Below are 260,893 nucleotides of genomic sequence, written 5' to 3'. Positions count from 1 at the left end.
TACTTTTTACTGAGCACTGACTAGAGACTCGTGGCTAGGACCGAAACATTATCCCCATTTTAAAGATGAGGTACCTGAGGCTCAGAAAGGTTAAGCGACATCTTCAAGGGTACATAAAGGGCACATGCTCAAAGACTATAAAATAGTGAAGCCAGAATTGGAACATACGTCTCTGACTCCAAAAACCATGTCCTAAACATTCTTCCTATTTTTTTTTTTTCCTGAGACGGAGTCTTGCTCTGTCGCCCAGGCTGGAGTGCAGTGGTGCAATCTCAGCTCACTGCAAGCTCCGCCTCCCAGGTTCACGCCATTCTCCTGCCTCACCCTCCCGAGTAGCTGGGACTACAGGCGCCCGTCACCACACCTGGCTAATTTTTTTTTTTTTTAATTTTTCGTAGAAACGGGGTTTCACTGTATTAGCAAGGATGGTCTCAATCTCCTGACCTCGTGATCCTCCTGCCTCGGCCTCCCAAAATGCTGGGATTGCAAGCGTGAGCCAACGCGCCGGACCTAAACATTCTGCCTTTTAAGCCCTTTGCCTAGAATCTGGCAGAATTTGGGTCCAACAACTGCAGGAATACAGCGCTACTTTTTCCTCTGCTAAGCTGATAATCACAGTTGCCTTCACCAGGCATTTGACAGGAGGAGGAATATGCTCCCTGGTGCCTGCAGTTATTTCTGTGTAGTTGGCTTAAGTTCAACTAGGGCATACTCAGCTCCTACAGAGAGCTTAGAAGGCACCAGGTTTGGTATTTGGGGGAAGATACCTCCCTTTATTATGGTTTTCAAAAGTCCGAAAAGAAAAAAAAAATTGTATAGAATTGGTTTTGGCGGGGCACAGTGGCTCATGCCTGTATTCCCCACTCATCAGGAGGCTGAGGTGGGAGAATAGCTTGAGCCAAGAGTTTGAGACCAGCCTGGACAACATAGTGAGACCCCCATCTCTTTTTTTTTTTTTAAGAGGCTGGGCACGGTGGCTCACCCTGTAATCCCAGCACTTTGGGAGGCCAAGGCAGGCAGATCACCTGAGGTCAGGAGTTCAAGACCAGCCTGGCCAACATGGTGAAACCCCATCTCTACTAAAAATACAAAAATTAGCCGGGCGTGGTGCCGCCTGCCTGTAATCCCAGCTACTCCAGAGGCTGAGGCACGAGAATTGCTTGAACCTGGGAGGCGGAGGTTGCAGTAAGCTGAGATCGTGCCATCGCACTCCAGCCTGGGAGACAGAGTGAGACTCCATCTCAAAAAAAAAAAAAAAAATTGGTTTAATTGGTTTTACTATCTAATTGAGAGTAATAAACCAGCAGGGAATGCAGGGAAATTACTTCAAAATGAAGTGCATTGGGAAAACTGAATATCCACATGCAAAAAGTAAAGTGGAGTCTAACACCACATACAAAAATTCATTCAAAATGGATCAGAGACGTAAACTGAAGAGCTAAAACTATAACACTCTTAGAAGAAAATATAGGGGAAATCTTCATGACGTTGGATTTGGCAATGATTTCCTGTATATGACATTAAAAGCACAGGCAATAACAACAAAAACAAAGATAAACGTCAAAATTAAAACTTTTGTGCATCAAAGAACACTATCAAGAGAGTGAAAAGACACCAGGTGCCGTGGCTTACGCCTGTAACCCCAGCACTTTGGGAGGCCAAGGCAGGCAGATCACCTGAGGTTGGGAGTTGGAGACCAGCCTGGCCAACGTGGTGAAACCCTGTCTCTACTAAAAATACAAAAATTAGCCGGGTGCGGTGGTGCAAGCCTGTAATCCCATCTAGTCAGGAGGCTGAGGCAGGAGAATCGCTTGAACATGGGAGGCGGAGGTTGTAGTAAGCCGAGATTGTACCATTGCATTCCAGCCTGGGCAACAAGAGTGAAACTCTTGTCTTTTTTTTTTTTTTTTTTTTGAGACAGTCTGTGTCACCCAGGCTGGAGTGCAGTGGCACCATCTCGGCTCACTGCAAGCTCCGCCTCCCCAGTAACTGGGACTACAGGCGCCCACCACGACGCCCGGCTAATTTTTTGTATTTTTAGTAAATACTGGGTTTCACCCTGTTAGCCAGGATGGTCTTGATCTTCTGACCTCGTGATCCGCCCGCCTCGGCCTCCCAAAGTGCTGGGATTACAGGCATGAGCCACTGAGCCCAGCCAGAAACTCTGTCTTGAAAAAAGAGGGAGAGAGAGAGAGAGAGAGAGAGAGAGAGAGAGAGAGGAAACACAACCCACAGAATGAGAGAAAATGTTTGCAAATCATGTATTATCTGATCAGGATATGTGCTCATTACCGTCATGTAGATAGATAGGGAAGAACCTATATTTCCAAGCTTATAGGGAAATAAATAAATAGATGGCTCACTGAAATGCTTTTAGAATAAGAGTCTCCAGCTTTATTTTTTAAGATGAATCCTCACTCCGTTGCCCAGGTTGGAGTGCAGTGATGCAATCTCGGGTCACTGCAGCCTCTGCATCCCTGGTTCAAGCGATTCTCCTGCCTCAGGCTTCTGAGTAGCAGGGACTACAGGCGTGCCACACACCCAGCTAATTTTTGAATTTTAGGCGTGCCACACACCCAGCTAATTTTTGAATTTTTAGTAGAAACGGGTTTTCATCATGTTAGCCAGACTGGTCTTGAACTGCTGACCTCAAGTGGTCTGCCCGCGTCGGCCTCCCAAAGTGCCAGGATTACAGGCGTGAGCCACCGCGCCGAGCCTGACAGTCTCAAACTTTAGAGCAGGCTTCCTGCCCACAAAGGTTTGCACTCTCTGTGCCTCCTTCAGTAAGAAACAGCATTCACTTCCGTAAGACCCACCAACTTAAGCACTCGGATCTTCGGCAGCTTATCTATACATGTGGATATCACTTACCTCATGGAATTGCAAGGATAAAAAAAATGCAGCCTAACTAAGTTCAAGGCACCTGGTAGGTGCGAATTACTCAACAACTAGGGGGCATTAATTTCTGAGATTTCTCTGTAGCCGCTAGGGGGCAGAATTAGCCTAGAATTTAAGAACCAGTTTGCCTCAACTTTGTTTTCAAAGGATTTTTGCAGTGTGGATGGTGGTGGCGGAGCTTCCAGGCTTTCGTGAGCCCTAAGCACTTTTGCCTCAGTGGACTGACCCCTTTCTCCATTAAAAATTAAAAATTATATTTTACAACTGTGTTGGTATAAAGACTATTGTCTTTATATTAACACATTTATATTTATAAATCCAACCTGAATTCATAATTATTATATTCTTTTCTTTTTTTCCCTTTGAGAGAGTTTTACTCTGTGGCCTAGGCTGGAGTGCAGTGGCCTGCGATATCGGCTCACTGCAATCTCCGCCTTCCGGGTTCAAGCGATTCTCTTGCCTCAGCCTCTTGAGCGCCTTCGATTACAAGCGCTTGCCACCATGCCTGGCTAAATTTTGTATTTTTGTTTAGAGGAACGGGGTTTCACCATGTTGGCCAGACTCACCCCAAATTCTGGGGCTCAAACGATCCTCCCGCCTCGGCCTCTGGAAGTGTTGGGATTACAGGCATGAGCCACCGCACCCAGCCTCATTTTTAAATTTTTTTTTTTTTTTTTTTTGAGACGGAGTCTTGCTCTGTCACCCAGGCTGGAGTGCAGTGGCCGGATCTCAGCTCACTGCAAGCTCCGCCTTCCGGGTTTACGCCGTTCTCCTGCCTCAGCCTCCCGAGTAGCTGGGACTACAGGCGCCCGCCACCTCGCCCGGCTAGTTTTTTTGTGTTTTTTAGTAGAGACGGGGTTTCACCGTGTTAGCCGGGATCGTCTCTCGATCTCCTGGCCTCGTGATCCGCCCGTCTCGGCCTCCCAAAGTGCTGGGATTACAGGCTTGAGCCACCGCGCCCGGCCTCATTTTTAAATTTTAAATTTAAAATTAAAATTAATTTTAAAATTAAAAATTTTGTTGTGGGCCCTTAGCACTTTTTTCTTTCTCTCTTTCCTTCCTTTTCTTCCTTTCCTTCCTTTTCCTTCTTTCTTTCTTTTTCTTTCTCTCTTTCTTTCTCTTTCTTTCTCTTTCTCTCTTTCTCTCTTTCTTTCTTTCTTTCTTCTTTTGAGACAGGGTATTGCTCTGACACCCAAGCTACAGTGCAGTGGCACAATCATGGCTCACTGCAACCTGGACCTCCCTGGCTCAAGCAATCCTCCCACCTCAGCCTCCCGAGTAGCTGGGACTACAGGTGCACACCACCACACTCAGCTTATTTTTGTATTTTTTGTAGAGATGAGGGCCTCACTATGTTACCCAGGCTGGTCTCCAACTCTTAGGCTCAAGTAATCCTCCCACCTCGACCTCCCAACAAGTTGGGATTACAAGTGTGAGCCATGGCTCCCAGCCAGCACTTTTCATATTGTCTTAGTCCATTTCTTAATCTGTTAAAACTGGGAAACATTGGTAACTGCTTGATAGGCACAACAGGGTTTTATTTTGAGATGATAAAATTTGTCCTGAACTAGATAGAGATGAATATTACACCACATTGTGAATGTACTAAATGTCACTGAATTGTCCACTTTAAAATGGTTGATTTTAGTCCGGGCACAGTGGCTCACGCCTGTAATCCTAACACTTTGGAGGGCCAAGGCAGGTGGATCACCTGAGGTAAGGAGTTCAAGACAAGCCTGGCCAACATGGTGAAACCCTGTCTCTACTAAAAATACAAAAATTAACCGGTTGGGCTGGGCTTGGTGGCTCATACCTGTAATCCCAGTATTTTGAGAGGCCGAGGCGGGCGGATCACGAGGTCAGGAGTTCAAGACCAGCCTGGCCAATATGGTGAAACCCTGTCTCTACTAAAAATACAAAAATTAGCTGGGTGTGGTGGTGCACTCCTGTACTCCCAGCTACTTGGGAGGCTGAGGCCAAAGAATCACTTGAACGTGGGAGGCGGAGGTTGTAGTGAGCCAAGATCATATCACTGCACTCCAGCCCGGGTGACAGAGTGAGACTTCATCTCAAAAAAAAAAAATTAGCCAGGCATAGTGGCGGGTACCTGTAATACCAGTTACTCAGGTGGCTGAAGCAGGAGAATCGCTTGAAGCCAGAAGGTGGAGGTTGCAGTAAGCCGAGATGGTACCACTGCACTCTAGCCTGGGAAACAGAGCAAGACTCCATCTCCAAAAAAAATAAAGGAAGATGACAAGCATTGGAGAGCATGTGGAAAAAATTGGAATCCTTGTATATTGCTGATGAGAATGTAAAATGGTGCAGCCACTGTGGAAACCAGTTTACCTTGTTCTGTCTCAAGCTAGTAATCCCAGCACTTTAGGAGGATCACTTGAGCCCAGGAGTTTGAGAAAATGGTGAAAGCCCATTTCTACAACAAATGAAAAATTAGTCCAGCATGGTGGTGCATACCTGTAGTCCCTAGTTACTTGGGAGGCTGAGGTGGGAGGATCACCTGAGCTCAGGAAGTCGAGGCTGCAGTGAACCATGATCATGCCACTGCCCTCCAGCCTGGGTGATACACCCAGTTTATAGCATTATAATGAGGGTTTGCACCATTATTCGTGTGCAGCACACAGGAAGTGCTTGATAAGTGGAAGCTGCTAGATTTGTCATCATCACTTTTTAATTTTAGGGCTGCTGCCTCTCAACGTTGCCCATGCCCTGACACCTCTAGTCAGAAGCATTTGCTTAATCCATCCATTCATTTATTTATTCAACGATTTAATAAGTGTGTATTTATGGGAGTCTGCTCTAGGTATGAGTGTGGGCATCCATGCCTTTAGGAAGCTTATATTCTGGTGACTACAGACATCAGGGAGGAGTGCTTCTTTGAAATCTGCATTTTTAGAATTCAAGCTCCACACCCCGCCCCCCAACAAGAAAATCTCGTTTGTTCTATTGCATGATGTTTGCTACATCGGGATAATTGTTATAGAAAACTGTAAGGTACTGTGTTGTTATAAAAAAGCCAATTATTGCTATGCGTGGTGGCACGCACATGGAGTCCTAGCTACATGGAGAGGCTGAGGCAGGAAGATCACGTGAGCCCAGGAATTTGAGGCTGCAGTGAGCTACGATCATACCACTAGCACTCTAGTCTGAGCAGCAGAGCAAGACCCTGTCTCAAAACAAAAACAAAAACAAAAAAGCTGGCTGGGTGCAGTGGCTCACTCCTGTAATCCCAGCACTTTGGGAGGCCAAGATGGGTGGATCACTTGAGGTCAAGAGTTTAAGACCAGCCTGGCCAACATGGTGAAAACCTGTCTCTACTAAAAATACAAAAAATAGCCAGGAGTGGTGGCATGTACCTGTAATCCCAGCTATGTGGAGGCTGAGGCAGGAGAATCACCTGAACTCAGTAGGTGGAGGTTGCAGTGAGCTGAGATTGCACCACTGCACTTTAGCCCAGGCGACAGAGCGAGACTCCACCTCAAAAACAAAAACAAAAACAAATTCTCAGCCAGGTGAGGCGGTTCACACCTGTAGTCCTAGCACTTTGGCAGGCCTATGCAGGCAGATTGCTTTGAGCCCAGGAGTTCAAGACCAGCCTGGGCAAAGTGGCAAAACCTCATCTCTACACACTACAAAAATTAGTTGGGAATTAGTGGCTCACACCTGTAGTCCCAGCTACTTGGGAGGCTGAGGCTAGAGAATCACTTGAGTCTGTGAAGCAGAGGTTGCAGTGAGATGATATGGTGCCACTGCACTTCAGCTTAGGTGAAGAAGTAAGACCCTGTTTCAAACAAACAAACAAAACAAAACAACGGCGGGGTATGGTGGCTCACGCCTGTAATCCCAGCACTTTGGGAGGCCCAGGCGGGCAGATCACAAGGTCAGGAGCTCGAGACCAGCCTGACCAACATGGTGAAACCCTGTTTCTACTAAAAATACAAAAATTAGCTGGGCGTGATGGCACACACCTGTAATTCCAACTACCTGGGAGGCTGAGGCAGAAGAATCGCTTGAACCTGGGAGGTGGAGGTTGCAATGAGCCGAGATCGCGCCATTGCACTCCAGCCTGGGCAACAAGAGCGAAACTCCGTCTCAAAACAAACAAACAAAAACTCAAAACAAAACAAACAAAAAAACCCCCTATTTCTCAAAATTTTACATTGAAACTGTCACATAATTAACTTTACATGTGGTTTATGGTTAATGGTAGGTATTAGAAAGTACACTTAAAAGTACTGTGGCTTGGCCAGGGGCAGTGGCTCACGCCTGTAATCCCGGCACTTTGGGAGGCTGAGGCGGGTGGATCACAAACTCAAGAGATATAGAACATCCTGGACAACATGGTGAAAACCCGTCTTTACTAAAAATACAAAAATTAGCTGGGCATGGTGGTGCACCCCTGTAGTCCCAGTTACTTGGGATGCTGAGGCAGGAGAATTGCTTGAACTCAGGAGGCAAAGGTTGCAGTGAGCCAAGATTGCACCACTGCACTCCAGCCTGCTGACAGAGTTTCCGTCTCAAAAAAAAGTAGCGTGGGCTGGGCGCGGTGACTCATGCCTGTAATCCCAGCACTTTGGGAGGCCGAGATGGGCAGATCACGAGGTCAGGAGATGGAGACCATCCTGGCTAACACGGTGAAACCCCATCTCTACCAAAAATACGAAAATTAGCCAGGCGCAGTGGCGGTCTCCTGTAGTCCCAGCTACACAGGAAGCTGAGGTTGGAGAATGGCATGAACCCGGGAGGTGGAGCTTGCAGTGAGTGGAGACTGTGCCACTGCACTCCAGCCTGGGCGACAGAGCAAGATTCCGTCTCAAAAAAAAAAAAAAAAAAAAAAAAGTAGCGTGGCTTCATTAATTTGGGTTGGTGGCAGTGATTTGTATAGAAGGCTCCTGGAGGAAGGGATGTCTGCAGTGCGACCTTGTGATAGGCTAAATAATACCACTCTACACCCCCATCCTCAGTGATGTCCACATTCTAATCCTCAGAACCTGTGAATGTGTTATGTTACATGGCAAGCAGAATTGAGAAATGGAGAACAGATCAGTGGTTGCCAGAGATTAAAGAAAGGGTAGGAGTGGGAGGGAAATGTGTGCAGCTATAAAAGGACTAAGGCATCCTTGTAGATCCTGGTGATAGAAATGTACTGTATCTTGACTATATGGATGTCAATATTGTGGTTATGATATTGTATAGTTTTGCAAGATGTTGCCATTGCGGGAAAATTGGGAAAAGGGTACACCAGGATCTCTCTGTATTATTTATTTCTGTTTTTGTTTGTTTTTGTTTTTGAGACAGAGTCTTACTTTGTTGCCCAGGCTGGAGTGCGGTGGTGTGACTTTGGCTCACTGAAACCTCCACCTCTTAGGCTCAATGATTCTTGTGCCTCAGCCTCCTGAATAGCTGGGATTACAGGCGCACGCCACCACACCTGGCTAATTTTTGTATTTTTAGTAGAGACTGAGCTACCGCGCCTGGCCTCAAGTTTTTCATTTTAAAGATAAGGAGAGGTCACATGACTTTCTGAAGATCACAGGGTCAGCAAGTGAAATGGCGGGACTGGATACTGCAACCTGACTCCCAGGTTGCTCCATTTCACCTAAGGTGTCCATAGTTTTCCAGGCTGAGTTTTTATGACTCCTGTGCCTTCCAAAAAATACTGGGACAATGTGAGTACTGAAGTGGAATGACGGAATTCTGCAGCTGGTATCTGAATACAGAGCTATGGGGGAGAGGTTGTGGAATGCTAAAGTCATATAACTCCATTCAGCTCACAAAAGTTTTGTAACAATTTGTTGCAGGAAAGTGATCTTGGCCCTGCGGGGCTCAGTGGCTCACACCTGTAATCCCAATACTTTAGGAGGCCGAGGTGGGTAGATCACCTGAGGTCAGGAGTTTGAGACCAGACTGGCCAACATGGCAAAACCTTATCTCTACTAAACATACAAAAATTAGCCAGCTGTGGTGGTTCGTGTGTGTAGTCCCAGCTACTCGGGAGGCTGAGGTGGGAGAGTCGCTTGAACCCAGGAGGCGGAGGTTGAAGTGAGCCAAGATGGCACCACTGCACTCTAGCTTGGGCAACAGAGCAAGACTCCATCTCAAAAGAAAAAAAAAAAAAAAAAAAAAAGTGATCTGGAGCTTTAATCATCTGAGTGATTTGCAGCATGAAGTCTCTAAGAGAAATTCCAAGAAATTCTGCAAGATTTTAATTTCTGTGTGTCTGATGCTGCTAGAGACAGATTATTTTTATTGCTGTTGTTGTTTTGAGACAGGGTCTTGCTCTGTCCCCAGGCTGGAGTGCAGTGGCACACTCATGGCTCATTGCAGCCTGGACCTCCTGGGCTCCAGAAATCTTCTCACCTCAGTTTCCCAAGTAGCTGAGACTACAGGCATGGACCACCACACCTGGCTAATTTGTTTGCATTTTTTGTAGAGACAGGGTTTTGCCATGTTGTCCAGGCTGGTCTCCAACTCCTAGGCTCAAGTGATCTGCCTGTTTCAGCCTCCCAAAGTGCTGAGATTATAGGTGTAAGCCACCACACCCAGCCAAGATAACTTGTTTTGCAAAGCAGATTTTGCAACAGATTTCTTTTTTTCTTTTTCTTTTCTTTTCTTTTTTTTTTTTTTTTGAGACGGAGTCCTGCTCTGTCACCCAGTCCGGAGTGCAGTGGTGTGATCTTAGCTCACTGCAACCTCTGCCTCCCGGGTTTAAGCAATTCTCCTGTCTCAGCCTCCAGAGTAGCTGGGACTACAGGCGCCTACCAGCATACCAGGCTAATTTTTTGTATTTTTAGTAGAGACAGGGTTTCCACCTTGTTGGTTAGGCTGGTCTTGAACTCCTGACATCAGGTGATCCACCCGCCTCGGCCTCCCAACGTGCTGGGATTACAGGCACGAGCCACAAGGCCCGACCTTTGCAACAGATTTCTTAGGTCTCATGCTGTTCATAAGATTACATCTTAGGTAGATGAAGTTTTTTGGCTACTTCTATCATTCTTACATTCTTTTTTATGTTTTGTTTTCTTGAGACAGACTCACTCCGTTGCCCAGGCTGGAATGCAGTAGTGCTGTCTCCGCTCACTGCAATCTCCACCTCCCAGATTCAAGTCATTCTCCTGCCTCGGCCTCCTGAATAGCTAAGGACTATAGGCGTGCGCCACCTTGCAATGTGATTTGCAGCATGAAGTCTCTGAAAGAAATTCCAAGAAATCCTGTGCTAATTTTTGTATTTTTTGGTGGAGAGAGGGTTTCACCATGTTGCCCAGGTTGGTCTCAACTCCTGACCTCAAGTGATCTGCCCAACTGGGCCTCCCAGAGTGCTGGGATGACAGGCAGAAGCCACTGCACCCAGCCTCTTTCTTACTTTTTTTTTTTTGAGATGGAGTTTCACTCTGTTGCTCAGCCCTGGAGTGCAATGGCACGATCTTGGCTCACCGCAACCTCCGCCTCCCAGGTTCAAGTGATTCTCCTGCCTCAGCCTCCCTAGTAGCTGGGATTACAGGCATGCGCCACCATGCCTGGCTAATTTTGTATTTTTAGTAGAGACGGGGTTTCTCCATGTTGGTCAGGCTGGTCTCGCACTCTCAACCTCAGGTGGTCCACCCGCCTCAGCATCCCAAAGTGCTGGGATTACAGGCATGAGCCACCGTGCCCGGCCTCTTACATTCTTATAAGAATAATATTTCTTCTTATATTCCTATTTTATGTTCTTTATACTTTGTGGTAGATTGAATTATTGTTCATTTATCCCAATTCTTCATGCTCTTGCTGTGTTTCGTTTGTTTTTGAGATGGAGTCTCTCTCTGTCGCCCAGGCTGGAGGGCAGTAGCGCGATCTCGGCTCACGGCAAGCTCCGCCTCCTGGGTTCAAGCAATTCTCCTGCCTCAGCCTCCCAAGTAGCTGAGACTACAGGCGCCCACCACTAATTTTTGTATTTTTAGTAGAGATGGGTTTTCTCCGTGTTAGCCAGGATGGTTTTGATCTCTTGACCTGGTGATCCGCCTGCCTCGGCCTCCCAAAGTGCTAGGATTACAGGCATGAGCCACCGCGCCCGGCCTATGCTCTTGCTGTATTATATCCTTCTCATTTGACATGTAGGTCTACAATTCTTCCACCACGGGTAGAATATTTTCTCTCCTTGTTCATGTGGAGCTTGGCCATGTGTCTTGCTTTGGTCAATGGATCATATAAAGATGTGAAGAGAGGAGTGGCCTTAAATGTGCTTGTGTGATTTGGCTTGGATCTCCTGCTCTGGGAAGCAGTTGGTGCAAGGAGGATGAGACCTTTTAAGCAGACCTGGACCTAAAATACAGCCATGCCCAGTTGACCTGCAGCTGAAGCAGAGCCACTAGACTGAGCCAAGTCTAGATCAGCCCACCTCAGTCAACTTGCAGATCCATGAGCATGAGAATAAATGCTCACTATTGTTCTCTACTGAATTTGGGTGATTTGTTATGCAGCAATATTGCAAAAATAGCTGACAAACACACATCAAGAATGTACTTCTCATTCAGATTTTGCATATACAAGAATAAACAGTTTATATTATGTGTATAGCTTTTCTTTCAAAATAAATTCTTTAAATGTATAATTTTGATCTTGCTCATTTTTATTTCAGTGTTGATTTAATCTTGCCAAGAATCTTATTAACACTTTGAGATAGCCAGTTCTTTAAAAGAATATTTCTTTAAGTTTTGGAGTTCACAGATGTACCATCTATTTCATTATACTCACCCTCGTACCCACTGGAGCATCACAGGGAAATGAGGCAATTTGCTAAATAAGGATGTGTCCTCCTACTTCTTTACTTCTTTTTGTTGTTGTTGTTTGTTTGTTTTTTGAGAAGGAGTCTCACTCTGTCACCCAGGCTGGAGTGCAATGGTGCAATCTTGGCTCACTGCAACCTCTGCTTCCTTGATTCAAGCGATTCTCCTGCCTCAGCCTCCCTAGTAGCTGGGACTACAGGCGAGTGTCACCACACCCAGCTAATTTTTGTATTTTTAGTAGAGATAGGGTTTCACGGTGGTGCACGCCTGAAATCCCAGCACTTTAGGAGGCTGAGGCGGGTGGGTCACGAGGTCAGGAGTTCGAGACCAGCCTGGGCAACACAGTGAAACCTCGTCTCTAATAAAAATACAAAAATTGGCCGGGCGCGGTGGCTCAAGCCTGTAATTCCAGCACTTTGGGAGGCCGAGATGGGCGGATCATGAGGTCAGGAGATCGAGACCATCCTGGCTAACACGGTGAAACCCCGTCTCTACTAAAAAAAATACAAAAAACTAGCCGGGCGAGGTGGCGGGCGCCTGTAGTCCCAGCTACTCGGGAGGCTGAGGCAAGAGAATGGCGGGAACCCGGGAGGCGGAGCTTGCAGTGAGCTGAGATCCGGCCACTGCACTCCAGCCTGGGCGACAAAGCGAGACTCCGCCTCAAAAACAAAAACAAAAACAAAAACAAATACAAAAATTAGCCAGGTGTAGTGGCACGTGCCCATAGTCCCAGCTACTGGGGAGGCTGAGGCAGGAGAATCACTTGAACTCAGGAAGTGGAGGTTGCAGTGAGCCAAGACCACGCCATTGCACTCCATCCTGGGTGACAGAGTAAGACTCTGTCTCCAAAAAAAAAAAAAAAAAAGAAAGAAGTTCGAGACCATCCTGGCTAACAGAGCGAGACCCTGTCTCTACTAAACATACAAAAATTAGGCAGGCATGGTTGCATGTGCCTGTGATCCCAGCTACTCAGGTGGCTGAGGGAGGAGAATCACTTGAAGGCGGAGGTTGCAGTGAGCCAAGATCACGCCACTGCACTTCAGACTGGGCAAGAAAGTGAGATTCAGTCTCAAAAAAATAAATAAATAAAATAAAAATAAAGATGTAAAAATAGTCTGGGCACAGTAGCTGACACCTGTAATCCCAGCTACTTTGGAGGCTGAGGCAGGAGAATCATTTGCGCCCAAGAGTTCTAATCCAGCCTGGACAACATAGCAAGACCTTCTCTCTCTCCATATATATATAATATATATGTTATATATTATATATCTATGCATATTTATTTATTTATTTTGAAACGGAGTTTCACTCGTCACCCAGGCTGGAGTGCAATGATGCACTCTCTGGCCACTGCAACCTCCGCCTCCTGGGTTCAAGCGATTCTCCAACCTCAGCCTCCCACGTAGCTGGGATTACAGACTCCTGTCACCATGCCCGACTAATTTTTGTATTTTCAGTATTGTAGTAGAGATAGGGTTTCGCCAGTTGGCCAGGCTGGTCTTGAACTCCTGACCTCAGGTGATCCGCCCACCTTGGCCTCCCAAAGTGTTGGGATTACAGGCATGAGCCACCGTGCCTGGCATATATATATATTTGAACTTAATATTATATATATAATATATTAAGTTCGAATATACATATATACATTCAAACTCCTGGCTTCAAGTGAAACGTCTGCCTTGGCCTCCTCAGGCGCTGCTGCTATTACAGGCGTGAGACACCGTGTCCAGCTCGGTGGTTAGTATCTTTATTTGGAGGCGAGGGCAAGCCATGAGAGATCTTAAGGAGTGGTTCTGACAAGTGCAAACTTGTGTTTTACGAAGACCACTTAGGCAGCAGTAGCGGAGGGACAGGAGGGGAACAGGCACTCAAGAGTAGCTGCCATACTTTGGGATCCATCCCCCATCCCGGTGTTTGCAGTGTTTCAGGGACCATTTCAACATCTCCAAAAGTCTAAGATTAAAAATGCAAAAGAAAAGAGAGAGAAGCTGCTAAGGCGAGTCTTTCTCCCAGGCTGGAGTGCAGTGGCATGACCTCGACTCACTGCACCCACCGTCTCCCGAGTTCAAGCGATTCTTCTGCCTCAGCTTCCCGAGTAGCTGGGATTATAGGCACGCACCACCACGCCCGGCTAATTTTTTATATTTTTAGTAGAGTCACCAGGTTGGCCAGGGCTGTCTCGAACTCCTGACCTCAAGTGATCCACCCGCCTCGGCCTCCCAAAGTGCTGGGATTACAGGCGCGAGTCACCGTGCCTGGCTCACGTGGCGAGTCTTAACCACGTGACCCACCCCCCTCTCCACCCCCGCAAGTATCAGCGAAGGACTAGCAGCCTCTTCCAATGTGGGTAGCTCCTTGGATGGCCCCGCCCCTCCGGAGAGCTACAGCCAATCAGACGGCGTGAGGCCGGCAGTGGGTGCGGCTGCGCCTGGCGATGCGCAGAGCGGAATACCAGGAAGTGTCCAGTTTCGCTGTCAGTGCTTGGGCGGCTAGCTGCACACCAGGTCCGTTGAGTAATAGTTTAAGAACGGGTGGAGAAAAATTAGGGGGAGTCTTCAAATATTCAAAGAGTCAGCGAGGTAAAGAGGACTTGGGCAGGTCTGTGTAGCAACGGAGGCGGGAATCATTCATTGACCCATGAAGTATTTCCTGAGCTCCCACCGCGTAAGACCAAGTTCCGTTCTAGATGTCCGAGGGGCCAGAGTGAATAAAGCAAAGGCCCCGACCTCAAGGAGTTTAACGTGAATAATATGGTGAGGCGGTGGTGTTATAAAAAAATATAAAACACCGGCCAGGCGCGGTGGCTCACGCCTGGAATCCCAGTACTTTGGGAAGTCGAGGCGGGTGGATCACTTGAGGTCAGGAGTTCGAGACCAGCCTGGCCAACATGGTGAAACCCGTCTCTACTAAAAATACAAAAAATTTAGCCGTGCGTCGTGGCGGGCGCCTGTGATCTCAGTTACTTGAGAGGCTGAGGCAGGAGAATCGCTTGAACCCAGGGTTGGAGGTTGCTGTAAGTCTTGATCGCACCACTGCACTCCAGCCTGGGCGACAGAGTGAGACTGTCTCCCAGTAGAGTGATCTGGAAAGGGAAATACCTGAATACAGTAACTGAAGGAACCATGTAGAAATGTGAGAGAAGGGCATCGCTGTGGGCACAGGCAGCAAGTGCACACGTATCATGAGATTCGAGCAAGGAACAGCCAAGGGTCGGTGTGGAAGTTGTATTCAAATTACTTCTACCTCCTCAGTGAAATGCAAAGGAAAACTATCAGCTGTGGATAGGGAAGGAAGAGGCACTGGAGGTTTGAGAAAGATGTCATGAAAGACTCACTTATGACCCTGTAAGTTGAAGAATTATGAATTTTCTAGAACACTTTTTAAAAAAGAAATCTGGCCGGGTGCGGTGGCTCACGCCTGTAATCCCAGCACTTTGGGAGGCCGAGGCGGGTGGGTCATCTGAGGTCAGGAGTTCGAGACCAGCCTGGCCAACATGGTGAAATCCTGTCTCTAGTAAAAATACAAAAATTATCCGGGCATGGTGGCGCATGCTTGTAGTCCCAGCTACTTGGGAGGCTAAGGGAGGAGAATCACTTGAACCTGGGGGGCAGAGGTTGCAGTGAGCTGACATTGCGCCACTGCACTTTAGCCAGAGGGACAGAGTGAGACCATCTCAAAATAAATAAATAAATAAATAAATAAATAAATAAATAAATAAAATAAAAAAGAAAAATCCCAGAATGAATTGCAGAAATGTGATCTTGGCAGGTGCAGCCGCTCATGCCTGTAATCCCAGCACTTTGGGAGGCCAAAGTGGGAGAATTGCTTGAAGGCAGGAGTTAGAAACCAGCCTGGGCAATGTAACAAGACCTTGCTTCTACAAAAAATAAAAAGTTAGCCTGGTGTCATGGCACTGTGGTCTCATCTACTCAGGAGGTTGAGGCAGGAGGATGGCTTGAGCCCAGGAGTTCGAGGTTGCAGTGAGCCGTGATCATGCCACTGCTCTCCAGCCTGGGTGACAGAGAGTGACGGTCTCAAAGGGGAGGGGGAGGGAAGGTAAAGCACGGTGGCTCATGCCTGTAATCCTAGTACTTTGGAAGGCCAAGGTAGGAGGATCACTTGAGACTAGCCTGGGCAACATAGTGAGACCCTCTCTCTTCCAAAAAATAATTAGCTGGGCTTGGTGGCATATAACTGTAGTCCCAGCTACTTGGGAGGCTGAGGTAGGAGGATCTCTTGAGCCACGACGTTCAAGGCTACAGTGAGCTAAGATGTGATTGTCCCACTGCACTCAGGCTGGGCGAGAGTGAGACTGTTTCAAAAAAAAGAAAAAAAAAAAAAAGGAAAAAAACACGTTTTCCATTGCTGGAAGAGGGCAGGACACCCGAGGATTCTTAAATCAGTGTTATTTTTTAATTTAATTTATTTTTTTTGGAGACAGGGTCTTGCTCCATCACCCAGGCTGGAGTGCAGTGGCATGATCTTGGCTCACTGCAACCTCTGCCTCCCAGGTTCAAGTGCTTCTCCAGCCTCAGCTTCCTCAGTAGCTGGGATAAAAGGCGTGCACCACCACACCCAGCTAATTTTTGTATTTTTAGTAGAGATGGGGTTTCACTATGTTGGCTAGGTTGGTCTTCAACTTCTGACCTCAATTGGGAGGCCTGCCTCGGCCTCAGCCTCCCAAAGTGTTGGGATAACAGGCATGAGTCACAGTGCTCAGCCTTAAATCAGTTTTGACCAGTCCTCACGAGGCTCTACCAGCATAAGATTCTGTAATGAGAGGTTAAAGAGATTATACTGCCTTAACTGATAATTAGCAACTCTTTTCTCAAGAAATGATGTAGGAGAGTACCCTTCTCCAAATAACCATGAAACTTAACAAGAAGCACAGTTGTCACGCAGTTAATTTCCCCAAATAGAAGACTACATGGATAGAATTCCTTGCTGAAGTTCTGAGGCCAAGACGGGGAAACTGGGCACTGCTTTTGCTCTGGACAGAGGAAGAATGTCCTCAGGAATCATGTTTCTTTCTGGAATGTATCAATATGGTGTTAGAGAGGCGTTTTCAGTCATTCTTTCACCAGTTTCCATTGGCTAAATGAGAAGCAGAAGATTCATAGCGTAACCTCATAAACAGCTGGGAAGGACAGGTGTTAAGTGGTGAGATCTTTTAAAAAGTAAATGAGGGACTGGGCGCAGTGGCTCACACCTGCTATCCCGGCACTTTGGGAGGTCGAGGTGGGTGGATCAGCTAAGGTTGGGGGTTCAAGACCAACTTGACCAACATGGAGAAACCCCGTCTCTACTAAACATACAAAATTAGCCAGGCGTGGTGGTGCATGCCTGTAATCCCAGCTACTCAGGAGGCTGAGGCAGGAGAATCGCTTGAAGCTAGGAGGCAGAGGTTGCGGTGAGCTGAGATCACGGCACTGCACTCCAGCCTGGGCAACAAGAGTGAAACTCTGTCTCAAAAAAAGTAAATGAGGCTGGACTCAGTGGCTCACACCTGCAATCCTGGCACTTTGGGAGGTCGAGGTGGATCACCTGAGGTCGGGAGTTCGAGACCAGCCTGACCAACATGGTGAAAACCCCATCTCTTCTAAAAAAATAAAAAATTAGCTGGGCTTGGTGGTGGGTGCCTGTAATCCCAGCACTTGGGAGGCGGAAGTACAAGAATCGCTTGAACCCAGGAAGTGGAAGTTGCAGTAAGCTGAGATTGCATGCCATTGCACTCCAGCCTTGGCGACAGAGAGAAACTCCACCAAAAAAAAAAAAAAAAGTCAAAGTCAACTGGCATGGAGACAGGAGGCAACACTCAAATGTTTCCCTGATCTGGGAGTGGGTCAAGCTTTTATGGGATTCCTGTCTAGTCCTAGGTGATGTCAATGCAGTTGGCCTGCCAGGCTTGTGGTGGTAACAATTAGGAGGTTAAAGCTTTTTTCCATTGTGCACGCCCGGGCAATTTTGGCTCTGTGTCACCTGTAACAGCTTAAGCAATGGTTAATCAGTTTGAGCTGGTCCCACAGTTACCACACAATACTTCTCAGAAAATGGTGACCACTTTGGAAGGAATGATGCTTGTTGTGATATTTAACTTTGGAATGTCCATTTTAACTTATTGCCAAGCCACAAGAACAAAGTAATGGCCTTGAGAGTTATTTGAAAGGTTTTCAAAAAAATTTATTTTCATAAATTAACACACATAACAGTGGAAATTTTAGAGTCACAAACTACCAAACAGAAAAGGAACTGCAGGGGCATCATGTATACCAATGTTACCAAAAATGTACAAATTTCATTGAACTACTGACCATGATAATATATAAACATGTCAGGCAGCTATTTTTACTGGCCCAGACCAGCCCAAGGAGATGCTGAGGCCTCTCACGAAGAATTCAAATCCAATTCAGCACCAGAGAGGGGCTTGTGAAGACACACAATCAACAAGCATTGTATCTGAGAGCACACTGCACTAGATGGCCGGCTCAACAAGGACCCCCCTTCATCATCAAAATAGCTTTTGCTGCTCAATTTGTGGCTAGATGGTAACATTAAACTGTAATTTTAGTAAAATTCAATCTCCCTAGCCAGGTTTTTATATAACAAGTTCAGTTCTGGCAAGGAGCCCTTTCCTGACACGAATCCAGGAAAGGATACTCTGCACTTCTGGTCGATTATTTAAACTTTGGATACAGCCACCCACAATGTGGTTATTTAAGAAGTCCTTTCCATGACACCAGGGGGAAAGCTTACAGAAACAAAACAGAACAAGGGAATTACAGAAAGCACCAACTGCATACTCCCCCCACCCCAGGGAATGGGAGAAAAGCATCACTGCCTAAAAGTTGGTCTTTCACAGATCTTAATGTACATGGCATTGATTATGAGACGGAATCCCAGCCTGGAGACGGAGCGACGGCCATGCAGTCATCGGCTACACTGTGGCCTTGGATCTGCTGCTGCCGTCCCGTACGCTCCCTGCTGCTCTTGGCCCAGTGGGCGAGGAAGGAGCCATGGGGGAGGTCTCATGCCCAGAGAGTGGGATCTGGAATGGACCTCAGGTTAGCTCTGGAGCTCGTGCCAAAGACTCTTTCAGGCAAAATTGTGACAAAGTATCATGATTTTCACAGCTCTTGAGGAGCGCTGAGTTTTGGGATTCACAGCATGAGTTTCTGGGCTCTTCAGGCTCTGAATAAGGCAAACGCTACATGTCTTTTCACTGTAACTCCCTCAGCTACCATAGCTTTGAGTAAGGTCAGTAAGAAAAAGTGGACATGATCAGATTTAACAGGAGACGAGGTACAGCTGAACTCATGGAGACATGAAGCTGGAAAGGAGACCAAAAGCAAAAAAAGAGGAGGCAACATGGAGGGAGGAGGCAAACACAGCTAGAAACTGAAAGATGGGAAAAAAAAAACACGATTGAAAGTTTCAGTGAAAAGCTGATGGGCAGAACCCTGATTGGACCTGAGATTTCTCCTCTTTCCCATATTAAAAACACTAAACCTCTGGAAGTGAGTGATAGTTAAGTTGTAGTTAACTGTAACTTCCCACCACTTGGGGAGGGAAGTTCCCATATTCAGAAACTGTACCAACTCCACACGAGAACCAGACTTGTAGCTCTGGGCAAGTGGTGTGCCAGCAGCCGATTACTGTGTCCCATCATGGTTAGGGACCGCGGGCTTGAGGACCCATGACAACACTGCAGCTGGCTCAGTGCTGAAACTGAATGTAAGACAGGTGTGGCTGAGCGCAGCTGGAGCCTACGTATATACATCACCTTCAGGTAAGTAATTTCAAGTTTGCAGTGGGGCCCCCTTCTCAACTTTGGAGCAGGGGAAGGGCCCTAGCCAGAGGGTAGGCCAAGACTTTCAACGAGGGCCAGGGCTGGCCTCAGAACAACTTCTCTCCTACATTGTCAGGACAAGGAAGGAGCCCAGCTCTGTTTCTTCCAGTCCTCTGCTCCCAGTTACCCATGTTCCAAACCGCTGCTCCTGGCTCTTAGAGTGCCACACCTATAACGGGCAGTTGAAACTATCTCTGCAATGTTGGTGACACTACAGCTGTGCCCACTGTTCTCTCTGGGAAACACAGCTGCCACATCACTGCATCTACACTGCCAACGGAGCTGGCAAACAGGGCTTTGTTGACTCACTGCTAGTCTGCAACCTGTCCAGTAGGAGCTCCCTAAACATGCCTGAACAAGAGCACAATGTACTACTCATCCCACTCCCTTAAGCAAAAAAGGCAGAGAGAAGCATTTAGTGTCTAAGAACCCTGTCCCAGGAAGGGAGAGGTATTGAGGTGAAACATAGGTCGTGTCTATACAGTCTGGGCAAAGTGGATGTAGAATGACAGAATCTGGTTAGCATCATTCAGAGCTGGTACGGAAGCCTGGCTCTCTTCTAATTGTATCTGGCCATGGCCTTGGACGCCTCCGTGGATGACCATGTGTGTATTTTACTTGTCTCAATGCTATGTCTGAGGCAGTGGGCCTAGAAGATAGCCGTAGCACACTTTTCTCTCTGGCTTAAGTCAGTTTTTCTGCTCCAGTGTGGCATAGACTGTCAACCTGCAAAAGCAAGGCACATAGAGACCCCCCACCCCCACCCCATCTCCCCATCCACTAGCAAATGGGGAAGCAAAAGAAACCTAAGAGAGTTGACCAACATTCCAGGACGTGCCACTCACTCTTCTCTAACAGACTGACTTGGAAATGTGCCTAGAACTCTGACGGTTCCCATCGGTGGCTGCTCCATGCCAGTGGCTCCCAGGAGGATAGAAGAGGTGATGCTGGTGTCCTGATGATGACTTTTGCACCCCACTCACCAGCCATGGAATGTTAATTCTCTAAACTCTTGTTTTGAGAGAGAAAGAGAAAGAGAAACCCCTAGAGAAGGAGGGGAAGGGGAGCAGGATATGGGTACACAGGACTTCAGTGGAAAAGGAACAAGACCTCGAGGCTGCTGATGCACAGCAGCCCTCTGCCCACAGACTCCTGCAGGCACAAACCCAGAAACTTGGCTAACTCCGGCATTCGACAGTTCCGGTAGATGTGACACAGGAGCCCAGAGTACAATGAGGTGGCCCTCAAAGAGGGCTGGCTGGGGATTTTTGAGCTCCCACTGCAGGAACACATCTCTGGGTCTGAAGCATGACCCCGACTCTCTTCCCATTCTTGAAGCGAGCTGCCTGGAGAGCCACATATACTGTGGGTCAGCCTGTATCACTGTCTAAGCTGTTGTACTCAATTTTGTTACCTGACACCATTTCAGATAAAAACCATTAAGACCACACCCAACCACAGTATTTTTTCAATGATCGGGAGAGAAACCTGCTCTTACTTAAATCACTAAAATAAATACATGTATCTGGTGGGCAAGAATGAGAACCCAGATGAGTAAAAGTGCTCCCTCTAATGAGTTACACTAGAAGCTGGAGATGGGGAAGGGATTGCCTGAAACACATGAATAGGAAAAATGTCTCCTCCATGCAGCGGTCAACTGGGTCAAATGCCTATCACGTAGTCTTAAGACATGTATTGTTTTTCTCCTTAAAAAATTGTTTTAAAATCACATTTAAAGGCTCCAAACATGCAGCAATAATAGTACAAAAACAACAACAAAAAAGAAAACAAATGAAAATAATCCACACCACAACATTAAAAAGTGCAACTTACTTCGAATGGGGCCTGGACGGGCTCCTCTGGCACTAGTGACCCACAGTCACAGAGGGGAGAAAATGATGGGAAAAAGCCACACACGCACAAACACTCTCACATACACTCACATCAATAGGTCCTGGGCAGACAAAAGATTAGAAAACACAACAGCTCATCTTTCCTCAACTACTGAAATGAGCCAGTGAGACCACGTAGGACAGGACGCCAGTTCCCCTCCCTAGGCCACGTTTCTAATAATCTTGGTCTAGCACCACCGTAAACAAAGCGGAACTTTCATATGGACGTGCAAATCCTGTGAGTCCTTGGAATCCTAGTGTTACTGAAGATAGGCTGCTGCTTCCTCCTGTGGATGGCAGAGACTGAGGAGGAGGCTAGATGTCGTTCAGGTTCATTTCCAGGAGAAAGGGAGCATTCCTGAGGTTCTATACTCAGCAGTAAAAGTAGAGGACCCTCCTTCACCAGTTTCTAAAAAGGTTGCACCTTGAAATAGGTAAAATTCATGGTCTGTGCATTTTTGAGTGGTTTGGCGGTAGGGCAAAATTAGGCAACCTCTTCCAAGGAGGTCCAAAAAAAAAAAACAAAACAAAAAAACGAACAAACAAAAAAACTAAAATTGAGACCCTCAAACTGAATTGCTTCTCAACAGTCTGATGATCGTTCCTGCTCCTCTTCCTTGGCAAAGAAGGTCTCCAGTTCCATTAGTTTCTGTATCAAAAGAGCATCCAGCTCTCGACTCTGCACAGCTGCCTTCTGGGCCCTGGTAAAGCTGCCTGCCACCATGACTTTACCTCGAGCTCTCCTCTTTCGCGGGACTGTAAAATCCTGAAATTCTAGAACTCGCTTCCTCTTCTGTTGGCTTATTGAGATTAGCGTACCATTTCGTTCCTTGGGTTCCTCAAAGATGGTCTCTAAACACCTAAGGATGAAGCACAAAACAGAATCACCAACGGGCTGACTCACATGGCCCATCCTGTCAACAGGGTCAGGGTATTGACGCTGGGTTAACAACCCTTCTAGTCAACAGTGACTGAAAGCTACTTGCACCAACTCTTTTTTTTTTTTCTGTGGGACAGAGTTTCACTCTTGTTGCCCAGGCTGGAGTGCAATGGCATGATCTTGGCTCACTGCAACCTCTGTCTCCTGGGTTCAAGCGATTCTCCTGCCTCAGCCTCTCAAGTAGCTGGGATTACAGGCATGTGTCACTACACCTGGTTAATTTTTTGTTTGTTTGTTTAAGACAGTCTCGCTCTGTCACCCAGGCTGGAGTGCAGTGGCGCAATCTCGGCTCACTGCAAGTGCCACCTCCCGGATTCACGCCATTCTCCTGCCTCAGCCTCCCAAGTAGCTGGGACTAAAGGCGTGCGCCGCCATGCCCAGCTAATTTTTTTTTTTGTATTTTTAGTAGAGACAGGGTTTCACTCTGTTAGCCAGGATGGTCTTGATCTCTTGACCTCATGATCCACTCTCCTTGACCTCCCAAAGTGCTGGGATTATAATGAGCCACCGTGCCCAGCCAATTTTTTTTGTAATTTTAGCAGAGATGAGGTTTCACCAGTTTGACCAGGCTAGTCTCGAAATCCTGACCTCAGGTGATCCACCTGCCTCAGCTTCCCAGTGCTGGGATTACAGGCGTGAGCCACCGCACCCAGCCCTGACTCATCTTTAAAAAAAAATTTTTTTTTTGAGACAGGGTCTCACTCTGTCACTCAGGCTGGAGTGCAGTGGCACAATCACAATCACAGGTCACTAGAGCCTCGACACCCTGGGCTGAAGCAATCCTCCCACCTGAGCCTCCCAAGTAGCTGGGACTATAAGCATGCACCACCATGTCTGGCTAATTTAAAAAGATTTTTTTTTTTTTTTTTTGTAGAGATGGAGTCTTGGTATATTGCCCAGGCTGGTCTCCAACTCCAGGGCTCCAGTGATCCTCCCTCCTTGGCCTCCCGAAGTGGTGAGATTACAGGCATGAGCCACTGGCTCTGATTCATTTTTTAAAATGGTTACACAGTAGATTCCACTATAAGGAATTAATTATAAGTAATTATAAGTAAATTAATGAGAACCCTAGTAATATTTTAAATGTTGGGTTGTTTCTAATACCTCCCTTTTTTTTTTCATTTGAGACAGGTTTCACTCCCGTCACCCAGGCTGGGGTGCAGTGGCGTGAAGTCAGCTCACTGCAACCTCTGCCTCCCAGGCTCAATCAATTCTCCTCCTGCCTCAGCCTCCCGAGTAGCTGGGACTATAGGTGCAGGCCACTGTGCCTGGCTAATTTTTGTGTTTTTAGTAGAGACGGGGTTTCACCATGTTGCCCAGGCTGGTCTTGAACTCCTCAGCTCAAGCAATCTGCCTGCCTTGGCCTGCCAAAGTGCTAGAATGACAGGTGTGAGCCACTGTGCCCAGCCTTTATTTATTTTTAGCAATGCGGCAAAGATGTTGTAATAATTGTACAAATGTGTTAGAGCAGACATACAAAATCTTAGAATAAAATCCTAGAGTTCTCCTATATTCTAGAAACAGTGGGCATTTAATAAATGTTCACTGACTTTAATTGAAATCAGACCTAAGTGAAACTCTTCCTGTATTTGGGTTTACAATCATATCTGAAAAATCAATGATTATCAGTCCTGAAGTCAGCATATTTGGTAAAAATATAAATACAAACTACTTCTTTGTACTTTTTTTTTTTGAGACAGTCTCGCTCTGTCACCCAGGCTGGAGTGCAGTGGCACAATCTCGGCTCACTGCAACCTCTGCCTCCTGGGTTCAAGAAGTTCTCTGCCTCACCCTCCCGAGTAGCTGGGATTACAGGCGACCGCCATCACGCTCAGCTGATTTTTGTATTTTTAGTAGAGATGGGGTTTCACTAACTTGGCCAGGCGAGTCTTGAACTCCTGACCTCGTGATCTACCTGCCTCGGCCTCCCAAAGTGCTGGGATTACAGGCGTGAGCCACCGCGCCCAGCCTCTGTACTTTCTTTTTTTTTTTTTTTTGAGATGGAGTTTCGCTCTTGTTGCCCAGGCTGGAGTGCAATGGTGCGATCTGGGTTCACTGCAACCTCTGCCTCCGGGGTTCAAGCGATTCTCCTGCCTCAGCTTCCTGAGTAGCTGGGATTACAGGCATGCACCACCACACCTGGGTAATTTTGTATTTTTATTAGAGATAGGGTTTCTCCATGTTGGTCAGGCTGGTCTCGAATTCCCAACCTCAGATGATCCGTCCACCTCAGCTTCCCAGAGTGCTGGGATTACAGGCGTGAACTACTGTGCCCAACTCCTTTTTTTTTTTTTTTTTTAAGACAGAGTCTCACTCTTTTGACCACACCGGAGTGCAGTGGCATGATCTTGGCTTACTGCAACCTCTGCCTCCTCATTCAAGCAATTCTCCTGCCTCAGCCTCCCAAGTAGCTGGGATTACAGGTGTGTGCCACGACACCCAGCTAATTTTGTATTTTTAGTACAGACAGGATTTCACCATGTTGGCCAGGCTGGTCTTGAAACTCCTGACCTCAGGTGATTCGCCTGCCTTGGCCTCCCAAAATGCTTGGATTACAGGTGTGAGCCACTGCTTCCGGCTGAGACTACATTTTCTTTTTCTTTTTCTTTTTTTTTTTTTGAGATGGAGTCTAGCTCTGTTGCCCAGGCTGAAGTGCAGTGGCGTCATCTCGGCTCACTGGCATTTCCTCCTCCCGGGTTCAAGCAATTCTCCTGCCTCAGTCTCCCAAGTAGTTGGGATTACAGGTGTGAGCCACCATGCCCAGCTAATTTTTTTTTTTTTTTTGAGACAGAGTCTCGCTCTGTCACCCAGGCTGGAGTGCAGTGGCGGAATCTCGGCTCACTGCAGGTTCTGCCTCCCAGGTTCACGCCATTCTCCTGCCTCAGCCTCCCGAGTAGCTGGGACTACAGGTGCCTGCGACCCCAACCAGCTTTTTTCGTATTTTTAGTAGAGACAGGGTTTCACTGTTAGCCAGGATGGGCTCAATCTCCTGACCTCGTGATCTGCCCGCCTTGGCCTCCCAAAGTGATGGGAATTTTTTGTGTTTTTAGTAGAGACGGGGTTTCACCATGTTGGTCAGCCTGGTCTCGAACTCTTGACCTCGTGATCCACCCGTGTTGGCCTCCCAAAGTGCTGGAATTACAGGTGTGAGCCACCGCACCTGGCTACATTTTATGTAACCCAGTACACTTTATTTCCTATCCTATTACTGACCCTAATTCAAGTGCTGGAATTGAAAAATACCAATTCTAGCTATTTATAAGACCCAATATTGGTACAACTGAACATAAACTCTTTCTAAAGTGAAAGGGCTGGAGATTCACATCAATCATTTCAAATTCTTCCATTTCCCAGCTATAATTACCTACCTGTTTGCAGGAGGAGATTTATAATTCTTGTTGGTATATATCTCTTCTAAACTAAACTCTTTCTTCTTTAACCTGAAAAGAAAGAAAAAAATTCTTCATGTTCTCTCTTTTTTATAGACAAGGTCTTGCTCTGTTGCCCAGGCAAAAGGGCAGTGACAAGATCATAGCTCACTGCAGCTTTGAACTCTAGCCATCCTCCAGCCTCAGCCTCCTGAGTAGCTGGGATTACAGGTGTGTGCCACCACGCCAGGCTAGATTAAAAAAAAAAATTAGGCATGAGTTACTGTGCACAGCCTCATGTTCTCCTAAGAGGGAAGATATTGATTTCCCAATGCTATCCTTTACATTTGCTCCAACCTATCTGTAATGTTTTAGATGTGCCTCATGCAAACAATGTGTACTGGAAAAAATGTGTACTGGATTTTCTTTTCCAGGGTACCAACCTTCAACTTTATGTAACTGAGTCCATTAATACTTACTGGGAATGATATATTTAGATTGATATCTATTATTTTTCATAGATTTATATAGATTTTACAGCTGTTGTTTGTGCTGTCTTTGCAATGTTTCTTTTCACGAATTGACTGTTCTTTTTTTTCTATCTCCCTCCACTGACTAGGAAACTATATATTCTTTTTTGTTTTTTTCTGTTTTAGAGATGGGTCTTGCTCTGTTGCCTAGGACTCTGAGGCTAGGTACAGCCTAGGTGACAAAGACTCTGTCTCTTAAAAAAGATATATATATATACACACACACACACACACACACCTCTTCATACCTATCAATTATACAGTAACTCTGAGGTACAGCTTGAATAGTAAAAGCAGGCCATATGCTTGCTTTTTTCCTTTCATAACAAATTTCCAAAACAATGAGTTGGTTTCCCAGTATCTTCCAAAGATGGCCAATGGTATTAAATTTTTTTAAGTATCATTATGAACTACCGAGTTTATATTTGATATGCTGTAATCTACTGAACTTATTATTCTTTTGAGGCTCAGCTGGTCTCATCTGTGGCCAGAGGGAATCTCTTCAAACTGGTTCTTGAGAGCCAGGCATGGTGACTCCCAACAGTAGTCCCAGTTACTTGGGAGACTGAGGCAAGAGGATTGTTGAGCCCAGGAGTTTGAGACCAGCCTGGGCAACAAAGCAAGACCCTGTCTCTATAAAAAATTAAAAAATAAAACAAACAAAAAACTGGCTCCTGAATCCCTTTGACATGACCCTAGGAGTCTCTGAGAGCTCTGCTACTTTCTGGTATGACAAGATGCATTCATCTTATTCATTTCCTGCCCTAGACCTGTAATCACTCTCCAAGGAGTCCAGGTTCACATACTATAAAATTCATCCATTTAAAATGTACAATTCAGTGATTTTTAAAATACTCACTAGGTTATTCATGATCACCACTATCTCATCTAGTCCAGTTTTTTATGAGACAGGGTCTTGTTCTGTCACCCAGGCTGGACTGCAGTGGCACAAACATGGCTCACTGCAGCTTCAACTTCCTGGGCTGGGCTCAACAGATACTCCTGCTTCTGCCTCCATGTAGCTGGGACCACAGGTGTGTGCCACCATAGCCGGCTTATTTTTTTATTTTTTATTTTATTTATTTCTTGAGACAGAATTTCACTCTTGTTGCCCAGACTGGAGGGCAGTGGCACGACCTCAGCTCACTGCAACCTCCACCTCCCGGATTCAAGCAATTCCCCTGTCCAGTCTCCTTAGTAGCTGGGATTACAGGCGTCCCCCACCACACCTGGCTAATTTTTGATTTTTTTTTTCTTTTGAGATGGAGTCTTGCTCTGTTGCCAGGCTGAAATGCAGTAGAGCGATCTCAGCTCACTGCAACCTCTGCCTCCCGGGTTCAAGCGATTCTCCTGCCTCAGCTTCCCGAGTAGCTGATACTACGGGTACACATCACCACACCCAGATAATTTTTGTATTTTTAGTAGAGATAGGGTTTCATTGGCATTGGGAGTTATACCTGATGTAAATGACGAGTTGATGGGTGCTGACGAGTTGATCGGTGCAGCACACCAACATGGCACAAGTATACATATGTAACAAACCTGCACGTTGTGCACATGTACCCTAGAACTTAAAATATAATAATAAAAAAAAAATAATAGGGCAGAGGAAGCAATCATATATATGCATTTGTCTCATGTGAGCCTCAGGGTGATGACTTTGAGTTCTGTCTGTCCTTTGCCTACTAGGAATTTCCTTGTGGGCAAATTTTGAGGGCGGTATGCAGCCTTTTTATCTTTCTGTTAAATAGTTATGTTATTTAGGAATAAAATGGAAGCAAGTTTACCTGAAAAAAAAAAAAAAAAAGAGAGGGTTTCACCACGTTGGCTGGACTGGTCTTGAACTCCTGACCTCAGGTGATTCACCCACCTCGGCCTCCCAAAGTGTTGAGATTACAGGCGTGAGTCACCATGCCCAGCTGTAACTCTGACCGGTTTTTTTTTTTTTTGAGACGGAGTCTCCCTCTGTCGCCCAGGCCAGAGTGCAGTGGTGTGATCTTGGCTCACTGCAAGCTCCGCCTCCCGGGTTCACGCCATTCTCCTGCCTCAGCCTCCCGAGTAGCTGGGACTACAGGCACCCACCACAACACCTGGCTAATTTTTTTGTATTTTTGTAGAGATAGGGTTTCACAGTGTTAGCCATGATGGTCTCAATCTCCTGACCTTGTGATTCGCCCACCTCAGCATCCCAAAGTGCTGGGATTTCAGGTGTGAATCACCACGCCTGGCCACTTTGACTTTTTAGTAGAGATAAGGTTTTATCACATTGGCCAGGATGGTCTCAAACTCCTGACCTCAGATGATCCACCCATCTCGGCTTCCCAAAGTGCTGGGATTACAGGCATGAGCCACCATGCCCAGCTGTAACTTTGATTTTTTAGTAGAGATGGGGTTTCACCATGTTGGCCAGGCTGGTCTTGAACTCCTGACCTCCGGTGATCCACCCACCTCGGCCTCCCAATGTGTTGGAGTTACAGGCGTGAGTCACTGCGCCCGGCCTAGTTTTTCATTTTTTTTAAAGACAGGGTCTCACTCTCTTGCCTGGGTTAAAGTGCAGTGGCATAATGATAGATGACTGTGCCCTTGACCTCCCTGGCTGAAGCAATCCTCCTGTCTCAGCTTCCCAAGTAGCTGGGACTACAGGTGCACAGTACTATGCCCGGCTAATTTTTTTTTTTTTCTTTGAGACGGAGTTTTGCTTTGTTGCCCAGGCTGGAGTGCAGTGGCGTGATCTTGGCTCACTGCAACATCTGCCTTCCAGGTTCAAGTGATTCTTCTGCCTCAGCTTCCCAAGTAGCTGGGACTACAGGACAACAGGTATGCACCACCATGCCCAGTTAATTTTTGTATTTTTAGTAGAGATGGGGTTTCATTGTATTGGCCAGGTTGGTCTCGAACTGCTGACCTCGTGATCCGCCAGCCTCGGCTTCCCAAACTGCTGGGATTACAGGTGTAAGCCACCACACCTGGCCTCCAGCTACTTTCTTTCTTTCTTTTTTTTTTTTTGAGACCAAGTCTCACTCTGTTGCCCAGGGTGGAATGCAGTGGTGTGATCTAGTTTAGGCTCACTGCAACATCCACCTTCCGGGTTCAAGCAATTCTCCTGCCTCAGCCTCCCAAGTAGCTGGGATTACAGGTGCCCACGACCACGCCTGGCTAATTTTAAAAACCGTGTTTAGTGGAGATAAGGTTTCACCATGTTGGCCAGGCTGGTCTTGAACTCCTGACCTCAGGCAATCTGCCCACCTTGGCCTCCCATAGTGCTGGGATTACAGGCATGTCTGGCTAATTTTTAAAAACTACTTTTGGTAGAGATAGGGTTTGTCTATGTTGTGCAGGCTAGCTTCGAACGCCTGGGCTCAAGTGATCCTCCAGTCTCAGCCTCCCAAAGTGCTGGGATTATAGGGTTGAGCCATGACGCCTGACCTGATCTTTTGTAGAGATGTGGTCTCACTATGTTGCCCAGGCTGGTATCAGACTTCCGGGCTCAAGCGATCCTCCTGCCTCTACCTGCCAACGTGCTGGGATTATAGGAATGAACCACCACACCCAGCCTTAAAACACTTTCATAACTCCAAAAAGAAACCTACTTTTAGCAGTCACCTGGACTCTCCCCTACCACCCAGCACTGGTAACCACTAAACTACTTTCTGTCTCTAAGGATTCTAGACATTTCATATAAAATGAATCACATAGAATGTGCTGTTTTCTTCTTTTTTTTTTTTTTTTGAGACGGAGTCTCGCTGTGTGGCCCAGGCTGGAGTGCAGTGGCCCGATCTCGGCTCACTGCAAGCTCCACCTCCCGGGTTCACGCCATTCTCCTGCCTCAGCCTCCGAGTAGCTGGGACTACAGGCGCCCGCCACCACGCCTGGCTAGTTTTTTGTATTTTTAGTAGAGACGGGGTTTCACCGTGTTAGCCAGGATGGTCTCGATCTCCTGACCTCGTGATCCACCCACCTTGGCCTCCCAAAGTGCTGGGATTACAGGCTTGAGCCACCGCGCCCGGCCGAATGTGCTGTTTTCATAGTTAACCACTGTTGTAGCATGTATCAGTACTTTGTTCCTTTTCCTGGCTGAATAATACTCCATCTATGGATATACCATCTTTTCTTTATCCATTTATCAACTGATGAACATTTGGTTTCCACTTTTTAGCTACTACGAATAATGTTGCTGTGAACATTCATGCACAAGTTTTTGGTGAATGTATGTTTTCAATTACTTTTTTTTTTTTTTGAGACAGAGTCTTGCTCTGTCACCCAGGCTGCAGTGCAGGAGTGCAATCTTAGCTCATGGCAACCTCCACCTCCTGCGTTAAGGCAATTATCCTGCCTCAGCCTCCCGAGTAGCTGGGGTTACAGGCAAGCACCACCACTCCTGGCTAATTTTTGTATTTTTAGTGGAGATAGGGTTTCACCATATTGGCCAGGCTGGTCTCGAACTCCTGACCTCAGATGATCTGACCACCTCAGGCTCCCAAAGTGCTGGGATTACAGGCGTGAGCCACCATGCCTGGCATGTTTTCAATTCTTTTGGGTACATACCTAGAAGAATTGTTGGGTCATACGGTAACCAATTTTTTCAGGAACATTTTACATTCCCATGAGATGTGTATAAGGGTTTGAGTTTCTCCACACCCTTACTACACTTATTTTCTGTTTTATTTTTTCTTCTCATCCTAGTGGGTGGGAAGTGGTGTTTCACTACGGTTTTGATTTGCAGTTCCCTGATGACTCATGATGTCAACAGCATCTTTTCAAATGCTTGTGGGTCATTTGTCTATCTTCTTGGGAGAAATGTCTATTGAAATACTTTGTCCATTTAAAAAATATGGTTATTGTCTTTTGGTTGTTGAACTGTAAGAGTTCTTTATTGCTTGTGGATACCAGACCCTTATTAGATGTGTGATTTGCAAATATTTTCTCCAGTTCTGTGGGTTATATGTTATCTTGTTTTTTGTCGGAGACAGTTGGGCATGGGGAGACAGTCTCGCTCTCTTGCCCAAATTGGAGATCAGTGGTTTGATGATAGTTCACTGCAGCCTTAAAATCCTAGACTCAGTGATCCTTCCACCTCAGCGTCCTAAATAGCTGGGACTATAGGAGTGTGCCACCACGCCTGGTTAGTTTTACTTTTATTTTTGTAGAGACATGCTGCCCAGGCTGGCCTTGAACTCCTGGGCTCAAGCATTCCTCCCACCTTGGCTTCCCAAAGTGCTGGATTACAGGCGTGAGCCACCATGCGTGGTCACCTTTTTTTTATACTTTATTTTTTTACAGTAGTTTTATGTTCACAGAAAGACTGAACAGAAAGTAGACAGTTCCCATATAGCCCCTGCCTTCACACATGGATAGCCTTCCAGAGTGTACAACTGTTATACAATGAACATATATTGATACATTATTACCACCCCAAAGTCCAGTTTATGTTGGAGCTCACCCTTGTTGTTTTCTATGAGTTTTGACAAACACATAATGCCATGTATCCCCCATTACAGTAACACACATAACAGTTTTCACTGCCCTACACACCCTCGGTGCGCCACCTAGTCATCCCTTCCTTCCCCTCAACCCTTGGTGACTTCTGTCTCCATGGTTTTGCCTTTTCCAGAATGTCACAGAGTTGAACTCATACAGTACATAGTTTATTCAGATTGGCTTCTTTCGCTCAGCAGTATGCGTTTCAGATTCCTCCATATCATTTCATGGCTTGATAGCTAATTCCTTTTTAGTACTGAGTAATATTCCACTGTCCAGACAGTTTATTCATTCACCTACTGACGGACATCTTGGTTGCTTCCAAGTTTTAGAAATTCTGAATAAAGCTGCCATGAACATTTATGTACAGATTTTGTGTGAAATGTTTTCAACTCATTTGGGTAAATACCAAGGAGTGCAGCTGCTGTATGGTATGGTATGTACATTTAGTTCTGCACGGGAATTGCCAAACTGTCTTCCAAAGAGGCTATAAACCATTTTGCATTCCCACCAGCAGTGATTGAGAGTGTCTGTTGCTCCACATCCTCCTTCAATTCTCTCTTCTTACCTCTTCCTCTCCCTTGATCATATTTTTGTTTCTGTACTTCATTGTGAAAATTCTGTTCTGTTGTGCTCCTGTTCGTTAACACTATTTAGCTCTATTTAACTTGCTGTTAACGCATTTATTAAAGTTTTATTTTGATTACTCAATTTTACATTTTTAGAAATTCTGTACAGTTCTACTTTAAATGTAGTTGGTTATTTTCAAGTATATCTTGCTTCATTATTCATATTTTCAACCCACTTGTATTTCTTTAAACATATAAAACATACTATAGGCCAGGCACAGTGGCTCACGCCTGTAATCCTAGCACTTTGAAAGGCCAAGGGTGGGCAAATCACTTGAGTCCAGGAGTTTGAGACCAGCCTGGCCAACATGGTGAAACCCTGTCTCTACTAAAAATATAAAAATTAGCCAATGTGGTAGTACACACCTATAATCCCAGCTACTCTGGAGGCTGAGGGAGGAGAATTGCTTGAACTTGGTAGGTGGAGGCTGCGATGAGCCGAGATCATGCCACTGCACTGCAGCCTGGGGAACAGGCGTGAGCCACCGTGCCTGGCCAGCTGGTTTCAAACTCCTGACCTCAAGTGACCCACCCGTTTCAGCCTCCCAAAGTGCTAGGATTACAGGCTTGAGCCACCATACCTGGCCAGAATCAACTTTTAAACATGTTTTGGGCGGGGTGGATGACTTGAGGTCAGGAGTTCAAGACCAGCCTGACCAACATGGTAAAACCCTGTCTCTATTAAGAATATAAAATTAGGCCGGGCGTGGTGGCTCACGTCTGTAATCCCAGCACTTTGGGAGGCCAAGATAGAAGGATCATGAGGTCAAGAGATTGAGACCATCCTGGCCAACATGGTGAAACCCCACCTCTACTACAAAAAAAAAAAAAAAAAAAAAAGAACAGCTCTTTGTCAAGCGAATAATGTATCAAAATTTTACTGTTGACTATATGCCAATGATTAAATTATTGCTTTTCAGCTCAAAATTTTCCCTTCAGTACCCGCTCTGTGATAACGGAATCCTAGGCCCTTTAAGCATTTCTCTTTTGCAGTGAGTATGATGCTACTAACCTTTGTCACAAGGTGTTGGAGGAACAATGCAGGTGGAAGGGAGCTTCTCTTTCTGGTTTGGTGAGCTTTTTTTCTTGCTCCTGCAGCATGGGCCATCAGTGATTAATGTATGTTGGGATGTTTTGGGCCTTCTCTGCCCTAGTGGTGCGGCCAGGTGCGGCCAAGGTCCCTCAGTGACCTTGCAGCCTTAGCTTGGCGACCACTTTGCTGCAGGCTTCCCAACACGGATAGGGCACTCCAGGCCTTATGCCCTCAATGGTAACCTGACTTCCTGACGGTCATTTCCTGTTGCTCTCCTGAAGCAGAAACCACATGCTCGAGGCCTTGCATCAGAGCAGTGCCGCACCTCCCTCTGCAGCAGCCTTGTCTGTGCTCCAGAAGGTGGTTGTTATTTCCTGCTTGCCCAGCTCTGGCCTCTGCAACCCAGCCATCTAATGGGCTGCAACCTCACCTTCTCCAACCAAGTTTCAACTCCAGGGAGGTGGTGCCCCTTCCAAGTTTGCCCTTCCTAGGGTACTCTCCCTTAGCCCAAGTGTACCCTTCAGGATTGTCTTTACATTTAAGGTTACTCCCTGTCATAGTTTAATGCTTTATAATAAACTTCCCCTGTTTAAAATACTGTGTGATTTCTGTCTCCTGATTGGACCTGAACCAATACATAAACTAAGGTAAAAATCCTAAGAGCTAAATTAGGTTGCTACTAAATACGTTAAACCAGTGGTCTTTACATTAGTGTACCTAAAGACTTTCCACAGAGTACATGAGAACCCAGCTGTAGGGGAATCAACCACTCAATCTTTAATTTCTATTTTGTCTTTCATTATTATTATTAATTTTTTTTTCTTTTTTTAGATGGAGTCTTGCTCTGTTGCCCAGGTTGGAGTGCAGTGGTGTAATCTCAGCTCACTGCAACCTCTGCCTTTTGGGTTCAAGCGATTCTTTGGCCTCAGCCTCCCAAGTAGCTGGGATTACAGGTGTATGCCACCATGCCTGGCTAATTTTGTATTTTTAGTAGATATGGGGTTTCACCATGTTGGCCAGGCTGGTCTTGAACTACTGACCTCATGATCTATCCACCTCGGCCTCCCAAAGTGCTGGGATTACAGACATGAGCCAACACGCCTGGCCTTATTATTAATTTTTGTAGAAATGTGGTCTTACTATGTTGCCCAGGCTGCTCTTAGCCTCCTGGGCTCAAGTGATCCTTCCACCTTGGCCACCCAAAGTGTTGGGATTACAGGTGTGAACTACCATGCCTGGCTCAATCTCTGATTTATTCTAAAAGTGATACACCTGAGAAGTGTCCTGAATTGCTCTTGCAGGTCTCTCTGTTCCCACAAATTCTCTCAGAACAGCTCCTATCCATCCTGAATTCTACTTTGATACATCAATCAAATCACTCATTTTGCTAAGCCCTTTCCAGTGATTAATGAAATCACCATAAACTTGTCTTGGGCTTTTCTTTTCCTTTACTACACATTATTCAGTTAAGAGAGAACAGTGCCTTTAGAGATTGGGTATTTGGGGCCGAGCACAGTGGCTCATGCCTGTAATCCCAGAACTTTGGGAGGCCAAGGCAGGCAGATCATATGAGGTCAGGAGTTCCAGACCAACTTGGCCAACACAGTGAAACCTTGTCTCTACTAAAAATACAAAAATTAGCTGGGTGTGGTGGCATGTGCCTGTAATACCAGCTACTCAGGCAGCTGAGGCAGAAGAATCGCTTGTACCTGGGAGGCAGAGGTTGCAGTGAGCCGAGATCATGCCATTGCACTTTAGACTGGGCAACAAGGGCGAAACTCTGTCTCAAAAAAAAAAAAAAAAAAAAAAAATTAGCCAGGTGTGGTGGCAGGTGCCTGTAATCCCAGCTACTCGGGAGGCTGAGGCATGAGAATCGCTGGAACCTGGGAAGTGGAGGTTGCAGTGAGCCAAAATTGCACCACTACACTCCAGCCTGGGCAACACAGTGATACTCTGTCTCAAAAAAAAAAAAAAAAAAAAAAAAGAAGAAGAAATTGAGTATTTGGGCCAGTGTTAACACACTTGATTTTGGCTATCTCATGGAAAGGAGTTGTCAGAGTGACTTTGCTTTGTTCACCTCGATTATCATCAAATAATGTCTACTTAAGAAAAAGACCTTATTTAGGAAAGAGAGCTTCAAACACTGAAAATAGCTTGTTCATATATTTAATTATATACAAAATTTTTTCTAGCTATTCTCACTTCTTATCAACAATATGTCATCACTTAGAAAAGTTCCACTCAACATATTCATGGGATGGGCACAATGGCTGACACCAGTAATCTGAGCACTTTGGGAGGTGGAGGTGGCCAGATCACTTGAGCCTGGGAGTTCAAGACCAGCCTGGGGAACATGGCAAAATCCCATCTCTACTAGAAATACAAAAATTAGCTGGGCATGGTAGCACACGCCTGTAGTCCCAGCTACTCACGAGGCTGAGGTAGGAGGATTACCTGAGCCCAGGAAGTTGAAGCTGCAGTGAGCCATGATCATGCCTCTACACTCCAGCCTGGGCGACAGAGCGAGACCTTGTCACAAAACAAACAAACTGTATCTATCTATATATATAAATGTTTTACTGGGACTATCAAATACTTGAAGTGCACAAAACCCACAGAAAAAATTTAAGTAATTTCCTTGGGTTAACGCATGAACTTTTATCAATTCATACTATAAATATTTAATTCAAGTAGTCAGTCCCTTCTGATCTGATCCTATAAGATGTTGTAATTTTTTTTTTTTTGAGACAGAGTGGCTCAATCATGGCTCACTGCAACCTCCACCTCCTGGGTTCAAGCGATTCTCCTGCCTCAGCCTCATGAGTAGCTGGGATTACAGGTGCCTGCTACCACGCCCAGCTAATTTTTGTATTTTTAGTAGAGACGGGGTTTCACCATGTTGGCCAGGCTGGTCTCGAACTCCTGACCTCAGGTGATATACCCGCCTTGGCCTCTCTAAGTGCTGCCCAAAGTGCTGGGATTACAGGCATGAGCTATTCATGCCCAGCCAGATGTTATAACTTCTATTCCCATTAACAATATCAAGGCCGGGCGCGGTGGCTCAAGCCTGTAATCCCAGCACTTTGGGAGGCCGAGACGGGCGGATCACGAGGTCAGGAGATCGAGACCATCCTGGCTAACACGGTGAAACCCCGTCTCTACTAAAAAATACAAAAAAAAACTAGCCGGGCAAGGTGGCGGGCGCCTGTAGTCCCAGCTACTCGGGAGGCTGACGCAGGAGAATGGCGTAAACCCAGGAGGCAGAACTTGCAGTGAGCTGAGATCCGGCCACTGCACTCCAGCCCGGGCCACAGAGCGAGACTCCGTCTCAAAAAAAAAAAAAAAAAAAAAAAAAAATCAAAATATATGTGATAAACTGCCCTGCCAATTGGTTTGTCCAATATACTTTTCTCTTATATTAAATATAAAAGCAGGCTGGGCTTGGTGGCTCACTCCAGCCTGGGCAACAAGAGCAAAACTGTATCTCAAAAAAAAAAAAAAAAAAAAAAAAAAAGAGCAATCATTGAGACTTATATAAATTAATAGATTTAGTTCTGATTTTTACAATAATTGTGAATCATTCTTAAAAGTCTAATACTAGAGTTTAATTCATGTATGCATACACATTTACTAAAGCAATTATCATGCTTTCTACCATATTCCTCACTTCAAAATTCACAATGCTTTATTATAAATTCAGTAATGAGAAATGCTTTTTTGAGACCCCAGTCCAGGCTGGAGTGCAGTGCTGTGACCTCAGCTCACTGCAACCTCCGCCTCCCGGGTTCAAGTGACTCTCCTGCCTCAGCCTCCTGAGTAGCTGGGAATACAGGCGCGTGCCACTACCGCCTGGCTAATTTTTGTATTTTTAGTCGAGATGGGGTTTCACCATGTTGGCCAGGCTGGTGTCAAACTTCCGACCTCAAATGATCCACCCACCCCAGCCTCCCAAAGTGTTGGGATTACAGGCATGAGCCACCGCTCCTGGCATCATGTTGTTTTAGTAATGCACAGGTTGGCACTATTGGGTTATTAAGAGCATCCATAACCTGAAAATACAAAATCTGAAATGCTCCAACATCTGAAACTTTCTGAGCGCCAACATGATGCTCAAAGGTCACGTTCAAAGGGAATGCTCACTGGAGCATTTGGGATTTTCAGATGAGGGATGCTGGTAAGTATAATGCAAATATTCCAAAATCTGAAAAAATGTGAAGTCTGAAACATTTTTGGTCCCAATAATTTGAATAAGAGATAGTCAACCTGCATTATTAAAATGGATAAATTATGACTTTAAGACTTTTAGAAAAATACCTTACCATTTGTACTCCATAATTTATTTCTCGGTGTTTTATATCATTTCCTTTTTTTTTTTTTTTTTTTTGAGACGGAGTCTCGCTCTGTCACCCGGGCTGGAGTGCAGTGGCCGGATCTCAGCTCACTGCAAGCTCCGCCTCCCGGGTTTACGCCATTCTCCTGCCTCAGCCTCCCGAGTAGCTGGGACTACAGGCGCCCGCCACCTCGCCCGGCTAGTTTTTTGTATTTTTTAGTAGAGACGGGGTTTCACCGGGTTAGCCAGGATGGTCTCGATCTCCTGACCTCGTGATCCACCCGTCTCGGCCTCCCAAAGTGCTGGGATTACAGGCTTGAGCCACCGCGCCCGGCCTTTTTTTCTCTTTTTTTGAGACGGAGTCTCGCTCTGTTGCCCAGGCTGGAGTGCAGTGGCCAGATCTCAGCTCACTGCAAGCTCTGCCTCCCGGGTTCACATCATTCTCCTGCCTCAGCCTCCCAAGTAGCTGGGACTACAGGCGCCCGCCACCTCACCTGGCTAGTTTTTTGTATTTTTTTTTAGTAGAGATGGGGTTTCACCGTGTTAGCCAGGATGGTCTCGATCTCCTGACCTCGTGATCCGCCTGTCTCAGCTTCCCAAAGTGCTGGGATTACAGGCTTGAGCCACCGCACCCGGCCTATATCATTTTCTTAAAAGGATAAATTAACTTTTTTTTTTTTTTTTTTTTTTTGAGACGGAGTCTCGCTCTGTCGCCCAGGCTGGAGTGCAGTGGCCGGATCTCAGCTCACTGCAAGCTCCGCCTCCCGGGTTCACGCCATTCTCCTGCCTCAGCCTCCCGAGTAGCTGGGACTACAGGCGCTGCCACCACGCCCGGCTAGTTTTTTGTATTTTTAGTAGAGACGGGGTTTCACCGTGTTAGCCAGGATGGTCTCGATCTCCTGACCTCGTGATCCGCCCACCTCGGCCTCCCAAAGTGCTGGGATTACAGGCGTGAGCCACCGCGCCCGGCCAAAAATTAACTTATTTACTTGAATTGGAAAACAGAAAAGTCAGGAAGAATGATTTGCTTGATGGGCTTAAATAATAAATTGCTTCCACCAATTAAATTATATGCCCAGGCTCTTCCATAAACTCAGTGTACTAAAATCTGCAGCTTCAAGGGTTTTTTTCTTTTTTTACAAAAGTACATTTGATTAAAAGCATTTTATCAAAAGACATCCTATGTTTAGGCAAAGATTTATTAAAAATTTTATTTTTCTCAACCCTCTTTCAGTATACTGGAATGAATAAAGTACCTCTAAGTGAAAGAGGATCTGGCATTTGACATTTACTGGACCTTTCTTGGTCTGTTCAGACACTGAGACAGTAACTGCCACTAATAACTGGGTAACAGAACCTTTATGACTGAGTGCTTTTCAATCTTTTGTTTTCATTAAATATAATGCTAGATCACTGTGATTTTCTGGCATATAACTTGAAAGAAGTGGAAATAATTGAATGACTTTACTGTATTAAAACTCCTTCCTCTCCCAACTACTTATTTATGTAAACAAGGTTCTTCAGACATACAAATGCAAGAGAGAATACAACTGATAATGAATTCTTTTTCATTTGAGTAATAAATACTACTCGATCTCGGATCTCGGGATATCTGAAATATTTTTAAAATTTCTCTTGAAAAGACATACAATAGGTCAACAAAAGAACCATTAAGACAAAAATACAACATATTAAGATAAAGATTATGGTGCAGAAGTGGAACATCAATCATGATCCTAACAAATGATTATTTATTTTATTCGTGTTGTGTGAAGCACTATAATGGATGAAGTAGTACACATTCTTTTCTCAATTACACTGTATAGAAATCTTCTTTTTGGTTTTTTTTGAGACGGAGTTTCACTCTTGTTGCCTAGGCTGGAGTGCAACGGCACGATCTTGGCTCACCGCAACCTCCACCTCCCGAGTTCAAGCAATTCTCCTGCCTCAGCCTCCTGAGTAGCTGAGATTACTGGTGCATGCCACCACACCCAGCTTATTTTGCATTTTTAGTAGAGATGGGTTTCTCCATGTTAGTCAGGCTGGTCTCAAACTCCTGACCTTGTGATCCACCCGCCTCGGCCTCCCAAAGCGCTGGGATTACAGGCATGAGCCATCACGCCCGGCCTTGTATAGAAATCTTAAGTGTTGGGAATTCTTATTCATATTTTACAGGGAAGTTCCTGAGAGACCTCTGTTAGGCTTCCATTTGCTGATAAGAAATGAAGGAGCAAAATTGATGAGAAGAAAATATAAGTCTGGAGATCTTTTTTAAGAAAAACTCAACTCAGGACTTTTGGGTCCTTTTCCAGTTTAGTGCAGAGTATTTAGGAGCTTGAGCTCTGGGGTTGGGTAAATCCTGTGACAGACAGAAACCACATGTGCCAGGATCAATGCTACAACCTAACACAGGTTCCTCATTGCAACACTGGAGGATTAAGATTATGTACGCAAGGCCGGGCGCGGTGGCTCAAGCCTGTAATCCCAGCACTTTGGGAGGCCGAGGCGGGCGGATCACAAGGTCAGGAGATCGAGACCACAGTGAAACCCCGTCTCTACTAAAAATACAAAAAATTAGCCGGGCGCGGTGGCGGGCGCCTGTAGTCCCAGCTACTCAGGAGGCTGAGGCAGGAGAATGGCGGGAACCCGGGAGGCGGAGCTTGCAGTGAGCCTAGATCGCGCCACTGCACTCCAGCCTGGGCAACAGCGTGAGACTCCGTCTCAAAAAAAAAAAAAAAAAAAAAAAAAAAAAAAAGATTATGTACGCAATATATTAAAATGTCCTTGCATATAAATATGTAGTGACAGTACTAATTAATTCTTTAGGGTAAATTCCTAGAAATGTATTAAATGGCTCTCAGAGTGTAGGACCATTTAAAGGGTAATTATATTATGACAAACAATTTTCCAAAAAAGTGAACCTACCTTGTAATAGAGAAGGAGCTCACCTTTTGGGTCGAGGAAGGCCCATGGGGGTAAGATTAGGATCTGGTCTAGGAATGGTTTTCCGGATGCGAATCTGTGAGACTTTCTTTGGCCTCTTCTCTGGCTCAGCCTATTTTTAAGGATTAAGAAGAAAGATGGTCACGTTGTAAGACATTTTATTTATTTATGTATTTTTTGAGACAAGGTCTCACTCTGTGGCCCAGTGGTGCAATCATAGCTCACTGCAGCCTTGAACTCCTGAACTCAAATGATCATCCTGCCTTGGCCTCCCAAAGCACTGGGTTTACCAGTATAAGCCACCATAACTGGCAATGTTTACTTTTAGATGGGGTCTTGCTATATTGCTCAGGCTGCTCAGGAACTCCTGGGCTCAAGTGATCCTTTTGCCTCAGCCTCTGTGGTAGCTAGGACTATAGGCGCACGCCATCACCCCTGGCATACTGTAAGACATTTTAAAATATAAAGTCCCTTGGCTTGGCACTTAAAGACACTGCTACCTCACTTTAGAGATGATTCTAGTAAGTAGTTTATGACAAAGCTCCCACTCCTATTCCTGCTGGTTTTTAATTTTACTATTTATTTATTTTTTTTTTGAGACGGAGTCTTGCTCTGTCGCCGAGACTGGAGTGCAGTGGCCGGATCTCGGCTCACTGCAAGCTCCGCCTCCCGGGTTTATGCCATTCTCCTGCCTCAGCCTCCCGAGTAGCTGGGACTACAGGCGCCCGCCACCTCGCCCGGCTATTTTTTTGTATTTTTTACTAGAGACAGGGTTTCACCAGGTTAGCCAGGATGGTCTCGATCTCCTGACCTCGTGATCCGCCCGTCTCGGCCTCCCAAAGTGCTGGGATTACAGGCTTGAGCCACCGCGCCCGGCCTACTATTTATTTTTTAAGACAAGAATTTTGCTCTTGTTGCCAGGCTGAAGTGCAATGGCATGGTCTTGGTTCACTGCAACCTCTGACTCCTGGGTTCAAGTGATTCTCCTGCCTCAGCCTCCTGAGTAGCTGGAATTACAGGAATGCGCCACTGCGCCCAGCTAATTTTTTATTTTTCGTAGAGACAGGGCTTCTCCATGTTGGTCAGGCTGGTCTCAAACTCCCAACCTCAGGTGATCTGCCCACCTCGGCCTCCCAAAGTGCTAGGATTACAGATGTGAGCCACCACATCTGGCCTTATTTATTTTTTGAGACAGAGTCTCACTCTGTCGCCCAGGCTGGAGTGCAGTGGCACAATCCAGGCTCACTACAACCTCCATCTCCTGGGTTCAAGTGATTCTACTGCCTCAGCCTCCAGAGTAGCTGGGATTACAGGCATGTGCCACCACATTTGGCTAATTTTTGTAATTTTAGTAGAGATGGGGTTTCACCATGCTGGCCAGGTTGGTCTTGAACTCCTGACCCCAGGTGATCCACCCACCTCAGCCTCCCAAAGTGTTGGGATCACAGGCACGAGCCACTGTGTCCGGCCTTTTTCTTTTTTTTTTTTTTTGAGATGGAGTCTCGGTCTGTCGCCCAGGCTGGAGTGCAGTGGCCGGATCTCAGCTCACTGCAAGTTCCACCTCCCGGGTTTACGCCATTCTCCTGCGTCAGCCTCCCGAGTAGCTGGGACTACAGGCGCCCGCCACCTCGCCCGGCTAGTTTTTTTTTTTTGTATTTTTTAGTAGAGACGGGGTTTCACTGGGTTAGCCAGGATGGTCTCGATCTCCTGACCTCGTGATCCGCCCGTCTCGGCCTCCCAAAGTGCTGGGATTACAGGCTTGAGCCACCGCGCCCAGCCTTTTTTTTTTTTTTAAGACAGGACTTCACTCTGTCACTTAGGCTGGAGTGCAGTGATGCAATCGGGGCTCATTGCTGCAACCTCCACCTCCTGGGCTCAAGCAATTCTCCCTCCTCAGCCTCCCAAGTAACTGGGACTACAAGTGTGCACCACCACGGTCAGCTAATTTTTGTATTTTTTGTAGAGACACGGTTTCGCCAGGTTGCCCAGGCTTCTATTGAACTCCTGGACTCAAGCGATCCACCCACCTCAGCCTCCCAAAGTGCTGAGATTACAGGCGTGAGCCACTGTGCCCGGTCCCTGCTGTGTTTTAAGCAACTACTCCCCTCATATCATCAAAACAAGAATCGTACATTCAGTTCAGATATTGAACTGTCAACATGAAAGTTTGCAACTATCGAAGACAACAGACGTTGCAAAATTGAACATCATCACCATCCACTCATCTCTTTGAATGCATAAAGCAGCTCTTTGGTCCAATTCTCTAAACAGTTACATGCTGTTGGCAAGAAAAAAGTATCTAGAAAACAGTGCAGATTAAAAGTCCACTGTGTCCTTTATTGGCGAAGAGAAAAACTCCTGGCTTAGTACTCTCCAGGACTTGGCTGACACTAAAGGTGGTATGTAAAGATACTCAGAGGCCAGTCTGTAGTTACCATGTGATGTGAGTTGACAATGGCCACCATCACCTGACCCCACCAGCACTTTACACTTACCTCTTTCTGTTCTGGAGGGCTGCTCTGTGGGCAGGGGCATGCTGCTTTCACACCATCCAGCTCATCCAATCCAGGAACCTGGAACTCAGAGGCTGAAAGCAGGAGCTTGCTGACAGCTGATTCTGCTACCAAGCAAGACTTTGGTACCAAGGCAGGGAATGGAGGCTCCAGCCTAGCACCATGAAGAGAAAGAGAAGATAGATATGAGAGGGGTTCCCTTTCTACTTCCAGCACATTCAACTTCTTCTTTTTTTTTTTTTTTGAGGCGGAGCTTTGCTCTTGTTGCCCAGGTTGGAATGCAATGGTGCAATCTTGGCTCAATGCAGCCAGTCTCTGCCTCCCAGGTTCAAGCGATTCTCCTGCCTCAGCACCCACAAGTAGCTGAGATTACAGGCATGTGCCATCACTCCTAGCTAATTCTGTACTTTTAGTAGAGACAGAGTTTCTCCATGTTGGTCAGGATGGTCTCAATCTCCTGACCTTAGGTGATCCGCCTGCCCAGGTCTCCCAAAGTGCTGGGATTACAGGCATGAGCCACCACACCCAGCCTCAACTTCTTAACATCTAGGCCTCAATACTTTTTCTTTCTTTCCAGGAATGATATATTCAGTCAACCTGCTTTCTAGTCACTTCCAGACATAGCCTATACCACGTATGTAAAAAAAATTACAAGAATGTGTCATCCATTTTATTGCTATGGAGTTTTATAAGGAAAACTGTAAAAAGGAACAGAAGTTTTGGGTGAGGAAGGTATCTGGTAAACCACACAAATGAACAGCGCTCAGATGAGATCAACCCTGTCCAGGGACTGAAGTTGGCTATAAAACATGAAGTAGCTTGAGAGGTGACTTCTGGTACAATAAGCTGGTTAGTGATTTTCAATTTTTTTTTTTTTTAACAAATGGTATTGATTACAAATTCCTAGTTGCTGCTTGTAATAGAACATATTTCAATCTCAGAGATGTTTATCTGAGAGACACAGATCAGGTTTACAAGGACAAGAGATCAAAGTCATGCCACAGATGATCCATGCCACCTATGCATGCACTCTCTTACACACACACATGTGCACACGCACTGAGCCTCATGTGCTCACCTTGTTTGACTGCCGCTGGTGTTATATGTAGCTTCCATGCCTGGAAGAGGCACATATGGTAACATGGTGTGGCTAAAGTAAAGCAAAAGTACAAAAGCAACAGGTAAGGGCAGTGGGATAACAGGAAAGGTTTTGACGTTATTGTGGGTATTAGCACATGATAGCCCCAAGAAGATAAGAAATGTCAGTTACCCAGAAAGAGGAAAGCTTCCCAACCAGGAGAGTTACATTTATGTGCGCATCACTGGAATGGAGGCAGACTGACAGGAAGATTATTTTCTAACTTAAATGGAAAGAAAGCGGAGACAGAAATAAAGAACAGTGGCTGGGCAAGGTGGCTGAGGTGGGCAGATCGCTTCAGCCTAGGAGTTCAAGACCAGCTTGAGCAACACGGCGAGACCTTGTCTCCACAAAAAATACAAAAATTACCCAGGGGTGGTGGAGTGCACCTGTGGTACCAGCTACTCAGGAGGCTGGGGTGAGAAGACTACTTGAGCCCAGAAGGTCAAGACCGAAGTAATCCAAGACTGCACCACTGCACTTCAGCCTGAGTGACAGGGCAAGACCCCATCTCTAAATAAAAATAAATAAATAAAAATTTAAAGAATATATTATACCACTCAGTTGTGTACTGACTCTATTAAAATAAAATCTGCCAGTTTCTATAACCTTACAAAATATTAGAGAGAAACCAATTATTTTCTTTTTCTTTTTATTTGTTTGAGACTGAGTCTCGCTCTGTTGCCCAGGCTGGAGTGCAATGGTGCAATTCTGGCTCACTGCAAGCTCTTCCTCCCGGGTTCAAGAGATTCTTCTGCCTCAGCCTCCCAAGTAGCTGGGACTATAGGAGTGTGCCAACATGCCCAGGTAATTTTTGTATTTTTAGTAGAGATGGGTTTTCACCATATTGGCCAGGCTGGTCTCGAACTCCTGACTTTGTGATCTGCCCGCCTCGGCCTCCCAAAGTGCTGGGATTACAAGCACAAGCCACTGTGCCCGTCCCAATTATTTTCTTTAAAGCCAAGTTACACATAAAACATAGCTACACAGCCGGGCACAGTGGCTCACACTTCTAATCCCAGCATTTTGGGAGGCTGAGGTGGGCAGATCACTTGAGGCAAGGAGTTTAAGACCAGCCTGGCCAACATGGCAAAACCCCATCTCTACTAAAAGTACAAAAATTAGCTGGGTGTGGTGGTGGATGCCTGTAATCCTCGCTACTCAGGAGGCTGAGGCAGGAGAATCGCTTGAATGCGGAAGGTAGAGGCTGCAGTAAGCTGAGATTATACCACTGCATTCCAACCTGGGCGACAGAGGGAAATTGTTTAGTTTGTTTAGACAAACTAAACAAAACAACATAGCTATATAGAAGAAAACTATTGGCCGGCCATGGTGGCTTACGCGTGTAATCCCAGCACTCTGGGGAGGCCGAGGCAGGTGGATCACATGAGGTCAGGAGTTCAAGACCAGCCTGGCCAACATGATGAAACCCCGTCTCTACAAAAATACAAAAACTAGCTGGGCATGATGGCACGTGCCTGTAATCCCAACTACTTGGGAGGGTGAGGCAGGAGAATTGCTTGAACTCGGGAGGCAGAGGTTGCAGTGAGCCGAGATCACACCACTGCACTCCAATATGGAAGACAGAGCAAGACTCCATCTTACAAAAAACAAAAACAACAACAAAAAAACCTATTAAAAGTTAAGTTAATTTCTTTATAACTTTTTTTTTTTTGAGATGGAGTCTCACTTTGACACCCAAGCTGGAGTGCAGTGGCATGATCTCAACTCACTGCAACCTCCACCTCGCGGGTTCAAGGGATTCTCCTGCTTCAGCCTCTCGAATAGTTGGGACTACAGGCACCCGCCACGACACCGGACTAATTTTTGTATTTTTCATAGACATGGGGTTTCACCATATTGGTCAGGCTGGTCTCCAACTCCTGACCTTGCGATCTGCTTACCTCAGTGTCCCAAAGTGTTGACATTATAGGCATGAGCCACTGTGCTCAGCCTGCTAGAAACCATTTCTAAGCTTGTTTAGAAAAACAGCAAAATTCTGGCCAGGCACGGTGACTCAAACCTATAATTCCAGTACTCTGGGAGGCTGAGGTGGGTGGATCACCTGAGGTCAAGAGTTTGAGACCAGCCTGGCCAATCTGGTGAAACCCTGTCTCTACAAAGAATACAAAATTAGCCGGGCGTGATGGTGCATGCCTGTAATCCCAACTATTCAGGAGGCTGAGGCAGGAAAATCACTTAAACCCAGGAGGCAGAGGTTGCAGTGAGCTGGGATCGCACCACTGCACTTCAGCCTGGGAGACAAGAGTTTCACACTGCAAGAGTGAAACTCTGCCTCAAAAAAAAAAAAGAAAGAAAGAAAAGAAAAACAGCAAACTTTTTTTTTTTTTTTTGAGACGCAGTCTTGCTTTGTCGCCCAGGCTGGAGTGCGGTGGCTGGATCTCAGCTCACTGCAAGCTCCGCCTCCCGGGTTTACGCCATTCTCCTGCCTCAGCCTCCCAAGTAGCTGGGACTCCAGGCACCCGCCACCTCGCTCGGCTAGTTTTTTGTATTTTTTAGTAGAGACGGGGTTTCACCGTGTTAGCCGGGATGGTCTCGATCTCCTGACCTCGTGATCCGCCCATCTCGGCCTCCCAAAGTGCTGGGATTACAGGCTTGAGCCACCGCGCCCGGCCAAAACAGCTAAACTTCTAAACTCTAAGCCCAGGCACATGGTGTTAAGGCATTTTTAGAGCCTATGAGAAGTACCCATAAATACCACCCCCTCCACCTTCCATTTGAATTTAAATAAAGTAAAATAAAATAAAAAGCTAGAAATAGGGAGGGAAACAGAGAAAATTTTCAACACCAGGAAACAGAAACATCAGGTGGGAAAGGAAGAGCGCTGGAAGACGAAAAGGGGCAAAAAGTTTACACCTCCACAGGGGGAAAGGAGTAACTACCATCTATCCTAACCTCAGGAACAGACATAGTTTGGAGAAAGTAGCATTTTTTGGGGATGGAGTCTTGCTCTGTCGCCCAGGCTGGAGTGCAGTGGCGTGATCTTGGCTCACTGCAACCTCCACTTCCCGGGTTCAAATGATTCTCCTGCCTCAGCCTCCTGAGTAGATGGGACTATTGGTGTGTGCCACCACGCCCGGGTAATTTTTGTATTTTTAGTAGAGACGGGGTTTCACCATGTTAGCCAGGATGGTCTCAATCTCCTGATCTCATGTTCCACCTGACTCAGCCTCCCAAAGTGCTGGCATGACAGGTGTGAGCCTTTGCACCTGGCCAGAAGTAACACAATTTAAAGCCTGGGAGACAAGAGTGAAACTCTGTCTCAAAAAAAAAAGAAAAAAGAAACAAAGAAAAGAAAAATACATAGCAGAGCAATTACGAGGTTTTAGAGGCATATCAACAAAGTAGACAATAAAAGCAGTACACTAGCATTTAAAACAACGTCAGTCACTCTAATGTATTTTCATGGTTGTCTTATGATAAGTGAACTTTTTTTTTTTTTTGAGACGGAGTCTCACTCTGTCGCCCAGGCTGGAGTGCAGTGGCGCGATCTCGGCTCACTGCAAGCTCCGCCTCCCAGGTTCACGCCATTCTCCTGCCTCAGCCTCCTGAGTAGCTGGGACTATAGGCGCCTGCCACCACGCTGGGCTAATTTTTTTGTATTTTTTTTTTTTAGTAGAGACAGGGTTTCACCATGTTAGCCAGGATGGTCTCGATTTCCTGACCTTGTGATCCGCCTGCCTCGGCCTCCCAAAGTGCTGAGATTACAGGCATGAGCCACCGCGCCTCGGCATAATAAGTGAACTTTAAAAAATAACTATAAAGGCCAGGCATGGTGGCTCACGCCTGTAATCCCAGCACTTTGGGAGGCTGGGCGGGCAGATAACCTGAGGTCAGGAGTTCAAGATCAGCCTGACCAACATGGAGAAACCCCGTAAATACAAAATTAGGTGGACGTGGTGGCCTGCAATTCCAGCTACTTGGGAGGCTGGTGCGGGAGAATCACTTGAACCTCGGAGGCAGAGGTTGTGGTGAGCCAAGACTGCGCCACTGCACTCCAGCCTGGCAACAAGAGCGAACCTCCATCTCAGGAAAACAACAACAACAACAAAAAAAAAACTGTAGGACATGTACTTGTAACAGCAATTCATCTTTTAATTTTAGTCAGTAATGTTCATGTTCCGGGTTTTTTTTTTTTTTTTCTGACACTTCTATTTATTCAGTTTTCTGCTAAGATGCTGAGGGAACTACACAATATGAACCAGCAGCTTTGTTGTTTATTTATTTATTTATTTTTGAGACAGAGTCTCACTCTGTTGCCCAGGCTGGAGTGCAGTCGTGCAATCTTGGCTAACCGTAACTTCTGCTTCCCAGGTTCAAGCAGTTCTCCTGCCTCAGCCTCCTGAGCAGCTGGGATTACAGGCACGAACCACCACATCCGGATAATTTTCATATTTTTAGTAGAGGCAAGGTTTCACCATGTTGGCTAGCCTGATCTTGAACTCCTGACCTCAGCTGATTCGTCCACCTCAGCCTCCCAAAGTGCTGGGAATATAGGCATAAGCCACCTCACCTGGCCACCAGCAGCTTTGTTGTTGAAATTTGCTTTTTGAGACATAGTCTCACTTTGCCGCCCAGGCTGGAATATAGTGGCAAGATCTCGGCTCACTGCAACCTCTGCTGATTCTTGTGCCTCGGCCTCTGAGTAGCAGGGATTATGGGCATGCACCACTACATTTGGCTAATTTTTGTACTTTTAATAGAGATGGGATTTATTTTTTTATTTTTTGAGACAGAGTTTCGCTCTTGTTGCCCAGGCTGGAGGGCAATGGTGTGATCTTGGCTCAGCACAACCTCCACCTCCCAGGTTAAAGCGATTCTCCTGCCTCAACCTCCAGAGTAGCTGGGATTTCAGGCATCCGCCACCACGCTCGGCTAATTTTGTACTTTTAGTAGAGATGAGGTTTCTCCATGTTGGTCAGGCTAGTCTCGAACTTCTGACCTCAGTTGATCCGCCCGCCTTGGCCTCCCAAAGTACTGGGATTATAGGCATGAGCCACCACACGCCTGGCCTATTTTTTTTTTTTTTTTTGGAGACAGAATCCTGCTCTGTTGCCCAGGCTAGAGTGCAGTGGTGTGATCTCGGCTCACTGCAACCCCCGCCTCCTGGGTTCAAGGAATCCTCCTGACTCAGCCTCTGAGTAGCTGGGACTACAGGCAAATGCCACTATGTCTGACTAATTTTTGTATTTTTTTGCAGAGACAAAGTTTTGCCATGTTTCCCAGGCTGGTCTCAAACTCTTGGACTAAAGAGATCCACCTGCCTTGGCCTCCCAAAGTGCTAGGCTTACAGGCATGAACCACTGCATCCCGCCTGAACTAGCCCACTTTATTGACACACAATGATTCTACGTTAGAGACACACAATGAACAAGGCCCTCCTAAGTTATTTGGAATATTAAGGCTTTTTGATGTCTAATCTTTCAACTATAGCAATCAATAGTAAGGGCAAATTAAAAAATATTTTGTTTACTTAAATAATTACAAAGAGGAGGATTTATCTATCATGTCTATAGCAGCTTTTTAGGGATTCTTTTTTTTTTTTTTTTGAGACAGAGTCTCGTTCTGTCACCCAGGCTGGAGTGCAATGGCGTGATCTCGGCTCACTGCCATCTCTGCCTCCCGGGTTCACGCCATTCTCCTGCCTCAGCCTCCCAAGTAGCTGGGACAACAGGTGTCTGCTGCCACGCCCATCTAATTTTTTGTATTTTTAATAGAGACAGGGTTTCACTGTGTTAGCCAGGATGGTCTTGTTCTCCTGACCTCGTGATCCGCCCGCCTCGACCTCCCAAAGTGCTGGGATTACAGATATGAGCCACCACACCCGGCCAGGGATTTTTAAGCTGAGTAGTTTAACTCTAGACTTTTTCTTCTCTTTTTTTTCTCTATTTTCAATTGGAAGGTACCATGATATTGATGAAACTATTTCCAACTATTCTCAATGATCACACCACAAGAACTCCTTCCCAGTTCACTTTAAGTTCTATAAATCCTAAAACTGAAGTAGGTAAATGCCAATTTTTGAAGCCTCTACATTGCCAAAAGAAAGGCAGGGGTTCATAAACCAGATCTGGTGATACCTATGTAATTTATTCATTAACTAAAAATATATTTATTCTGCGTCCTCTATATATCAAACAGAGTTAGGTGCTGGCTGTTTAATGCTTTGTGAAGGAGATAATGTTACAAGCGATTATGTGTTACTATTTATAGTCTTTCACTTGTAATGGGTGTTTGTTTTCTGCAAGGTGGATGCAAGAGTAGAAAAGATTCAGCTGGGCATGGTGGCTAGCACCTGTAATCTCAGCACTTTGGGAGGCCAAGGTGAGAGGATCACCAGATGTCAGGAGTTCGAGACCAGCCTGGCCAACATGGTGAAACCTCGTCTCTAATAAAAATACAAAAATTAGCCAGGCGTGGTGGCAGGCGCCTGTAATCCCAGCTACTCAGGAGGCTAAGGCAGGAGAATCACTTGAACCCGGGAGGCAGAGGTCGCGGTGAGCCAAGATTGCACCACTGCATTCCAGCCTGGGTGACAAGAATGAGACTCTGTCTCAAAAAAAAAAAAAAAAAAAAAAAAAAAAATATATATATATATATATATATATATATATATATAGCCGGGCGTGGTGGCGGGCGCCTGTACTACCAGCTACTTGGGAGGCTGAGGCAGGAGAATGGCGTGAACCCAGGAGGTAGAGCTTGCAGTGAGCCGAGATCACGCCACAGCACTCCAGCCAGGGCGACAGAGTCAAACTCCATCTCAAAGAAAAAAAAAGCAGGCTGGTTGCAATGGCTCATGCATGTAATCAGAGGTCGTGGTGAGCCAAGATTGCGCCACTGTATTCCAGCCTGGGTGACAAGAATGAAACTCTGTCTCAAAAATAAAAATAAAAATTAGGCCGGGCGCGGTGGCTCAAGCCTGTAATCCCAGCACTTTGGGAGGCCGAGACGGGCGGATCACGAGGTCAGGAGATCGAGACCATCCTGGCCGACACGGTGAAACCCCGTCTCTACTAAAAAATACAGAAAACTAGCCGGGCGAGGTGGTGGGCGCCTGTAGTCCCAGCTACTCGGGAGGCTGAGGCAGGAGAATGGCGTGAACCCGGGAGGCGGAGCTTGCAGTGAGCTGAGATCCGGCCACTGCACTCCAGCCTGGGCGGCAGAGCGAGACTCCGTCTCAAAAAAAAAAAAAATAAAATAAAAAAATTAAAAAAATTAAAATTAAAATTAAAAAAAAAAAGCAAGCTGCTTGCGGTGGCTCATGCATATAATTCCAGCACTTTGGGAGGCTGAGGCGGGCGGATCACCTGAGGTCAGGAGTTCGGGACCTGCCTGACCCACATGGAAAAACCCCGTCTCTACTAAAAAATACAAAAACTTAGCTGGGTGTAGTGGTACATGTCTCTAATCCCAGCTACTCAGTAGGCTGAGGGAGGAGAATCACTTGAACCTGGGAGGCGGAGGTTGCAGGGAGCCTAGATTGCACCATTGCACTCCATCCTGGGTGGCAAGAGCGAATCTCTGTCTCATTAAAAAAAAAAAGACAATTCAACAGACTTGATGGTTTGAGGAATGAAATGGACAGAAAAAAGAATGGTGTGAAATACAGAAGTAGGTTCTACAAGAAAATGGAGCAGGGCGTGGGGGGGTCCTGCGCTTAAGAATTACTGTTGGATTTTCTCGGCAGATATTTGGCAAGGTAAATAGAAAATGCAGTCCCAAGAGGACTCTAAACAGCCTTGCACTTTCCGCAGTTCCCCTCTCATCTCCCCAGTGACAGGAAGCAAATATGGGACATTTGTAAAGAATAGCGGACAGATTTTACCTGCTTGTGGTACCCAGACTTGGTTGCCGCTTGCAGTGAGTGGAATGAAGAGAAGAGATTTCGAAGGAGCAGGCAGAAGGCCCATGCTGGCTCCAAATGGATAGGACTCTGCCCACCGAGTAGGGCAGAGAACAGAAGACCTTGTCCGCTATGGAGGCTGGAGACCGTAACCCTTTCAAGCCCTGTGTAAACTGGGTCATGAAGAGCCTCTGCATGGTAGGCATGTGGCTGGAGAAGCTCCGTTTTTTTGTCCAGATTCGGTAACATCCTGGGGAACAAAGTGCTAGAAGTGTGTGAAGGCCAAGGACAGAGCAGTCTGCTCTGGTCTGGACTATGGCAGTGCCTCCATAGTCTTGGAGAGGAGCTGGAGGCTGGGGAGGAGCCTGAGTGTGGGTCTGACTATGGAGGCCAGTGTCTTCCCTGAATGTGGCCATCCCAGGGCAACCATGGGACAGGAAGAAAGAAAAGGTCCACTTGGGAGGTTGAGACGGGCACTGGAGGGCCTCTCCTAAGGCAAGCCTTGCCGGAGCACAGTGCTCAGGAAAAGTCCTTGAGGACTCAGTCGTGCAATCTGAGCTGGATGATTTTACATGAAAGGATACTGGGAAGATTTCAGAACCAAACAGCAGGGACGGCATCTTGTTGCTCAAATCTATGAAGGTCATCTTGATGGATTCGAGAGAATAAAGTGCCACGGGCTTACTGTTAGGCCTCTTATCCCATCCACTAGCTGCCAAATATGGATTCAGCTGTTCTGTGTTGGATGAAAATCCATCCAGGAGCCTTTTATATCTGAGGCGCTTGTAGCTTTTAGCCATTGGAAGAAGTTCAGAGGAACTCCGTCGGTATCTTAGTTTCTGAGTCTTCATGGCTGGGGCCAGTTTGGAGGCAAGGATGGACAGCTTGTTTAGTAAGGCTGATTCTTTGGTAGTCTTCCTAAAATTCAGGCTCCTCAAGGGATGGCACGGTGTAGCTGTCTGCTTTGGTATGTGACTAATCAAGCTCTTGGTAGCTGCTGTTTCAGGTTCTAATCGTGTAGGTGCAGACAGAGTGCACATACTGAGAAGTCTGTGCGCTTTTGTGGGGACGGCATTGGAGGAACTCTTTAAAAAGGCAGAACTTCTGATTTTACCTATTTTTCTCCCCACAATGGTTTGCTCCTGATAGGAAACTTTCTTACAAGTTCGATGGGGCTGCTTCTTTAAGGGAAGCATTCCTTTCTTCGCAAAGGCACCATGTATTTGATCACACCCAGCAGAGGAGGGGTCCTCTGCTTTCCAAGGGGCACCAAGAAGGCAAGGACTTGTGCATGACTCAATGTCCTTCTTTAATGGATGATGTAAGCTTTCCTCCTTCTGGTCTTCTAACTTCTGAGTCTGTGCCACAATGTTGCCCTTGGCCAGCTTTGCTAGGGTGATTTCATTCATCATGGTGGACTTATCTTTGCCAACCTTGGCTTGGTTCTTATTTTGTGCATCATCTAAAAACAGACTAGATGATATGCATTGTTCCGATACTGTATGTGCCTTTTGTTGATGTATATATTCCTCTTCTTTCTGCAACATGTAGTCCAAAACCTCAGGGCTCTGCTGTTTTTCAGCATGATTAAGTATCCTCTGGCATGTAACATGGGTCTGAGAGATGTTGTTCCCATGATCGCCATTGCCAGCTTCTCTGGTAACCATCTCCTCAGATTGCTCCCCAACAGTTAAGTCACCCAGTAGTCCCCGCTGATGCTCTTCGGTTTCTTCTTTCACTTTAATTTCTGTTTTCACTGTCAAAGGCAAATGCCTGTCAGAGAAATTCTCGTGAGGGTGGCAAGCTTTACAAGCATTCTTTTCCACACAGGTACATATGCTGTCTCTGTCACTAGAATTACTCCTATCTCTTGATACTCTTTCCTTCATCTCAGGAAGGACTGTGCAGTACTTTACATTTTCACAAAGCATTTCACCATCATTTGGTTTACAAAGATTTTTCAGGTCAGTTTCTTCACTGTTAATATTAGTTTCTGAATTTTCTTGAGAAGGCATTATTTCAATTGACTTCAGGCTTCTTAGGGAAACAGAGCTTACATCATGGCAAGACATCAACTCTTTTGAGGAAATTCCAAAGGTACTTTCTTTGCCAAACTCAGAGTTTAGTTCTAGTCTTGATCCTTCAGTCATTTCTTGTGTTTCTCTGAGAGACGTTCCTTTATGTTGCTGTCCATAATGGGTATCGCTTAAAGACATATTTACTCTGCCCAATATTCTTTTATTTGGTTCATGATCTGCAACAGACTCCATCTCATGGGCACAAGAGTCTGAACACTTTTCCATTTCACAGTCTTTTAAAGATTTGCACACGTTTTCTTCACATGATTTTATTTTGAGAAAGTCCACTGTAGAAGCAGCAGTAACTGGGAAATCTGAGTCCTGGCCAGTTGTTCCTGTATGTGCAGCATCCAGTTCTCTCTGAGCCAAGGTACTCCTTGAGTCCTCTTGGAATGCCAGTTTCTCTTGCCTTGCACCACAATCCAGTGGATTAGATGCCTTCACATCCAGCACACCTTCTGTAAGCTTATTACTACAGTCCGTGTAGACGATGTCTACCACACTTTCTGTGGACTCATCACAACCAGACATCTTGACAAAGGCTCCTTTCAAATTGCCTTTCTTTGGACTACCACAAGGTAGTGAGTTATTACTGCCTGAGCTGACCAGCAGATCCTTTTGGTTGTGGTTTACCTCCCCGTGAGGCTCGGTGACAGTCTCTCCGTGGTCACTACCTAGCATCTCCTTGGCTGACTGACCTTCACTTTTGCATTCATCTGGTCTGTTTTGGTTACTATGACAATCAAGAACTTCATCTGCCTTCTGATCGAGTGTTTCAGCTGCTTTTACGTTTTTAAAACTGGAAAACATAACAGTAGGAGACTGGTCCAACACTTTTTCAGGACTTGGAATGTTTACAGTCTGGTTTAGTTCTTGTATAGCATGATCAGAGATGTTATACTTACAAAATACAGTTTCTTTGGATACATCCTGCTCCTTTCCTTCCAGCCCTTCCTCACTGAGTTTGATGTTACTGGAGGTGTGAATGATTTTGTTTGAAATTCCACTATTTAGCAAGCATGCTGTCATTTTGTTTCTGATCTTATCTCCTGGAAGGCTGCCATTCGTTTCTCTCCCATCAAGTTCCCTTTCCCCTGATGTATAACTCACTTTACAGCTGCTTTTTTCCACAGAGTGTCCTGTTCCTTGGCATCGGTGAGCACGGTGCTGAAATGCATTTTCATATTTTGTTATCAAAGAGTTATCAACTTGCAGGCTGATTTTGCTGGACTTGAAAGCAGCACAAGCAGAACACATGTTTTCTTCGGATGCATTTTTTCTTACACAATGACAGTTAGAGATATCCTGAGATTGAACACTGTGACATTCTATGACAGAGGCCACTTGAGGAAAGCCAGCTGCTTCTCTCTTATTTGAGCGAAGCCTGGAATGTAGAGCTTTTGTTCCTGAATCAGCCATTTCTTTTTTTCTCTCTAGGCTTCCTGGTTTGATGTTTAAGGTGGGACTGTTTGAAGAGGCACCACAGGTTTGGTTACCTGGTGGAGAGATGTCTTTCACTTTTGTCTCAACGGGAATGGTTTGTATGTCAGCAATGACATCTGCTCCACCCTCTAATGGAGGATGATGGCTCTGATGGGCATCTCTGCCTGTTGCTAAAGGCATCTCTTTGTTTAAATGAAGTAGAGAGTCAGTTGGCAACTTTGCATGGTCTTGAGAATTAAGGGACACTTGTTGATTTAAAACACATTCACTTTCTACTTTGTTTACAACCAGTTCATTGGTACAAGAAAATTCATTCATCTCACAGGCTATGCTCTGTTCATCTAAAAGTGGAATATCATCATGTGAGGTCTGTATAACTTTTTCCGATTCAGGTCTGTGATGAAATTCTGGGGATGGTGGCAACAGTGCAGTACCTTTCTTGGGTTTTAATACCTCACTTACAGGACTTATCTGATCCTCTGGCATTAAACTCACAATGGATTTTCTTTCAAACAGAAAATCATTACATGATGCTTCATTTAACTGGGTGTTGCTTTCCAGATTTCTCTGGATGTTGACTAAGGAGTTACAGTCTTCAGTGTAAAAAGATTTACTTAATATACTGGACTCTATGGGGGTTGTCTGTTCTGCCTCTTCAATCTGCATCAAGGAGGAAAAACTGCTTTCTTCAGAGTGTCCACCTGGATGGCTCATATTAGTAGAAGTTTCTTTATGGTCCTCAAGGTTTGTCAAATTCCCTTGAATGTGTAAAGTAATTTTCAAATCACTTTTATTTAACATTACTTCTGTGGCTTCAGTAAAAGAATTGGGCATTAATGAACTAGAGCTCCCTGTATGGAGACTGTCTTGAATGCAACAGTCATTGTGGATATTTTCCTTTGGGGAAACAACAGGCTCTTTTTCACCAGAACCACCACCACTAATCTCCTTTTCCGGTTCCCTGGCATTAATAAGAAAAGGTCCACCTCTCTCACTCCTAGGAATCAAAAGCTGTTCTTCATTTTCTTCTCTGGAAGCCAAGTTCTTCCCTTGATCGTCCCCCCTATAAAAATAACAATTGTCTGTCTTTTCAGCAGATCTTTTTAGCAAACCACCACCTTCAAAACCACAGTTTTCTAAAGATATTGTTCTGGACTCTGGACCAGACAAGTCTGATGTGAAACATGAAACTCCAGAATTTTCTTTCAAGGGGCTTGTGGCTGTGGGACTATCATGTGTAGAACTGGGTTGTTCATTATGGTGGCCATGAATCTTTTGGTGATTGTCATCTGCTTCACAGACAAGGTTTAGTTTACACAGCTCTTCCTTCCCATTGTCCACATTAGAAACGGCACTGCTTCCTGGTAATGACGACCAAGGACAACTTTTTAATTCTTCACATTCTTTTTCTTTAGGAGTTGCTTCTGTTAATACAGGGTCCACAAAGGTTAAAGGTTCTGGGGTAACTAATGTGCTGGTTTCTGAAACCTCATCACTGTTCATGATTTTGTCTACTTCTGGGAATTCGCTGCATCCAGCTGAGAGATCTTTACTCACATTGCCGTTTTTGTGTCCTTCATTATTATCTGTCTTAGTCCCATTGACCTTCATACCTTGTACTTCAGTGGATTTTAGCAGAGTTTCAGCTGTAATCTGTACATTTCCTTCTGAACAAGAGAAATAAATCCAAATTAGTATGCAGTAATTAAAAATCATTTGGTCTACCTTCATGCATTTTATTATGCTATGCTACCAAGGGCAACAAGAAGACCCAACTCGAAAAGAAAACTGGAAAGTTAGCATGCTATATCATTGATTTTGTTCTTCTCTGAAAATACAACAGAGGGCCAAAGTTATATCTGGCAGAAACAGGTAATTTTCAACAAATGCCTCTTGCTGAAAGTTATACAGAGTTCACAAATCAATGCTGGACAACTGAATACAACATAGAAACATGTCCCTGTGTTGTACTCTCATTCAGTCTTAAGAGGCTTTCATTTTAAAACATTAATAAAGCAGACTCACAGTAACAGCTTATTTTGCTAGATGACCATTTTTTCATTACTTGAAACTAGATGTCATAGATAAAATTAGTCCTTGGAAGAAACAACTATACATAAAACTTTATTTATCTATTTATTTTTTTCAGATAGAGTCTTGCTCTGTTGCCCATGCTGGAGTACAGTAGTGCAATCTCGGCTCACTGCAACCTCTGCCTCCCAGCTCAAGCGATTTTCCTGCCTCAGCCTCCTGAGTAGCTGGGATTCTAGGTGCCTGCAACCACACCCAGCTAATTTTTTTCTTTTTGAGATGGAGTCTCGCTCTTGTTGCCCAGGCTGGAGTACAGTGGAACGATACTAGCTCGCTGCAACCTCCTCCTCCTGGGTTCAAGCAATTCTCCTGCCTCAGCCTCCTGAGTAGCTGGGATTACAGGTGCCCGCCACCATGCCTGGCTAATTTTTGTACTTTAAGTAGAGATGGGGTTTTGCCATGTTGGCCAGGCTGGTCTCGAACTCCTGACCTCAGGTGATCCGCCTGCCTCGGTCTCCCAAAGTGCTGGGATTACAGGCATGAGCCACCACGCCCAGCCCGCCCAGATAATTTTTTTTTAATTTTTACTAGAGACGGGGTTTCACCATGTTGGCCAGGCTGGTCTCAAACTCTCGACCTCAGGTGATCTATTGGTTTTGTTCCTCTAAGAGAACCATGACTAGCACACTATACACATGCGTATATGTATGGGTATATATACACATGATTTTATATATATATAAAAAACAGGACACCCGTATTAAACAGAAAAAGCAAAATGCAAATCTATTTAAAGATCCGCCAGGCGTGGTGGCTCATGCTTGTAATCCCAGCATTTTGGGAGGCCGAGGTGGGTGGATCGCTTGAGGTTAGGAGTTCAAGACTAGCCTGGCCAACGTAACAAAAACCCGTCTCTACTGAAAATGAAAAATTAGCTGAGCATGGTGGCATATGCCTATAATCCCAGCTACTGGGGAGGCTGAAGCAGCGGAATCGCTTGAACCCAGGAGGCGGAGGTTGCAGTGAGCAAGATCATGCCACTACACTCCAGCCTAGGTGACAGTGCAAGACTCTGTCTCAAAAACCAAAAAACAAAACAAAACAAATCTAATTCCTGGTTAGGTGCAGTACCTCACAACAGTGATCCCAGCACTTTGGGAGGCTGAGGCAGGAGGAATGCTTGAGCCCAGAAGTTTGAACCAGCCTGGGCAACACAGGGAGACTCTGTCTGTACAAAAAATGTAAAAGAAAAAAAAAATCAGCTGAGCATAGTGGTGAGTGCCTTTAGTCCCAACTACTTGGGAGGCTGAGGCAGGAGGATGCTTGAGCCCAGGAGGGCAAGGCTGCAACGAGCTGTGAACGCACTGCTGCACTCCAGCGTGGGTAACAGAGTAAGCGACTTTGTTCCAAAAAAAAAAAAAAAAGAACAAAAAATCTAAAATCTATTTCTTACTAGAATATAAGCTCTGTGAGGGTAAGGATCTTGTTTTGTTCTCTTTCTTATGGTTCGGCATAATGCCTGGTATATAAAAGCACAAGAGCACTTAATGAATGTTCATAAAATTAATGAACGAATACAGTTAGGTCAAATAAACAAATGCTATTAATACTGAGTTTCTAGGGCTTCCCTATCCATTTCTCAATAGGTCCTGAGAGCAGCAATGACTATGAGAAAGAGCCCTGACTGTGAAGCCAGACCAGCTCAGCTTCAATCATGGCTCTGTGATACTTCTTTTTTTGAGACAGTGTCTCGCTTTGTTGCCTAGGCTGGAGTGTAGTGGTACCATCATGGCTCACTGCAGCCTCCAACTCCTGGGCTCAAGCGATCCTCTCACCTCAGCCTCCCAAGGAGCTGGGACTACAGGCACACGCCACCGCGTCCGGCTAATTTTTGTATTTTTTGTAGAAACAGGGTTAGTTATGTTGCCCAGGCTGGCCCTGAACTCCTGAGCTCAAGCAATCCTCCCACCTCAGCCTCTCAAAGTGCTGGGATTATGGGTGTGAGTCACTGTGCCCTGCAGCTCTGTGATACTTAACTCTAAGTCTTGGTTTCTTCTATTGTAGAAGGTGGGGAAAGTACAATTACCTCAGTGCTACACTGAGGATTACACTAAATAATGCATGTAAGATGTCATGTGGGACAGTGCCTGCCATATAAAAGGTGCCTTTCCATTGCTCTGTTTTTTTATTTTACTGAACCTGAGAATAGTTAAAATGGAATAACTAGGCTAGACACAGCATTTTAACATGTTTGGAGTCAGCAAATAATACTAGATTAACAAATATATACTGCAAGCCACAGGTTTTCAGTTACCATTTACAAAAGGCAGCCTCAAAATCCTGAATCCACACACAATACTTAATCATTGTGAAACTAGCCCACTTTCCCTGTTACAGCAGACGGTGCTACCTGATTCAAGAATTTGTAAGTACACAGCTGGGCGTGGTGGCTCACGCCTGTAATCCTAGCACTTTCGGGGGCACAGGTGGGCAGATCACTTGAGATCAGGAGTTTAAGACCAGCCTGGCCAACATGGTGAAACCTTGTCTCTACTAAAAATACAAAAAAATCAGCTGTGCATGGTGGCAGGCACCTGTAATCCCAGCTACCTGGGAGGATGAGGCAGGAGAATCACTTGAACCCTGGAGGTGAAGGTTGCAGTGAGCCAAAGATCATGCCACTGCACTGCAGCCTGGGTGACAGAGTGAGAACCCATCTCAAAATAAATAAAATAAAATAAAAATAAACATCTAGTTCTCCAAATTATATAAGGTAGATTTTCCCTCCTTGACTACTTTCACTTCTTCCTCAAAATGTATTTCCTCAATGCTCTTCCAATTTCTGGTGACCCTCCTAAATAAGTCTTCGTGGAAATCACTACTGTGGGAATGCAAGTCTCACAATAATGAGTAGGAACTAATATTGCCATTGTTCCTGATATCATTTCACCTTTCTTACACATAAACTTCCCAGACAAGCCCCGTTACAGGGAACTCTCTGAAAAACAAGATAAAACAAACAAACTTGGTGACATCAGTTTTGTAAAATTAACAGAAAATTATGTTGAAAGAGGCAAGTCAGGACAGCAGAAAGGGCGAGGAACCAGCAAGAATGCCTGATGGAGAAGATCTCCCCTGTGAGATGGCCACTCAACTCAAATACTCCCACCACTGCTCCCCCATGCCCACTTCTCATGTGTCTGCCCTACAGCAATCAAGAAATAAGAAATGATAGGCAAAACTGCATCCTACCAATTAAAGGCTCCTTCTGGTTATTACAGAAGTCCTTTTAAAATGTTCAATCTGTTGCCATTTTACCTAATTGAGAGGCAGCAGACATATGATTGTGCCTATAGCTTACAATCATCTATTACATATAGGTGACAGAAAGAAAAAAACAAAAAAGAAAGAAAACTTAAATCTGGGGCAGAGCGAAGATTTTGGCAGCTGGAGCCCTGGAGACAAGTCTGATTTCTAAGAGGCATCATTCAGGTCTTCTTTTTTTTTTGAGACGGAGTCTTGCTCTGTCGCCCCAGGCTGGAGTGCAGTGGCGCAATCTCTGCCTGCCAGGTTTACACCATTCTCTCGCCTCAGCCTCCCGAGTAGCTGGGACTATGGGCGCCTGCCACCACGCCCAGCTAATTTTTTTTTTTTTTTTTTAGTAGAGATGGGGTTTCACTGTGTTAGCAAAGATGGTCTCGATCTTCTGACCTCATGATCTGCCTGCCTCGGCCTCCCAAAGTGCTGGGATCCACTGCGCCCAGCCGGCTGGCATCGTTCAGTTCTTAATTCCATAGCAAAGATAAAGTAGCAGATGCCTGACCTTGGTAGAGCAAGCTGAAATGCTGGTCACACTACAGAAGAGCATGTGGGTCTATTTAAATCAAATCCATGGTGATAGCATATATTGCTCACGCTCCCAGGACTCAACATCTTCCCAGGCCTGTCTCCATAGAACCTTCTTCTCTGGCTTGCTATGACTGGCTGTGACTTTGGACAGCTGAGCTTGCTTCCTCATGTGCAACACAGGAATACCCTGGAAGGTTCCTGGGGGACAGAATGAACTAGGCCATTGCTGCTAAAAACTCTAGTAGAGCTGCTGATTTCAAGTTCCCCTATACCAAACTGAAACCCTTATCCATGGGTTTGCAGGAGGAAAAAATATCAAATATTTTACCAATTTAAGTCATTAAATAAGCATGATATTAGAAGATGAAGAAAAGTGTCACAGAGTAATTTAGCTGCAAACATCACTCAGGAGAGTTCATCTTATCTATGTCCAATGTGGACCAACTTTTTAGGTGGAGAGCAGCCAGGTAATTTTGATAATGCAGATTTCCAAGCAGAAAATAACTCTGGTTCTCCTGTTTAAAAAGTCAGTTCAGGCCGGGCGCGGTGGCTCACGCCTGTAATCCCAGCACTTTGGGAGGCCGAGGCGGGCGGATCACAAGGTCAGGAGATCGAGACCACGGTGAAACCCTGTCTCTACTAAAAATACAAAAAATTAGCCGGGGGCGGTTGTGGGCGCCTGTAGTCCCAGCTACTCGGGAGGCTGAGGCAGGAGAATGGCGTGAACCCGGGAGGCGGAGCTTGCAGTGAGCTGAGATCTGGCCACTGCACTCCAGCCTGGGCGACAGAGCGAGACTCCGTCTCAAAAAAAAAAAAAAAAGTCAGTTCAGTGGTTAAGTGAAAGTGTAGTTCAACAGACAGTAAATTCTGTGGTAAGATGTGGGTGAAAATATACTAAAGACAGAATATAGCAACACTGGAGCCCCACTAAAAAGATCTTGAGGGTGGAGTTAGGGGGTCACTAAACTGCATCCCTAGTAAGGCAAGAACAGGGTGAGATTTATGTACAAAACAACATTTCTCATCTTCGGAGGAACGTCCTTTAATCTACACTGGATAGTCAAGCCTTTGAGCCACAGAGGAAATCTGTAGCAGCAGGAAGCAGGGTGATAAACTGGGACAAATGTCCTTTTTCATAAGAAAGATCTGTGCTTCCTTTTCTGTCCAGGCTGCCAAGAAGCTAAGAGTCAAATCTGATGTTTCATCACAGTAACAAAATGTTCATATAATTTAATGCAGAGGTCCCCAACCCTGGGCCATGGACGAGTACCCATCCTTGGTCTGTTAGAAATTGGGCTGCACAGCAGGAGGTGAGCGGCAGCCAAGTGAGCAAAGCTTCATCTGCATGTACAGGTGCTCCGCATGCTTGCATTACTGCCTGAGCTCTGCCTCCTGTCAGATAAACAGCAGCATTATATTCTCACAGGAGTGTGGACCCTATTGTGAACTGCACATGTGAGGCATCTAGGTTGCGAGCTTCTTATGAGAATCTAATGCCTGATGATCTGTCACGGTCTCCCATCAACCCCAGAGGGGACCACCTAGTTGCAGGAAAACAAGCTCAGCCTCCCACTGATTCTACATTATGGGAAACTGTATAATTATTTCATTATATATTACAATGAAATAATAGAAACAAAGTGCACAATAAATGCAATGCACTTGAATCATCCTGAAAGCATCTACCCCGCCGGATCCGTGGAAAAACTGTCCTCCATGAAACAGGGCCCTGACTCCAAAAATGTCGGGGACCACTGACTTAGCGTATTCACTTTATCTTCTCTTTGTGAGGTTCTGATTATATTATATTATTTATTTATTTAGTGAGACAGGGTCTTGCTCTGTTGCCCGGGCTGGAGTACAGTGGTGTGATCATGGCTCATTACAGCTTCAACCTCCCAGGGCTCAAGTGATACTTCTGCCTTAGCCTCCCGAGTAGCTGGGACCACAGGTGTGTGTGCTGCCATGCTAATTTTTGCATTTTTCGTAGATAAGGTGTTTTGCCATATTGCCCAGGCTAGTCTCAAACTCTTGGACTTAGGCAATCCTCCCACCCTGGCCTCCCAAAGTGCTGGGATTACAGACGTGAGCCACTGTGCCCAGCCTGATGATTCTAGATTAGCCTTAATTGACACATAGTCCTCTCTAAAGTAATCTAAGATAATTTTTAGCCTTGGGGTGAGAAGAGGAGAACCTTACCTCAGCTACTCTCTTTTGGACCTCAGCTTTCTCCTCAATCAACCAACCAATCTGAAAGTAATAATCTCAGATCTCTATACCCAACCACTGTTTTGAGAAGCAAAAAGAGGTAATGAAACTGCCTTGAAAATGCTCAAGGTGACCTGGAGTAAACATTTTCTCTCATCCCTGACCCCACAGAACAAGAACAGGATACACTACTACATGCTGAACTATAGTGGGTACATGTCTCCTCTGTCCCAGTTAATCCTTCTAAACAGGCAAATATAGTATATCTGATGATATAAAATTCAATAAAGGTTCAACACACTCAAAAGAAAGGGACTTGCTGGGTGCGGTGGCTCATGCCTGTAATCCTGCACTTTGTGGGGCAGAGGCAGAAGGATCACTTGAGCCCTGGAGTTCGAGACCAGCCTAGTTAACATGGGGAGACCTTGCCTCTACAAAAAAAAAAAAAAATAGAAAATTAGTCACGCATGGTGGCTCACGCCTATAGTCCCAGCTACTTGGGAAGCCGTGGTATGAAGATTGCTTGAGTCCAGGAGGTTGAGGCTGCAGTGCACTGTGCAAGTATGTCCAAGAGCAATACTAAGATACAATCTACGGCGAAGTTACAGTTTCTATGATTAAGTACACCTTACAAGGCAGGGACTTATAACCCTTATATTCTCAATGCAAAACAGAAACGGATAAGTGGATAAAGGAAGAGATTTGAGAGAAATAAATACCTTTGCTCCTTAGAAAATCTTCGGGAAGGTCCACATGTAAAAGTTCTTCGCTGGACTGCATCAGGAGATCCTCCTACAGTAAGAAAATCCAGCGGTCAAGGGGGATTCAGAAGATTCTGAGTTCATGAATATTATTCCTTTTTTTTTTTTTGAGACAGAGTCTTGCTCTGTTCCCCAGACTGAAGTGCAATGGCGAAAGCTTGGCTCACTGCAACCTCCACCTCCCAGGTTCAAGCCATTCTCCTGTCTCAGCCTCCTAAGTAGGTGGAATTACAGGCACCCGCTACCATGCCTGGCTAATTTTTGTATTTCTACTACAGACAGCATTTCACCATGTTGGCCAGGCTGGTCTTGAACTCCTGACCTCAAGTGATCCGCCCGCCTCCGCCTCCCAAAGCGCTAGGATTACAGGCGTGAGCCACCATGCCTGGCTGAATATTAGTTATTTTTGAGAGACTTCTTTATGACTTTGGGAAATTAGGTAGCAGTCACAAGGATCAGGCACTGAAAGAAACCTCAAATTTAATTAAGTGTAAACAATAAAAATTTCTCCTTATCTAGAATTTGAGCCTGAAAACTTTTTGAAGTTGTGACAGTAACAGAGGTATAAAAAAATTTTTTTAGAGGCAGAGGTTGCAGTGGGCCAAGATTGTGCACCACGTCAGCTCACTGCAACTTCCGTCTCCCGGGATCAAGCAACTCTCCTGCCTCAGCCTCCCAAGTATCTGGGATTACAGGCGTCCACCACTATGCCTGGCTAATTTTTGTATTTTTAGTAGAGATGTGGTTTCATCATGTTGGCCAGGCTGGTCTTGAACTCCTGACCTCAGGTCATCCACCTGCCTCGGCCTCCCAAAGTGCTGGGACTACAAGCGTGATCCACCGTGCCTGGCCTAATTTTTATATTTTTAGTAGAGACAGGGTTTCACCATGTTGGCCAGGCTGGTCTCAAACAACTCCTGACCTCAAGTGATCTGCTCACCTCAGCCTTCCAAAGTGCTGGGATTAAAGGCATGAGCCACTGCGCCTGGCCAAGAAAATATTTATCTGTAGTTATATTTGATCCTTTCTCCCAAATGTTACTATTCTCTGCTTTTCCAGTTCTCAGGCTGAATGTCTGAGGTGTGAGAATAGATGCTATTTAAAATATTGTTTCAAGTTAACACTTCATGGAAAAGCAAGAGTGACTGAGTTCTGTTCCAACCCAAGGACTCTCATCTACTAACTACATGGTGCTGACAGCAACCTTACAAGAGGGTGAAAGAATACATGGAAACCACACAAAACACCCAGCAAGACACCCAGTCAGGTCAGGGTACTCCATGAGCAGAAGCTTCCATTCATGAGACTGTAGACACCTGTTATCCATCCCATTCTGTGAAAAAAGCCAATAGAGCTGTCACCAACAGATTCTGGCATGTGTGTGGAATGACTTCCATAAGCTTTTCCAAGGCTACCGGAGCCTCTGTAAAGTGACAGCACAGGTCAGTGACATACAGGCTCCTACAGATCCCAAAGGTCTCTGGTGAGCTAATGCAATGAAACCTTACTGGCTCCAGCCCCAGAGGGGTTGGTGGGATTTTGCTTTGTCCCACCTGTGGCTCTAAGGTGCCCCTAGCTGGAGGCCCCAAAATACCCTGGTGGAGAGCCAAGCCCACTGTTTCACCCATGTTCCTTTTCCTCGATTAGCCACAATTCTTTTTTTCTTTCTTTTCTTTTTCTTTTTTGAGATGGAGCCTTGCTCTGTTGCCCAGGCTGGAGTGCAGTGGTGCGATCTCTGCTCACTGAAACCTCTGCCTTCTGGGTTTAAGCGATTCTCCTGCCTCAGCCTCCCGAGTAGCTGGGACTACAAGCACACACTGCCATGCCCGGCTAACTTTTTGTATTTTGGTAGAGACAGGGTTTCACCGTTGTTGCCCAGGCTGGTCTCGAACTCCTGAGCTCAGGCAATCTACCCGCTTTGGCCTCCCAAAGTGCTAAGATTACAGGGGTGAGCCACCGTGCCCGGCCGATTAGCCACAATTCTTAACAGTGAAAGAGAGACTTCCCCCCTGACTGACTGACTTCTCTTAAAAGGTTCTGAGTTAAGAAAAACAAGTTATTCCTCACAGAAAGGCTGGAGACTTTACAGGGTTTGTGTTAATCTGAAATACAATCAAAATTGAATGAATCAGGGCCGGGCGCAGTGGCTCACGCCTTTAATCCCAGCACTTTGGGAGGCTGAGGTGGGTGGATCACCTGAGGTCAGGAGTTTGAGACCAGCCTGGCCAACGTCATGAAACCCTGTCTCTACTAAAAATACAAAAATTAGCTGGGCATGGTTGTGTGTGCCTGTAATCCCAGCTACTAGGGTGGGTTGAGGCAGGAGGATCACTTGAACCCGGGAGAAGGAGGTTGCAGAAAGCTGAGATCGTGCCACTGCACTCCAGCCTGGGCAACAGAGAGAGAGAGACACTGTCTCAGAAAAAAAAAAAAAATTGAATGAATCAAAAATAAAAGAGTGTGGGCTGAGGTCAAATGTGAGAGACCTCCCCCAACAGCCTTACCATGGTGGTGTGCAACCTCCAGATCCAGTGGGAGCCCTGCTAGTCTGGGCTCCTGAATACAGATGAGGGCAACAGAACAACCTACTTGGATGCAATGGACGTGTAACGTGATAACCTCTGTAACGTCCCCCACCTCCTCCAAACAGTCAATCATATGATGAACACTAGCAGAAATGTATCAGACGTAATTTCCTTTTTCTACAATATTTTATCAGCTAAATGTTCTAACTTTCAGGATTCCTAAAGTTAAGAGTCCTAGGGCTGGGGCAGTGGCTCACACCTGTAATCCCAGCACTTTGGAAGACTGAGGCGGGCGGATCACCTGAGGTCAGGAGTTCAAGACCAGACTGACCAATATGGAGAAACCCTGTCTCTAATAAAAATACAAAATTAGTTCGGTGTGGTGGCGGATGCCTGTAATCCCAGCTACTCTGGAGGCTGAGGCAGGAGAAAGGCTTGAATCCAGGAGGCGGAGGTTGCAGTAAGCTGAGATCACGCCACAGCTCCAGACTGGGTGACAGAGCGAGACTTCATCTCAAACAAACAAACAAAAACGAAAAACAAAAAGAAAAACGTATACTAGGCTTTTGTATGTTATAGTTAAAAGACAATTCAGATTGCGCTACTGTACTCCAGCCTGGGTGACAGAGTAGACTCCATCTCCAAAAAAAAAAAAAAAAAGACAATTCAGAACTTTTTCTGTGTCTGAGTTGAACACAAATAATGTATCCTAGAAACAAAGCGTTTACAACATATTCAACCCAAGTGGATCTATCATTATCGGGAAAAAAAATATGTAAAAAGTTTAACACTCTATAGCTTATATGTAAGTGCCAAAAACAAACAAACAATAAAAATCAAGCATGGTATAGAGTTCTCAATGCTAAATCATCCAGGTGGGATGTCACATGCCCATCTCTGAATATCTTTGGTGCACAGTTCTTAAATAAGACCAATCTCTTCCACATCCTGGCTAGTAACTTTTGTATGCGCGACAGATTTTGACCTTCCTCTTACTAGAGTGGAGTTCAGAACTGAATACATTCTTTCACAATTCAGCTTGGCTCTTGCAGCTGTCCCTTCCACTGTGCCTGTTCTAAGACAGTTCACTCTCCTTTACTGCCTTTCTTCTCCCCTCCCCAACAGCAGGGTGATCTTGATCAAATCCCAAAATTATTAGTTACAAGCATTTTTTTTTTTTTTTTTTTTTTGAGATGAAGTCTCGCTCTGTTGCCCAGGCTGGAGTACAGTGGCATGATCTCTACTCACTGCAAGCTCCGCCTCCCGGGTTGACACCATTCTCCTGCCTCAGCCTCTGGAGTAGCTGGGACAGCAGGCGCCCACCACCACGCCCAGCTAATTTTTTGTGTGTGTGTGTATTTTTAGTAGAGATGGAGTTTCACCGTGTTAGCCAGGATGGTCTTGATCTCCCAACCTCATGATCTGCCAGCCTTGGCCTCCCAAAGTGCTGGGATTACAGGCATGAGCCACCTTAGTTACAAGTTTTTAATACCTTTTGGATACGATCCTAAGACAGAAAATAATTATTTTTTTACTGGTTTACCTTCTCATTATTGAAATATTTGTTTCATGATTGGAATATTTAACTTTTAAAAATATTAAGACCAGTAACAAAAGGGCAAATACCATATGATTCCACTTGAATGATGTACCTATAGTAGTCAAATTCATAGAGACAGAAAGTAGAATGGTTGTTGTCACAGATGGGGTGAGGGGAGAATGGTGAGTTACAATTTAATGGCTACTGAGTTTCAGTTTGGGATGATGAAAAAAGTTCTGGAGACAGGTGGTGGTGATGGTTACACAACACTATAAATGTGCTTAATGTGACTGAACTGCGTATTTCTGGGCTGAGCACAGTGGCTCACACCTGTAATCCCAGCACTTTGGGAGGCCGAGGTGGGTGGATCACCTGAGGTTGAGAGTTCGAGACCAGCCTCACCAACATGGTGAAACCGTGAAACCCCATCTCTATTAAAATACAAAATTAGCCAGGAATGGTGTCACATGCCTGTAATCCCAGCTACTCTGGAGGCTGAGGCAGGAGAATCACTTGAAATTGGGAGATGGAGGTTGCAGTGAGTCAAGATTGTGTCATTGCACTCCAGCCTGGGCAACAGAGTGAGACTCTGTCTTTGGGGAAAAAAAAAAAAAAGGCCAGGCACAGTGGCTCACTCCTCTAATGCCAGCACTCTGGGAGGCTGAGGCAGGTGGATCACGAGGTCAGGAGTTCGAGACCAGCCTGGCCAACAAGGTGAAACCCCGCCTCTACTAAAAATACAAAAGTTAGCCGGGCATGGTGGCATGTACCTGTAGTCCCAACTACTTGGGAGGCTGAGGCAGAGAATCGCTCGAACCCAGGAGGCAGAGGTTACAGTGAGCCGAGATCATGCCATTGCACTGGGAGAACAGAATGAGATGCTGTCTGAAAAGAAAAAAAATTGCCGGGCACTGTGACTCATACCTGTAATCCTAGCACTTTGGGAGGCCGAGGTGGGCAGATCACAAGGTCAGGAGTTCAAGACCAGCCTGGCCAACATGGTGAAACCCCATCTCTACTAAAAATACAAAAATTAGCTGGCTATGGTGGCACGTGCCTATAATCCCAGCTACTTGGGAGGCTGAAGCAGAACTGCTTCAAGCGGGACCTGGGAGGCGGATGTTGCAGTGAGCTGAGATTGCTCCACTGCACTGCAGTCTGGGCTACAGAGTGAGACTCCGGCTCAAAAAAAAAGAATACCACAGAAGTGGTGTTGGTTCTCCTCATGGTGTCCTATTGGGGGCAGTGTCCTATCAGGAGGCACTGTCCTATCATGGTGTTAGAGTGCCTCATTCCTGGGGGCAAACTTCCATCACCTGGTTTGGGTGGATTCTGCCAGGTTTCTCTACTGCGAAGTTACTATTCCACCTTTGTAACTAATAAATATCTTGTAGGGAAATACTTTGAGACTATGTAAACATTTGTTTCTCAAACATTTAGCCACTAGCTTTAACATCCATTAATGATTCCTGCTTGAGATAATTATTATTGCGATGGTTGCCAAACAGTACTTTTTCTATTTCCATCATTCCATCTATATTTATTAATTGGAATTCTGTAAGACCTTTATTTTCTCACTTTTAATTCAATTACAGTGAACGGATACAAAGAAAATCAGCAAACGGGCTCATGGATATTTGTTTTATTCTACGGGTACTATAGGTTGCTGCAAAAGTAAGTGTCGAATAATTCATCACTATCACTTATTTTAAGCTCAAACCATCCCATACTTGGCCACTGGGAGCCCCTTCAAGTTAGCTGCTGTGTCCTTCTGATATATTCCCAAAATTTTCTGAGCATTTAGTCACAAATTGTTCTAGGCACATCTTGCGTTTTCCCCTCTCCTGTCCTGGAACAGCCATTTCTCCAAGGAATCTTAGCTCCTTTCATTGGAAAAAAGTATTCAGAGCCAAGACTAGGTGTGCTCATTGCTACAAGGTGCCTGTCGCTACTTCTAGGCCCTATCTTATACACTCATTTATACACATATTTCCATCTCTATGTGTGTGTATTAAGAACCCCATGTTGGCCGGGCGCGGTGGCTCAAGCCTGTAATCCCAGCACTTTGGGAGGCCAAGACAGGCGGATCACAAGGTCAGGAGATCGAGACCACCCTGGCTAACACGGTGAAACCCCGTCTCTACTGAAAAATACAAAAAAAACTAGCCAGGCGAGCTGGCAGGCGCCTGTAGTCCCAGCTACTCAGGAGGCTGAGGTAGGAGAATGGCGTAAACCCAGGAGGCGGAGCTTGCAGTGAGCTGAGATCTGGCCACTGCACTCCAGCCTGGGCGACACAGTGAGACTCCGTCTCAAAAAAAAAAAAAAAAAAAAAAAAAAAAAGAACCCTATGTTAGGCCGGGCACTGTGGCTCACGCCTGTAATCCCAACACTTTGGGAGGCCAAGGTGGCCGGATCATGAGGTCAGGAGATTAAGACCATCCTGGCTAACATGGTTTAGTAGAAACCCCGTCTCTACTAAAAATACAAAAAAATAGCCGGGCGTGGTGGTATGAGTCTGTAGTCCCAGATACTTGGAAGGATGAGGCAGGAGAATTGCCTGAACAACCGGGAGGAGGTTGCAGTGAGCCAAGATCGCACCACTGCACTCCAGCCTGGGTGACAGAGTGAGACTCTGTCTCAAAAAAAAAAAAAAAAAGAACCTCAAGTTCATACTAATAACTCCAATAACTGCAATTCGTGGGGTCAGGGTTCATGTTTGCCAACTCTCCTTTGTAATTTATTTCTCTGTGAGAAAGCTGGCTGTCATTATCCACACATATTTACTTATTTCCCCAATCCTAGAATACATATAGGCATTTTGTTTAGAAATGGCTAAGTCCTACCCCTGTGAGAAACAAATTTACTAATATTTTCTATTTTTTTTGGCTTTAGTCTTTAACAGGATATAGTCGAATTAGTGTTTGCTAAAGTAATGTGGGCTACCCTCCCCACTGGTTCTGTTATTCATTTGTAATACAGTTAAGACTCACTTGTTATAGTTTCTATTCAGCTTTGGGCCCATGTCACATCCCCGTTGTCTAGTTAGTTATTTTTCAAGTATGAAGTTAGAACTATACCAAAAGATGTACTTACAGAAGTGCCAGTTCCTCCTACCCTTTCTGTTCCATTTCCATTCCCCCATTCTTTCAGTATAGGTAATCAAATTCATTAGTTTCTGGTCTATCCTTCCCATGTGTACTTGTGTATAGGTTTTTTTTTTTTTTTTTTTTTGAGACGGAGTCTCGCTCGGTCGCCCAGGCTGGAGTGCAGTGGCCGGATCTCAGCTCACTGCAAGCTCCGCCTCCCGGGTTTACGCCATTCTCCTGCCTCAGCCTCCCGAGTAGCTGGGACTACAGGCGCCCGCCACCTCGCCCGGCTATTTTTTTGTATTTTTTTAGTAGAGACGGGGTTTCACCATGTTAGCCAGGATGGTCTCGATCTCCTGACCTTGTGATCCGCCCGTCTCGGCCTCCCAAAGTGCTGGGATTACAGGCTTGAGCCACCGTGCCCGGCCTTGTGTATAGGTTTTATACAAACGAGCAGATACTTCAATATAGGCTTATTTCCTCTTCTTTCTTCCATGAAAAGGGTAACACTATAGATATTGATTTGCATTTTTTACTTAACAGTATATCCTAGTTTACAGAAGCGAGTCAACAGAGCAGGCCTGACTGCTGTCCTTAGAAAAGTCTACTTGCAGGGTCAGGCTTGGTTAGCATCTGGGAACTAGAGTTTGGGAGTTTCCACCATTCCCTAAATAAGAGTGGCTCATTGTGCCTACACTATAATGTGGTTTATGCTAAACACCTGCTTTCCTTCTAGGAGTCGGAAATTTTGCTATGTGCCAGGCAGAGGATGTCCATGCAACTAGTCCCCAGTAAAATCCCTGGGCACTGACCCACTAACAAACTCCCATGGTAGACAATAGTTCATATGTGTTGTCACAATTTGTTCCTGAAGGAGGTTAAGTGTGTATGACTCCACTGGGAAAGGACTCTTGGAAGCTTGCACTGGATTTCCTCTGGACTTTGCTCTATGCCTGCTTCCCTTTTGCTGATTTTCTTTGTATCCTTTCACTGTAATAAACTGTAGCTGTGAGAACAATTAAATGCTGAGTCCTGTGAGTTTCAGCAAATCTCAAAACCTGCAGGTGGTTTTGGGGACCCCTGACACACCTGGAAATCGCTCCATATCAGTATATACAGATCTTCCTTGTTATTATATCTGGATAATATTCCATGTATGGACATACCTTATGCCATAATTTATTCAATCTCTCTCCTATATATGGGCATTTAGGTTGTTTCCAATATTTTGCAATTATAAACTGCTTAAAAGAACAACCTTGTGTATATGTATTATTATACTGCTAGAAGTGCATTTTTTTTTTTTTTTGAGACAGAGTTTTGTTCTTGTCACCCAGGCTGGAGTGCAATGGTGCGATCTCGGCTCACTACAACCTTTTCTTCCGGGTTCAAGTGATTCTCCTGCCTCAACCTCCCAAGTAGCTGGGATTACAGGCACCCACCATCACGTCCGGCTAATTTTTTCTATTTTTAGTAGAGACGGGGTTTCACCATGTTGGCCACGCTGGTCTTGAACTCCTGATCTCAGGTGATCCACCCATTTCCTCTTTGCAAAGTGCTGGGATCACAGGTGTGAGCCACTGCGCCTGGCCTCTTTTTTTTGAGACGGAGTCTCGCTCTGTCACCCAGGCTGGAATGCAGTGGTGCCATCTTGGCTCACTGAAACCTCCGCCTTCCACCTTCCTCCTCTGGGGTTCAAGCAGTTCTCCTGTCTCAGCCTCCTAAGTAGCTTGGATTACAGCCATGCGTCACTGCGCCCAGCTAATTTTTGTATCTTTAGTAGAGACAGGGCTTCACCATGTTGCCCAGGCTGGTCTCAAACTCCTGATCTCTGGTGATCCACCCGCCTCGGCCTCCCAAAGTGGTGGGATTATAGGCCTAGAAGTGTATCTTTTAAGGCAGGTTTCCTTGAAGTACTGGGTCAACAGGTCAAGGCAAGAGCAGTTTTGTTAAATGTTGCCAAATTCTTCCTCAGAAAGGTTGTATCAGTTTGCATTCCCACCAGCAATGTATTAGAAAGTCTGTTTCCTCATAGCGTCCCTAACCAGATACGTTGTCATACATTTTCATTTTCACCCATCTGATAGTCAAAAAGTGATACCCTTAGATCAAAGGGAAAAAAGTGGTATCTCTGGTTAACTTTGCATTTCTCTAATTACATGAAGCTGACCATCTCTTATGTTTAATCACCACACACACAAACACATGCACAGTTCATTGTCAAGTCTTCTCATTTTTTTCTTTTTTTTTTTTTTGTGAGGGAGTCTTTTTTTTTTTTTTGAGATGGAGTCTCGCTCTGTCGCCCAGGCTGGAGTGCAGTGGCCACATCCCAGCTCACCGCAAGCTCCGCCTCCCGGGTTCACGCCATTCTCCTGCCTCAGCCTCCCGAGTAGCTGGGACTACAGGCGCCCGCCATCTCGCCCGGCTAGTTTTTTGTATTTTTTTTTTTTAGTAGAGACGGGGTTTCACTGTGTTAGCCAGGATGGTCTCGATCTCCTGACCTCGTGATCCGCCCCTCTCGGCCTCCCAAAGTGCTGGGATTACAGGCTTGAGCCACCGCACCCGGCCGGGAGTCTTGCTCTGTCATCAGGTTGGAGTGCAGTGGCACAATCTCAGCTCACTGCAACCTCCGCCTCCTGGGTTCAAGCAATTCTCCTGCCTCAGCCTCCTGAATAGCTGGGACTAAAGGCATGCACCACCAGCTAATTTTTGTATTTTTAGTAAAGACGGGGTTTCACATGTTGGCCAAGATGGTCTCAATCTCTTGACCTCGTCATCCGCCCACCTCAGCCTCCTAAAGTGCTGGGATTACAGGCGTGAGCCACCACGCCTGGCCAAAGTCTTCTCAGTTTTCTATTGGGCTTTGGTTCTTCATTCCTCAATTTAAGAGTTCTTCATATATTACAGATATAGACCCTTTATCTCTGATACACATTGCAAATCCGTTCTCTCAATTTGTCAGTTGTCTTTTGACTGTGGGATATTTTGCCAATCTAGCAAGAGCTCTTATAAATTGAGATCAGGGGATGCCTGGGGTTTGCAAATCTGAAATGGTATGCACATGGTATGTCTGTTTTTCTGAAAGGTCTGCAGTGTTCAGATTTCCAAAGGGTCCTGTGACCTGAGAGTGATTTTGCTGCTGCCCCACATCTTCCACTGGCCTAACTGTGCCCCACAGGACCACTCCTGCTGAATGACCTCTAAATTGTTGAAGGCATCTCTCACGTCTCTTGACTGTTCTCTTTCACAAGTTAGACACCCAATGAACTGGCTTCCAGATGCATATTGTCAGGTTGTGTCATTAGTGTGAATACTTATCCATGAATGCCTTCCTGGTTTTTTATACCTCTCACACACATGACAACAACAGGAGAGTATAATACTCTAGCTGTGGCCTGACCAGCACATAAAGGAGCACGACCACCACTTCTCAGTCCAGATAACACATTTCCCTTAATTATTTTAAGAGCAAATTGGCTTTTCCTGGCACAAAGTCAATTCTAATTGACCTGCTAAAACATGCAGGTCTTCCGTTTCCCCTTTCCCTGTAAGTACTTCTGTTTCTTTTCACTTGTGGAGATCACTTTTTGAAACCAAGTACAAAATGTTAACATTTATATCAATTAAATTTCATTCGGCTTTATACAATTCAAAATGGAATATACACCTGGTGGAGCTGGGAGGGAGAAAAGGCATGATTTTAAAAAACAACAGGGAGGCCGGGCGCAGTGGCTCACGCCTGTGATCCCAGCACTTTGGGAGGCTGAGGTGGGTGGACCACGAGGTCAGGAGATCGAGACCATCCTGGCTAACAGGGTGAAACCCCGTTTCTACTAAAAAAATACAAAAAATTAGCTGAGTGTGGTTGCGGGCGCCTGTAGTCCCAGCTACCCGGGAGGCTGAGGCAGGAGAATGGCATGAACCTGGGAGGTGGAGCTTGCAGTGAGACGAGATTGTGCCACTGCACTACAGCCTGGGTGACAGAGCAAGACTCCACCTCCAAAAAAAAAAAGAACAGGGAGATAGTAATCTAGTTCTTAGGTTGGTTCTTACGTAAGCATGTGTATGTATATGTATGTATATATAAATATATATATGCATGTGTGTTTGTTATACTTTATGCATATTACACATGCTTTTATATCAAATATCACATTAAGAAACTTTTCTCTCCTGAAGTGGCAGGTCCCTAAATTGGGGGGAAAAAAAAAAAGAAACTTTTCTTAAGACTCAGCCCACCACATTAAGAAGCAACACAACCGGAACTTTGGGATCTTTAGTCTTTTACCTATTTAACTGTATTTTTAAAAGACAGGGCATCGGCCAGGTGCGGTGGCTCACCCTGTAATCCCAGCACTTTGGGAAGCTGAGGCAGGTGGATCACCTGAGGTCAGGAGTTCGAGACCAGCCTGACCAACATGGTGAAACCCTGTCTCTACTAAAAAAATACAAAAAAAAATTAGCTGGGCATGGTGGCGGGCGCCTGAGTCCCAGCTACTCGGGAAGGTGAGGCAGGAGAATGGCGTGAACCCGGGAGGTGGAGCTTGCTGTGAGCTGAGATCGCACCATTGCACTCCAGCCTGGGCAACAAGAGCGAAACTCCATCTCAAAACAAAACAAAACAAAACAAAAGATAGGGCATCACGGTGTAAACTCAAATATCATGTTTAAATGTTACTTAATGCTTCATTCATTCCTAATCATAGTCACTGTATGAAGCCTACTAACAACAATTAACTGCCCTTTATGCTGTGTAAAGAAATGATGGATGTTATCAAGAGCAGGATGGGAGCGTAGCCCAGGCAGCCCAAAGAATATGAACTTGTTGGGGGTTTAGAGCAGGGGTTGGCAAATCACAGCCCTCAGGCCAGCAGCCTGTGCTAATAAATAAAGTTTTACTGGAATACAGTCACTTTCATTCATTTATGTATTGCTTCTGCCCACTTTATGCTACAATGGCAAAGCTGAGTTGTTCCAAAAGAGACCATATACGGCCTGGCATGGTGGCTCATGCCTGTAATCAATCCCAGCACGTTGGGAGGCTGAGGTGGGTGGATCACAGGTCAGGAGTTCAAAACCAGCCTGGTCAACACAGTGAAACTCTGTCTCTACTAAAAATACAAAAAAATTAGCCAGGCGTGGTGGCCGGCGCCTGTAATCCCAGCAACTCAGGAGGCTGAGGCAGGAGAATCGCTTGATCCCAGGAGGCGAAGGTTGCAGTGAGGCAAGATCACACCACTGCAATCTGGCCTGGGAGACAGTGCGAGACTCCATCTCAAAAAAAAACAACAAACAAAAAAGGAGACCACATGATCTGCAAAACCTAAAAGATTTACTATGTGGCCCCGACAGAAAAAGTTTGCTGACCCCTGGCTTAGAAAACCATCTAGTGGAGGGAGTCCGCTGGGCAGGTACATTCCTTTAAGAATCTGGAAGGCCCAACCGGGTGCGGTGGCTCATGCCTGTAACCCAGCATTTTGGAAGGCCGAGATGGTTGGATCACCTGAAGTCAGGGGTTCTAGACCAGCCTGGTTAACATGGTGAAGCCCCATCTCTACTAAAACTACAAAAATTAGCCGGGCGTGGTGGTAGGTGCCTATAATCCTAGCTAGTCAGGAAGCTGAGGCAGGAGAATCACTTAAACCCGGGAGGCGGAGGTTGCAGTGAGCCGAGATCTAACTACTGCACTCCAGCCAGGGCGACAGAGCAAGACTCTGTCTCAAAAAAAAAGAAAAAAGAATTTGGAGGGCCCAGCTCAGTGGCTCACGCCTGTAATCCCAGCACTTTGAGAAGCCGAGGTGCGAGGATTGCTTGAGCCGAGGAATTTGAGACCAGCCTAGGTAACATACTAAGACTCTGTCTCTATTAAAAAAAAATTTTTTTTTGAGACCATCACACTATCATAGTTCACTTAGTCTCAACTAACCAATCTCTCTGGGTATAAATTAAAGCGCACATCGGCTGGTTATGGTGGCTCACGACTGTAATCCCACCACTTTAGAAGGCTATGGTGCGTGGATAACTTAAGTAAGCAGTTCGAGACCAGCCTGGCCACCATGACGAAACCCCATTGCTACTAAAAATGCAAAAAAATCAGCTGGGCATGGTGGCTCATGCCATAATCACAGCTATCTGGGAGGCTGAGGCAAGAGAATTGCTTGAACCTGGGAGGCAGAGGTTGCAGTGAGCCAAGATTGTTCCACTGCACTCCAGCCTGGGCGACAGAACGAGACCTTTTTTTTTTTTTTAAAAAAAAAAAAAAAAAGGCTTCCCTTCAAAGGTTTCTCTGTAACACCTCACTCCAACCTACCAAAACATAAGGACTGAGTATATCTATATCATTTCTTAACATCAAATGCTGAAATACTACATGATTTTCACAGACTCAATATTTCATATACAGTCACTGCTTCAGAGAAGTGACACTTTTTTACTAAGAACTTCCTCTCTTCAAGTGTCTGATACGACACAAATGTTTTTTTAAAAGATCATCAAAACAAAGTTAACTTCAAAATCAACATTTTGGAAATGTTTCAAGAATAAATCATAAGCTAACCGTCAGCATCTGTATTTTATCAAGAGAAAGCTGTCATTCACACTCAACTCTTCTGAATGGAGATTTCATTTCTTACCTGACTTGGGCTAATCTTTTCTTCAGCAGCTGTGGAATGTTGATGTGGATCTTCCTTTGCTCCCTCAGAAGGTTCTCTTACAATTTCCGCCTGGCCCCCTGGATCTCTGAAGACCTTTGGCTCCATGCTCTTGGTTCTCTTTGCCCTATCCAAGATCCCAGATGCCACAGAACCTCCTGCTGTGGAGTCCGCTAACCCACATTGCCCAGGCTCACTCCCAGGATCCAAGGTTTCATAGGTTTCTTCACAACAACTCTCCACACGAGTCCTCTGCAGCTCCAAGGGCAATGCCCTACTCTGACTTAAAAGAGGGCTTGAGGCTCCAGGTTTTACATTTGGAATCACACTTGGCTCAGGATCAGCATGAAGCTCTCTGGAGACACTTACTGGGAGTTCAGAGTATAATTCCTGTACCACGGCAGACATGGAGGAATCAAGTGGAACTGGCTGAGTCTCTACTCCAGATGACAGCATTAGGGCAGATGCAGATTATGGAGTCAAGTCTTTTATATCAAACGATTCACCCTGACACAAATCACAGGAAGGGATAAAAGTTTAAAACCTTGATAGGTTAGAAGAAGGCTGCCTCAGTTCAAACCGGCTACAATGAAGAAAATAAGTTCTACTTTAAATGCTAGCATCATCTGGCACCAAAAATTTCTCCTTGATGAATTTGTAGAAAAATAAATACCTTAACCTTTAATAGGCATTTGACTAATCTCAATTCAAATACTGTCTTATGAACAATTCTTAATTTAAATGTGAAGGGCCAGCCAATGTAGATGAGAATAAGACATGCCTGAAGCATCCAAGGATAGACCTGATGTAAATTTGAAAATAAAGACGGTTTTCTGTTTGTTTTCATGGGCATGAACCTTACCTCTTTTGTTCTCTGCTATATCCCCATGCTATCCCATAGTACATACTCAGCAAATATTTGTTGAACATATACTGAGGGACTCTGGAAAATTTCATATACTGACTTTTCCTTTTTGAGGGAGGATAGGGATAAAGTGGGATTCCATTCCTTTACTGCTTACTAAATACTTGAGCTCTCTCTACCCAGCCTAGCACGAGAAACTACTAAACCAGCTCGTTAGCAGAATCCTTCCTGATTTTTATTCTGCATCTTCAGATTTTCCAAGTGTTTTCCACAGTCGTCACTCATTTGATTCTCATAACAACCCTATCAGCTTTTTGTTATAGATCCTAACACCACACCTGAGGAGGTTAAATATGACCTGCCTAAAATATTACATGGTTGTCTGAGAGAATGGAGGTGAAGGTGTATCAAGAAAGAGCTTCCACTGTGTTCATAATGTTTCATTTCTTACATTGAATGGTAGCAACAGGTTATTTGCTGAAACACTTATATCTAAGCAGTTTGTAACACTACACTATACAAGTAGCCAAAACACACACATACTCAGGGCCAGGGGTTCTTGACTTGTAACTTTTCCAGTTCAGTGTACCAAACATGCAGTTTCCACAACAACAAAATCCACTTTGACCATTCTGATCAGTCTGAATGTTTACAGGCCTTGAAATAAATCTTGCCTAAGTAGGGGGGGAAAAATCTGCTTTGACCTGACCAAGGCAGAAATTGGTTAGCCAGATAAGATACTTCAAGCTTTCATTTCTTTTTAGACAGGATCTTGCTCTGTCACCCAGGCTAGAGTACCGTGGTGCAATCGTTCCTCATCGCAGTCTCCCTCTCCCAGACTCAAGTGACCCTCCTGCCTCAGCCTCCTGTAGCTGGGACAGGTGCACATCACCACACCTGGCTAATTTTTTTATTTTTTTGAGACGGAGTCTCGCTCTGTCGCCCAGGCTGGAGTGCAGTGGCGTGATCTCGGCTCACTGCAATCTCCGCCTCCCAGGTTCAAGTGATTCTTCTGCCTCAGCCTCCTGAGTAGCTGGGACTACAGGCGTGTGCCACCACGCCTGGCTAATTTTTGTATTTTTAGTAGAGACAAGGTTTCACCATGTTGGCCAGGTTGGTCTTGAACTCCTGACCTCATAATCTGCCCACCTCGCCTTCCAAAGTGCTGGGATTACAAGCATGAGCCACTGTGCCTGGCCACACCTGGCTAGTTTTTTTTTTTTTGGTGGAGACAAGTTTTGATACGTTGTCCAGGATGGTCTCCAACTCCTGAGCTCAAGCAATCCTCCTGCCTTGGCCCCGCAAAGTGCTGGGATTATAGGCACGAGTCACCATGCCTGACCCACACTTTCATTCTTGATGCTTTCCCTAACCCTAAACAAAAGGAGAGAAAAGATGAACTTTAATGAACCTTCCCAAAGGTAAAAAAGCATAACGTTATAATACTAACTTAAATACCAGAAGTGATAAGAAATCAGATTGCTGTTCCATGATGTTTAGGTAACACAGAAAGGCAAATTTAAAAAATTAAATCCAAAACATTAGGCTGGGTGCAGTGGCTCGCACCTGTAATCCCAGCACTTTGGGAGGCTGAGGCAGGCAGATCACTTGAGGTCAGGAGTTCGAGAACAGCCTGATCAATATGGTGAAATCCAGTCTCTACTAAAAATACCAAAATTAGCTGGGCATGGTGGCAGGCTACTTGGGAGGCTGAGGTACGAGAATCACTTGAACCCAGGAGGTGGAGGTTGCAGTGAGCCGAGATCGCGCTACTGCACTCCAGCCTGGGCAACAAAGCAAGACTCCCATCTCAAAGAAAAAAATGAACAAGCAACAAAACAAAACATTACCAAGAGATAAACTGTGTGTATAGGGCAAGAACGAGAATCAAATGAGATTTCGGATGTGAAAAGCTTTCATAAACAGTGCTGTAAGGCTGGGTGCAGCGGCTCATGCCTATAATCCCAGCACTTTGGGAGGCCCAGGCAGGCGGATCACCTAAGGTCAGGAGTTAGAGACCAACCTGGCCAACACGGTGAAACCCTGTCTCTACTAAAAAGAAAATTAGCTGGGCACGACGGCAGGTGCCTGTAGTCCCAGCTACTCGGGAGGCTGAGGCAGGAGAATTACTTGAACCCGGGAGGCGGAGGTTGCAGCGAGCCAAGATCATACCACTGCACTCCAGCCTGGGTGACAGAGCCAAACTCTGTCTCAAAAACAGTGCTGAGAGAAATGTATCCCTTTTAGATCTAGAATCTTCCCCTTTCTCCTTTATTTCCAGATAAAGATCTTTCTAGGGGCACTTCAGATTTTAGGCCATTTGTGTGTGTGTGTGTGTAAGGTGGGGGATGGGGGAGGCTAGTAGAGATAATGTGGAGTTGCTATTTGATGCCAAAAATAAGTAGGAAGTACTCAATTTTAATTTGGTTCAGTTTTCCTTTCCCAACAACACACACAGTCCATTTTTCAGCTGTCACAGCACATACAGATTTGAAGAGTAAATGCAGGAAAGGATACGGCAAAAGAGCAGATTTTTCTTTTTTTTTTTTTTTGAGACGGAGTCTCGCTCTGTGGCCCAGGCTGGAGTGCAGTGGCGTGATCTCGGCTCACTGCAAGCTCCACCTCCCGGGTTCACGCCATTCTCCCGCCTCAGCCTCCGAGTAGCTGGGACTACAGGCGCCCGCCACCTCGCCCGGCTAGTTTTTTTTTTGTATTTTTAGTAGAGACGGGGTTTCACCGTGTTAGCCAGGATGGTCTCGATCTCCTGACCTCGTGATCCACCCGCCTCGGCCACCCAAAGTGCTGGGATTACAAGGAGCAGATTTTTCAAAGGAGATGGCCTCCTTGGGTCTCTGCCACCTTATGCATCTGACCCTGCCTACCACACAGACATGGGTGTTCTTAAAACTTAATCCTTGATTCCTCCCTTTTTAGGCTTCACTTTCTTGATAACCTCATCTTTTTCTGCAGCCTCTGTGATGAGGATGACTCAAAACTCTTCCTTTTTTTCTTTTTTGGGATGGAGTCTTGCTCTGTTGCCCAGGCTGGATGGAGTGCAGTGGCGCCATCTCGGCTCACTGCAATCTCCGCCTCCCAGGTTCAAGGATTATCCTGCCTCTATCTCCTGAATAGTTGGGATTACAGGCATGTAATTAGCCATCATGCCTGGCTAATTTTTGTATTTTTAGTAGAGATGGGGTTTCACCATGTTGGCCAGGTGGTCTTGAACTCCTGACCTCAAGTAATCTGCCCGCCTCGGCCTCCCAAAGTGCTGGGATTAAGGGTGTGAGCCACTGCACCTGGCCTAAAACTCTTCCTTTAAGCACAGAGTTACCATAGACTCAGCAATTCCCCTCATAGGTATATATGCACAAAACATACGTCCACATAAAAATTTGTACACAAATGTCTTTAGCAGCACTACTCACAATAGTCAAAAAGTAGAAACAATCCAAATATCCATCAACTGATGGATGCATAAACAAAATGTGGTACAGCCATACAATAGAATATTATTCAACCATAAAAAGGAATGGAGAAATAATACATGTTACAACACGAATGAACCTTGAAGACATTATGCTAAGTTAAAGAAGCCAGTCACAGAAGATCACATATTACAAGATCCCCTGCATAGGAATGTCTAGAATTGGCAAATCTTACTACGAACCCAGCTATTAACAGGGGAGGATCACACCCATGAGAGGCCAAGGTGGGCAGATCACGAGGTCAGGAGTTGGGAGACCATCCTGGGTAATACGGTGATACCCCATCTCCACTAAAAATACAAAAAATTAGCTGGGCATGGTGGCACGTGCCTGTAGTCCCAGCTGCTCTGGAGGCTGACGCAGGAGAATTGCTTGAACCTGGGAGGCAGAGGTTGCAGTGAGCCAAGATTGCGCGACTGCACTCCAGCCTGGGAGACAAGAGCGAACTCCGTCCAAAAAAAAAAAGGCTGGGATTCTTGGAGAAATCAGGAGTGGACAGCTGATGGACACAGAGTTCCTTTTTCGAGTAATAAAAATTTTCTAAAGTTGATTATGGTGATGGTTGTAGAACTCTGCGACTATACCAAAAACCACTGACTGGTACAATTTAAATCAGTCAATTGTCTGGCATATGAACTAAATCTTTTTTTTTTTTTTTTTTTTTTTTGAGACGGAGTCTCGCTGTGTCGCCCAGGCTGGAGTGCAGTGGCCGGATCAAAGCTCTGCCTCCCGGGTTTTTATGCCATTCTCCTGCCTCAGCCTCCCAAGTAGCCGGGACTACAGGCGCCCGCCACCTCGCCCGGCTAGTTTTTTGTATTTTTTAGTAGAGATGGGGTTTCACCGTGTTAGCCAGGATGGTCTCGATCTCCTGACCTCGTGATCCGCCCGTCTCGGCCTCCCAAAGTGCTGGGATTACAGGCTTGAGCCACCGCGCCCGGCCTTGAATTAAATCTTAACAAAAATAATTTCTTTTAAAAAAGAAGCCTGACCAGAAGCGGTGGCTCACACCTGTAATCCCAGCACTTTGGGAGGCCGAGGTGGGTGGATCACCCGAGGTCAGGAGTTCCAGACCAGAATGGCCAACAAGGTAAAACCCCGTCTCTACTAAAAATCCAAAAAATTAGCTGGGCGTGTTGGTGAACACCTGTAATCCCAGCTACTTGGGAGGCTGAGGCAGGAGAATTGCTTGAACCTGGAAGGCAGAGGTTGCAGTGACCTGAGATGGGGCCACTGCATTCCAGACTGGGTGACACAGAGAGACCCTGTCTCAAAAAAAAAAGGAACCTGACCCTGACCCCAACCTTTCTCTCAATTCCTAACCTACATTTCACTTGCAAGAATGGCACCCCCAAAACTTACCATGTTTAAAACACAATTCATTCAATCTATTGAATAACTGAGTCTTTCTACATGCAAACAGCTTTGAGAAACAAGGATAAATAAGATGCCCTCAGTAAACTTACACGCTCATTCCTTCTTTTTTTAAAAAAAAAAAAAAAAAAAAAAAAGAGTCAGGGTCTTGCTGTGTCACCCAGGCTGGAGTGTGGTGGTGCAATCATAGCTCACTATAACCTTGAACTCCTGGGCTCAAGTAATCCTTCCGCCTCAGCATGCCTGGCTAATTTTTTTTTTTTTTTTTTTTTTTTTTGAGACGGAGTTTCCCTCTTGTTGCCCAGGTGGGAGTGCAACACTGAGATCTCTGCTCACCACAATCTCCACCTCCTGGGTTCAAGCGATTCTCCTGCTCCAACCTCCTGAGTAGCTGGGATTACAGGCATTCGCCACCACGCCCAGCTAATTTTGTATTTTTAGTAGAGACGGGGTTTCTCCATGTTGGTCAGTCTGATCTCAAACTCCTGACCTCAAGTGATCAGCCCGCCTTGGCCTCCCAAACTGCTGGGATTACAGGTGAGAGCCACTGTGCCTGGCCTAATTTTTTTTTTTTTGTAGATAATTTTGTAGGTCTTGTTATGTTGCCCAGGCTGGTCTCAAACTCCTGGGTTCAAGCAATCCTCCCACCTGAGCCTCCCAAAAGTGCTGGAATTACAAGCGTGAGCCACTATGACTAGCCACATGCTTATTCTTAATCCTGTTGCTTCTCAGAAAACACATCATCATTATTCTGGAGCTCAGATTTGAATGAATCCCCAGCCATAACCATATCTGACTTCCCCTCACCATTCAATCAGCACTTGCAGCCTGTGGACTCAACTCCCTGCAGTGTTTCTAGTAAATTCTACTCCTTTCCATCCCCAAGGTTCTAGCTCAACATTTTGTTCCAAATGTTGCTCCACATAGAGTCATGCACAAATACAGGTTTACTAAACAGATCTTTATCATAGAGAGTCAATACTGACAATCACATAAAATGGTTCATCTCTTGATACTCCTGTTCGGACCAAATTCTAAGAATTTTCAACCTGTAAAACAACTAGCCACACTGGCTAGAGAAGCAAAACAGACACCCCCTCCTTTTTCTCCTGGACTAATTCTGGGTCCTCAAATTTCTGAGCAGAATTGCAGATCTGTTACCAAGAACAGCTGGACCGTTCAGAAGTGAGGTGATATTTAGAGGCAAGCCTATAGTGGCAGGTTAAACTTATTTTCAGCTCAGTAGCTTACACCATCTATCAAAATATTGATAATGCTACAAGGCTGCAGTAACAGAACCCGATTTTGAGAAGACATTCAAGTTCTTTAAAACTAAATTTCTGAATGCAATGGAGCAATCTAAAAGGATGATGTAAAAATATATCTCTACAGCGAGGCTTGGTGGCTCATGCCTGTAATACCAGCAGTTTGGGAGGCTGAGGTGGGCAGATCACTTGAGGTCAAGAGTTCAAGACCAGCCTGACCAACACAGTGAAACCCTATCTCTACTAAAAAATGTAAAAATTAGCCGGGCATGGTGGCAGGAGCCTGTAATCTCAGCTACTTGGGAGGGTAAGGCACAAGAATCCCTGGAACCTGGGAGGCGGAGGTTGCAGTGAGCAGAGATCATGACACTGTACTTTAGCCTGGGCAACAGAGGGAGACTCAGTCTCAAAACAAAACAAAACAAAACAAAACAAAACAAAAAATATATATATATATGTAAGGCAAATATCACAGTGTCACCTTGGACAAAAGCATCACCAATGACTTATCTGCATGTTGAACTTAACTTCAAACTGTGGACTCAAGCAATCCTCCTGCCTCAGCCTCCTAAGCAGCCAGGACTACAGGTGCGAGGCAGTGAACCCAGCAAATACTTTTATTTTTTGTAGAGACAGGGTCTCACTACATTGCCCAGGCTGGTCTTGAGCTCCTGGCCTCAACTGATTCTGCCACCAGAGTGAGCTGCTGCACCCAGCCTTGTACTTAAGTTTTCAAAACAGTGAGTATATATTACTTATGTTAAAATGTCTAACCATTATTTCTCAAGATCTAAATGCACAGCAATAAAAACAGCTGGTAAGTTTATTATCCTTTTGTTTTATCAGTATTTTTCCAGCTGTCAGCTCTCTGCCTTAACCATCAATGTTTTTACATTAAAGTGTTCAGTGTGAAGTGAAAGGGAAGAGTAACACATGCCTATAAAATGTAGACAGGGATTTACAGCTTAATCTTTGCTAATCACTTATATCAACCTATAGGGTGAGGATACCAGATAATTACCTAGTTTGAGGTATAGGCAAAAAATAAACCATAGATTTATGAATGACTCTTGACAGCTGCTACTGGCTTGTCTTTATCACAACACAAACAAGTACTGTATTAGATTGTGTAGGGAATGGAGTTATTCCCAAAAAGTGACTAATACTTATAGGAAGTATGAAAATTATTATTATTCCAGTAAAAGTAGAAATTATTTTATGTTGAGGACAATTATTTCATGCTCGCTCTTTGCAAATGCACAAATACTTCTCCCAGCAGTCTTTTTTTTTTTTTTTTGACACGGAGTCTCGCCGTTGCCCAGGATGGAGTGCGGTGGCGCGATCTTGGCTCACTGCAAGCTCTGCCTCCTGGGTTCACGCCATTCTCCTACCTCAGTCTCCCAAGTATAGCTGGGACTATGGGTGCCTGACACCATGCCCGGCTAATTTTTTGTTTGTTTGTTTTTTGTATTTTTAGTAGAGACGGGGTTTGACCGTGTTAGCCAGGACGGTCTCGATCTCCTGATCTCGTGATCTGCCCGCCTCAGCCTCCCAAAGTGCTAGGATTACAGGCCTGAGCCACTGCACCCGGCCCTCTCCCAGCAGTCTTTTTTTTTTTTTTTTTGAGACAGAGTCTTGCTCTATTGCCCAGGCTGAAGTGCAATGGCACGATCTTGGCTCATGCAACCTCCACCTCCCGGGTTCAAGCGATTCTTCTCCCTCGGCCTCCTGAGTAGCTGGGATTACAGGTGCCTGCCACCACGCCCGGCTAATTTTTTGTAATTTTAGTAGAGATGGGGTTTCACTGTGTTAGCTAGGATGGTCTTGATCTCCTGACCTCGTGATCTGCCCACCTCAGCCTCCCGAAGTGCTGGGATTATAAGCGTGAGTGAGCCACTGTGCCCGGCCTAACTGCTGGTCTCTTCAGCAGGAAGCCAGGGTCCCTTATCCTGCTCCCACATACTAGCTGCTGAGTCTTGAGTGTGTTAAGTGAAAGTTAAGTGAACTTTCCCGGGCTTGTTTTTCACATATTCATCAAAATAAGTTCAAAGGGTCCTATCACCCATAAAAAATCCCAAGGCTCCAAAGAATAACTTTTCTATTTCCCTTTGTTTCAGAAAAGCACACCTACAGACACCAACAATGGTGGTATAGAGCTCCCACTAATCCCCTCTGCAATTACTCGAAGGCATTTGAGGTAATTTAAGAACACTTTACATATAAAAAAAGATGGTAAGCTTTCCTTTAGCGTGCTTTCAGGTAATTTGGCAGTGTTAATTCCTAGCCCACCAAAAAAACAAAAACAGGAAAACAAACCTACCAGTGAAGGATTAACATTGCTGCTCTCAATCTCATCAGAATACATTTTATAACACTAAAAACCTGACAAAGTGGCAACTTTTAGTCATTCAAACACTCCCCAAAAGTTCTAGAGGTCGAAAATTTACAACAGGCAAAAAATAAGAAAGCAAAAAAACAAAAACAAACAAACAAAAAAAAACCCACAAAGAAAACAGAACCTAAAACCGTGTGCCCCAACAATCCCGAATCTGAAAGTCTCCCCTCCCTTTAATTCCAAAGCAAGGGGGCTGTTAATAACACTAGGCACTGCCATGCTTGCTTCAGGGAACAATACTCACAATAATGACCAGGCCCTCAGAAGCTCGCAATACTCTTTTCACCTTGAGAAAGGGGCTTTCTTTTCCAAAGATTCAGACATTGTAGTCATTCCCTCCGTGAGGGAATTTGGAGAATGGGCCTCTTCTTGAGAAAGAGAAAGAAGAGTCTTTTAATAAAATCCCAAGACAAACTGAAAGTGAGGCAGGGAAGTTCATACACTAAACAGGGCCAAGCGCTTCAACGAGGAGCGTGCAGAAAATCTCAAAAGCATCAAGGACTATTTCCCATTTCCTCCCTTTAATAACATCCAGAAAAAGGATCCGTCTGTCTCCACGTAAGGAGTGAAACCGTGGAAAAGCTCCTGATTTCTACTGACAGAGGCTTCCTGTATAAAAGATTTTCATCTCTTTTACAAAGGAAAAGGAGAAAAGAAACAATCTGTGTCATTCTGGATATACAAGAGGTAAGAGATCGCTCCTCAAAGGTACAGAGTCTTCATTTTCTTGGGAGAGCAAAAGAAAGGAAGAACTTGGAATCGCCCACTTGGGGGGTGGGAAGGACGTGCAGATGGAATATTTTTTGTCACTACAGTAAGTCAGGGAGTGGGAGAGGACATCTCCAACCAGTCAGGAAGCAGTGATACCTTCTGTGGACAAAGGAAGGGCTGGCTTCTGGCATCAGGTCTCCCTTTCTCTTAAGAGGACAGACCTGTTTCCAAAAGCTAAGTCTTTTTTTCTTGATTATTTTCATTGATGCTCTCTTTGTTAATTGGGGGGGGGGGGGTATTGTACAGTAGGATCTAAGGGGACTGGAAATGTCTCTTTCTCTAACCCCTAAGTGGGAGGGAGTCTTCCACTCCAGTGAGAAAGGATGCTCGAACACTTGTGATGGGGGTTGGGAGGGGCACGCATGGAAAAATATGCTTCTCTGTGCAAGATATTAATTTTCTTTTTTAACAGATGAAGTTAAGAGTAACAGCAACAGCTTACCAAAAGCTTACTATGTAATTAGTATTTACACAAATGCTCCCTTAGCCCGCATGACAATTTTAAGAAAACAGAACCCAAATTGGAGATGGACTGAGATTGAGACAAGTTAAACAAATAGTCAAGGTCACAAAGATGTTAAATGAGAGACCCAGGTTTGTAACTATCACACTCCAAAAGCCATGCTCTTAATCGTGCAAGGGAAAGGAGCTCACTGCACACCAAGAGGCTTAAAGGGAAGAAGAGAAGCGAGGCTCCCTCTGTGGACATCGCGATGGGAGAGGGAGAAAGGTTGACTTCTGATACCATAAAGTAAATTTTCAGGGTCTTCCTCTCCGTATCTTGGGGTACACGTGAAAAATAAAGGAGGAAGGTAAGTCTCTTTCTTACTGGGAAGAAAGATCCCCTCTGTCACTTTCAGGCAAGTTGAGTCTCACTCTTCACCTGGGGGACGCTGACCAAAGTTGGGGGAAAGGTCTCATTTAGGGGTTATCTCTTACTCCTCCTCAGGATAAGTTCAGAATGCCCCTCGAACCCCGGGAGTGGGTCTCCCTCTGCTGACCAACGGATGAGCGCTAAGAAAGAGCGTACGCCTCCGATAAGGGGCGTCGTCCTCTGCGAGGAGATAAGTTGGGGGATCCCTGTCGTATCGAGGTTGAAGAGGAGTCTCTCTCCCGCGTCGGAGCCATGACTTGGAGAAGCCGCTTTTCTCTCTAGCGACGCGGGGCCTGGTCTCCTCCCTCTCCCTGGGTCGTTCCGCCGCCCACAGGGCAGCCTTGGTTCCTTTCCGCGCCCCAAGAAGGCTGGGGGCCCGGACTCCCCTTTAGCCAGCACCACCCGGCGGAGGGTCCCTTTAGGGCGGAGTGGGGCGGGGCGGCTACGCCCGAAGCCTTCCAGTCCCCGGCCTCTTACCCTGAGACCTGCTCCGCGGCCCGCGCTTGCCCAGCCAGCTCAGCCTCTGCAGCTGCAGCCCAGTCGTCGCCAAGTCTACCTGAGCCTACGGAGCCGACAGAGCCCGGGGACGCTCCGGCCGCCGCCACCTCTTCGTCTCTATGGTCCCCCTGCACTTCCTCATCCGGGGCCCGAGCCAGCCATGCGGACTCGCCCAAATCCCGCCCCCGCACCGCGCGCGCGCACTCCAAGGGGAGGCTCTTCCTGCTTCTGACCTCCCGCCCTCTGCTAACCCCAGCCTCCCTCAATCCCGCCCCTGCGACTCAAATTTTCAAAGGGAAGCACAACTTTTGGCGCTGCTCCCGCTGAGCCACAGGACCCAGTGCCTACGTCCACTGCTGTCACCCTGTTCCAGTCCACCGTTTTTCTAGTCTGGACGGCTACAATTCTAAGGGCCTGCCTGCTTCCACTCTGGCAGCCCAAGAGATCTTATTATACTGGAAATAGTGTTTTGGGTCACGACACTCCTCTGCTTCTTCTCATCACAGTGACCGCTAAATAAACGGCACCCCTGCCTCCAGTTGGTTACAGAACCTTGTTTTATTTTCTTCATAGCTTTAACAGTAGCTGCAATTTCTGTGTCTCATCTCTCTATTGACTCGTTTATAATTTATCTTCCTCCACCTTGTCTGTTTTGTTCATCACTTAATGCTCAGCACCAACAGCAGTGTCCAGCACAAAACTAGACACTAGACGGACATTTGAAGGAAGGAAGAAATGTTTATCCAGGGGAAGAATTGAGGCGGCACAGAGAATTAAATCGACTTGCTCCAAATCATACACCTTTGTGTTAAAAAATAGAACTCGACCAGGCGCCGTGTCTCTCGCCTGTAATCCCAGCACTTTGGGAGGCGAAAGCGGGAGAAGTACTTCAGCCCAGAAGTTTGAGACCAGCCTGGGCAACACAGTGAGACATCGTCTCTGCCAAAAAACAAACAAACAAACAAACAAGAAACAAACAGCTGGGTCTGGTGATGTGTGTCTGTAATCCCAGCTACTCTGGAGGCTGAGGCAGGAGGATCACTTGAGCCTGGAAGGTTGAGGCTGCAGTGAGCGGTTATCATGGCACTGCACTCCAGCCTGGGTGACACAGCAAGACTCTTTCTCAAAACAAAACAAAAATTGCTCAGATGTTGATGCACCTGTGCTCCTAGCTACTGGGAAGCCTGAAGCGGGAGGATCGTTTGAGCCCAGGAGTTTGAAGCTGCATTGAGCTATGATGGTACCACCACTGCACTCCAGCCTGGGCAAGAAAACAAGACCCTGTCTCTTAAAAACAAAAACAAAAACAACAACAAAAAAAACTGAACGATTCAAAGTTTCTTTTCTTTTCTTTTTCTTTCTTTTTCTTTTCTTTTTTTTTTTTTTTGAGACGGAGTCTCGTTCTGTCACCAGGCTGGAGCGCAGTGGCGGGATCTCGGCTCACTGTGACCTCTGCCTCCCAACCTCTGCCTCCTGGGTTCAAGAGATTCTCCTGCCTCAGCCTCCTGAGTAGCTGGGATTACAGGCGCATGCCACCATGCCCAGCTAATTTTTGTATTTTTTAGTAGAGACGGGGTTTCACCATGTTGGCCATGCTGGTCTCGAACTCCTGACCTCAAGTGATCCGCCCGCCTCAGGCTCCTGGCCTTCAGAGTTTCTTTATGAGAGTGGCCAAGTTAAAAAGTTAAAATATATGCCTTTTTAAGACGTCCCATTATAGACATCTCTCAGGAGATGGAATAAAACTCCCTTGAGGGCTAAGAAGAGAGAATTCTATTAGCTTCCTCTGAGATGGAAGAATGTCCCATCAACCACTGTCTCTAAAGACAGAAACTATCTTGGGGGATCTGGGTGTGTCTCCTGAAGTGGCAACATAGAAACATTTTTAAACATAACATTGTTATTCTTAAAAAATTTTGTAACTGTTGCAATCCACTTCATCATATATGTTTTATTACAAGATAAATAATTTTAGCCAGGAGTGGTGGCTTGCCCTGTAGTTCCCAGTCCCTTGGGAGGCTGAGGCAGAAGAATCGCTTGAGCCCAGGAGATTGAGGTTGCAGTGAGCTATGATAGCACCACTGCACTCCAGCCTGGGCAACAGAGCTAGACCCTGTCTCGGAAAGAAAAAAATAAAACCTGGCTGCAGTGACTCATACCTGTAATCCCAGAACTTTGGGAGGCCAAGGCGAACGGATTGCTTGAGCCCTGGAGTTTGAGACCAGCCAGGGCCACATGGCAAAACCCCGTCTCTACAAAAAACACAAAAATTAGCTGGGCACGGACCTGTAATTCCAGCTACTAGGAGGATGAGGTGGGAGGATCCCATGAGCGGGGGAGGCAGAGATGGCAGTGAGCCAAGATCGCGCCACTGCACTCCAGCCTGGGTGAGGGTGACCTCATCTCAAAAAAAAAAAAATCGCAATTACTTAATACTTGCGTTATTTACCTAACTTCTCCTGAGTCCCAACGTAAAGGCATCCATGCTTAAGAACGTTGCTTGTCCTGTCCCAGGATCCCCTTGGTCCACTGTAGAATGTTTCACTACGGTATACCATGGTTTTTCTTTCAACATTTTTAAGTTTCCCAAATCCGTAAGAAACGGGCACCGTAAGCATTAAAGATATAAAGAAATGTAAGACAAGTGCTGTGTCGTTTAGACTTAGCAGTCAGTGTGATTAGAAGCAGCAGAGGAGTGGCGTGACCGAGACACTGATTCCAGTTATAAGATCTCTCGGGCTGCAAGAGGGGAAGCAGGGAGGTCCTATCGAGTTGCTGCCGCTCAGGTCGGAAACGGTGGACTGGACTTGGGGGCGGGGGTATCAGTGGCAGCAGGCGGAGCTGGCAATTGTCAGGAGCCTTCGGCGAGAGCCTGACCCGGCCCACCCAGCTCTCTGGTTTTCTGCTGGGAGAGAAAGATATCCTGACAGATTCAAGTTTAGGTGTGCCCTGGGAATGACCAAAGGATGTTGTTAGTTAAAGGCTCTGTTCTGGGAGCGGGTCAGGATTCGTCCTTGCTTCCTTCTGAAGGGGTTTGTGTCCTCAGGCTGTTTCCCGGTTTGTGAAATAGGATAGTATCTGCCTCCTGAATCCATCACGTAATAGGGATGCAATGATTACATAAGGACTGTGAAGGCAGGCAGCCATTCTTATTAAAATACCAGAGGGGCGCAGAAAGTCCTTTGGAGTTTAAGGGTTTGAAAAGCCCCCGGTAAGTGGACACTTCCCAGCAGGGGCCATCACACTAACTCTCGCGTGCTCAGCCCCTTGCATTTTACAGAAGTCCTCCCAGAAACTCTTCGTTGGCGCCTCTTAGCAGCCCAGTGAAGCCACAGGAGTCATTAACCTCGTTCATGTAACAGAAAACGGAGCTCTGAGGGATCTCGTTTCCCCTACGGGGAGACCACTAAGTCGCAAACGAAGCTCTGTGGCCATGGGTCTATTTCGGATAGACTGGGAGGAAATGGATTTCCTCCGTGGGGCGGGAGGCTCTAAGGCTCGAGGGCAGGAAACGCCAGGAGGTGGCCCAAGCAAGAGGCCGCACGCAATACCCCGCCTCCGGCTCAAGCCCCGGATGAGGAAGTGGCGCGGCCACAGAGACGAGGCGGAGGCCCGGCGAGAGCGGCGCGGGGGCGCCAGGGCGGGAAGGGGGCGGGGCCCCGGGGCGGAGCCACCGGAGCGGCGCGGGTTCTCAGGTGAGCGTTACACGGTCGGGGCGGGCCTTGCAGGCGCTTCAGGCTCAGGGGCGGAAGCAGCGCGGGCCGCGAGGGCGTAGGCGGGGTATCTGGAGGAGGCGCGGGGAACCTGGAGAGGGTCCAGCCCTCGGGGCCCCGGCCAGAGGCGGGAAGGGGCTCCAGAGCTTCGGTGAGTGGCTGCCCGCCCCAGACTCGGGACTGAGGGGGGCTTGAGGTAGGGGGCCTTGGCCCAGGTTCGAGTCCTGGCCCTCATTCCCAATCCGCTGTGTGACCTTGGACAAGTCTCTCTCCCTCTCTGAGCCTCAGCGGCCTCAGCTGTGAAAGGGAGTCAGGGAAGGTACGCTGAGAGTTCACACAGACCGAGGTTTGGGGGGAGGAAACTCCTGCCTTCCTCTTCTTTGTGGTCGCCTTGCTCAGGACGTTGGCAGCAAAATGAGGATGGTGGGAGTATCTCTAAGTCTCAAGTGACCTTGAGCAAGTCCCTTGCCGTGACTCACACTTTCATCATCTACAAAATGAGTGGGCTAACTTCTTTTAAGATGTCCTTAATGTTCGGTTGTTATTGATGTAGATGGAGACAAGGTGATCAGTACCCATTCACCGCAATGCTTCCCCTTTAGGGGTGTGATAGAATACCTTCTCCTAGGTTTGACTAGCCCCTGGCGTGAATTCCCCTTAGTTCTTGGATTCTGTGGTTCTGTTTGTTCTCCATCGCTCCTTGTAACTGGAGAAGTGACTTCATCCAAGAGTCGCTTGGCACCGCTTCACAGCAGAGCAACACCAGTATCTTCACTGGCCTAAAATCAAAGAGTGGTTGCAAGGAAAAGTCTGACTTTCCAACCTTTTTGTTTGTATTTCAATGGCAGGGAGGCAAGATGACTTCTCTGCCCCAAGCTTGGAACAGCTAAAGGGAAAAACAGTGCAAGATGAGAACAACAAAGGTCTACAAACTCGTCATCCACAAGAAGGGCTTTGGGGGCAGTGGTCAGTATCGATTGGTCTTTAGAGGTTTTGTAAGTTGGCTGAGGTTCTGGTGTGTGCAATGCCTTGAAATTACACACTGACTCGTGACAATTGAGGCTAAACAGACAAAGCAACAAGGAGGATGGCAGGACCCTTCTAAATGCATTGCATTCAGACTTTTAAGGAACATTATGAATGCTGCCGGTTTACTACCTTTCATTTGTTGAATTGCATTGTTTATTACAAATCTTCCGTGTATGTTCCATAAAATTCTAGCCTGCACTGGTTTGGCAGGTAAGAGAAACTAAAACCATATATCAGTTTTTACACTGAGTGAGAGAGAAGCAGCATAGATGTGCACAGAGCAGGTATGATCAAAGCATGAACTTTCGCCTGGCTTCTAGGCATGGGAAGAAGGGGCAGGATACAGCATGGTATCCTGCACTGAACTATAGTCTGAATATCTGCTCTACTTATAATTTTCCTGGTGACCTTGAACAAGCTCCTAGTGTACCTTATCTGAAAGTTGAGGGGCTTTAGAATAGTTTCTCTTAACATCTATTTTTTTTTCCTTTCCTTTCTTTTCTTTTTTTTTTTTTTTTTTTTTGAGACATGGTTCCCCATTTGCCCAGGCTGGTCTGGAACTCCTGAGCTCAAAGGATCCTTCCACCTCAGCCTCCCTAGTAGTTGGGATTACAGGCATGAGCCACTGTACCCAGCTCTCCTTAGCACCTTGAGTCCATAAATCTGAAGAATAAAAGGGCACTTAGTATACTTTTTTTTTTCTTTTGTGAGGGAGTAATTTTCCGTTCTGTCTTGACAGCCTTATTCAGAAATTGGAGTTAACAATATAATGAGTCATTTTATTTTATTATTTATTGACTTATTTATTTTTTTTTGAGACAGAGTCTTGCTCTGTCGCCAGACTGGAGTGCAGCGGCATGATCTCAGCTCACTGCAACCTCCACCTTCCAGGTTCAAGCAATTCTCCTGCCTCAGCCTCCCGAGTAGCTGGGATTACAGGTGCATGCCACCATGCCCAGCTATTTTTTTTTTTTGTATTTTAGTAGAGACAGGGTTTCACTATGTTTCCCAGGCTGGTCACAAACTCCTGAGCTCAGACAATCCGCCCGCCTCGGCCTCCCAAAGTGCTAGGATTACAGGCATGAGCCACCGCGCCCCACATGAGTCTTTTTAATGTTGTGTTTTAGGGTGTATTTACTTCTGCATTATGTAGATACAAGCCTCCAGAGGGAAAGGACGACCAAAAAGGGAAAACAATAGTTTCTCTATCATAGAGCCTTGTGAAGCTTAAGTAAGGTGGTACATGTAATGCATTTAGCAGAGTATTAGACTCTGTGCTCAATAAATGAAGCCGTTATAATTACCAGACTACAGGCATTGCTATATTTAAACTACAATTTCTGCTAAAATGTACAGTCTATTGTTATTACTTTGTATGCTGTTGATATTGCCTAAGTATTTGTGGAGTGGAATAAAACATAACTTTTGGCAGAGAGAAGGATACAGTATATACAATGTATACAAATACATATTTTGATGTATAAAATACAAAGGTAGCTAGATGCTGTATCCAGTCTTCTGCAAGACTATAGATCAAAATACAACTAACAGCTGGACATGGTAGCTCATGACTGTAATCCTGGCGTTTTGGGAGGCCAAGGTGGGCAGATCACATGAGGTCAGGAGTTCAGGACTAGCCCGGCCAACATAGTGAAACCCCATCTCTGCTAAAAATACAAAACTTAGCCAGGTGTTGTAGTGCGTGCCTGTGATCTCAGCTACTAGGGAGGCTGAGGCACGATAATTGCTTGAACCCAGGAGGCAAAGGTTACTGTGAGCCAAGATCACGCCACTGCACAGCCTGGGCAATAGAGCAAGACCCTGTCTTTAAAAATAAAAATAAAAATAATAAAAAAGAAACAACCAACAGATATTTATTAGGCGTATACCTGTGCCAGACGCAATGATTATGAATACTGCAAGGTTCTTTGTCCCTAAAGAGCTTTCAGTTTTGTAAGACAGACATGCAAAAAGGAAATGATAAAACCAAGCAGAAGGGAATGTATTCTCAGGGACCTTAATTGAGACTGTGTAAATTAGGGGGGAAGCTCAACGGAGGATTTGTCGTGAAACTGTCGGTGGAAACATAGCAGATAAAATTAGGGATGCTGGGTGCTGTGGTGTGTGCCTGTAGTCACAGCTACTCAAGAGGCTGGGACAGGAAGATCACTTGGGCCCAGGAGTTTCAGACTATAGGACATTATGTTGATTGGGTGTCTGAAATAAGTTCTGCGTCAGTCTAGTGACCTCCCAGGAGTAGGGGACCACCAGGTTGCCTTAGGAAATGTGAACCACCTCAGGTTGGGAACAGAGCAGGTCAAAACTCCTGTGCTGATCAATAGTGGGATTGTCCTTATAAATAGCCACTGTACGCCAGCCTAGGCAACAACAAGACCTTATCTCTAAAAGAAAACAAAACAAAAATTTGGGAGTAACCCATTGTTTGATTTTATTAGGCGAAATTTTTGTTGGATCTGGTTATATTTGAAATCTAGATATACTTAATTGTCATGATATTAGCATAATTAAAAGTGATGTTTTTCCTCCCAAATTAAAACAGCGAAACAGTCATTCTGTCTTTATGCTTCTGAGTTTGCAATATTTGAGAGAGTTCTCCCCATCCCTGGTAGAGGGGCAGGGGTAGATAAACATAAAAGCACATCCCTCTTATTTTATTTTATTTATTCATTTATTTTTGAGACGCGGTCTCACTCTGTCGCTCAGGCTGGAGTGCAGTGGTGTGATTTCAGCTCACTGCAACCTTCGCCTCCTGGGTTCAAGTGATTCTCCTGCCTCGGGCTCCCAAGTAGCTGGGATTACAGGCGCCCACCACCACGCCCGGTTAATTTTTGTAGTTTTAGTAGAGACGGGGTTGCGCCATGTTTGCCAGGCTGGTCTTGAACTCCTGACCTCAGGTGATCCATCCATCTCGGCCTCCCAAAGTGTTGAGATTACAGGCGTGAGCCACTGCTCCTGGCCTCTCTGAGGTTATTTTCTTACTCCTGTTAAATCTAAAGATTTACTCTGAGGGTCACATTAAGATACTGTTTGGGAAATTTTTTGAACATTGAATAACTGTAAGGAATTGTGCTGTATCTATGGAAACCAGCCTGTTTTGTTCCTGTTATATGCCAGATACACAATATTTGAAGGGGTAAAAGGCTGTCCAGAAGCCTAATTCCCAGATACTGAGGGCTGCTCTGTCCCTGGAAGCAGTGCAGTAGTAGAGAGAGCACGGAGTATGGAGACAAAGGTACCTGAGCACCATCCCACTCCACTGCTCTTGGTGTTCCTGTGTGAATCCATTAGTCACTGTAAGCCTCATTTCAAAATAGAGCCTCATCTGTCAATGGGGTGGCAATACTATCCTGATAGGGTTGTGAGGAACCAGTAATGAGAACATACACAATGTACCTAATGAGTGTTTTTCTACTTGAAGTCGCTGAATTGTCTTTCAGATGATGAGCTAGTTGTGAACCCCAAAGTGTTTCCTCACATCAAGCTTGGAGACATTGTAGAGATTGCACACCCCAACGATGAATACAGGTGAGTGTCTCTTAGGATCCATGGCACTGGGCAATTCACTGTTTCCAGATGATGTCCAAGGGATTTGAAGGGCAGATAACTCTCTTTGCCTTTCAAAATGTTCATGCTGTGGTGGCTCAAGCCTGTAATTCCAGCACTTTGGGAGGCTGAGGTGGGGTAGGTCATTTGAGCCCGGGAGTTCGAGACCAGCCTGGGCAACATAGTGGGACCCTGTCTTTTTTTTTTTTTTTTTGAAATTGTTTTAATTCTTTTTTTTTTTTTTTTTTAAATTTATTTATTATTATTGTACTTTAAGTTGTAGGGTACATGTGCATAACGTGCAGGTTTGTTACATATGTATACTTGTGCCATGTTGGTGTGCTGCACCCATCAACTCATCATTTACATCAGATATAACTCCCAATGCAATCCCTCCCCCCTCCCCCTTCGGGACCCTGTCTTAAAAAAAAAAAAAAGCTCATGCCTTCTAGGATTTGATCAACAAATAATTTTTCAAAAGTTGTCCATTCCTGCTCCTCCTTTTTTTTTTTTTTTTTTTTTTTGAGATGGAGTCTAGCTGTGTCACCTAGGCTAGAGTGCAGTTGTGTAATCTCAGCTCATTGCAACCTCTGCCTCCCAGGCCTAGGTGATTCTTCTGCCTCAGCCTCCCCAGTAGCTGAGATTAGAGGCATGCGCCACCATGCCCGGCTAATTTTGCATTTTTAGTAGAGACAGGGTTTCACCATGTTGCCCAGGCTGGTCTTGAACTCCTGACCTCAGGTAATCCACCTGCCTTGGCCTCCCAACGTGCTGGGATTACAGGCATGAGGCACCGCAGCTGGCCTAATTTTTGTATTTTTTAGTAGAGAGTGGGGTTTCACCATATTGGCCAGGCTTGTCTCAAGCCATCCACCCTGCTAGGCCTCCCAAAGCACTGAGATTACAGGCATGAGCCACCATACCCAGCCGTTTTTTTTGTTTTATGTTTTTTTTTTGAGACAAAATCTCACTCTGTCACCCAGGCTGAAGTGCAGTGGTGTGATCTCGGCTCACTGCAACCTCCGCCTCCTGGGTTCAAGCCATTCTCCTGCCTCAGCCTCCTGAGTAGCTGGGATTACAGGTGCATGCCACCACGCCTGGCTAATTTTTATATTTTCAGTAGAGATGGGATTTCACCATTTGGTCAGGCTGGTTTTGAACTCCTGACCTCGTGATCCACCCGCCTTGGCCTCTTAAAGTGCTGGGATTACAGGTGCGAGTTACCGCACCATGCCCAACCTTTTTTTTTTAAAGAGACAGAGTCTCACTCTGTCACTCAGGCTGGAGTGCAGTGGTGTGACCTCGGCTAACTGTAACCTCTGCCTCCCAGGTTCAAGCGATTCTTCTGCCTCAGCTTGTCGAGTAGCTGGGACTGCAGGTGTGGGCCACCCCACCTGGCTAATTTTCACATTTTTAATAGAGACAGGGTTTTGCCATGTTGACCAGGCTGGTCTCGAACTTCTGACTTCAGATGATCCACCCGCCTTGGCCTCCCAAAGTGTTGGGATTATAGGCATGAGCCACTGTGCCTGGCCTCTTTCTGGTTTTAAAGCTGAGATGACAACTGAAGGGTTGTGTAGCGTTTATCCATTTCCTTTGGTGCATATGGAGTTTCTTTGTTTCTAAGGGAGCTTTCTCTCATTGTTTTGCTGTAAGTCACAGATTGTCCAGAGTGACCTATTTGCCTTTTGTAGGGGATGAAGGATGCTAGGGAGTTACTGCTCACGGTATCCCAACTCTCTGTTGCTTTCTTTTTCAGCCCTCTGCTTTTGCAGGTCAAGTCACTTAAGGAAGATTTACAGAAGGGTAAGAATTACATCATTCTTAGAATTTTTTTTTTTTTTTTTTTTTTTTTGAGACGGAGTCTGGCTCTCTCCCCCTGGCTGGAGTGCAGTGGCGCGATCTCGGCTCACTGCAAGCTCCGCCTCCCGGGTTCCTGCCATTCTCCTGCCTCAGCCTCCCAAGTAGCTGGGACTACAGGCACCCGCCACCGTGCCCGGCTAATTTTTTGTATTTTTAGTAGAGGCGGGGTTTTACCGTCGTCTCGATCTCCTGACCTTGTGATCCGCCCGCCTCGGCCTTCCAAAGTGCTGGGATTACAGGCGTGAGCCACCGCGCCCGGCCAGAATTTTTTATTTACTGCCTCAGAAACTGTAAGAAACCTCTCTTCATAATTTCAAGGGATGAGGGCAAGTAATTCTTTTCTTTTTTTAAAAAATTTTAATTTAATTTTCAATTCAGGCAGTACATGGGCATGTTTGTTACATGGGTATATTGTGTACTGGTGGGGATTGGGCTTCTATTGTATCCATTACTCACACAGTGAACCTTGTATCTGACAGAACAGATACAGAACATTGTATCTGTGTCTGAACATTGTATTTTTCAACCCTCATTCTCTTCTCCATCCTTCTTTTTGGAGTCCCAAGTGTCTATTATTTCCATCCCACTTATAGGTAAGTACATGCAGTATTTGATTTTCTGTTTGTGAGTTAGTTCACTTAGGATAACGGTGGCCTCCAACTCCATCTGTGTTGCTGCAGTGGATGTGATTTCATTTTTTTATGGCTGCAGTTCTCTTCTTACCAAATTGTGTTCCCGCTAAAAAAAAAATTGTCAAGTTGACGCTTATAGTCCCAGCTACTCTGTACTCTGGAGGTTGAGGTGGAAGGATAATTTGAGCCCGATAATTTAAGGTTACAGTGAGCTATAATGGTGCCACCACACTCTAGCCTGTTCAACAGAGACCCTATCTCAAAAAAAAAAAAAAAAAAAAAAGGCCAGGCATGGTGGCTTATGCCTGTAATCGCAGCACTTTGGGAGACTGAGGCAAGTGGATTGCCTGAGCTCAGGAGTTTGCAACCAGCCTGGGCAAAACGGTGAAACCCCGTCTCTACTAAAATACAAAAAATTAGCTGGGTGTGGCGGCATGCACCTATAGTCCTAGCTACCCGGGAGGCTGAGGCAGGAGAATTACTTGAACCCGGGAGGCGGAGGTTACAGTGAGCCGAGATTGCGCCACTGCACTCCAGCCTGGGCAACAGAGCGAGACTCTGTCTCAAAAAAAAGAAAAGATACACAACCTGCCTGTTGCCCAGGTTGGTCTTGAACTCCTGGCCTCAAGTGGAGTTCCTCACACCTTGACCTCCCAAAATGCTGGGGTTGCAGGTGTGATCCACCACATCTGTCCCATTTTTTCACAAACGATTTGTTAAATGCCTAGTCTGGGTGAGTAGGGATTGGGGAGGAAGAAATATTTATTTATGATTGCCCACCACATGTGCAAGGCACTGTCCTGGGAGCTTTGTGTAATCTAGCTTTATCTTCTCAACAACTCTTGAGTGAGTGAGGAAGTTTATTCTCTGCCGGACTATACAGTCTAGGCGTAGCCAGAAGCGGTGATTCCTGCTTACTCATTCTGGATTCAGATCCTTTGTTTTTCCCTCTTATCGCTATGCCATGCTGTTCAAGGAACCAGAATGTCAATTGACAGTAAATAAGATACTCTTAAATAGTTCTTAAGAGAAAAAAACAAAAAAATTCTGGGTTGCTTTAATGGGCTTTGATGGCTGGGTGCAGTGGCTGACACCTGTAATCCCAGCACTTTGGGAGGCTGAGGTAGGTGCATCACCTGAGGTCAGGAGTTTGAGACCATCCTGACCAACATGGAGAAACCCCATCTCTACTAAAAATATAAAATTAGCCAGGCATTGTGGCGCACGCTTGTAATCCCAGCTACTCAGGAAGCTGAGGCAGGAGAACTGCTTGAATCTGGGAGGCAGAAGTTGCAGTGAGCTGAGATTGCGCCATTGCACTCCAGCCTGGGCAGCAAGAGCAAAACTTTGTCTCTAAATAAATAAGCTAATTAATTAAATAAAGGGCTTTGATGTCACCCACTCTTTTTTTTTGTTTCTGTTTTTTTAAGAGATGGAGTTTCACTGCGTTGCCCAGGCTGGAGGCTGGAGTGCAGCGGCACGGTCTTGGCTCACTGCAACCTGCGCCTCCTGGGTTCAAGTGATTCTCCTGCCTCAGCCTCCCAGGTAGTTAGGACTATAGGTGTGCACCACCATGCCTGGCTAATTTTTATATTTTTATTTTTATTTTTTTGAGAGGAAGTCTCACTCTGTTACCCAGGATAGAGTGCAATGACGTGGTCTCAGCTCACTGCAATCTCCGCCTCCTGGATTCAAGGGATTCTCCTGCCTCAGCCTCCCAAGTAGCTGGGACTACAGGCGCGCACCACCACACCCGGCTAATTTTTGTATTTTCAGTAGAGACAGAGTTTTACTGTGTTGGCCAGGCTGGTCTTGAACTGCTGACCTCATGATCTGCCCACCTCAGCCTCCAAAAGTGCTGGGATTACAGGCATGAACCACCACGCCCAGCCTAATTTATATATATATATATATATATATATTTTTTTTTTTTTTTTTTTTTTTGAGACGGAGTCTTGCTCTGTCACCCAGGCTGGAGTGCAGTGGCCGGATCTCAGCTCACTGCAAGCTCCGCCTCCCGGGTTTACGCCATTCTCCTGCCTCAGCCTCCCGAGTAGCTGGGACTACAGGCGCCCGCCAGCTCGCCCGGCTAGTTTTTTTGTATTTTTTAGTAGAGACGGGGTTTCACCGTGTTAGCCGGGATGGTCTCTCGATCTCCTGACCTCGTGATCCGCCCGTCTTGGCCTCCCAAAGTGCTGGGATTACAGGCTTGAGCCACCGCGCCCGGCCAATTTTTATATTTTTAGTAGAGATGGGGTTTCACCATGTTTGGCCAGGCTGGTCTCAAACTCCTCACCTCAGGTGATCTGCCTGCGTCAACCTCCCAAAGTCCTGGGATTACAGGCATGAGCCACTGCACCATTGCCCCTGCCTTTTTTTGTTTTCTCTTTCAGACAGGGCCTCTCTGTTGTACAAACTGGAGTGCAGTGGTGCAGTCACGGCTCACTGCAGCCTCAGCCTCCCTGGGGGCAAGTGATTCTCCATCTCCCATCTCCACCTCTGGAGTAGCTAAGACCCCAGGTACCCAGCCCACAGGATCATGCCTGGCTAATTTTTTTTTTTTTAATTTTTACTCAGGCTGGTCTTGATCTCCTGGGCCCAAGTAGTCCTCCTGCCTTGGCCTCCTAAAGTGCTAGGATTACAGGCATGAGCCACCATGCCTGGCTACCCACTCATATTTAACCATTCAATATTTCAATTTGAGGAGAAAACATTCTGTAAAACCTGGCTACTCTGGTTACACTGCCTAAGGGTTAGCCCTGCTCTGCAAGGAGCAGTTAAAAAAAAAAAAAAAAAATTAAAGTTGTCATTTTTTTTTAATGTTTTATTTTATTTTATTTTGAGTTGGAGTATCCCTCTGTCGCCCAGGCGTGATCTTGGCTCACTGCAACCTCCACCTCTCAGGTTCAAGCAATTCTCCTGCCTCTGCCTCCTGAGTAGCTGGGACTACAGGTGCACGCCACCATGCCTGGCTAATTTTTTTTGTATTTTTAGTAGAGGCGGGGTTTCACCGTATGGGTCAGGCTGGTCTTGAACTCCTGACCTCGTTATCTGTCCACCTTGGCCTCCCAAAGTGTTGGGATTACAGGCGTGAGCCACCACATTCAGCCAATTTAAAGATTTTAAAAGAATTCTATAAAACCTTAATCCTAAAAATGGCCTTCATACCTTCCCCTTATCTCCTGTCCTCTGTTATGTTTCTTACCAGACTTAAGGGCTCATTGAAAAGTTTGTTTCTTCTTTACCACTGATAACTTCATTCCAAAGAGATCTCCTTCCTCTTCTGGAATTTTACAGGTCTTTGAACTTTCTTTTCTTCCTTCTTATTTTATTTATTTATTTATTGAGACAGAGTCTCATTCTATCACCCAGGTTGGTGTGCAGTGATACAATCTCAGCTCACTACAACCTCTGCCTCTGGGGTTCAAGCGATTTTTATGCCTCAGCCTCCCGAGTAGCTTGGATTACAGGCGCCCACCATCATGCCTGGCTAATTCTTGTATTTTTAGTAGAGACAGAGTTTCACCATGTTGGCCAGGCTGGTCTCGAACTCTTGACCTCAGGTGACCTTCCTGCCTAGACCTCCCAAAGTGCTGGGATTACAGGTGTGAGCCACCATACCCAGCCTCTTCCTTCTTAAATTCTTTCTTTTCCCTCCCTTCTCCCTTTTTCTCTCCATTTTTGTTGATTGCTTAGGCTCTGGTCTTATTTCACCTAAAAAAGCAGAGAATTGTTTAAATTCTAAGCTCCTGAAAGGAAGAGACTGTGTGTTGCCCATGTCAGATGATCAATTGTGTTGCTTACTGAATGTCTGAGTATTTATAGATTAGAATATATGGACCTGCTTTTTCAAAATGTGTTGTCTCAGCCAGATATTGTTTCTGTTTTAGAAACCATCAGTGTGGACCAGACTGTGACTCAAGTGTTCCGGCTAAGACCTTATCAAGATGTCTATGTTAATGTCGTAGACCCTAAGGTACGTCTTTGTTTTGGACTTGAATATCTTTTTGGAATGATTAGCACCCTTTCTCAAGGTTAGATTACTAAGGAAACAACGGGTTACTTAAGTGTAGTATTCGACTATTAAATGTGTGACCTGCTAGGTGTGGTAATTTCAGCCCATCGGGAGGCTGAGACAGGAGGATCACTTGAGGCCAGGAGTTCAAGACCAGCCTGAGTAGCATAGCTAGACCTTGTCTTTATTAAAACTTTTCTGTTTTTTTTTGAAATGGAGTCTCGCTCTGTCACCCAGACTGGAGTGCAGTGGCACGATCTCGGCTCACTGCAACCTGTGCTTCCCAGGTTCAAGCCATTCTCCTGCCTCAGCCTCCTGAGTAGCTAGGATCACAGGCCCACGCCACCACACCCAGCTAATTTTTGTATTTTGTAGAGACGGGATTTCACCATGTTGTCCAGGCTGGTCTTGAACTCCTGACCTCAGGTGATCCACCTGCCTCGGCCTCCCAAAGTGCTGGGATTACAGGCAGGAGCCACCGCGTCCTGCCTACTAAAACTTTTCTAAAAGATTAGCTGGGCGTGTTTATATGCCTGTAGTCTCAACTGCTTGAAAGGCTGCAGCAGGAGGATTGCTTGAGCCCAGGAGATTGAGGCTGCAGTGAGCTGATGGCTGCACTATTGCATTTCAGCCTGGGCAACAGAACGAGACCTTGTCTTGTTAAACTAAACACGTAGGCCATGGGTGGTGGCCCATGCCTGTAATCCCAGCACATTGGGAGGCCAAGGCAGGTGGATGACTTGAGGTCAGGAGTTTGAGACCAGCTTGGGCAAAATGGTGGAACCCTGTGTCTCCTAAAAATACAAAACTTAGCTGGGTATGATGGTGCACCCCTGTAGTCCCAGCTACTAGGGAGGCTAAGGCATGAGAGTCACTTGAGCCCAGGAGGCGGAGGCTGCAGTGAGTGAGCTGAGATTGCACCACTGCACTCCAGCCTGGGCAACAGAGCACCATCCTGTCTCAAAATAAATAAGTAAATAAATAAATACGTAGCCTATATGTCGTTTAGAATGTAGGCAGTATGTAGGTTGCATTTAAAACCCACCCCCACTTTTCTTGAAGCTTGTCCTAACCATTTTTTGTATAAAAAACTATATGTAAAATTTTATATTAAAATACTAACATTTTAGAACATATTCTCATTTTTCTTCAGGAAGTGATGTTATAATAGATAAAAATTATTGTTCAGAAAGTGCTATTGGCGTTAATAGGTAAATAAAGTGCATAGCTCAGTGTCATGTTTGTGTGCCAGTATCCAGACTAAAATACAGAATGAGTCCCCCACTACCCTTCACACTCAACGTGCTGCCATGGCTGTAGGATTAGTTGTAGATTTACCAACTATACTGACAAGTGTGCTTTGGCAGGATATAATTCTGTTTATCAGAGTTCTGCTACTGAATGGTCTTCCAGTAGTTTTCTTTTTTGCAAAAAGTTTTTTTCCATGGTAAGTGGGCATTACCTTGTGACTATAAAATGTGGCAAAGTAATGTCAGAGATATTATTTGATTATTCCTTTTAGGATGTGACCCTTGACCTAGTGGAGTTAACTTTTAAGGACCAGTATATTGGCCGTGGGGATATGTGGCGACTAAAGAAAAGTTTGGTAAGATGTGATTTATTTGAAAGTCTGTTACTTTTTTCCATTATGTGAATAATCCCTGTTTATTATAGGAGAAGAATATAAAATTGTTTCTGATTTCAGCATCTACAATTATTGTCAACATCTTGTGTATTCTTCCATTCTCTTTTCATTGTTTTTTTGATCTTTTATTTGTTTACTGTTACAGATTTTTACTCAGCATTTTTGGTTTAGATAGGAAGTTATACTGTATTTTACATTTGAGTGGAACCTTAGTTTTCAGGTTTTCACTTGATCCCCTTTGCTCCCCACATCTCCTCATGGACAGGTATTTATTATCCCTAATTTATAGAGGTAGAAACTGAGATTGAGAAGTTAGGTAATTACCCAAGGCTAGATAGTAAGTTGGCCCTTGGCCAAAACCCAGATCCTGTGGCTTCCAGATCACACTGCTTTTTGCTGAACCCTCCTCCCATTTTCCGCATGTATTCATTGGTTTTTTTTTTTTTTCCCCCGAGACGGAGTTTTGTTCTTTCACCCAGGCTGGAGTGAAGTGGTGGGATCTTGGCTTACTGCAACCTCTGCCCACTAGGTTCAAGCGATTCTCCTGCCTATAACTGGAATTATAGGCACCCACCACCATGCCCGGCTAATTTTTTTTTTTTTTTTTTTGAGACAGAGTTTTCTTGTTGCCCATGCTGGAGTGCAATGGCATGATCTCCGCTCACCACAACCGCTGCCTTCCGAGTTCAAGCGATTCTCCTGCCTCAGCCTCCGGAGTAGCAGGGATTATAGGCATGCACTACCATGCCCGGCTAATTTTGTATTTTTAGTAGAGACGGGGTTTCTCCTGTGGGTCAGGCTGGTCTCGAACTCCCGACCTCAGGCAATCCACCCACCTCAGCCTTCCAAAGTCCTGGGATTACAGATGTGAGCTATTGCGCCCAGCCTGTTTTTTTGTATTTTTAGTAGAGATGGGGTTTTCACCGGGCGCGGTGGCTCACGCCTGTAATCCCAGCACTTTGGGAGGCCGAGGCGGGTGGATCACAAGGTCAGGAGATCGACACCACAGTGAAACCCCGTCTCTACTAAAAATACAAAAAATTAGCCGGGCGCGGTTGTGGGCGCCTGTAGTCCCAGCTACTCGGGAGGCTGAGGCAGGAGAATGGCGTGAACCCGGGAGGCGGAGCTTGCAGTGAGCCGAGATCGCGCCACTGCACTCCAGCCTGGGCGACAGAGCGAGACTCCGTCTCAAAAAAAAAAAAAAAAAAAAAAAAAAAAAAAAAAAAGAGATGGGGTTTTCGCCATGTTGGCCAGGCTGGTTTTGAACTCCTGACCTCAGGTGATCCGCCTGCCTTTGCCTCCCAAAGTGCTAGGATTATAGGTGTGAGGCACCGTGTCCAGCCCATTTTGTTAACGAAAATATTTTTATTATATTTTAATTGTGTCTTTTAAAAAATTTTTTAATTTCCATGTTATTGGGGAACAGGTGGTATTTGGTTATATGAGTAAGTTCTTTAATGGTGATTGGTGACATTTTGGTGCACCCATCACCCAGGCAGTATATACCACACCCACATTTATTAATTTTTTAATGAACATTTCAACTTGAAAAGATTAGTTCATCAGAATTGTGAACTGGTTCTGAAAATTCTCCTCATTTGAGGTTTTTTTTTTTTTTTCCTCCCATTTTGACACTAATCAAAAGAAATGAAGTTTTTGTATACTATGAAACCACAAATTATAGGTGGAATTTCCGTACAGGGCATATTTTCAGGAAAAATCTGCGTTTTATTTGTTGAGGGTTCCATTTTCTAATGTGAGAGATAAAATGAGAAACAACATGATACTTAAATGAGTATGTAAATGCAGATATATATGTAAACATATGTGAAGATCAGTATATTTGTAAAGCTGGTCATTTATCATCCACTTGGTCTTTCCCATTAGCTATACTTGCCAAACTCTTTAAGCACCTACTGTCATACCTACCCTAACAGGTTTTCCTGTGGGGTAAGTCTATTACTCACAAGCTAGTTGAACTTTGGGTTGGTAGAAGAGATTAGAAAGCTAGGAGTTCTTGTTTGTGATTTTTCATGGCCTTAATGTTAATCATTCTCTCTCTTTGTCTTTCTCACCCTCTCTCCTTCCCTCCCTCCCTCCCTCTCTCTCCCACTCCTCTTAGGTCAGCACATGTGCATATATCACTCAGAAGGTGGAGTTTGCTGGCATCAGGTAGATATTATGTCACTCTTGCCTTATCTATGCAGTAACTGGGCTATATAAAGCAGTGGAGGCATATGGATGTCCATACAATAAAATGCATAAGAGTATAAAATGTTAAGATTGTTGGCTGGCCACAGTGGCTCACGCCTGTAATCCCAGCACTTTGGGAGGCTGAGGTGGGCGGATCATGAGGTCAGGAGATCAGGACCATCCTGGCTAACACGGTGAAACCCCGTCTCTGCTGAAAATACAAAAAATTAGCCGGGCGTAGTGGCGGGTGCCTATAGTCCCAGCTGCTCGGGAGACTGAGATAGGAGAATGGCGTGAACCCGGGAGGCGGAGCTTGTAGCGAGCTGAGATTGCACCACTGCACTCCAGCCTGGGCGACACAGTGAGACTCTGTCTCATAAAAAAAAAAAAAAAAGTTAGATTGTTGTAGCTCAAACAAACAACAAAATGCACTATAGTAGTTTGAGGCTTAATGGAAGAAGTTGATGAAGCCCCATGGTGTTCTGTAAAAAAGGGAGTCGAAAAAAAAAAGGAGATAGAGACTCACAATTTTACAACTGGAAAAATCCTAGATGAACATATTTGAATCATACCTTCTCATTTTACACATTAGGAAACAGGTTTAGAAACAAAATGACTAGCACATTGGTTCCTGATTTGTTACCTTTTTAACTATATTGCTGCACTATTGATTTATTAAAACTATTTCTATATTTTAGTTTGTGAAGATAAAAGGGACTTTTTGAAATCCCCTTTAAATTTAAAAAGTGGCTGGGTGTGGTGGCTTACGCTTGTAATCCCAACACTTTGGGATGCCGAGGTGGGTAGATTATTGCTTGAGCCCAGGAGTTGAAGACCAGCCTGGGCAATATAGTGAAAGCCCATTTCTACAAAAAAATACAAAAATTAGCTGGGCATGGTGACACGCACCTGTAGTCCAAGCTACTCAGGAGGCTGAGGTGGGGAGATCGCCTGAGCCCTGGGAGGTAGAGGCTGCAGTGAGACGTTATCATGCCACCGCACTCCAGCTTAGGTCACAGAGTGAGACTGTCTCAAAAAAAAAAAAAAAAAAGTACAACATGCACATAATTAAGCATTCAAATAGTTCAGAAAGGTATCTCACGAAATATACATTCCTCTCTCCAGAAACAACTTGTGCCTTTCCTGAAATTTACTGTGTATACATAATCATATTTATATCTTTTTTTTTTTTCGAGACGGAGTCTTGCTCTGTCACCCAGGCTGGAGCGCAGTGGCGCGACCTTGGCTGACTGCAACCTCCGCCTCCTGGTTTCAAGCAATTATCCTGCGTCAGCCTTGTGAGTTGCTGGAATTACAGGCACCCGCCAGCACACCTAGCTAATTTTTTTTAATTTTTAGTTTTTGTATTTTTAGTGGGAATGGAGTTTCACCATGTTGGCCAGGCTGGTCTCGAACTCCTGACCTCGTGAACTGCCCACCTTGGACTCCCAAAGTGCTGGGATTACAGGAGTGAGCTACCGCACCCGGCGTATTTATGTCTTGTTAACTGACTTGTGATCCTAAGATTGGTCAGCATGGTCACAGGGTACAGTGTAGTCCCTCATAAAGATCCCCATCAACTTTTCTTTTTTTGTTGTTGTTGATACGGGTCTTACTCTGTCGCCCAGGCTGGAGCGCAGTGGTGTGATCGTGGCTCACTGTAACCTCCGCCTCCCAGGTTCAAGCAATTCTTCTGCCTTGGCCTCCTGAGTAGCTGGGACTACAGGCGCGCACCACCATGCCTATTTTTAGTGGAGATGGAGTTTCACCATGTTGGCCGGGTTGGTCTCAAACTCCTGATCTCAGGTGATCCCCCTGCCTCAGCCCCACAAAGTGCTGGGATTACAGGCATAAGCCACTGCGCCTGGTCCCCATCAACTTTTCACCTAGTGGTTTAATCCATTGAGGATTGTTATAAAATGTTGATTTTCTTTTCTTTTTTTGTTTTTTTTTTTAAATTCAGTCATCTCTTCTACATTTATTAGCCAGAATCTTTTTGTAAGTAACTTTTCATCATCAACTAGGGCTATTAGACCAGAATGAAATACTGATCCTAAAAAGAAAGAAAGGATAAAGGCTTCATTTTTTTCCCCCAAAAAAGGTGTTAATCATTGGAGGGCAGCCAAGTAAAATGACTATGGCATGAGGATCACTTGAGGCCAGGAGTTTAAGACCAGCCTGGACAACATAGCAAGACCTCATCTATACAAAAATATATATATATATATATATATATGTGCGTGCATGTGTGTGTGTGTGTGTGTGTGTGTGTATATTTTGCTGGACTTGGTGGCTCACGCCTGTAATCCCAGCACTTTGGGAGGCCGAGGCAGGTGGATCGCAAGGTCAGGAGATCGAGATCATCCTGGGTAACATGGTGAAACCCCGTCTGTACTAAAAATACAAAAATCAGCTGGGTGTGGTGGCACATGCCTGTAATCCCAGCTACTCAGGAGGCTGAGGCAGGAGAATCACTTGAACCAGGGAGTCAAGTAAGGTTCAGTAAGTCGAGATCACACCACTACACTCTAGCCTGCCGACAGAGCAAGATTCCGTCACACACACACACACACCCAATTATGGCTAGGTGCAGTGGCTCATGCCTGTAATCCCAGCACTTTGGGAGACTGAGGTGGGTAGTTTGCTTGAGCCTGGGAGTTCAAGACCAACCTGGCAATATGCTGAAACCCCATCCCTACCAAAAAATACAAAAATTAGCTGGGCATGATGGCGCCTGTAGACCCAGTTACTTGGGAGGCTGAGGTGGAAGGATCACCTGAATCCAGGGAGGTTCAAGGCTGTAGTGAGCCTTGATCATTCTGCTGCCCCCTAGCCTGGGTGACAGAGTCAGATTCTGTCTAAAATAACAGAAAAAAGAACGGGGTTGGTGTCAGGGCTTCTCTAGTTTGAGGTACTTGGGAAACAGATAGGAGGAGCACTTGAACACAGGTTGAGGCTGCAGTGAGCTATTATTGCATTACTGCACTCCAGCCTGGGCAACAGAGTGAGACCCCATCTTTGAAAACAAACAAAAAAATGTGTTAGCGAGTCAGTGTTCTTTAAAAAATCCAAGCAACTAAAGCACAACCCAAGAAGTGACTAAATCTCAAGCAGCACAAAAAATGCAACCTAGGTTTATGCCTCCAATATCAGCAGATCTCTACTGGATGGGTATCTAGGGGTCAGGAAGCCTGGATCTGTATCTGCAGAGCCAGTGTTTAGCCATCACTGTGATTAGTGGTTCGAGTGATGTTGGGTAACTCTGGTAAACCCTTAGTCTTCACATCTGCAAAATGGAATAGTTGGTTTAGAATATTCTTCTGTGAAGGACCAGTTAATAAAAATATTTTAGACTTTGTGAGTCACAATAGATGTCAGGTCTATTGCATATTCTGTGTGTTTGTGTGTTTCGACCATTTAAAAATATAACAGCCATTCTTAACTGTGGGCCATATGAAAACAGGAGATAGGGGAGAGTTGGCTTGAAGGCTGTATGTAGTTTGCCAGCCTTGGTTTGGAAACCTATTTAGATCTCTCTCATTTTTTTTTTCTATTGCTTTCTCTTTTTAAATTATACACACACACACACACACACACACACACACACACGCACATGTTGTATTCAAGTGATTCTCCTACCTCAGCCTCCTGAATAGCTGGGACTACAGACATGCACCACCATGCCTGGCTAATTTTTGTTCTTTAGTAGACGCGGGGTCTCACCATGTTGGCCAGGCTGGTGTTGAACTCCTGGCCTCAAGTGATCTGTACACCTTGGCCTCCAAAAGTGATGAGATTACAGATGTGAGCCACTACGCTCGGCTGATCTCTTTCTTTTTTAAGTTCTTTGTTTCTCTATGTAAATATCCTCATACAGTTCTAGATGGAGAAAAGAAAACCCTCACATAGTGTCAGTTTTTAACTTTATTTTTATTTATTTATTTTTGAGATGGGCTTCCTGTATTGCCCAGGCTGGAATGCGGTTGTGCCATCATACCTCACTACAGCCTTAACCTCCTAGGCCCAAGCAGTACTCCCACCTCAGCCTTCGGAGTAGCTAGGACTACAAGTGCATGCCAGAGCGCCTGGCTCTTTTTTTTTTTTTTTCGTTTTGGTAGAGACAGGGTCTCACTATGTTGCTCAGGCTGGTTTCCAACTCCTGGGCTCAAACGATCCTCTTGGCCCAGCCCCCTAAAGTGCTGAGATTACAAGCATGAGCCACTGCAGCTGGCCACTTTTAGACTTTTAAAGGTCTGTCCTGATATTTGGCTCAGGCATGGTTAAATGTAAACTACAGTCTTCTATCTTTTCTCCAGAAGACTTACAGTATTTCTACACTGGATCAAAGATTACTTTCTTTTGCTGACTTCGTGAATGCCTGAGAAAAAAGATGCTTTGGGCCTACTATGAGAAAAATAAAGTATAGTCATTTGTATAGTTAAATTCATTGTAAATGGTCAAAGAATTTCTGTGCAATTAAACTTTCAATCTGATAATAGTTAAGAACATATGAGCTGGGTTTGGTGGTTCATGCCTGTAATCCCAGCACTTTGGGAGGCCGAGGCGGGTGGATTACCTGAGGTCATGAGTTTGAGACCAGCCTGGCCAACATGGTGAAACCCCATCTCTACTGAAAATACAAAAATTAGCCAGGCGTGATGGCAGGTGCCTGTAATCCCAGCTACTCCGGGGGCTGAGGCAGGAGAATTGCTTGAACCTAGGAGGCAGAGGTTGTGGTGAGCCGAGATCGTGCCATTGTACTCCATCCTGGGCAACAAGAGTGAAACCCCATCTCAAAAAAACAAAACAAACAACAACAACAACAAAATATATATATATAGTAGCAAAATCTTATTTCCTATTGACTGACATTTTGCTTTTAAAAAAATACCGTAAACCCTAGCCTGTTGGATCACATTGTAACTTTTTATTTTTATTTTTTTTTGAGATGAGTCTCACTCTTTCACCCAGGCTGGAGTGCAGTGGCGTGATTTCGGCTCTGCAACCTCTGCCTCCCAGGCTTAAGCAATTCTCCTGCCTCAGCCTCTCAAGTAGCTGTTATCACAGGCACCTGCCACCATGCCTGGCTAATTTTGTGTTTTTGGTAGAGATGGGGTTTCACCATGTTTGTCAGGCTGGTCGTGAACTCCCAACCTCGGGTAATCTGCCTGCCTCAGCCTCCCAAAGTGCTGGGATCACACCACCTCTGGCCACACCAAGCTTGTTTTAGAGGTCCTGTTAATGTGGGGTTCGGATGATTATAAACAGAGCTGACTGGTTGTGGTGGCTCACGCCTGTAATCCCAGCACTTGGGAGGCTTAAGTGGGCAGATTGCTTGAGTCTGGGAGTACAAGACTAGCCTAGACAACATAGTGAAACCCCGTCTTTACTAAAAATACAAAAAAATTAGCTAGGTGTGGCTGCGTGTGCCTGTAGTTTCACCTACTTGGGAGTCTGAGGTGGGAGAATCTCTTAAGCCCAAGAATTTGAGGCCACTCTGGGAGATAGCAAGATAGTAGATATGGGTTTTTACCACGTTGGCCAGGATGGGTTTCGATCTCTTGACCTTGTGATCCACCCACCTCGGCCTCCCAAAGTGCTGGGATTGCAGGTGTGAACCACCGTGCCTGACCTCCTTATTATGATATTAAATAAATACAAATCTCTTCTCAGGTCAGTCTTGTGACACTTGTTCATTCACAGATGTAACTGGGCAAAGGAGTATGAAAAACATCCCACTTGGTATAAGCCATAGGCCTGGTCCAGCCTTCTTCATTTTGGCATGGGGTAGACCCAGAGGGATTGATTGATTGTCCGGCATTTCCCAGGTAGCCTGAGCTGTAACTCATAGTACACAGCATTTTCTGGGCTTTTATCTGATTTTTGTCTTCCTTTTTTTTGTTTGCTTTTTGTGTTTTGTTTTTTTGAGACAGAGTTTTACTCTTGTTGCCCAGGCTGGAGTGCAGTGGCGCAATCTCAGCTCACTGCAACCTCCATCTTCCAGGTTCAAGCGATTCTCCTGCCTCAGTCTCCCGAGTAGCTGGGATTACAGGCGCCTGCTGCCACGCCTGACTAATATTTGTGTTTTCAGTAGAGGCAGGATTTCACCATGTTGGCCAGGCTGGTCTCAAACTCCTGACTTCGTGGTCCGCCCACCTCAGCCTCCCAAAGTGCTGGGATTACAGGTGTGAGCCACTGCACCCAGCTTTTGTCTCCCTTTTTTATGACTGATTGTTTAGGTGCAGCAGGTTGGGAGAAAGAGTGAAATTGGTAGAAGATAAGGGCTTGAGGGGGTTCACTGAGGGATGATTGATTACAGGGTGCTCAGCTAACAGCTACCACTGTTCTCCAGGATAGCATTTTGTGTTAATACCTGCTGTAATTCTGCTTCTTGCTAGTAAACTTAATTGAGCACCTCCTATCCTCGCACTGTCCTGAACAGTTTCTGCACATTAATCTAGTTTAATTTGAAAACAGCTCTGTAGAAGGCTGGGTGCGGTGGCTCATGCCTGTAAATCTAGCAGTTTGGGAGGCTGAGGCGGGCAGATCACGAGGTCAGGAGATCTAGACCATCCTGGCCAACATAGTGAAACCTCGTCTCTACTAAAAATACAAAAAATTAGCTGGACATGGTGGCATGTGCCTGTAGTCCCAGCTATTCAGGAGGCTGAGGCAGGAGAATCGCTTGAACCAGGGAGTTGGAGGTTGCACTAAGCTGAGATCACTCCACTGCCCTCCAGACAGGGTGACAGAGCGAGACTCCATCTCAAAAAAAAAAAAAGAAAAAGAAAACAGCTCTGTAGGGCGTAGGCTTCATTGTCTCTTTTGTTTTGTTTGTTTTTTTGTTCTGTTTTTTTGAGACAGTCTCACTCTGTTGCCCAAACTGGAGTGTAGTGGTGCAATCACAGCTCACTATAGCCTTGACCTCTGAGGCCCAAGTGATCTTCCTACCTCAACCTCCTAGGTAGCTGGGACTAGCATGTGTCACCACACCTGCCTAATTTTTTGTATTTTTTGTAGTGACAGGTCTCACTATGCTGCCCAGGCTGGTGTCAACTCCTGGGCTCAAGCGATCTGCCAACCTTGGCCTTCCAAAGTGTTGCGATTATAGGTGTGAGTCACCACGCCTGGCCCATTATCTCATTTTTAAAGATAAGGCCAATGAACCTCATGAGGTTACTATGGCCACTCACCTAGTAAGTGATACTCAGCTGAGATTCTTGCCTAGACCAGTTTCTCTCCAGGCTGGTCAGGTCTGAAAGCCATGCTGTTTCTGCCGTACTATTCACCTTTTTTTTCTTTTTTGAGACGGAGTTTCGCTCTTGTTGCCTGGAGTGCAATGGCATGATCTCGGCTCACCGCAACCTCCGCCTCCTGAGTTCAAGCGATTCTGCCTCAGCTTCCTGAGAAGCTGAGATTATAGGTACCCATCACCATGACTGTTTGATTTTTTTGGATTTTTAGTAGAGATGGGGTTTCATCATGTTGTCCAGGCTGTTGTCGAACTCCTGACCTCAGGTAATTCACCTGCCTCGGCTTCCCAAAGTGCTGGGATTACAGGTGTGAGCTACTGCACCAGGCATGTATTGGTTTCATGTAAGACTTGTAATAACTTGTGTGTGTATCCTTTCAGAGCACAGGCTGGTGAGCTGTGGGTTAAGAATGAGAAGGTCATGTGTGGTTACATCAGTGAAGATACCAGGGTAAGATTTATAAAATACATTTTTGGTTTTATCTCCCCATCCCATTATGGCTAAGTCCTAAAATCAAAAATAAAACAAGGGTGGGGCAGGACACCAAGGTGGGCAGATTGCTTTATCCCAGGAGTTCAAGACAAGCCTGTGCAACATGGAGAGGCCCACCTATACAAAAATTAGCTAGGCATGGTGATGGGTGCCTCTGGTCTCAGCTATTCAGGAAACTGAGGTGAGAGAATTACCGGATCCCAGGAGTTCGAGGCTGCAGTGGGTCGTGATTGCATCATTGCACTCCAGCCTGGGTGACATACAGCAAGACCCCGTCTCAAAAACAAACAAACAAAAAACACAAACAAAAATCTGATACGCTCTTGACTGCTACTGTTTGCCTACATGGAACTAGTAATATCAAGTTCTCTTGAAACTGTTTTACAGTTGAATGTCTCCAGTTTGGAATTGATCTTCATTTTCTTCTGAAGGGGTCTGTTTAATTTCAAATAGAAAGATAGAGTATCTGGCCTGCAGAATGCCATGCCCATTCACACATAGCAAAAGTTAAGCCCTATGGAAGATCATGTCATAAACTTGAAGAGAGACCTTTGCCAATGAACGTTACCCATGCTGGTAAAACCGTATGTCTGCCTTTGCTCGTTCCCATCTCCATGCCTTCTCTGAGAGCAGTCGTTTTCAACCAGGGGTGATTTTGCTCCCTTCAGGGGTCTTTTGACAATGTCTAAAGACATATTTGGTTGTCACAACTGAGGGGTTGTGAAATTGGCATCTAGTGAGAATCCTGCTAAACATGTTACACATCCAGAGCAGGCCTCCAGAGCAAAGAGTTATCTGGCCCAAAATGTTAATATGTTGTAGGGGTTGTCTTGTGCATTGCAGAATGTTTAGCAGCATCCCTGGCCTCTACTCACTAGATGCCAGTATCACCCACCACCCTTTACCCTACAAATCTACAAGTTATGACAGCCAGAAATTTCTCCAGACCTGCCAAATGTCCCCTGAGGGGTAAAATCACCCTTGGTTGAGACCCAATGTGCCCTTAGAGGGAACCACTCTACGAACCTCATTTTTGTAATTTCCTATTGTTTACATTGGATGTATTTACATTGTTTGTAAATATATGTATGTTTTGTGTGTGCGTATACACATGACCCAATTAATTGCCAGAGTACTCACCATAATCGTGCCTTTGCTTTCCTGCAAAGGTATCTGAATAGTGAGACTTAGCTATTTTATAAATGTTGGGGTGAAGAGTATTCCAGGCAGAGGAAACAATTTTCAGAAGTCAGTGTGGTGGAAGTATTGCAGACAGGCAGGGAGAACAATGTTGGTGAGGAGATAGGCAGGTTCCAGCCAGTTCATGTGGGGCCTTCAAGGTGGTTAGAACCAGTTTAGAGTTTTTCTAAGGAGAATTAGAATCCACTGATGGGTTTTAAGTGGCAGAGTGATACTTGAATTATGCTTTTAAACGATCACTTGTATTTTGTTGAATAAAACCCTCCAAATCACCGGCTCTAATGGCCAAAGGTCAACTTTTCTCTGTCATGTAAAAGAAATCATGGGTATGTAATTCATGGTTGGTACAATAGTGTCACCATTATTGGTGTCCTTGTGTCTTATTGTTCTGTTATCCTCAGGGTAGGGCTTCCATGTCCACCTAGAGCTGATATAATCATATCCATACTCCAGGCAGAGGAGAGAGGAAGGAAAGAGAGACGAGAGGTGTATCGCCCCACCAAGTCAGCTTCCTTTATGGACACAACACTTCCATTTAAAGCTTACAGGCCAGATTTTAGTCACTTGTAGCTGCTATGGAGGCTGGGAAGTTTTGTCTTTTGGTTGGGTCTCTTGCCTTTCAGAACAGAATCAGAAGAAGGGAAGAATGGATAGGCATTTAGCATTAAGTGCTGCAGCCCTTCTGGCTCTGGTATAGAGAGTTGTTTCCAGGGTCAAGAGTAAAACCAGATAAGTGAGTTAGAAGACCCGCTATAGTCTAGCAAGAAAATGGTGGTATGGACTAAGGTGAGAGCTGTAACAGTGGAAGGATGTGGGCAGGTATGAGACACATTTCTGGATAGGGTCTACAGAACTTGCTTGTAGATTGGATGTGAGGAGTGAAGGAAAGAGAAGGACTGAACAGCTAGGTAGATGGTGGTGCCATTTATGAGATGGGGAAGACAGGGAAGAAGCAGGTTGGGGACATTAGGAAGCTCCATTTGGGAGAAGTCTGTTGGACACCTGAATGGAGGAATCACTAGAGGCAGTTGAGTCTGGAGTTCTCTTCATCACTTCTCCCATGTGTTGTTCCCCACTGCCCCCCAGTGTCCTCGCCACGCAAACCACTCATTGTTCCCCAACATGCTATCTTCTCTCTTGCCACTATGTCTTTACACATGCTGCCCTCTGTAACCTGAGGTGCCTAGACCCTGCGTTTCCCCTTCCCAAGCCACTCATCCAGGTCTCAGCTCTAGTCTTAGGATTCCCTGCTTCTGGAGAGCCTTCCTGGTCCACCAGGCTGAAAGTACCTCCATGGCACCCTGGATCTGTGCACTCATTAGCAGTTCCCACACTGCGGTAGGTGCGCTTGCTTGTGTGCCTTGTCACTGGACTGTGAGCACCCTCAGAGCAAGGATGCATCTTTAACCTTTATATGCCAAAGTTCTCTGGCATGTCTACTGGCACCTAGTAGTCTCTCAAATGTTGGTGGAGTGAAATATTAGACAGGCTTCATTGCCTCAAGAATTCATCATCTGGGCCGGGTGCAGTGGCTCACACCTGTAATCCCAGCACTTTGGGAGGTCAAGGTGGGTGGTTCACCTGAGGTCGGGAGTTCGAGACCAGCCTGACCAACATGGAGAAACCCCATCTCTACTAAAAATACAAAATAAACCGGGCTTGGTGGTGCATGCCTGTAATCTCAGCTACTTGGGAGGCTGAGGCAAGAGAATCACTTGAACCCAAGAGGCGGAGGTTGCCGTGAGCCAAGATCACATAGAGTGAAACTCTGTCTCAAAAAAAAAAAAACAAAAAACCAAAGAATTTATTATCTGATTAGAGAAACAAGACTTCCAAATTTTCTTTTTAATTAATTATTTTTGAGATGGGGGTCTTGTTGTGTTATTCAGGGGTCCTTCCTGGGCTCTAGCAGGCCTGTTTCAGTATCTGGGATTACAGGCACATGCCACCACACCCATCAGAAAAACACGAGTTTATTTTTATTGTATTTATTTATTATTATTATTATTATTTTTGAGATGGAGTCTCGCTGTGTCACCCAGGCTGGAGTGCAGTGGTGCGATCTCAGCTCACTACAACCTCCGCCTCCTGGGTTCAAGAGACTCTCCTGCCTCAGCCTCCTGAGTAGCTGGGACTACGGGCACTTGCCACCACACCTGATTTTTTATATTTTTAGTAGAGACGGGGTTTTACCATGTTGGCCAGGTTGGTCTTGAACTCCTGACCTCAAGTGATCCGCCCACATCAGCCTCCCAAAATGTTGGGGTTACAGGGGTGAGCCACCACATCTGGCCAAAAAAATATTAAATAAGATGAGGCTGGACATGGTGGCTCATGTCTGTAATCCCAGGACTTTGGGAGGCCAAGGTAGGGGGATTGCTTGAGCCCAGGAGATTGAGACCAGCCTGGGCAATAGAGGGAGAACCCATCTCTCAAAAGAAAATTTAGCTGGGCTAGTGGCCCACACCTGTAATCTCAGCTGCTTGGGAGGCTGAGGCAGGATGATCACTTGAGCCCAGGAGTTTGATGTTGCAGTGAGCTATGATGGTGCCACTGCACTCCTACCTGGGAGACAGAGTGAGACCTTGTCTCTACAGACAGACAGAGGAAAACAACTTTAATTATAAGAACCTTGCATATTTATTATTATAACTTTTAGACAATATAACCTATATTTCTGTTCATTTCTCTGAATTTTTTTTTTTTTTTTTTGAGACAGAGTCTCATTCTGTCGCCGAGGCTGGGGTGCAGTGGTGTGATCTTGGCTCACTGCAACCTCAGCCTCCCGGGTTCAAGCGATTGTCCTGCCTCAGCCTCCCCAGTAGCTGGAATTACAGGCGCTCACCACCATACCTGGCTAATTTTTGTATTTTAGTAGAGACGGGGTTTCGCCATGTTGGTCAGGCTGGTCTCCAACTCCTGACCTCAGGTGATCCACCTGCCTCAGCCTCCCAAAGTGCTGGGATTACAGGCGTGAGCCACCGTGCCTGGCCAGGAGCTTCAGTCTTTAAGGAGCAGGTCTCTGATGGACTAAAGGAGTGTTAGAGATTTACATTTTACGTTCCCTCTAAACTTCTTTAGAGCCTTGTGGAGGAAAGGCTCTGTGGTATAGCACACAGGGCTAGAAAACCACTTATGCTTTTCATTGAGGCAGTCTGAGAGTAATGGAAGTACAATGTGAGTTATAATTTATTAGACTGGCAACTCATCACCTGGCACATCTTAGCCCAAGTTCTGTCTTCGTAATGAGATTTCCATAACTTTCCCAGGTAGATTCACTGCCCTTTCCCCTGCATTTCTTGTGTAAATGTTCATAGAACCTTTGTATATGCTGGAATGTTTTGCATGTTTTTATCTTGTACTGTAAGCTCCTAGAGGATAGGGAACAGATCTTCTTTTCACTGTCTCTGAAACAGGACTCAGAGTAAGAGTTCAGTAACTATTTAAATGAAACAAAGAAAGCTTCGATGAAGTTTGCTGTTAGAGGTCCCAAGTCATGGCCCCAAGCTGTGGCTCATGCTTGTAATCCCAACACTTCAGGAGGCAAAGGTGGTAAGAGGTGAAGCCAGCTGGACTTTCTGGGTCGAGTGGGGACTTGGAGAACTTTTCTGTCTAGCTAGAGGATTGCAAATGCAGCAATCAGCACTCTTTGTCTAGCTAAAGGATTGTAAGTGCACCAATCAGCATTCTGTAAAATGGACCAATCAGCACTCTGTAAAATGGACCAATCAGTAGGACGTGGGCTGGGACAAATAAGGGAATAAAAGCTGGCCACCCTAGCCAGCAGCCCAACCCGGTCCCGTTCCACGTGGAAGCTTTGTTCTTTTGCTCTTCACAATGTATCTTGCTGCTGCTCCCTCTTGGTGAGCAAAGGTGGTCCATGCCACCTGTAAGAGCTGTAACACTCACTGCGAAGGTCTGCAGCTTCATTCTTGAAGTTAGGGAGACCAGGAACCCACTGGAAGGAACCACCTCTGGAGACAGTGTGAGGATTGCTTGGGCCCAGGAGTTTGAAACCACTCTGGGCAACATAGGGAGACTGCCTCTTTACAAAAATACAAAAATTTTGTGGCCTGGGGATGCACTCCCATAGTCCCACCTACTCGGGAGGCTGCAATGGGAGGATCATTTCATCCTGGGAGTCTGAGGCTGCAGTGAGCTGTGATTGTGTCACTGCACTCAGCTTGGGCGGCAAGAGTGAGATCCTATCTCAAAACAAAGGAAAAAAAGAAGTCCAACATCGCGGGATTCTTTTATCATTGCTTTAAAAAAAAATTGTGGTTAAAAAGCCTATCACAAAATTTACCATCTTAACCATTTTTAAGTGTATAGTTCAGTAGTGTTAAGAACATTTATACTGTTGTGAAGCAGATCTTCAGAACTTTTTCATCTTATAGAACTGAAACTCTATATGATATTGCTTTTTAATACAATTGTGTTTTTATTTCAGGTGGTGTTTCGTTCTACGTCGGCTATGGTTTACATATTTATTCAGATGAGCTGTGAAATGTGGGATTTTGATATTTATGGTACTATTTGTAATGCTGATTGTAACTGCTAAGGGGAGAATTTTCTGGAACTACAAATGCTAATTCATGAATGCCCAGGGTCCCCCACATCATCTTCTAACAAACTTTAAATATCCTTGTGAGAATAATCCTATTTGGAGGTTAGAGTGTTTTCTCGTTCTGAAGATACACTGCTTTTTTCAATAATCAAATTTTTTTCAAACTACATTTTACGTTGAAGCCACAGCCTGTTAGTAGTGAGGCAGATATTAAATTTGGCTTCAAAAAATAAATAAATAAACTTGGTGTCTTAGAAAGTTGAGAATGAAACCACTTTGTACATCTGGCTGTTATGATCTTGTAAGATGTACAAAACAGGCTGGGCGTAGTGGCTCATGCCTTGTAATCCTAGCAGTTTGGGAGACTGAGGTGGGTGGATCACCTGAGGTCAGGAGTTGGAGACTAGCCTGACCAACATGGGGAAACCCTGTATTTACTAAAATTACAAAAATTAGCCGGGCGTGGTGGCAGGTGCCTGTAATCCCAGCTTCTTGGGAGGCTGAGGCAGGAGAATTGCTTGAATCTGGGAGGCAGAGGTTGCAGTGGACCAATATCACGCCACTGCACTCCAGCCTGGGAGGCAGAGCGAGACTCTGTCTTGGAAAAAAACAAGAAACAAACAAACAAAAAAGATGTACAAAATACACCTTTTTGGTCCCCTTTCTTAGAGAAGAAATTGCAAGCAATTTACTTAGGGAATTGCTTAGAGAAAAATTTACTTAAAGAAGAAATTTAGTTAGAGAAGAAATTGCAAACAAGAAATAAAGATTGTGCTCATGTTCTCACCTTCTTTTCATTGTTTCTTTTCAGGGGATTTGTATTTTGAGAAAGCTGTGAATGGTTTCCTTGCTGATCTATTTACCAAGTGGAAGGTACATTTCTTCTTACACACTAAGTCTCATTATGTAGACGTTACCCAATACAGATTTTAAAAATGCACTGTTTTTGTTAAATTGCCCTAAATTTAGCGATTTTAGCTAAAACCCAGACTCCAGATTTAAATTACCCTAATAATCTCAATTTATGAGAATTTATGAAAAACACAAAGCTAGCATCACACTCAATGGTAAAAGACTGAAAACTTTCCCCCAAGATGAGTAACAAGGTAAGTATGCTTGCTTTTGCCACTGGTATTCAACATTATACTTACTAGAAGTTCTAGACAGACCATTTAGGCAAGCAGAAGAGATAAAAGGCATCCAAATTGAAAAAGTAGTAAAACTATTTCTATTCACAGATAATATGATCCTAAATGTAGAAAATCCTCAAAATCCAGAAAGTAAGTGTGAGAGCTAGTGCGTTCAACGAAGTTTCAGGATACCTAATCAACACACAAAATAATTGTGTTTCTATATACCAGCAATAAACAATATGAAAGAATAAAATACTTAGAATACTTTACCCTACGAGCTGTAAGACTGGTCCACTAAAATCTATAAAATATTGTGAAAGGAGTTAATGGAGACCTGAGTAAATAGTAAGATAAGCTGTGTTCACAGATAGAAAGACTCAATATTGTGCATTTGGCAATACTACCCAAAGCAGTTTACAGTTTAGTGCAGTTCCTATCAAAATACCAGTGCCCCCCTTTTTTTTTTTTTTTTGCAGAAATAGAAATGCTGATCCTAAAATTCATGTGGAATTGCAAGGGATCCCGAATAGTCAAAACAATCTTGTAAAAGGAGAACGGGGCCGGGCGCGGTGGCTCACGCCTGTAATCCCAGCACTTTGGGAGGCCGAGGCGGGCGGATCACAAGGTCAGGAGATCGAGACCACAGTGAAACCTCGTCTCTACTAAAAATACAAAAAATTAGCCGGGCGCGGTTGTGGGCGCCTGTAGTCCCAGCTACTCGGGAGGCTGAGGCAGGAGAATGGCGTGAACCCGGGAGGCGGAGCTTGCAGTGAGCCAAGATCGCGCCACTGCACTCCAGCCTGGGCTGGGCGACAGAGCGAGACTCCGTCTCAAAAAAAAAAAAAAAAAAAAAAAAAAGGAGAACGAAGTTGGAGGACTCTCACTTTCTAATTTCAAAACTTACTAAAACCCTCAATCATCAGAATAGTGTGATATGACGTAAGGTTAGATATATAGATCAATGGAATTGAATTGAAATCAATCCGTACATGTATGGTCAGTTAGACAAGGGCATCAAGTTCTTTTAATGAGAGAAAGAATATTCTCTTCAACAAATTATTCTGGAACAACTGAACGTCCATATGGAAAAGAATGAATTTGAACCCTCACCTCAAATCATATATGAAATGGAACCAAAGTGAATCAAAGACTTAAATATAAGAGCTAAAATTGGCTGGGCGCGGTGGCTCACAACCTGTAATCTCAGCACTTTGGGATGCCAAAGTGGGCAGATCACTTGAGGTCGGGAGTTTGAGACCAGCCTGGCCAACGCGACGAAACCCTGTCTCTACTAAAAATACAAAAATTAGACCAGGCATTGTGGTGGGTGCCCTGTAATCCCACTACTCAGGAGGCTGAGACAGGAGAATCACTTGAACCTGGGAGGTGGAGGTTACAGTGAGCCGAGATTATGCCACTGTACTCCAGCCTGGGCAACAAAGTGAGACTCCATGTCAAAAATAAATAAGTAAATAAAGAGCTGAAACTATAAAGCTGAGCCAGGTGTGGTCGCTCATGGGAGGTGGAGGTGGGCAGATTGCATGAGCCCAGGAATTCCAGACCAGCCCTGGCAATATGACAAAACTTTGTCTCCACAAAAACAAAAACTTAGCTGGGTGTGGTGGCTAAAAAAAAAAGAAAATAAAGAAGAAAGAAGAAAGAATTTTTTAAAGTTTTATTTTTATTTTATTTATTTATTTATTTATTTTGAGACGGAGTCTCACTCTGTTGCAGTTACCCAGGCTGGAGTGCAGTGGTACGATCTCAGCTCACTGCAACCTCCGCCTCCCACGTTCAAACAACCTGAAAAAAAGAATTGAATTTTTTTTAAGAGACAGGGTTTTACTCTATCCTGTCACCTAGGTTGGAGTGCAGTGGTATAATCATAGACTGTAACCTCAAATTCCTGTACTCAAGGTATCCTCTTGCCTCAGCTTCTTGAGTAGTTGGGACTATAGGCATTTGCCAAGACAGCCAGCTAAATTTTTTCTGTTTTTAGTTTTGTAGAGACAGGGTCTCGTTTTGTTGCCTGGGCTACTCTTGAACTTTTATTTTCATGTGATTCTCTCACCTGCCTGAATTCTCCACCTGTTCAATTCTCCTGCCTCAGCCTCCTGAGTAGCTGGGATTACAGATGCCTGCTATCATGCCCAGCTAATTTTTTGTATTTTTACTAGACAGAGGGTTTTACCATGTTGGCCAGGCTGGTCTTGAACTGCTAACCTCAGGCGATCCGCCTGCCTCAGCCTCCCAAAGTGTTGGGATTACAGGCATGAGCTGCCGCACCCAGCCTAAACAGTTTTATTTTATTTTATTTTATTTTATTTTTTGAGACAGGGTCTCACTGTCACCCAGGCTGAAGTGCAATGGAGCAATCATGGCTCACTGTAGCTTTGACCTCCTGGGCTCAAGGGATCCTCCTGCCTTAGCCTGAGTAGCTTGGGACTACAGGCGTTTGCTACCACACCTAGCTAATTTTTTGTACTTTTTGTAGAGACGGGGTTTTGCCATGTTGCCCAGACTGGTCTCAAACTCCTGAGCTCAAGCAGTCGCCCACCTCGGCCTCCCAAATTGCTAGGATTACAATAGAACTACCACGCCTGGCTGGGAAATTCATATAACCTTGTTCTTAGATATAACACCAAAAGCACAACCTCCAAATTAAAAGCAGATGAATCAGACTTCAAAATTAAAAACTTTTATTCATCGACAGACATTATCAAGAAAGTGAAGGGGCCAGACGTGCTGGCTCACACCTTTAATCCCAGCACTTTGGGAGGCCGAGGTAGGAGAATTTCATGAAGCCAAAAGTTCCAGTAGCCCAGGCAACGAAACGAGACCCTGTCTCTACAAGAATAAAAACAGAAAAAAATAGCTGACTGCATTGGCAAATGCCTGTAGTCTCAGCTACTCAAGAGGCTGAGGCGAGAGGATCCCTTGAGCACAGGAATTTGAGGTTACAGTACGATTGTACCACTGCACTCCAACCTGGGTGACAGGACAGAGTGAGACCCTGTCTCTTAAAAAAAAAAAAGAAGGCAACCCACAGAATGGGAGAAAATATTTGCAAATGATCTTCTGATAAAAGTCTGTTATCCAGAAAATACATAGAACTTCTATAACTCAAGAAAGAAAAGAAAAAACCCTAATTGACAAATGGGCAAAGGCTGCCCCATTCTCCATGATGTGATTATTTCACATTACATGCCTGTATCAAACATCTCATGTACCCCACAGATATAAACACCTACTATGTACCCATAAAAATTAAAAAATAATTAAAATTATTAAACAAAAAAATAAAAACAAATGGGCAAAGGACTTGAATAGACATTTCTCATGTCCAACAAGTACATGAAAAGATGCTCAAGATCATTAGTCTTTAGGAAAATGCAAACTAATACCACAATGAAATGCTGCTTCACACCCACTAGGATGACTATATACGTGTATATATATTTTTTGAGACAGAGTCTCGCCATGTTGCCCAGGCTAGAGTGCCGTGGCACAATCATAGCTCACTGCAGCCTTGATTGCCCAAGCTCAAGGGGCCATCCCTCCTCAGCCTCCTGGGTAGCTGGGACTACAAGCATGTGCCACTATGCCCTGCTACTTTTTTTTTTTTTTTTTTGGTGGAAATGAGGTCTCACTATGTTATCCAGGCAGATCTCGAACTCCTGAGCTTAAGTGATCTTCCCACCTTGGCCTCCCAATGTGCTGAGATTACAGACATGAGCTACAGTGCCTAGCCCATATTCTTTTTTTTCTTTTTTTCTTTTTGAGACAGAGTTTTGCTCTTGTTGCCCAGGCTGGAGTGCAATGGTGCAATCTTGGCCCACTGCAACCACTGCCTCCTGGGTTCAAGCAATTCTCCTGCCTCAGTCTCCCAAGTAGCTGAGATTACAGGCGCCTACTGCTATGTCCAGCTAATTTTTTTGTATTTTTAGTAGAGATGGGGTTTCACCATGTGGGCCGGGCTGGTCTCGAACTTCTGACCTCAGGTTATCTGCCAGCCTCGGCCTCCCAAAGTGCTGGGATTATAGGGGTGAGCCACTGTGCCTGGTCCCATATTCTTTATTTTATTTATTTATGTATTTTTTGAGACAGAGTCTTGCTCTGTTGCCCAGACTGGAGTGCAGTGCTGCAATCTCAAACATGGCTCACTGCAACCTCCACCTCCCAGGTTCAAGCGATTCTCGTCCCTCAGCTTGCCGAGTAGTTGGGATTATAGGTGTGCGCCACCTTACCCTGCTAATTTTTGTATTTTTAGTAGTGATGTGGTTTCATCATGTTGGCCAGGCTGATCTCGAACTCCTGGCCTCAAGTGATCTGCCCACCTTGGCCTCCCAAAGTGCTCGATTACATATTCTTGACAGCATTATTCATGTTAGCTAAAAAGTAGGATAACACAAATAACAAATGTCTTTCAGCTAAAGTATAGATAAATAAAATGTATATCCATACAATATAGTAGTAGTCTGCCATAAAGAAGAATGAAGTACTAACACATGCTACAGCATAGATGAATCTTGAACACGTGCTAAGTGAGAGAAGCCAGACATAGTGGATCAAATACAAATCATAGGATCTTATGTATATGAAATGTCCAGAATAGGTAAATATATAATATAGAGATCAGTGGTTGCCAGGAACCGAGGGTGGGGAGTGACTGTTTAATCAGTTTGGGATTTCCTGTTGGGGTGATGAAAATGTTTTGGATTTAAATAATGGTGATAGTTATACAACATGGTGAATGTATTAAATGTCACAATGGCAATATGTATATGTGTTTTACCACTATTAAAAAATTATTTCATTCAATTATCCCACCTTGATTTCACATGAAAACGTTTTGATGAAAAAGTATTTGAAGTCACATGATGTAATGTAAAAGAGTAGAGTTTGTATTAAGGCAGACTGGGTTTTAAATGATCTCGTTAGCTTGCTTTTTTTTTTTTTTTTAAATTAAGAGACAGGGTCTTGCTATGCTGCTCAGGCTGGTCTTGAACTCCTGGGCTCCAAGGATCCTCTCACTTAATCCTCCTCAGTAGTTGGGACTACAGGCGCAGGCCACTATGCCTGGCTGATTAGCTTTTTCATCTCCAAGGATTAGTCTCTGAGGCTCCATTTCTTCAGCTGCAAAATGAAGATAATAATAGACCCTCTCATCACATCGCTTATGAATTGAGACACTCCATGCCCACGTCAGCCCGTTGTGAGCCCATTGTGTTTTCCTGTATATCACTTGCACTAAAATTAGATAAGGGTGCTGAGTTTGGAGCTCTTGGAGTCCAGTGAATTAATTGGTAGTCAGTGAAGGTCTGCTGTTTCCTAGCACTCTGCTCTTGGTACTGTGGCTTGTATTTAGGAATTTCTGTCCACTTGAGATATATTTATGAAATGTGCATTATATTATGTGCCTTATATAGTGAGTGCTGAATTCTTTAGTCACTAAGCGTACTTGGGATAAAGATGGGGTTGGTCAGTAGAGGCTGTTGTCTTCAGAGACCCAGGAGGAACTGAAACTGAACTTGCTAGCTCACTGATGCAAGCCACTTTTCATATTCATTTGTAAACACCCTACTTCCAGGATATTGATCTCCAGACTCCATAGAAATGTTTATTCTCTTTAGTCCCCGTCGCTGTCCAAAGGTAATTCTTTGCCTTGGCTTATACCACTGAGTCTGGAGCAAACCTCCACCCTCGTCCTATGAGACAAGTAGGGTGTGGGAGTGTCTTTGATTCTTAAATCCACCACCATGGGTGCTGTTCTTGTTCCCTAGACCACAGTTCTGCAGAAATTAAAAAACACTGTAGGCCTGGCATTGTGGCTCACGCCTGTAATCCCAGCACTTTGCCAAGGCTAGTGGATCACTTGAGCCCAGCCTGGGGATTATGATGAAACTCTTATCTCTCTTTTTTTTTTCTTTCTTTTTTTTTTGGACGGTGTCTTGCTCTGTTGCCCAGCCTGGAGTGCAATGGCACAATCTTGGCTCACTGCAGTCTCCACCTCCTGGGTTCAAGTGATTATCCTGCCTCACCCTCCCGAGTGGCTGTGACTTTAGGCGCGCGCCACATTGCCTGGGTAATGTAGAGTTTCGCCATGTTGGCCAGGCTGGTCTCGAACTCCTGACCTCAAGTGATCCACCTGCCTCAGCCTCCCAAAGCACTGTGATTACAGGCGTGAGCCACCACGCCCAGCAGAAACCCTGTCTTTACAAAAAATGCAAAAATTATCTGGGCCTGGTGGTGCTTGTCTGTAGTCCCAGCTTTTCGGGAACTGGGAGACAGTGACCATTATTTACTGCTGATTTTCAGCTTTCCAATCACTTTCCACATTCCCGGCACTTTAGGTAACTTTCCCAAGGTCACATAGTGGCAAGTTTCAGGGCCAGGACTCCATCTAGGTCTTCTGACTCCCAGCAGTACTCTGTCTCCTGCACTGCAGCCTGTAGTTACATGAAGCTATTCAATATTGTGCACTGCTGCTAAGCCACCTGGATTAAGAATATTATGTGCAGCTGGGCCTCACACCTATAATCCCAGCACTTTGGGAGGCCGAGGCAGGCTGATCACTTGAGGCCACAAGTTTGAGACCAGCCTGGCCAACATGGTAAAATCTTGTCTCTTCTAAAAATACAAAAATTACCTGGGTGTGGTGGCCCATGTCTGTAACCCCAGCTACTCGGGAGGCTGAGGCAGGAGAATTGCTTAAACCTGGGAGGTGGAGGCTGCAGTGAGCTGAGATCGTGCTACTGCACTCCAGACTGGGCAACTGAGTGAGACTCTGCCTCAAAAAAAAAAAAAAAAGAATAAGGCTGGGCATGATGGCTCACACCTGTAATCCCAGCACTTTGGGAGACTGAGGCAGGAGGATCATGAGATCGGGAGATCGAGACCATCCTGGCCAACATGGTAAAACCCCGTCTCTACTCAAAATACAAAAATTAGCTGGGCATGGTGATACACTCCTAAAGTCCCAGCTACTTGGGAGGCTAAGCCAGGAGAATTGCTTGAACCCAGGAGGCGGAGGTTGCAGTGAGCTGAGATTGTGCCTTTGCACCCCAGCCTGGTGACAGAGTTAAGACTCATCTCAAAAAAAAAAAAAAAAAAAAATTATGTGCATGCAGTCTGCTTCATAGTGAAGTAGATGAAACAAACGTTAACCCTGTTGTTCTGTACTCATGCTTAGGAGAAGAACTGTAGTCATGAGGTGACAGTGGTCCTGTTTTCTAGAACTTTCTATGATGCAAAATCTGTTGGTGAGTAACTCTTTCTCTCCTACAGTTGTTTTTTTATTAGGCTTCCCCCAACCCCACCCCAGCCATTCCCTCTCATTTTTTTCCTCGTTGCGCTTTTCCACTGTTCCCATCTTTTCTGTTATGAGGACGGTGTAAAAAGGAAAGTAGCACAGTCCATTAGTGGATGCAAGAGGTCTGTGGGCTGTGATTCATCTTAAAACCAACTTAAAAGACAGTTGGCTGGGCACAGTGGCTCACGCCTATAATCCCACAACTTTGGGAGGCTGAGGTGGGCAGATCACCTGAGGTCGGGAGTTGAAGACCAGCCTGGCCAACATGGTGAAACCCCATCTCTACTAAAAATACAAAAATGAGCCAGGTGTGGTGGTATGCACCTGTAGTCCCAGCTACCCAGGAGGCTGAGGCAGGAGAGTCGCTTGAACTCAGGAGGCAGAGGTTGCAGTAAGCTGAGATCTTGCCACTGCACTCCAGCCTGGGTGACAGAGCAAGACCTTGTCTCAAAAAAAAAAAAAAAAAAAAAAAATTGGACAGTTATGTTTAATTTTTTGGGATGCAAATCTTTTTTTTTTTTTGAGACAGAGTCTTGCTCTATTGCCCCGGCTGGAGTGCAGTGGCGTGATCTCAGCTCACTGCAAGCTCTGCCTCCCAGGTTCAGGCCATTCTCCTGCCTCAGCCTCCCCAGCAAATGAGACTACAGGTGCCCGCCACTATGCCTGGCTAAGTTTTTTGTATTTTTAGTAGAGATGGGGTTTCACCATGTTAGCCAGGATGGTCTTGATCTCCTGACCTCGTGATCCACCTGCCTTGGCCTCTCAAAGTGCTGGGATTACAGGCGTGAGCCACCACGCCTGACCTATGATGCAAATCTTTAACCCAGAAGGGGAAGCTGACAAAACTGAATTTCTTTTCTCAACCTGAACTGCATACTCCATTTTCTCTATTTCAGATGAATTTCCTGAGATAAACCGAGCCTCAATTCGACAGGATCATAAGGGGAGATTCTATGAAGACTTTTACAAGTATGTTTGGGTGCTTTCCTGTACTTTTTATTTATTTATTAGTTGTTTCTTTCCTAACTTAAAAAAATGCCAGCCTGGGCATCGTGGCAAAACCCTGTACCAAAAATACAAAAAAATTAGCTACCTGTTGTCCTAGCTACTTGGGAGGCTGAGGTGGGAGGATCACTTGAGCCTGGGAGGTGGAGGTTGCAGTGAGCTGAGATCACACCACTGCACCCTAACCTGGGAGAGAGACCCTGTCTCCAAAAACAAACAAAAAAGAATAAATAAACCTTTTGATTTTGAAATGACTTTAGATTTATAGAGAAGTTTCAAAGGTAGTACAGTTCCTGTATACTCTTTGCTCTGTTTCCTCTAATGTTAACATTTCATAACCAAGTTACATTTGTGAAAACTATGTTAACATTGGTACATTACTATTAAGTAAATTCAGATGTTTTTCAGATTTTAGCACTCGTGTACTTGCCATGTCTAATCCAAGATACCACATTGCATTTAGACCTTCTAAATGTTCTATTGTGAAAAACTTCATCATTCAGAAAAGAAGAACAAATAATATAATGAGTCCGTATACCCAATATCTGAATTTAACAGTTATTATTTTGTCATATTTAATTCATCTGGTTTTTTCAGTGCCACCGACTATCAATATTGTAACATTTTATTCCTATACATATTCAAAAAAGGCATTTTTATATCTGACAAGATTTTTTATATCTGACAAGAATATCATTATTATGTTTAACATTATTATTTTGTTTGTTTGAGACGGGGTCTCCCTGTCGCCCAGGCTGGAGTGAAGTGGCACAGTCTCGGCTCACTGCAAGCTCCACCTCCTGGGTTCACGCCGTTCTCCTGCCTCAGCCTCCTGAGTAGCTGGGACTACAGGCACCCGCCACCACGTCTGGCTAATTGTTTTTTGTATTTTTAGTAGAGATGGGGTTTCACCATGGTAGCCAGGATGGTCTCCATCTCCTGACCTCATGATCTGCCCGCCTCCGCCTCCCAAAGTGCTGGGATTACAGGCGTGAGCCACCACGCCTGGCCTTTTTTTTTTTTTTCTGAGACACAGTTTCACTCTGTCGCCCAGGCTGGAGTGCAGTGGTCATGTAAGCTCATTGCAAACTCCGCCTCCCAGGTTCAAGGGATTCTCGTGTCTCAGCCTCCCCAGTAGCTGGGACTACAGGCACCCGCGACCATGCCTGGCTAATTTTTTAAAATTTTTGTTAGAGATGCGGTTTTGCTATGTTGGCCAGCCTGGTCTCCAATCCTGAACTCAGGTCATCCACCTGCCTTGGCCTCCCAAAGTGCTGCAATTATAGGCCGGAGCCACCACGCCCGGCTGACACCACTATCTTATTGAGATGGTAATCAGATAGTAACAGTTACTGTTTTGTCGGGACTTAGCATGAATGAGTTACTCTTCTAAGCACTTTACATGACTTGATTCATTTAAATATCGCTGCATCCCTATGGGATAGATACTGTTACCCCATTTTACAGATGTGGAAACTTGGACACAGAGTTTCAATAACTTATCCAAAGTCCATAACGTATTAAGTGGTGGAGCATGGACTTGACACAGTCAATCTAGTTCAGAGTCTGTGCTTTTTGACCACTGTATTCCTCAGCCTCATACGGATTATATTTTAGATTATTTGTTCATCTTCTGTTGGATCCTGTACCCCTTGGAGAATTTTATGAAAGTGATGGGCCCTGTGCTGTACTGACACCTCCACTCATCCCCTTATGCAGATGAATTCTGCATACCTCTAATTCAGTGAATTCCAGGAACCATGAGAGCTCTTTTGGCTTAACAGTATATGAAGTTTTATCTGTATAATGAATATGAATTAGTTTGAGCATAATCAGTTATAGAAAGTACTATATAAGGCATGAATGTGTGAATTACGAATGTAGATTTTTAGGTGTATGTGACTATATATTTTTAATATATGAAAGTTTATGTCATTACAAAGTCATCCTCAACATTTTTTAGATTGAGAGAAACTGGCTATCTTTTTCTTACTGAGAGAAACTGGTTATCTTTTTCTTACTGCAAAAACAATACAGGTTCATTTTAGGAAAATCACAAAATAGGCCAGGCGTGGTGGCTGATGCCTATAATCCCAGCACTTTGGGAAGCCAAGCCAGGCACATTGCCTGAGCTCAGGAGTTTGAAACCAGCCAGGTCAACATGGAAAAATCCTGTCTCTACAAAAAATGCAAAAAATTAGCTGGGCACGGTGGTGCGTGCCCATAGTTTCAGCTATTTGGGAGGATTACTTGAGCCTTGGAAGTTGAGTCTGCAGCGAGCCAAGATCGTGCCACTGCACTCTATAGAGCCTGAGTGACATAGTGATACCCTGACTCAGAAACAACAACAACAACAACTATAAAAGCACACCAAAGTATAGTTAAGTAGAGAGGAATTCAAAGCACACTCAATTCCATCTCCCGAATACAGTCTTCATTATGTTGGTAAATCAACCCCTATTATCTGTATTTAGGAGAAAAATTAATTTTCACAAGATATGATCGCAAATTGCATGTGATTTTTTTTTTTTCTTTGAGAGGGAGTCTTGCTGTGTTGCACAGGCTGGAGTACAGTGGTGCAATCTTGGCTCACTGCAGCCTCCACCTCCCGGGTTCAAGCAATTCCCTGCTTCAGCCTCCGGAGTAGCTGGGATTGCGGGCGTCCACCGTCACGCCAGGCTAATTTTTGTATTTTTAGTAGAGACGGGGTTTCACCATCTTGGCCAGGCTGTTCTTGAACTCCTGACCTCAGGTGATCCACCCATGCCAGGCCTCCATGTGATTTTTTTACATGTTTTATTGTTTTTATTTCTTTTTGAGACAGTGTCTTGCTGTCACCCAGACTGGAGTGCAGTGGTGCAATCTCAACTCACTGCAAACTTTGCATCCCGTGTTCAAGTGATTATCCTGCCTCAGCTTCATGAGTAGCTGGGATTGCAGGTACCCACCACCGTGCCCGGTTAATTTTTGTATTTTTAATACAGACTGGGTTTCACCATGTTGGCCAGGCCGGTCTCGAACTCCTGACCTCAGGTGATCCACCTGCCTCGGCCTCCCAGAGTGCTGGGATTACAGGTGTGAGCCACCGCGCCCGGGCCACGTGGTTCCCTTTTTATGTGTTTTAAACCTTCATTTTATTTCTTTTTCTTTTTTGTTTTTGAGACGGAGTTTTGCTCTTATTGCCCAGTCTGGAGTGCAGTGACACGATCTCAGCTCACCGTAACCTCTGCCTCCTGGGTTCAAGCGATTCTCTTGCCTCAGCCTCTCGTGTAGCTAGGATTACACGCATGCGCCACCACACCCAGCTAATTTTGTATTTTTAGTAGAGACGGGGTTTCTCCATGTTGGTCAGGCTGGTCTCGAACTCCTGACCTCAGGTGATCCCCCTACCTCGCCCTCTTCAAATGCTGGGATTACAGGCATGAGCCACCGTGCCCGGCCATAAACCTTCATTTTCTACTTTGTCACAAATGCCAATCCATGTTAAACACCCTACTTCCATAGTATCTTTTTTGTTTTGAGACAGAGTCTCGCTCTTTTGCCCAGCCTGGAGTGCAGTGGTGTGATCTCAGCTCACTGCAAGCTCTGCTTCCTGGGTCCGCACCATTCTCCTGCCTCAGCCTCCCAAGTAGCTGGGACTACAGGCGCCAGCCACCATACCTGGCTAATTTTTTTGGTTTTTTTTTAGTAGAGACAGGCTTGACCGTGTTAGCCAGAATGGTCTCGATCTCCTGACTTCATGATCTGCCCACCTTGGCCTCCCACAGTGCTGGAATTATGGGTGTGAGCCACTGCGCCCAGCCCACTGTATCATTTTTTATTTCTAAGTAGAAATTACATTGGGTTAGTATTGTTGAAAATTGAGGTGACTTCCAGCTTTTCGCTATTCTCAACAGTATTGCCAGTGAACATTCTTACAGATAAGTTTTTAAGCATATCTTTAGTTTTTATTATAAATTCTCAGAAATGGAGCTATTAGGTCAAAGGATGGTCTGTGTTGTAAAGGCTATTTGTACAGCCAATGTACCCTCCATTAAAGTAGAAGATCCTGTTTTCCTAGCAGCAATTTCTGTGTCCTCACCAACACTGAAGGTTTTTTTTTGTTTTTTGTTTTTTGTTTTTGAGATGGAGTTGCGCTGTGTCTCCCAGCCTGGAGTGCAGTGGCTCGATCTCGGCTCACTGAAACGTCCGCCTCCTGGGTTCAAGTGATTCTCCTGCCTCAGCCTTCCAAGTAGCTGGGATTACAGGTGCCTGCCACCATACCCAGCTAATTTTTGTATTTTTAGTAGAAACGGGGTTTCACCATGTTGGCCAGGCTGGTCTTGAACTCCTGACTTCTTTATCCACCTGCCTCAGCCTCCTAAAGTGCTGGAATTGCAAGTATGAGCTACTGCACCCAGCATCTTTTTTTTAATGCTTCTTTCCCAATTGGATTGGCAGAAAAATAAGCTCACTGAGTCTTTTGTTTGTTTTTTGCGACAGAGTCTCGCTCTTTCACCTAGGCTGGAGTGCAGTGGTGTGATCTTGGCTCACTGTACTCCAATTACACTCTTTTTGAAACCTTGTAAGGAACCTGATGTTCTGTATTTAAAGTTGCTGTATTAGTCCATTTTCTCACTGCTATAAAGACATACCCAAGACTGGGTAATTTATAAAGAAAAAAGATTTAATTGACTCATGGTTCTGCATGGCTGTGGAGGCCTCTGGAAACTTACAATCACGGTGGAAGGCGAAGGGGAAGCAAGACACGTCTTACCATGGTGAAGCAGGAAAAAGAGCAAGCACAGGGGAAAGTGCCCCTTTTAAACCGTCAGATGTCATGAGAACTCCCTCACTATCACAAGAACAGCATGGGGGAAACCGCCCCCATGATCCAATCACCTCCCACTAGGTTCCTCCCTTGACACATAGGAATTACAATTTGAGATGCAGTTTGGGAGCGACACAGAGCCAAACCATAACAGCTGCTCAACATCCATTTTATGATAATACTCTTTTCAGAGTGGTGGTGCAGAATGAGAGAAGAGAAGAATGGACTTCACTTCTCGTGACCATTAAAAAACTCTTCATCCAGTATCCAGTGTTGGTGCGACTGGAACAGGCAGGTACTGCTTTCATGTAATAGAAGGTGCAGTGGGACAGGAAGTGTAGGAAGGGTCTGGGAGACAGAGGAGAGATTTGTGCTTATATCTCTCCTATGGCCGTGTGCAGTTTCGGCTTTTGATCAGGTTTCTGTTTCCATTTGGATCCCAATTGTACATTTCGTTATGCAGTAAGTTCAACAGTGTCCCTCATACAGGGAGTGAGGCCTTGTGGAGCCAGATGCCGTCCACTTTTTTTTTTTTTTTTTGAGACAGGGTCTCACTCTGTCATCTAGGCTGCACTGGAGTAGAACAGTCGTACTTTAACTTTAAACCCCTGGGGCTCAAGCAATCCTCCTGCCTCCATCTCCCGGGTAGCTAGGATGACAAGCACACACTACCATGCCCAGATAATTATTTCATTTTTTGTAGAGACAGAGTCTCACTGTGTTGACCAGGCTGGTTTCAAACTCCTCATCTTAAGCGATCTTCCTGCCTCTACCTCCCAAAGTGCTGGGATTACAGGTGCGAGCCACCATGCTCAGCCACCACTTATTTAAGAGTTCATCTTTGGGCCGGGTGCGGTGGCTCACACCTGTGATCCCAGCACTTTGGGAGGCCAAGGTGGGCGGATCACGAGGTCAGGAGTTCAAGACCAGCCTGATCAATATGGTGAAACCCTGTCTTTACTAAAAATACAAAAATTAGCCTTGCGTGGTGGCACATGCTCGTAGTCCCGGCTACTCGGGAGGCTGAGGCAAGAGAATCGCTTGAACCTGGGAGGTGGAGATTGCAGTGAGCCAAGATCGCACCACTGCACTCCAGCATGGGCAACAGAGCAAGACTCTGTCTCAAAAAAAAAAAAAAAGAGAGTTCATCTTTCGTGAGATGTTTTTCTTTCTCTTGTATATTTTGCTTCAGAGGGCTTTCCTCAAGGAGACAATTCTACCTCAGCACAAGGAAACTACCTGGAGGCCATCAATCTGTCATTCAATGGTGAGTAAGGATGCCAGCCAGTATGCCAGCATCTTGCCTACCACATGGCTGTGTTACTGGAAAGGTGTCCTGATCCAGACCCTAAGAGAAGGTTTTTGGATCTTGCAGAAGAAAGAATCCGGGGGCGAGTCCACAGAATAAAGTGAAAGCAAGTATATTAAGGAATAGGCCAGGCGTCGTGGCTCACGCCTATAATCCCAGCACTTTGGGAGGCTGAGGCGGGTGGATCACCTGAGCTCAGGAGTTTGAGACCAGCCTGGCCAACATGGTGAAACCTCGTCTCTAATAATAATACAAAAATTAGCTGGGCATGGTGGTGCACACCTGTAATCCCAGTTACTTGGGAGGCTGAGGCAGGAGAATTGCTTGAACCCAGGAGGCAGAGGTTGCAGTGAGCCGAGATCGTGCCATTACACTCCAGCCTGGGTGACAAGAGTGAAACTCCGTCTCAAAAAAAGAAAAGAAAAGAAAAAAAAAGGAATAAAAGAATGACTACTCCATAGAAAGAGTAGGGCATTCCCGAAAGCAGGAGGAGGAACACGTCCTCCTTAGGTACCATGGTTGTTTATATGTAACAAAGCAAAAAGTCATGGGGGAGGGGTGCTCTGCTGCAAGCACTCATGACAAAGGATTGTTCCTCTTTGTGTAACTGCTGTCCTTCTCAAGAATCTATATTATTTTCTTTAAAGCAAAACTTACTTTTTTTTGAGACGGAGTCTTGCTCTGTCACCAGGCTGGAGTGCAATGACGCAATCTCGGCCCACTGCAACCTCCGACTCGTGGATTCAAGTGATTCTTCTGCCTCAGCCTCCCAAGTAGCTGGGACTACAGGTGCACATCACCACACCCAGCTAATTTTTGTATTTTGTGGAGAGACACGGTTTCACCACGTTGGCCAGAATGGTCTCAATCTCCTGACTTCGTGATCCACCCACCTTGGCCTCCCAAAGTGTTGGGATTATAGGCATGAGCCACCGCACCTGGCCGTTTTGTTTTTTAATATACTTTAAGTTCTGGGATACATGTGCAGAACATGCAGGTTTGTTACATAGGTATACATGTGCCATGGTAGTTTGCTTCACCCATCAACCCATCATCTACATTAGGTATTTCTCCTAATGCTTTTTTTTTTTTTTTTTTTTTTTTTGTATTTTTTGGGATGGAGTGTTGCTCTGTCTTCCAGGCTGGAGTGCAGTGGCATGATCTTGGCTCACTGAAACCTCTGCCTCCCAGATTCAAGTGATTCTCCTGCCTCAGCCTCCTGAGTAGCTGGGACTACAGGTGTGCATCACCACGCCCAGCTAATTTTTGTGTTTTTAGTAGAGACGAGGTTTCACCATATTGGCCAGGCTGGTCTCAAACTCCTGACCTCGTGATCCACCTGCCTCGGCCTCCCAAAGTGTTGGAATTAGAGGCATGAGCCACCGTGCCTAGTCTATTTTTTTTTTTTTTTTTTTGAGCCAGTCTCACTCTGTCTCCAGGCTGCAGTGCAGTGGTGTGATCTCTGCTCAGTGCAACCTCCAACTCCCAGGTTCAAGCGATTCTCCTGCCTCAGCCTCCCAAGTAGCTGGGATCACAGGTACGTGCCACCACACCCAGCTAATTTTTGTATTTTTAGTAGAGAGAGAGTTGTACGTACCATGTTGGCCAGGATGGTCTCCATCTCTTGACCTGGTGATCCGCCCACCTCAGCCTCCCAAAGTGCTGGGATTACAGGCGTGAGCCACTGCGCCTGGCCGCAAAACTTACTCTTAAACTAAGAATACTTTCGTTCTTAAGATATTGGGAAATCAGGGCTGGGCACGGTAGCTCACACCTGTAATCTCAGCACTTTGGGAGGCCGAGGTGGGCGGATCACGAGGTCAGGAGATTGAGACCATCCTGGCTAACACGGTGAAAGCCCATCTCTACTAAAAATACAAAAAATTAACCAGGCATGGTGGTAGGCCCCTTTATTCCCAGCTACTCTAGAGACTGAGGCAGGAGAATGGTGTGGACACGGGAGGCGGAGCTTGCAGTGAGCTGAGATCACACCACTGCACTCCAGCCTGGGCGACAGAGCGAGACTCCATCTCAAAAAAAAAAAAAATATTGGGACATCAGGACGTTTCCTGGGTCTGTTAAGTCCTGAGTCTGTTGGGTAAACATTATTAACCTGTTCCCTTAACTGTAAACATCCTGTGACTAAGAATGCCTAACCTCCTGGGAATGCAGCCTAGCAGGTCTGAACCTCATTGTCCCCAGCCCCTATTCAAGATGGAGTTGCTCTGGTTTAAAGGCCTCTGACAGCTATGCATGTCTCTTTATGAATGCCTGCAGACCCAGACCTAGGTGATGATGCCTCCATTCAGCTACCCCCAAAATTAATTTAAAGCAATAGCTTCTCATTGGGTGGTTGTAATGACCAACATTTAGCTCTTGGGTCTTCTGTTGACCGGTTAATTTGGTAGTCTCATCTGCTTCTCATGGTCAGGAACTACAAGGATCCTCCTTGGGTTCTTTGACTTACTCAAACCGTGTTATTATTTTCCACCCCATCCCTCAGCTGCTTCTAGGTAATATTTTAAAAATCTACTTAAAAAATAAAAATTTAAAATAAAAATTAAAAAAATCAAAATCTACTTAAAAAAAAATTTACAAAAGCAGCCAGGTGCCGTGACTCACATGTATAATCCCAGCACTTTGGGAGGTCAAGGCAGACAGATCACTTGAGGTCCGGAGTTTGAGACCAGCCTGAGCAACGTGGTGAAACCCTGTCTCTACTAAAAATACAAAAATTAGCCAGCATGGTGGCACACGCCTGTAATCTCAGCTATTCAGGAGGCTGAGACAGGAGAATCACTTGAACCTGGGAGGTGGAGGTTGTGGTGAGCAGAGATCATGCCACTACACTCCAGCCTGGGTGAAAAAGACACTATCTCAAAAAAAAAAAAAAACTTTTTTTTTTTTTTTTTAATAAATAGGCCTGCTGCAATGGCTGACACCTGTAATACTAGCACTTTGGGAGGCTGAGGCAGGGGATCACCTGAGGTCAGGAGCTCAAGACCAGCCTAGCCAACATGGCAAAACCCCATCTTTACTAAAAATACATAAAAAACTTGCCAGGCATGGTGGTGCATGCCCGTCATACCAGCTACTTGGGAGGCTGAAGCAGGAAAATCACTTAAACCTGGGAGGCGGAGGTTGAAGTGAGCTGAGATCATGCCACTGCATTCCAGCCTGGGTGATGGAGTTAAGACTGTCTCAAATAAATAAAATAAAATAAAATAAAATAAAATTCGAATATGGAGAGGTGTATCAAGTAAAAAACGATACGCTCCTCCTGACCCCCAGTGTCCTCTTCTTTAAGGGGAACCATTGTTAGCAGTGTGGTATGATTATCCCGGCATTTATGTGTTAGCTGAAATATATTGTTTGCAAATAACAGAAATGTATTGATTTAGTTTAAACAAAAAGGGAAATTTACTGGAAGAATACAGAGGCTTAAGTGGAGCAGCCAGGAAAGGCTCAAACACCATGTTGAAGAACCTTAGTGGCTCTGGGAACCATAGCAGCAGGAATTATGAGAGCCATATTTCAGCTTCCAGCAACCCTGTCTCTGCTCTCTGTTCAGAATTCACATTCCTGGTAGAGAGAGTCTGATCTGCCCAGCTCCAGTTAGGTGTCCATCTGTCACTGGCCAGAGGTGGAAGTGATGATGTACATTCACATCACCTGTATATCATCTTCACACGTGTCTGTACACAGGTGCTGGGGGAATTCTAGAGCATGAGGTCTTCTATTAGTAAATCTTCTTGTCATATTGGAATATCACTGATTTTTCATAGTAAGAATCACAGAAGCTAGAAATAAAAAGTGACTTGCCAGATTTACAAAATCATCCCAAGATTTTGGTCTACTCTTTTAAATAGTGTCTTAAATTAATACTATCTAATATAATCTAATTATATAGTTTATATATATAATAAAATAATATATAATATATAAAAAATCTATATAATCAAAGTTTTACTACAGACTCATTTATGGATGGTTAAAATTAACAGCATGAATTTTTTTTTTTTTTTGGACACAGAGTCTTGCTCTGTCACCCAGGCTGGAATGCAGTGGCATGATCTCTGCTCACTGCAACCTCTGCCTCCTGGGTTCAAGTGATTCTCCCATCTCAGCCTCTCAAGTGGCTGGGATTATAGGTGCACACCACCATGCCTGGCTAATTTTTGTATTTTTTGGTAGAGATGGAGTTTCACCATGTTGGCCAGCCTGGTCTCAAACTCCTGATTTCAAGTGATCCACCTGCCTCGGCCTCCCAAAGTGCTGGGATTACAGGCATGAGCCACATCCCTAACAGCATGAAATTTGAGCATTTAAGGCTGCACAGGGCAAGTATTAGGCATCAATGAGGTGTATTAACAAAGGTGACAGAGACTTATTCCGTGGTCAAGTAGTTCTTAATATAGAAAAGATAGATGTGTATACATTTAACTAGAATGTGGCAGTTGCTATAATAAAAATATGGCCCGGGTGCAGTGGCTCACGCCTGTAATCCCAACACTTTGGGAGGCCGAGGTGGGCGAACCACTTGAGGTCGGGAGTTCGAGACCATCCTGGCCAACATGGTGGAACCCCATCTCTACTAAAAATAAAAAAAATGAGCCAGGTGTGGTGGCATGCACCTGTAGTCCCAGCTACTCAGGAGGCTGAGGCAGGAGAATTGCTTGAACCTGGGAGGCGGAGGTTGCAGTAAGCCCAGATCACGCCACTGCACTCCAGCCTGGTGACAGAGCAAGACTCTGTCTCAAAATAAAATAAAATAAAATAAAAATATGGGCAGAATGCTCTGAGAGTGTAGAGATGCTTGTTTGTGACGGGGTTCTGAAAAACTGTAACATCATTATTGTGGAATTTTTGTTTTATTTCTAGTGTTTGATAAGCATTACATCAACCGCAACTTTGACCGAACGGGTCAGATGTCAGTGGTGATCACGCCCGGGGTGGGTGTCTTTGAGGTGGACCGCCTACTCATGATCTTGACCAAGCAGCGGATGATAGATAATGGTAATACTCTCTGGTTTGTGCCCTATCTCCACATGTTCCTAGCCTGATTTTCCCTTAGAACTGTGAGCTTCACTGACTTCTTAGAGTGTGAGGAGCTCTGTATAGTGTTCTGTGTGTCACAGTATCTGTGGATGTCAATAGGCGTCAGGTGCTAAAGATTCATGGTCAAATCAGTTTGGAAAATGCTGGGTCATGCAAAGATAAGCAGGTTCCATAATGACAGGTCTTCCTCCGTTTTTAACATGTTAGTGTAGGTTGTTTTTCTCTAAAGGGTGTATCAGGGTACTCTGAGTTTCCCAAATATATTTGGCACTAGAGAAGCCTTCCTGGAGGGATGATTTCAAGGGACCCATGTGCTGTCAGCCTGTTTTCAGATGCACTATCAGATAATCTAGTCCAGTCCTCCATGATGTGCCTCGTATCCCCAACTCAGCCCCACACCCCACAATTTGATTTGTTTCATCAACAAGATGGAGTTGGGATGCTGAGGCAGTAGAATTGCTTGAACCCAGGAGGCAGAGGTTGCAGAGAGCTGTGATCTCTGACCACTGCACGTCAGCCTGGGCAGCAGAGTGAGACTGTCTCAAAAAGTGTATTTACTTCTTTGCTGCATAGGCAGCACTATGAGGTTATAAATCATACAATGGTAAGTTAGCTTTGCCTAATACGCAGTTAAATAACATGATTTATAGATAGGGATGCTTGTCTCTGCCATTCCCTCCCCACAACTCTTTTTGTCTTTTATTTTTTTAGGAATCGGTGTGGACTTGGTGTGTATGGGAGAGCAACCGTTACATGCTGTCCCATTGTTCAAGGTAATTAGATTTTGGATTTGCTTACTAAAGGCCAGTTTGAGTATAGTTAGAAAGAGAAACAATCCAGGCACTGTGGCATGCGCTTATAGTCCCACTTACTCGAGAGGCTGAAGTGGGAAGATCCCTTGAGCCTAGGAGTTTGGGTATAGTTTGTTATGAATAACTATGAATAACTGTTGCACTCCAGCCCGGTCAGCAAAGCAAAACTCCATCTCTAAAAAAAAATTTTTTTTTTTTTTTTTTTTTTGAGACGAAATCTTGTTCTTGTCCCCCAGGCTGGAGTGCAATGGCGCGATCTCGGCTCACTGCAACCTCTGCCTCCCGGGTTCAAGCAATTCTCCTGCCTCAGCCTCCTGAGTAGCTGTGATTACAGGCACCTGCCACCACGCTTGGCTAATTTTTGTATTTTTAGTAGAAACGGGATTTCACCATGTTGGCCAGGCTGGTCTCGAACACCTGACCTCAGGTGATCCGCCCACCTTGGCCTCCCGAAGTGCTGGGATTACAGGCTTGAGCCACCATGCCTGGCCCTAAAAAATTTTTTTTAAAACCCCAAAAACAGAAAAGTTAGAGCAGTTCCACATCCTACTTGTTCTGTAGCTTATCTGTGCTCTCATTTTTCCCCTTGCAGCTCCATAATCGGAGTGCTCCCCGGGATTCTCGTCTGGGCGATGACTATAATATCCCTCACTGGATAAACCACAGGTGGGTGCGATCTCAATCAATAGTAGGTGATAAGAGTTTTGACAGCTTCCTTGCCATTTTTCTTTAAATTTGTTAGGTTCTTATTATAGCACTAAACCTTTTGTCAAGAAAATGTGGAAACCAAGTTCTAACATTTGCTCAAAGTTCTCTACACACAAAGCAGTAGCAGTATCATATGGACAGTCTATGGTGAAAAAGAATAAAAACAAAATTTTAAGGACTGACTGACTTCCACTGCTGTTCCCAAGTCCTTCTATTCCCAACTCCCACAGACCGTAGAAGACCAACATTTGTGCCTGACTTCCTTCAGCTCTAGATAAGTCCCCGCGCCTCTTTATGGGACAAGACTTCAGTGTTCCTGCTGGTTCCAGCTCAGGGATGGCTTTTCTCATCCCTCTGCTAGTGCCAGTGCCTCATCTTTTTGAACTATGACACTAATCTTATTCCATCTACCCTTCTCTTGAAAATGCCTATTTTCTTCCAAGATCCAACTCCAGCATCTCTCTTCTGTGAATTACTTCTGTGCTGCCCTGATAACTAATAGCCACTTTTTCTTCAGTGCTTCCAGAGCCTTCTCTCCTTCTCTGGGTTGTCTTTCTTTCTTTCTTTCCTTTTTTAAGATGGAGTCTCGCTCTGTCGCCCAGGCTGGAGTGTAGTGGCACGATCTTGGCTCACTGCAACCTCCACCATCCGGGTTCAAGCAATTCTCTTGCCTCAGCCTCCTGAGTAGCTGGGATTACAGGTGCCTGCCACCACACCCAGCTAATTTTTGTATTTTTAGTAGAAACAGGGTTTCACCGTGTTGGCCAACCTGGTCTTGAACAGCAAGTTCATGGCAAAGCTGCAGCTATTAATTTATACTATTTGATATCATGATATTAGACTGTTTTTGACCTACAAAAGTAGCAATTTCAGGCTGGGCATGGTGGCTCATGCCTGTAATCCCAGTACTTTGGGATGCTGAGGTGGGAGGAACGCTTGAGGCCAGGAGTTTGAAACCATTGTGATCAACGTAGCCAGACTGTCTCTACCAAAAAACAAAATATAACTAATGTTTTGTAGTGACTTCTTGCAAAAGAAGTTAAAATTGGGAAGATCAGTGAAGCTGAGAACAAAGCCCATTTCAGGAGGGCTGATCCATGCCTAGTATTTTAACTGTGTTTTGAGTTTTTAAAATAAAGGGGATTTAGATTAATGACTCTGTTTCTTTTACAGTTTCTACACATCCAAAAGCCAGCTCTTTTGTAATAGTTTCACCCCACGAATAAAACTGGCAGGAAAGAAGGTAGGTTTTTATTTTTGTTAAGATGGGTTCTTACTATGTGGTCCAGTCTTATCTTGAGCTCCTGGACTCAAGCAATCCTCCTGTTTCAGCCTCCCAAAGTGTTGGGATTACAGACATGAGTCATTCTGCCCAGCCAAGAAGGTAGATTGCATTAATCAGCAGAGAGCCTTTGTGGACTGTCACACACTGATAGGGTTATTTTAGTCCTGAGGTACCCTCATCTTCCCCCATGGCCATGAACAGAGTTAAGAAATTCATCCCCAAACTTTATTTATTTATTTATTTATTTATTTATTTATTTTTGAGACGGAGTCTCGCTCTGTCTCCCAGGCTGGAGTGCAGTGGCTGGATCTCAGCTCACTGCAAGCTCCGCCTCCCGGGTTCACGCCATTCTCCTGCCTCAGCCTCCCGAGTAGCTGGGACTACAGGCGCCCGCCACCTCACCCGGCTAGTTTTTTGTATTTTTTTTAGTAGAGACGGGGTTTCACCGTGTTAGCCAGGATGGTCTCGATCTCCTGACCTTGTGATCCACCCGTCTCGGCCTCCCAAAGTGCTGGGATTACAGGCTTGAGCCACCGCGCCTGGCAAAACTTTATAACTTTATATATTAGATAAATAAATAACAAGGCCAAAGCCAGACTGCGTGAAATACCTTTGGCAGAAATATGACCAAGACTAAGAGTTCATTTTTTGTTTTTCAAGAGTTCATTTTATGATGACATGACTGTTTTATTCAGATGCTGATGTCACTCAGATACCAGTGGGAATAAAGACAAAGATACAGATATGCATTGCAGCAAAGGGGAAATATGATAAAAAGGTCAGATCTTTTTTTTTTTTTTTTTGAGACGGAGTCTCGCTCGCTCTGTTGCGCAGGCTGGAGTGCAGTGGTGCAGTCTCAGCTCACTGCAAGCTCCGTCTCCCGGGTTTACGCCATTCTCCTGCCTCAGCCTCCCGAGTAGCTGGAACTACAGGCGCCTGCCACCTCGCCCGGCTAGTTTTTTTCTATTTTTTAGCAGTGACGGGGTTTCACCGTGTTAGCCAGGATGGTCTCTATCTGCTGACCTCATGATCCGCCCGTCTTGGCCTCCCAAAGTGCTGGGATTACAGGCTTGAGCCACCGCGCCCAGCCAAAAGGTCAGATCTTAGTATAAAGAAGTGAAAATTCTGGCTGAGTGCAGAGGCTCTTGCCTGTAACCCCAGTGCTTTGTGTGGCTGAGGAAGGAGGATTGTTTGAAGCCAGGAGTTTGAGACCAATCTGGGCGACAAATATAGTGAGACCCCATTTCTACAAAAACTAAAAAAGAATTAGCCAGGTAGGGTGGCGCATACCTGTAAGTCCCAGCTACTTGGGAGGCTAAAATGGGAAGATTGCCCGAGCCCAGGAATCCAATGCTGTGGTGAGCTATAATTGTAGCATCGCACACTAACCTGGGTGACTGAGATCTTGTCTCTAGAAACAAACAAACCAAGAAAATAAATGAAAATTGTAGCAAGAATGGGAGTTTTTTTTTTTTTTTTTTTTTTTTTTTTGAGACAGAGTCTCGCTTAGTCGCCCAGGCTGGAGTGCAATGGCGCGATCTCGGCTCACTGCAAGCTCCGCCTCCCGGGTTCACGCCATTCTCCTGCCTCAGCCTCCCGAGTAGCTGGGACTACAGGCGCCCGCCGCCTCGCCTGGCTAATTTTTTGCATTTTTAGTAGAGACGGGGTTTCACCATGTTAGCCAGGATGGTCTCGATTTCCTGACCTCGTGATCCGCCCGCCTCGGCCTCCCAAAGTGCTGGGATTACAGGCGTGAGCCACCGCGCCCGGCCAAGAATGGGAGTTCTTGTTTTCTTCTTTCCAAAGAGGTTTAAAATATATTAATAATTATACCACATTTAAAATATATTAAAAATTATACCACATTTAAAATATATTAATAATTATACCACATGCTACAAAAAGTGTGGTGAAATTGACACTGGAGTACCTGGTTGGTGTATGTTACTTTTGCAAAGCATTTCAGCCTTGTGTATTGAGAGCAAATGTTTATGCTATTTGACCAGGCACTTCCATTTTGGGGCATGTGGTGTCAGGAAATAATTGAAGTGATTATATGCAAATACCTCTGGGTTTAGTTTTATTCATAATAGAAGTTGAAAACAATAGAGCAATGGCTGAACTATGAAATATCCACTTGATGGAATATATTTGCAACTGATAAAAATGCAGTTTTAAAGAACTTGAACAAGTGTTTTTTGTTGTTGTTGTTGTTTGTTTTTTTGAGATGGAATCTTGCTCTGTCTCCCAAGCTGGAGTGCAGTGGTGTGATCTCAGCTCACTGCAACCTCTGCCTCCCAGGTTCAAGCAATTCTCGTGCCCTAGCCTCCCGAGTAGCTGGGATTACAGGCACCTGCCACCACACCCGGCCTAATTTTTGTATTTTTAGTGGAGACAGGGTTTCACATGTTGGCCAAGTTTGTCTCAAACTCTTAATTTCAAGTGACCAGCCCACCTCAGCCTCCCAAAGTGCTGGGATTATAGGCGTGAGCCACTGCACCCGGCCAGAACTCGAACAAGTGGTTTTGATGTACTGTGAGAAGAAAAGCAGGCTGTTATGTTTGCAGTCCCCACACCCGAGTGCTTTCACCCCTCTGCCCTTTCCAGTAGAGCTGAATTCACTGAGGGTTGCTCCATTTGTGGCTGTGTGTCAGGGCCACTTCTTCCTTTTTCTTTTTTTAGCGGGGAGGGCTGTTAATGTTACTCTTCTAATAGGGGAAATACTAATTTGGAGCAAGCTGAGGACTCCTAGCATAAGCCATGTCAGATAGTGAAATGCTAGGAGATGGGATTCTGTCCAGAAAGGGCCTCTCTTGCCTTCACCACAAGCATTCTCAGCCAAGTAGAACATGGAAAAACTTCTCTGCACCATGATTATTTTATTTTATTTTTTTGAGACAGAGTCTCGCTCTGTCATGCCCAGTGTAGTGGTGGGATCTCGGCTCATTGCAACCTCTGCCCCCTGGGTTCAATCATTTTTCGTGCCCCAGCCTCCCCAGTAGGTAGGACTACAGGTGCATGCCACCATGCCTGTCTAATTTTTTTTTTTTTTTTTTTTTTGAGATGGAGTCACTCTCTCTCTCTGGCCCAGGCTGGAGTGCAATGGTGCGATCTTGGCTCACTGCAACCCCTGCCTCCAGAGTTCAAGTGATTCTCCTGTCTCAGCCTCCCAAGTAGCTGGGATTACAGGATTACAGGCGTGCGCCACCATGTCCAGCTAATTTTTGTATTTTTTAAATTTTATTTTATTTTATTTTATTTTTTGAGATAGAGTTTCGCTGTGTCACCCAGGCTGGAGTGCAATGGCACGATCTCAGCTCACTGTAACCTCCGCCTCCTGGGTTCATGTGCCTCTCCTGCCTCAGCTTCCAGAGTAGCTGGGATTACAGGTGCCCACCACTGTGCCCAGCTAATTTCTTTGCGTTTTTAGTAGAGAAGAGGTTTCACCATGTTGGCCAGATTGGTCTTGAACTCCTGACCTCAGGTGATCCATCCATCTTGGCCTTCAAAAGTGCTGGGATTACAGGTGTGAGCCACTGCACCCAGCTAATTTTTGTATTTTTAGTAGAGATGGGGTTTCACCATGTTGGCCAAGCTGGTACTCCTGACAACCTCAGGTGTTCTGCCTGCCTCGGCTTCCCAAAGTGCTGGGATTACAGGCATGAGCCATTGTACCCGGCTACCATGATTATTTTAAAGAAGCAAGAGTTAATATTGTTGTGAAAGGTTTCAGGATCCTGAAAGATTACCAAAAAAAATTACATAAATAGAGATGGGGTCTCACTATGTTGCTCAGGCTAGTCTCAAACTCCTGGGCTCAAGCAGTCCTCCCGCCTTGGACTCCCAAGGTGCTGGGATTATAGGCGTGAGCCACTGTGCCTGGCCTTTATTTATTTAATCTGAAAAAGATTTTTAAGAAAATGTAAAAAGTGATAGCTTTATTAGTTTTTTCCTCTACCCTTGTACTTGATTTTGGCAAATTGGGTGATCTACAGAGTGCTCAGCTCTGGTAGGTGCAGGCAGACAGGTGACAGCACCGTAGTGAAGGGGGAAGCATGCAGCGTTTGGGTCAGGTGGGACCTAGCTGTGGTGGCACAAACACAACAGTGGATTGACCAAGAATCTAAAGATCTGGGCTTGAATTTTGGCTCTGCCACCTGCTGAATATGTGGCTTTGGGTAAAGTCCCTCATTCTCTCTGCAATTGAATATCCCCACTTGTAAGGAGTCCATTCCCTCACTGGACAGGGTTGTGAGAGTCAGCAAGATGTGATGTGAGAATAAAGGACCGTGGTAGGTAGGTGTCAGATGTTAGCTCCTGCCTTTCCATCAGTTACAGGCTCTCTACCCTGGGAGCAGCACATACACACTGTGCCTTGTGATAAGTTCTTTTCTAGCAAAGGAAGGAGTGATTAATTATCTATTTAATTTTTCAGCCTGCCTCTGAGAAAGCAAAAAATGGCCGTGATACATGTGAGTATTTTTTGAGATTTTTTTCCTTGCTTTTAAAAAAAGAGTCAGCTGGCCGGGTGCGGTGGCTCACGCCTGTAATCCCAGCACTTTGGGGGGCCAAGGTGGGTGGATCACCTGAGGTCAGGAGTTCAAGACCAGCCTTGCCAACATGGTGAAACCCTGTCTCTACAAAAATACAAAAAAATTAGCCGGGCATGATGGCGGGTACCTGTAATTCCAGCTACTCAGGAGGCTGAGGCAGGAGAATTGCTTGAACCCAGGAGGCAGAGGTTGCAGTGAGCCGAGATCACACCATTGCACTCCAGCCTGGGCGACAGAGCAAGACTCCGTTTCAAAAAAAAAAAAAAAAGAGCATCAGCTTACCCATGACAACAAAACTATGTGAAGTCCCATAAAAAATCTGTGGAAAAGTCAGGAGACCTGAGTTCCCTTTGTGTCATGTTTGCAGGATCCCTTAATGACCTTATATTTTTTCCTGTCATCTGCAAAATGAAAAAAACTTGTTTTTCTTTTCCATCGGCCATTTGTAGGGATCAGGTAGAAAGTTTTAAACTACTAAACATATTAAGATGATTTATTTTAAGAAGGGTCACAAAAGGATGAAATGCTATCCACACCTTACCTTTATTTAGTGCTATACAGTTCTATATTGCTTTGACATATACGTCATTTAGTCTCAACTTGATGAATAGGTTGTTACCCCATTTTTTCATGGAGAGGGTGATCACCTGTACCTTGCAGATTCTGGTGAAGATTATCTGAAGGCATCTGTTTGAAATGTATTTGGATGACAATTTATATTATTTGTGTATTTCAGCTCTCAGGCATCTGTTTGAAATGTTTTTGATAACAATTTATGTTATTTGTGTATTTCAGCTCTCGGGAGTCCAAAAGAATCTGAGAACGCCCTTCCCATCCAAGTAGATTATGATGCCTATGACGCTCAAGTGTTCAGGCTGCCTGGCCCATCCCGGGCCCAGTGCCTCGCCACCTGCAGGTTTTCTGCCAGATTCACTTGGGGGTGCATATAAAAATTATGTAGGAAACCCTGAAGTTCAGTAGTGGCCTCTAAGAGAGCAACCTTGAAAATCTTTTCTTGTTTTGTTTTGTTTCATTTTGGGTTTTTTGTTTGTTTTGTTTTGTTTTTTTGAGATGGAGTTTCGCTCTTGTTGCCCAGACTTGAGTGTAATGGTGCGATCTCGGCTCACCGCAACCTCCACCTCCCGAGTTCAAGCGATTCTCCTGCCTCAGCCTCCCAAGTTGCTGGGATAACAGGCGTGCGTCATCATGTCTGGCTAATTTTGTATTTTTAGTAGAGATGGAGTTTTTCCATGTTGGTCAGGCTGGTCTCGAACCCCCGACCTCAGGTGATCTGCCCGCCTCAACTTCCCAAAGTGCTAGGATTACAGGCATGACCCACTGTGCCCATCTCGTTTTGTTTTTTGAGATGGAGTCTCACTGTGTCGCCCAGGCTGGAGTGCAATGACACAATCTCGGCTCACTGCAACTTCTGCCTCCTGGGTTCAAGCAATTTTCCTGCCTCAGCTTCCTGAGTAGGTGGGATTAAAGGCACGCGCCACCACGCCCGGCTAATAATTATATTTTTTGTAGAGATGGGGTTTCACCATGTTGGTCAGACTGGTCTTGAACTTCTGGCCCCAAGTGATCCTCCTGCCTCGGCCTCCCAAAGTGCTGGGATTATAGGTGTGAGCCACCGTGCCTGGCCGATTCTTATGGTCTTCTGAGCCAAGGGAAACAATTCACAAATTCCACAATCTTCCTCTCATCGGGCTGGCACTATCCTTGGACACAGCGTTTCTTTTAAGTTTATTACTCTGAGTGGGCAAGAACTTTTCTTTCTTTAAGTCCTGCTTTTAAAAATTCGCTGCCTGAGGCCGAGGTGGGCAGGTCACGAGATCAGGAGATCGAGACCATCCTGGCTAACATGGTGAAACCCTGTCTCTACTAAAAATACAAAAAAGTTAGCCGGGCATGGTGGCAGGCGCCTGTAGTCCCAGCTACTCGGGAGGCTGAGGCAGGAGAATGGCGTGAACCCCGGAGGCGGAGCTTACAGTAAGCCGAGATCACACCACTGCCCTCCAGCCTGGGCCACAGAGTGAGACTCTGTCTCAAAAAAAAAAAAAAAAAAAAAGTGTGCTCTGTGGTGTTTTGGTCATATGGTAGTTGGTTTTTTTTGAGACAGGATCTCGTTCTGTCACCCAGGTTGTAGTGCAGTGTCACGATCATGGCTCACTGTAACCTCTGCCTCCTGGATCCTCTTGCCTCTGGCCTCCCAAGTAGCTGAGACTACAGGCATGCACCATCATGTCCAGCTAGTTTTTTAATTTTTTGTGGAGATGAGGTCTTACATATTGCCAGCTGGTCTCAAACTCCTGGTTGAAGCCATCTTCCTGCCTTAGTCTCCCAAAGTGCTGAGATTATAGGCATGAGCCACTGCACTCAGCCATGTGGTAGTTTTTAATTGTGATATAGTTAGATATACTAATCTATTCATTTCTGGGTCTTGTGTAAGAAAACATTCTCTACCCCAGAGTTACAGGTGAATATTTCATATTTTCTTCTAATATTTTATAGTCTTGGGGGATTTTTGTTGTTGTTTTTGTTTTTGTTTTTGTTTTGAAATGGCGTTTTGCTCTGTCTGCTAGGCTGGAGTGCAGTGGTGCAATCTCTTCTCACTGCAGCCTCTGCCTCCTGGGTTCAAGCGATTCTTATGCCTCAGCCTCCCAAGTAACTGGGACTACAGGCATGCACCACCACACTCGGCTAATTTTTATATTTTTTAGTAGAGACGGGGTTTCAATATGTTGGCCAGGCTGGTCTCAAACTCCTGACTTCAAGTGGTCCACCCGCCTTGGCCTCCCAAAGCGCTGGGATTACAGACTGAGCCAGCGCACCCGGCCTCATCTTGGATTTTATGCTTATGTTTATATTATTTATGTCGACTTTCTTTTTTCATGAATGTGTGAAACAACTCTAGCTTCTATTTCTTTCCCTGTATACCAAATACTGTGAATCAATTTTCCAGATTTCTTTTTTCTTTTTTTTTTTGAGAAGGAGTCTCGCTCTGTCACCCAGACTGGAGTGCAGTGGCGCGATCTCGGCTCACTGCAGGCTCCACCTCCCGGGTTCAATCCTTTCTCCTGCCTCAGCCTGCTGACTAGCTGGAACTACAGGCACCCACCATCACGCCCGGCTAATTTTTTGTATTTTTAGTAGAGCCCGGATTTCACCGTATTAGCTAGGATGCTCTCAATCTCCTGACCTTGTGATCCGCCCGCCTTTGCCTCCCAAAGTGCTGGGATTACAGGCGTGAGCCACTGCGCCCAACCAATTTTCCAAATTTCTTTTTTTTTTTTTTTTTGAGATGGAGTTTTGCTCTTGTTGCCCAGGCTGGAGTGCGATGGCGTGATCTTGGCTCATCACAACCTCCGCCTCCTGGATTCAAGCGATTCTCGTGCCTCAGCCTCTTGAGTAGCTGGGATTACAGGCATGTGCCATCATGCCTGGCTAATTTTGTATCTTTAGTAGAGACGGGGTTTCTCCATGTTGATCAGGCCGGTCTCAAGCTCCCGACCCCAGGTGATCCACCCACCTTGGCCTCCAAAAGTGCTGGGATTACAGGCATGAATGACCGCGCCCGGCCAGATTTCTTAATTCTGTAGCTTTAAGCACAACTGAGTGGAATAATATTATGTCTCTTAATTTTGTGGCAAATGAACTTAGAGTGACCACATGATTGTTTTCTGTCCTTTTCCCTCATCCAGTCCTACCCAGAATGCTTAGAGCTCAGAATTAAGTGCTGTCAGCAGCCTCTCTCCTGTGTGTGGATGCTGCTTAGGGGCTCAGTAAGAGCTACTGAGGGGCTTTTCTTTGTAGTCTTTAAAAATGCTCTCATAGTTCAAAATTGGTTTTCTTTTGTCTAATCAAAGATGACAAGACCTTGTGGTACCCAGGTTGTGTGGTCTCTGAAGACACAAATTGTGTCTTAATTGGTGCTCTACCTTTACACATGGCTAAGCATATACTGGTGTTTAAATATTTACTGTGGAAAGAACAAACATGTAGTCAGCACTTTGAATCAGTTTTCAGGCTCCGTTTAAGCTCTTACTAAAAAAATCCTTGCAGGAGGAAAGGGAGTAGCTCTGATGCCACAAGGGCAGCCCTGTTGGTGGGCTTACTCTTTCGTTCTGAGCTTTTGCATCTCTATAGGGCTTTTCTCCTTTTGATCCTTTTTCCTGTTGCTTTTAGAGGTTTTCCCCTTAGGGAATTTTATGTTTTAATAAGGATATATATATATGTTGTGTGTGTGTATATATATAATATATACATATATATATAAACTCTTATTAGGAAATGTTCAGACATGCTCAAATAGAGACTACTATTATGAACATTTATCACCATGTTGTCAGTCTTGTTTCATCACCTCTCCCACATTTAAATTTTGGATGGAGTATTTTAAAAACAAATCCCAGGATTGGCAGGGCACAGTGGCTCACGCCTGTAATCCCAGCACTTTGGGAGGCCAAGGCAGGTGGATCACTTGAGGTCAGGAGTTTGAGACCAGCCTGGCCAACATGGTGAAACCCAGTCTCTACTAAATATACAAAAAAATTACCCAGGTGTGGTGGCGGGCGCCTATAATCCCAGCTGCTTGGGAGGCTGAGGCAGGAATATCGCTTGAACCCAGGAGGTGGAGGCTTCAGTGAGCTGACATTGCGCCACTGCACTCCAATCTGGGTGACAGAGTGAGACTCCATCTCACAAAAACAAACAAATCCCAGGCAGCCTGTATTTTTTTTTCAATAGTGCGTACTTCAGCGTAAGTTTCTTTCTTTTTTTACATGTTATTTATTTATTTAGTGTCACCCAGTCTGGCACAAAGCTGATTAGTATACATTTCAACAAATAAGAATTAAAAAAACCAAAATATCGCAGTACCATTATCATTGGTAACAAAATAAACACTAATCCCTAAATGCCCTCTAATAGCCAGTGCATGCTCAGTTTTCTGAATTGCCTCAAAAATGTGCTTTTGCAGTTAGTTTGAAATGGGACCTAAACAAGATCCACTTTTTGCATTTGGTTATAATGTCTTTTGTGTGTGTGTGTGACAGTAGAATGCCTTGCTTTCTACATTTGGCTGATTGTTGCCTTGTAATGTTTAAGTTTTCCTCTATTCTGCAAATTCCCTGTAAAGTGGCAATTATCTCTGGAAGCTTGATTAGATTTAGATTCAAATTTGAGGGTGAGAACACTTCTCAGGCACTGTGTACCTTCTCCCACATCACATCCTGTCTCTCTTCTCATTCTGTTTTTAGTGATGTGAGATTAATCAGTGGGATCAGGTGGGGTCGGCCTGGAGCAGTCCTTTCTTTACAACTATGATCCTAGAACTTTGGCCGCATAATGTCTGTCATTTCTCCCCTTTCTTATATAATATCTCAAGCTGTTAAGGGTAAAGTACCACATATAGGTTTCCTGCTTGTAGATCACACTGGGGATTTTTGTTATTGGGTTCCCATGTGGCTTGGGCTGGTGATGGGTTTTAGAGTTTTAACTTGAGGTAGGACAGCATCCCTCGCTTGATGGTAACTTTTTGTCTCTTGCCTGGCAGGTCTGTGCGAGAGCGAGAGAATCACAGTCGAAAGAGTGCCAGCTCCTGTGATGTTTCATCCAGCCCTTCCCTACCAAGCCACACACTACCCACTGAGGAAGTGAGGAGCCAGGCTTCTGATGACAGCTCCCTGGGCAAGAGCGCCAACATCCTGATGATCCCACACCCCCACCTGCACCAGTATGAAGTCAGCAGCTCCTTGGGATACACCAGCACTCGAGGTAAGAGTGCTGAAGCACAGACTGAGCCAGGGACATCTTTCTTAATACAGTGGGTGACTGGAGTTGGGAGGGTTGGTCAGAGGTGGGGTGTAAATCCCACATCTTAATTATTTCTTTGCCAGTGCAGTAGGTACAAATCACTTTAGCTGTTAGCTATGTGTATATTATACTTTTTTTTTTGGTGACAGAACACCCAGGCTACAGTGCAGTGGTGCAATCACAGCTCACCTCAGTGTGGCCTTGAACTCCAGGACTTAATCGATCCTCCCTCCTCAGCCTCCCAAGTAACTGGGACTATAGGCATGCCACCACACCCAGCTGATTATTACATTTTTTTGTAGAGATGGGGTTTCACCATTCCCAGGCTGGTCTTGAACTCCTGGGCTCAAGGGATCCACCCATTGGCCTCCTAAAATGCTGAGATTACAGGCATGAACCAATGTTACTGCACCCTGCCTCTATTATACTATTTTTTGTTTAGCCTTTCTTCATCCATCATTTAACTATATACCTTTCCATATATTAATAGAAAGCTTTTCTTAGGCCTAGGGTCAAAAGGGTTTATTTCCTTATCATTTCCATTTATGCCATACATAAAACAACCTCTGTCTTATGTTGCATTTTAGTTTCTCACTTACTGGTCCAGCACAGTGACTCACACCTGTAATTCCAGCACTTTGGGAGGCCAAGGCGGATGAATCACTTGAGGTCAGAAGTTTGAGACCAGCCTGGTCAACATGGTGAAACACTGTCTCTACTCAAAATACAGAAATTAGCTAGGCGTGGTGGCAGGTGCCTGTAATCCCAGGTACTCAGGAGGCTGAGGCAGGAGAGTCACTTGAACTTGGGAGGTGTAGGTTGCAGTGAGCCGAGATTGCACCACTGCACTCCAGCCTGGGTGACAGAGGGAGACTCCATCTCAAAAAAAAAAAAAAAAGTTTTTCACTTACTGGTTTTTTTTTTTTTAACTTTTATTTGCATTTATTTTGTGCTGAATTTATTCCCATACTATCAGTTTTTGTTTCTTCAATTTTTTTTCTTTTTTTTTTTTTCTTTTCTTTTTTTCTGAGACCGAGTCTCACTCTGTTGCCCAGGCTAGGGTGCAGCGGCATGATCTCGGCTCACTGCAACCTCTGCCTCCTGGGTTCAAGTGATTGTTCTGCCTTAGCCTCCTGAGTAGCTGGGATTACAGGCACACGCCACCACACCAGCTAATTTTTGATTTTTTTTAGTAGAGATGGGGTTTTGCCATGTTGGCCAGGCTGGTCTCGAACTCCTGGCCTCCAGTGATACACCCACCTCGGCCTCCCAAAGTGCTGGGATTACAGGCATGAACCACCGTGCCTGGCCTTGGGATATCTTTTTCTTCTGTGCAATGTCCTCTTCTGGTTTAGGAATAATGTGTTCCTTTTCCATGAGGATCATCTTGGTGTGGCAGGAGGAGCTCATGTATGGGTTAATCTGACCATGAGCTCTTTACATCAGGCAGCACATCTTGGGTGCTTTGTTCACCTGGACATGCTCAATGACCAGAGAATCTGCACCTAAACCCTTCAGTTCAGCATGACTGTGCATTTTTAAGCACAGTCTGTGCTTAATTCTGTACTGTTTTTTGGCCACTGACCCCGTGTGCAACCATGCTGTTTGGCCTGGGACCACCTACTATCTCCATCATTGTAGTGTGGAAATGGTACACATTGTTTCTGTAAAGCAACGTTTCCTTTTTTTTTTTTTTTGAGATGGAGTTTCACTCTTGTTGCCCAGGCTGGAGTGCAGTGGCACAATCTTGGCTCACTGCACCCTCCACCTCCCGGGTTCAAGCACTTCTCCTGCCTCAGCCTCCCAGGTAGCTGGGATTACAGACATGTGCCACCACACCCAGCTAATTTTGTCTTTTGAGTAGAGATGGGGTTTCACCATGTTGGTCAGGCTGGTCTCAAACTCCTGACCTCAGATAATCTGCCCACCTCAGCCTCCCAAAGTGCTAGGATTACAGGTGTGAGCCACCGCACCTGGCCAAAGTGACATCTTTCATATACTTGGTGGCTTTTTGTATATGCATACCCTTGATGGCCTGAGCAGTTTCATGGGTCGTTTCTTTTTTTTGTTTGTTTGTTTTGAGACAGGTTCTCACTCTGTGGCCCAGGCTGGGGTGCAGTGATACAGTCTTGGCTCACTACAGCCTCAACCTCCTGGGCTCACGTGATCTTCCCACTTCAGTCTCCCAAATAGCTGGAACTACAGGTGTGCACCACCACACCTGGCTAGTTTTTAAAGTTTTTGTAGGAACGGTCTAAGTCTGTTTGCCAGGCTGGTCTTGAACTCTTGGGCTCCAGTGATCTGTCCACCTTGGTCTCCCAAAATGCTGGGATTACAGGAATAAGCTACTGTACCTGGCCTGTACTCATCTTTTTTTTTTTTTTAATTGGGTTTTTCTCTTTTATTTCCTTAATAACTAACTAGACTATGTTCTTTTTTATTTTGTAAGTTAGAGCATCAATTCATTAATTTACAATGAACAGTAAAACTTTTATGGAAATCTGAACATTCTCTTCTTTCCTGCAAAGTAACTTGAGGAATGAAATACAGTATTACAATGTATGAGGTTCTGTGCTAGGCACTGGGTAGATAATGATGGCCAAGACAAATTCCTTGGAGTTTGCATCTGCTGGACCCACTTTTTCATCTAGGTGATTGCTTAGTGAATATGGGATGCACACAAGAAGAGTTGGTTGTGGATTTCAGTTCTTTGATCCACTCAGGCATGCTGTCTCTGTCTCCATAATGGGACCTGTCTGCCATTGCGCCAGACGGGTGGAGTCTAAATATCATACCATCTCCTTGCCTGGTCAAGGCTGGAGGCGTCCATTTCTTCATTCTTTTTTTCTCAGTAATTTTTTTTTAGCATAATACCATTTGATTGCTTACTCATGTCCCAGCCCACTAAGTCAATGGAGGGTCTATTGATCCACTCAGTCATTCAGGAACTCAGGTTCCTTCCATCCTGGGATGCCATAATTATGAACCTAGGTTTCCACAAAGGGAAAAAGAATGCACATCATTCGTGGAGATAATTGTGGCCCAGGCCTGGATTTGAAGCATATCATTTCTACCTGTGGTCTGCTGGCCGGAACTAAGTCATTTGACTTTATTGCAAAGAGGCTGGGAACTATAGTCTTGTGTCCAGTAGGAAAATCAAATGGGTTTATAGTGAAGATACTGACTAGCTCTGCCAAGATCTGCCCTTCTGGTTACCACATAGCTGTTTTTATTGTTCCTCCCTCTTAGAGAATATACTCGTTCCTTTCCCAAGGGAAACAACTCAAGTCCCATCATTCAGTCATTGCTTCCAGCTCAAAGTTCAGGATCTCTAGGCAGTGTCCTTCCCATCAGATTTGGTTGTGACTTCATTGTGCCAGTAATTTAGAACCAAAACTCCCTTCTCCCAAGTATTTAAAAGCAAACAAATGGAAACGTACTTCATTTCTTTATAGTTTGACAGTTTTACTAATTTCTCTCACTCCCTGACATTTATGATGCCCAAGATTCTTGTCAGCCTTGGCTTATCAGTCTACCTAGTTCTGGTTTCACTGTGGTTCTGTGGTTTTTCTTTGTGACTCAACTCCATGATAACTGGCAGATGTCCTGGAGAACATGATGGAGCCACCACAGCGAGACTCCAGTGCACCAGGGAGGTTCCACGTTGGCAGTGCAGAATCCATGCTGCATGTTCGACCTGGTGGATACACGCCCCAGAGAGCACTGATTAACCCCTTCGCTCCCTCTCGAATGCCCATGAAGCTTACGTCCAACAGAAGGCGCTGGATGCACACTTTTCCTGTGGGTAAGTTTGTTGCTTAAGAGAGAGTCTTGGACTAGGAACTCCTAGCCCTGGTCTTCAGTGTCGGTCACCCATGTGTCCTTGGTCAGGTGCCTGTGTTACTCCACCAGTAAGATGGGATAACCATGCCCACTTTGGCCATCCTAGGGGTTCTTGTAAAGATCCTTGAAGATGCACTTGGGAATAGGCTTTGTAACTAATTAGCTTTATAAACCTGAGGGCTTTTTTGTTTGTTTGTTTCAGCTTTTTTTTTTTTTCGAGACAGGGTCACTCTCTAGTTGCCCAGGCTGGAGTGCAGTGGTGCGATCTCAGCTCACTGCAGCCTCAACCTTCGGGGCTCAGGTGATGCTGCCACTTCAGCCTCCCAAGTAGCTGGGACTACAGGCATGTGCCACCATGTCTGGCTAGTTTTTTGTGTTTTTAGTAGAGACAGGGTTTCACCATGTTGCCTGGGCTGGTCTTGAACTCCTGGACACAAGCAATCTGCCCACCTTAACCTCCCAAAGGGCTGGGATTATAGGTGTGAGCCACCGCATCTGGCTCTTCGTTTCTACTTGAGAGGAACTATGCATTGCCACCTGCTTTCTTTCCTAAGTTGGATGTCCCTCATTCTTGTTCATTCTTTCTTCTCTTAGCTCTCTTGGATACTAATATCCTGTCTTGGTTACAAGGAGTTATGTTATTTTGTTTTCTCTTAGGTGTCTCTGACAACTGAAAAAAAAATTTTCACCCAAACTCACTTTTTCCTAGTCCGTTCTTTTTTATCTATATTCCGTTCTCAAGAAGACAGTAAGGTTTTCTCAAGCTGTGGCTAAAGTTAAACTTTAGCTTAATGGGCTGTCATTGAGCTGGAAAGGAACAAATGCATTAAACTCCAGGATTTTGTGTGTGTGTGTGTGTGTGTGAGACAATGTCTTACTCTGTTACCCAGGCTGGAGTACAGTGGCGTAATCTCGGATACCTGTAGTCTCTGCCTTTCGGGTTCAAGCGATTCTCCTGCCTCAGCCTTCCAAGTAGTTGGGATTACAGGAATGCACCACCACGCCTGGCTAATTTTCGTATTTTTAGTAGAAATGGGGTTTCACCATGTTGGTCAGGCTGGTCTCGAACTCCTGGTCTCAAGCAATCCACCCGCCCCCAGCTTCCCAATTTGCTGGCATTACAGGTGTGAGTCACCGTGCCTGGCGAAATTTTTATTTTATTTTTTTCATGGAAACCATCCTGCTGAATACCTGGAAATGCCTATTTTCTTTTGTACTTGTCTTTAATATTTGAAAGTTAAATCAGTGAGAAATAGATCTGAATAATTTGACTGTAACTGGGGGTCATGCTTAAACCCCGTTTTGCCCCCTTATCTCTGCTGTAATCAGTCACACTCCTTGTTTCTTTCTGTGTCCTTTCCCCTCCATTATTATCTCCACTGGTTCCCTTCTAGGTCACTTAGAACTCTTGGTGTTTCTTCAGTGACCTTCAGCTTTTCATGCTTTTGTGCTTCTCCTCCTCCCACTCTTCATGTACACTTTATTGGAACCATGTTCTGCAAACAGTTTGCTTTGCTTCTTCCTCCTCTTTAGCTGGCCTTTCGGTAGCCAACGCCCTCCTTCATCAGGCTCCCCTATCTTCTTCATTCCTATCCTCAGAGGCTCTCTTCCTTCTTGGCTAATCTTGTGGTCTCCTGCATGTTTTGCCTCTTGCGGGTTTGGAGTTTCACAGGTATCATTTCATCTACCCAGGTGCCCTCTTCCTTCAACCGCTGTTAACTTTGTTGAACACTTAGCTCTTCAACTTCTCTTTCCCTAGGAAGCCTTGTTTTGTAGACTTGACTAATTCTAATTTATCTCCTACTCTGCCTTTTTTGCACTTAAACATCTTCTGCTTCTTAGAATCACAGTTGTTACTCTGCTAGGTATTAACAGAGTCATTTGGTGTTTCACTTGTATTTCCCTCTTACTGAGTTTGTGTTAGCCCTCCTGGCAAGGGTCCATGCCTCCTATACTTGTATATTTCACTGTGGTGACTCAGTTGACACACATGAGACAGAATATCCTAAAATTTTCTTAACAGATTAGACAGGATGATAAAGGCCCGGCCCCTTAGTAGGATGGGTCCCGCTCAGAAGAGCAGGTGTCCTCTGGGAGCCAGAGGGTCCCTTGTATAACGTTCTTCTGTGGTGTGTTCTTCTTTCAATCTCACCAACATCTGTATCCCAGTAGCTGGAAAGAAGGGAGAGTATAGTTAAGTGCACAGCACTAGCTATCAGGTGGGAATGATGCTCAGTGGTTCTTTATCTGGGTAGGACCATCCGGAGAAGCCATCCAGATCCACCACCAGACCCGACAGAATATGGCGGAGCTGCAAGGCAGTGGGCAGAGGGACCCAACTCATTCCTCTGCAGAGCTGCTGGAGTTAGCATATCATGAAGCTGCTGGAAGGTGAGGATGTGCACAGGGCTCTGGAAGGTAACCTGAGAACACTCTCCAGCATCCAGGACAATGTGCAGAACAGACTATTGACAAAATGTTTAGAAGACTTGAAAAGACGGTATGAGATCAGGGCCTTCCTTTGTTGCCCAGTGTCATTCCCTTCACTTGGTGAAGGGCAAAGCAAACAGCCTGACATTTTTGTCTGAGATGTTACCTAGGCCCTGTTTTAGGTTTATCTTGAATCCAAAACACACTTTGTAAACCTCAAACGTGGGTTTTTCTAAACCTCAGTCAAAGATGAATCCGAGAGAGGAAATTCTTTGGATTTGGAATGCTGGGACAGGAGATTCATGCTGTGTGTTTTGGGCAACCTCTCTATGACTTTTGTCATTTTGATTATTCAGAAATAAATCCCACTGTTGAGTTTAGAAGAAGTTAATGCTAAGAGCAATGGAAATGAAGGTTTATGTTTATAGAAAAACTCTTTTTGAACCAAAGCTCTGAATGTGTTACGAGCATCTAATGAGAGTCAGTGTAGGAGGAAAGTCATTTAAGCCTCGACAGGCATGAGCCTGGGTTACACCTGGACTCACTATTCCTCTTGCTTTAGAAAACACTTTGCAAAGTGCGGTCTTTGGCCCCTTTCAGTCACCTTGACACCCTAGGGGATAGATAAGGGATATGGGGAGGGCATGACCTTCTTAACCAGATGAACTCAGGTCCATATATTCAAGCACCTCACACCCATCCTTGTTTGTAAGAGGGAGGCATGGGGCAGACAGGGTGGGTGGTCTAGCTTGGTGGTGGGAAAGCAGCCGGGGTGCCAGGGTCACAGGAAACCAGCACTGACACACAAACCAAACACTGTGGCCTGGTGGCTTAAGATAAGGATTCCAGTGGCTGCCAGCTTGAGTGGCTGAATATTCAGGCCTGATTTTTATGAACCTACCCCCCACCCCCGGGATATAGGGTGAGCAGGAAAAAGAGATGATGATCTACATTAAGCCAGGTGGCTGGGCTCTGTTCTCTGCAGGCACAGCAATTCCCGCCAGCCTGGTGACGGCATGTCCTTCTTGAACTTCAGTGGAACAGAAGAACTTTCTGTCGGTCTGCTTAGCAACAGTGGTGCAGGTAACCAATCCAAGAGGTAATAGAGTTGGGATGTTTAGATCAGGCTCACATCTAGAAATGACACAGGGCCAGAAAAGCCGGGTCATGTCTATTTTGGGATCATTTCAGCCACACTTTTGGGTGACCTATTTAGAAGCAGTGCTCTATAATGCATGGAATTATAAAATGGGCTGCACGTTACATTTTTAGCTGAGAACATGTTGGTCAAGCCACATTTATCATCATTCTGTCACGGAGTCGTGATTGAGGGCTGCTTAGGAGCATGTTGAGGGCAACACCACGGACAGAGCTGGAGTGGTCTGTCCTCTAGAGGGGCTTTTGGTTGTCAGGGGCAATGGGGGGCAAACCCACCTCCATAACTGGAGAGACCCAGAGGAGAACAATATGTGTCCAGTTTTAAGACCAGAAAAGAGAAGGGTTGCGTAGTTGCTTAGAGAAGTGAGCATGCACCAGGACTGGGCGCAGTGGCTCATGTCTGTAATCCTAACACTTTGGGAGCCTGAGGTGGGTGAATCACTTGAGGTCAGGAGTTCGAGACCAGCCTGGCCAGCATGGTAAAACCCCATCTCTACCAAAAACACAAGAAAATTAGCCAGGCATGGTGGCACACACCTGTAGTCCCAGCTATTGGGAAGGCTGAAGCAGGAGAATCTATTGAACCTGGGAGGCAGAGGTTGTAGTGAGCCAAGATTGTGCTGTTGTACTCCAGCCTGGGCTACACAGCGAGACTCCATCTCAAAAAAAAAAAAAAGAGAAGTGACATGTACCAAAGACTTGAAGGGTAGAATTTGGTTGGGTAGACAGTTAGAAGGTGAAGTTTCAGGGTGGATGGGGGAAGCAGTATGAAATTGGTTTGGTATGATACTTTGGTTTTATGCTTTTTGGAAATACTTTTATATCTATTGTCTTATCTGATCACCCCAGTGGGTGATCAAAATATATTTAAGTTATTAAATATATTTTGTACATGGGCAACTTAATGTCCAAAGAAGTAGAAATATTAAACTAACCTCTCAAACCAATAGCCAGGTATCCTGACTCAGGCTGCTGTCCTCTTTTCATGACATTGTTCAGAGTACCTTTAAGGGGTAGGGTAACATGAGCTTGGATCAGTACGGGCAGCATTTGTGGAGCCTCAGAGGACAGATATTGTACAAAATGAGTGTGAAAAACATTAAAACATTAAAAAAATTGGGCTACTATGTTATGCTTTAGTGTTCTGTAAGCTAACTTGAATTTCTAAAATGTAGCTTAAGAAAGGTGTCATTACTGGGCACGGTGGCTCACATCTGTAATCCTCGCACTTTGGGAGGCCGAGGCGGGTGGATCACCTGAGGTTCGAGACCAGTCTGGTCAACGTGGTGAAACCCCGTCTCTACTAAAAATACAAAAATTAGCCAGGTGTGGTGGCATCCCAGCTGCTTGGGAGGTTGAGGCAGGAGAATTGCTTGAACTTGGGAGGCAGAGGTTGCAGTGAGTCGAGATTGTGCCACTGCATTCCAGCCTGGGCGACAGAGCAAGACTTTGTCTCAAAAAGAAAAAAAAGAAAGGTGTCGTGAAAATGAAGTTATATCAAGTTGGTTGATGATATTTTCTTTTATTCATTGGTAGGTTCATCCAACAATACTCCTAGAGGCCTATGTCTAAGGCTAGGAAACTGGATTGGCAGTAAGAGAATCCCTAAATGATTATTATTTCATTTATTAATTCATTAACATATTTTTTTGGTTAACCTACTCACCAGCATTAATTTATTTTAGATGAGAAAACACATTGAATAAAAATGTAGGGATAGGAAGACACTGTGTCCCTGTACTCAGAGGGCTGAAAATGTTACCTCTGGCTGCCAGATTATTTGAAAGTACCTTCAGGAGGTTAGAGAGGCAGTGTTTCTATTGCTTTGCTATGCCAAAGAGTCATTTTTAGGAACGCAGAGTTTGAGCCTCCCAGGCTGTTTGGGGTACAGTTGCACCGAGGAGGGCTACTCTGGGACTCATTGGACTGTACTTGAACTAGTTTCACTGGTTAACTGAAGCAGGGGGAATTACAGGTTCTGATAGTAGCAGCACCAGAATGTACCCAGGTAGTCTTGGAAGTTGTTTGGGGCCTGGGATAGCTCAGGTAGACCAGTTAATTCCCCAGAAAATTTGTTTTAGAATTTTAAAATCATTTTGGGGAAAAGAAGTTTCAAAGAATCTTTATTTGGGGATGGTTGTGGAAGATTTTAACATGACACCATTGTGTGAGCTAAGGGTTCCCTGGCATACTCAAGTTGGAAAAGCATTTGCTGTAACCTGAAGCTCTGGCTCAGCCTTCTCTTGGGCTTCTGAGCTGTAGGTGTGTCCACCTGATGGACCTCTCTGCTCAGATGGTCCCCAAGTACCTCATCCTTAATGCATTGACAGCCAAACTCATATCTCCCTGTTCCCCAGCCCATGCCTCCTCTTCTGCTCCTCCTTTCTTCTGACTGGCTCCTCACTTCCATTCTCACTGCATTGTTCACACTCCTGTCATTTGTGGCCAGGATTATTGCAGTAGCCTTCAAAATGATCTTCCTGCTCTGTTCTCATCCCTTCTGATTTGTAGTCCGTACTGTCACTGATGTTTCCAGATGCAGATCTGATCAGCCACTCCTTCCCACATGTAAACCCTTCCATGGCTCTTCATGGCTATGGTGTTGATCATCACCTGGCTCCTGTCTGTGCTTGTATCTTCACCTGCCTCCTCTTCCACATGGTACTGCAGGTAGAAAGAGTGCAGGCTCCAGGATCTTAGGGCATGAGGCCTGACTCCACGTCATGAGCACTGAAGCCCTCAGGCCAGTTACTACACTAATTTCTGGGTATCTCAGTGTCTTCATCATGAAGAGATTGACTTTTTTTTTTTTTTTGAGAAGGATACTTACTGTCACCCAGACTGGAGTGCAGTGGTGCGATCTCAGCTCTCTGCAACCTCTGCCTCCCGGGTTCAAGTGATTCCCCTGCCTCAGCCTCCCAAGTGGCTGGGAGTACAGGTGTGCACTACCACCCCCAGCTAATTTTTATATTTTTAGTAGAGATGGGGTCTTGCCATGTTGGCCAGGCTGGTCTCAAACTACTGGCCTCATCTGATCTGCCCATCTCAGCCTCGCGAAGTGCTGGGATTACAGGCATGAGCCACCACACCTGGCTGGAGATTGACTATTAAATGTGATAATCCACATACATTCTTAGGACAGTGCTGACATCCGTGGTGAGCACTCAACAAGTAGGAGCTGTTGTTGTTGTCATTACAATAACATATTTTGTATTCCAGGCATTTCTTGTGCCTCCTGAAAAGAACTGTGTCCTCGTGTTCCTTTGCATAGATAAGTTCCTCTCTATAGAATATGCTTCTTCCCTGTCTTTAACCCCTGATTCTGACTGGCAGGCATCAACTCAGTCTTTATGATTCAGCTCCAACAATACCTCTTCTTTGAAGCCTGCCCTTTCCTTCCCATGTCCTCCCAGAATGTGTTAGGCATGTTTCCACACAGCTTCATATGCATAACCCAATTGTACAACTTGGCATGTCATGATCCCACTGCTTGTTTCCATGTCTGTCTCCTCAGTAGACTGAAAGCGCTTATCTTTATTCATTTTCTCCACTCAATGTTTAACACATTTATGGACAAATGAATTTATATTTCCAAGACCAAGCTGCCATATGTGAGAAAAATTTGAATAACACACAAAATTATTGTTTAATTGGTATGCGAGTATTTAATTATACAGAGTCTTTTTTTTTTTTAGAGACAAGGTCTTGCTCTGTTGTCCAGGCTAGAGTACAGTAGCATGATCTCACTGCAGCCTCACCTTTTGGGATCCTTTCACCTCAGCATCCCAAATTGTTGGGACTACAGGCACATACCACCACACCTGGCTTAATTATGTGTGTGTGTGTGTGTGTGTGTGTGTGTGTGTGTGTGTGTGTATATATGCCCTGAATGTTTGGCGTCTCATAGATGGTGGGGGCTCCTGGGGTTGTTTTTTAGTCAGAGTGATACTGTGAAGTGGGGTCATCTTTTCCCTTTCCCAGTCCCCTTATATAACCAATAGCATGTGTTTTCAAAGGGGTTAGTGGTCATCAAGAGGTGATCTATAGCCACATGGGAACTGGACTCCCATCTTTGACCTTATGCCACCTGATCAATTATGTTAATGAGCCACTGAACGAAATTAGATAAAATTATTCAAATTTTAATAACCATATATCGCACATTAATTGGTTATAACCATATGCAAAACCAACCAATTAATGTCAGATCTTCAGGATATATCCATAGTCTTACTTCCATCAGTCTCAGCCTGGCGTAAGGTGCCATCATCTTTTGCCTGGATGTGGTAGCCTGTTACCTGGTCTTGGCTTCCTCCCTTGCCCTTCCATATCGTTTATTTTCAACACAACAAATCAGAGTGACCTTTCTAAAATAGAATTTGGATTATGAACTTTTCTGTACAAAATTTTCCAAGGGCTTAACTCACTTGGAGTAAAAGCCAAGGCATTATGGTGGCGGATAGACCCCTCATGTCATGTGGCTGCTTGTTACACTCAGTCCTCATCTCCTGCTTTCTCCCTCTCACTTCACTTTGGAGGTTCCCCAGAGAGATCAGGCTCACTCTGAATCTCAGGTCCTTCCTCTTGTTCTCCCCTCGCTGTGCCCTTATTCCAGAGAGCATCATGGCTAGGGTCTATATGTCTGCATTTGCCCAGAACAGGCCTGGTTTGAATTTGTTGACCCAGATGACTATTAATAGTGTCCCCTTCCAGTCTCAGAGGTGTCCCGTATTGAATGATAAATGATGTAGCCACCCTACCCACAGCTGGCTCTCTCACTTCCTTTAGGTCTTGCCTGAACTGCCATATTTTACCTCAGTACTCCCTAACCATCTTCTCTACCTCATATTTCTCCATTGTGCCACCTGGCATACTAGATTTTTAAATTTTGTAATTTTTTTATTGTAAGTTCCATGACTATCAGCATTTTTGTTTTGTTCATGACTGTATTCCCAGAGCTAAAAACAGCTCCTGGTGGCCGGGCGCAGTGGCTCACGCCTGTAATCCCAGCATTTTGGGAGGCCGAGGGCGGGCGGATCACCTGAGGTCGGGAGTTTGAGACCAGCCTAACCAACATGGAGAAACCCGTCTCTACTAAAAATACAAAATTAGCTGGGCGTGGTGGCACATGCCTGTAATCCCAGCTACTTATGAGGCTAAGGCAGGAGAATCACTTTGAACCCGGGAGGCAGAGGTTGTGGTGAGCCGAGATTGTGCCATTGCACTCCAGCCCAGGCAACAAGAGCAAAACTCCATCTCAAAAAAAAAAAAACCAGTTCTTGGCACATAATAGGTAGTTGAATGAATGCTAAAAATCTTCTGAGGTTAGCTTTGTCTCTACTGAAGCATGATTTAATTTTTCTCTAATGCTTTTCTTTCTTATAACCTTTCTGAACAGTTAACTAGATTCCTTTTTTTCAAAGACTTTGGTAGTCTTTTTCTCCTTGCTTGGTTTGTAAGTGACTTTCCTTTCAAGCCATCCACAATTTTCATGGAATATGTTTTGCTTTCCTCAAACTCACTAAACTCTTACCCATTCCAGAAATGTGTATTGAACTCTAGGCACTGTGCTAAGGCCTGAGAAGAAACAAAAACTATTAAAACACTGACTCTGCCGACCTCAGGGAGCTCTGGCTCCTCATGCACTTGGGATTCTCTTTCAAGCAATTCCCATGTGGGGTAACAACAATGAAAGGAAAGCCCTCTTGTGGGGAGTTGGACTGTGAATGGTTTCAGTAATACAGTGTGGTTTGAACATGTGATCTCTGCTAAATGAGGATGTGCTAGATGAGAGAGTGTGCTGTGATGAAAACAACCAGGATCAGAATTCCCCCTGCTCCTCACTGGGCTTTCGAGCTGAGGCTCAGGTTCTTCATCTGTGTATTGGACATAAAGATCCTCCCCTTCCTGACTGCCTGTCCCACAGAACGGTTGTCCAGATCAAAAGTAGGTTGGGTACATTACGGGCTAGATTACCACATTGAGTCCTTGTTTTGGAACAAGGTAGGGTCTGAATTCACAACTGGTTAACATTTCATTCATTAAAAAATCAGAGAAGACTGGCGCGGTGGCTCACGCATGTTATCCCAGCACTTTTGAGAGGCCGAGGTGGGTGGATCACTTGAAGTCAGGAGTTCAAGACCAGCCTGACCAACATGGTGAAACCCTGCCTCTATTAAAAATACAAAAATTAGCTGGGCGTGCTGGCGGGCGCGTGTAAGCCCAGCTACTTGGGAGACTGAGGCAGGAGAATCGCTAGAACCCGGGAGGTGGAGGTTGCAGTGAGCCAAGATCATGCCACTGTACTCAGCCTGGGTGACAAGAGTGAGACTCCATCCCAGGGGGAAAAAAAAAATCAGAGAAAAATCCAAACAGGGAAACCTTATCTGTGACCGTACCTTCACCTCTCCAGGCTTGATGGTTTGCACCATCTGCAGTCTCTCAAGCGTGACTCAGTCTTTCTCCTGCATTTGGACGTGATTCATATGTGAATCATGATTCACAGGAGTAACATCTCTGTGGGTTTCCCTCCCAGCCCTGTAGAATTTCATTTGAAGCGTTGTTAGTGGGGACCTGGTAGCTGCAGTCTTCAATTATTTTTCACCCTGCTGCCCAGCAGAGACAGGGCAGTTGGTGTGACTGGGCAGACAGTTTTTATCCCTCTGTATCTTTAACTGGGCACCATTTTAGAAGGCTTGCTAGTAAATGTCTTCCTTTATTGGAGGTAGATTGAAAAAGCAAGTAAGTGGATGCCATGTTTTCTTTCTCTTTAGTGTTGAGACTTAGAATCTGCAACTTGATATTTGTGTTGAATATTAGGTGGATGCAGTGTATTTGGCCTGAGAGCCAAAGTAAAAGTAACTCATAGCACACTGAGACTGGATGGAAGGACCTCCGTCATTTCTCCAGGCCAGGTCAGTTTTTTTTATGGGTAATTGCCGCCTCTGTAGCCCAGAGAAGAGAAACCACTCGCCCCAGGCATAGGCTTCTCGATGTGGGCTTGGAACTGGCCCTAGAGGCTCCACACTGAGTAACCTTTTTGACCTTGAGGTTTTCAACCAAAGAACACATTCACAATTCTGAACAGATGTCAAAAGAGACAGAGCTGAGATGACTCTTACCAGCCTTGGCTCCCCAAGTGGTATGTCTGGCTTTGAACTTTTGAGTGTGAGACTTCATTCCCAAATGTTGGGTTGGAACAGAGCTGGCTGAGCATGAGGTTTCACCTCCATCATTGCAGGGTGGTGGGGCTCTTCATATGCCAACAGCAAGTCTGTATGACTGAAAATAAGATCTCAAAGAGCCAGTGGGAAAGGCACTGTGTTGGGCTTGAATTGCAAGGAAACTGTGTGTGAGTAGCTTCCTGGAAATCCTTAAAATATTTGTTTATACGTATAATAGCTTCCTGGAAGTCCTTAAAATATTTGCTTTTTCGGAGTGTGTGTGTACGTGTGTGTGTGTGTGTGTGTGTCTGTGTGTGTGTGTAGTTAGGTAGGTAGGTGTGTCCACCAGAGATGGCACAGATCTACTTTTGGCCTAGGATTCAAAGCTGCTCTGATAAGTTGAACTATTCCTTTTTTTTTCTTTTCTTTTCTTTTGAACTGTTTATTAGTGTAAGAATTTGAGTTGTCTTGCAGACCACGTCTAGAACAGGTTTTCTTTAAAAACAAAAACAGGTGATCAAATGAGCAAACTTGGCAGCCAAACCTGGGAGGTGATATAGTAACAATTCTCTTATTGCTCAGAGTGTTTTGCAAATGCCAGTTTGCCTTCATACCACTTCTCAAGCTGAATAAGAAAATCCACCTCGTTGCTTCTTTATAATCATGCTTTATATTTGCATGAAAATGAAAGTTGTCAGCCAAGTGTTTTTTTTTTTTTTTTTTTCCCCAGAAAATTTAGCTCCAAGTGGCTTTTGGCTATTGACAAAGAACAGATAACATTTCAGCAGCTAAAAATTGGTGCCCCAGATGGATAGTCAAGAAATAGAGCATCTGTAAAGTTGAGCAGAAAGAATCTAAATGCAGGTTCCACCTACTTACTGTGAGATCTTCAGTAAGTTGCTTAACTTCTCTGTGCCTCAGTTTCTTTATCTGTGGAAAAGGATCATACCTACCTCATATCTACTCTTGGTGTGGGTTTGAATGAAATGAAATACTGTATTTGTCTGACTTAATACATTGTATCTTCTAGTATAATGACTAGTAATTTTAAAAAATCTGCTCCAAGCATTTCCAAAAGAAAAGTCCTAAAATTGTTTTGGCTAGGTGGTGTCATCTTTATTTTTATTTTTATTTTTACTTTTTTCCAGACAGAGTCTTGCTCTGTGGCCCAGGCTGGAGTGCAGCAACGTGATCTCGGCTCACTGCAACCTCAGCCTTCCAGGTTCAAGTGCTTCTCCTACCTCAGCCTCCCGAGTAGCTGAGATTACAGGCACCCACCACCACGCCCAGCTAATTTTTGTATTTTTAGTAGAGATGAGGTTTCACCATGTTGGCCAGGCCGGTCTCGAACTTCTGACCTTCAGTGATCCCCCCACCTTGGCCTCCCAAAGTGCTGGGATTACAGACGTGAGCCACCATGCTCAGCCCATCTTTTTAAATTAAAAAATATATATATGTTTTAAAATTTATGTCCAGTAAAATGTACTGTATTTAGTGTACAGTTCTGTGAATTTTGACAAACGGATAGAGTTGTATACCTACCAACAAACACATCAAGATAAGAAAATTTCCATCACCTCCCAAAATTCCGTTGTGCTATTGCTTTGTACTCAGTCTCTCTGCCTGTCCTCTGGCAACCACTGATCTGTTCTCTGTCCTTCTGGTTTTGCCTTTCCCAGCATGTAACGTACATGGAATCATACAGTATGTAGTTTTTTGAGTCTGGCTTATTTCAGTCACCATATTGCATTTGAGAGATTCATCCACGTTGTCACGTGTCAGTAGTTGCCTCCTTTTTATTGCTGGGTAGTATGCTATTGTATAGATGAGCTGCAATTTGTTTATCCTTCCCCCAGTTGAAAGATAATTGGGCTGTTTCCAGGTTTTGGCGACTATGAATAAGACTTCTATAAATGTTTACATGTTTTTATATGAACAAAGGTTTTGTATGAACTTAAGTTTTCATTTTTCTTGTATAAATTTTTAGGAGTAGATTGCTGGGTCAAATGGTAAATCTACTGTTTTCAAAAGTGGTGTGCCAGTTCCTTTGCTGTCAGCAATGTATAAGGCTTTCAGTTGTTCCATATCCTTGTCAGCACTTGGTATGTCCAGTCATTTTCATCATTCAAATAGGCATGTAGTGGTATCTTACTGCACTTTTTGTGTTTGTTTGTTTTGAGGCGGGGTCTTGCGCTTTCATCCAGGCAGGAGTGCAGTGGCACAGTCACAGCTCACTGCAACCTTGGACTTCTGGGCACAAGCAATCCTCCTGCCTTAGCCTCCCGGAGTGGCTGCGAACACAGGCGCATGCCACCATGCCTGGCTAATCCCTGTGCTTTTAATTTGCTGTTTCCTTAATGACTACTGAGTTAAGCATCTTTTAATATACTTATGTTCCTTTTGCATATGTCATTTGTCCTTTTCTCATTGGGTTGTTTGTTTTCTTGCTTTTGAATTTGAGAGTTCCCTATGTCTTCTGGATGCAAGTCCTTTGCCAGATACATGATTTGCAAGTGCTTTCTCTCATGTTGTAGATTGTTTTTTCAAAGCTTTCACAAGAAATTTATAAATACTTGTTCTTGTTATAAAATATTCAAATGACCCAGAAGTATTTGCCTCCTATCCCTTCCTCCAGCTTTCTTCTCAGTTAGCCACTGTTGAACGTTTAGTAAGCATCTTTCCAGTCCTTTTTTTTTTTTTTTTTTTTTTTTGAGACGGAGTCTCGCTCTGTGGCCCAGGCTGGAGTGCAGTGGCCGGATCTCAGCTCACTGCAAGCTCCGCCTCCCGGGTTTACGCCATTCTCCTGCCTCAGCCTCCCGAGTAGCTGGGACTACAGGTGCCCGCCACCTCGCCTGGCTAGTTTTTTGTATTTTTTAGTAAAGACGGGGTTTCACCGTTTTAGCCAGGATGGTCTCGATCTCCTGACCTCGTGATCCGCCCGTCTCGGCCTCCCAAAGTTTCCAGTCCTTTTTAAAAAATATTTTTATGTATCTTAAGTAGAGATGGAGTCTCACTCTATCACCCAGGCTGGAGAGCAGTGGAGTGATTATAGCTTGCCACAGCCTTGAACTCCTGGCCTTGTTAGCCACCATGCTTAACCTCAGTTCTTTTTATGGCATCATAATTTTCTAGTAAATAAATGTTTTGAAAGGGACATGTAAGTACTGATAGATGTGCTTTAAAATTAATTGTGTTACTCGATAGTCAATAAATTGCATTTCAAAGAATCTTCCGGTGTTTCCTTTCAGCCCATTTATAGGTAAAATCATTGTTTTTATGTTAAAGTAGTGAGTTTTGATGTCCTGTGTCATATTTTAGAAAGCTATGATTTGGGGAAGAAAATTCCAGAAGATAAGGATGGCTGATGAGTGGATTAAATTTAAATAGGTCATTTTGTTTTATTTTATATATATTTTTAGAGACAGGGTCTCTCTCACTCTGTTGTCGCCCAGGTTGGAATGCAGTGGCACGATCAGAGCTCACTGTAAAAATAGGTCATTTATATTCACTAAAGATTGCTCTAATTAGTTGAAATGACTTTGAAATGTGTCCATTTTATTAAAATAAGTGGCAGGTTGCTCGTGTTTATGTGATGTCTTTTAGCAAAGAATGATACCAGTACCTCAGAGTAAAGTTCTGGCTCATTCCCAATTTTAGATTGATCATTTTTCTTTGATTGATTATTTTGTACTGTTTGAAATACTCAGCACAGAATTTGCACTTGGTTCACATTTTTATTTTTAGCTCCAATTTTGGCCTTTTTCAACCATAACTGGTCAGAACGCTTTTGCGGAGTGAGCCTTCTTAAGACAAGCTGTTTTTATCTTTCCATAGGTATGAATCCTAGGACCCAGAATAAGGATTCTCTAGAGGACAGTGTTTCTACCTCTCCAGACCCAAGTAAGAGGGGGCAGCTGACTGGGGAAAGGGGTAGACAGGGAGTGTGGGGTGGTCAGAGCATGAGGAAAGAGATGGAAGCCCTGTGGGAAGTGAATGGTCTTGAGGTCCATATATCTCGGGGGTATGGGAAGGTGATGTGGTGAGGGAGGACTTTCTGGACTCTGTGATGGAAAGTGAGGGGGGTGTGAATGAATGACCTGTTTTGGAGGGTGATTCAGGGGCACCTGGGAAAGGTAGCAGATTCCCTCTAAGGCCCCCATGCTGGTCCAGAGCTGGCCTTCACCCTTAAATGCCTAATGATATCTCCATGAAAAAGTTGGAAAGACGTAATAGGCTGTTACTAGAATCATTTGCCTGCCTGTAGTTGAAATATTTGGCTGATTTGCATTCCTTTTGATCATCTTTTTAAATAGCTATGTAGTAAGAGAATGTCTAAATATCTATAATAATAAAATAGCAGAGAAAATCCTACCACTTGATAAACTTAGCTGTGACCAATGGATATATATCACTGAGTCTTTTTGTCCCCACCTTTTGTTTTTTTTGTTTTTTTTTGTTTTTTTGTTTTTTAAGACAGTGTCTTGCTCTGTTGCCCAGGCTGGAGTGCAGTGGTGCACTGCAACATCTGCCTCCCAAGTTCAAGTGATTCTTCTGCCTCAGCCTCTTGAGTAGCTGAGATTACAGGCGTGCACCACCACGCCCGGCTAACTTTTGTGTTTTTAGTAGAGACAGGGTTTCACCATGTTGGTTAGGCTGGTCTTGAACTCCTGACCTCGTGATCCGCCCACCTTGGCCTCCCAAAGTGCTCTGATTACATGAGCCACCTCGCCCAGCCTTTGTCCCCACTTAATAATCCTTTTCCCCTATTTGTTCAGGTCCTTCCTAGCAGTCATTTGTAATGGCAACATTAAGCACATTACTGTATCTTGGTTTTAGTAATCATTTCTTATTAGTGACCATTTGGATGGCTTTCTGCTTTTTAGCCACAGCGTATAATGTAGGTATGATAATACCTGGTGAGCTGAGCACAGTGGCTCATGCCAGTAATCACAGCACTTTGGGAGGCTGAGGTGGGTGGATCACTTGAGCCCAGAAGTTTGAGACCAGCCCGGACAATATAGTGAGACCCTGTCTCTATTAAATTAAAAGTTAATAATAATACATAATACATGGTGCAACAGCATTTTTTGGTTAAAGTCTTTGGATTACATTCCCCAAAGTATGGCTGGCAGACTGACTATTTTCCAAAAAGCTGCCAGCAATGAATAGATGATCCTGTTTCTCTACAACCGTGTCACCGGAGTTTGTTACCTGTGTTCATCATTGTTATTTTAGTGGTTCTGAGGTGTGGAACTTCCTCAGAGTCCTTCTTTTCAGGACCAGAAGATACTGGGGTTAGAAAAGAGACTGCACTCTTTTCCTAGAGACAGAACACCCTTAGACTTACATTCAGCATCCTTTCTCGTCATGGGATCTCGAACTAAGTATATGAACTGTCTGTCTTGTTGTGTGCCCAGCAGAAAGCATTTCTACAAGATTTTTATAATCCTGAGGGTCAGAAGGCTGATGAGGGCCAGGATGATCTAAGAGGACATAAAGATCGAACTGTCTTCTGTTTCTGGCTTCCCCACTGGGGCTTTGATCAGGTCCTCATCTTCTGTTCTAACCAGGAAGTAGAAACAAGCTTACCTCCTTGGCTGCCATATAGAAAAATGGAGATGATTAATTAGGCTATTGCGGACTATGTTTTGGATTCCTGAATTATTAATGAGTTAATAAGGCCTGTGTAGAGCATGAGTTAGATCTGTTGCAGGCTAAATCATCTTCCCCAAGTCAGTGGTGCCATGTGGGGCATCTTTCTGCTGCGACTTAGCACATAAATTTTGTTATTCATTGATGGAAGGGCTGATGAGGCAGCAGGGGCTACATTACATTGTAAGCTGTTAGCATGGTACAAAAATAAGGCGTATGAATGTCCCATTCAGAACTCAGAGATAAAGCCTTAGAGTTTTTCGACTTCATATTGCTCCCTTCTTTGGAGAGTTAAAAGATAGTCTTCACTTAAATTACTTAAAGAGGTAACTGCCCTATTATTTTAACTGAGTGAAGCTCAACCAGGGAGGATTTTCCTAACCAGGGGGGATTTCCCTCCCCAGTGGAACATGTCAATGCCTACAGACATTTCTGGTTTTCACAATTAGGGGATGCCACTGGCATCTAGTGAGTAGAGTCCAAGGATGCTGCTGCAGTACCCAGGACAGCCCCCACAACAAAGAATTATCTGGTTCAAAGTCTCTGTTGTTGCCGAGGCTGAGAAACCCTGCTTTAACTGAGGAGCAGGCAATTCGGGACAGATCCGTGTGGTCAGGCCTGCTCTGCTAACTGCAGCTTTCATTTTTGGATTATTAAATGCTGTCTCTTAAAGTTCCAGCCTCCTAACTTTCCCAGATATCCTTACTCGATTTTTCCTCCCAACCTTTTGGATCTGTTACTTATTTTTGCAGTGCTAGAAGTATTCCTTATTTCTGCTACTGTATGCTGTTTGCTCCCAAGCCAGGCTGAGCTCCCATCCTTTCCCCACCCAGCCACTCTGCAGTCCTTGGGAGAGGCTCACGCTTGGGCCTCCCTGCTCTTGGAACGTTGATGTGCTTCGACATGTAATTCTGCCTGCCCTGCAGTAATCTCACCTGCATTGCGGCTGTAGCTCACAATCAGCAGAAAATGAAAAGTATCAGCTGTGAATCCCATTTGCATGATGGGACTGGATAAGCATGTGCACTGCATTGTCTAACAAACTCTGTTTCTCTCTCTTTCTCCCTCCCCTACCCTCTTTCTTCCCAATCCTGTCAATTTTATCATTTTCACCATGAACTGTTTTCCCCACCCTTCCCTCCCCTTTCCTCCCCTGACCCCCCATCCCACACTTGCCATGGTGACCACATGTACCTTTTCCCCCTGTTACGTGAGGCAGTTCTGACACTGTCTGCTCCCCCTGTAGTGCCAGGCTTCTGTTGCACAGTTGGAGTGGACTGGAAGTCTCTCACTACTCCGGCGTGCCTCCCCCTCACCACCGACTACTTCCCTGACCGCCAGGGCCTGCAGAATGACTACACAGAGGGCTGTTATGATCTCCTTCCAGAAGCAGACATCGACAGGTCAGTGTCAGAGAAAAAGGCACTTGGCTTGGTTTGTGAGGGTTTCAGATATATCCCACACATACATCAGAACACTGAGTTTGTGCTCACTTCAGCAACACATATATTAAAATTGGAAAGACATAGAGAAGATTAGCATGGCCATTAAATGAAAAATTTAAAAAAAACATTGAATTATATTTTATCTTTCTTTTTTTTCCTTTTTTTTTTTTTTAACTGAGACAGGGTCTCACTCTGTCACTCAGGTTGGAGTACAGTGGTATGATCACATCTCACTGCAACCTCGATCTCCTGAGTTTTAACAGTCTTTCCACCTCAGCCTCCTAAGTAGCTAGGAGTAGCTGAGAATGGCAGCACCACATCCAGCTAATTTTTGTATATTTTATAAAGACGCTCTTTTACCATATTGCCCAGGTTGGTCTTGAACTCCTGGGCTCAAGCCATCTGCCCAACTCTTGTGTCCCAAAGTGCTGGGATTACCACCTTGAGCCGCTGTGCCTGGCTGAACACTGAATTTTCAAGCCTGTGTCCTCTTTTTATATTTGGGTAATTTTTTTTTTTTTTTTTGGAGACAGAGTCTTACTCTGTCACCCAGGCTGGAGTGCAGTAGCACAGTCTCGCCTCACTGCAATCTCTGCCTCCCAGGTTCAAGTGATTCTCATGCCTCAGCCTCCTGAGTAGCTGGGACTATAGGTGTGTGCCACCATGCCCAGCTAATTTTTTGTATTTTTAGTAGAGACGGAGTTTCACCATGTTGGCCAGGCTGGTCTCAAACTTCCGACCTCAGGTAATCCACCCGCCTCGGCCTCCCAAAGTGATGGGATTACAGGCGTGAGCTGCTGCGCTGGCTGTGGGTAATTTTATGATGTAAGAACTGTGCATTTCTCCAGAGTTCTATTGACATCAACTATTTCTCCTTGTCGACTGATTTATTTTTAACTCCAGTTTTTTCTGGCCTCGCTGATTATTCTCATATTTTCTAATGCAATTATTTTGGGCACACTAAATCTGATCTTCTTTTCTAAAATTATTCATTTGGGCATTGAGTTACCTGCCTCTTTTCACCTCTTTGAACTGTTAATTTTCCCCAAAGCACTGATTTACAAATTGTTGGTGGTTTTTTTTTCGTATTTTCTATTATATTTTCTTTCTATCTCTCTTTTATATACTGTCATCCAGGCTGAAGTGCAGTGATGCAATCTTGGCTCACTGCAACCTCTGCTGAGACTACAAGTGCATGCCACCATACTTGGCTAATTTTTGTTTTTTGTTTTTTTTTTTTTTGTAGAGACAGGGTTTTGCCATGTTGCCCAGACTGGTCTTGAATTCCTGGGCTTATGCAATCTGCCCGTGTCAGTCTTCCGGAGTGCTAGGATTACAGATGTGAGCCACTGTGCCCAGCTCAAACTGTTAGTTTTATGAAGCACCGTAGAATGGTTATAAGGGGATGATGCAAAGGAGATGATGAGACTGTGCAGTCTTAAGTGTCACTGTCTCAGGCCAAGCATCTGTATGAGCAATCATCTGTTTTCTTCAGGAGGGACGAAGACGGTGTGCAGATGACAGCCCAGCAGGTGTTTGAAGAGTTTATTTGCCAGCGTCTCATGCAGGGCTACCAAATCATAGTGCAGCCCAAGGCACAAAAACCCAACCCTGCCGTCCCACCCCCGCTGAGCAGTAGCCCACTCTATAGCCGAGGTGAGTTTTTCTCCTTGGATTTATATTTTCGTCTCTTCTACTATATATGTGGAAGTGAGTTTTCAAGATGGTAGATAATAGATAAATTTAGTAGTAATTGTTTTTGACACAAAAGTTTTCTTCATAAATTCTACTTAAGTGAGGAATAAAGTCTCCTTTAGGTATGGATTTATTGTAAATGCTCTCTTTAATTTACAACTCTCCCTTTAAGGCAGTGGATGTGACCAAGTTCAGGAATGGGACAGCCTGGGAATAGTAGGCAGCTGAGTCACTACTGAGCTGTCAAAGTTTCTAAACCCAGAAACCTATATTTAATTGTTTCTAGTACAGTACCTGGCACACAGCAGACTGTCGAACGTTACCTAAACCTGAAGTTTACTTTTGTTCTTATTTTCCTATTCTGATTTCATCTGTCTCTATCCCTGAAGCTTGGTGGCTTGAAGCAAGAATGGGTCATCCATGAGGGGCAGATTAGGCTAGTAAGTGACAGAGAATCAGTGTTCCTAGTTGAATCAGAGCCAGGCAGTGGAGAGCTCCTCTAAAATAAGTCTAACAGAGGGAATTAAGTACAGGTGCCTGGAATCAGAAAGCAGTAATCACTTCCTGGAACAATCAGTGAGCTGTCTTAGTTTCCTGTCTCTTCATTATTGCTAACAAGACCCCCACCTCCCCTGATCACTTAGTGATAACCTTGGATCATCTTTGTCTGCCCATGAAAGCTTCTTGGGCCAGAGGATCAGAGAACTGTGGCCCTGTTAGCGGGAGCATGTGGTCATCCAGCCCAGGCCCTGCGGTTTATGTATAAAGCTTTGGATTCCCCCTAGATTTTCTTTGAATGTCCCTTGTGATGTTTATCACATGTTGCCTTGTATTCATCTTCCAGACCCTACTGAATGTTAACCTTTTTGAGTGCCAAGACTATATCTGTTCATCTTTTTGTCCTCCACAATGGAAACTGCATGCCTGGCATACAATAATATGCAACAGTATGGGTCAATAAGTATATGAATTTGACTGGGTGTAATCCTAGCACGTTGGGAGGCTGAGGCAGGAGGATGCCTTGAGCCCAGGAGTTCAAGAACGGCCTAAGCAATATAGGGAGACTGTCTCTAAAAAGAAAAGAAAAAAAAAATATGTGAATCCGTTTATTCACACATTCATTCAACAACAGTCTTTGAAGTACTTACTCTGCATGACTGGGGAGAGGATTTATAGCCCAGTCAGGGAAAATAACATTAGTCAAACTATGAAATATAATTGTATGTTGTGATAAAGGCTGAGGGAGAAGTCATGGGGCTGTCAGAACATTTAATATGGGGCCCTATCTTATCTGGTGGGTCATGGACAGCTTCCCTGAGGAGGTAAGGTTTGAGCTTAGACCCGAAGTACATGTAGGAGTTACTAGGAGCAGCAGGTTGGAAATGGAGGGCAGGAGTAGAAGGGAAGGGCATGCCAGGCAGAGGCCAGTTTGTGCAAAGGCTGTGTGGCAGAAAACATTGAGATACTTTCTGGACGCCAAAAAGAAGGCTGATATGATGGAGCACAAGGAATGAGCTGGAGGTCCAGCCAGAGATGTCAGGAGACCCAAGTCTATCTGAAGGATTTTGTCCTTTATCCCAAGAGTAATGGGATGAATTCACCTTTCATGTCACTGGTGCCTTCCAGGCTGCCCACCTGTTGTTCTGTGGAATAGCTGGTGGATGTCCCTCAGCGGTCTGAGTTCCTCTGTGTCCAGTTCTGTTCCTGGCTGATCCATGAGCCTCATGTGATGGTTAGTTGGCCAGAGGCTACTTGCCTGACTGTATCATTTCTGGTTATTTTTTTGCTGTGATAAATTTAATCTCTCTAATTTCTATAGTAACAGAAAGGGTACCATTGTTATCCTAATTACTGGAACAGTTGCCATCACAACCAGGCCTGTGCTGCTTGTTCATCAGAGACTTACTGAATACTAAGTGTGAGCCAGGCCCTGTTCCAGCAGGGAATAGAATAGCATCAGCCCTCCCCTCAGAGTCTGCAGCCTATGGCAGAGTCAGATGTTAAACTAATAAACTACAAGTATATATTTGATCACAGACTGTGAAGAATAAATACCATGCAGGATAAACACAGGGATAACTGGGGTGCACCTAATTTAGAATCGGGGTGTCTGGTACGATGTCAGATGCTCATGAACCTTGCCCCATGACGTTGTCTCTCCAATAGCCAGCAGAGTGTTTGTTGCATGAATAAAGGAATGCTTGGATGAGGGCTTGCCCTCTTTCTTGCTGTAGAAAGTGAGATTTGGTGCCCAAGATCATAGAAGCTGGCAAGTGAAAGTGCTGGGGTTGGACCTGGGGTCTCTCGAGTCGCTTCTGTTTTGTATGCAGCTGGCCTGCTGCTCCTTTGGCACCATCTGGGATATTTCCATATTCACAGTGAATATTATTTCAGCCTCTGCTGTCCTCTCTCCTCTTGACTGCTCCCATGCTGCCTGTCACCGTGTGACTGTCCCAGAGCTGAATGAGAGTGTTGCTGGTGGAGGGTGTCTAGGTTCTTGGCACCTCAAACAAAGAATTGGACAAAACGCACAAACAAAGCAAGGAAAGAATGAAGCAGCAAAAGCAGAGATTTATTGAAAATGAAAGTACACTCAACAGTGTGGGAGCAGGCTGAAGCATAGGGGCTCAAGGGCTCCTTTACAGAATTTGCTGGGGTTTAAATACCCTCTGGAAGTTTCCCCATTGGTTACTTGGTGCATACCCTATGTAAATGAAGTAGTGGCTCTCAGTCAGTCTGGTTGGTTGGGGAAAGCTCCCAATCAGAGGCTGAAGTGAAGTTTCAAAGTTATACTCCTATACAAACGTCTGATTGGTTGTAAAAATCAAACCAATCAGAGAGACACTTTCAGTTTTCCATCTGCCTCACAGAAAAAGCAGGGAGTGGTTTGCGAAGGGAGTAACCTCCAGTTCTTTTGTTACTTAGGTGTGGAAAATTGGAGTTTTTCTTTTGATTTAGTTTTAGGAAGTCAGCCTGAATTGGCCTTAGAATTCCCTGCCTCCAAACCCTGTTCTCCTGCCTCAAGAGGACTCCCTTTCATTTCTAGATCAAAGGAATCTTGGCTTGGCTTGGCTTGGTTGTTCTTTTGAGGCGTGATTTTACTCTCTTGAACACTTGTCATTTTCTTGATTCCTGATTATTTTCCTCTTTCCTGCATTCAATTCAGTTCAGCTAATACTGCACATGGCACTTTATCAGGTGCTACTAAAAATGTAAGGAGGAACAATGTTTGAGCCCTGGCCTCCTGGAATTTTTAATTTGTAAGGGGTGAGAGACATACACACAAGGAGCTATATACAAGGTAGAATTCAGACTGCTGATGGGGTCTGACGGCTTTCTGGAAGAAGTAGCATTTGATGGTGACTTTAAATGATCTGGGATTTCAGTGGTGGCCCAGGAAGAGAATGCAAAAGAAACAACATGAGCAGGCCGGGTGCAGTGGCTCACCCCTGTAATCCCAGCACTTCGGGAGGCCGAGGCGAGTGGATCACCTGAGGTCCGGAGTTCAAGACCAGCCTGACCAACATAGAGAAACCCTGTCTCTACTAAAAATACAAAATTAGCCGGGCATGGTAGAGCCTGCCTGTAATCCCAACTACTCAGGAGGCTGAGACAGGAGAACTGCTTGAACCCAGGAGGTGGAGGTTGCAGTCAGTCGAGATCATACCATCGCACTCCAGCCTAGGCAACAAGAGCGAAACTCCATCTCAAAAAAAAAAAAAAGAAAAGAAAAGAAACAACATGAGCAGATATTTGCAGCAAATAAATAAATGGTCCTTTTAGACTGAAACTTGGTATAGCAGTTTAGAAGTAGTGAGAGCTAGGACCAGAAAGCTAGGTTGACTGCCACCTTGGAGTGAGAACCTCGAATGCTGGAGTAGTGCAGTTCCATTTTAGTAACACAGTCATCTCTTACAGAACTTTCCTCTCCAGAGGATGAGGTATCAGGTTGTTCAGCTTTGAGTCTGCCATCTAGGTGCTATCAGCCAGCACCTTCAGGCTCTAATCTGCTCTTGGTTGGTTTAATAACAAAAATCTGCCAACCTCAGGAGTTTTTTGTTTTGTTTTTTGAACCAAGAATAACTTTCTTCCATGAAATTGCCCCTCAAGAGAAAGTGTTACATCGTTTTCTGAATCTATATGGATGAGAAACAGTTGCTTGTTATAGGAATGAGCTTCAAACAGATGGAGGAAATTATTATTTTTCTGTTAGGCCTTGTGTCCCGAAACCGCCCCGAGGAGGAGGACCAGTATTGGCTGAGTATGGGCAGAACGTTCCACAAAGTGACGCTGAAGGATAAGATGATCACAGTGACACGATACCTTCCCAAGTGAGTATATGGATATTTAAGGTCTTTAGTTATTGTCCTGAATTATGACTGCATACTAAATTATGTGTATAAACTGAGGAAGCTCAGTGGTTGGTTTTTCTTTTGGAGTTTTTGTTTGTTTGTTTGTTTCTAGGGCTATTGTAGGGTTATAGCTTACCTGTTTCCAGAAGGGATTTGATTCATCTTACAATGATTAGCATGATTCATAACAAGCCTATTTCAAATAAAGATTGTGAGGAGAGAAGAAGGAAGGAGTTTAAGAAGATCTGAGAAATTTCTAGTACCGTTCCCTGGGATGAGTTGGTTACTACAGTTGAGGGGTAAATGTCAAGGATGGTTCTAAGTGTATAGAGATAGAAAATATAGAGAAGAATTGGCAGAAATTTGTCTCTAACTCTTTTGAATTTGGGGGCCTGCCCTTATTTTGCAGGTATCCTTATGAATCTGCCCAGATCCACTATACCTACAGCCTCTGTCCTTCCCACTCAGACTCAGAGTTCGTCTCCTGCTGGGTGGAATTCTCCCATGAACGGCTGGAGGAGTACAAGTGGAATTACTTAGATCAGTATATCTGTTCTGCCGGCTCTGAAGATTTCAGGTCAGAGTGTGAACTTTGGATTTCCATCCTTGCAGCCTTGGGCGAGGATGTAATGTGTGTTTTTTTTTTTTTTTTTTTTTTTTTTTTTTTGAGACGGAGTCTCACTCTGTCGCCCAGGCTGGAGTGCAGTGGCGCAATCTCCACTCACTGCAAGCTCCGCCTCCCGGGTTCACACCATTCTCCTGCCTCAGCCTCCTGAGTAGCTGGGACAACAGGCGCCAGCCACCACGCCTGGCTAATTTTTGAATCCTTAGTAAAGACGGGGTTTCACAGTGTCAGCCAGGATGGTCTTGATCTCCTCACCTCGTGATCCACCCATCTCGGCCTCCCAAAGCGGCATATGTGTATTTTAACACTTTCTGAGCTTTCTCTCTCTCTCTCTCCCTTTTTTTTCTTTATAAAGAGACAGGATTGGCTGGGCGCAGTGGCTCACGCCTGTAATCCCAGCAATTTGGGAGGCTGAGGTGAGCGGATCACCTGAGGTCAGGAGTTTGAGACCAGCCTGGCCAGCATGGCAAAATCCTGTCTCTACTAAAAATACAAAAATTAGATGGGTGTGGTGGTGCGTGCCTGTAATCCCAGCTACTCGGGAGGCTGAGGCAGAAGAATTGCTTGAACCCAGGAGGTGGAGGAGTAGTGAGCCAAGATCAAGCCATTGCACTCCAGCCTGGGCAACAAGAGGGAAACTCTGTCTCAGAAAATAAATAAATTAATCAATTAAAATTAACTGGGCTTGGTGGCATACCCGTGTAGTCCTAGCTACTCAGGAGGCCGAAGTGCTTGAACCCAGGAGGTCGTGGCTACAGTGAGCCTTGATAGTGCCACCACACTGTAGCCTGGGCAACACAGCAAGACCTTGTCTCAAAAAAAAAAAAAATAGGTTAATGTGATAAATTTTTTGTGATGTGTATTTTACCACAATTGAAAAAGCAAACCCCATGAAACTCAGTGATGACGTGCACTTTGATGCAAGTGGCAGTGCAGATTGTATTCTTAACATTTTCCTCACTGGTTGGCTGGTAGCTTTGTGGTGTCTCATTTTTAGTTTTTGATTTCTATGCATGACTTGTGATTGTGATGATAGCCACAAATTCACTGGACCTGGGTTTGCAGAAGCATTCTGGCATCTCTGGGATCAAAGCAAAAACTGCTTTTGTGGTCTTCCTTCAGAGCTTGTATTTTCTTTTTTTTTTTTTTTTTTTTTTGAGACAGGGTGGAGATGGGGTCTCGCCATGTTGCCCAGGCTGGTCTCAAACTCCTCAGCTCAAGCAATCCTCCTGCCTAGGCCTCCCAAAGTGCTGGGATTACAGGCGTGAGCCACCGTGCCCATCCTCAGAACTTGTATTTTCTTTTTTTTTTTTTTTTTTGAGACGGAGTCTTGCTCTGTCACCCAGGCTGGAGTGCAGTGGCCGGATCTCGGCTCACTGCAAGCTCCGCCTCCCAGGTTCACGCCATTCTCCTGCCTCAGCCTCCCGAGTAGCTGGGACTATAGGCGCCCGCCACCTCGCCCGGCTAGTTTTTTTTTTTGTATTTTTTAGTAGAGACGGGGTTTCACCGGGTTAGCCAGGATGGTCTCGATCTCCTGACCTCGTGATCCGCCCGTCTCGGCCTCCCAAAGTGCTGGGATTACAGGCGTGAGCCACTGCGCCCGGCCAGAACTTGTATTTTCAACAAAGCCATGAGCTGTAGCATCAGACGAACACATACTCATGGGGAGATGGACCTTCACACACCAGCTCCGCACACTTTACCGAGAGTGCTTTCATTATCTCCTTTTTCTCACCACCACTCTGTGCCTTCCTCGGCCCCCTGTAGCTTAATTGAGTCTCTGAAGTTCTGGAGGACCCGCTTCCTGCTGCTGCCAGCCTGTGTCACCGCCACCAAGCGCATCACAGAGGGGGAGGCCCACTGCGACATCTATGGGGACAGGCCCCGTGCAGACGAGGACGAATGGCAACTCCTGGATGGCTTTATCCGCTTTGTGGAGGGCTTGAATCGCATTCGCAGGCGGCATCGCTCGGATCGCATGATGCGGGTAAGGGCTCCTTGGACTCAGGGAGTGTGCCTGGTGTGAGATGCAGGTTTGCCACCTCCTCTGTTAGGGGCCTCTCATCATTAGCCTATTTGTTTACTCGTCAGTTGCCCAGTGTTTACCTTAAATCCAAAACAGTGTTTTCTTCTCCACTGCACGATAAAGGAGGAAGGGATAGTGTGCAGGCAGTGACTGGGTGGTGTTCTGTGGCACAGAGCCACTCCCTTCCACCTGAAGACACGGTGCCTTGAGGTCCTCCCCAGGTGGGACCCTATGTTGAGCACAGCTGCTTGTGTGACTAGGTGCTGAACTGCTGAGTAGAAACTCTCAGGAGGTGAACAGCCGCAGTCCTTCCTCACTCATCTTGCTCCAGCGTTCCCAGCACCCCGTGCCTCATTCAGTCACACACCACCCAGTGCGGAGACTCAGGCTTCTGGGGGTTATGGAATATGCCAGCTCTAAGGGGCAGAACTGGGATTCAGCATTTTTTTTTAAACTAATATATAGTACAATTGACATGTGTGTGTATGTACACAGGTCTATGAATTTTAACAAATATATAGATTCATGTAACCACCACCATCACTTCAAAAAAATTCTCTCATGCTAGGCTTTTTTTTTTTTTTTTTTGAGACATGGTCTCACTCTGTTGCCCAAGCAGGAGTGTGGTGGCATGATCATGGCTCAACTGCAGCCTTGACCTCCCACCTTAGCCCTCCAAGTAGCTGGGACTAAATGTCCAACTAATTTTTTTATTTGTTATAGAGATGGGATTTCCCCATTTTGCCCAGGTTTTTCTCAAATTCCTGGGCTCAAGCAGTCCTCCTGCCATGGCCTCCTAAAGTGCTGGGATTACAGGCATGAGCCACCATGCCCGGACTTATGCTAGTCTTTATAGTCACGTTCTCCCCTATCTCTAATCCGTGGCAACCGCTGGTGTGTTCCTTATCACTGTACTTTTGTCTTTTCCAAACATCACAGAAAAGAGTCACATCATATGTGAAAAGGTCATATATTATTGTCTTCTTTCACTTAGCATAATACCTTTGGATTCATCCAAGTTGCGTGTGTAAGTAGTTCACTCTTTTTAATCACCAGGGAATGTTCCATCATCAGCCATGTTTTTTTGTTTTTAACCTCAAGTTCAGTATTCTTCCTCTCACACCAGCTGTCTTGTGTACACAACATCACTTATGATTAAAAACATGTCTGGGAGAACTTGGATAGTGGGAAGAACTTTGGTTTTGGAGTGAGGTCACTGGAGTTTGGATTCCAGCTCCAGTAGGATGTAGGGTAAGTCCCTTAACCTCTCTGAGCTTCAGTTTCTTCTTCTGTAAAATAGGACTAACATTGTTTACTTCATAGAGCTGTGGTGAGGGTGAAATGAGATGATGTGCAAATAAAGTGGCAGTTTATTTTTAGTTCACCAGGCATTTGAGTGAAATGTTGTTTTCTGTCACTTGCTGAACACTGAGAACCCATGTTCCTTGACCCTGTCCATTGGATTCCCAGGGCCTGGGAATGCTGCAGCATGCCCTGGGACCTGAGTGGCTTCCACTGAGAGCCCACTCGGCTGATGGCCTTGTCTCCTCTTCTCTGCTTTAGAAAGGGACCGCCATGAAAGGCTTGCAGATGACCGGGCCCATTTCCACACATTCTCTGGAGTCAGCCGCACCCCCAGTGGGGAAGAAGGGAACCTCGGCTCTCTCTGCCCTGTTGGAGATGGAGGCCAGTCAGAAGTAAGTGCCTGGTAGAAGAGTGACTTGTCCCCATCTTGACAGCCCTGAGGGTTTTCAGTGCCCTGTTCCCATGAGGGGGTGAAATATTTCCTTTACAAGTAGCTTGTAATTAGGAAGAAGACATTTATGTGAAAAGAAAGCTAGGCTAATACCTGGTAGGTGTTGGATAACATGAAATAGGCCAGAAGTTATAAACTTTTAGATTGGGACTTAATTGAAATACAGACTCATTTGGTTTGGCCCACAAAATATTACGGCATATTTGAGCCAGGGCCAGGTATGGTGGCTCAGGCCTGTAATCCCACCACTTTGGAAGGCCAAGGTGGGCAGATCACTTGAGGCCAGGAGTTTGGGACCAGCCTGGCCAACATGGCAAAACCCTGTCTTTACTGGGGAAAAAAAAAAAAAAACCACTGTATTAGTCCATTCTCACACTGCTGATAAAGACATACCTGAGACTGAGTAATTATAAAGGAAAGAAGTTGAATCGACTCACAGTTCTGCAGGGCTGGGGAGGCCTCAGGAAACTTACGATCATGGCAGAAGGGGAAGCAAACACAACCTTCTTCACATGGCAGCAGCAAAAAGTGCAGAGTGAAGGTGGGGGAAAAGCCCCTTATAAAACCATCACGTCTTGTGAGAACTCACTATCCTGAGGACAGCATGGAGGTAACCGCCCCCATGATTAAATTACCTCTCACCTGGACCCTCCCATGACATGTGGGGATTACGGGAACCGTAACTAAAGATAAGATTTGGGTGGGGATACAGACAAACCATATCATTTTGCCCCTGGCCCCTCCCAGTTCTCATGTCCTTGCATTTCAAAACACAGTCATGCCTTCTTAACAGTCCCCCAAAGTCTTAATTCATTCCAGCATTAACTCAAAAGTCCAAGTCCAATGTCTCATCTGAGACAAGGCAAATCCCTTTTACCTATGAGCTTGTAAAGTCAAAAGCAAGTTAGTTACTTCCTTGATACAATGGGGTACAGGCCTTGGGTAAATACACCCGTTCCAAATGGGAGAAATTGGCCAAAACAGAGGGATTACAGGCCCCATGCAAGTCTGAAATCCAATAGGGCAACCATTAAACTTTAAAGTTCCAAAACGATCTCCTTTGACTCCATGTCTCACATTTATGGCACGCTGATACAAGAGGTAGGCTCCCAGGGCCTTGGGTAGCTCCAGCCCTGTGGCTCTACAGGGTACAGCCCCCTTTCTGGCTGCTTTCATGGGCTGGCATTGAGTGTCTGCCACTTTTCCAGGTGCATAGTGCATGCTGTTGGTGGATCTACCATTCTGGGGTCTGGTGGATGGTGGCCCACTTCTCACAGCTCCACTAGGCAGTGCCCCAGCAGAGACTCTTTGTGGGGCCTCCAACCCCACATTTTCCTTTTGCACTGCCCTAGCAGAGGTTCTCCATGAGGGACCTGCCCCTGAAGCAAACTTCTGCCTCCTCTGAAATCTAAGCAGAGATTCCCAAACCTCAATTCTTGACTTCTGTGCATGCACAGGCTCTACACCACATAGAAGCTGCCAAGGCTTGGAGCTTACACCCTCTGAAGCCATGCCTGAGCTGTACCTTGTGCCCTTTTAGCCATGGCGGAAGTGACTGGTATGCAGTGCACTGTCTTCCCTAGGCAGCACACAGCAGGAGGCCCTAGGCCAGGCCCAGGAAACCAATTTTTCCTCGTAGGCCTCCAATCCTATAATGGGAGGGTTGGCGTGAAGGTCTCTGACATGCCTTGGAGACATTTTCCCCATTGTATTGGTGATTAACATTAAGCTCTTCCAATGGTGTGAACCTGGGAGGCAGAGCTTGCGGTGAGCAGGAGATCGTGCAGCTGCATTCTAGCCTGGGCGACAGAGCGAGACTCCATCTCAAAAATAAAAAATAAAAATAAAGGCCGGGCGTGGTGGCTCACGCCTGTAATCCCAGCACTTTGGGAGGCCGAGGCGGGCGGATCACAAGGTCAGGAGATCGAGACCACGGTGAAACCCCGTCTCTACTAAAAATACAAAAAATGAGCCGAGCGCGGTGGCGGGCGCCTGTAGTCCCAGCTACTCGGGAGGCTGGGGCAGGAGAATGGTGTGAACCCGGGAGGCGGAGCTTGCAGTGAGCCAGGATCGCGCCACTGCGCTCCAGCTTGGGCGACAGCGAGACTCTGTCTCAAAAAAAAAAAAAAATAAAATAAATAAATAAATAAATAAATAAAATAAAATAAAAAATAAAAAAATTAGGCTCCTTGTACTTATGCAAATTTCTGCAATAGGCTTGAATTTCTCCCCAGAAAATGGGTTTTTCTTTTCTGTCACGTCATCAGGCTGCCAAGTTTCCAAACTCTGCTTCCTCTTGAACACTTTGCCACTTAGAAATTTCTTCCGCCAGATATCCTAAATCATCTTCTCAAGTTCAAAGTTTCACAGATCTCTAGAGCAGGGGCGAAATGCCACCAGCCTCTTTGCATAGCAAGAGTGATCTTTACTCCAGTTCCCAACAAGTTCCCCATCTTCATCTGCAACCACCTCAGCCTAGACGTCATTGTCCATATCACTATCAGCATTTTGGTCAAAGCCATTCAACAAGTCTCTAGGAAGTGCCAAACTTTCCCACATCTTCCTGTCTTTTGAGCCCTCCAAGTCACTGGGAAGTTCCAAACTTTCCCACATTTTCCTGTCTTCTTCTGAGCCCCCTGAAACTGTTCAAACCTTTGCCTGTTACCCAATTCCAAAGTCGCTTCCACATTTTCGGGTATCTTTACAGCAGTGCCCCACTCCCCAGTACCAATTTACTGTATTAGTCCATTCTTATGCTACTAATAAAGACATACCCGAGACTGGGTAATTTATAAAGGAAAGAGGTTTAATTGACTCATGGTTCAGCATGGCTGGGGAGGCCTCAGGAAACTTAAAATCATGGCGGAAGAGGAAGCAAACACATGCTTCTTCACATGGGAGCAGCAAGGAGAAGTACAGAGTGAAGGGGAAGGGAAGCCCCTTGTAAAATCATCAGATCTTGACGGGCATAGTGGCTTACACCTATAATCCTAGTACTTTGGGAGGCCTAGGCAGGTGAATCACCTGAGGCCAGGAGTTCAAGACCAGTCCAGCCAACATGGTGAAATCCTGTCTCTACTAATAATACAAAAATTAGTCGGGCATGGTGGCGCACACCTGTAATCCCAATGACTCAGGAGGCTCAGGCAGAAAAATTGCTGGAACCTGGGAGGCGGAGGTTGCAATGAGCTAAGATTGCACCACTGTACTCCAGCCTGGGTGACAGAGCAAGACTCCGTCTTAATAATAATAAGTAAATAAAATAAAACCATCAGATCTCATTAGAACTCACTATCACAAGAATAGCATAGAGGAAACCGCCCCCATTATTCAGTTACCTCCCACTGGGTCCCTCCCAAGACACATGGGGATTATGGGAACTACAATTTGAGATGAGATTTGGGTGGGGATACAGCGAAACCATATCACTGGGTGTGGTGGCGCACGCCTGTAATCACAGCTACTTTGGAGGCTAAGACATGAGAATGTCTTGAACTCAGGAGGCAGAGGTTGCAGTGAGCCAAGATTGTGCCACTAAGCTCCAGCCTGGGCAATAGAGTGAGACTCTGTCTCAACAACAACAACAACAACAAAATTTGAGCCGGGTTTTAAATTTGAAGATTCCATATAAAAATCTGGATTGTATAGATTGCATGTGAATTTTTATATTAAAAATATATATGACATGGTACATGATATATAATATATAAAACAATATATTATAGATAATATAGTATAATACGCAATCCTCAATTTCATATTGGCTGGGAATATAATATACTCAATCCGCAATTTCAGTTACCCAAGGTTAACTGTGGTCCAAAAATAGGCAAGTACAGTACAATAAGATATTTTGAGGAAGAAAAAGAGAGTCCGTATTCACATCACTTTTCTTACTGTATATGGTATAGTTGTTCTATTATTAGTTATTGTTGATAATCTGTTACCGTGCCTAATTTATAAATGAAACTGTAGCATAAGTATGTATTTATAGGGAAAAAACATAGTAGATACAGGGCTTGGTACTACCTTAGGTTTCAGACATCCTCTGGGGATCTTGGAACATATCCCCCTCAAGTAAGTGAGGACTATTGTAATGCAAAGTTGGCCAGGTGCAGTGGCCCATGCCCGTGCTCCTAGCACTTTGGGAGGCCAAGTCGGGTGGATTGCTTGAGCTCACGAGTTCGAGACCAGCCTGGGCAACATAGTGAGACTCTATCTCAAAAAAAAAATTATAGTTAATGTATGAAAATGCAGTTTTGCTTGAGGCCGAGCGCAGTGGCTCATGCCTGTAATCCCAGCACTTTGAGAGGCCAAGGCAGGTGGATCACAAGGTCAAGAGATTGAGACCATCCTGGCCAATGTGGTGAAACCTAATTTCTACTAAAAATATAAAAAGTTAGCTGGCATGGTGGTGCGCATCTGTAGTCCCAGCTACTCGGCAGGCTGAGGCAGGAGAATCGCTTGAACCTGGGAGGCAGAGGTTGCAGTGAGCCAAGATTGCACCACTGCACTCCAGCCTGGTGACAGAGTGAGACTCCATCTCAAAAAAAAAAATCCAGCTTTACTTGAAATAGCGGAGGCTCTATTAACACAGGATCCACATTTGCACCCAGCCACGGTGAGATGGCACTTCAGAAGGGGCATATGCCTTGGGTTCACACTCTGGTCTTACACTTGTCTTATACACTCACTCATGCTACCTAGCTGGCTTCTCTAGGCCTTTGGGTATGTGGCCCCTTTATAAACAGTTAAGTGCAACAGTTGATAAGACACTTTTGGAACCACACTTGGTTGGGAGGGCAGGGAGAGTGTGGTGTCATGGGTGGTGGGATTCAAGCTGGCGTTGTAGGAAGCAAAGCCTTTACATGGGGGTGGGTGAGACTTGAGGAAAGACAAAACACTGCCTTGGGCCACCTTTCCTGCCCCTCTCCACCTCACAGCTAGATCAAGTTCCCTGTGCTTGCCAGCATCCTGGGCCTATGTCCATCAGAGGACTTACCAGTATTCTGCTGGGAGCTACAGTCATCTGTTGACTTCTCCCTGACTTGACTGTGTGCTCTGAGGCCAGAGGCTGCATGCTGTGCCTGGCACATAGTAGGTGTATAATGGATATTTATTGAATGATGGAGGAGGAGGATGCTGAGGGTTCCCCTGTAGAGATGTGAGGTGAGCATGTTAGGGGAGGCTAGACCTTGACTGTTTGGTATGAGGGTCTGTCATGCCCACAGGAACCTGCACACAGTAGGCTTTCCAGAAGTAACATTGAACAAGCAAGGGTGAGGTATGATGCAGACGTGGAATTTGAAAGACAGTATGGGAATTTGGACGCTAGGCTGTCCTTATGCATTCTCATGGCAAGAGGAATCCTTTGAAAGTTTTAAAAATTCTTTTACAGACCAGGCATGGTGGCTCACTCCTGTAATCCCAGCACTTTGGGAGACTCATGCCTGTAATCCCAGCATTTTGGGAGACTCATGCCTGTAATCCCAGCACTTTGGGAGACTGAGAGGTCAGGGTTACTTGAGCCCAGGAGTTCAAGCTCAGGATAGGTAACATAGTGAGACCCCATCTCTACAAAAAATTAGCCTAGTGTAGTGGTGAATGCCGAGGTGGGAGGATTGCTTGAGCCTGGGAGGTTGAGGTTAGGCTGCAATTAGCCTCAGTTGCACCACTGCACTCCAGTCTGGGCGATAGAGCAAGACCCTGTCTCAATAAAAAATGAAAATAACAATTATATTAGAAAATTTCAAAGGGATATGAATAATAGACTGGTATAATAAATTCCTGCTTACCCATCACCCAGTTTCAATGAGTATCATCTCATGGCTGACCTAATTTCATTTCTATCCAACTTATGTTTTCCTTTTCTTTTATTTTTTTAAATCAAATTCCTGGTGTCATTTCTCTTCATCTGTAATATTTCAGAATGTACCTCGGAAAGACAAGTACCCTTTTTTGAAAAACCAAAACCATGGTATTATAATCTACCTTTAAAATTACAACAATTCCTTAATATCATGAAATAGCCAGTTGGTGTCTTTGGCAGAAGTGGTTTTTTCAGAGATGAGCTCCCTGTGTGGGATGGCTTGGTGGGCAGGAGCCAGGAGGCAGAGTCCCATCAGGAGGCTCCCGCTAGTCCAGGCAAGAGGCAGCTGAGGCTGGATGGAGGGTGATGATGAGATGGAAAGGAAGGGATGAAGAACACAGCAGGGTGCCTACGGTGAGGGGACAGATGAGAGAAGGAAAACTGGGGTAGGTTGGGTTTGTTTCTGAGGGCACTGGGTCTTCTTTTGAAAATATCTTTATCAGACCAAGGAAGATGCCAGGAGTCTGTGTGGCAGTTTCTCCCTGTAACTAATCACAGACTTTTCCCACTGGAAAAGAGAACAAGGAACATATGTTGCTGGGAGGGGTGTCAAGCTGGGAGTGAGGTGAAAGGATCTTATTTTGTCAGTGAGTCATTGTTAGTATGCACCAAGGAGCGTGTTTCTGCTTACACTGAAGAAGCATATCGTGGGGGTAGTGGTACCCCCAGTGTGAAGGGTGAGATTCTCAGCCAACCCCAAGGCAGGAGGCAGGACAAAGAGATCCAAGACTTCCTCCTTGCCACGGATGACTGCTCCCGGGAGACGGGCTACATTTTCTCAATAGAGGTAGAGTAGAGGGAGCCAGACCTTTATATAACATTTGTATAACATTTGCTTGCACAGAATTTTTTATTTATGTGTTTTTGTTTTTTCTTTCACTGCCCCAAACAGATTCCGTTTTATTTATTATGCAAAACAGCATACAGTGGCATGAAAACGCTTACAAAATTTCACCTGTAGTCCCACCATCTTACCTTACATCTAACCGTGTATATTTCTTCCAGTTTTCTTCCCATCTTTATCTGTAGGCATTTAGTCAGGCCCTTGTGGAAGACAGAAGCCCTGGAATCTTAGCTTTGTGCTGATTAATAGCAGTGGGACCAGTCTGGGCAGCAGGTGCTGGCCAGTGGGCTTTTCTGTTCCTATTAGATGAGGATGACCCAATGACAGCCAAGTTAGGGCAGAGAGAGAGAAACCCCACCAAGCAGATGGATATTCATGTTCTGTCCAAGGTGGCTTTAGTGTGTACGTCTTACTCAGGCCTTTCTGGGGAAAGCACACCAGCAGTGAGCCACACTGTGCCATCTGCCTGCAGAGGCGCGTGAAGGGTGTCTGCGTGCTTTTACCCTTCCTGATTCTGTGTAGGCTGTGTCTTTCTCCTGCCCACCCTTCAAGGCCCACTCGGAGCATATATGTCACTGCCACCATGGAGGTGTGACTAGCGCCCCCTCCTGGCTGAACATACCCAAGCATGCCCTCATGTATGTTCTCATGTATATACATATGCATTGTAACTGGTTGTTTTGTGGCAGTCCCCTCTTCCTGAGCCATTAGAAGAGGAGCTTCTAAGGGCAAGGGCAGGGTCAGTCTTCTTTTCAGAATCCTTGACTCCTAGTCAGTGCATCAGCATATAGCAGGTGACTCAGTACATGTGGATTGTTGTGTGCATCAGATGACACATCTGAGTGGTCACTGGGGATGCAAGAGAATCTCACAGCATGCATTTGTGGATGAGACTTAGAGGAAAACACGCTGCGCTGTGATAGAGAGACTGGTGTCAGTGGACAAGGAAAATAATCTAGCACTTAGTCTTTTGTCCTGTGAATTATACCTCAGAGCATCCAAGTAATTGGTGTGGGGAAGTTTCTCTTTTTAAAATATCCCAGCTAATAAATACAGAAGGAATGATGAACTGTCACTATGTGTAGTCTCTGATGAATGAATGGATCTAGCAAAGATAATCAGTGGCAGCTCACATCATAAGAGAGAGGCAGCCATTCTGGGCCTCCAGGCAGAAGTGCACAGGTACCACTTAGGAAGAATAGTGGCCCAAAATTTGACCCAAATCTGCCCAAATCCCTTGATGTAAGTTCTGCTTCTCAGGAAGTACAGGGCACAGAAGAACATGTTATATAATAAAGCGATGTAATCAGCACATCCAGACTCTGTAAGTTTACACGGCTAATGAGCTACTTTCTTTAACAAATAATTTGCAAGGATAAGGAGAGTTGAAGAGGGACTTATACCTTAAAAAGGACTTAAGATACATAACATATGACAATGTAGGGACTTAATTGAGTCTTGTTATTGGGTTTCGTTTTTTGTTTTTTTTTTTAAAGACAGAGTCTCGCTCTGTTGCCCAGGCTGCAGTGCTGTGGCACGATCTGGGCTCACTGCAACCTCTGCCTCCCAGGTTCAAGTGATTCTCCTGCCTCAGCCTCCTGAGTAGCTGGGACTACAGACATGCACCACCACACATGGCTAATTTTTGTATTTTTAGTAGAGACAGAGTTTCACCATGTTGGCCAGGATGGTCTCAATCTTCTGACCTCGTGATCCACCCACCTTGGCCTCCCAAAGTGCTGGGATTACAGGTGTGAGCCACCACACCCAGCTAAAAAAATTTTTTTGAGACAATTGAGGAAATATTTGACTTTTGAAAAATTTTTAAAACGTTTGTTATCTTTTAGAGATACTGAAATGTTTAAGGATGAAACAATGTGTGAGTTTTGCTTCAAAATATTTCATGTGGGTAGGCAGGGTGTATGGATGAAACCAGAATGGCTCTAATGATATAATTTTGGTAAGAGATATGTAGGGATTCATTATATTGTCCTCTTTACTTTTGTATATGTTTGTATTTTTTCATAATGTAAAAACAAATTTTAAGGGAGAGTGCAACAGGTTACTATGGAAACAGATTTTTGCATCCCTGGTATGTGATTACTTCGCATTGAGTAACAAAAGTGTCAGAATTTAAGAAAATTGTTGCAAATTGGGTTCTCAGGGAAGTGGACTGAGATGGAATGTAGCATATAGGATGCTTATTAAGGAGAGCCCTTGGGCACAACACCTGTGGGAGGGATGGGGAAGAAACCGGAGTGGGTGCTGAGAGAAGCTGGACTACAGCCCAGACCCAGTGACAGCCTCAGGAGATCCCACAGGAACAGCCTAGAACAGCCTTCAGAGATGTGTTGAGTTAGGCCAACAAACACACGTGTGCAGACACACACACACACACACACACACACACACACACACACACACCCCATTCATTGACTGTGGCAGCCCATGCAGCTGGGGCTGTCCCTGAAGGGGCTGAAAACTGAGACAGAGCCTCCTAGACAGCCCTCCCAGTGCTGGGACAACAACAAGGCCATCGTGGAGGGGGCTGGGCCCTGCCTCGCACTGTCCATCACAAGAAGTAATATATATTATAGTAATAATGAAGCACTTAAGACTTTAATTTGAGCCTTCTGAAACCTAACAATGAAACAATGATATATTAAAGCAATGTAATTTAATCTAAAATAAAGTGTAGTTAATTTTAGAACAAAAAAATTAGGAAAATAAACATGAAAATACTCATTCATGTACATCAGAACTGAGATGGGATGAGATGTCATAAGGAAACTATGTCTTGCGTTATGAGATAATGTCTGTTAATTTGGTTTGGAGGGTGATGTAGCTATGCACATTGGAAAGATTAACATATAAATCCCTTCAAAATATATAGAGAATTAACACATTTTCTCCTGTTTATGCTGCGTGTTAATGCAGTCTTCTTTTTTTTTATTTTTATTTTTTTGTTGTTGCACAGGCTGGAGTGCAGTGGCACGATCTCAGCTCACTGCAACCTCTGCCTCCTGGGTTCCGGCGATTCTCGTGCCTCAGCCTCCTGAGTAGCTGGGACTATAGGCGTGCACTGCCACGCCTGGCTAATTTTTTGTATTTTTAGTAGAGGTGAGGTTTCACCATGTTGGCCAGGCTGGTTCAAACTCCTGACCTCAGGAGATCCGCCCACCTTGGCTTCCCAAAGTGTGGGGTTTACAGGCATGACCCGCCACGCAGTCTTAACATTCAGAATGTGCTTTTGCTGGTATATTAAATAAAAATTGAGAAAAAAGTATTTGTACAAGAATTTAAAAAATGGTGTTCAAACCATGTCAGTTCCCTTTTTAAGGTCATATATAAGCACCAGATGCTGCCAGAATGCTTTTAAAATTGGGCTGTTTTCTGATTTACTGTGGAGGACTGGTGATTGTTAGGCACAATGAATGAAATTAAGCATATCATGGAAAGGGAAACAAGGCAGAAGTGTGTGTTTCAAAGATGACAGCAACAGAGCTGTCTGCATCTTGGCGGACGTGGATCCTTCACCAGGAAGCTCTGAGCAAGCTGCTGTCCTGTGCTTTTCCTCCTTTCAGGTGCCTGGGAGAACAGCAGGCAGCTGTGCATGGTGGGAAGAGCTCCGCCCAGTCAGCCGAGAGCAGCAGCGTCGCCATGACTCCCACCTACATGGACAGCCCACGAAAGGTAAAGGAAGCCACTGGAGCGGGGAGCTGTCTTGTGCTCTCAGAGGCTCAGTGTGGAGGGTAAAACAGATAGCCCTTCAGATCCAGGATTGCATGTGCTGAGGCTTTGGATGAATTATACCCTGAACCCTTTAAGGGTTCTATTACTGTTACTATTTTTATATAAGAACTTTCTTGTTCACAGTTGTAAGGAAGCTAACTTCTAGTTAAATCCAGATATGAAACAATCAGTCATGCTTGTAATTCCAGCACTTTGGGAGGCCGAGGCTGGAGGATCACTTGAGCCCAGGAGTTTGAGACCAGCCTATGCAACATAAGGAGACCCCATTTCTAAAAAAAATTAAAAATAAAATTAGCTAGATGTGGTGGCGTTTACCTGTAGTCTCAGCTACTCAGAAGGCTGAGGTGAGGGGACCCCTAGAGCCCAGGAGGTTGAGGTTGAAGTGAGCCATGATCACACCACCGCACTCCAGCCTGGGTGACAGAGTGAGACCCTGCTTCAAAAAAATAAGATACAACAGTTAAGCTAAACTTTGTTGGTTCAATGCCCAAGATCTGGCCTGAGCTTTGTATTTGGCCGTCTGGTTTTCCTTCACCCTCGTCTTTAGCTTTCCCAGAGGGGAATAGAAAACTACTGAAGCAGCCTCCACCAGAGCTCTCTCTTCTTTGATAATGAAATTCCCATCAGTTTTCTCAGACTGCTGAGAAATACAGTCAAATGGGAGCATCCTGGGGTGGGTGGAAAATACAAAAAACCTGAGACTTTAGGCCTCTATCTGGAACAAGTACAGTAGAGGAGCCGAAAACTCCATGGGTCTTTTAAGACCAATCGACTTGGCTCTGTCAGCTCCTTCTGGGAAATTCAGACTCTGAGATCACTCTGTTGTGATAGGGCGAGTTGACTGTACTTACCACTCTCTTATCTCTATCACTGGGAGATGAAGGAGATTTAACACATATATGTTATTTTTCAAAATTGTGGTCAAATGATATATCTGTGTTTATTTTACCTCCATATCATGAAAATTTCTTGTGTCATTAAATGTTTTAAAAGAGCGTGATTTTAAAAAATAACTATATAATTTTTTCTTTCATTTTTTTTCCCTCAGCAACCCCAAAGAAAAAAATAGCTATATATCATTTTATCATGTGAATATGCCTTCATTTATAACTTCTTTTGGTTAAAATTATAGATGGTGATTTTTAAATGATTTTTGGTATTTTTCTATAAACTTTAAAAATTATTCTACAGTATACCACAGTTATAATGTTGCAGTGACTATGCTTGCAATAATTATTTGACCACACCTCTGATTAATTCCTTAGCCTAAATACTAGAATTACACTACATGGGTAGAGGGATTAAAATCTGAGAAAAAAGTATCAGCCAAGGCCGTGGGCAACTTGTAAACCAAATGTTGGCAAAGCTAAATACATATTTTAGACTTTGTGGCCAAGAGGCAAAACAAAGCTATTGTGTAAGTACGGTATTTCCATAACCATTTAAAATTATTTTTAAACATAAAAAAAATTTTTTTTTTTTTGAGACAGAGTCTCGCTCTGTCACCCAGGCTTAAGTGCAGTGGCATAATGTCAGCTCATTGCAACCTCAGCCTCCCGGGTTTAAGCAGTTCTCCTGCCTCAGCCTCCCCAGTAGCTGGGATTACAGGTGTGCACCACCATGGCCAGCTAATTTTTTTAATTTTTAGTAGAGACAGGGTTTCACCATGTTGGCCAGGCTGGTCTCGAACTCCTGACCTCAAGTGATCCATCCGCCTCAGCCTCCCAAACTGCTGGGATTACAGGTGTGAGCCACCACGCCCACCCATAAAAACCATTCTTAGCTCACTGGCTGTAAAAAAATTAGATGGCTGGCCAGATTTGGTCTGCAAGCTGTAGTTTACCTAACGCTTCTCTAGGGAGTGGCTTTAGGTACCAAGGATAGTCTGTGTGTAAGGAATGATCTGCTGACCATGAGTCTTTTCACCTGTCCTCCTTCACATGTACATAAACCTCAGCACCTCTGCTTCTATATGTTCTGGCAGAGAAGGGACACAGTGGAACAATGAGATACAAATCACCCCGTGTGCCGTCCACCAGGTTTTGCCTCTACTCATTACCATCTTTGAGAATCAGAAACAGTGCCGAGGACAAGACTGAAAAGCAGAGAAATTATAGTCACAAATATATTAGATTACTGTTTAGAAACCTCTCCTGATCATCCAGGTGAACACTAAAATCCATATGCATGAGCCATCAATAGTGCTGGAAGTAAACTCCTGAATAGTCAAGGTGAAACAAAATGCTATGAGATGGCCAAAGCAAATAGCCCTGCTGACATGCTCGGAAATGCCCAACCATGTCCCCAAGGAACACTTCATGTTAGAATGCGTTGCGGGTGCCTGCATCAGCATCTGCACAGCCACAGGTTTCCAAGGTTTCGTATTTGTGTTTGCAGTCACTTATAGGAAGTGGCAGCAGTATCAATAAAATGGGCACCTAAATATTTCAGTTATTCTACCTTTGGAATTGAGGAAAAGTTCCAGAAAAGCAGAGAACTTGAGATGTGTCAAGTGCCATTCCTGAATTTCTATGATAACCCGGCATAAAAAGTAAAAAGATTGCAAAAGGACAGAGGGTACTACTTCAGAATGATGGAAGGAGGGGTCACTGAAAAAGTCCTCTGTGTCATTTTTGTGTCACAGACATGGCTGCTTGAATTCCACATGGGTAGGGTAGGGAGGGAATGACAGCTTTAGAAAACCCCTCACAATGTGAGTGCTGTGTATCTGACATTATATATGTCTTAGCTTGCTGATGATTTTGTTACACAACCAGTGGAGGAGAAGGTATGGCTGCTTCTGTATCCCCTGTTTGCTAAAAAAACTAAGCAAGAACTTATCCTGCCTTGAATCCTCTCCTCCCATCTGGCTGCCATGTTTAGTAACAGGCAGAAAAAGCTTCATGGCTCAATGTATCTCTCCAAGAGGGTGACTGGTCACCCAGCCAGGTGGGAGGCCAGGATATTGCCACCAAAGCCCTTACCCTGCAGCCCCACCAAGCTGCTCTGCGGCCTTTTCATCTTCCTTGGCATAGGTCTGAAGGAATTTCAGAGCTATGTGGGAGGGTGAGAGCATCCAAGCCACACTCTGATGAGACCAGAGAGAGCTTGGACACACCTTCCAACCTGGGCGCTTTCTCCCACACAGATGGGATATTCTGCCCAGGAAGGTGTGAGTTTCTGCTCATGCTTTGCATTTGGATATTGTCTTTCTGGGTAGATCTCTCTCTCTCTCTCTCTCTCTCTCTCTCTCTCTCTTTCTTTTTTTTTTCTTTTTTTTTTTTTATTTATTTTTCCCCATCCTCTTCATGTGTCCTTGTTTCTCTCCTTCCCTCCTTGTTTTTATTTTTATTTTTTGTTTTTCATACCTGTCTCCTTCCCCTGATGGTTAACCACTGGTACACATTCCGTTTCTTCGCTTCCTTGCACCTGCTGCTGCTGCTTCCTCCTCCTCTGACTTCAGGACGGGGCCTTCTTTATGGAGTTTGTCCGCAGCCCACGCACAGCATCGTCCGCCTTCTACCCTCAGGTTAGTCCAACTCCAGGGCTTTGCATGCCTGTCCCAGTGGCAGACGCCATGAGCTGGCCTTCTGTTAGGCTCTGAACATATGGCATTGGGCTGCAACTAAATTTGGGGGGCAGTTGAAATTGAATTTGGTCTCAGAAGTGTACGTTCTCTTCCATCTTGTTTGTGGCGGTGAAGCGGGGATGGAAGAGATTAATGTAGAAGAACATAACGATTGTATCAGTGATGACTTTCTCATCACTGTCTGTTTCACGTAGTTGCCACTGATTCTTTGCCACTTTGCAGCATCTTCACTTTTAGGTTTTATGAGCAACATGAAATATGCTTACTTTAGGGCTGAACACTTGTTTTTTTTCCCCTCCCAATACAACCAGATAAATTTATAACAGTGTGGCAGAAAGTGGTGAAAAAACACAGCAAATGTTTATTAATAGGCGTGTGGTACTTCATAGGTCGAAGGTGTAGCTCACGTAGCTTCTGGATTTCAGTTAAATTATTTGTCAGTTAAAAGATTTGGATGAGGCTGGGCACAGTGGCTCACGACTGTAATCCTAGCACTTTGGGAGGCCGAGACAGGCGGATCACTTGAGGTCAGGAGTTCATGACCATCTGGGCCAACATGGTGAAACCCCATCTCTACTAAAATTACAAAAATTAGTCAGGTGTGGTGGCACATGCCTGTAAGCCCAGCTACTCAGGAGGCTGAGGCAGGAGAATCCCTTGAACCCAGGAGTCAGAGGTTGCAGTGAGCCAAAATTACGCCGCTGTACTCCAGCCTGGGCAACAGAGCCAGAGTCTGTCTCAAAAAAAATAAATAAATAAAAATAATAAAATAGAATTTTTTAAAATGAGAAAAGAAAAGGTCGTTAGCTGGTTAATGGGCATACCACTAGTGAATGACTGAGCTCCTACATCATTCTGCGCACTGCACTGGGAGGGTAAGGGTTTAGTTAACATTGGAACAGGTCAGAGGTACCATGCCTTTCTGTGCAAGTCTTCAGCTATGCCCACCTGCCTCTTCCCAGTCAGCGGTGTAACTATAGGCAAATCCCTGTAAGGACCTTTGAGTCCTAATCTAAGCAACATCTCTAAAATCTGAGTGTGGGTAGAGCACTGTGTTTTTGGTTTAAAACAAACATTGGTTGATCCTTTTCACCTTTTACTTTCTGTTTTTTAGAGGTAGTGTCTTGCTCTGTTGTCCAGGCTGGAGTCCAGCCTTAGCTTCCCAAGTAGCTGGGATTATAGATATGAACCACCATGCCCAGCTAATTTTTTGTTTTTTTCGAGGTAGGGTCTTGCTCTGTTGCCCAGGCTGGTCATCTCCTGGTGTCAAGTGATTCTCCTGCCTTGGCCTACCAAAGCACTGGGATTACAGGCATGAGCCACTGTGTCTGGCCATTAACCTTTTACTTTGTGTTTTTTTTGTTTTTGTTTTGAGACAGAGTTTCGCTCTAGTCGCCCAGGCTGGAGTGCAGTGGTACAATGTTGGCTCACTGTCACCTCCACCTCTAAGGTTCAAGCATTTCTCCTGCCTCAGCCTCCTGAGCAGCTAGGATTACAGGTGTGCACCACCACGCCCAGCTAACTTTTGTATTATTAGTAGAGAAGGGGTTTCACCATGTTGGCCAGGCTGGTCTTGAACTTCTGACCTCAGGTGATAGGCCCACCTTGGCCTCCCAAAAGTGCTAAGATTACAGGCGTGAGCCATTGTGCCTGGCCACCTTTTACATTCTTACAGGAGACTGTTAATGGAAAGTTTTAGACTCAGGAGAGGCACACAAATAAGGATTATATTACCCACCAGGTGTTTTGTTGAAAAGGCGGGAAGTGAGGTGGGAAGATCTCTTGAGCCCAGGAGAATAAGACCAGCCTGGACAATATTGGAAAACCCTGTCTCTAATTTTTAAAAAAATGTATACATTAAAAAAAAAATTACATTGGGAGGCCAAGGCAGATGGATCACTTGAGGTCAGAGGTTCGAGACCAACCTGGTCAATATGGTGAAACCCCATTTCTAATAAAAATACAAAAATTAGCCCAGCATGGTGGCATTCACCTGTAGTCCCAATTACTCAAGAGGGTGAGGGAGGAGAATTGCTTGAACCCGGGAAGCAGAGGTTGCGGTGAGCCGAGATCGCGCCACTGCACTCCAGCCTAGGCAACAGAGTGAGACTCCATCTGAAAAAAACAAAAAAAAATTCTATCAGAGATAGTAAGAGCTCTTTATACATACACAAAATTAAATTGTACTTTTTCTTTATGTTTATTTTTTATTGTGGTAAAATACACAGAACATAAAACTCGCTTTGTGTATTTTCTGATGTGCAGCATAATATGGAGGAGGGAGGCCAATGGAGTCAGATGGCTTTCTTTTTTCTTTTTTTTTTAGACGGAATTTCACTCTTGTTGCCTAGGCTGGGTGCAATGGCACGATCTCGTCTCACTGCAACCCCAGCCTCCCAGATTCAAGCGATTCTCCTGCCCCAGCCTCCCGAGTAGTTGAGATTATAGGCATGCACCACCATGCCCAGCTGATTTTTTGTATTTTTAGTAGAAATAGGATTTCACCATGTTAGGCTGCTCTGAAACTCCTAACCTCGGGTGATCCACCTGCCTTAGCCTCCCAAAGTGCTGGAGTTACAGGCATGAGCCACCATGCCTGGCCCAGATGGCTGCTTTCAAATCTTGGCCTCTATGCAATGTCAGGGAGCTGTGTTAGTCCTGTGAATTAACCTTCTGAACCTGTTTCTTTATTTAAAAAAAAAAAAAAATTTACTTTGTGTGTTTCTTCATTTTGTTAAAGGAAATAAAAAATAATTTCTTTGTAGGGTTGTTCTGAGGATTAGAAATAATATCCATTTCTCAACTGCACGTGGTGACTCGCACCTATAATCCCAGCACTTTGGGAGGCCAGATTGCTGGGATCTCACTTTTTTTTGAGATGGAGTCTTGCTCTGTTGCCCATGCTCAAATGCAGTGGCGCGATCTCAGCCCACTGTAACCTCCGCCTCCTGGGTTCAAATGATTCTCCTGCCTCAGCCTCCCAGGTAGCTGGGACTACAGGCATGTGCCACCACACCCGGCTAATTTTTTTGTATTTTTAGTAGAGATGGGGTTTCACCATGCTGGCCAGGCTGGTCTCCAACTCCTGACCTCAAGTGATCTGCCCACCTTGGCCTCCCAAAGTGCTGAAAGTGCTGGGATTACAGAAGTGAGCCATCGCGCCTGGCCTAATTGTGTATTTTTGGTAGAGACGGGGTTTTGCCACGTTGGCCACGCTGGTCTCGAACTCCTGACCTCAGGTGATCCACCTGCCTCGGCTTCCCAAAGTGCTGGGATTACAGGCATGAGCCACCACACCCAGCCGTATTTTTTTTAAATCTTATCGTGTGTCTATTTATTAGTAGCCTCACCTTTTTTGGAATGATGTAAGATACAAAAATATAAGTAACACCAGGCGCAGCAGCCCACACATGTAATCCTAGCACTTTGAGAGGTGGAGGCAGGAAGATCCCTATTAGTCCAGGAGTTTGAAATCAGCCTGGGCAACACAGTGAGACCTTGTCTTTACAAAAAATAAAAATAAAAAAATTAGCTAAGTGTCGTGGTGCATGCCTACAGTCTCAGTTATTTGAGAGACTGAGGAGGGAGGAGTGCTTGAGTCCAGGAGGTGGAGGCAGCAGTGACCACGATTGCGCCACCACACTCCAGCCTGGGAGACAGAGCAAGACCTGTCTCAAAAAAAAAAAAAAAAAAAATATATATATATATATATATATATATATATATATATGATGGACACATAGAGGAAGGAGGCTGCCTCTGTGACAAAATTCAGATCAATTGAGATAGCAAATTCCAAGCACCTGCTGGGTGTAGGGCTGTGCCAAGTGCTATGGGAAATAACAGGGATGAATAAAATCCTTTATGAATATTAATGCCTGTCTTCTGCTCACCCCTAGATGGCAAGCTTCATGAGGGCAAAGAGGTGGTTTTAATTTGGGATAATATTCTCCTTCCCTGATCTTGACCTTAGAGAACATCTGAGCTGTGGGTCTGCAAGTTATTCCCAAGCTTTCCCTCTCTGGAAGGCATAGGGGATTCTGTCATGGATCCCTTGCAATGCCTCTGTCTGCCTGGCAGGAGCTGAGTGACTGGAAAGCAGGAGCCCACTTAACCCATTTGTCTCCGGGTAAGACAAAGCAGAGTGTCATCCCTAGCAGCCTCCAGACACAGTGGAGAGCTGGGCTGGCAGATCCAGCTGTTTCCTTGTAGCTGATGACCCTCCAGCATGAGAAAGTGGGGCCGTGACAAGCTCACGAGGTGCAAGGTAGAAGACCCATGGGTGGTGCTCATCTCAGAGGCATCTCTAACAGGGCTCCCTCCCTCACTTTCTCTTGTAGCTTGGGAGTGCCAATATGTGGGGGGAAACTGGGGATTGGTGCTGCTGCTGAGAGGTTTGGATTTTTTTTAATCAAACACCAGACTTAGATTTTGCCATTTTTTTAGTTAATGTCTTCTTTCTGTTCTAGGAGCCAATCTCGGGTACCACATTGCCTGGCTTCCCAGTCTCTTCTAGTCTGTGACTGTTTCTCAGGCTTTCCTTTTTTTTTTCATTTCTTTTTCTTTTTCTTTTTTTTTTGGAGACAGAGTCTCGCTCTCGCTCTGTCACCAGGCTGGAGTGCAATGACGCAATCTCCGCTCACTGCAGCCTCCACCTCCTGAGTTCAAGCGATTCTACTGCCTCAGCCTCCCAAGTAGCTGGGATTACAGGCACACACCGCCACGCCCAGCTAATTTTTGTATTTTTAGTAGAGACAGGGTTTCACCATGTTGGCCAGGATGGTCTCGATCTCCTAACCTTGTGATCCACCCACCTCGGCCTCCCAAAGTGTTGGTATTACAGGCGTGAGCCACCGCGCCCAGCCCTTTCCTTATTTTTTTAAATGACCTTCACTGCCTTGAGGAGTCCTGGCCAGGTGTCCTATAGAATGTCCCCAAATCTGGGTTTGTCCACGGTTTTTTTTCATGGTTAGACTAGAGTTGCAGCTACTCAAAAAGAATACCCCAGAGGGCAAGTGCCCTTCTCATCATGAGGTACCTGAGAGCCACACAACATCACTGGCAGCGTTAACCTTCATCACTCATTCATCACTTGGTTAATGTCATATTTGTTAGCCGTCTCCACTATGAAGTTACTATTTTTTCCTTTTTTATACTCCATTTTTTGGAGGCACATCACTAAGTCTAGCCTACTCTAAAGCAGAGGGGGGAGTATCTACATATGTTAAATGGAGTCCTTTTTTTGGACAATGTTCATAAGATTCTTAAGATGAAAGACATCTCCCTCTACTTGGCTCTTTGCCAGGCATCTATCTACGTGAGACATCTGCCATTCCGTCTATCCCACCTGCCATTTATCTTTGTTCACCACTGATCTTATTCCAAAAAGTTGCTTCGTTTGGATCATGGAAGTAAATGCAGCCCCTAAAATAAAAACATGACTAGATGGGGGAAATTCAGGTAAAGAAGAAAAATTAGACAGGATGTAATATAAGGCCTTGTAAAGTAGATAGAATTTTGTGCCAAATTCAGCTCTGAACCTCCTCGTAGCCACAGAAAAGTGGGAAACCTCTGTTCCAAGACTCAGAGTGATTATAAAATAAAGACAGCCAGATTCCTTGGGAGAAGCATAACTTTTCTTGGTATTAAGATCTAAACAAAATGCCTTTTCTGTGCGGCCCCTTAAAAGATAGACATTGTGTGATACATAGATAGAGCAGAGGTGAGGAAACTATGGGGCAGATCTGGTCCACCATCTGCTTTTGTAAATAAAGTTTTATTGGAATAGAGCCACGCCCATTCATTTACATATTGCCTATAGCTGCTTTCTCACTTTCTTATTCAAAGTTGAGTAGTTGTGACAGAGACCATATGGCCCACAAAGCCTGAAATATTTACTCTCTGATCTCTTGCAAAAAATGTTTCCCAATTCCTGATCTAGAGGACAACACCTTAACCACCCCCCACCCCCACTCCCAACAAAATAAGACTGCAGGACTAATGTGCATTTCTGGTAATGGCCTTCAGGTTAGGCTGGTAGAGCAATTCTTGTATAGTACATGAGAGAACCCCACTATAGGGGCCCAGAAGGCAATGCCTAAGAGCCACTCTTACATGCATAAGAGCTGGGTCTAGTCCCTTTTATTTAGCTTATTCTCATTTAAATTTACGGCATGGTAAACCTTACTGGTTAGAGGCAGGTGGTAATTGGTAATTGCAAGCTGTCTCTTGCTGCATTTCTCTGTGTGTTTATGGTGCCAGCAAAACCTGTGTGGTTTTTTTTTACAAATCATTGAGCCTGCTGTAGAACAGCAAAATGGTTCTATCAGAACCAGGAGGAACTTTACCCCCCAAGAGACGTTTGGTGGTATCTAGAGATGTTTTTTTTTTTTTTTTTTTGAGACGGAGTCTTGGTCTGTAGCCCGGGCTGGAGTGCAGTGGCCGGATCTCAGCTCACTGCAAGCTCCGCCTCCCGGGTTTAGGCCATTCTCCTGCCTCAGCCTCCGGAGTAGCTGGGACTACAGGCGCCCGCCACCTCACCCGGCTAGTTTTTTGTATTTTTAGTAGAGACGGGGTTTCACGGTGTTAGCCAGGATGGTCTCGATCTCCTGACCTCGTGATCCGCCCGTCTCGGCCTCCCAAAGTGCTGGGATTACAGGCTTGAGCCACCGCGCCCGGCCCTAGAGACGTTTTTATTTGTCATAATTGGGGGTTGGGGTTGATAGGTGAGGAGGTATTACTAGTATCCAGTGGGTAGAAGCCAGGGATGCTTCTGAACATCCAACAATGCACAGGACAGCCCCCCACAGCAAACACTTATCTCACCCCAGAGGGCAATAGTGCTGAGACTGAGAAGCCTTGTTTTATTTTCTTTATTTCATTTCATTTTATTTTTTTGAGACAGGGTCTCTCTCTGTCGCCCAGGCTGGAGTGCAGTGGCAGGATCCCGGCTCACAGCAACCTTTGCCTCCTGGGCTCAAGCAGTCTTCCCACCTCATTCTCCCAAGTAGCTGGGACTACAGGCGTGTGCCATCATGCCTGGCTAATTTGTGCATTTTTTGTAGAAATGGGGTTTCGCCATGTTGCCTAGACTGGTCTCAAACTCCTGGACTCAAGTGATCCACTCGCCTTGGCCTCCCAAGATGCTGAGATTACAGGCGTGAGCCACCACACCCAGCTGAGAAGACTTGTTTTGGAAAACAATTTTTGCTAACAAAGTATCTGATAGAAAGATCCCTTCTGGAAGTACTAAAAAACCTCAAGTTAGGAGGTTCTAAGAGCCTTACACTTTTCCAGAATTGCTCTGAAAGGCTTAGTCATTCTCTTCATATACTTGCTATGAGTATAACCTTTGATGCATGCTGCTGGGCTTCCAGGTGAACAGGTCATAATCCTGCCTCCAGGACCCTTAAAGGAGATATAACAACATTACAGGCTGGTCACAGTGGTTCACACGTGTAATGCCAGTACTTTGGGAGGCTGAGGCAGAAGGATCAGTTGAACCCAGAAGTTTGAGATCAGCCGAGGCAACATAGCTAGACACTTTCTACATAAAAAAAATAGTCACGTGTGTGGTGCATGCCTGTAGTCCCAGTTACTTGGAAGGCTGAGGCAGGAGGATTGCTTGAGCCCAAGAGTTTGAGGTTACAGTGAGATGTGATGGCACCACTGCACTCCAGCCTGAGTGACAGAAGGCAACCCTCTCTCTGGAAAAAAAAAAAGATACAACACCATTACATGAGGCACAACTCGGCAGCTACCACAAACTCATAGAGGTCCAGAGTAGAGAGGGAGGGAGATGGATCTGCTTAGAGCCTGGGGTGGAGTGAATCAGAGAACAGTTTGCTAAGGGAGCAGCGTTTAAAATGGCCCTAAAGACTGATGGGATTAGCCAGGTGTGTTGGCTCCCACCTGTAATCCCGGCTACTTGGGAGGCCGAGGCAGGAGAATCACTTGAACCCAGGAAGCAGAAGTTGCAGTGAGCAGAGATCGTGCCACTGCACTCCAGCCTGGGTGACAGAGCAAGATTATGTCTTTAAAAAAAAAAAAAGACTGATGGCTTTTTAGCCACTAGTTGTGGAGAAGAGCACCCCAGGGTGATATGGGGCACATAGACAGGATTTATACACACAGAGTTTCATTTGGCTGGAAACACACACGTGGGTGAATGGTAGGCAGTGTGGTGAGATCTCACGTCAAGCCAATGTTGCGCAGGACCCTTGATGTCCTGTGAGTTGGTTTGCAGTGTAGGGGTTCATGGGGAGACTTGAAAGTTTTCGGAGTAACAGAATGATGGGATTGGATCTGTTCTTAATAGACGATGCAAATAGAGCTGGCTCACAGGTAGGGTTTTTGAGGGAGAGGCCACAATCAGGGGCCAGTTAAAAGAGTGTTACAGCCCTCCCTGGCCAGAGGAAGTACAGGCATGATTTAGAGATGCATGTGAATCTGCAGAGGGCAGGCCACAGGACTAGGCCTGTCTTTAGATGAAAAGCTGGAGAAGAGATGGCTCTGAGAGTTGAAGCTGAGCAACTGAAAGATAGAGGAAAGGAGGTTTGGGGTGGTGGGAAAGGGTGAGTCACAGTGGACAGAGGATATGCATTGTGATGTTCACCTATTTGTCTCTAAATGTGGTCTCTCTTTCAGTCCTGCTGTCCTCATAAGGAGTGATTCTGACTTCTCTACTCTTTCTATGGAGATTTTTCTTTAGTGTAAATCTTTTTGTTTGAGGCAGGTAATGAAGCGATTTCTTTGGTCCTGGGGATTTACTGTGAAGAGTGGCCTCTCGTCTGCCCTAGTTTGAAGGGTGGGAGTTCCCAGCTGCTCTGATAGAAGGCAGTGCACACAAGACTGGGTAGAGTCTCTAGACTCCTTTAGCTCTGCCTCTAGGGACCAAGGGAAAGTGGGAATGAGAGGAATAGAAAAGATTGCATTAATTTTTATTTATTTTTTGTGAATGCTTATTGAGTGAATAAGCCAGTACAGCTTATTTACTGTGTTTTCCTGCCGGTTATTTTTGGATTCAAGTATTCGTTTTAAAATCTCCTGCAGGTATCTGTGGACCAAACAGCCACTCCTGTGTTGGACGGCACCAGTTTGGGCATAAGCACAGGCCAATCCGTGGACAGAGGCAACAGCCAGACCTTTGGGAACTCCCAGAACATAGGAGAACAGGGCTACTCCTCCACAAACTCCAGTGACAGCAGGTGAGATTCAGAGTGGCCAAACCCGTGTTCCTGGGGAGTAGGGACAGTCTGATCTCAAAGGCTGCAAAGGCTGGAAGTCCAAAGCTCTGGGCCAAGTTCTGACTCTGCCACAAGTCACATGGGACCCTGGGCAAGTTAGTCCTTACCCACATCTGTATGGTGGGAGTAATGATCTGTTTCCTGCCATCCTCACAGGATAGCTAAGAGGTTCCCACAGAGACGTAGGAAAGTGTCAAGCGCCACGCAGGAGTACAGGGCTTCTGGAAGGGGCCCCTGCCTAATCTGTCTTGTTCACTGTGGTGCCTGTGGCACGATGTCTTGCACGTCATAGCATGCAGTCAGTAAGGAAAAGAACAAACAGTGGATGAATCACTAATTGTGGCCAAACATGACTGTTCTTCTATTCCTTAGTATCCCGAGGAAAAGGAAGCTGCCTGTACTTCATTTGCTCGAGCAAGTGCACCAGCTTTTAATGCTGTTGTCAATTCTGAGAAACCTTTTTATTTTCTTCCCAGCTGTGTTTGCTTTATAATAATTATGTCCCAGTCTATTCTTTTTTTTTTAAATGGAGTCTTGCTCTGTCACCCAGGCTGGAGTGGAGTGGCGCGATCTCCGCTCACTGCAAGCTCCGCCTCCCAGGTTCACGCCATTCTCCTGCCTAAGCTTCCCAAGTAGCTGGGACTACAGGTGCCGGCCACCACACCCAGCTAATTTCTTGTATTTTTAGTAGAGATGGGGTTTCACCATGTTAGCCAGGATGGTCTCGATCTCCTGACCTTGTGAGCTTCCCGCCTCGGCCTTGCCTCAGTCTTTTGTTACTGACTAAGCAGTCCTTGGCAAAATGATCTAAGATACTTAACTTTTGTACCCCTGTCCCTGAGAGCAGAAAGTTCTCTGGGGCTGCTTACTTGACTGACCTCTGTCAGGAGTCACTCTGTTTCCCTTATGTCATAATTTCTGTGCTGGCTTGATCTTTGTCTCATCTACTGCAGCCTGTTCATTCTGGCCAGTAGAGGTGAAGGACACTTCAGAAGCAGGAGCAGGTCTGGACTTCACTGCTCTCTACCTTCACTCATGCCCATATCCCCATCAAGCCTACCTGGCTTTTTGCTCTAGACGTGGAGGAGATTGGAGAGGCTGCCCATTGCATAGAAATTGAATGCATTTATCGGCTTCCTCATTGCTTACAAGGGTAGAACAGTAGGTTTTCTTCTGCTTTCAGAAGAAGTGAGGAATCAGGGGTGTTTAGGCTGGAGGTGAAAAGACCAAAAATGACATGGCAGGTAGAATCAGGACCAATGACTGAAAAATACAGAGAGCAGATGCTATTTCATGATGAAGAACTTACTAGCAGTGGGTCCTGCTGCATGGAAACGGGCCGCACTTAGAGGAGCAGAGTTCTCGGCCATTGAAAATGTTCAAACAGATAGGACAGCCTCTTGCCCAGACTCGTGGTCTCAGCAGAGACTCAGGCGTTAGAAGGAAGTTCAAGGGTCTTTGAAAGCTTTTTGTAACCCTGAAATTCTGAAATGCTTCCAGTGATTTCTGGACCCTCTGAATAGTCATGAAGAGTAGTCTGGGACTGAGGAAAGGGAGAAGTTCAAAAAACTTGAGGAGCTTCTGGATAAGCCCCACAACTGGCCCGGTTTGATATGGTGGTTGGCCACTCAGCTGCTGAATATTAAGCACGTTTTGAGGGACCATCACACTTTTGAGCAAGAATGTGGGCAGCAGGTGGTGGAAAGGGCTTTGGAGAGAGACTGACCTGGATTCAAATCCACATCCTGGTACTTCCTGGCTCTTTGACCTTCAGCAGTTCCTTTAGTCAGTTTCAAAGGGTTGGTGTTAATTGTTTTAGTATTTTTTATCACTTTGGGCTTCATGTGTGTCAGCCTTGTACATGTGCTCAGCATCGTATAAACATTCGCCTCACATCAGCCCTCAAAGACAGGAGCAGCATTAACCCCATTTTTCACATGGGGGAACTGAGGCCAAGAGAAGCTCCATAGCAGGTTAGTGATGATACTGGGATTCCGTTCCCCATGCTCTTACAGTGTTACCTAGTCCTCTCTGGTCAGGATTCAATGAAGCTACCTGTGAAAGGCTCTTGGGGCAAACCCAGAGCAATCCAGGGGGTTTCTTGGAAGTGGTTGGGCCGTGGACCTGAGGAATATTATTAAAAGGAGAGATGCTTACTAAGGGCAAGTTTGGACACAAAAGTACTTTGAATTCTAAATGTGGACATTTTATTTTATTATTTTATTTTATTTATTTATTTGAGACAAGAGTCTCGCTCTGTCACCCAGGCTGGAGTGCAGCAAGTGGTACAACCTCAGCTCACTGCACCCTCCACCTCCCAGTTTCAAGCGATTCTCCTGTCTCAGCCTCCCAAGTAGCTGGGACTACAGGCACACATCACCATGCCTGGCTAGTTTTTGTATTTTTAGTAGAGACAGGACTTCACTGTGTTGGCCAGGCTGATCTTGAACTCCTGACCTCAAGTGATCCACCTGCCTCATCTTCCCAAAGTGCTGGGATTACAGACGTGAGCCGCCAAACCCGGCGCTAAATGTGTACATTTTAAAATAGGAAACCCCCCATGAGATATCCCCCTGTTACAGCTGTTTGGAATTTACTAAAATGCCTTTAATGTCAACATTGTCCTGGTTTCTGGCTGCATAAGAAGGGGAGACTGTTCCTAATATTTGTGCTCTTGACTGCATACGTGCCACTTTGCTTTGCTGACCTGACACCTTGTGTTACAGCTCTCAGCAGCTGGTGGCAAGCTCTTTGACCTCATCCTCCACCCTGACAGAGATCCTGGAAGCCATGAAGCACCCCTCGTAAGTGGCTCATCACAGTGTAGGGTTGGAAGGTTCCCAAAGGCCTGTGCCGTAGCCATGCTCAGGCAGTGTGGTTTGGTGGATTCATACATCACTGTACTTCTCACCAGTTTTGAGACCTTGGGCAAGTCACTTGACCTCTCTGAGCCTCTGTTTCCTTGTTTGTAAGATGGGATTTTTTTTTTTTTTTTGAGGCAGAGTCTCACTCTATCACCCAGGCTGGAGTGCAGTGGCGCCGTCTTGGCTCACCCACCCTCCACCTCAAGATGGGATTTTTTAAAAAGGGATTTTTTAAAAAAGGAGTTAAGCCACAGGGTTCATGTAAAGATTAAATGAAATAATTATGTGAGGTACCTACTATAATGCCTGACAAATATAAGTATTCTCTGAATGTCAGTTCCCATCTTTTCCCCTCCCCCTTCTCCTTTTCCCCCTGTAACAACTTCTTTGATTTTTTTTTTTTTTTTTTTTTTTTTTTGAGACAGAGTCTCACTGTTGCCCAAGCTGGAGGACAGTGGCATGATCTTGGCTTACTGCAACCTCCACCTCCCAGGTTCAAGTGGTTCTATCGCTTTAGCCTCCCGACTAGTTGGAATTACAGGCACGCAACACCACGCCCAGCTAATTTTTTTTTTTTTTTTTTTTGCAACGGAGTCTTGCTTTGTCGCCCAAACTGGAGTGCAGTGGCCGGATCTCAGCTCACTGCAAGCTCTGCCTTTCGGGTTTACGCCATTCTCCTGCCTCAGCCTCCCGAGTAGCTGGGACTACAGGCGCCCGCCACCTCGCCTGACTAGTTTTTTTGTATTTTTTAGTAGAGACGGGGTTTCACCGGGTTAGCCAGGATGGTCTCGATCTCCTGACCTTGTGATCCGCCCGTCTCGGCCTCCCAAAGTGCTGGGATTACAGGCTTGAGCCACTGCGCCCGGCCACGCCCAGCTAATTTTTGTGTTTTTAGTAGAGAAGGGGTTTCGCTATGTTGGCCAGGTTGGTCTCAAACTCCTGACCTCAGGTGATCCACCTACCTCAGCCTCGCAAAGTGCTGGGGTTACAGGCGTCAGCCACTGTGCCCGGCCGCCTTGTAACAACTTATTTTGTCCTCTCATGGGTATTTCTCTGAGTCTAGGAATAGCATAGGGACACTGCTTTATGGTATTAAATGCTGTAGTAGGAGTCACTTCTTTTTCATCTTTCCTTCCACTTATTGCCACGGGGCACACACATCCCATGCTCCCTGCTCACCACAATGGAACCCAGGACAGGAGTCCAGCTGCTCTCTGAACAGAAGGGCCTCTCACCGTACTGCTTCATCAGCGCAGAGGTGGTGCACTGGCTGGTGAACCACGTGGAGGGGATCCAGACACAGGCGATGGCCATCGATATCATGCAGGTGAGACAGCAAGAGGAGCCCACAGAGCTGTTTGCTTAGGTCCCGAAAAATCAGGGCCTGCCTTAGAAGCCATCACCCTTTCCAGTAATGAGATCTGCAGGTTGGGATGAGGATTCATTTTTAATAAGTGGGAGGCCTTTCTGGAATTGATGAAAGAGCAAGTCTTGCTTTGAAGTACACTGTATCTTGACTTAAAAACCGTGCAGAATGTATTGTCTGAACTGAAATGTTTTGGACAGAATCTGTGCACTTATAAACCTCAGAAAAATCTCTCTGATTTTTGGGGGAATTCCCTCCCTATGACCTCAAGCCCCCAGTTTCCCCTGGTCAATGCATGCTTATTCAAGACTCAATGCTGGATTGAAGGCTCTGCCCCACGGGCCTTCTGTCACCTTGTACTTACTCTGTCAGAGCTCTTAGCACAACAGCATGAAGATCTATCTGTCTCTCATTTGTCTCCTGCCTCAGCCAGCTCCTTGAGGGCAGGATCACCTCTTATTTTCCATTTCTCTATCACCAGTGCCAGGCATGTTGTTTGGCACCTGGTAGGCACTTAACACCATGCTTGCTGGATTTAATTACACTGCTCAGAAGTGGAACTCTGGAATATGGCACAACTGGAACAACAAGGAAATGGGGAAGGGCCAGTTGACTGAGCCAATTCATGCCATCCTGTCTGTACAGGGGCCCCAACTGGAAGTCAGTAATGTTTCCTCACCAGCTGGGTTGTCGTCATGGAAATGTTAAAATCAGTAACTGATTTGAATAAGCATGTGATTCTCAGTTCTCTCTTTGAGGGTCTTGATGTGCTGTTTCGCATAGCCTTTGCCGTATACACTCTCATCTCCCTGAGAATACGATTTCCTTATTCAAATAATGAAGTGCTACTACAGAAGTTAAAATGAATGAGCTGAAGGTGCATGTGTCAACATGGATAAATGTCAGAAGCATGATGCGGACTGGAAAACCAACTTACAAAATGATATAATATTATGCCCTTTATTTAAAAATTTAAAATCCCAAAAGAATACCTTATATTCTCTATCATACATGTTTATATAATAAAATTATTTAAGAATAATATTACACTAACCATTTATTTCTGGGGAGAGGAAGATTAATGGGAGTGGGAGAGTCTATGGAGATTTTTTTTTTTTAAATAAAAATATCTGAAATCAGTATAGAGAAACGTCAAATTTGTGAAAGCGGAATAGTGGTATATGTGGATTTCTTTTTTTTTTTTTTTTTTTTTTTTTTTTTTTGAGACAGAGTCTCGCTTTGTCACCTAGGCTGGAGCGCAACAGTGCTAATCTCAGCTCATTGCAACCTCCGCCTCCTAGGTTCAAGTGATTCTCCTGCTTCAGCCTCCCGAGTAGCTGGGATTACAGGCATGCACCACTACACCAGCTAATTTTTGTATTTTTGGTAGAGACGGGTTTTCACCATTTTGGCCAGACTGATCTCGAACTCCTGGCCTCAAGTGATCCACTCCACCTCAGCCTCCCAAGGTGCTGGGGTTACAGGCGTGAGCCACTGCTCCTGGCCATCTGAATTTCTTTATGCCCTTCTGCATGTTTGAAATATTTGTTGATGATATGAGTTTACATTTTAAAATATAATATATATCAAGTATGACATGTCTAATCTGGGGGTGGAGGGTAGGGTCTCCTCAGTGCTCCTGTCACTCCCTTGCCTCCAGAGCATGACTGAGGGCTGCCCCTTCAAGATGCCCCTCTGCAGGAATTTCAGAGTTTCAATGTCTCTCCTAGAAAATGCTGGAAGAGCAGCTCATCACACACGCATCTGGCGAAGCCTGGCGGACCTTCATCTACGGCTTCTATTTCTACAAGATAGTAACGGAGAAAGAGCCCGACCGAGGTCAGAGCCGAGGCGAATGCGGTTGCCCACAGGGGCAAGTGTTTTTCCTGGTGACTTGCTCCTTCACATGATGGTGCTTCCTGAGCTGCATGTGTGACTTTGTATTATAAGTTGACAGATCTGTCAAATTCCTTGAGCCTTTGTACTTAATATAAGCATAGCCAGAGTGACAAGCGTTTCTTAAGCTACAGTGTGTTCTTGGTGAGAACAGTGTGGGTCAAAGATAAAGCTAAAAGAGGCCAAGGGACCTGGTGTGAGAAAATTCCCACACATCAGTTTTTGGTAGCTGTTTTTAATTAGAGCACCCCACCCTCTTGCCCACCCAGCCCAGGTGGTTCTGGTTATCATATCATGGACTCCAGTCTGTGATTCATAGCACTTTTCACTTGCTGGATCTCCAGTTCAGACTCCATTTCTACCCCCAGGAAGACTATCAAGCCCTAGCAAGTTTTCCAAGTAGTATTTTAAGTATCTGTGGGTTTTTTTTTTCTTTTTTTTTTTTTTAAATAATGAGAAAAAGTAATTCCCCAGAGGGAAAACTCTTTTAGCATGGTCAGAACTGGCTCACATAACTGGAGGCACCCCGGATTCAGACCAGCATCTCGCTGGGTGTGGTGGCTCATGCCTGTAATCCCAGCACTTTGGGAGGCCAAGGCTGGCGGATCACTTGATATCAAAAGCTCAAGACCAGCCTGACCAACATTATGAAACCCTGTCTCTACTAAAAAATACAAAATTAGCCGGACGTGGTGGTGCATGCATGTAATCCCAGCTACTTGGGAGGCTGAGGCAGGAGAATCGCTTGCATCCAGGAGGCAGAGGTTGTAGTGAGCCGAGATTGTACCACTGCACTGCAGCCTGGTTGACAGAGCGAGACTCCGTCTCAAAAACAACAGCAGGCCGGGCACGGTGGCTCACGCCTATAATCCTAGCACTTTGGAAGGCCGAAGCAGGTGGTTTGCCTGAGCTCAGGAGTTCAAGACTAGGCTGGGCAACACGATGAAACCCCGCCTCTACTAAAGTACAAAAAAATTAGCTGGGCGTGGCAGCAGGTGCCTATAATCCCCGTTACTTGGGAGGCTGAGACAGGAGAATCACTTGAACCCAGGAGGCAGAGGTTGCAGTGAGCGAGATCATGCCACTGCACTCTAGCCTGGGCTACAGAGTGAGACTCTATTTAAAAAAAAAAAAAAAAAAAAAACAGGCCAGGCACAGTGGCTCACGCTTGTAATCCCAACACTTTGGGAGGCCAAGGCTGGCGGATCATGAGATCAGGAGTTGGAGACTAGCCTGGCCAACACAGTGAAACCCCATCTCTACTAAAAATACAAAAAATAGCTGGGTGTGGTGGTGGCCACCTGTAATCCCAGCTACTCGGGAGGCTGAGGCAGGAGAATCTCTTGAACCCAGGAGGTGGAGGTTGCAGTGAGCTGAGATTGCGCCACTGCACCCCAGTCTGGCAACAGAGCAAGACTCCATCTCAAAAACAAACAAACCAAAAAAACAGCAACAACAGAAAACAAGACCAGCATCTCCAGTACACCTATAGCAAAAGGGGACCTTGCCTGTTCTAGAAGTGACTCCTATCCTGCAGACAAATGGCTTCTCTGCCTCTGGGTTTAAAGACTCAAATATGGCTGGGCGCGGTGGCTCATGCCTGTCATCTCAGCACTTTGGGAGGCCAAGGCGGGTGGATCACCAGGTCAAGGGATCGAGACCATCCTGGCCAACATGGTGAAACCCCATCTCTACTAAAAAATACAAAAATTAGCTGGGCGTGGTGGTGCACCCCTGTAGTCCCAGCTACTTGGGAGGCTGAGGCAGGAGACTCACTTGAACCCAGGAAGTGGAGGTTGCAGTGAGCCAAGATCATGCCACTGCACTCCAGCCTTGTGACAGAGTGAGACTCCATCTCAGAAAAAAAACAATCTTACATGAGATGAAGCAGCTAGTGCCACTCCCTGTGCTCTCTTGTTCAAGAATATGGCAGAAGTGGATGTGTGTGGGATTTTTTTCCTTGTAGCTACAAGTATATCCATTGACACTTTTCCCTTTAAATTATACGTTTGACCAGTAGATACCTATCTTCAAGTTGAAAACATACCAGGTTACTGTTATATATTCTGAAATTTGAGGTATGAAACTGACCATAAGGTCAAGAATGGTGGTGGCTCATGCCTATAATCCCAGCGCCTTGGAAGGCTGAGGTATGAGGATCTCTTGAGGCCAGGAGTTTAAGATCAGCCTGGGTAAGCAACATAGTGAAACCCCATTTCTACAGGAAAAAAAAAAAAGAAAATTGGCTGGGCATGGTTGTACTTGCTGGTCTTCACAGCTACTCAGGAAGCTGAAAGGGGAGGATTGCTTGAGCCCAGGAGGTTGAGGCTATGGTGAGCCGGGATTGTACCTCTGCACCGAAGACTTGGCAAAGCAGTGCAGACCCTATCTCTAAGAGAAAAAAAAGAAATAAACTGAGAATAAAATATTTTTTAGGGCCAGGTACAGTGACACACACTTATAATCCCAGCACTTTGGGAGGCCAAGGCAGGTGGATCACCTGAAGTCAAGAGTTTGAGACCAGCCTGACCAACATGGTAACATCCCATCTACTAAAAATACAAAAATTAGCCGGGCGTAGTGGCGCATGTTGCTACTCAGGAGGCTGAGGTAGGAGAATCGTTTGAACCTGGGAGGCGGAGGTTGCAGTGAGCTGAGATCGCACCATTGTACTCCAGCCTGGGCGTCAGAACAAGACTCAGTCTTAACAAAAAAAGAAAAAAAATCTATATATTTTTTTTACATTGAAGTTCACATGACATAAAATTAACCATTTAAAAATGAACAGTTCAGGGCGTTTAGTACATCCACAGTGTTGTGCAACTCTCACGTCCATCTAGTTTCTGACCATTTTCATCACCCTGAAATGAAACCCCATCCCCTTAAGCAGTCACTTTCCAACTCCTCCTCCCACCCCCGGCAACCAATAATCTACCTTCTTTCTCAAAGATTTGCCTATTCGCTGTGTTTCACATAAATGGAACTATACAGTATGTGGCCTTTTGTGTCTGACTTCTTTTACTTAGCGTGTTTTTAAAGTTGTAGCATGCATCATTAAGAAAATAAGCAATTGTGTTGAGTACTCCTTCTCTCCCCTCCACTTTTCCCAGTGGCCATGCAGCAGCCCGCCACCACCTGGCACACAGCAGGAGTGGACGACTTCGCCAGCTTCCAGCGCAAGTGGTTTGAGGTGGCCTTTGTGGCAGAAGAGCTCGTGCACTCTGAGATTCCTGCCTTTCTCCTGCCCTGGCTACCCAGCCGGCCAGCCTCCTATGCAAGTAGGCACAGCTCCTTTAGCCGAAGTTTTGGAGGACGGAGCCAGGCAGCAGCACTTTTAGGTACATGTTCAACCCAGACGAGGTCTGGGGGTGTGCCAGTGGGTGGCTGCGGGGAAGTAGTGGCCAGCCAAGGGAACGATGCCACATGTACCAGGATTAGAGTCACTGAGGCTGTCACAACGGCCACCGTGTCTGTCCGCACTGTTGGCTCCCTTGCTGACTTCCACTTGCTGAGTGGTTTTATGATTGTCCTAACCAACAGACAGTATTTAGCACCTCTCAAATCAGAACATAGTGCCAGACCTGCTCCGATAGGAGAGAAGAAATATGTGGCCAATTTTCCCGAGAGTTCTGTAGGATATAGGAGATGTGAGCTAGTGCTCACTGCACCAGCTAGTTCCTGCCAGAGGCCTTCCCTACAACCATAGCATCCTACGATCTCAGAAGAGGAAGGAACCTAAAAGGTCATCCATTGCAGACACTCATGCAGAGCAAAAATCTCTCTCTCTCTCTTCCTTTCCTCCCCAAATGTGCTTACCATATTGAAGGATGTAAACTGAAACACTTCCCTCCTTTCCACCATTCCTGCAGCTCTAAGATGGGGGTGAACACCTGCTTATTGAAAGGCAATGACCTCTGATAGGAAACGGGGAACTCTGCCCTGGGGGACCTGACTAATGGGTTGAAATGTGAACTTCTTTAGAAAATACCTGCTCTGGGCAAAGACCATGAGATTTATCTTAAGGGCAAGTTGGAGGATCCTGAAAACCCTCTGAAAGGAAGAAAGCAAATAGAACATAGACCAATCTCCAGGGAAATTCTATGTTCTGCTTTGTTTGCCTGTAAATCCTCAGTTAATTGGAATCCTTTTCTAGCTGGTAAAACGGAGATGTTAATGGTCATCAAAGTTTCTGGATCCAGGCTGGCACGGTGGCCCACTCCTGTAATCCCAGCACTTTGGGAGGCTGAGGTGGGTGGAACACTTGAGGTCAGGAGTTTGAGACCAGCCTGACCAACATAGTGAAACCCTCTCTCTATTAAAAATACAAAATTAGGTGGCTCATGCCTGTAATCCCAGCACTTTGGGAGGCTGAGGCGGGCGGATCTCGAGGTCAGGAGATCGAGACCATCCTGGCTAACACGGTGAAATCCCATCTCTACTCAAAATACAAAAAATTAGCGAGGCGTGGCATTGTGCGCCTGTAATCCCAGGTACTTGGGAGGCTGAGGCAGGAGAATGGCATGAACCTGGGAGGCGGAGCTTGCAGTGAGATGAGATCGTGCCACTACACTCCAGCCCGGGTGACAGAGTGAGACTCCGTCTCAAAAAAAAAAAAAAAAAAAAAAAAAAAATTTAGGCCAAGCGCTGTGGCTCATGCCTGTAGTCTCAGCACTTTGGGAGCCTGAGGTGGGTGAACCACCTAAGGTCAAGAGTTTGATACCAGCCTGGGCAACATGATGAAATCCCATCTCTACCAAAATTAGTCAGGTATGGTGGCAGACGCCTGTAATCCCAGCTACTCTGGAGGCCGAGGCAGGACAATTGCTTGAACCTGGGAGGCGGAGGTTGCAGTGAGCTGAGATCAGGCCATTGCACTCCAGGCTGGGCAACAGAGCGGGACTCTGTCAAAAAAAAAAAAAAAAAAAAAAAAAAGTCCGGGTGTGGTGGCTCACGCCTGTAACCCCAGCACTTTGGGAGGCCAAGACAGGTGGATCACAAGGCTAGGAGATCGTGACCATCCTGGCTAACATGGTGAAACCCCGTCTCTACTAAAAATACAAAAAAATTAGCCGGGCATAGTGGTGGGTGACTGTAGTCCCAGCTACTTGGGAGGCTGAGGCAGGAGAATGGCGTGAACCTGGGAGGCGGAGCTTGCAGTGAGCGGAGATTGCACCACTGCACTCCAGCTTGGGCTACTGAGCTAGACTCCATCTCAAAAAAAAAAAAAAAGTTTTCAGATCCGCAGATTCACTTGGATCTGGATGTGGCTCACTCCAGCATTTTCTAGTGCTGTGTGTGAGAAGTGAAGGGGTGAGGAGGATAGGGCAGAACCATGGAAAGAGCAGCCTCTCCTTTCCCTCAGGCAGTCATGACTTGCTCTTCTTCCTTCCTTGCATTTCGAACTCTCTACTTCCTTGACGTTTTTTGGGGATTAAAGAAGCCACATACTCCCTGTTACCCTGGGGTGTGCTCACTTCCGGCAGCCTAAACCACCTAGAGCACCATCAGGGCTTGAGACTTAAGGCCTTTGAATAGCAAGCAGTGACCTTGTGATTTTATGTCATAGGAGGACCTATTAGAAATAGCAAATAAGGCCAGGCATGTGGCTCATGCCTGTAATCCCAGCACTTTGGGAGGCTGAGGTAGGAGGATCACTTGAGGTCAGGTGTTTGAGAACAGCCTGGCCAACATGATGAAACCCCATCTCTACTAAAAATACAAAAATTACCTGGATGTGGTGGTGGATACCTGCAATCCCAGCTACTCAGGAGGCTGAGGCAGGAGAATCGCTTGAATCTGAGAGGCAGAGGTTGTGGTAAGCCGAGATGGCGCCACTGCACTCCAGCCTGGGTGGCAGAGTGAGACTCCATCTCAAAAAAAAAAAAAAAAAGAAGAAGAAATAGCAAAGAAAAGAGCAGGTAACTACCCTGATGTCAGTGGGAAGCAGAAGCCAATAGTCCAGCAACAAAGGTGGAGTGGGGAAAACCTGTTAGAAATATAACAAACACAAGAACTTGATAAGTACAGTGTTAATCATTCACTTCTAGCACTAGATTGCATACGAGAAGCTTCTCAAGAAACAACTTTACACCATTTTTCTCACGAAATCAAGTTTATTTTTAGTAGCCAAGTTTTAAAGTCTACTTTTTCCTCATAGATAAAAATTAAGAATTTTCATCTCTGCAGAACAAGGAACTAAGCCTGAAAGCTAGGTGCTTTCAGATACGTACTGAAGAGAGAGTTGAAAAGTCACCTTCCCACTTGCCTCGAGGTTACTTTCTAAGAAAAAGACACAATGCATTACATTAAGTAAATATTGGATTTTGCATGGCGACAATTTATGTGAGAGCTGAAGAAAGCAAAAAGGTTTCTTCCTTTCAAATAAATTTCAAATAAATATTCAAATAAATGCCACAAATCCAAGTGACACCTCCTTGTGGTGAGAGACCCTAGAACCAGCACATAGAGCATATTTACTCCACTGATTTCTTGCAAGTCTGTTTACAGATCTCTTGGTAACACCCCAGATTAGAGGCAGAAAACGGGGCAGCTAATGGCAGCAAGTGTGTAACACATTTTAGCAAAAATGTTTTACAAAATCTGTTAAATTTTGGTCTTTTAAGGTGGAAAGTAACTCATTTGCTCGTTCTTTCTCTTTTTTTTCTTTTTTTTTTTTTTTTTGAGACAGAGTCTCGCTCTGTCACCCAGGCTGGAGTGCAGTGGCCGGATCTCAGCTCACTGCAAGCTCCGCCTCCCGGGTTCACGCCATTCTCCTGCCTCAGCCTCCCGAGTAGCTGGGACTACAGGCGCCTGCCACCTCGCCCGGCTAAGTTTTTGTATTTTTAGTAGAGACGGGGTTTCACTGTGTTAGCCAGGATGGTCTCGATCTCCTGACCTTGTGATCCGCCCGTCTCGGCCTCCCAAAGTGCTGGGATTACAGGCTTGAGCCACCGCGCCCGGCCTTCTCTTTTTTTTCTTTTTCCTTCTTTCTCTTATCTCCTCCCTCCCCTCCCCTCCCCTTCCCTTCCCTTCTCTTCTCTTCTCTATTTTTAAAAATAGAGACAGGGTCTCCCTATGTTGCCCAGGCTGTTCTCAAGCTCCTGGGTACAAGGAATCTTCCTGTCTCAGCCTCCCAAAGTGCTAGGATTGCAGGTGGGAGCCATTATGCCCAGCATTTTCTTCCTTTTCTTGAAAGTGTTCAACAAAAGGAATTATTCTAATGTGAATCTTCTCCAGTAGATCATACAAAACCCACGAGCAGGGTTTCTCAACTTCAGCACTACTGACATTTTGGGCCAGATCATTCTTTCTTGTGGGGAAGTGTTCTGTGCACTGGAGGATGTTGAGCAGCATCCCTGCCCTCTACCCAGTAGCACTCCCAGCCCCACCCAGTGTGATAAAATGTCCCCTGACAGTGCCAAATGTCCCCTGGGGGCTGTAAAATTACCCCCAGTTGAGAACCACTGTCCTAGGAGAAATTCAAGGATTCCAGTCAGGAGCCAAGATTAGAGCAAAGCCTGAGAGGCTTTGAAGCCCATCAGTAACTTCCCTAAGCAGGTGTCAGGTTGATGCGTGATAAGGGCATGCTTTCAGAGCTTTGAGGTAGAATGAATGGTCAGAGCTGGAGCTGAGATGTTAGAGGGAAGCACTGTCCTCCTCTGTGCTCTGGCCCCTGGGCTCCTCTTGTGCTTTCATTGGTGCCAGTGGTGGTTGCTTCAGTCTTGCCTGCTGTGGTGCAGTGGTGATAACATTAATGCCGTGATTTGTAGAAAATTTATGTGTCAGGCCCTGTACAGAGCAGAAAATTGTCTCATTAATCTTTACCTCAGTCTCCTGATGGGTACTACAATTTATGCTTTAGAGTTTAGAAACTGTGAGGCTCAGAGAGGCGAAGTAATTTGCCCAAGGCTCTGCAGCCACTAAGTGCTAGAGCTGGAGTTTATTCTCAGGACTGCCTAGCCCTGAAGCCTGAGCGCCAAGCATACTGCATTTCAGCCCAAGGAGACAAGAGTCAAAGCCTGTCAGGACTTCGGATGATTTGTACAATAGCCCAGTTCCAGGAGTGGCTCCTGCCCTCAGTGATGAAGGACACTCAGGTCCCAGGCCCTTGCTACAGAACCACAGCTCTCTGAGTGTGCCCTTTCTTCCCCTCTGTGCTCTCCCTGCTGTTCTTCCCAGTGCACTCTCTCCAGTCCTGGCTTCAACAGTTCTTTCACTGTTGTCCCACCAGGACCTGTAACCAATTGATCTTGCTTTCACTTTCTTCCTCTCCCACTCACATCTCACTTTATGTAATCATAGCTTTGAGCCACCAAACCTCATTACACAGCTTTGAGTCCTGCTCCCCACCCTCATCATCAGCATCTTGTGTCACTGTAAAAACTGAAGCGGTCAAAAGAAACTCCCACCTGCCATCTGCCCTCGCCCAGTAGCTGTGTCTGTCCCCACTTCTCTGCCTCCCTCTAACGCAGCATCTCCACCTGCACACGAGACCCCAGCCCTCGCAGTACTCAGCGTAGCACTTTGGCAGTCATCCCCTCTCTGCTAAAGCATCCCCGTCAATCTGTGACAGGCACACACTCTCTCCTGCTGGCAAAGCAAAACTCAAATCGGGTTTCTGTCCATTCCCTCCGCTGGAACAGCCTTCCTGATGCAGGGAGCCCATGTTGTTTAGCCTGTGCCAGTCCTTAGTTCTGGTCCTCCTTGCCCTGTGACAGCATTTGTCAAATGATCTCTGACTCCTCCTTTAAACCCTTACCTTGCTTGGCTCTCAAGACACTGCTCCTTTGGCTCTCCTCGTTCGTTTTAAAATCAGTTTCCTTTGCTGGTTTCTCTTCAGCAACCTAATATTTTAATATTACAGCATGCAGGCCTCATCTCTATACCCCCAAAGTGTCACATCAATCCAGTGGCCTTTATTACCCCAAGATCTGGTCACTGCCAGATTTCTGTCTCCATCTCAGACCATGTCTCCAATTTGAGACTCATCCCTCCAGCTACCTACTTGACATGATCACTTAGAGGACTGGATGTACAGTGTTCAGAACCAGCCAACCCTGCTGTTTCCCCACAACACCTTAGTCTTGCCTTCTCATTCTAGTGACTTAGAAAAACTCAGTTGCCTTCTCATGCTCTTTCTTTCCTGCTCTACATCCAGCCCATCAGCAAATTCAGTTTTCCTTTTAGTTAATTTCAATATTGATTCAGGATTAACCATTCCTTACTGTCTCCTCTATGATCCTGGTTCAAGCCACCTTCATCTCCTGTCTGCATTGCTGCTGTCACCTCTCACTGGCCTCCTGGATTCTGCCCCTGCTCCTTATAAACTGCTTTGCACACAGGAGCCAGAGAGACCTCTTCAAATGGAAGTCAGGTGGTATTCCCCCATTGGGCAGGATCCTCTTATGGCCCCAGCTCACTCGAAACCAAAGTCAGAGTTTTCAGCAGCCCACAGGCCCCCAGGATGTGGTCCCCTCATTCTCTGTCTCGTCCCTTGTCCACCTCCTGTGCACTCTGCTGCACCACACTGGCTTCCATCTGTGTCTGGTGTCTGGGAACATGCCACACACATCTCTGTTTCCAGTGCTTTCCTTCTGCCTGGGGCACTGTTCCCCCAAGATGCCCTCGGGTCTCCCTCCCTCACTTGCTTCAAGTCTCTTGTCCAAAAATCATATGTGAGTGAGCCCTTTCCTGACCCCACACCACACACTCGGGGCCCCTTTTCCTACTTCTTCATCTCCTTTGCTCTTGCCACCACTTGACATTGTGTGTGTGTTTGTACAATTAGTGTGTTTTGAGACAGAGTCTCACTCTGTCACCGAGGCTGGAGTGCAGTGGCATGATCTTGGCTCACTGCAACCTCCATCTCCCGGGTTCACTGCAACCTCCGTCTCTGGGGTTCAAGCAATTCTCCAGCCTCAGCCTCCCAAGTAGCTGGGACTACAGGCGCCCGCCACCACACCCAGCTAGTTTTTGTATTTTTAGTAGAGATGGGATTTCACTATGTTGGCTAGGCTGGTCTCGAACTCCTAACCTCAAATAATCCACCTGTCTGGGCCTCCCAAAATTCTGGGATTACAGGCATGAGCCACCCCTCCTGGCCTGTGTTTTTCTACCTCCACAAAAACTTAAGCTGTGTGATGAATTTAGTTTCATTCACTGGCTCTCCCAGCACCTAGAATGTTACCTAATGTGTAGTTACCTGCAATAAATATTTGTTGAATGTCTGAAAAAACATGAATGAATATAGTTTGGCAGAATTGGGGAAAATTGAATTTGGAACATTTGCAGTCAGCAAACCTTCTGACACTAAGCAATTAATTGTCCAGGTGTCAGAAAAACAGTAGTTCTGCCATTTATTCTATTGAAAATGCTACTCTTCTCTGGTCATCAAGCAAATAAAGAAAAACAAAGAAAATGCTACCAGCCCAGGAACAGACAAACTGCCTCTCACCTAGGCATGTGCTTAGTCCCCACCAAGTGAGTGGACACGCCATATGTCACAGAGGCATGTGCACAGTCTCAGCCTGTTTGCTGCACTTACTTCTTGGTTAGAGTTATTGCTTGTGGAAAATGCCTCAGGTATTGTCACCTTTGCATCATTATTTTAGTTTTGGAGGCTGTCTTGACAGGTTGTTTTTTTTTAAGAGACAGGGTCGGCCAGGTGCGGTGGCTCACGCCTGTAATCCCAGCACTTTGGGAGGCCGAGGCGGGTGGATCACAAGGTCGGTGGATCACAAGATCAGGAGTTCGAGACCAGCCTGACCAACGTGGTGAAACCCCGTCTCTACTAAAAATGCAAACATTAGCTGGGCGTGGTGGCGGGCACCTATAGTCCCAGCTACTCAGGAGGCTGAGGTAGGAGAATCGCTTGAACCCAGGAGGTGGAGGTTGCAGTGAGCCGAGATCACTCCATTGCACTACTTCAGCCTGGGTGACAGAACAAGACTCTCTCAAAAAAAAAAAAAGAGACAGAGAGAGAGACAGGGTCTTACTCTGTTGCCCAGACTGGAGTGCAGTGGTGTGATCCTAGCTCACTACAACCTCAAACTCCTGGGCTCAAGCAAGTCTTTACACCTGAGCTTCCCAAGTAGCTGGGACTGCAGGTGCACGCCCTCATGCCCGGCTAGTTTTTTTGGTTGGTTTTGTAGAGACAAGATCTCTCTGTGTTGCCCAGGCTGGTCATGAACTCTTCGGCTCAAACAATCCTCCCACTTGGCCTCCAAAAGTGCTGGGACTAAGGCATGAGCCGATTCTCTCTCTTGACAGTTTCTGTAGTAATATCCTCGTTTCCAAAGCCTTCTCCTTCTGTAGGCTGGCAAAACCCTCTTTTGACTTCTGGTCTTCAGCTCAAGATGAGATTCAGATCATCTCAGTTTAGCTTTGATAATTCTTAGTGCTTAAAGGAAAGCAGTATATAGGCCAGGCATGGTGTCTCATGGCTGTAATCCCAGCATTTTGGAAGGCCGAGGCGGGCAGATCACTTGAGGTCAGGAGTTTGAGACTAGCCTGGCCAACATGGTGAAACTCCGTCTCTACTAAAAATACAAAAATTAGTGAAGTGTGGTGGCATGAACCTGTGATCCCAGCTACTCGTGAGGCTGAGGCATGAGAATTGCTGGAACCTGGGAAGCGGAGGTTGCAGTGAGCCAAGATTGCACCACTGCACTCCAGCCTGAAAAAATATGTCTGCATCTCAAAAACAAAAAAAAACAAAAAACAGAGAGAGAGAGAGAGACCAGGTGCAGTGGCTCACACCTGTAATCCCAGCACTTTGGGAGGCCGAGGTGGGCGGATCACAAGGTTAGGAGTTCAAGACCAGCCTGGCCAACATGGTGAAACCCTATCTCTACTGAAGATTTCTACTAAAGATACAAAAAATTAGCACAGTGTGGTGGCGTATGCCTGTAATCCCAGCTACTCGGGAGGCTGAAGCAGGAGAATTGCTTGAACCCAGAAGGTGGAGGTTGCAGTGAGCCAAGACTGTGCCATTACACTCCAGCCTGGGCGACAGGGTGAGATTCCTTCTCAAAAAAAAAAGAAAGAGAGAGAGAAGCAGTATATAGAAAAATAAGTCATAGGCTGGGCGTGTTGGCTCATGCCTGTAATCCCAGCACTTTGGTAGGCCGAGGTGGGTGGATCACCTAAGGTCAGGAGTTCAAGACCAGCCTGGCCAACATGATCAATCCCCATCTCTAATAAAAATACAAAAAATTAGCCGAGTGTGGTGGCGAGCACCTGTAATCCCAGCTACTCAGGAGGCTGAAGCAAGAGAATTGCTTGAACCCGGGAGGCAGAGGTTGCAGTGTGCCAAGATGGCACCATTGTACTCCAGCCTGGGCAACAAGAGCGAAACTCCATCTCAAAAAAAAAAAAAAAAAGGAAAAGAGAAAAATCATATGTCCAAAAAACAGGGACAATCGGGAAGAAGAGAGGATTTATGTCTATAGCAGGTATTAAACAGGTGTTCTTCTCCTGGGATCTGCGTATGGGCTTTAGGGGGTCAGTGAATCTGAAACTAGGCAGAGTTGTGTGCGTGCATGTTTCCTGGGAAAACATCCTTTTATTAACTTTTCAGTGGTTTCCATAGTTGTTACAAGGAATTTCATTCCATCAGTCTCTTGCCCATCACTCTTCCCAAAAGAAATGGGTTTCTTTTCCTTTTAAACCTGCAGCTAATTCTATCCAATAACAACTCTCAGCCCTTTGTGTTAGGATATGAGAGGTTTCTTACCAGAATTTTTTCAGGTTAGAATATAGTCTTTTACTGTTTCATTTACTTAAGTGGGGAAGATCTGTTTTCTTTAAATTGAGCCGTCTTCAGTGTTTGGGTTTTTCTTCAGAAAAAAAAAAAATAACATGATTTGCAGGGGGAGGAAGGCCTGTGTATCATTTGTGACCTGTCCCTTTTTTTGTTTTTTGTTTCGACATGTTCCTTTTTAAACACTTAGGATACTCAGTTGGAAGTTGGCATTGGAAGTCTGTTTTGAAATGCCTGACATTGATGCATGACCCTCTCTGGCTTGGCTCGTGGTGGCTCCCACTTTCCCATCCCGGTCACCCTGGGCCTCTCACCTGGAAAGCAGCAGGTGCATCTGAGACTCTGGAAGCAACAGCCCTGCACCCCTTAAGCCCACTCACATGCCTTTGCCTTCTCAGCTTTGTTTTGTTTGTGTGTTTTTGGTTTTTTTGTTGTTGTTGTTTTGGTTTTTTTTTTTTTGAGACAGAGTCTTGCTTTGTCACCTAGGCTAGAGTGCAGTGGCGTGATCTCAGCTCACTGCAACCTCTGCCTCCCGGACTCAAGCAAGTCCCCTGCCTCAGCCTCCTGAGTAGCCGGGATTACAGGGATACACCACCACGCCTGGCTAATTTTTTTTGTATTTTTAGTAGAGATGTGGTTTCACCATGTTGGTCAGGCTGGTCTCAAACTCATGACCTCAGGTGACCCACCCGCCTTAGCCTCCCAAAGTGCTGGGATTACGGTAGTGAGCCACCAGCCTGGCTGTTTGTTTGTGTTTTTGACACAGAGTCTTGCTCTGTTGCCCAGGCTGAAGTGTGGTGGCATGATCCTAGCTTGTTGCAGCCTCAACCTCCTGGGTTCAAGTAACCCTCCTGCCTCAGCCTCCGAAGTGGCTGGGAGCACAGGCATGTGCCAGCATGCCTGGTTAATTTTTTGATATTTTGTGGAGACAGGGTCTTTGTTGCCCAGGCTGGTCTTGAACTCCTGGACTCAAGCAATCCTCCCACCTCGGCCTCCCAAAGTGCTAATATTACAGGCATGAGCCACTGCACCCGGTCCCAGCCTTTTCTTGATGGCCCACTGGATTTTGGAGTCAGGAGGGAATTTAGAGCACCTCTGTCCAAACCCTGACACTTGAATGTTTTCTGCAGCACTCCTGATAAGTGGGGAGCAAGATTCTCTTTGAAAACCCCCCTCAACATAGCACTCACTCCCAAGACTACTTGTTCCGTACCTGGGCACCTCTGATTGTTATGTAGAGTATCACTCCCCTACCTGGGGTTGCATTTTTCTCCTCTGCTGACACTGTCCCCTTCCCCAGGTACTGATAACCCCCTGACTATGACCTGGGTGAAGGATGCTCGGCCTGTTCCTCCTCTGGGCTTGCATGTATTTATTGGTCTTGTGTGAATAAGTTGGTTTTCATGGAACTCAAGTAATGATTCAATGAACCAGAAAGCTGAACTCAGCTGGGCTCACATCTTTGTCAACATCATAATCCTGCGAGAAACATATGTACTGCCGAATCTAACTCGGAAGTACAGGGCCAGTAGTATCTTCAGCCGGTAACCACTTGGTTGAGCAGTGTACTTCCTGGCCCAGGCCAGCATGTTCTGAACTTAACATGCCAGATGAGAGAGAAGAGATGCATGAGGCCACTGCTGGTATTTATTGAGCATCCTTGTCTTTGTGACACAGACTTTTCTCTTGGGAAGAAACACAGTGTCCAAGACCAGAGGGCAAAACTTCTTTTGATTTTGACTAAGTAAAGGGTTATTCTGGCAGTATCAGGAATCCAGAACATGAAGCAAAGACAGAATCTAGTTTTGGTGAGCCTTTTAGCATTGGAATGACCAAGTTCTTTAGCCTTAAATGTCACAGACAGCCAAGCAGTGTCCGTCGGAGGCACAGACAGGCCTCAGATTGAACACTGGTGAACTCATGGCCTAAATTGGGAGAAAAGACCAGCAGGAACAGAAGGAAAAGAGGAGAGTTACAAGTTAGGTGGCTGGAGAAGGCAAGAGAGTAGGTCCACACTCCTTTCTAATCCATGCTTAACCTGATTCTCATCCATCTCTATGAAGCAGCTGGGCTGACACATCTCAGTTTGTAGTCCAGGAACTAAACCAGGAGAGGTGAAGCAATGCTCTCTGAGACGTGGTTACTAAATGGCCGAGCTTAGATCTTCCAACTCCAAATCAAGAACTTTTCCCATTTGCATGTTCTAGGTTTTTTTGTTTGTTTGTTTTTCCATTCATGAGATATTTATTAAAATTTGAGGAAAAAATCAATACAGTGTAGATATCACTACTGAAAACCATATATCATCATACAAAAAGGGATTTTGGCCAGGCTTTGTGGCTCATTATTATCCCAGCACTTTCGGGGGCCGAGGCAGGCAGATCAATTAAGGTCAGGAGTTCAAGACAAGCCTGGCCAACATGGGGAAACCCCAACTCTATTAAAATGCAAAAATTAGCTGGGCGTGGTGACGTGCACCTGTAGGCCCAGCTACTTGGGAGGCTGAGACACAAGAATCTCCTGAACCCGGGCAACAAAGTGAGATTCAGTCTCAATAAAAACATTAAAAAAATTTTTTTTTTTTTAATTTTGAGATGGAGTTTTGCTCTTGTTGCTCAGGCTAGAGTACAATGGTGCGATCTCGGCTCACTGCAACCTTTGCCTCCCAGATTCAAGCGATTCTCCTGCCTCAGCCTCCCGAGTAACTAGGATTACAGGCATGCACCACCACGCCCGGCTAATTTTTTGTATTTTTATTAGAGACGGGGTTTCTCCATGTTGGTCAGGTTAGTCTTGAACTCCTGACCTCAGGTGATCTGCCTGCCTTGGCCTCCCAAAGTTTTGGGATTACAGGCGTGAGCCACCATGCCTGGCTAAAAAAAGAATTTTATTTTGGGAATCGTTTTCTAATTTATGGCAAATATTACTTTCAAAAATAATACCACAGAGCAACACAATTAGGTCAATCTTAAAGACTGACAGGCTGAGCAAGGAATGCTTTTATTTTTTGTAGGAGCTCCTTCTTTAAACTGTCAAGTACTAGGGCTCTGCCTTTTGGAGTGATTTCAGGCACCAAGTCATCAACAGTAACGTGTTCTAGTCCTTTTTCTTTACCTCTTAATGCAAAAGCAAAACACATATCACTTAAAATCATTATCTTTACATTATCTTTATCAACTCATCCTTTCAGCCACATTCAATTAATTTAGCTCTCAGCAGCTCTTTCAGGCGTTCTCTTTCTCCAGTTTCTGTCAACTTTTGGTTAATCCCTGCTCTCATATTCATCTTGCTAACCACACTGCCTGGACTTAGTCTTTTGTGAGAATGGTAAGTGGTACATGTGGCAGCCGAATGCCAGTTCGCCTGAATGCCATTAGTGAGCTAGCTGGAGCTCTCCTGCCTTACAACAGAAGCTCATTAAAATTGCTGACTCAATAGCTGTTTATCCTTGTCAGGGAGAAAAACCCACACTCAGGGATTCTGTCTGTAGAACCCAGAACTGAAGTGACCACTTCAGCTAAAGAAAACTATTGAATTCTTGGGGGTAAGGGAGAATGAGGGGCGGATTATAGTTTATAGAAACCCTAGGTCTGGGGGCACATGTTCTCAGGATCTCTTGAGACTGTGCCTCAGGGAGGAAAAAACTAACAAAAAGAAACCCTAGGTCTGGCAGTGCCCAGCCAAGCAGAACAGAGGCCTGACCTTTTCTTTGCTTCTAAGCCTATTTTAGGGCTTTAGCCTGGTCAGGAACTTGATTGTCTGACACATCTCTAAAACATCCTATCTTGAGTTGAGTAGGATTTCTGAGCAGAAGTCTCAGATAGGATGAGTAAGCCTGGTACTCACCCAGCATCCTTGAGCAACATGTCAATGATGGGACCGGGTGTTAAGCTTCATTATAAGGTTTCATTTCTTGAGAAAAGATTGTAGAACTACTGTCTTCCTGGGTTGAAACCTGAAAAGCAAGACTTGTCACTGGTGGTCTGGGCTGTTTGCCCATTGTGTTTTTTTTTCATAGGCACTGAAATAAAAAGTTCTAGGGGTTAGCCTGGCTGAGGTTCTGATTCCATGATCTTGGCCAAGGCATCTTCTCTCCCTGGGCTGCCGTTTCCTCATCTGTAAATGAAGGGGTTGGATTACTTAGGGAGAAGTAAACTATGGCTTAAGCAGCCAAGTCTGGCTTACCATTTGTTCGTTTATAATTGACTATTTCTTTTAGAGGAGTTTTCGGTTCATAGCAGAATCTGATAGAAAGTTCCTATACATCTGGCCAGCATGGTGGCTCAAACCTGTAATCCCAGCACTTTGGGAGGCTGAGGCGGGTGGATCACCTGAGGTCATGAGTTTGAGACCAGCCTGGCCAACATGGCAAAACCCCATCTCTCCTAAACGTACAAAAATTAGCCGGGTGTGGTGGCACACACCTGTAATCCCAGCTACTTGGGAGACTGAAGCAAGAGAATCACTTGAGCCTGGGAGGCAGAGGTTGCAGGGAGCCAAGATCATGCTACTGCACTCCAGCCTGGGTGACAGAATGAGACTCCATCTCTAAAAAAGAAAGAAAGAAAATTACTATACATCGTTTGACTTCCACCCCCACAACCTGCTGCCCCCACTATCAACATCCCCAGACGGAGTAGTCCATTTTTACAAGGTACAATCCATAAACTTACATTGACATCATTGTCACCCAGAATCCATGGTTTACATTTCAGGGTTCACTCTTGGTGTTGTATATTCTTTTTTTTTTTTTTTTTTTGAGATGGAGTCTCGCTGTGTCGCCAGGCTGGAGTGCAATGGTGCTGTCTCAGCTCACTGCAACCTCTGCCTCCCAAATTCAAGCGATTGTCTTGCCTCAGCCTCCCGAGTAGTTGGGACCACAGGTGCGCGCCACCACACCCAGCTAATTTTTGTATTTTTAGTAGTGACAGAGTTTCACCATGTTGGCCAGGATGGTCTCGATTCCAGCACCTCGGCCTCCCGAAGTGCTGGAATTACAGGCATGAGCCACTGTGCCCGGCTGGTGGTGTATATTCTATAGGTTTGGACAGTGGCACATATCTAACATTATAATATCATACAGAATAGTTTAACCGCCCTAAAACTCAGTCTGCTTTTTTAAAGTTTTATTGGAATATAGCCAAGCACATTGATTATGTAACGTTCGTGGCTGCTTTTGCACTACAATAGCAGAGTTGAGTAGTTGCAACAGAAACCATATGTCTCACAAAATGTGAAATATTTATAATGGAGCCTTTTACAGAAAGTTTTCCAATCTCTAGTCTAGATGATTTCCAGGAAACTTCTAGAATCTGCAGTTTTCTTTTAGGCATTATACATGCTATACATGCAATAGCATCTTGTATATAGTTTCATATCTGGATACTTAGTTGTTTGTTCTTCATCCCACTCCTTTTCTCGCTCTCTTGGGGCCCCTCCTGTGTGCTGACATAGCTGCCACTGTCCCAGAGCAGAGGACTGTGACCCTGGATGTTGATGTGAACAACCGCACAGACCGGCTGGAGTGGTGCAGCTGTTATTACCATGGCAACTTTTCTCTGAACGCAGCCTTTGAGATCAAGCTGCACTGGATGGCGGTGACCGCAGCAGTACTCTTCGAGATGGTGAGAACCTTCATGCATGTCATCGGGCCTTTGGCTCACCTCACAGTGGGGCATGGAGATGCTTGGTAGAGATTCATGTCACTTTAATTTTTTAGTTCAGGCTCTTATTACCATTCATTAGGACTACTGGAGTAACTTTTTTAAAAAAATTAAACATAGTAAAAATTTCAAGTGATCAAAAAGGGTAGAATCAGGGTTTCTTAGCCTTGGCACTATTGACATCTGAGGCCAGATAATTCTCTGTGGGGGAGTCCTACATCTTATAGGAAATTGAGCAACAACCCTAGCCTCTACCCACTAAATGCTAGTAGCACAGCCCGAGGTGTGGTAATCAAAATGTCTCCAGATATTGCCACAATACTCTCCCAGGAAGGGGGAGTATTGCTCCCTGTTGAGAATCACTGGTTTAGAGTGAAAAGTAAGTCTATTTCCCACTTTCATTCCCTGGGACTTTCATCTAAAAGCAACCACCACTACCGCTTTGTTGAGTACATTTCCACAGAGATTCTAAGCATGGACAAAATCACGTTACTTTTTTTTTTCAACAGAGGCGGTAGCATTGGATACATACTACTTACATTGCATTTTTTCTATCACCTATGTGTTCCATGTCAGTACAAATAAATCTGCCTTGGGATTTTTTTTTATTATTATTGTTATTGGGTTTTTGTTTGTTTTTGTTTTGCTTCGTTGTTTTTAAGGGCTGGAGAGTATTCTATTATTTGTTTACACCATAGTTAACCAGTCCCGTCAGTAAACATCACTGCTTTGAACTCAGTGGTTCTTTACCTGGGGCAATTTTGCCATCCGGGATCATTTGGCAGTATCTGAAGATAGAAGGGGGTGGCTGGGCACAGTGGCTAACGCCTTAGGAGGCCGAGGCGGGCAGATCACTCAAGGTCGGGAGTTAGAGACTAGCCTGGCCAACATGGTGAAACCCTGTCTCTTCTGAAAACATAAAAATTACCCAGGCATGGTACTGCACGCCTGTAGTCCCAGCTACTCAAGAAGCTGAGGCACAAAAATCACTTGAACCTAGGAGATGGAGGTTGTAGTGGGCTGAGATCATGCTACTGCACTCCAGCCTGGGTGACAGAGTGAGACTTCATCTTGGAAAAAGAAAAAGAAAGAAAGCGATGAGGACAGGGTGGGTGCTACTGGCGTTCAGTGGGTAGAGACCAGCAGTGCTGCTCACCATCCTGTAATGCTCAGGGCAGCCCCCACAACAAAGAATAACCAGCCCAAAATGTCACAAGTGCCAAGGTTGAGAAGCCCTGTTTTAACTGGCCTTCCTGCCTGTCCTTTCTCCTTCTGTTTCATCCTGGCCTGCATCTCTAATCAGGCCATTCATTGCTCCTACACTAAGAAGCCATCCCTGACCATCCCCCATCACAGTGCTCACTCCTTAGCCAAGTTGTCAGTATCTTCCAGGAGCGCTCCTTAACCATCTTTATAGTCTACCACTCCTTTTTATACACTCTCCAGTATAGCCAAAAAGAATATTCTTCTGTGGCTTCTACTGAATCTCACTTCTCTCAACACCAGCCCAGCCATCTCTTCATACAGCAGAGAACAGCTGGGAAGTTCAAAAAGAGTTTACTAAAAGCGAGGAGATAAGCAAAGAGAAATGAGTACAGCATGGGCCAGCAGGTTTTATATGTTTTTTGTTTTTTTTTTGTCCAGAGCTCATAGGCTAAGTTTTATCCCACAAAACATGGTATCCTGGGAAAGCAATTTGTCCGGGTCTCTGTCTGCCTCCACATGGCATTAGCATCTTCAAGGACCCCTCCCTTGGAAAGACTCCCATCTGGGGAACATCCTTAAGGTCCAAATAAAAAAAGACAACCCACTGCTCATTCTGCTCAGCTCACAGAGGACACTAGCCCTTCCCCAGCTCACTGATACCAGCGTGACCACTTCTTTCAGGTAAAACTAGCTCTCTGACCCAGTAGGCATAAGCACTCTCCTTGCTGGCCCTTACTAGATAAGCATATCCCAAAACAGCATGACCACAGCATTCATAGACACACACACATAGTTACAGTTGGGCAAGAGAGACAGTGTTCATTTCCTTAGAGGAATTTAGCAGCTGTCTCCATAAAGTACACTTTTCGCATCTGTTCATGTAAAACCCACTGAAAGCTGCTAATCTCTTTATCATTATTTTATTAAGCTTTTAAAACTTTAGTGTATGTAAGTTAATTATTATTTTAAGGCAGTGTCCCCATTTGTTAAAAATCAGATTTTGACCAAGCCTTAGGAATTATTTTGGTCAAATGGAGATCTCGGCTTTTTTTTTTGTTATTTTTGTTATGAACATTCCTGAGAGAAAAGATAAAGGTGGTATCCTTTAATTTTTTACATAATCATTTGTTTAAGTCAAGCTGTGTCCCAACTGTATTTTTTTGGAAACAATACTTGACACAAAAATCATCTGTATGCGAGAGCCACATCGATCAACTTTTTTATTTTTTAACATACGTCATTTTTATGGTTAAAAAGAGTATCTCAAGATCTAGAAAATTGCCAGTGTTCCCTAAGAAAATGTTATTGATGGTAGGTTTATCTTTTTGCCCCTGTAACTTTTGTTCTCATCTTTGGACAGATAGAATTTGGTAGTCTCTCACTCTGTCAGATCAGGGTTAACCATTATCAGAAGCCACCATGGTCATTTCCCACCCTGCGTCACATTTCTCTCAGCCAGCTGGAGTGAGTTGTTTTCCTGTTTGATACTTTGAACTGAAGTTCCTGGTAAAGTACAAAATTAGGCTGGGTGCAGTGGCTCATGCCTATAAACCTAGCATTTGGGAGGCTGAGGCCAGCGGATCACCTGAGTCAGGAGTTCGAGACCATCCTGGCCAACTGGCGAAACCCTGTCTCTACTAAAAATACAAAAATTAACTGGACATGGTAGTGCACGCCTATAGTCCCAGCTACCCGGGAGTCTCAGGTGGGAGAATTCCTTGAACCCGGGAGGTGGAGGTTGCAGTGAGCTGAGATCTGGCCACTGTACTCCAGCCTGGGCAACAGAGCAAGACTGTCTCAAAAAAAAAAAAAAAAAAAAAAAGACAAAATTAGAAAGACTTAACCTCTATCCTATGACCTTTCTCCAACATCCCCTAGAATAGGAAGGATTTCAACTCTGTGCAGACCGTTCTTTCTAAAAGAAACACCGAAGGTGCAGAAGTTTAGGCCATAAAGAGGAGCTGTGTGCTTAGCTCACAGTTTTTCTAGTATTTGTCAGGATGTTAAACTGCATTTTTGCCTGTCCAGGACCAATTTGCAGCCAGCGAACATGAATAAATGAGCATGCCAATCAATGTGCATGCTGCCTTTCTGGAGGGTTTGCTCCTTGGGAAGTATTTTCTTTTGTTTGAAAGAACTTGCAGATGATATTGTCTGTTTTTGTACTTTCTGCCAGGTCCAAGGTTGGCATCGGAAAGCCACCTCCTGTGGCTTTTTGTTGGTCCCAGTTTTGGAGGGGCCTTTTGCACTGCCCAGTTACCTGTATGGCGACCCCCTTCGTGCCCAGCTCTTCATCCCACTCAACATCAGCTGCTTGCTCAAGGAGGGCAGCGAGCACCTGTTTGATAGTAAGAAATACTCCCTTCTGGCGGTTCTGTCTCAACCAGTAAGACCCCGTCCCTACCAAGGACACCACTCTGGGTATCCAGTCAACACGGCTAGGGAAAAGGGAGAACCTTTCAACAAGGGGCCAAAAGGATCAAGGTTCTAAAGGATCCTGGTTCTTGACTTAGTGGCTGGATAACCCTGGACAAATCATTTCATGTCTCTGAGTCTCGAATTCCTTATTCCTAAAATGAGAGTGTCAGGAGCTGCCTGGAGCAGAGTGGTGGGTGGGAGAGGGCGCTAAACTCTATAAATCACAGGCAGCACTGGTGTTCTCCCACGCTCTCCTTTCATATGCTCCAGCCTAACTGATTTGGGCTGCAGGGAATTAAACCTCACGGGAGACTTGCATATGCTATTTCATGCAAAAAGGCCAGGAAAGGGAGGGCATGAAAAGCAAAACAGGAAACAGCATCCTTTTCTGCAAAGCTGTGGCATGTCAGCCTCTGGAACAGTGCGTGTGACTCGAGTCATGCATCTCAGGGAAGACAAAGCAGGATCAGAGGATGATAGCAGGACCCAAATCAGAGCCCTTCCCTCTGGGAAAGGTTGTCAATCGGAAAGAGAGTACCCAGGGTCAGCCTGGACCTGCTGCTCCACACCAGACCCCCAGAACCGTGAGGGCAGGTTTAGGACAGATCAAAGACAAGCTGCACTTGACACAGCATATAGCTTTTTATCACCAAGTGCTCGTTGCGGATGCATGTATAAATAGCTCCTACAAAGCTTTTGATGAGTTCACAGATGATCTTTTTTAAAACGTAAAGCTAGGTTTGATGCTGATACATCAGGAGCCCTGAGGTTTCTCAGGTATAAAGATTAGAGCTGTGAAGGAAATAACGTTTGACGTAAGGGAGATGCTTTCTTCTTGTGCCCTTGTAAGTCTGTGTCGTGATCAGTGGCAGGGAACTGGCCCAAAAGATACGGAGGTCTCCCCAGGTGGATTAGGCCAAGCTAAGTATTCCTGCAATTTCCATGTGACAGGCTGCCCTCATGGTGCAAACAGCTTTTCTTCCAAAAGCCCATCTGTGTGTTTTTTGTTTACAGTTTGGAAGATATTTTTTTATAGACACAATGTTCTAAGTGATAACCGGGGTCCCAAGCAAGCCCCACAGAGGCCCTACCTGCTGGAGGCTATAGACTGTGGGACACACAGAGCTTACAAAGCCCCCTTGAAACACACATGTTCTTGTTTAACCTCACAGTGGTATGGCTGAGAGAGGACCATTTATGCAGTCCTGAAATGCCAGATGATTGTGTTCATATGGGACCGTTTTAAGCCAAGCAGCTCCTGGTACTATTGTTTTTATTATGTTGAAGGGACAGAGGTATCTTCCCCCGACACTGTCCAAAGACTCTTTCGGGGTTTTCCACCTTTGCTATAAAAGCACAGGGTTGCCCACAGGGCTGGCGTTGGAGGACATTTTCGTGCAAGTTGTTTTTCCCTGCCAGTTGTAACTCAGTCTTCAAGACCAGCAGCCTCTGTTGGTTGCCATGGTTACAGCTGCAGAAAGGGTCCCAGTTTAAAGGAATAAGGATTTGAATCTGAAAATCGATTTTCTTGCTTCTGTGCCTCTTCTCTTCCTGTTCTTGCCATTTCCTATAGCAGCAAATTCAAAATCTTAAAAATCTGACAAGAATGTGCTGTATGTGGATTTTCTGTTTAAAGCCAAAGTCTTTTTTGCTTTTTGCCGTGTGTGTGTGTGTGTGTGTGTGTGTGTGTGTGTGTGTGTGTGTGTGTGACGGAGTCTCGCTCTGTCACCCAGGCTGGAGTACAGTGGCGTGATGTCATCTCACTGCAACCTCCACCTCCCGATTCAAGCGATTCTCCTGCCTCAGCCTCCTGAGTAGCTGGGATTACAGGCACACGCCATCATGCCTGGGTAATTTTTTTTGTATTTTTGTAGAGATGGGATTTCACCATGTTGGCCAGGCAGGTCTTGAACTCCTGACCTCAGGTAGTCCGCCCTCCTCGGCTTCCCAAAGTGCTGGGATTACAGGCGTGAGCCACCGTGCCTGGCTGCTTTTTGCTCTTTAGGTGCCCCAAATCCTCAAATCCATCACAGGCAGAAAATTCCAAATGTGGAAAGATTAACAAAAGCACCACAGGCACTCTGGTCTTTGAGATGGCTGTGCAATTACCACCTCAGGCCTCAGCACCTCCTTCCTCAGAGCAGCCTGGGCTCCCATGCTATGGTCGTCCAACCTTCCCCGGCCCTCCTCCCTCCCCTGTCCACTCTTGGTCCTCAGCAAGAGCCTTGCAGAAGGCACGAGGCTGGAGTAATGAAGTGGGTTATGGAGGAGGGGACTTACCTCTTCTGCTGTCCTCCCCAGCCAATCACTCTTCAAATTTTTATTTTTTTATTTTTTATTTTTTGAGACGGAGTCTTGCTTAGTCACCCAGGCTGGAGTGCAGTGGCGCAGTCTTGGCTCACTGCAAGCTCTGCCTCTGGGGTTCATGCCATTCTTCTGCCTCAGCGTCTCAAATAGCTGGTACTATAGGTGCCCACCACCATGCCGAGCTAATTTTTTTTTGTATTTTTAGTAGAGACAGGATTTCACCGTGTTAGTCAGGATGGTCTTGATCTCCTGACCTCGTGATCCATCCACCTCGGCCTCCCAAAGTGCTGGAATTACAGGCATGAGCCACCGCGCCCAGCCAAATTTTTATTTTATTTTACTTTATTTTAGTTTTTTGAGATGGAGTCTTGCTCTGTCGCCCAGGCTGGAGTGCAGTGGTGCAATCTCAGCTCACTGCAACCTCCGCCTCCTGGGTTCAAGCAATTCTCCTGCCTCAGCCTCCCGAATAGCTGGGATTACAGGCATGCGCCACCACACCTGGCTAATTTTTGTATTTTTGGTAGAGATGGTGTTTCACCATGTTGGCCAGGCTGGTCTCAAACTCCTGACCTCAGGTGATCCTCCTACCTCAGCCTCCCTAAGTGCTGGGATTACAGGTGTGAGCCACCACACCAAGCCCAAATTTTTATTTTTATATTTATTTGCTTCAATTTTCCTACCCCCAAAATGGAGCTTATATTTGCCTTTTCTTGTGGGAAGATTGGTAATACAAAAAAGTAGAGGTGGGCTGGGCACAGTGGCTCACGCCTGTAATCCCAGCACTTTGGGTGGCCGAGGCAGGTGGATCACTTGAAGTCAGGAGTTCGAGACCAGCCTGGCCAACGTGGTGAAACCCCATCTCTACTAAAAATACAAAAATTAGCCTGGTGTGGTGGCATGTGCCTGTAATCCCAGCTACCCGGGAGGCTGAGGCATGAGAATCACTTGAACCTGGCAGGAGGAGGTTGCAGTGAGCTGAGATTGCACCACTGCACTCCAGCCTGGGCAACAGAGCAATACTCTGCTTAAAAAAAAAAAAAAAAAAATTTGGGCATAGTGGTGCATGTCTGTGGTCCTAGGTACTTGGGAGACTAAGGTAGGAGGATCACTTGAGCCCAGGGGTTTATAGTTTCATGCATTTATAGTTTATCTTCTGTTTGTACTTTAATATGCTCCTTTCAGCTTTGGGTATAAGAAGTCATTGGAATGAGCCTTATATTGAGTTCTGGTAGCTCACACTGGCTGCTGAGGACTCCACCTTCCTAGACCCAGCTATAGCTTGGGGGAAGGGATGGTGTGAACACACAGCTGTCCTTTCTTTGACCCTTAGGATGGAGGCAAATCTTTCCCAAAGGGCGTAGTATGGGGAAGCAAAGGTTAGGCTCAAGGGGACTGATTGCCAAGAGTAGTAAAGGGTACAGAAGACTGGCCCAGAGAGAATTACAAACCTTGTGATAGCAACCCAATATTTATTCTTTTCCTTTCAGGCTTTGAACCGGAAACGTACTGGGATCGAATGCACCTCTTCCAGGAAGCCATTGCACACAGGTTTGTCCCTTAGCGAACGTGAAGAGTGGGAAGGAAATTGGTGTTTATCTTGAATAGCAGTTACCAAAGTGAAACCCATTTTTTTTATTCCTAGAGAAAGGGATCTGTTCCACCAATGGTAAATTCACTGCTTGTCTCCAACAGGACTCTTTACATTGGTTTTTGAGATTAGCGCTGCTTCCCTGGTTCCCGTAGCTGTTGTTTTTCAGTCCTCATTATTTTCTTCTTCCAGTTGAGTGGAGAACATAGAACTCTCTCCTTAGCCTCCAACAAGACCCTAGGCCAAGCTATTCAGGAGATAATATAAAATGAAAAATCAAAACATGTGTCAAGAGCCCAGCGCAGGTTGAAAATACAACGAATGGGCTGGGCGCGGTGGCTCATGCCTGTAATCCCAGCACTTCGGGAGGCCGAGGCGGGTGGATCACGAGGTCAGGGGATCGAGACCATCCTGGCTAACATGGTGAAACCCCGTGTCTACTAAAAATACAAAAAAATTAGCCGGGCGTCGTGGTGGGTGCCTGTAGTCCCAGCTACTCGGGAAGCTGAGGCAGGAGAATGGCGTGAACCCAGGAGGCAGAACTTGCAGTGAGCCAAGATCACGCCACTGCACTCCAGCCTAGGCGACAGAGAACAGAGCAAGACTCCGTCTCAATAAAAAGAAAATACGACGAATGGTTAAAAAGCAATAGATGAGTCAATAGATATTTCTTGGCACCTAATATGTGTGCCAGGGAAAAGCCTGTCCTAGACTTCACTGTCTCCCCGACTGTGTTGTCTCCAAACATCACCAGCCTGGTATCTGATGGCCACTTCATGTTAGTAGTCATGGTAAAAACAAAGCCCCTTGTTCTTGCTTCAGTAATCCTCTCATTACACCTTCTCCAGTGTCCTGTCATCTCCTTATTCAAGCGTCTTCAGCTGTTATAGTCCCTACCTCCCTATATACACTCATACAGCCATAGGACTATTTAGCCTCTCACACCCACCATGGCCCCAACTTACCTTAGACCTTCATCTAAGGTCTAGCCCTTCATAGACCTAGCTCAGATGCTTAGCAAAGGCTGTGGAATGAAGGCAAAGGTGGCTGATTTCCTCCTTCCACTAATGGTGGGTGTGCAGAATCGGGGCAGAAGGTAGAGAGTGCAGTGGTCAATGGGAAAGGGCCTTGATGTTGGAAGCAGAAGGGCCTTATCCACTCCCACCTCCACCAGCATCTGGCTGAGGAACCATGAGCAATTCTGGAACTGGTGAGCCTCCATTTTCTTAACCCTCATGGGGAAGCCGGGCGAGTTCTCTGATGTTCTGGAGAGCCCGGTGATGCACCTAGTGAACCCTCAGTAGACAGCAATCACCCGGGGGGACCCTGCTAACTCACTAGTTTCTAAGTAGCTCTTACTCTGCTTGCTCTGCTGGCGGGATATCACTCAGAACGTGGCCTTTATTTGTTAAGTCTGCTTTTTTCCTTCACTGCATTCTCCTCCTCATCCCCCTCAGTCCAGATTCTGGTCATATCTTCCCAGGAACTATTACCCTTTCCTCCTCAGCCTGCTTTTTCTACTACAGATACCCTCACCTGTTTTCCGACCAGTCCTCTGCTTCATTGTACCAAACCCTGCTGCAGTGTGCTCCTCACCTAAACCCCCTACCTTCCACACCTAAACCCCTACCTTCTGTACCTCCACCTTCCACACCTACTCTCCCCCCACCTTCCACACCTAAACCCCCCACCTTCCACACCTAAACCCCCTCACCTTCCACACCTAAACCCCCCCACCTTCCACAACTAAACCCCACCTTCCACACCTAAAACCCCCACCTTCCACACCTAAACCCCCACCTTCTGTACCTCCACCTTCCACACCTACTCTCCCCTCACCTTCCACACCTAAACTCCCCACCTTGCACACCTAAACCCCTCACCTTTCACACCTAAACCCCCTCACCTTCCACACCTAAACCCCCACCTTCTGTACCTCTACCTTCCACACCTAACCTTCCCCCACCTTTCACACCTAAACCCCCCACCTTCCACACCTAAACCCCCCCACCTTCCACAACTAAACCCCACCTTCCACACCTAAAACCCCCACCTTCCACACCTAAACACCCCCACCTTCCACAACTAAACCCCCCCACCCTCTACACCTAAACCCCCCCACCTTCCACACCTGAACACCCCCACCTTCCACAGCTAAACCCCCCCACCCTCTACACCTAAACCCCCCCACCTTCCACACCTGAACACCCCCACCTTCCACAGCTAAACCCCCCCACCCTCTACACCTAAACCCCCCCACCTTCCACACCTAAACCCCCTCACCTTCCACACCTAAACCCCCACCTTCTGTACCTCTACCTTCCACACCTAACCTTCCCCCACCTTTCACACCTAAACCCCCCACCTTCCACACCTAAACTCCCCACCTTCCACACCTAAACACCCCCACACTCCACACCTAAACACCCCCACCTTCCACAACTAAACCCCCCCACCCTCTACACCTAAACCCCCCCACCTTCCACACCTGAACACCCCCACCTTCCACAGCTAAACCCCCCCCACCTTCCACACCTAAACTCCCCACCTTCTACACCTAACCTCTCCCACCTTCTACACTTACACCTCTCCCACCTTCTATACCTGTCAGAGTGTTCCTCCAGGGATTCCCAAATGTTCCCTCTCTGAATTCCTCTTTCCCTTTCTTTCAAAACACTCTGTATTCCAGTGACTTGGGGGCCCCTGGAGGGCAGGGGTATGGTTTTCCTATTTGTGTTTCCTTCTATAATGCCTAGCAAGGTGCCTGCCTAGAGTACTTTCATATGTAGCTTTTGCATAGGGTGGAGCTTTAAGTGCAACTGTGGCTCTAAACGACACATCAGCCCACCCATAAGGTCCATCTCAGAAAGAGTTAGAAAAGTGTCCATCTTCCTCAGCCCCTAGGCTGTGACCTACAGCTCCTCCTTCATCTTCCTCAGCCCCTAGGCTGTGACCTACAGCTCCTCCTTCATCTTCTTCAGGGCAGGTGGAGATGATTATATCCCCTCCCCAGGGATAGGAGCACCCTGCCCTTACTGCATTTCTGGCTTGCATTCTCCCTGAGTGGACAGCCAGGTGGCCAGGAACCATGTGGTTACACTGCCTTTTTATAATAAAAAACAAAGTTCTTTCCTGGTGACCTAAGAAAGAAATGAGGTTAAAAAAAATTACTTTGGTCAGGCTGATCCATGCTAAGGAAATCAATAGCTTTAATTAGAAAGTAGGGAGAGAGGCCGGGCGCGGTGGCTCAAGCCTGTAATCCCAGCACTTTGGGAGGCCGAGACGGGCGGATCACAAGGTCAGGAGATCGAGACCATCCTGGCTAACATGGTGAAACCCCGTCTCTACTAAAAATACAAAAAACTAGTCAGGCGAGGTGGCGGGCGCCTGTAGTCCCAGCTACTTGGGAGGCTGAGGCAGGAGAATGGCGTAAATCCGGGAGGCGGAGCTTGCAGTGAGCTGAGATCCGGCCACTGCACTCCAGCCTGGGCGACAGAGCGAGACTCCGTCTCAAAAAAAAAAAAAAAAGAAAGTAGGGAGAAAGCAGGGTGGGTGCGGTAGCTTACACCTGTAATCCCAGCACTTTGGGAGACCGAGGCAGGCGGATCACCTGAGGTCAGCAGTTCAAGACCAGCCTGGCCAAAATGGTGAAACCCTGTCTCTACTAAAAATACAAAATTTAGCCGGTCGTGGTGGCACACGCCTGTAATCCCAGCTACTCAGGAGGCTGGATGCACGAGAATTGCTTGAACCCGGGAGGTAGAGGTCGCTCCACCTCCTCATCATATAATCAGCCTGTAGATAGGCAGCTTACAGTGCGTAGTAGCCTACCCATTTAGTTTGCATATTTGACTTCATATATTCTTCGGTGAAAAATTATGGAATGCAGATTATGTAGAGGATGTGACACAGCACCTCCCCAAGGAACTCAGTCCAGGAAAGAAGACAGGCATTTTCCCATCTTTAGTTCTGCCTACATCACTGTCTTCATTACATAAACCCCTCAGACTTAGAGGGCAGGAGCCACATCTGTTACCACGTCCTTTACAGCTCTTAGCAGGTAGAACTGTAATAAATGTGCCTTATGGAAATAGAAAAACCAGGAATAGAACAAGCCATAGATGAAAAATGGCTCCTCCTGCCCATTTCCAGAGCACAGTGAAGCAGAGAGCCCTAGCTTGGCGTTTCTCTTTTTTTTTTTTCTTTTTTTCTTTTCTTTTTTTTTTTTTTTTTTTTGAGATGGAGTCTCACCCTGTTGCCAAGGCTGGAGTACAATGGCATGATCTCAGCTCACGGCAACCTCTGCCTCCCGGATTCAAGTGATTCTCCTGGCTACTACCAGGACAATCCTGGTTAATCCTGGCTAATACAAAAATAAGCCAGGCGTGGTGGCACATGCCTGTAATCCCAGCTACTCAGGAGGCTGAGGCAGGAGAATCACTTGAACCAGGAGGCGGAGGTTGCAGTGAGCCGAGATCATGCCATTGCACTCCAGTCTGGGCAACAGTGCAACAACTCCCTTTCACCAAAAAAAAAAAAAAAAAAGATAAGGCCTTTCCCTGGAGGAATGGATAGCCTCAAGTATGCGGGTGGGTATGTGTGGCCTGTCAGGACATGAGGTAGATTCCAGTGAGAGGCCCAGGATGGGATGGGGGAGAACGTTCAGCGGGAAGGTCTGCTGGGATGGGTAGGGAACATGGTAGGAGGGACAGGCTATCTGGGCAGAGATGAAGGCTGGATGAAGAGTGCAGCCGATGGGAAGGTTTTCATTCAGTATGGTGGTGGTGACATGGTGGACCTCGGAGATGACAGGCTGCTAGGTGTGAGGAGGTCTGGTGAGCCATGGTGTTGCAAGAGGTAGAGGTCAAAAAGTGGTGAGGGTGAGGACAAAAGCAGCCTGCATGTGCAATCTAGAAAGATATCTTTCCAGATCTCTGTGTCTCAGGCTGTCCGAGAGTCCTATCAGCTACATTCTCTTCCCTTGCCCCTTTAACTAAGGAGGCGCTGATCAGCATGTCTTTGTGTCCTTTCCTAGGTTTGGGTTTGTACAAGATAAATATTCTGCCTCTGCTTTTAACTTCCCTGCTGAGAACAAGCCTCAGTACATCCACGTTACAGGTAAGGAGCTACGGGCAGAGTTGGACAGGTGGGTCCACATCCCTTTCCTTGCACCAAACCTGTGGCTGCAGAACCACCTCAGCAGGCTCCAGGAGCCCTCCTGGTGGCTGCCACACAGGCGCTCCCCTTTCTCTTCAGGAACAGTGTTTCTGCAACTGCCCTATTCCAAGCGCAAGTTCTCAGGGCAGCAGCGGCGGCGGCGGAACTCCACCAGCTCCACCAACCAGAACATGTTCTGCGAGGAGCGGGTCGGCTACAACTGGGCCTACAACACCATGCTAACCAAGACATGGCGCTCCAGTGCCACAGGGGATGAAAAGTTTGCTGATCGGCTGCTGAAGGACTTCACAGACTTCTGCATCAACCGTGACAACCGTCTGGTCACGTTCTGGACAAGTTGCCTGGAGAAGATGCATGCCAGTGCCCCGTGAGGCCAGGGTTAGAAGGCTGTGCCTGTGCTGAGGGAAGGTGGGTGAGCTGCTGCCCTCAAACCCAGGGTGGAGGAGGATTCCAGGCAGGCTCTAGGAGTCAGGTGTCCATTTGCTACTGTCAGTGAGTGGGGGCCAATTTTTTTTTTTTTTTTTTTTTGGCCCCCACAACAAATCTTCTACTCTAGAAGAAAGACTTTGGAAGCAGCTGCTGCTGCTGCCGCCACTCCTGTCAGCAAGTGCTCCGAGCAGGTGGGAGGCACAGATTGTCCGTGGGAGGGCTCCAGTGTCTGGGAAGAGGGCAGGCAGCCCCCATGAATGTCCTCGGAAGTGAGTGGCTCCTGGTAGCATCCTTTTCCTTCACCATCTATAGGATATTAGGGGCAGAATCTGCCACTTCCTGCCCGGGAGTGTGCACAGATGTAAGATAATTTTGTGAAATAATGTACCATAGACTCTCACCTACTGTATATACCTGTACATACCAGAAGCAAATAAAAAGCTCCACGTGCATCATCTCTGTCCCCACCCAGTTCCCCACAGAAGCAGTCCCATCCTGAGCTGGGCAGTTGTGCCAGGTGGCCGGGGTCATGGCAGTCAATGAAGAGGCCACAGATGGTGAGAGGGCTTCAGAATTCACTGGCTTAGGGAGTTTGGCTATGAGTTTGTTGAGAGATTTCTTTCATAGGCTGCTAGGCCGGAGCAAGGATGGTTCCAGTGAGGACAGTGAGCAGGCAGGATAACTTACAAGGTAACTGTAGGCTCATGCTGTCAGAATGAATCTTGCTAAATGGGGTGAGCCCAGCTCTGGGATGCAGATATGATGGCATTCTGAAAAAAATCAACGGAAACCTTTGTAGACTCTAAGTTAGGTTTTTGTTTTGTTTTGTTTTGTTTTTTAAGACAAAATTTTCACTCTTGTTGCCCAGGCTGGAGTGCAATGGTGTGATCTGAGCTCACTACAACCTCTGCCTCCTGGGTTCAAGCGATTCTCCTGCCTCGGCCTCCCGAGTAGCTGGGATTACAGGCACCTGCCACCATACCAGGCTAATTTTTTGTATTTTAAGTAGAGATGGGGTTTCACCATGTTGGCTAGGCTGGTCTTGAACTCCTCATCTCAGGTGATCCACTCACCTCAGCTTCCCAAAGTGCTGGGATTACAGGTGTGAGCCACCATGCCCAGCCTAGCTTAGGTTTGCTGAGATAAGACTCAGCATGGTGCTTCTACCTCAGCACCCTGCCTTAAGCTACTCAGGGCAGTTTGGGGGCTGTGGGTCAGAGGGGAGAATCCGACAGTGGCTGCCACTTCTTGCTGTGCCATCTCACCACGTGGAGTTCATCACAAGTCCTGTTGATTTGCCTCCTCAGTAGCTTTGCATCCATTCTCTTCTTCCCAGGCCCTGAGCTGCCACTCAGTCCAGCCTTCCTTTGTCTTTCTCTTAGATCTCCAGGAAAACCTTGTAGTTTGTCTCTGCTTTCACTCCACTTGTCAGTCAGTCTTTTTATAAAACCACTGTGATTTTGCCACCACTTAACTAGAACTTTTTGGTGACTTAAACTTCAAAAATCTTAGTTGCAGCCTACATGGTCCTGCACAATCTGGTCCTGTGGGCTGTTCGTACAGCCACCCTGGCCATCACACATTCCCTGGAACATCACAAACTGTACCAGCTCAAATGCTTTGCATTTGCTGTTCCCTCTGTTCCATCTGCCTAGAACATTCCTCCCTCCATGCCTGCTCTGTCTCACTAACTCCTGGTGGTCAGCCATCAGCTCTTAGCTCAAATGTCACTTCTCCAGAGAAGCAGAGTTGGTGGCCCTGTTACATCCGCCCACAGCACCTTGTACTTCTCCAGCATGGTGCTCAACACATTTATACTCTACCATGGCAGAAGCTTCTTTTTTTTTTTTTTTTTGAGATAGAGTCTGGCTCTGTCACCCAGGCTGAAATGCAGTGGTGCGATCTCAGCTCACTGCAGCCTCCACCTCCCAGGTGCGAGTGATTCTCCTATCTCAGCCCGTGAGTAACTGGGATTCAGGGCCCTGCGACAGAACCCAACTAATTTTCCTATTTTTAGTAGACACAGGGTTTTTCCATGTTTGCCAGGCTGATCTCGAACTCCTGACCTCAGGTGATCCACCCGCCTCGGCCTCCCAAAGTGCCCAAGGTGCTGGGATTACAGGCGTGAGCCATCACACCCAGCTTTTTTTTTTTTTTTTTTTTTTTTTTTTGAGATGGAGTCTTGCTCTGTCCCAGGCTGGAGTGCAGTGGTGCAATCTTGGCTCACTGTAACCTCTGCCTCCCAGGTTCAAGCAATTCTCCTGTCTCAGCTTGTGAGTAGCTGGGATTACAGATGCACACCACCACAACCAGCTAATTTTTGTATTTTTTAGTAGAGACAGGGTTTCACCATGTTGGCCAGGCTGGTCTCGAACTCCTGACCTCAGGTAATCCACCTGCCTTGGCCTCCCAAAGTGCTGGGATTACAGGCATGAGCCACTGTGCCCAGCCAAAGGTTCTCTATTTTGTTCATCTTTTTGGTGTCACGTGTGCATGATACACTTGATCTTAGCCAAAAGGCTGAGAAGCGATACGTGTGCATGATAATAGTAGATGTTGGAGAAATGGTTGTTGACTGAATGTATAGTAAGTGAATGAACTTCGGATTCCAGGGGTGGGCACTGGATTTTTTTATTTTATTTTTTTAAGAGACGGAGTCTTGCTCTGTCACCCAGGCTGGAGCGCAGGGGTGTGATGGCTCACTGTGACCTCTGCCTTTGGTTCAAGCGATTCTCCTGCCTTAGCCTCCTGAGTAACTGGGACTACAAGTGCACATCACCATGCCCGGTTAATTTTTGTATTTTTAGTAGAGACAGGGTTTCATCATGTTTGCAAGGATGGTCTCGATCTCCTGACCTCAGGTGATCCAACCTCCTCGGCCTCCCAAAGTGCTGGGATTACAGGCGTGAGCCACCGTGCCTGGCCTGGGCACTGGATTTTACATCTGAATCTCCACCTTCCTAGCTGGGCTCCTTAATTACTTCACAGAACTTGAACTTATTTAGAACTTAAAACGCAGCTATGGATGCTGCATGTAATGATTTTGAGAGAACAGGTTTATTAATACATGTGAAAGAGCACTGGATAATTCCTGGAAATAGAGCAGGACTTTGATAAAAACCTGTTTTCTTTTCCTTTTTCACCTTCCCTTTTCTCAGATATGCCAATCCCCTCATCTATGAAATGGGAAGCTATCTCCCCGGGTGGTTGGAGAATCAGAAGACACATGTAGTTGGGCACGGTTGGCCCACACTTGAAATCCCAACACTTTGGGAGTCTGAGATGGGAGGATCGCTTGAGCCCAGGAGTTTGAGATCAGCCTGAGCAACATAGGAAGACCCCATCGCTACAAAAAAATAAATTAATTAAATTAAATTAAAAATTAGCTTAGGGCTGGGTGCAGTGGCTCACGCCTGTAATCCTAACACTTTGTGAGGCCGAGGTGGGCGGATCATGTGAGGTCAGGAATTTGATACTAGCCTGGCCAACATGATGAAACCCCATCTCTATGAAAAATACAAAAATTAGCTGGGCGTGGTGGTGTGCATCTATAATCCCAGCTACTCGGGAGGCTGAGGCAAGAGAACCATTTGAACCCAAGAGGTGGAGGTTGCAGTGAGCTGAGATCATGCTACTGTACTCCAGCCTGGGCCACAGAGCAAGACTCTAAGAAAAAACAAAAGTTAGCTGGACATGGTGACTCGCACCTGTCTTCCCAGCTACTTGAGAGGCTGAGGTGGGGAGATCTCTTGAACCCAGGAGGTCTGCAATGAGCTGTGATTGCACCACTGCACTCCAGCCTGGGTGACAGAGTGAGACCCTATCTCAAAAAAGAAAAAAAAAAGCCACGTATATGAAAAGTCTTACCAAAAGAGAGTAAGCAAATGTCTGCTCTCAAACAGCTGAACAGCTGCTCTCACATTCCTGGATGGGAGTCTCCATTGTGCTGTCAAGCCATTGAGTGATGGTGCTGGACAAAGCAGCCACTGGCCTGTTCAGATCACATACGAACTGAACAACCACTTGCGATCCTCAGTGTCCCATGTGTAAAGCCAACAATTGCCCCTGCAATTGCCCAGCAGAAGGCCCAGAGAATGATTTGGTGGAAGAAGGGGCGGCTGGTGAGTTAGGATGCTGGGTCACTCCCCCAACAGAGCGGAACCTGAAACTCTCCTGCCCATGGGCCCCAGTGTCCTGCTGCCTACTTTCCTGATTCCTCCTCTCTCTGGTGGGCACCTCCTTCCACCCACTTGTCCAAGCCAGAATCTGGTAGTCAAACTCGATGCCTTCCTCCTCCATCATCCTCCAGTCCTCCCATCCATTCATCCCACCTGTCTCTCAGACCCATCCACCTTTTTGTAGGTACAAAGCTCAGCCCACAGGGAGTCTGGTTTGGTCAGACATGGAGGACATGTGCATGCTGATCAGGAGCCTGTCACCAGATTATATAGGCCGGATGCAGTGGCTCACGCCTGTCATCCCAGCACTTTGGGAGGCCAAGATCACCTGAGGTCAGGAGTTTGAGACCAGCCTGGCAAACATGATGAAACCCCATCTCTACTAAAAATACAAAAGTTAGGGCGGGGTGCGGTGGCTCACGCCTGTAATCCCAGCACTTTGGGAGGCCAAGTGGGTCGATCACCTGAGGTCAGGAGTTCGAGACCAGCCTGGCCAACATGGTGAAACCCCATCTCTACTAAAATTACAAAAGTTAGGGCTGGGGATGGTGGCTCACGCCTGTAATTCCAACACTTTGGGAGGCCAAGGTGGGTGGATCAAGAGGTCAAGAGATCGAGATTATCCTGGCCAACATGGTGAAACCCTGTCTCTACTAAAAATACAAAAATTAGAGAACCATTTGAACCCAAGAGGTGGAGGTTGCAGTGAGCTGAGATCATGCTACTGTACTCCAGCCTGGGCCACAGAGCAAGACTCTAAGAAAAAACAAAAGTTAGCTGGACATGGTGACTCGCACCTGTCTTCCCAGCTACTTGAGAGGCTGAGGTGGGGAGATCTCTTGAACCCAGGAGGTCTGCAATGAGCAGACCTGGCGTGGTGGTGCGTGCCTGTAGTCCCAGCTACTCAGGAGGCTGAGGCAGGAGAATCACTTGAACTCGGGAGGCAGAGGTTGCAGTGAGCCGAGATCACGCCACTGCATTCCAGCCTGAGCAACAAGAGTGAAACTTCATCTTAAAAAAAAAGTTAGCTGGGCATGGTGGCGGGCGCCTGTAGTCCCAGCTACTTGGGAGGCTGAGGCAGGAGAATCCCTTGAACCTGGGAGGCAGAGGTTGCAGTGAGCCAAGATTGCACCACTGCACTCCATCCTGGGCGACCCATCTCAAAAAAAAAAAAAAAAAAAAAGGAAGGAGTACATGATGTATGCCAGAGACATTGTGCAAATCCGTGCGGGCTTGCTGAAGCAGATAGGAAATACTGGGACGGAATGCTGAATAGAAGCCAATTTACAGGCCTCTTCAGTTACCCAGAAAACTTGAGAAAAACACAGAATAACAATGGTCACTCCATTGAGTGTTTCCTGTGTCCTGGGCAATGTGTCATACACCTTTTCATTGCGTAATCTATTTTTTGTTGTTGTTGTAGTTGAGACGGAATCTTGCTCTGTTGCCCAGACTTGGAATGCAGTGGCAGAATCTCGGCTCACTGCAACCTCTGTCTCCCAAGTTCAAGCAATTCTCCTGCCTCAGTCTCCCCGGTAGCTGGGACAATAGGTACAAGCCACCATATCCAGTTAATTTTTGTAATTTTAGTAGAGACAGGGTTTCACCATCTTGGTCAGGCTGATCTCAAACTGCTGACCTCAAATGATCCACCTGCCTCGGCCTCCCAGAGTGCTGGGATTACAGGCGTGAGCCACTGCACCTGGCTCACTGCATAATGTTATCAACATACCAACTGAGGGGTGGAAGGCTCCAGTAAGTAGGGTCCACGCCCATACACTAACAAACAGCTGGGCTGGGAATCAGGTTCATGGGAATCAGCCCAGTCACCACCAGTTGTGCTGCCTCCTTCGCCTCCTGGTGGTGCTGTGTCGATGAGATGCCACCCACTGCTCCATCCTGGGTTCCTGCCTGGGGACCCCTTCATTCCTTTCAACTGACTGCCTTACATGTATGGTGAAGCTACAGGGGTACAGATGTGGTGTAACATGGTCTCATATACAGGTTCTCTGGTAGGGAATGGGCAGTGACTCAGTGACTTTGACACAGGACCAATGGCCTTTCCTCCCTGCCAGGCTTCTATCAGGAAGGCACTGTGTGTGCCCTCTCTTGTGGTCTGTAGCTGTGGCTTCAGCCTCCAAGTGCTTCAGGCAGCTCCTGGCCTTCAGACTGTGCCACACACTTGCTCTAAACCTGACCTGAAATGCCCAGGATGTAGCATTTGCGTGTAGCGAAAGCTGGTGCCAAGTACTCAGTCCTACCAGCCCTCAGATTTGACCTCCATCTGCTTCTCTGGCTGGAGCAAGATTCCTCTGTTTTCTCAGTGAATCAGCATATAGTCCTTCCAACAAGAAAATCTATTTTCCCAAGGGGATGAGGGGAGATGGGGAATTGCTATACAATCTCTGGAAAAGCCTTTTCTCTCTGCGCCCCAGAATTTTCATCTGAACTCATCTGGGAGAAACATTGGGGACCACAAGATTATAGACTTTCTCCCTTCTCAACCAACAGGATGGATGAGTGCTGAGGGGGGAATTCCAGTCCGTTTCAGTCCCACAGTTGCCACTGGAATGCAGTTTCTTTCTTCCTGTCTGTGCCCTTTTTTTGAGACAGGGTCTCACTGTGTCATCCAGGCTGGAGCACAGTGGCACAACCTTGGCTGACTGCGACCTCCACCTCCTGGGTTCAAGCGATTCTTGTGCCTCAGCCTCCTGAGTACCTGGGATTACAGGCATGTGCCGCCATGCCTGGCTAATTTTTGTATTTTTTTGTAGAGACAGAGTTTTGCCATGTTAGCCAGGCTGTTCTTGAACTCCTGGCCTCGAGTGATCCTCCTACCTCAGCTTCTCAAAGTGTTGGGATTACAGGCGTGAGCCGCTGTGCCCAGCCTCTAGTGAGTACTTCTAAAAAACCTACAATGCTCAGGATAGACCTTACAGCAAAGAATTATCCAGCCTCCAATGTCAATTGTGTCAGCTTCAGACACCATGAACTAGACTGTGGTCATGTAAGAGGTTTAGAAGGGGACTCCCTCCCTCCTGTGACTTTGGAAGAAGAGGCATCTGCCACTTGCCCCTTCCTGTGATCTGAATCCAATGGCAGCCCCATCGTCAATTTATAGCAATTACTCTTGCTGGGTTCCAAGGCCAGAGTGGCTAAGAGGCCTGCTTAGAGGCATACAGCAGGTTACCACAGCACCAGGATTAGAATGCTGGCCATATGGAATGCTCGCTTGCTGGGACATGGCTTCTGTGTTTCTCTTCCACTTTACTTGTTCACATAGCTTGTCTCTCCCATCGAATGTAAGCTCTTTGAAGGCAGAGAACACATCTTGCTCATCCTTGTATCCCCCACGGCAAGTGCCCATCACACATTTGGCACTTATTTAGAATTTATTGAATTCATTCATTCAGCCAACATTTATGCAAGGTTGAACCAATGTGGGCCTTGCCCTCCTGGTGGAGGGAAGCAGACATGCAAAGCAGCCACCATAGCACTCTAGAAGAGGTCTCAGATTGGCTCTGTAATGCAGTACAGAAACTGGCCGGGTGCTAGCCGAGCGCGGTGGCTCACATCTGTAATCCCAGCACTTTAGGAGCCTGAGGTGGGCGGATCATGAGGTTAGGAGATCGAGACCATCCTGGCTAACACAGTGAAACCCCGTCTCTACTAAAAATACAAAAAAATTTAGCCTGGCGTGGTGGCGGGCGCCTGTAGTCCCAGCTTCTTGGGAGGCTGAGGCAGGAGAATGGCATGAACCTGGGAGGCGGAGCTTGCAGTGAGCCAAGATCATGCCACTGCACTCCAGCATGGGCAACAGAGCAAGCCTCCATCTCAAAAAAAAAAAAAGAAAGAGGCCGGGCGCGGTGGCTCACGCCTGTAATCCCAGCACTTTGGGAGGCCGAGGCGGGCGGATCACAAGGTCAGGAGATCGAGACCACGGTGAAACCCCATCTCTAAAAATACAAAAAATTAGCTGGGCGCCGTGGCGGTTGCCTGTAGTCCCAGCTACTCAGGAGGCTGAGGCAGGAGAATGGCGTGAACCCGGGAGGCGGAGCTTGCAGTGAGCCAAGATCGCGCCACTGCACTCCAGCCTGGGCGACAGAGCGAGACTCCCTCTCAAAAAAAAGAAAGAAAGAAATTGGCCGGTGTGATGGCTCATGCCTATAATCCCAGCAATTTGGGAGGCTGAGGCAAGTGGATCACTTGAGGTCAGGAGTTCGAGACCAGCCTGGCCAACATGGTAAAACCCCATTTCTACTAAAAATACAGGAAGAAAAAATCAGCCAGGCATAGTGGTGGGTGCCTGTAATCCTAGCAACTCGGGAGGCTGAGGCAGGAGAATCACTTGAACTCGGGAGGTGGAGTTTGCATTGAGCCAAGATCGTACCTCTGCACTCCAGCCTGGGCAACAGAGCAAGACTCGGTCCCAAGAAAAAAAGAAATAGAGGAGAGGGCTTCATTCTGTGTAGGGGAGCTGGGGAAGACTAGAGAAAGGGGCATTTGGGCTGGGACTTGACAGCTACCTAAGAGTCCTCCTAACAGGTGAGGAGTATAGGGTGGGGAAGGGGATGATGGAGGGCTGGGGGGCTTTGGCAACAGAACAGTCAAGAGAAGACGACTAAAAACTGAAAGAACCACAGAGAGAGTTCCCCGACCTGCCTCACCCAGCCTGCCCTTTCAACAACTAGAGGTGAGTGCTGGCAAGTCCCAGGGTGCACACTGGAGCCAACAAATGGCCCATTGTCTGGAAACCCTGAGCCAGCCTGTCCCCTGGGGTCATGCCACATGGGGCCTTGATCACCTGTCAGCCTTTGCTCTCCCTGGCCCCAGATCTAGGTAGAACAATGGCCTCTGAACACACCCAAGCTCCACAGTGGTGGCTGGTGTCTCTGATAGGACAAGTAGGGAAATGATCTCTTTCATGTTCCCTTTCATGTTCCCTTTCTCTTCAGGGAACCAGAAACCCTGTGCCCAGGTTCAACCTGCTATTTCTTCACCAGGTGACCCTGCATAGCCTTTTGAAACCTGACTGACCCTCATCCGTCTAGTGACAAGATGGGAATCATCAAGACTTCATTACATAACTGGAGAAGTCAATGTGAGAACCTGGGAGATAAGGGTTGTTGGGCTGGGCGCAATGACTCATGCCTGTAATTCCAGCACTTTGGGAGGCCAAAGCAGGCAGATCACTTGAGGCCAGGAATTCGAGACTAGCCTGGCCATCATGGCAAAACCCCATCTCTACTAAAAAACCAAGACTTAGCCAGGTGTGGTGGTGCATGCCTGTAATCTCGGCTACTCGGGAGGCTGAGGCTGAGAATCACTTGAACCGGGGAGGCGGAGGCTGCAGTGAGCTGAGATCGCACCACTGCACTCCAGCCTGGGTGACGGAGGGAAACTCTTTCTCAAAAAAGAAAAGGGTGGGGGGGTTGTGACGGCCCTTTGAGAACTAAGTCTGAGAAAGAGTCATTGTTACTCTTGTCTGATAGTAGTGCCCCCTGCCTGTGATCCTGAGCAAGTCCAGTCACCTCACTCGACCTCAAGTTTGAGGGTGCAGTGATGACGGCATGTTCCCAGCTTCCTTCGAGGGATCATGGTGGGGACCCGATGCAGTCGGCTTTGCAAAGGTGTCCGAGTGGCGCAGGGTGCTCCTTCATTTTAAGGCAGTGCTAAAAATGCTCCCATAACGGAGGCCAAACATTCTGGTTTTCTATTTTATTTTATTTTCAGACAGGGTCTTGCTCTGTCACCCAGGCTGAAGTGCAGTGGCATGATCACAGCTCACTACAACCTCTGCCTCCCAGGTTCAGTTGATCCTCCCACCACAGCCTCCCCAGTCGCTGGGACTACAGGCACATACCACCACACCCTACTAATTTTTTGTGGAGACAGGGTCTCACTTTGTTGCCCAGGCTGCCTCGAACTCTTGGGCTCAAGCAATCCACACACCTTGGGCCTCCCAAAGTGCTGGAATTACAGGTATGAGCCACCATGCTTGGGCTAAACATTTTGTTTTGAACGTGCCCAGAAGGTGTACAAGGAACATGATATACCACCAGCTAGTCTGAAGCTTGGGAAAAGAGAGAAAGAAAGCAGAAAAAAGATAATAGCAAGAGCTTACTTGTATATTGAACCCCAAAAAAGTGTGTGCCCACCAACCTGCTAGGGCCTGAGGACAGCCCTGATGGAGGTGAGTGGGTAATGGGGACCCCCACTTCTCAGAGGAGAAACTGAGTCTCAGGGAAGTTCAGGACTTGCCTGGGGTTACTGAGTGAGCACACAGAGCAGAGGAGGGGTTGAACCTGTCTGCATTCTCCCGACCCCTCCATCCCCCCTAGCCAGGCTGGGCTTTTCCTCACAATGAGATGGGGCGTGGGAGACAAACCCAGTGAGAGAGGCCTCTCTGGAGGGGCAGCCATGCAAGGAAGGAGGCAGGGGAGGGCCTGGGGCCAAGCTCCCTGCACAGCCATGAGAGCCATGTCCCTGGTCCCGACTCCCCAGGGTCTCCTACTCCTGGTCACTGCACTGTTGGTGGTTGGCCCTGGGAGAACAGGAGCACTCCCTGGGTAGTCTGACACACAGGATGTGTCTCGCCTCAAAGCAGAAGTGAAACCGGCACAGTTCTCCTTGTGAGACACCCCCTCACCACCTTCGTGTCTCTTCTGCAGGAACCAGGAGAGTGGCTGCCACCACTTGAAGCCAGATTGGAGGACAACAGAGAAACTGGCCAGCTCTGGAGTCTGACCTATGCAGGGAGCTGGGTGTCCACCCCGCACTGCACACATCTTAGGATTGCTTTGTGCATGCCCCCTTGGGCTGCCTGTCACAGTGATGGCAAGATACTGTTCCTATCAGGTTTTATGATGTAGACTCTAAGGGAGCTGCCCCTTTATACAAGTCCCTGTGTCCCAGTGGAATCGCAGCCAGCCCATCGCCACGGGAGGGAGATTTGTTTGTGGTTTACTCACTCGTTTGTTGTTCACAGGTTCAGTCACCATGCTGCCCACACATGTATTAACAGTCTCCCACGTGCCAGGCATCGTGTAGATGCAGGAGGAAGGATATTAAACAAAAAATTACACAAATAACGATTTTTAGGGTTGTGAAGTAATAAGTATAGTTGTGAAAAGTGCTCAAAAGACAAAGTAGAGGCCACTGTGAAAGGTGTAAGGGGGGCCAGGCGCGGTGCCTCAACGCCTGTAATCCCAGCACTTTAGGAGGCCGAGGAGGGCGGATCACGAAGTCAAGATATCAAGACCATCCTGGCCAACATGGTGAAACCCCGTCTCTACTAAAAATAGAAAAATTAACTGGGTGTGGTGGCGTGTGCCTGTAATCCCAGCTACTCAGGAGGCTGAGGCCGGAGAATCGCTTGAACTCAGGAGGTAGAGGTTGCAGTGAGCCGAGATTGCACCACCACACTCCAACCTGGTGAGACAGAGCGAGACTCTGTCTCAAAAAAAAAAAAAGCCAGCGTGGTGGTGGGTGCCTATACTATAATCCCAGCTACTGGAGAGGCTGAGGCAGAGAATTGATTGATCCCGGGAGGCGGAGGCTGCAGTGAGCTGAGATCACACCACTGCACTCCAGCCTGGGCGACAGAGCAAGACTGTCTAAAAAAAAGAAAAAGAAAGGTGTGAGGGGGAGCCTGACCTATTCTGGGGCCCAGGGAAAGCTTCTGAATGTTTCCATGGAGACCTGATGGATGGCCAAGGGAGAGGAAGGGGCAGGTGCAGCAGGA

At 45.7% G+C, this 260,893-nt stretch overlaps 2 protein-coding genes, 1 long non-coding RNA gene and 1 pseudogene across 58 annotated transcripts; 3 read left to right on the top strand and 1 right to left on the bottom strand.

Moving 5' to 3' along the window:
• Positions 1–17,836: 17,836 nt before the first annotated feature.
• Positions 17,837–90,002, bottom strand: PRR14L (proline rich 14 like). 10 transcript variants are annotated; one of them, XM_045363761.3, is made up of 10 exons: positions 89,341–90,002; positions 87,985–88,108; positions 78,339–78,863; positions 64,514–64,586; positions 52,168–57,373; positions 44,259–44,330; positions 43,163–43,334; positions 40,673–40,779; positions 25,725–25,796; positions 17,837–22,276 (listed from the first exon to the last, which is right to left on the bottom strand). In XM_045363761.3, exons 3-10 carry the CDS (start codon positions 78,810–78,812, stop codon positions 22,000–22,002), a joined length of 6,453 nt encoding a protein of 2,150 aa, XP_045219696.2. In that variant the 5' UTR covers positions 78,813–78,863; positions 87,985–88,108; positions 89,341–90,002; the 3' UTR covers positions 17,837–21,999. The 10 variants fall into 10 exon arrangements, 9 of the variants coding, with proteins under 9 accessions (XP_045219696.2, XP_005567580.3, XP_015312776.3 ...); XM_005567523.5 differs by having other exon boundaries at positions 89,863–90,002; XM_015457290.4 differs by lacking the exon at positions 87,985–88,108.
• Positions 88,274–90,431, top strand: LOC141407848 (uncharacterized). Its single transcript, XR_012418815.1, has 2 exons — positions 88,274–88,448; positions 89,461–90,431. It is a non-coding gene; the product is annotated as an uncharacterized lncRNA (long non-coding RNA).
• Positions 90,432–93,459: 3,028 nt separating this feature from the next.
• DEPDC5 (DEP domain containing 5, GATOR1 subcomplex subunit) lies at positions 93,460–260,237 on the top strand. Of its 47 annotated transcripts, XR_010578372.2 has the most exons (45): positions 93,545–93,747; positions 94,445–94,562; positions 98,084–98,171; positions 99,949–99,995; positions 104,575–104,660; positions 106,222–106,305; positions 108,467–108,516; positions 116,171–116,240; positions 121,933–122,011; positions 122,861–122,922; positions 130,375–130,444; positions 131,391–131,463; positions 136,501–136,604; positions 137,502–137,576; positions 142,500–142,634; positions 143,388–143,449; positions 144,081–144,154; positions 145,370–145,439; positions 149,917–149,953; positions 150,830–150,974; positions 155,592–155,812; positions 159,453–159,656; positions 161,950–162,085; positions 163,110–163,207; positions 174,280–174,345; positions 177,317–177,500; positions 179,038–179,198; positions 183,451–183,568; positions 183,999–184,166; positions 185,982–186,201; positions 187,804–187,937; positions 198,294–198,402; positions 201,926–201,991; positions 211,103–211,257; positions 214,023–214,100; positions 215,355–215,487; positions 217,257–217,365; positions 220,533–220,760; positions 235,637–235,806; positions 239,228–239,399; positions 243,264–243,324; positions 248,400–248,482; positions 248,621–248,950; positions 258,153–258,250; positions 259,821–260,237. XR_010578372.2 is itself a non-coding variant. In XM_045363741.3 (44 exons), exons 2-43 carry the CDS (start codon positions 94,505–94,507, stop codon positions 248,911–248,913), a joined length of 4,836 nt encoding a protein of 1,611 aa, XP_045219676.1. In that variant the 5' UTR covers positions 93,545–93,747; positions 94,445–94,504; the 3' UTR covers positions 248,914–248,950; positions 259,821–260,237. The 47 variants fall into 47 exon arrangements, 41 of the variants coding, with proteins under 41 accessions (XP_073860017.1, XP_073860015.1, XP_073860013.1 ...); XM_045363741.3 differs by lacking the exon at positions 258,153–258,250; XM_074003902.1 differs by lacking the exons at positions 258,153–258,250; positions 259,821–260,237 and adding an exon at positions 258,105–258,123.
• LOC123567331 (U6 spliceosomal RNA) lies at positions 177,583–177,683 on the top strand (annotated as a pseudogene).
• Positions 260,238–260,893: the final 656 nt, after the last annotated feature.

Source organism: Macaca fascicularis, chromosome 10, assembly GCF_037993035.2.
Source record: "Macaca fascicularis isolate 582-1 chromosome 10, T2T-MFA8v1.1".
Taxonomy (NCBI): domain Eukaryota; kingdom Metazoa; phylum Chordata; class Mammalia; order Primates; family Cercopithecidae; genus Macaca; species Macaca fascicularis.
Note: the sequence above shows the minus strand (reverse complement) of the source record. Positions and strands in the feature narration are given on the sequence as shown.

What these genes read in the sequence shown, in the direction of transcription:
- PRR14L (XM_045363761.3), bottom strand. Translation starts at nt 78,812, where the DNA reads ATGCTGTCATCTGGAGTAGAGACTCAGCCAGTTCCACTTGATTCCTCC. An exon ending in AAAAGATTAGCCCAAGTCAG is followed by an intron (nt 64,587 to 78,338) that starts GTAAGAAATGAA and finishes TTCTTACTGTAG; the next exon opens with GAGGATCTCCTGATGCAGTC. An exon ending in GCCCTCCAGAACAGAAAGAG is followed by an intron (nt 40,780 to 43,162) that starts GTAAGTGTAAAG and finishes CCTTAAAAATAG; the next exon opens with GCTGAGCCAGAGAAGAGGCC.
- DEPDC5 (XM_045363741.3), top strand. Translation starts at nt 94,505, where the DNA reads ATGAGAACAACAAAGGTCTACAAACTCGTCATCCACAAGAAGGGCTTT. An exon ending in ATGCTGTCCCATTGTTCAAG is followed by an intron (nt 143,450 to 144,080) that starts GTAATTAGATTT and finishes TTCCCCTTGCAG; the next exon opens with CTCCATAATCGGAGTGCTCC. An exon ending in CCAGAAGCAGACATCGACAG is followed by an intron (nt 177,501 to 179,037) that starts GTCAGTGTCAGA and finishes TGTTTTCTTCAG; the next exon opens with GAGGGACGAAGACGGTGTGC.